General features: G+C 36.9%; 2 protein-coding genes and 1 long non-coding RNA gene across 7 annotated transcripts; 2 read left to right on the top strand and 1 right to left on the bottom strand.

Moving 5' to 3' along the window:
* The first annotated feature begins 78,748 nt into the window (after nucleotides 1–78,748).
* PKN2 (protein kinase N2) lies at nucleotides 78,749–208,050 on the top strand. Of its 2 annotated transcripts, XM_058716679.1 has the most exons (22): nucleotides 78,750–79,180; nucleotides 126,697–126,997; nucleotides 144,711–144,865; nucleotides 152,226–152,343; nucleotides 152,649–152,794; nucleotides 152,886–153,099; nucleotides 163,029–163,214; nucleotides 164,135–164,244; nucleotides 180,977–181,120; nucleotides 181,439–181,514; nucleotides 182,108–182,282; nucleotides 182,519–182,645; nucleotides 183,127–183,257; nucleotides 183,340–183,415; nucleotides 183,495–183,586; nucleotides 189,978–190,154; nucleotides 194,767–194,829; nucleotides 196,269–196,345; nucleotides 201,405–201,547; nucleotides 204,801–204,908; nucleotides 205,300–205,380; nucleotides 205,466–208,050. In XM_058716679.1, exons 1-22 carry the CDS (start codon nucleotides 79,133–79,135, stop codon nucleotides 205,667–205,669), a joined length of 2,952 nt encoding a protein of 983 aa, XP_058572662.1. In that variant the 5' UTR covers nucleotides 78,750–79,132; the 3' UTR covers nucleotides 205,670–208,050. The 2 variants fall into 2 exon arrangements, with proteins under 2 accessions (XP_058572663.1, XP_058572662.1); XM_058716680.1 differs by lacking the exon at nucleotides 180,977–181,120 and having other exon boundaries at nucleotides 78,749–79,180.
* Nucleotides 208,051–222,546: 14,496 nt separating this feature from the next.
* On the top strand, nucleotides 222,547–240,502 carry LOC131504422 (uncharacterized). 4 transcript variants are annotated; one of them, XR_009257985.1, is made up of 5 exons: nucleotides 222,547–224,458; nucleotides 225,027–225,148; nucleotides 233,791–234,481; nucleotides 235,800–235,893; nucleotides 239,347–240,502. It is a non-coding gene; the product is annotated as an uncharacterized LOC131504422 (long non-coding RNA). The 4 variants fall into 4 exon arrangements; XR_009257986.1 differs by lacking the exons at nucleotides 222,547–224,458; nucleotides 225,027–225,148 and adding an exon at nucleotides 232,328–232,426; XR_009257984.1 differs by lacking the exons at nucleotides 222,547–224,458; nucleotides 225,027–225,148 and adding an exon at nucleotides 232,334–232,812.
* Nucleotides 238,015–270,487, bottom strand: GTF2B (general transcription factor IIB). The gene is made up of 7 exons (XM_058716686.1): nucleotides 270,355–270,487; nucleotides 265,341–265,447; nucleotides 247,225–247,358; nucleotides 243,195–243,341; nucleotides 242,933–243,062; nucleotides 240,421–240,702; nucleotides 238,015–238,441 (listed from the first exon to the last, which is right to left on the bottom strand). Exons 1-7 carry the CDS (start codon nucleotides 270,369–270,371, stop codon nucleotides 238,308–238,310), a joined length of 951 nt encoding a protein of 316 aa, XP_058572669.1. The 5' UTR covers nucleotides 270,372–270,487; the 3' UTR covers nucleotides 238,015–238,307.
* Nucleotides 270,488–288,358: the final 17,871 nt, after the last annotated feature.

Genomic DNA, 288,358 nt, shown 5'->3' with positions numbered 1-288,358 from the left:
TTTTTAATGCTTATTTATTTTTGTGTGAGAGAGAAAGCGCAAGAACAAGCAGGGGAGGTGCAGAGAGAGAAGGGGACAGAGGATCTAAAGCAGCTTCGTGCTGACAGCAGAGAGCCTGATGTGGGGCTCCACCTTGCGAATCAGGAGATCATGACTTGAGCCAAAGTAGGACCTTAACCAAATGAGCCACCCAGGTGCCCCTAACCTCATTCCATCTTGAGGAGTACATGTGACAAACCCAAATTGAGGGACATTCTATGAAATAACTGATCAGTTCTCTAAAAGTATCATGGTTATGAAAAACAAAGAAAGATTGTGGAACAGTTACAGATTGGAGAAGACTAAGGAGAAATATCAGCTAAATGCAATGTGGGATCCTGGATTGCATGCTGGAACAGAAAAAGGAAATTAGTGGAAAAACTGATGAAACTCAAAGTCTGTAGTTTAGTTTATAGTGTTGTGCCAACGTTAACTTCCTGCTTTTGTAGATTGTACTATGGTTATATAAGATTAACATATTAGAGGAAACTAGTAAAGGGTATACAGGAACACTTTGTGCCATTTTTATAAATTTGTAAGTCCAAAATTAGCTCAAAATAAAAAGTTGAAAACAACCAACACACAAAAACATAGGTAAAACAATCTGATGGTGTACCAGTAAGAAGGCAGCCCCCAATAGAAAAAAAACAAGCTGAGTAGGAAAAGAAAAGGAAACAGCCAGCAGTAAACATCAGGAAAAGACGTCCTAACACAGAAATTAATCAAAGAAATGCAACTTAAAACAAGGAAATATTTTTGTCTTCATATCGGCACATTAGTTTTATGCATAAAATTCAGTGTTCTATGTGTAACTGGTCAGTATGTGAAGGTATGGCAAGAAAGGCATTCATAACACTACAGGTGAGAATGTAAACTGGTAAAAACTTTTTGAGAGAAAATTTTAAAATTTACATGTGTAGATCTTAAAGGCCAGCATTTCCATTTCTTAAGAATTTATTTTGAAGAAATAAATGTCAAGAATACAAAAGATGTTCATTGTAGTGTTATTTATAATCATGAGAATTTTTAAACAACCTAAATGTTCATCATTAGGAAAAGGTTAAATTATTATAATGTACCATATAATAGAATATTATGCAATAAATTGTAAGCACCTAGATTTATAGTCTAGAATTATTATGTGAAATATGGTTATAAAAGAACGTTTATTGCAATTACTAATTATAGTACAATTTACACTATAAAACATTTATAGTATATATGAATACACAGAAAATGTGAGCATACATACACACACACACACACACACACACACACACACACACTTGGTTTCTTTTTCTTTTTCTTTTGTAATTGTATATCTTATGTTTTCTATAATCAACATGTATTACTTTTGCAATAATTTTGTTTTTATTTCATGGCCCACCCAACCTTCATTTACTTTTTAAGGATCTCAGTTTGTGTGAGGAGGGCCATTATCTCCATTCGGGGAAGGGACCGAAAACTATATATGGGATGTGTCTGCACTTTCAGGAACTGTCACTAGGTGTTATAGTGTTTCTCTAGCAGATATTCAAGACTTTTTTTTTTTTTTAAGATTGTGTGTGTGTGTGTGTGTGTGTGTGTGTGTGTGTGTGTGTGTGTTTTAAAGCAATCTCTACACCCAACCTGGGGCTCGAACCTACAAGGTCAAGAGTTGCATGCTCAACCAACCAAGCCAGCTGAGCACCCCCAAGACATTTTAATTTAAGGTTGCTATACATACTTCGTGCTGTCACCCCAGAGACAATAACCCAGTATCATATTTTTTCTTTCATTTAAAATTCTTTTACCTTCTCCAAATTACAATTAATTTAATAGTCAATTAAATTGCCTTACAGTAGGCACTCAAGAATTTATTGTTGGGAAAATAAGACATAATTAAAAATAGAAAGGACAGATACATCAAAAATTGAACAGTGTCTTCACATCATTTTGTCATCTTCTAAACAAAGTTGAAGTGGTTTCATGGGGGCTTCAATATGATACTCTGCATTGTGAATCTAAGGAGAGGATCAGCACTTCCCAAATGTATTTCTATTCCTTTTTTTATAAAGCATCTTTGAAGGAATGACATTCAAGGAATACAATTTGGGAATTCCTGTCCTCAACACTTGTCTGTCTTGTTTAATGTAATCACCCTAGTGTCAACCCAGCTGAAGTTTCAATCTTCCTCACTCCTTTTTGTGGACTTCATCTTGGCTGCATTCATATCCCCCACAGCTATCAACTCCCATATTGGCATTGGCTGTTATGTCACCAGCCAGGTGCTGAAATCTGTCAAATACAAACTCTCTGTACTTAAAGCACTTCTCTCTGTCACTAGGGTCCTCGCAGGTACTGATTAAGTAGATCCTTTTCCTATTCATATCCGATTTCCAGTCTAAACTGTACTCAATTTAAAGGCAAAAGCATGCCTACACCTCAGCTTCCAGTTCATGTGAGATAATAAAATCTCATTTCTCTAGAATGCCTGTGAAATAGAGCTAAGTAAGTTGATTTACCACTGATCAAGATACACTTTGAAAATGTCCTCATTATCTAAAAAGAAGAAAAAGTCAACAGGAAAATAAGCATCCTGTATTATACCTAGTAGTGATAGTCTTATCACTACTAGTAATGGTTTGCAGAAGCAATAATTATTGCCTAACTACCTGTTTGCCTCTTCCACTAGACTGTGAGCTTGCTGGAAATAGGAAATATGGGTAACTCATCTCAGTTCTGCCAACAACCTGCATGGCATCTAGAACATGGTAGGCCTTATTAGATATTTGAAGAATGAATACATTAATAAATGAGTAAATGAGTGCATAAAGTGATATGTTTGTTAATAAATGTTAGAAGGAAGCTTAGTTTTAATAATACCAACATTAAAAATCGGTATAAATACATGCTAACACTAAAATGGCTTTCTCATTCATTTATTCACTCATTCATTCATTCATTCAAAAAATGCTTGTTAGGTTCATACTGTATTTCAGACACTGTGCTAAGGATACAAAGATGAATAATAAATAATTCTGCCCTCAAGAAGTACACAGTGTAGTGGACAGAAATAACGTACATTTATCAAATGCTTTTTCAAATACTTCATGTTTAATATTCATAATAATCCAATGAGATTATTATCTTCCCTATCTGCATTTTAAATCTTTTCAAAGTCATATGTAGGTACAAAAGAATCCTTATAAAAATGTGTAAGGTGGGGCGCCTGGGTGGCTCAATCGGTTAAGCGTCCGACTGCAGCTCAGGTCACAGTCTCGCGGTCCGCGAGTTCGAGCCCCAGGTCAGGCTCTGGGCTGATGGCTCGGAGCCTGGAGCCTGCTTCCCATTCTGTGTCTCCCTCTCTCTCTGCCCCTCCCCCGTTCATGCTCTGTCTCTCTCTGTCTCAAAAATAAATAAACGTTAAAAAAATTTTTAAAAAAATGTGTAAGGCAAAAGAAATAATGATATACAAAGCTTCTTTGTAGACACCACCCAATTTAAGAACAAGAATGTTTAGGTCTTCTATGTCCCCTTTCATTTCCACTAAGATGAAATGCAATCCTAAATTTTCTCTTCATCTTTGCCTTACTTTTATTTATACTTAACCATATTTATATTATTAATAAATATATTATGTGGTTTTGCATGTTTTTGTGCTTTACTCAAGTGGAAACACATTGGAAACTTACTATTTCTGCTCAACTTTATACATTTTGCCTTGTATGTATAAGTCTTAACCCATGTAGATTTGATTTTTTTATATGTGGTATGAGATAGGGTTCCAATTTCATCTTTTCACATTAGATAACCAATTGTTCCAGTGCCATATATTGAAAAGTATATATTTTTCTAATCAATTTTCAGTGTCATTTCAGTCATAAATAAAATTTCCATTTTTGTGTTGGTCTGTTTCTGGGCTCTTTTCGCTATTTCATTGGTCAACCTATGTAGCTTTGCACCTAATCCCAGACCATCTGAAGAAATAGAATTTTATAATAAATTTTTAATTTCTGATAAGGAAGTTCTTCCACCATGTACTTCTTTAGGAATGTCTTGTTTATTTAAATCATTTGCTTTTGCATATAAATTTAAAATTCAGTTTGTCCTATCTCCTTTTACATGTAATTCAACTGAACCTCAAAGTAGCTCACAGTGAATTGTGGTGAAGCCAAAGTTTGAACCAACTCCAGGGTGCCTTCCATGTAATATCCAACATTTCAGAGAACTCTTAAATATCCCTATCAAAAAATAAACTCATAAAGCTACTTCAGATTGTATCGTGCAACTAACTCGTCAGAAGACCCATCAAAATGCAGTATTCTTTAACATAACCATGGTTCCATGGGACCCTTCTGAGGTTTTTTTAATGGATAGTATGGCGAGACTGCTAGATATTTATCAAACGTCCATTAATTCTCCCATTGTTCCTTACTGACAGAATATTTATTTTATTGGACAACGAGGGCAAAGTGCCCAGCTAATAAAAACTAAATATCCCAGATTCCATTGCAGATATTGTATACGTGGACAGAGGTATCCATATGTCAAGGTTCTGGACAAGGAGATATAAGTAGGTGTTTGAAGGCAGAAAAGAAAAAAAAAAACATAAAAAAGGAAGGTACAGACTCAGCTGGAATGCCTTTTTTGCCGTTTGTGCTCTTTTTAATTTCTCCCTCATTCATCTTCAAGCACAGGCATGATGGCAGGTGCCACAGCAGCCACTTGCATTTGACCACAAAGGAAACACTATGAGGAACCGCAAGAATCTTAGAAACTTGATATCCTTGGGCTTCTGTACCATCCCTACCTTCCTCCAGATCTTTTGTTTTATGAAAGAAAAACTATTGTCTGACTTAAGCCACTATTGTTTGGGGTTTCTATTATACATAGCCAAATGTAATTCCTACTTGATGAAAGAGTAATCAAATTGTACATTTACTCAAAACTATATCTGCTTAAAGTTATCTCTTCCGTAGTATACAGTACAGAGCTTTCAGGCTGATCTGCCCATTAAGTCAAAGCTCTTTTCCAGAACACAAAGGAGGCACCACCTACAGGCTCTCCTGCTCAGTGTTCATGCTCAGATGGGTACCACCTACTGAAGCGAGAACATATGCCCCATGTAAACTTCCACTGTTATTCCCTTTCAATTTCTCGTATGCTGGGGTTTGACATGTATAACTTTTTTAGTAAGCACATATCAACACTTCAAGTACTTTTCCAAAAATTTGTAGACTCTTAGAGGTAGCCAGGATGGTAGAATGCATTTAGTGTAACCTCCCTTGCCATGCATGGAAGCAAGATATCTGTCACTCTACAGACACTGACCATCTGGCAAGGCATCATGCTAAAGGATGTAAGGGACTCAGATGTTAAGATACAGCTTCTGTTCTGAAAGACTTTGTAATAACTGTAATAAAGAAAACAGACTTACTTGGTGATTCAGCCCTCTGGGGTTAGAACTCAAATACTTGGGATAAGAGCTTGAGTGCCAGAGGGATCCAACATGGCGGAGAAGTAGGGGGATATGAAGGTCCCTCCTCTTGCAAACACAGCAGTGTTGAGGCCAAAGGAACTTTGAACTCCAAGAGTCCAGGCAGCAAAGTGACAGAGACGCCTCCAGGGACCCACTGGGACAAACTGGTGGGCCATAGGTTCATGACTGAGAACTGGAGAGAGAAAAGCGGCAGTGGAGGAATGGAGAGGCGGGATCCCCTTCTGCAGAGAGACAAAAGGAAGAGAAAGAGAGGCTGGAGGAGCGTAGGGCTGTATCTGGACAAGAGGAAAACTACCGACCGGGACAGAGAAAGATCCAATCTCTAACTGTGGGGCTTTCTCCCGGCTGGGGCCGGCTTCCCTGTTTGCGCACCTGGGGAGGAGGGGAGCCAGTCCCAGGCTCAGTAACTAGTTCAGAGGCACAGTTTGCAGTGGGAGAAAGTAATCCTCTCCCTGGAGTACTGGGGGATGAAGGTATATATCCGTTCAAAGGGCAAAGGCTGCCTGCGCCCGCCAGCCAGAGACCATATATCCGCAGTGTGGAGCGGCACTTCCCGGAACCGCGCGCACAGAGAGGGACCCTTTAAGACACAGGGGTTTAAGTTCCAGCTGAGCGCCAGGGAGGTGCGGGAGTCAGCTGAGTAAGACAAACCGCGCGTGCGCCGCACAGTGAGGCGGCGCAGAGCTGCTCTTCCCCGGAATCGCCCGGAATGGGACTTTTTAAGACATCTTGGTTTAAATCCTAGCCAAGTGCCAAGGAGGTGTGGGCGTAGGCGGAGCGGGACAAACCACCTCATTAGCACCTGCAGCACAGGGAGGACTGCCTGAACCGAGTGGTTTGGAACACCTGGAACATGGAGGAAAGACTGGGGTGTTGCCATTTTTCTCCCCATCACAAACAAGGTGGGCCTTCAGGGAAGGGGCAGTGGGGCCCACAGTGAAGGTGGGACCCGCGTACACCAAGCCACACCCCTCTGTGCCTGGTAACTGCCTGTCTACACGAGCGGGAGTGATGCTGACAAACCAGCCAGCCCCTCCTCCCGATCAGCGCTGTTGCATTGCCTCATTTAATTCTCGGGCAATTCTTATTATAAATGTATATATTCTTCCTTTTCTCCTTCTTATCTCTTCCCTCCTCTAGTCTGGTTATTCTGGTTGTTGGTTTGTTTAAGCAGACATATTTAATCTATTCTCTTTATACATGTTCTACACCTCGTTTATTTTCCTTTCTCTCTCTCTGGACTAAGCCATATAGTCTGGTTCTCTGGTCAATTTTCCTTTCTTTTCTTTTTCCCCACTCCTGTCATTTTTCTCTTGGTATGGGACAAGGACTATTCCATCAGCACCACCTCCACCCTGTTGTTTACTTGTAGCTGGTGTTCTGATTTTTTTGTTTTTGGATTTTTGTGTGTGTGCTTGTTTTTGTTTTTTGTTTGTTTTCCTTTCCAGAATTACTTCAACAAACAAATCAAAGCACACCTGGTGGAGGGTTCAAAACATCACTGTGAGTAGGGAGATAAAGTAACCAAAGTCACAACAACAGAGAGCAGGTAACACACTCCAAAAAAACACCTCCTGAAGGGCCAGGCCCGGGACAGTGTATGACCCCTCTTTAATATAGTAGTGCTCACAGGTGCAGGACACATAATAAGCTTTTAAAACACGTAAGGGGGGGCGCCTGGGTGGCTCAGTCGGTTAAGCGCCCGACTTCAGCTCAGGTCACGATCTCACGGTCCGTGAGTTCGAGCCCCGGGTCGGGCTCTGGGCTGATGGCTCAGAGCCTGGAGCCTGCTTCCAATTCTGTGTCTCCCTCTCTCTCTGCCCCTCCCCTGTCCATGCTCTGTCTCTCTCTGTCTCAAAAATAAATAAACGTTAAAAAAATTAAAAAAAAAACACGTAAGGGACAGAAAACTAGCCAAAATGATGAAATGGAAGAATTCTCCTCAAAAGAAAGTCCAGGAAGAAATGACAGCTAAAGAATTGCTCAAATCAGATATAAACAATATATCTGATCAAGAATTTAAAGTAATAGTCATAAGATTCATAAGATTAATTGCGGGGCTTGAAAAAAGCATAGAAGACAGCAGGAAGCTGTTGCTGCAGAGATTTGCTGCCGAGATCAAGGAACTAAAAAATAATCATGACAAATTAAGAAATGCTGTAAATGAGGTACAAAATAAACTAGATGTGGTGACAGTGAGGATTGAAGAGGCAGAGGGGAGAATAAGTGAAATAGAAGATAAAGTTGTGGAAAAAGATGAAGCTGAGCAAAAGAAAGATTTAAAAAAATTCTGGACCACAAGAGGAGAATTAAAAAACTAAGTGATTCAGTGAAACAGAATAATATCCATATCATAGGAGTTACAAAAGAAGAGGAGAGAGACAAAGAGGCTGAAGGAGTACTTGAACAAATCATAGCTGAGAACTTCCCCAATCTGGGGAAGGAAACAGACACTGAAATCCAGCAGGCACAGAGAACTCCCTTCAGACATAACTTGAATTGATCTTCTGCATGACATATCATAGTGAAACTGGCAAAATACAAAGATAAAGAGCATTCTGAAAGCAGCTAGGGGCAAATAGGCCTTAACCTATAAAAGTAAACACATAAGGGTAGTAGCAGAACCTATCTACTGAAACTTGGCAGGCCAGAAAGGAGTGGCAGGAAATTTTCAATGTGTTGAATAGGAAATATATACAGCCAAGAATCCTTTATCCAGCAAGCCTGTCATTCAGAATAAAAGGAGAGATAAAGGTTTTTCCGGACAAACAAAAACTGAAGGAATTCATCACCACTAAACCAGCCCCACGAGATATCCTAAGGGGAACTCTGTGAGTGCAATGTTGCAAAGACCACAAAGGGCCAGAGACATCACTACAAGCATGAAACCTACAGATAACACAATCTATATCTTTCAATCTATGTCTTTCAATAATTACACTGAATGTAAATGGACTAAATGCTCCAATTGAAAGACATGGGGTATCAGAATGGATAAAAAAACAAGACCCATCTATTTGCTTTCTACATGAGACCCATTTTAGACCCAAGGACATCTTCAGATTTAAAGTGAGGGATGGATTACCATCTATCATGCTACTGGAAGTCAAAAGAAAGCTGGAGTATCCATACTTAGACAAAGTATATTTTAAACTAAAGGCTGCAGCAAGAGATGAAGAAGGACATTATATCATAATTACAGGGTCTATCCATCAAGAAGAGCTAACAATTATAAATGTTTATGCACCGAATTCAGAAATACCCAAATATATAAAACAATCACAAACATAAGCAGACTTATTGGAAAGAAGGTGGTCATTGCAGGGGACTTCAATACTCCACTTACAACAATGGACAGATCATCTAGAAGGAAAATGAATAAATAAACAATGGCCCTGATGATACACTGGACCAGATGGACTTGACAGATATGTATACTCAGAACTTTTCATCCTAAAGCAGCAGAATACACATTCTCCTTGAGTGCACATGCAACATTCTCCAAGATAGATCACAAACTGAGTCACAAAACAGCCCTTAATAAATATAGAAGAATTGAAATCATACCATGCACACTTTCAGATCACAATGCTGTGAAACTTGAAATCAACCACAGGCAAAAGTTTGGAAAACCTCCAAATGCATGGAATGAATGTGTCAACCAGGCAATTAAAGAAGGAATTTTAAAGTATATGGAAACAAATGAAAATGATAACATGACAGTCCAAACCCTTTGGGATGCAGCAAAGGCAGTCCTAAGAGGGAAATATATTGCAATCCAAGCCTATCTCAAGAAACAAGAAAAATCCCAACTAAAAAATCTAACAGCACACTTAAAGGAACTAGAAGCAGAACAACAAAGAAACCCCAAGGCCAGCAAAAGAAGAGAAATAGTAAAGATCAAAGCAGAAATAAACAATATAGAATCCAGAAAAAACAAAAACAAAAAAAAAACAGAACAGATCAATGAAACTAAGAGCTGGCTTTTTGAAAAAATAAACAAAATAGATAAACCCCTAGCCCAGACTCTCAAAAAAAAAAAAAAGAGAGAGAGAGAGAGGACCCAAATAGATAAAATCACAAATGAAAATGGATTTATGACAACCAATCCCTCAGAAATATAAACAATTATCAGAGAATACTATGAAAAATGATATGCCAACAAACTGGACAACCTGGAAGAAATGGATAAATTCCTAGACACCCACAAACTACCAAAACTCAAATGGGAAGAAATAGAAAATTTGAACAGACCCATCACTAGTGAAGAAATTGAATCAGTTATGAAAAATCTCCCAGCAAATTAGAATCCTGGACCAGATAGCTTCCCAGGGGAATTCTACCAGACATTTAAAGCAGAGTTAATACCTATCCTTCTCAAGCTATTCCAAAAAAAAGAACTGGAAGGAAAACTTCTGGACTCATTCTATGAAGCCAGCATCACCTTGATTCCCAAACCAGACAAAAACCCCACTAAAAGGGAGAATTGCAAAAATTCTCAACAAGATACCAGCAAATCGAATTCAACAGCATATAAAAAGAATGATTCACCATGATCAAGTGGGATTCATTCCTGGGCTGCAGGGATGGTTCAGTATTCACAAATCAATATGATATATCACATTAATAAAAGGAAAGATAAGAACCATATGATCCTGTCAATAAGTGCAGAAAAAAGCATTTGGCAAAATACAGCATCCTTTCATAATAAAAACCCTCAAGAAAGTCGGGATGGAAGGAACAGACCTAAACATCATAAAAGCCATATATGAAAAGCCCACAGCTAATATCATCCTCAATGGGAAAGACTTAGGGCTTTCCCCCTGAGATCAGGAACACGACAGGGATGTCCACTCTCACCACTGTTGTTTAACATAGTGTTGGAAGTCCTAGCATCAGCAATCAGACAACAAAGCAAAATAAAAGGCATCAAAATTGGCAAAGAAGTCAAACTTTCACTTTTCGCAGATAACATGATACTCTACAAGGAAAACCCAAAAGACTCCACCAAAAGATGGCTAGAACTGATACATGAATTCAGCAAATTTGCATGGTAAAAAAATCAATGCACAGAAATCGGTTGCATTTCTATACACCAATAATGAAGCAATGGAAAGAGAAATCAAGAAACTGATCCCATTTACAATTGCACCAAGAACCATAAAATACCTAGGAAGAAACCTAACCAAAGAGGTAAAAGATCTGTATACTGAAAACTATAGAAAGCTTATGAAAGAAATTGAAGAAGACACAAAGAAATGGAAAAACATTCCATGCTCATGGATTGGAAGAATAAATATTATTAAAATGTCAATACTACCCAAAGCAATGTATACATTCAATGCAATCTCAATAAAAATTGCACGGGCATTCTTCTCAAAACTAGAACAAACACTCCTAAAATTTATATGGAACCACAAAACACCCCGAATAGCCAAAGTAATATTGAAGAAGAAAACCAAAGCAGGAGGCATCACAATCCCAGACTTTAGCCTCTACTACAAAGCTGTAATCATCAAGACAGTATGGTATTGGCACAAAAACAGACACATAGACCAATGGAATAGACTAAAGAACCCAGAATTGGACCCACAAATGTATGGCCAACTAATCTTTGACAAAGCAGGAAAGAGTATCCAATAGAAAAAAGACAGTCTCTTTAGCAAATGGTGCTGGGAGAACTGGACAGCAACATGCAGAAAAGTGAAACTAGACCACTTTCTTACACCATATACAAAAATAAATTCAAAATGGGTGAAAGGCCTAAATGTGAGACAGGAAACCATCAAAACTCTAGAGGAGAAAGCAGGCAACAACCTCTTTGACCTCAGCCACAGCAACTTCTTGCTCAACACGTCTCCAAAGGCAAGGGAATTAAAAGCAAAAACAAGCTACTGGGACCTCATCAAGATAAAACATTCCTGTACAGCAAAGGAAACAATCAGCAAAACTAAAAGTTAAACGATGGAATGGGAGAAGATATTTGCAAATAAATGGGGGGATGGGCATTAAGGAGGGCACTTGCTGGGATGAGCACTGGGTGTTGTATGTAAGCAATGAATCACAGGAATCTATCCCAAAAACCAAGAGCACACTTTACACACTGTATGTTACCCAGTTTGACAATACAGGAGTGCTGATGCATAGCGGCACTTGTACCCCAATGTTTATAGCAGCACTTTCAACAATAGCCAAATTATGGAAAGAACCTAAATGTCCATCAATTGATGAATGGATAAAGAAGTTGTGGTTTATATATACAATGGAATACTACTTGGCAATGAGAAAGAATGAAATATGGCCTTTTGTAGCAACGTGGATGGACCTGGAGAGTGTTACGCTAAGTGAAATAAGTCATACAGAGAAAGACAGATACCAGATGTTTTCACTGTTATGTGGATCCTGAGAAACGTAACAGAAGACCATAGGGGAGGGGAAGGGGGAAAAAAAAATTAGGGAGAGAGCCAAACCATAAGAGACTCTTAAAAACTGCGAATAAACTGAGGGTTGATGGGAGGTGGGAGGGCGGGGAGGGTGGGTGATGGGCATTGAGGAGGGCACCTGTTGGGATGAGCACTCGGTGTTGTATGGAAACCAATTTGACAATAAGTTTCATATTAAAAATAAATAAATAAATAATAAATTAATTAATTAAAAAAAAAAAAAAAACAGAGATTGAGTGCCAAGGTCAATGCAAACCTGTTTGCTTCTACCAGCTGCTCTGGGCCTAGAAAAAAAAAAAAAGAACTGTGGCAACATTTTGCTTATCTCAGATTAAGAGAATACTATTTCCTTAACTTCATATACAATATCTCTGTTCTCTTTTATCCCTATTTGCCTAATTTTGCATAAGTACTACCCCCATTTAGCCTGAAAGTCCTTTTGAAAAAAGAGTATAAACTAATTTGTGGGGTATAGTAGAAAGACCATTTGTTTTTGAATCACAAATACTGGTTTCAAGACTCATTCAAAAGATCAAAAGATCAAAAGATCTTTAGCAAGTCATTTAACCTCTCTGAGCTCCAGTTTTCCCCCACAGCCTAGGTTAAGGCTCTTACCATCAGTGTTCTAATGAGGGTCAAATGATAAAAATGTGATTTCAACAAAAAACAATTCATTTCAAGTCTATTATTAACAAGCACTATTCAAAATACAGTGAACAATGACAAAAAAAAAAAAAGACAGTCTCTACCCACATGTAATTAGGATATAGTGGGTGAAAAGGATGTATATAATAGTGTAAACCGTAAAAGTGTTCATTAAAAAAAAAGTACCATGTGTAATTACCATTTTTTCTTGCATTTTATTACTTACGTATTTAGTTTTATTTTATTTAAATCCAGGTTAGCTAACATACAGTATAATAATGGTTTCATGAGTAGAATTTAGTGATTTATCACTTACACATAACACCCAGTGCTCATCTGGATAAGTGCCCTCCTTAATGCCCATCACCCATTTACCAGCCCACCCCCCAACACCCATCCAGCCACCTTCATTTTGTTCTCTGTATTAAGACTCTGTATAAGAGTCTCTTATGGTTTACCTCCCTCTCTGTTTGTATCTTATTTTTCCTTCCTTTCCCCTATGTTCATCTGTTTTGTTTTTAAAATTCCACATATGAGTGAAATCATATGATTTTTATCTTTCTCTGACTGACTTATTTTGCTTAGCATAGTACAATCTAGTTCCATCCACGTTGTTGCAAATGGCAAGATTTCATTCCTTTTGATTGCTGGGTAATATTCCACTACATATATATACCATATCTTCTTTTTTTCTAATTTTTTAATGTTTATTTATTTTTGAGAGAGAGAAAGAGACACCCAGTACATGTGGGCAGAGAGAGGGAGACATGGAATCTGAAGCAGTCTACAGGCTCTGAGCTGTCAGCACAGAGCCTGATGTGGGACTCAAACCCACAAACTGCAAGATCATTACCTGAGCCGAAGTCAGTGCTTAACTGACTAAGCCACCTAGGCACCCCTATATACCACATCTTCTTTATCCATTTGTCAGTTGATATCCATTTTTGTCGGCCCAAATATCCATTTGGGCTCTTTCCATAATTTTACTATTGTTGATAGTGCTTCTATAAACATTGGGGCGCATGTGCCCCTTCAAATCATCACTCCTTTATCCTTTAGACAGATTCCTACTAGTGCTATTGCTGGTCGTAAGGTAATTCTATTTTTAAGTTTTTGAGGAACCTCCACACTGTTTTCCAGAGTGGCCGCACCAGTTTGCATTCCCACCGAGGGTGCAAGAGGGTTCCCCTTTCTCCACATCCTCTTCAACATCTGTAGTTTCCTGAGTTGTTAATTTCAGCTGCTCTGACCAGTTTGAGGTGGTATCTCATTGTGGTTCTGATTTGTATTTCCCTGATGATGAGTGATGTTGAGCATCTTTTCATATGTCTATTCGCCTTCTGGATGTCTTCTTTGGAAAAGTGTCGATTCATGTCTTTTGTCCTTTTCTTCACTGGACATTCACCATTTCTTCAGGTGTTGAGTTTGGTAAGTTCTTTATAGATTTTGGGTACTAACCCTTTATTTGATATGTCATTTGCAAATATCTTCTCTAATTCCATCAGTTCCCTTTTAGTTTTGCTGATTGTTTCCTTTGCTGTGCAGAAGCTTTTTATCTTGATGAGGTCCATTAGTGCATTTTTGCTTTTGTTTCCTTGCCTCAGGAATAAGTGTCTAGTAAGAAGTTGCTGTGGCCAAGGTCAAAGAGGTTGTTGTCTGCTTTCTCCTCTACGGTTTTGGTTTCCTGTCTCACGTTTAGGTCTTTAATCGATTTCAAGCTTAATTTTGTGTATGGTGTTAGAAAGTGGTCCAGGTTCATTCTTCTGTGTGTGCTGTATAGTTTTCCCAATACCTTGCTGAAAAGACTGTCTTTTTCCATTGGATACTCTTTCCTGCTTTTTCAATGATTAGTTGGCCATATATTTGTGGGTCCATTTCTGGGTTCTCTGTTCCATTGGTCTATGTGTCTGTTTTTGTGCCAGTACCAGATGCCTTGATGATTATATAGCTTTGTAATACAGCTTGAAGTCTGGAATTGTGATGCTTCCCCCCTTGGTTTCCTTTTTCAAGATTGCTTTGGCTATTGGGGGTCTTTTCTGGTTCCATACAAATTTTAGAATTGCTTGTTCTAGCTCTGTGAAGAATAATTATCATTATAATTGAAGATAGGGCATTAGAAGGTCAGACAGTACCTTTTTCAATAGGCTCAACAGAGAGGAGCATCATCTGAGCAAAGTCCTGAATGAACTGAGGGAGTGATACGCAGATATCTGCAGGAAAACAATTTCAAACAGAGACCAAAAAAAGCAAAGGCCGAGAGGCTGGAATGTGTTTGGTCCATCAAGTACCTAGTAGGTATCCAGAACATAAGGATTCCTTTGCATTAGTGAGATTTCCACCTACTCTTCATCCTTTATTCTTGATTCTGTGGAGTGTGTCACAAGCTCTCTCTCTTTCTCCTAGAGTCCCATAACACAGTCTCTTTCCTTCTCTTACTTTTAGCCCAAGCCTAGATTCTCCCCACAGATACTTAAAGTGTGCCCTTTAAAAAAAAAATTTAATGTTTAATTAGTTTTGAGACAGAGAAAGACACAGCATGAACGGGGGAGGGTCAGAGAGATAAGAAGACACAGAATCCGAAGCAGGCTCCAGGCTCTGAGCTGTCAGCACAGAGCCCCACACGGGGCTCAAACTCACGTACCGTGAGATCATGACATGAGCCAAAGTCAGATGCTTAACCAACTGAGCCACCCAGGCACCCCTAAAGTGTGCTCTTTTTAAGTTAACATATACTGAGAGCTAAATATGTGTCAAGCCCTTAGCTAAATAGTTTGTGTACCTAATTTGATTCTCACAGAAATCTTACCATATAGTTATTATTGTGCTTCAAATGTGGAAACAACTTTGAAAGGTTAATATGATCAAGTTCACATGGCTAATGAGAGGTTGAGATGGAACTGGAACTCAAGCCATCTTATATTATGACTAACACCATCCTGTGTCCCTTCCTTCTTTGTTAATTGAAGGACCTCCACAAGCCTATAGATGAATAGGTTCAATAGAGTCTCTTTCAGGGAAAATCAACTTTTCCTAAAGGAATGATTCCCAACCCTAGCCTTCCAGAACTTCTAGGTGTTCATATTCATTCATTCATTCAAAATTTGTTGAGCACCAATTATGTACAAGGACTCTGCTAGGTTCTAGGTATACAGAAAGTTGCTTAAAAAAAAAAAAAAAAAAGGCCTCTGTCCTAATAAGTTAAAGGGATGTCAAGACCCTGAAAATGAAATTTACTGGCTCCTCTTTAAGAGCACGTGATGTCATACAAATAGAATAACAGTTATAAATAAATCTTTACTACCAGGATATCTCAATTGCAAAGACAGGTTGAAAATCAACTCTGTGAAAAAAAAGGAAAGTCTAAAGTAGTCTGCCTCGGTCATAATCAGGTCCCATTTGCTATCTCCATGAGAGTTCTCTCTACAATAGATTACCAGGTATCCCATCCTAAGAAATAAGGGACATTAGGTCCAAATGTGTTATTTATTGAAGGTTTCCATCTATGTGCATTTTTACTACTTGGGGTTTGAGAGCCTGCAAACTAAATTTCTAAAACCATGAAGACTTAAAATGCTATTAACTTATGAGAATTTATGTTTTCATTTCCTGCCTCCTTAACCCTTATTGGAGTTTTACCTTTCCTCTTTCCTCTGTGCATACTGGGCTCTGTGTGCCTATGTGAGTGACTGGCTAGCAACCAAGACTATATATTGATACATTCTTATGCTCCACAGAAGATTAAGTCCTGTCTTTCATCTACAGAGTGCAGGCTAGCAAAGCCAAGGAGCATTCAGAATATCATACTCTATAAGGCAGCAATGAATTTTACGAAGTTTAAATGATCTCTAATGACTTTGGGGAAGAAAATCCCAGCTAACACAATCAGCATTGTAGAATATAATTTTCTGGGATTATAGAAACATTCTAGGGGCACCTGGGTGGCTCAGTCGGTTAAACATCCGACTTCAGCACAGGTCATAATCTTACAGTTCATGAGTTCAAGCCCCGCGTCGGGCTATGCTGACAGCTCAGAGCCTGAAGCCTCCTTCAGATTCTGTGTCTCCCTCTCTCTCTACCTCTCCCTCACTCATGCTATCTCTATCTGTCATAAATAAATAAACTTAAGAAAAAAAATTTTTTTAAATAAACATTCTATGTCTATACTGTTCAATACGGTAACCCCTAACAATGATGTGATAGAGCATTTGAAATGTGGCTAGTGTGACTGAAGAACTGAATTTTTAATTTCATTTAATTTTAAGTAATTTAAATTTTAAAGCCTACATTTGGCTGGTAGTTAACATATTGGTCAGCACAAACACATCAGAGAAAGATTTTTCATTATTTTTAAATATACTTAATGTCATTAAGACTGCTAAAATTTCTAAACTGATTTTTTTCATAAACCAGTAATTTCATAATCCCATCTTAGGGCTTCTACTGTTAATAAAAGGGTGGCAGTAATTTGATTTACTGTAAAATTACATTTTCTTCTTGACTGGCAATTGCAGATTTTATAGCTTGTTCATTGATACAACAGAGTTAAGTACTCTACTTTAAAGTGTTTACATTTACCAGTGCAACATTTGGGGGGCATGCATAATTTGGTATTCAAGATGAGACTCCTCCTAAAAAGCAGACAAAAAGCATTTCTGTCCATCAATGAATAAATGGATAAACAAAATACAGGCTATATATACAATAGAATACTATTCATCCTTAAAAAAGAAGGACATTCTGACACAGGCTACAATGTGGATGAACCTTGGAGACATTATACTGAGATTAATAAGCCAGTCACAAAAGGACTGTATGATTCCACATGTATGAGGTCCCTAGACTCATAAAGACAGGAAGTCAAATGGTGGTTGCCCAGGTCTAGACTGAAGGGGATAATGGGTTGTTATCATTACATGGGTACAGAGTTTCCACTAGAGAAGATGAAAAACTCTGGAGATGGATGGTGGTGATGATTGAGCAACCGTGTGAATGTATTTAATGTACACCTAAAATGGTTAAAGTGATAAATCTTATATGTATATTTTTAATAATTCTAAAAAAATAAAAAGCAGTTCAGATGATGAGATCTTACAAAGTAAATCACACATGATGAGGTAGTTCCCCTTCAGTCTGACCTAAGCTCTTGGAGAAAAAGAACAACTCAGATTCAACAAATACTAGACAATCCAAGATTCCTTAGAGCATGTTTGGAGGTTCTAGCAGGGGAGCACAGCTACTCATATACCCTTGACTGAAGAACGGTCCTCCTCCATCAGGGAAGGTCATCCTCTTTGACCTAGCGTGCAGCTTCACAGCTTCGGGAGAGACGCACGTGGGGCAGTGAGTGAAGAAGGGGACACCTGCCTAGCCAGCCAGATCAGCTTAATCAACCCTGGCAATCAATGGGGTGACAGATGTAGTAGTCAGATCACCCTCACACCTGACAATCCAAGACTCCTGATAACTGAAGCATTCTGCTTAACTCGAGAATATATGGCTGAATAATTTTACTGACCTACACAAATACTGAACTGGCTGAGTACACACCAGTGGCAGCAAATGGGTAGCAGAGAGATACTGTCTAACTTTAGAACTTCCAATGAAAGAATGTACAATGTATGCAATTCACAAATTGATACTGTGGAGGAGGAGGGAACTGTCACCATAGCACCTATTAAATCATGTAAATAAGGATCATGTCAGAGGTGCTCACAGTTTCAACTCTAAGACCCAGAACACACTTTTATGTAGTAGACATTCAATAAATGATTGAATAAATTGATTCAATTACTTGTTGAATAAATTATTGAATAAATGAGTGAAAATTATGAATGATTGAAATGTATGACTGAATCAATAAATAGCAAAGGATTACAGTTTGAATCTAAACTGGATCTCCACATGTTTGGGCTGGTCAGGAAAACTTATGGGATAGTATACATGAAATATATTTACATATGAAACTGAGAAATAATTCTGGAAAATAGTTCTGCTAGGTGTTAAGCAAATAAGAGATTCAATAACAATGTTTTAATCATCAAAATGGAATAATGATTTTAAGAACGTCAAGATTTGTGTTAACTCAGAGTTGTCTTCCGTTCCATCCCAACACTCGCAATCTTTCTGTGAGTCCTAAGGACAGAAGAAGCAATGTCGAAGGCTAGATTTACTAAAATGTCTATAACATATTGGAAGCCTTCATCAGTACATCATCAAGACCAAAGACTGGAGGTGGGGAGAGATTTATGATGTAGTGGGATGGCTGGTAGCCTTAGGTGACACCAATGGCTTTAGCAGTAATGGCAGGCATAAGGGTGCACCAACAGCTGCAGAGTGGAAGCTTTGAGAGTGATTAAAATTGCATTTGACACTGACTTCATTGCCCTCAAAATGGACATCAGTGAAAATATTATTTGTAGGACACCTGCATACCATTTCATGGATTTCAAATTTCCCATTGTCAAAGTCCAGAAGAATGTTCACAATTGTGAAATGTATCCTAAAGAGTTTCAGAAATATTTTGGAAAATTTTTGTGAATTTATAGAAATGTATAAAGGCAAAGGTTCAAAAATTATTTCCATTATCATATTTTGCCCCTCAATTGATGTTAACAGTGAATGACATACTTATATTTGAACACTGATAGAGAATACTGGTGGTCCCATTTTTGATGGCACATAGCCACCAAGGAAAAAAGAAAAGGGCCACATGTCCCAGTCTCTTGGAGAGACATAGCCTCCTCTTCTTTACCCTTGTCAAGTTGGATTAGGACATAGCAGTGATCCATGTTTGATCACAGAGATTGAAACAACACCCTGGAGATGACAGAGCAAGGCAGGACTCTGATCCTTCAAAGTTTCAGAATACAAAGCCCCATACCTTCTCAGACTTTAAGAGTGAAGTGGGACACCTGGGTGGCTCAGTCGGTTAAGCATCCAACTTCAGCTCAGGTCATGATCTCATGGTTCGTGGGTTCAAGCCCCATATTGGGCTCTGTGCTGATAGCTCATAGCCTGGAGCCTGCTTCGGATTCTATGTCTCCCTCTCTCTGCCCCTCCCCCACTCACACTCTGTCTCTCTGCCTCTCAAAAATAAATAAAAACATTAAAATTTTTTTAAATAAGAGTGAAGTAACATTCATTCTTTAATATACTGTTATTTTGAGTCCCCATTTCACACACCTAAAGCTATATTGTAACCAATACAGAGGCTAAACTTTACTGAGAGTCCCTCCAGGTGGAATTTCGAAAAAAAAGAAGAAAAAAAAATCAAGGGTAGCAAATATCTTTTCTTTGCTATTTAGCATCCATTCCCCCATTTATCTAGTAGCAGAATTCTCTTTGGGTAAATCCTCCCATCTACATTCTCTGCTGACCCGTTTGGGTGGAAATGATCCCATTGCTCACCTCCATGGAGGACCTTGACTAACTTAAGCAAAACCTCACAACCCTAGGTCCTGGGCCATGGTGATTGTCTCTGAGAAAGACAAGCTTTCACTCTTCCACCAAATTTTGTAGATGCAAATACACAGCTCAGAAATGCTACCACCATCTCCTCTTATTAAAGAAGCAACCCAGTGTTGTATGGAAACCAATTTGACAGTAAATTTCTTATATTAAAAAATAAAAAAATTAAAAAAAAATAACTAGAATTCTGGGGGCTCCTGAGTGGCTCAGTCAGTTAAGCATCTGACTTCAGCTCAGGTCATGGTCTCACGGTTCGCAGGTTCAAGCCCCACATCGGGCTCTGTGCTGACAGCTCAGAGCCTGGAGCCTGCTTTGGATTCTGTGTCTCCCTCTCTGTCTCTGCTCCTTCCTTTGCTCATGCTCTCTCTTTCTCTTTCTCAAAAATAAATAAAACATTTTAAAAAAGTAAAAAAAAATAAAAAAAATAAAAAAAAAATAAAGAAGCAACCCAGAGATGAAGCTCACACACAAAGGAAGAAAAGGTTGAGCAATGATGAGAAAACCATCATTTGATCCCCCAGATCAAACCACATCTATGACAAGTCCTACCTCTGGCCCTTTCAAATGTATAAACTAATAAATGTGTTTTTTACACCAATTTGAGTTAGGTATTCTGTTAACATGTAACTGAAATTTCCTAAAAGATACAGAAAGTTTTATGGTAGAAAATTTCTGATAAAGAGAAGTTTCAATTTTCGGGTGTTTTGATTTCACTCAAGGGTTAGGACATCATCTGCAAAATTTCCTGTGGCAGGAAAACAATTACAACAAAAGTTTTGCTGCTGCTTGATGTATATTTACTAGGGGAAGTGTGTGTGTGAAGAGATTTGAATCAGTAATGTTTCTTGGTGTGATATACATCCCTTAGACTTTTGAAATATTACTGCTACCTTCACACATGACATATCTGCTTCTATTCACCATACCTAACTACACAGGTGTTCAAATTTTTCTTTTCTCTGTCATTCTTATGATGGTTGGTCAAGACTGGAGATGTTTAGTAATTATTCTGATTATGTTTACTCAATTTCCCTAGGAATCATAAACTGTCAGCCCTAAGTAAAGAGAAGCTTGCATGGGGGGGTTCTTAAATTTCCACTTCATTTGCCTTTTTCTTATTCTGAAGCTCCAGGTTTCCAACCATTGTCTAGGACCCTATCTTGTGCTCAACTAGCTATCAACTTCAAAGGAATGCTTGGAGACAACTCATGTTTTCAAGACTCAACTACTCTAATAATAGGATGTTAGGAAGGACCATGGCAGGTATTATTGGAAAAGTTTTCAGACTAGAAGACTTTATCCACCAAAAGAGACAAAGAACGCGCTTTTGTCCATGATAAGAGTTTGAGTAGCCTTGTTATCCTGTATTGTTAAAGGTAGTAGGTAGCCTGTGTGGTTGTTCTCGTTCTTCACATACTCCAGTGGTCATGTTGCTCCTGAGTCTAATATGTGGAGATCACTGTTACGCCAAGTCTAGCCTTTATTTGATTTAACAGCTGCAATTTAATAGCTGTTTAATAGAAAAATATCTAGCCTCTCTGCAACCCAGTTTCCTCCTGTTTAAAATGAGAAGAGATGGGAATTGTTTTATTGAGTACTCTGACAATTGCAGTGTTTCAATTTAAAGTGCCATGTCTTAAAAACCAAAAGCTTTGGTCTTAGCAATCTACTTTTCAAAGGTTGGTTAAAAAAAAAAAAGACAAAGAGGGTAGCACAATTCAATCTAGAACTTAAGGACAAAGAACAGCTGCAAATGAGTAAACCACACACCTTTCACACATCAGATATTCTATGGAACTAGCTACTATACCATTCATAAATAACTCAAATGAACATTTCTCACCTGGCAGAGCAGCTACCTTGAGAATTTTGCTGAACTATACTCATTCTTGCCTCAGGGCCTTTGCACATTGTGTTCTTTCTATTTGGAACATTCTATCATCTCTCTTTGTCCTGATATTACCCATACTTCCCATGACACATAACACATTTCCCATATTTTCTATGAGCTTTCAGCTCTCACTGTACACATCATTTTTGTGGAAAACCTTCCCTAACCACAACCCTACTTGATCCAACCATCCCACAGTTTCCTTCTCAGTTATAGCCTTTCCAGTGTGAACTTAAGTAGTCTAGGTACCATTTACACAAGAGTGTAAGTTCCATGAGGGACAGGGATCATGTCCCTTATATGCAAATGTTAAGCACTCAATTAAACACTTGTTGAAAGAAGGAAGAGTAAGACAGATAGATGGATGGTTGAATAGTAGGAAGGATGAATAGATTGGTACAGTGAATCTCTTCATTCTTGCCCTTTGCAAGTTTATTTTTTTATTCTCAAGTTAGCTAGCATACAGTGTCTTGGCTTCAGGAGTAGATTCCCGTGATTCATCACTTACATACAACACCTAGTGCTCATCCCAACAAGTACCCTACTCATGCCCATCACCCACTTTCCCCGCCACCCCAAACCCCCTCATCCCCATCAACCCTCAATTTGTTCTCTGTATTTAAGAGCCTTTTATGGTTTGCCTCTCTCTCTGTTTTTATCTTATTTTTCCTTCCCTTCCCCTATGCTTATCTGTTAAATTTCTCACATTGCACATATGAGTGATATCATATGATATCTGTCTTTCTCTGACTGACTTATTTCCCTTAGCATAATACCCTCCAATTCCATCCACATTATTGAAAATGGCAAGATTTCATTCCCTTTCATTGCTGAGTAGTATTCAATTGTGTGTGTGTATATATACACCAGATATATTTTTTAATTTTTTTAAATATTTATTTATTTTTGAAAGAGACACAGAGTGAGAGTGGGAAAGGGGAAAAAAGAGAAGGAGACATAGAATGTGAACAAGGATTCAGTCTGAGCTGTCAGCACAGAGCCCTATGTGGGGCTCAAACTCACGAATTGTGAGGTCATGACCTGCGAGTCGGATGCTTAACCGACTGAGCCACCCAGGTGCCCCTATATACCACATCTTCTTTACCCATTTGTCAGTTGATGCACATCTGTTCTCTTTCCATAATTTGGCGATTGTTGACAGTACTTCTATAAAGATTGGGGTGCATGTGCCCCTTCAAATCGGCACTCCTTTGTCCTTTGGATAAATTCCTACTAGTGCTATTGCTGGTGGTAGGGGAATTCTATTTTTAATTTTTTGAAGGACCTCCAGGGTGTCAGCACTAGTTTGCATTCCCACCAAGGGTGCTAGAGGGTTCCCCTTTCTCTACTATCTGTTGTCTCGCCAACATCTGTTGTTTCCTTAGTTGTTAATTTTAGCCATTCTGATCAGTGTGAGGTGATATCTCATTGTGGTTTTGATTTGTATTTCCCTAATGACAAGCGATGTTGGGCATTTTTTCATGTGTCTGCCATCTGGATGTCTTCTTTGGAAAAGTGTCTATTCATGTCTTTTGCCCATTTCTCCACTGGACTATTTGTTTTTTGGATGTTGAGTTTGGTAAGTTCTTTATAGATTTTGGATACTGAGCCTTTATTTGATGTCATTTGCAAATATCTTCTCCCATTCCATCATTTAACTTTTAGTTTTGCTGATTGTTTCCTTTGCTTTACAGAAATGTTTTATCTTAATAAGGTCCCAATAGTTCATTTTTGCTTTTATTTCCCTTGCCTTCAGAGATATATCTAGTAAGAAGTTGCTGTGGTGAGGCCAAAGAGGTTGTTGCCTCTTTTCTCCTGTAGGTTTTTTGATGGTTTCCTGTCTCACATTTAGGTCTTTCATCCATTTTGAGTTTATTTTTGTGTATGGTACAAGAAAGCGGTCCAGGTTCATTCTTCTGCATGTTGCTGTCCAGTTCTCCCAGCACCATTTGCTAAAGAGACTCTTTGTTTCATTGGATACTCTTTCCTGCTTTGTCAGATTAGTTGGCCATATATTTGTGGGTCCAGTTCTGGGTTCTCTATTCGATTCCACTGGTCTATGTGTCTGTTTTGTGCTAATACCATACTGTCTTGATGATTACAGCTTTGTAGTACAGGCTGAAGACTGAGACGTGACACTTCCAGCTTTGGTTTTCTTTTTCAACATTACTTTGGCTATTTGGGGTCTTTTGTGGTTCCATACGAATTTTAGGATTGTTTGTTATAGCTCTGTGAAGAATGTTGGTGCTATTTTGATTGGGATTGCATTGAATGTGTAGATTGCTTTGGGTAGACATTTTAATATTTTTTCTTCCAATCCAAGAGCATGGAATATTTTTCCATTTCTTTGTGTCTTCTTCAATTTCCTTCATAAGCTTTCTATAGCTTTCAGCATACAGATCTTTTACCTCTTTGCTTAGGTTTATTCCTAGGTATTTTATGGTTCTTGGTGCAATTGTTAAGTGGGATCTATTCCTTGATATCTCTTTCTGTTGCTACATTATTGGTGTATAGAAATGCAACTGATTTCTGTACATTGATTTTATATCCTGCAACTTTGCAAAATTCATGTATCAGCTCTAGCAGTTTTTTGGTGGAGTCTTATGGGTTTTCCATGTAGAGTATCATGTCATCTGTGAAGAGTGAAATTATGACCTCTTCTTTGCCAATTTGGATGCCTTTTATTTTGTTTGTTGTCTGGTGCCTGAGGCTAGGACTTCCAACACTATGTTAAGCAACAGTGGTGAGAATGAACATCCCTGTTGTGTTCCTGATCTCAGGGGGAAAGCTCTCAGTTTTTCCCCATTGAGGATGATTTATCTGTGGGATTTTCATATGTGGCTTTTATGATGTTTAGGTCTGTTCCTTCTATCCCAATTTTCTTGAGGGTTTTTATTATGAAAGGATGCTGTATTTTGTCAAATGTTTTTTCTGCATCTATTGACAGGATCATATGGTTCTTATCCTTTCTTTTATTAATGTGATGTATCACATTGATTTGTGAATATTGAACCATCCCTGCAGCCCAGGAATGAATCCCACTTGATCATGGTGAATAATTATTTTTATATACTGTTGAATTCAATTTGCTAGTATCTTGTTGAGCACTTTTGGATCCATGTTCATCAGGGATATTGGCCTGTAATTCCCCTTTTTAGTGGGGTTTTTGCCTGGTTTGGGAATCAAGGTAATGCTGGCTTCATAGAATGAGTCTGGAAGCTTTCTTTCCATTTCCATTTTTTGGAACAGCTTGAGAGGAATAGGTATTAACTCTGCTTTAAATGTCTGGTAGAATTCCCCTGGGACGCCATCTGGCCAAGGACTTGTATTTGCTGGAGATTTTTGATAACCAATTCAATTTCTTCACTGGTTGTGGGTCTGTTCAATTTTCCTATTTCTTCCCATTTGAGTTTTGGTAGTGTGTGTCTAGGAATTTATCCATTTCTTCCAGGTTGTCCAGTTTGTTGGCATACAATTTTTCATAGTATTCTCTAATAATTATTTGTATTTCTGTGGTGCTGGTTGTGATTTATCCTCTTTCATTTGTGATTTTATCTATTTAGGTCCTCTCTCTTTTCTTTTTGAGAAGTCTGGCTAGGGGGTTATCTAATTTGTTTATTTTTTTTCAAAAAACCAGCTCTTAGATTCATTGATCTGTTCTACTATTTTGTTGTTGTTGTTTTGGATTCTATAGGTTTATTTCTGCTCTCCTCTTTATTATTTCTCTTCCTCTGTTGACTTTGGGATTTCTTTGCTGTTCTGCTTCTAGTTCCTTTAGGTGTGCAGTTAGGTTGTGTGTTTGCAACCCTTCTTGCTTCTTGAGATAGGCCTGGATTGCAATGTATTTTCCTCTTACAACTGCTTTGCTGCATCCCAAAGGGTTTGGATTGTCATGTTTTCATTTTCACTTACTTCCATATATTTTTTAATTTCTTCCTGAATTTCCTAGTTGATCCATTCATTCTTTAGTAGGATGTTCTTTAACCTCCATGTATTTAGGTACTTTCCAAATATTTTCTTGTGGTTGATTTCAAGTAACACAGTATTGTGATCTGAAAATATGCATGGTATGATCTCAGTCCCTTTATATTTGTTGAGGGCTGCTTTGTGACCCAATAAGTGACCTATTTTGGAGAACATTCCATATGCACTCAAGAAGAATGTGTATTCTGCTGCTTTTGGATGAAGAGTTCTGAATATATGTGTTAAGTCCATCTGGTTCAATGTGTTATTCAGAGCTGTTGTTTCCTTATTGGTTTTCTGCCTAGATGATCTGTCCATTGTTGTAAGTGGAGTATTAAAGTCCCCAGTAATCATGGTATTATTATTTATACATTTACTTATGTTTGTGATTTATTGACTTATGTATTTGGGTGCCATCACATTGGGGTCATAAACATTTACAATCGTTAGTTCTTCTTGATGGATAGACTGCTTAATTATGATACAATGCTCTTCTTCATTTCTTGTTATAGTCTTTGCTTTAAAATCTAGTTTGTCTGGTGTAAGTATGGCTACTCCAGCTTTCCTTTGACATCTAGTAGTATGATAGATGGTTCTCCATCCCCTCACTTTTAATCTGCAAGTGTCTTCATGTCTAAAATGAGTATCTTGTAGTCAGCATATAGATGGATCTTGTTTTTTTTTTTTTTTGTTTTGTTTTTTTATCCATTCTGATACTCTGTGTCTTTTGGCTGGGGAATTTAGTCCATTTGAATTCAGAGTTATTATTGACAAATATGGATGCAGTGTCATTGTGTTATCTGTAGGTTTCATGATTGTGGTAATGTCTTTAGTCCTTTGTAGTCTTTGCTGTTTTCCACTCACAGAGTCCCCCTTAGGATCTCTTGCACGGCTGGTTTAGTGGTATGAACTCCTTTAGTTTTTATTTGTCTTGAAAAGCTTTTATCTTTCCTTCTATTCTGAATGACAGGTTTGCTGGATAAAGGATTCTTGGCTGCATATTTTTCTTATTCAGCACATTGAATATTTCCTGCCACTCCCTTGTGGCCACCCAGGCGCCCCAATATGCCCCTTATCTTAGGGCAAGTAAAAAAAGGTTACAAAGATTTAAGGAGAAAAATGACACAATCGTGGTTATAGTTTAGAAAGATGACTCTAGCAGCAATTCAGAGAACAGGTTGGAGGAAGCAAAGAAGAAATGTCCAATAGACAGTTAGATCCTTTTAAGAATCTGGTACTTGAAAGACAAAGTTAGATCTAAATATAGTTTGGACGTTAGTGGCACATAGATGGCACTTGAAGCTACGTGAATAAGTCAGACTTCCTAGGGATGGTTTATACCAGAGAAAAGAAGAAAAGAGGAGAGGTGAGAAAGAGGGGGGAATAATGGAAAGGGAGAGGAAGAAAGGGGAGGGAACGGAGGATAGAACCATAGGAAACACCAATATTTACAAGATATGTAACAGTGACTAAGATGGAACAGCTATGATGGCAAGATAAAAGCTAAGAGTGCATTGCCTAGAATTCAGGGCGAGACAATGTTAGACAGACATGAAGTCAGTGTCAAGTGCTGCACACAGATCAAATAAGATAAAGGCTGAAAATTATCCTTTGGGTTTAACAACATGGTCAATATTGATCTTGGTGAAAGCAGTTTTAAGAGAAATGGGAGAGGGAAGCTATACTGAAGAATGAATGGCAGATAAGAAAACAGAGATTAAGAGTAGAAAAAAAAAGACAAAAAAACTCTTTCAAAAAGTTTCCAGGGCACCTGACTGGCTCAGTTGGTTGAGCGTCAGGCTTTGGCTCTGGTCATGATCTCACGGCTCAGGAGTTCAAGCCCTGCATCAGGCTCTGTGCTGACTGCTCAGAGCCTGAAGCCTACTTCGGATTCTGTGTCTCCCTCTCTCTCTGCCCCGCCTACTTGCACTCTATCTCTCTCTCTCAAAATAAATAAACATTAGAAAAAAAATTTTAATAAAAAAAATTTTTTTAAGTTTCCAAGGAAGAGAGATATAAAAGGAATAGATGAAAGGAGACATGACATTAAGGAAAATGTTTTTATAATGGGTACCTTAGCCCAGGTCTTCTAGGAAACACACCAGAAGTAAGGATTAAAACACCAGTCTTCATTTGTGAGATGCAAGCCCAGGGTAACAAGGGTAAGGAAAGGAGGAATAAAGCAAGGAAATGCAAACCAATGCGAAGAGCTGCTCTAAAGCACTGACTGCCACTTCATAATGATCCACCAAGAAGCACACTAGGCAGGGCGCTTCGGTGGCTCAGTCAGTTAGGGTCCGACTTCAGCTCAGGTTATGATCTTGCAGTTTGTGAGTTCAAACCCCACATCAGGCTCTGCACTGGTGGTGCGGAGCCTGCTTGGGACTCTCTCTCTCTCTCTCTCTCTGCCCCTTCCTCACTTGTGCGCACCTTCAAAATAAATAAACAAACTTAAAAAGAATAGAAAGATACACAATAGGTTGCTCAGCAGGTATATCTGCAGGCCTTTTTGAAGGGCTGTAAGAAGGAAGCACACCTGAGAGTAGTCTGCAAGGGGTGGTCAAGAGCCTTGGGAATTTACTTTTTACTTTGCTACTTTTGATTCTCATTGGTCAAGATTCATCCTATGACAGACTTACTCCTCCACACTTCCAGGCTATATCATCCAGCCCCCTGGCAGTCATCCAGAAGTCCAGTTCCAGGTCCTAAGTGTAGTTAGTAATCCAATCTGAATGAAACATTAAAGACACCGTGGAACAGAGGGCTCAGTGTGTGGGCCACCAGAGTCATGTAGGTTCAAGGCACCATCTGAGACTGCAGCAAGGATGCAGCGATGGCAGTGGAGACAAACAGCACAGTCCAGGGTCAAGCAGTGTCTTTATTTTAAAAAGTAATCAGAGGGGCTCCTAGGTGGCTCAGTCAGTTGAGCATCTAACTTCAGCTCAGGTCATGATATCACTATTTGTGGGTTCCAGCCCCATGTCAGGCTCTGTGCTGACAGCTCAGAACCTGGAGCCAGCTTTGGATTCTGTGTCTCCCTCTCTCTCTCTGCCCCTCCCCCACTTGTGCTCCCTGTCTCTCAAAAATAAATAGACAAACATTTAAAACAATAAATTTAAAAAATTTTTATTTTTTTTTATTTTTTTTTTTAAATTTTTTTTTCAACATTTTTAATTTATTTTTGGGACAGAGAGAGACAGAGCATGAACGGGGGAGGGGCAGAGAGAGAGGGAGACACAGAATCGGAAACAGGCTCCAGGCTCCGAGCCATCAGCCCAGAGCCCGACGCGGGGCTCGAACTCACGGACCGCGAGATCGTGACCTGGCTGAAGTCGGACGCTCAACCGACTGCGCCACCCAGGCGCCCCTAAAAAAATTTTAAAGTAATCAGGCGAGTCTAAGAAGATGCCCAAAATCAGTGTTCAAATTAGTGGGAAAGACTTAACACATTTAAGTGTCACTGGAATGGAATCAATAGAAAAGTTGAAGGTACAGGAGAAAAGGGATCTCTTTGACGGGAAGGTTTGAGTATTAAGAAAAAAATAGGTAGAGGTACAAGTAATTTCATAGGAGAGGTGAAAAGAAGTTGTAAATTCCTTGTATAAACTCTTTTAAATTCCCTCCCTCCTGGAACATATGTATTTCATGCTCACATCCCTGATACTACATGGGCTGGGCACCAAGAGAAAATCCACACTGCAGTCCACTAACCTTGATCTAGCCTTCCTCTGCCTTTAGAAGTCATATGCAAGTTAAAGCCCTGTGCTCTTTGGGGGCAAAGACCGAGCTATAAAGTGGAATAAGCTAAAATAATCAAATGTTATCAGTTGAATCACTACATTGTGCACCTGAAACTAATGTAACATTGTGTGTCAACTATACTCAAATTAAAAAAATTTTTTTAATAAAAATAAAAACCCTGGTCCAGAACAGATGGAACTCTTAAAGCTTTGGCAACAGCAAACTTGAAAGTGTTCATAGGAATCTTCCAGGACCAAGGACTCCCTTGAAAACCAACACAGGAAGAAGCAGTCCACATTGGGAAAAAAAACAAAAACAGAATTTTCACCCTTAAGAACTAGAAAAAAAGAAAACTCTGAAAAAAAGTGAAAATAAACATATTGAAATGTTCAAAATAATGAAAGAAGAACATAATAGGGAAATTTTAAAAACTATGTTTTTAAAAACATAATAATGCGGGGTGTCTGAGTGGCTCACTTGGTTGAGGATCCAACTTCGGCTCAGGTCATGATCTCACGGTTCATGAGTTTGAGCCCTGAGTCAGGCTCTATGCTGATGCAGAGCCTGGAGCCTGCTTCGGATTCTGTGTCTCCCTCTCTCTCTGCCCCCCTCCCACTCATGCTCTCTCTCTCTCAAAAATAAATAAAACATTTTTTAAAACAACAAAAACATAATAATACAGAATTTAAGGAAATGAAAAATACAATCATTAAAATTAAATGCATAATGGATGGGTTGAACTGTAGACACCACTGAAGAGAAAACTGATTAATTAAAAGATGGAAACTAGAAAATCAGTCAAAATACAGCTTAGAGAAAAAAGCAAATAGAACACATGAAAGCAGAGTTAAAAGAAATCATGGATAGAATAACAAATTCCAACAGACAGTTACTAGGGATTTCAAGACATCAAGAATCATAAAGATCTAATATTTGAAGATATAATGGCAGGGAATGTTCTAGAATTGAAGAAAGATCCATGTATGAAGCATGTCTCATATGCCATGTTAGCGTGTATTTCAGTCTTAGCTATCTGTCTTACCTGTCTCTTGTTTGAGCTAGTGCTGCAATGATCAACTGTTTGCAAGCACAACCTTATTATATCTTATCTCATGCCCGTGCTACACATGTCTCACTCATTGCCCTGAGGCTTCTATATTGATATCAGGGCACAGATGCTACAGTATCCATATAAGAAAACCCCATAAGTGAAAAGGGAGTTAACCCTCTATGGGGTGAATCTTTGACATCATTTTGCCTCCACCATCCACATACTTTCAGTGCCAGGTGTCAACCAATAGTCTCATAACGATAGACCTCCAGGCAGGGGTGTTCAGTCACATTATCAGATAAGCTGGTACAGTGGACAGGGGACTAAAGCTGGAAGCCATTTCCACATGAGGCTAGCTTACTGTTCCCAGAAGTGACTGTTAAGTATACACATATACTCAGCTAAATGATTCCCCAATTAAATGTCCTCCCGATCCCCAAAACACTTCCAATATCAGCCAACTCAAGGGCAAATATGAAAGAAGGATACTAGTCAGGGTTCTCCAGAGAAACAGAACCAAAAGGATATATATCCATTTAGAGATTTATTTTGAGGAATTGGCTCACAGCATTGTGGAGGTGATCTCAAGATCTGCAGTCAGCAAACTGGAGAATCAGCAGTGGTGGTGTAATTCCAGTCCGAAAGCCAGCAGGCTGAAGACCCAAGAGGAGCCAGTGTTTCAGTTCAAGTCTGAAGGCAGCAAAAGAGTGAAGTCTTAGCTCATCAGTCAAGCAGGAGATGTTCCCTCTTACTTGTGGGAGAGTGAGTGATCAGCCTTCAACCGATTGGATGAGGGCTACCTACATGGGGGTGGGGGGCAATCTGTTTACTGAGTCTACCAACTCAAATGTTAATCTCATCCCCAAACACTCTCACAGACACCCAGAATAACATTTGAACAAATATCTGATCACTTCATGGCTTAGTCAAGCTTACACATAAGTGATTTTAACAAATTGCAGTTAAAGTATTCTACTTTTTCAAACTTCACAAAAGCATATGACCAAATGAGCATTTTGAAAGGCCCATGCAAGTGAGGGGCCCTGAGGCTAAGCTTCATTAGTTTCAAGCATTGTTGAGTGACTTAGGTAGTGAACTCACATAAATATACCCCCAATTCACAGTGTCAAAAGAAAGTACCACTAACACCACTAGACAGCAGTTTTTCTTCTAAAATTTAGGTTTTGTCTAGAATTTTCAATACATAGGATACTCCATCCCGGGGTCCCCACCGCAGAGCCTAGGGCTGCCATACGCCAGCTGATCATGTGAATAAACATTGAACTATTCCAACTCTTTTTCATTTTGTTTCATTCATCACAATAATTGCTGCAAACCCTTCCATTCCACTTGAAACAAGTAGCACGTCTTGAGTTTGGGGACAATAGTAGATTCCTGATCTTTATCAGAAAAAAAGACACCCTCATTGTCATTTGAAATTGTAACTGGTTGAAGGATTTTATGCTACACTATAGGATGCAATGCAGTCCTTCCAGCTTTTTAGTGAACCCTGATTTTATTCTTAAAGGAAAAATCATTTATAATTTTATATTTTCTTTTTTAGGAAATGAGTTTATACTATTTCCACAGGGTCAACTATCAAGGTAGCTCTGATGCCCAGGATACAAAGTCTCATGTGAATCAGCACCAAGTAAAGCACTGAGCTAGGAAAGTCACTTTCTGAAGGTGTCCGGGGTCCTAACTTTGCAAGTCACTTCAAGGAGAAGGTAGGGGAAAGGATATATTTACTCTTTCTATACCTTAAGAACGACTTCTTTTCCTTCTCCTCCTCCTCCTCCTCCTCCTCCTCCTCCTCCCCTCAATTCTACCAGATGGAGATGTTGGTGATCTGTTAATCCCAGAAGCTATCAAGAAAAGCCAAAAACTCTGAATTGTACCCCATCATATTCCTAGTGGAAAGTGTAACCTGGGGAAAAAAAGAGTTACAAGTCAAAATCTAATGAGGAGATTCTAAACCAAGACATATAACCATCCTTCTTTTAATCCTCTACAATCTGAGTAACAAGAAGAGCTTCTCTCTTTCTCAAGGACGTCCTCATCCCAGAAGAGGGTCCTATCTAGGCCACTGAAATATTTCTGCCCAGTTCCTCCCCTTATGCTCTAGAATCTCAAAGAAATTGAAAAATAAAGTGAATATGAGGGAGACAGAAAGATATGAATGGAAGTTAGTATATCAAAGGTGGTATATTAAATTTATATAGGGACACCAAAAACTGAACTTTTATTTTCTGGTGAAAGACTCAAAACTAAATTCCAGGGTTCCCCCCCTTTCCCTAAACTCTCTTAATTGGCATACCAGATTAATCTGTGTTCTCTACCCCATCCTAAATTATAAGTCTTATGTCCACGTACACAAAACATCCCTGGTTAGTATCCTATCTTCTACCACACCTATACCTTCTCTTCCCATCAGCCAAGTTGCATGCTTATACAAAATCAGTTTGTGATGTGTTTTTATTATTCTAATTTCTTTATTGAGTTAAAACTTTTATAAGCTGAGGACTTTTATAAGCTCAGTCAGTTAAGTATCAGGCCCTTGATCTCAGCTCAGGTCTTGATCTCGGTTCAAGTCTTGATCTCAGGGTCCTGAGTTCAACCCTCACATTGGGCTCCACACTGGGCGTGAAGGCTACTTAAAAAAAGTGGTTTTTTTTTTCTATAAACTGATGAAATATGTGTGAGAAAAGAGGGAGATGTAGATTTTTATGAAACTTAAACTGAATGTTTTGGTAAAAATTAGATAAAGGCAGTTCCTAAAAAAAAAAACAAAACATCAAATTAAGTGTGAGTGAGATAAAAAGATTGGTGAAAAAACTTAAAATCTCAAAGAATGTTACACTAAGACTGCTTTGAAAATATCTCTAAACTTTTGTTCAGCTTTCAAGCAACTAAAACTGGAAAGTCATAAACAATGATTTACGACTATGATTATAACAAAAATAAAAACAACTTAGAACAATGAGTGGATTCACATTCAAAAAATAAAATAAGGCCTTAGCCCAATATCAAAATATTGGTGTATGTATGTATATCTTGGGGTTTAATATAAAATAAAATGTCAATGTGTGTCTCATCTTGAATGATTCCCCACTTTGAGTCATTAAACTGATTACCATTCTTAGGGGTGCCTGGGTGGCTCAGTTTGTTAAGCATTTGACTTCAACCCAAGCTGTGATCTTGCAGTCTGTGAGTTTGAGCCCCATGCAGGGCTCTATGCTGACAGCTCAGAGCCTGGAGCCTGCTTCACATTCTGTATCCCTCTCTCTCTCTCTGAGTCTTCCCCACTTGTGCTCTGTCTCTCTCTCTCTCTCTCTCTCAAAAAAAAAAAAAATATTAAAAAAAATTTTAGCTGATTACCATTCTCTACAGCCTTCCACTGTGCAACATGTCCATGCTTATCTTCCACATGCTGTGTTCATTTGTTTCCCAATGCCTGCCCAACAAACTAAACTCTGCGGTCTTAGCAAATTCTACATAATTTTACCTAACTTAATTTTCTAATTTTATTTTCTAGTCATATATTTTATTGGGAGCCCAACAGGACTTACAATTCTCTGAATACATGTTCTAATTTTAAGCTCATGCCAGTCTCTTTAATTGGAAGAAAGAGAGGAAGGGAGAGAGGGAGGGAAGAAGAAAGGAGGGCAGGAAAGGAGGGGAGGATGGGGAGGCTCCAGTGACAGGTGAGAGGCAGTGATGATTTCATCGCGTCACAGATGCTCTCAGGGCATTTGTCCTCCCAGTCGGCTCCAGCTACCCCACTTATTACATATGATCAAAATCTATGGATTCGCAGTGATGTGCTCAAGTGCTGTTAAATGTGGCAAGTATGGGGAATACATTAACACACGAAAGAGTATAAATGATATCAATCATGTGGAAGAAAGCAGAATTCAAAATTCCTATAAGCAGAATGTAGGTACCTAAACTTAAAAAGGACAATGTAAATTTTGAGTGATGGAGAAAGCTGATGCTCATTTGACTATTTTATTTTATAAATGTGCTTAAGTTCACAATAAAAAGAAATTTATAAACATATAGAAAACACATAGAAAATGTTCTACAAGCTGAAGAAATCAGTTATAACACGATTCGGGAGAAACTAAAGTACTCTGGGTTAGGATGGAGTAGACAGGACTATTAGTTAGAAACCAGTTGAGCCCAAACCTGGGTTTTTGAACAACCAATAGATGATGTGATTTCAAAACAATTTCTAAAATAGCACATATTGAATCTTTTTAGTCTCTTTATTTCTTCCTCATTCTTGAACCAAGGGGGAATTAATAATTTGATTATTTTTTTATTCCTTTGCATTACTTTTCTGCCTGTAATTTTATTTTTCATTGGTTCAATAGTTTTCCTTAAAAGTGACAGATTTATAAAAACTCTAAGCTAGAAAAGAGCTTGAGCAATTATCTTCCATTTCCCTACTTTTAGACAGCATCACAATAATGCTATCCCAGGCAGATGATGAGCTATGTTATTTTTTTAAACCTCGAGAGGAGAAGATTCTACAATCTCACAACGTTAACTACTCTCACTGTCAGGAAATTCTTCCATATATAATCTCAGTCTCTCATACTGCTGTTCAAATCAGTTTCCACTTGGCAGAGCTAAGTTGATATTGAGAACAGCTGGTCTTCGGCCTCCATGTAGCAATTCCTCATTTGCTACCTCTGTAATGTAATGAGAGTGAATTTTCTGCATAGCTTTGATTTAGTCCTTAACTTATATCCTTCTCCAAGCTGATTAACCCCAGTTCCCCAACCCACCCAGAGAGTTCATTCATACTCTTACCTATACTCCCACATCGCTTTGTACTATCTCTACCAGAACATTATCACAGTTTAGTGTGATTATATGTTTGCATGACTATCTCCCCACATCTCCTTATGTCTTATTTGTGTACCTTTCTCTGTGTTTGACATATAATAGGTCCTCAATAAATGACTAATGAATCCATGAATTGATAGAATGGCATCCAGATAAACCATTTTCTTCTAACCATTCAGCCATGGTTGTGGCTGTCTTCTGCTAAGATTCTTTTGATTACAAGTAACAGAAACCACTCTAATAGTTTGAGCAAAAACAGGGAATTGATTGTAAGAACAGTGGAATATCTTACCAGATCTAAGGAAGAATTAAACCAAGGTTCAGAAAGGGTAGGAACTAGTGCAATTCCATGTATTTCTTCTGCAGGAAGTGGTGGGCCTTCCTTCCAGAGCAACAACTTCCAAGAGCATGGTGGCTCTTCTGGCAACATTTCTAGTTCATGACAGCAGTAAACTGATGGGCTTACTTAGGTCAAATGACAGGCCTAGTCCAGTCAGCCATGGTCCAGAAGACTCTTTCCTACCTTTGAGATGCCTGTCAGAGTGGGGGCAAGGAGAGCACATATCTCTGCAGGCAGCAGCCCCTTAGTAAAGGGGAACCCTGTGATGTGAAGCCACCACAAGAAGTGCCTCCTACAAATACTCACTGATCCTTCAAGCCCATTGTCACTGTTGAGATCTTGTGAGGATGTCAGAGAGCTGAATAAACAAGGTAATTCAACCTCACTTTTTTTGGCTTATTTTTCTTTCAGCTTCTGGTACCATGATTTAAGAAGATAAAAACCTGTCCTGCTCAGTTGAAGCATAAATTTCCTTTGAGCCAGGGATCAGTGCTTGAGCTAATGACAAATATTATCACAAGATTTATGGCACACACACAAAATCTTTCTTTCTGAAATTCAGTGCACTTTGTATGTCACTGAATTGGTAGCAGACTCCTCCATGAGATACTGAATAAATAGGTAGTGGCCAAGACCCCTAACACCATTTCAGTTGGCTCAGCACAGTTTCAGCAGCCTGTGTTGAGCTTTCTTATGAGGATATCTGCCCCAAAACAGACTCCAGAGAAGGAGGGAAGGAACATCGGGTCAGCCACATAATAATAACACTTCACAATAATTTAGCAGTTTTCAATCCAAGTCAGAGTCTTCCGTATCTTTTATCTCATTTTGCAATTGAATTAAACACCTACAATAGATGAAAAATAGCCACAGGTTCTTTCTAGTTCCTCCCACAAAGTCAAGTCAATTGTCCCACCCCTTGAATATGGGCTGGCCTTGAGATTTGGTTCGAATGAATGAAGACAAAGTGACATTGTTTGTATTCAAAGCCTAGGCTTCAAGAGACCTTGTGAACACGCCACACAAGCTGACAAGAAACCACGTGGAAACTTTTAACTTTGGGGGTGTTTTCTGCATAGAAATATATAATGTATACATCACCAAAACACACAGGTAATTCAGGCTATAAGAAAAGAAGGGGGGGGGGGTGGGGGCGGAGAGAAAAGAACAGGGACCCAATAAAGCATTTACCATAAATATATATTTCAAAGTATCTCTTGCCTTTGATTTGGTGTGGCATAACACACACACACACACACACACACACACTCACATATATCTATATATGTATTCTTTTTAACCCATCAAATTTATAAGCAAGTTAATCTTGGTTTCCTAACATTTTGAAATAGTGTTCATACTTAGAATTTGGCTAATCCAGGATCGCTCTTCTCTAGGTTTTTTAAGACATTCAGGCAGTCTATAAAATCTTCTTCAAAATGTAAGACCATTTTCAAAATTCTTGCTACTCTTTTTGCATCATTTACTGAGAGAATTAAACTTATGTTTTATATGTTTCCAGTTCTGTTCTCCTGAGTGAGTTATCTGAAAGTTAACTGGGTAGTTGAAATCTATGGACCATCTCCCTGGTTGTGGAGATTTGCCTTTGTTCCACTTCATCTTCCCTGACTTCTTGATTTGGAGATCTGTCACAGGCCCCTGCTGTGAGATCTTCTTTATTCTGTTTTCCTTTTATCCTTACCCAGAGACTTTCAAGAATTCTGCTTTGTTCTTCCTATTTCCATAGTTACTTTGGTATTTGAATATCTTCCTATGTCTCATCCTGCTAGATAGAGAAGTTCATGGATGCTTAGTTTGAATATGGAATGAGAGCTGGGATACTTAATAATTAGCACAGAAGCCAGCCTAGAAATTCCCACAGCTGGCCATATCATATACCCTTCTGTACTCATTATTTTACTATGTTTTTGATAATATTCTGCTTCTCAAAGACTAAACAAGTCACAATTTCTTGCCTTAAAAAATCATATTCATTTTCTGTGGCTCCACCTTTTATTCATTTTTTAATATTTATTTTATTTTTGAGAGAGGACAAGTGGGGGAGGGGCAGAGAGAGGGGAACAGAGGATCCAAAGTGGGCTCTGCACTGACAGGCTGACATTTCTGAGCCTGATGTGGAGCTCGAATTCACAAACCACGAGATCAGGACCTGAGCCGAAGTCAGACACTCAACTGACTGAGCCACCCAGGTCCCCCCACCTTATATTCATTTTTAAACAAATACCTTTATTGTCTTACTTCAGTTGCCAGTTTCTGATTTTCTTTTCTCCCATGATGATAATTTGGGTTTCATTCCTCACTTGTTCTGCTCCCCTTCCTCTAAGTCTAGTATCTCCTTTTACCTCAGAAAAGAGATTGTAACCACCCTGATAAATAGTAGACAAAAATTAAATTATGTAGAGCAAGAATTAGAACATTATTTTAGGAGACTTCTTCAAATCCTACTATTCCTCCAGGCACCAGTATACCATAGAACCAGAGGCTTGTATTCACAGTCACAACTTGCCCTTCTAAAAAAAAATAACGCTCTTCTGGAAGGTGAGGTGGAAGGATGCACCATGAGAAGATTGAGACACTATTGATGAAAAGCATCAAAAAGAAATTCTTCCAATTCTTTTTATATGGTATTTAGATTAGAGGGGAGGGGAAAGAAAGACAAGCATTTGATCCCATTCTTCAAACAGCACTACTGAGCATCTTGGTAATACAGTTAACATCCACATGCCCAGTTTCCAACATGCTTTGCAGAAATTATCTCATATGTGAGGTGGGTAGGCAGATAATAAATAAACTATACATGAAAAACCAATTTTAATACATTATACTAATGTAAGAAAAAATTATTTCCATTTTACACAAAAGTAAAAAAGGGTCTTAAGGTTGAAGACCTGCCTAATGTGATACACCCAGTCTCCTGACTGGCAAGGCAAGGATATATGGAAATCTCTGACTTGAAAGAGTTTACAAATCAGTTATGAAAGAATGTAGTACACATAAAAGAGCAAATAACATCACCGCCATCGTCCTCATCATTATTTAGTGCTTTACATGCAATGATTCATTTAATCCTCTCTGCAGTCTTGTCAGACAGGCATTATTTTATCTTCAGTGTAAGGTAGAAGTTACTATAGCGCAGACAGGTTTAGTAACTTGACTCAGGTCACCAGAAAGGTAAGTGGTAGCACCAGGATTTGAAGTCAGTTGCCTAGCTCCAGAGTCTATGTTGGACTACTATATTCTACTGCCTTTCTACAAAACGGTATAGGAAATGCATTATACTGAGGGAAAGAAATAAAGAGAGGAAAGAAAGAAAGAAAGAAAGAAAGAAAGAAAGAAAGAAAGAAAGAAAGAAAGAAAGAAAGAAAGAAAGAAAGAAAAGGAAGGACTGAAAGAAAGGCGAACATTTGTCTCACCAACAACAAAAACAAAAAGCTAGTATAGAACAGGAATCTGGGATAAGATTTATTTAACTGGAAGAAGCTAAGAAAAGATCATAAGCAGAAAAGAAAAAGAAAGTCTGTGCTTGGCATTTTCAGGAACTGCCAGTGGAACCATTCTGACAAAAGCAGAGGATTTGCGTAAAGGTATAAGAATGGAGTGTTAGGTATGAATATATTCTGGCTGGTCTACAATGAAACGTTAAGTCTGGACTCAGTAATTAACAGTGGAAAACCATAAAGCCTTTTTAATAAGGAGCTAACAACTTCAAAAATTTGTTTTGCTCTGATAAACAGAAGGAGAGGAAGACACAAGACCTACAGAGAGGACTTAAGCAACTCTTGCAACAGTCTCAGTGGTTTGGGGTAACAAGGACTTGAACTAGAGTGATATGGGAGGAGGGGAGGATGGAGAGTCCATAACCAACATTATTCACAGCAAATTCACAGGTCCTGGTGACAGGATGGGGGAAACTCTGGATTTTCAAGACACGACCCATACCCTCACACAACAAATGCTGTTCTCTGAGTGCCTCCTATGGTATTTGAATTTGCAACCTCTCAAATGTGTGGCTCTGGGGGAGTTCGGCAAAACCATTTACCTGCAGGAGAGGGAAGACCAGAGAACTGAGGCCCCACTCTAAACCAACATAGTAGAAGGAATAAAACATGAAGATGTCCAGTAACCAATAGAGGATTTTCTCATGAGAAAGGGGCTTTAGCCACTAACACTGTCACTTTGGACAAGCAATTTATATTTTCTAAAACTCTGCTTCCCAATTTGTAAAATGAAACTAATAGGATTTACACCTCTAAAATTGTTGATGCCATTTAATGAGTCATGCTATCTAAAACCCTTAGTATAGTGCCTAGCATTGATAGCTACTAAGTAAAGGACAATAATTATAATTATAGGTATACTTTTCTAAGGCAATCACAAACCTGAGGTGCAAATGCAAGCTAGTGTTTCTATATATTTTATTCATGCATCTTTATTGGGCAACTATGAGCTCTGTGCAAAGCATCAGAAACATATAAAGAATAAACATAGTTTATGTCCTTGAGAAATTCCTTGGTAAGAAGTAAAAGGGTGAGAGTAAAATGTCTTCACAGGAGAAAAGAGTTTCTGAAGTGGACACTACCATCGAAGAAGAAAAATTCTAAAGAAAAGACTGGGAAAAGACAAAATTCAAGACCAGAGTCAGGAAGAGAATATATGGAAAATGTCACAAAGGGTGAAAGTGAAAGAATAACTCTTAGATTATGCTGAATTTGGAATCTCTAGAAATATACAACAGTTTATCCTCCACGGAATAAGGAATATCCACTAATAACAACTCTGCAACAACTAACCCTTACATATCACTTACCACATACCATGCATTATTCTAAGTGCTTTATACATATTAGTTCATTTAATTTGCAGAACAACTTTTGAAATAGCTTCTATGTTTTCCCCTGTACCCAATAATGAATAAACAAAGGCCCACAGAAGTCAATAATTTCTCCAAGGTTATTCTACCACTAAATGGTGGAGCTAAGAGTTAAAACTCCACACCTCCAGCTCCATAGCCCATGCTCTTAGAAGCATCTACAATTAGACCCTGGAAGAAGGGAGGTATTTCATGACAGACAACTTTCTAAGGGTAAAAGAAAATGTACTCTAATACTGTCAACGCAGTGTGCTATTTTCCTAGAATATGTATGCAATTAGCTTCATGGAATCTGTCCTTCCACTTTTTGTGATGAAAGTTTGCTCTCAGGAAAGACTAAAGCTAAACCATGACTTTGAAGTTCTGAGGAGAAAATGAACAAACTGTGGGCATGCCCAGGAGCAAGCATGCCATCTCTACTTTCCAGGTGAGTGCTGAAATTCTGGGAGGCAAAGCTGAATTTGGGGAGTGAGAGACTGACCATATAAATAATGTTGCAGAATGGGATATGGGTTGCTGTTACAGTTAAGATATTGCAGTGAAGACTCCCTCCCAGAGTGAGAACAACTCCACTGAGTCGGGGAAATCAGAGGTTCCAAATGGCTTACCAAATGGACACCTGATTACTTGACACAATTCAATTACACACGAAACCAACACCACGAAATCTGTGAATACACAACACAAAGTTAATAATAACATCAGGAAAATGGGGGTGCCTGGGTGGCTCAGTTGGTTGGGCGTCCGACTCCTGCTCAGGTCATGATCTCACAGTTTATGAGTTCAAGCCCCACACTGGGCTCTGTGCTGACAGCTTCGGATTCTGTGTCCCCGTCTCTTTCTGCCCCTCCCCCGCTCATGCTCTGTCTGTCTGTCTCTCTCAAAAATAAGTAAGCATTTAAAAACTAATAATAATAAGGGTGCCTGTGTGGCTCAGTTGGTTAAGTATCTGACTCTTGACTTCAGCCCAGGTCATGATCTCACAGTTCATGCCCCTCATCGGGCTCTGCGCTGACAGTGCAGAACCTGCTTGGCATCCTCTCTCTCTGTCTTGCTCTCTCTCTCTTTCTCTCTCATTCTCTCAAAAAAATAAACTTAAAATTTTTTTTAAAAAATAATATCATGAAAATGTTATTGAGCACTTATTCTGCATCAGATATAGTTCCAAGTGTTTTCCATGCTGTATCTAGTTTAACCTCACAATTCTATGTGAGGGGTAGCATTATTTTCATTTTATAGACAATGAAACTGAGGTACAAAGGCCACACAACTAATAAGTGCTAGTGTCAGAATTGGAACCCAAGTAGTCTGACCTAGAGCCCCTGTTAACGGGAACAATTCATTACATTCAGGTAGACATGCAATCTTTATGTTTTGTTTATTTTACAACTGGAAGTTTGTGCCTCTTAATCCCCTTCACCTATTGACTGGACTGATATTTTTTACACAATTCAGAGCACTTTTCGGGCCTTATTAAGGCCTGGGTCAACAACTCATGCTATTAACTGCAGAAGAGCTCCTCTCTCTATCAGCGTTTCTCTCCACCAGTCCAGATTAGGCCTGACTTGTCTTATATTTTCAGGATGATATACAGATTAAAAATACAGTAATAGGTACAGATAGCACTATTGATGCGAGGTCCTAGACTGATTGAGAAAGGAACCATGATTTGAAATTTGAGTTGGTTAGTAAATATGTCTTTAAGACTATTCAGATTCATTAAGCAGTGATCTTTTCTTTTTATGTGGAGCGATTTTCTGTTCATTTTAGTGGGTCAATAAGACTGGGAATCTATTAAACATTTTTTTTCTACCTACTAGTTGGAATAAAACGTCCACTGTGAAAAACTAAAAGCTCTTCACTAAAGTCATACAACGGTTCACCACTAGATGGAGCAACTAAATTTGGAATTTTTCACTCCTGGCAAAACGTTAAGCTTGTTTTGAATTGAGTCTCAATTTTAAGCCATTTCTTTCTTATCTGCTCCCTTTTCTTTTTTCCTCATCAGATGTTTGGACATTTATTATAATCTCTGGCCGAGAAAATTTAATAAAAACATCTTGCTATTAATGTATTTAAAGCTCTGTGTGAAAAGATGGGCCACAGGCAAATAAAAATTCAGAATTTCAAGCAAAATGAATTAGAAATTCAACTTCCACAGATTTTAACATGCTTAACAACTACATCAGCTACTCTCCTATCTGTAATCTGCTGGTGAGCAATGTGACCCATCCCGTTGAGCCAAGCAAAAAATACCTCTGACCCACCAGAACAAGTGTCACATAGTTTGTGTATAGATGTCCTCATGTATAGATGGCTTTGTGTACACATTAAACAACACAAGTATGGCTTGTGTATGCATTAAACAATACGGGCCTGGCCGGAAGAACCAGGATGATGTTTGATAGTGTGGCAAAGAAAATGACAACAGTTTAAGGTCAACATTTTCTGCACACTTGGGAGAGTTTTTCTAGATGATGTTCATTATTCTCTTTCAGTGAAAGCCAGAGCAATCATCCATTCATTTAATAAATATTTAGTAAGAGGCTCCAAAAGGGTACCTGGCTGGCTCAGTTGGTAGAGCTGAGGTGACTCTTGATGTGGGGGTTGTGAGTTCAAGCTCCACATTGGGTGTAGAGATTACTTCAAAATAAAATCTTTTGCGGGGGCGGGGGGGTAGTGAGAGAGAGACTACCGTCTGCTGAGCATCATGGTCTGTGCTCACTTTCATCTCCGGGACAAAGTCTTGTCTCAGAATCAGGCCGAAGCTGACTGTGCACTGGAAATGTCAACGTTACATGGGCCTGTCCTGGAAAAGGCAAAAAAGAAGGAAAGCTAGAATGAGTGAAACAACTTCTGAAACTCATGATAACCAGGGTGAGGAAAGAAGGGGATCGAAACTGAATGGCGACAGACGCTTTTCCTTTATCCACTGCTGACTACAGGTGCCAACAATCCCAGAGATAGAATACTAGAGATCCATGTCAGAACAACGTGGAACATTAAAGTTTGTTCTGAGAGTCATTATGTTTAATGTAGCAACTTGTAAGTTATATGCTTATGTTTCAGGCCGAACCATTTTCACGTAATTTTTTTTGTCATTCTAAAAGATTTGGAATAAAGAATACTTTTATCACTGTGGAAAACAAGTATGGAGGTTCCCGAAAAGTTAAAACTAGAACTACCCGATGATCCAGCAATTGCACTACTAGGTATTTACCCAAAGGATACAAAAATATGAATTCAAAGGAACACATGCACCCCAATGTTTATAGCAGCACTATCTGCAATATCCAAATTATGGAAACAGACCATGTGTCCATCGACTGATGAATGGATAAAGAAGATGTGGTGTGTACATACAATGGAATGTTACTCAAACACAAAAAGGGAATGATATCTTGCTATTTGCAATGACATGGATGGAAGTAGAGTATAATGCTAAGCGAAATAAGTCAGTCAGAGAAAGACAAATACCCTATGATTTCACTCATATGTGGAATTTAAGAAACAAATGAGCAAAGGAAAAGAAGACAGACAAACCAAGAAGCAGACTCTTAACTATAGAGAACAAACTGGTGGTTACCAGAGGAGAGATGAGTAAGGGGACGGGTTAAATAGGTGATGGGGATTAAGGAGTGCCCTTGTTGTCATGAGCACCGGATGATTTATGGAAGTGTTGAATCACTATATTGCACACCTGAAATTAATATAACACTGTATATTAACTAACTGGAATTAAAATAAAAACTTATTTAATTAAAAAAATTTTTAAGTGAAGAGTACTTTTGCATAACATTAAAATACTCTGTCTAAACCAATAACAGGAGTCACGATTCTGTTGATCAGAAGAAACAAGTCAGGTAAGCAGCCGTCTTGACAGCATGATACTTCATTAAAGCTTTTTCTGCCTGAATGGGACAGCTGCACTAATGTTCACTTTCCTCATGGGCTAGTTGGGTAGGCATTCATTCAAAGACTATTTAATTTTATCTTGTTTAGAGTTTTAATAACCCTGATTATCTGGTGTGTTAGTCCTTAGCAGATTTGAGATAACAAATGAGAAAGAGAATGACAATAACAAATATTTATTGAGCACCCATTATTTTCCAGGCATTATTCTGAGTAGTTTTATGTCACTTAAACCTCATGACAACCTCATGAGCTAGGTGCTGTTATTATCCACCATTTCACACATGAAAAACTGGAGAGCAGAAAGGCTAAGTAACATGCCCAGGGTTACATGTGACAGATCTGAGGTGTCCACCCAAGCAGCTGGGCTCCAGACTTACTTTTAAGACCACTAACTACTGTGAAGAAGTGCTGATAACTTGCCGGCCTATAGACAGCAGCAAGAAATAACCATAAGTAATCTGACAGCAAGAGAAGAAAGAATGTGTGAAGGGCAGCTGAGCAAATTTAAAATGCACGATAATCTGGGGTCATTTAAAACACTGGCAAACTTCTCTTTAATTACATATTTCTGGATTTTTCAGGACACTCCAGATTTTAAGCATTTATTTTCATAACCTCATAGAGATGCTCAATATTTTCACAATGTTTTCCCTAATTTTCAACCCAGAAAATAGTTACCCAGATACACCTAAAACTTACTCAGCATTGACTACAGTCTAGCAATGATTATGATGTAGCTCAGAGGTCATGAGAGTCAATGGCTGAGTGTGCCTGTGTCCTGGGAGGAAATGCCAAGTTCTGTGAGAGTCATGTGTGCTCTAGAGACTAGGGGCCATGATGTAGGGGCCAGGATTTCTTCTGGAGTCTGAAGAGCATATGCAGATGGCCTCTGCTAAGGGGAAAGCTAAGAGAGAAGCCACTATAAATCTCATTAGGATGGCAGGGCATGTGCCCCACCTCCAGGAGAGCTAGAGTCACTGGTTGTATGGGGTTGCTTACTAAGGAACCAGCTCTCACAGTAAGTCTTGTGGCTCAGCCCAGATCAAACATATATCGCAGATGAGGAAAGAGGAAAGCTGCAATAATATACACCCTCACCCCCGCTTGTAAGCCAAATGAACACAGGAGAACACGGGCGTACCGCTGTCAGGCTCCACCGGGATCAACATCCTGAGCCAACTTTTCAGGTTAAGTCTCCCTTTCTACCAAGAAAGGAAGAACTAGAAAGTTTTGGGGGAGCTCTGTCAACTTCCTACAGGAAGACAAAATTACTATTTAAAAAAGTTCAGTGTACAAATGATTCTGAGAGAATGGGATGGGTACCAGAGTAGGTCCAGGTTGTTTTTTTTTTTTTTAATTTTTATTTATTTCTGAGACAGAGACAGAGTATGAGTTGGGGAGGGGCAGAGAGAGAGGGAAACACAGAATTCCAAGCAGGCTCCAGGCTCTAAGCTGTCAGCACAGAACCCGACATGGGGCTTGAACTCACAAACCGTGAGATCATGACCTGAGCCAAAGTCGGTCGCTCAACTGACTGAGCCACCCAGGCACTCCAGGTCCAGGTTTTACGGTACCCAATGCTAACATGATTTGGGAGTGCCTTTTAAGAAAAAGAATCCAAGGGGCGCCTGGGTGGCTCAGTCGGTTAAGCGTCCGACTTCAGCCCAGGTCACGATCTCGCGGTCCGTGAGTTCGAGTCCCGCGTCAGGCTCTGGGCAGATGGCTCAGAGCCTGGAGCCTGCTTCCGATTCTGTGTCTCTCTCTCTCTCTGCCCCTCCCCCGTTCATGCTCTGTCTCTCTCTGTCTCAAAAATAAATAAAAACGTTAAAAAAAATTTTTTTTAAAAGCTGTTTAAAGAAAAAGAATCCAAAATTATGAATATAAAACACTTAAGTTCAAAAATGAGTATTCATGTAGAATAAGAAAAAGAACAATAAGAGATTACAAATTTTGCAAAGCTGACAAACACCACAAACACTGCCAAATCCAGAAAAATAACATATTTCACTAGTTACTTTTACGACATAATCTATCATCTTTTTTCCTATATTTTTTGGCTGCATATTCTCTGATAACATCTTTAAACCATAGTGATTTTATAATATTATCTATAGAGGTAATTGAAAGATTATTCATCTTTCCTCTAGAACAGCTGATCAAGGTTTTTCTCATTACTGATAGATTAGAAAACTTTCTTCCAAGTTCACTGCTCGCCATTCCCAATATCATTGTTAGGACTGTTGCCCAAACTTGGAAAATATCAAGTTTTTATCATAAACCAACTGTAAGATTGCGGGGCAATTCAAGTTTTCTTGGCAGGGACACACTAAGGTGCTCTTTGGATTCATGACACTCATCTACTGCTGGGGCCTTGGAAGCAGCCCAGATAGTAACTCCACTTCTGTGTGAGCAGATAATTTCCAATTCGGATTTGAGAAGCCGTAGAATGCTCAGTAGAAAGTATGTGTGTGGCGGCAACAGCAGCTAGCCACCCATAGATAGAACCCTCCCACAAGTAGCATGTGAAGACTTTGGGAATCACTTGCAGCCTCTGTAACTAAACCACACAGCATCAACAATAACTCGGAAGCTTCATCTGGGGGATAAATCTCTGCACACGAAGAGTGCATCCTAATATATGGTTTTCAAAAATCACTGCTTCACTTCATTTAGAGGAGACCCAAGAAATATGGTGTTGTAATAGAGGGTGTTTGGAAGTCCCGCCTGATAAAACAGTGGATGCACTTTGGAACCAAGGGGACTTAGAATCCGATCTCATCACCCAGTTTCATAATTTATTAACTCATGCTGGCCTTGTTTCGTGTATACCCCCAACCCACACTCAATCCCCTTCACCTCCAAGAAATTTTTAAAACGAATTCCAGAAATCATAACTGTTCATTGGTCAATTTTCTAGAAGGAACCTCTGAAAGAAAGAACTTGCCTTAATCAGCTTGGCTGTTGTAACAAAATACCATAAACTGAGTAGCTTACAAGCAACAGAGATTTATTTCTCACAGTTCTGGAGGCCAGAAGTCTGCAATTAGGGTGCTGGTGCAGTGAGGTTCTGGTGGGAGCCTTCCTCCAGGTTGTAGACTGCTGACTGCCACTTAAGTCCTCACATGGCAGAAAGCAGAGAAAGGCAGGGCACTCTCTCCTGCTGTTATGAGGGCATCAGCCCCATCCAGGAGGGCTCCACCCTCGTGTCCTCATCTGACCTTGATGATTATCTCCTAAAATCCCCATATCTTAATACCATCCCCTGGGTAGGGGAGGTTTCAACGTATGAATCTTGGGGGATACAAACATTCAGCGCATAACATGACTTGTCAAAAAAATTAATAACAACCATAATATCACTATAATACTTTTGAAATTAACAGTAATTCTGTAACATCAAGAAGCACGTAGGGGTGCCTGACTGGTTCAGTAGGTAGAGCACACAACTCTTGATCTCCAGGTTGTGAGTTTGAGCCCTACACTGGATGTAGAGATTACTTAAAAATATTTAAAAAAAAAGAAAGAAAGAAAGAAAGAAAGAAAGAAAGAAAGAAAGAAAGAAAGAAATATCTAGTCAGCCATTGCCTCTACAGATTCCAAAAAAAAAAAAAAAGGAAAAGGAAAGAAATCAAAAACAAAAAAGCAAAACAAAAACCCCAATGAATGAACAGTAAAAAAGATTATGTTTAAATCTTAGTTTTGCCCAGATGATGACCATGATAAATTCTGGCCTTTTATTTACCTCTCCTGAAATGAAGAAAATGTCTTGCCAACTAAATTCTCATTCTCTCATCTTTGTCACAAAGAGCAAGTTACTTAACTTTTCTGAGCTTTAACATCTCATGTATAAAATGGGAATAATAATAACCACATTGTAATATTGTTATGAATATCTGGGGCGCCTGGGTGGCTCAGTTGGTTGAGCATCTGACTCTTGCTTTTGGCTCAGGTCATGATCTCATGATTCGTGGGTCCAAGCCCCACATCAGGCTCTGCACTGACAGCATGGGGCCTGTTTGGGATTCTCTCTCTCCCTCCCTCTCTGCCCCTCCCCAACTTGTGCACTCTCTCTCTCTCTCTCAAAATAAATGAACTTAAAAAAAAATATTGTTATGAATATCGAAGAAGACAAAACAGATGAAGTACTTGACACATGACCATCACTCTAAAAAAATTATATTACTTCTCATTACTTCTCTTTCTCTTTTGAATCCCAAATTCAACTTAAAACAACACCGCTACATTTAATAGCATACAATGCAAACTTTGGTTTCCTCTCTCATGTATTCACAACAACCTGGAAAAGTAAATAGCTGAGGTTATGTCTGACCTAAGGCATGGAGAGATAGATGGACTTACCCAAGTGCACAGGTGTTACGTGGCAGAACCAGGATTTGATTAGAAAAAGGTCCTTCCTCCCCTTTGTTCTTTTTAACCTGTGACATCAAGTAAAAGTTAAGTTTTATTCTGAATTTTCTGCTCACAAACGTAGGACAACATACAATAGTCCAAGGAAAATGTCCATCTAAAAACGTTACCTATTTCAAGTTGTTAGAACTGTTAGGGAAAATTAAGCTATCTCAAAAACTCATTGCTTTAGGTGTTCCAGACACCAAAGGTTTCAATGAAAAAGAGTGACATGAACACTTTAAAAATTTAACTACATTAAGGCTCAAATGTCCAATTTATTACATATTTAAGGTAATTTTCTAAGCCTGTTTACTGCCCTTAAATAATTAATCACATTTAAAAATCTATCAATGAAAGTTCATAACGTTTCTTTTTAATTTCTAGAGAAAAATGCCTATATTTTCTCAGAAAGTAAAACAGAAATCATTGCCTACAAGAAATATTGCAACCTGACCAAATGCTCATTGTAATTAGTGTTCCTATCGTAATTTGGGTTGCAGGTGACACAGTACCCTCCAAGTGTCCTTGACTTTGTCTATTCATAAGTAAAAAGTCACAGTGTTAGGGCTTCACCACCCGTCCCCTAGGAATGCAAGCATTCAGTCACTTCACTAGCTCACCATAATGCCTTTGGGAGAATGCTAAGTCCTTCTCAGCTGCAACACACCTGTGCAAAAAATGATTTTATAGCTCAATAGTTTTGCATGTTTGTTTATATGAGTCTTCCGTGTTTCTTCTTAAATTGGCTTCTAGGTACTTCACGTAGTTAGTTGCTGTTTTGGGTGAAACGCCCCCCTTTAGATTTTCTCACTGATAGCTGCTGATATATTAAGTAAATTGTTGTGAGCCTAGGGTAGACTTGGATGAGAGGATAAAAGCTATGCTCTCAACTATCTCAGGCAATGGATAACCATTACCCACAAGGCTGCACCAGAATTCAAAATGACCTTGGATAATTGGAGAAGAGTTAGAAACAAGGAATGAAGTACTGAGTAAGGGCAGGTACAACACAAACAACAAGGACAAACTAAACTATCAAAAAGGAAAGTCAGAAAGGGACTGACTGTGGCTGTACAGATGCATGTTAGTGAAACATGTAGGGTCAAAGTGAATAACTAGCTGACCATGAAAGAGCAATGAAGCACTGCATTTTTTTCTGATCTGTACACTGGAATCTGGTATGCAAGGACCATCAGGTCGGCTTCTTTGTGTGTTCAGTGTTAGTGAATCCTCTATCATGACACCTGCTAATTCTGACAGCCATCACTTTTTTTCTCAGAGAGCTTTAAGTCCATTGTATTTCCAAATAAACAGTGATTGATGCCACAGCATAGTAATTTAGCAACCTTCCTAATATTTTAACTATGAAGGACAAGGCACATTGTATCCAAGTCCCACTTCCTACTCAGTACATTGAGGAGCTACACCTAAATCTCTAAGTTTGTTTACTATACTAGATACTCAGGGGAAATAACAAACAAACAAACAAACAAACAACAGCAACAACAAATATCCCGGGAAAGAACATTTGTGCCTTCTCTTTGCGCCTGGACCTTATTGGTGAATGACCTTCCTCTCTAACCATGACCTCCATTGTTGAAAAACCTCCCCGTCCACACTTAGTATCCTGTGTTAGCTGCTGCAGTTCCATTCCTGGCTCCAATTAACCGGTTAATTCCCTTGAAAGTATTCTCCTTACCATGAAAAACTTCTTATACAAATATTTTCTGAAGTTTATGAGGCATTTGTCTGCACACTGGCAGGCACCATATTTATTGGTTGACACATTAGCTATGTATCACTTTTTTTCACCCAAAGACATTATATATATATATATCTATATATGTATATATATAGATATATATACATATATAGATATACATATATAGATATACATATATATATACACATATATATATTGTAATTCCATATAATTAACAGAGTGTTATATTAATTTCGGTGTACAATATGGTGATTCAACAATTCTACACATTAATCGATACTCACCATGATAAGTGTACTCTTAATCCTCTTCACCTATTTCACACATCCCTCCACCCAACCTTCCCTCTGCAACCACCAGTTTGTTCTCTATAGTCAAGTCTTTGTGTGTGTGTGTGTGTGTGTGTGTGTGTGTGTGTGGTTTTTGGACAGCCACCACTTTAAGAACAAGATAAAGATCTTAGAACCTAAGGTGACATGAGAACTATAAAGAAACATATACAGTTAAAAAAAGATTAGAAAATGGAATTACAGACAAGATAAAGGAAAGGCTCTATAATAACAGGACAGTGGCCAAGAGTGGCCATGTACACTGATGACAAAACAAGATAAAACAGGCTTAACCTGTAACTTGAAGTCATGCCATAAATGGCAGCGTTTTAGACAGCAGATTTATTAATCATTAAAATGGATTAACACAGGAGGTTGTCAAATTTCCTGTTCTGAAAGTATAATTTATTAAATTTTTCTACTGTGCTGCTTGATTCTAAGAATACTGCTGACTTCAGTGATCTTGGACTGTTTTGAAGATACTAGTGGCTAAGCTTTCCACAGTTGAGAAGCAAATAATTCACCTTACTCCTGAATACAAACAAAAGAACATTATAGTCCAGATAGTGAGCGGCTGGAAACAGTGTTTATCTTACAGTGTTTAGTGAAAGAGGGACACAGGGTGTTTATTATACCAGTAACCATCCAGGTCTAGTCAGTGGTGTCTGCTGTGTTTCATAAGGGAAGACAAAGAGAAGCAACTTGGAAATAAGGTAGGATCTTGTTGGATCAAATTCAAACCTACCTCTTAACCAGCTCTGAAAACAGTTGCCGAAGAGATTCCCAGCATCTAAAATGCAAGTCTTTATGATTTTCAAACCGATGTCAATAGAGAGGGACAAACTCACTTGAGATTTGAGATTAAGTACATGAGTTTAAGGTTAGTATAACCTCTTAGAGAAAACATTAAGAAAGGGTGGGGAAAGACAATAGTAGTGCTAAAGATGACAGTAGAGCCTAAAGAGTTATTCCATGCTCCATTTAAAAATAAAAAAGAGTGGGGCGCCTGGGTGGCGCAGTCGGTTAAGCGTCCGACTTCAGCCAGGTCACGATCTCGCGGTCCGAGAGTTCGAGCCCCGCGTCGGGCTCTGGGCTGATGGCTCGGAGCCTGGAGCCTGTTTCCGATTCTGTGTCTCCCTCTCTCTCTGCCCCTCCCCCGTTCATGCTCTGTCTCTCTCTGTCCCAAAAATAAATAAAAAACGTTGAAAAAAAAAATTAAAAAAAAAAAGAGTATAGCTATTCTTTAATGGTGTATTCAGGATTAGTTGAGCTGTGGCCTCATGAACTGTCCTTGGTCAGTATGACATTTTTATTCTCCCCCTTCTAGACTCCATTGATGACAATTACCCCGTTTTTTTGTACTTACCAGTATATTTTTCCTTTCCTATAATCCTATTTGTTCTTTCATTTGTAATACACTTTTTCTTAAGACTTTTTTCAATTTATTACACTTATGTTAATGACTACTTCCTATTGTCTTAAAGTGAACTAATCTTATGAAAGTGTGCATACAGATTTGTAATGCAAACTAATTACATTAGTTTTCCTAATTGACTGTCTTATTCTTTTCCCACTTTACTTATATCATTTCTTGACCTGTAAGATCACTACACTAGCAGTACAGAGCACTGACACTAAGAAAGGCTGCATGCAAAATTGGAAATAGATATGAAAGGGTTAGTTGAATAATTACAGTAGAAATACCTGGAATGCCTACAATACAGGGGCTCAAGTTGGTATGGGTTTGAACAAAACTCGTGCTCCCCTTGAACACAGGGGAGTAATATTTTCTTCCTTCAATTTTCTTTTTTTAACTTTTCAGGAGCTGTGCTTAGAGTATCAGGTTCATCCTGACCTGACCCAGTAGAGAAAGTCTTCCAGTTTTCACATAATGATGAGAACGTATCTTTACATATAGATAAATTATAGGATAAAGCAACATATCTTATCTGCATAGAAACAGGGGCACAATTTTGCTCATGTTCACGGGGAGTCCTTGGTTTGGTTATGCATTAATAGTTTTCAAAATGTTTTATGAAAGCCCCAAATTTTACAGTTAATAAACACTAACAGGATATTATTTTTAGGGCCATCTTCAAATGATGAAAATAACGCAATATTTGATAGTTCAATGAAATCTAATACTATTATATTTGAATCAGAAGCTCTGGCAGGAAGAGCAAAGGACTATTACTCTGGAAAGTTAAACATGATCACAAAGGGCCTTATATGTCATACAAATGGATTGGACATTATCTGGGAGGTAATAGGGAGGGGATTTAGAAATGCCAAAATCTGATTTGCATTTTGGAAATGTATCTCCAATGGCAGTGTGAAAGATGGATTACGGGGAAAAATGAGAGTAGAGACCTTTTAGGAAGTCTTTTCTAAAGCCCAGAAGAGAAGACAAGCATCTAAGGGAGGACCCTAAAGCAATGGCAATGAGAATTATGAAAAGAAAACTGATCTGAGAGATGTTCGAAAGGTAAGTTCAACACAGACTAGGTGACGAGTTAGATGACAGTTAAAACACAGACGTGAGGACAAATCTGAGTGTTCTGGCTTCATCAGTTACGTGGGTTGTGGTGTCACTAACTGAAGTGGATAATATAAAAAGAAAAGCAGATTTGGGAAAAATGATAAAAATGAGCTTTAAGATATGTAGGATTTGAGGTAGAAATGCTTGGTTGGTTGTTAGAAATCTTGTGTTTATTGGGACAAAGATTTGAGCAGGACATATGCATAGGTAATAACCTGAAAAATGAGCATTGATGAGTTGCACCACATGTGGAACACTGGTTCCTGACCATTTCCAGCCCACACACCCGCACACTACATCGCAGCCCCAATGGTAACTGTGACAATATGGTGATTTTTTTAGGGATGTGCTCTCAGCACTCTCCCCTTTGAGTGTTGAGAAACAGACTCAGGGACAGAATCCCTGAGGATGGCAATATTTAAGTCACTACTGCTTAAACTTCAGTGTGTATAAGAACACCCAGCAAGGTTGCTAGAATGAAGATGCCTGGGACCCACCCCCAGCAGGTGGGTGGATCCAGTGTGTGGTGTGGGGATTCAGCAATCTGCATGTTGAAAAAGTAACCCCTGATGTTTCTTGTACACACTGAAGTTTGAGAAGTTCTTTTGGAAGATCCAATAAAAAGGAAGAAGAGAAAAGCAGTCAGAACTTTACATGTGTGAAGTTTGCCTTAAAAACAACCATGTGTTTCTACCAAAACTGAAACAGGAAGAAATAGAAAATTTGAACAGACCCATAACCAGTAAGGAAATAGAATTAGTAATCAAAAATCTCCCAAAACACAAGATTCTAGGGCCAGATGGCTTTCCAGGGAAATTCTACCAAATATTTATTTATTTATTTTTCCTACCAAATATTTAAAAAAAAGTTAACACCTATTCTCTTGAAACTGTTCCAAAAAATAGAAATGGAAGGAAAACTTCCAAACTCTTTCTATGAAGCCAGCACTACCTTGATTCCAAAACCAGACAGAGACCACACTAAAAAGGAGAACTATAGACCAACCCCCTGATGAACATGGATGCAAAAATCCTCAACAAGATATTAGCCAACCGGACCCAACAATACATTAAAAAAACTATTCACGACAACCAAGTGGGGTTTATACCTGGGATGCAGGGCTGGTTCAATATCACAAAACAATTAACATGACTCATCACATCAATAAAAGAAAGGACAAGAACCATATGATCCTCTCAATAGATGCAGAGAAAGCATTTGACAAAATACAGCATCCTTTCTTGATAAAAACCCTCAAGAAAGTAGGGATAGAAGGAGTATACCTCAAGATCATAAAAGCCATATATAAATGACCCAACACTAATATCATCCTCAATGGGGAAAAACTGAGAGCTTTCCCCCTAAGGTCAGGAACAAGACAGGGATGTCCACTCTCGCCACTATTATTCAACATAGTATTGGAAGTCTTAGCCTCTGCAATCAGACAACAAAAAGAAATAAAAGCCATCCAAATCAGCCAGAAGGAGGTCAAACTTTCACTCTTCGCAGATGACATGATAATCCATATGGAAAACCCTAAAGATTCCACCAAAAAACTGCTAGAATTGATTCATGAATTCAGCAAAGTTGCAGGATATAAAATCAACACACAGAAATCAGTTGCATTCCTATACACCAACAATGAAGCAACAGAAAGAGAAATCAAGGAATCAATTCCATTTACATTTGCACAAAAAAACCTAAAATACCTAGGAATAAATCTAACCAAAGAGGTGAAAAATCTATACACTGAAAACTATAGAAAGCTTTTGAAAGAAATTGAAGAAGACACACAAAAAAATGGAAAAAGATTCCATGGTCCTGGATAGGAAGAACAAATATTGTTAAAATGTCGATACTACCCAAGGCAATCTACATATTCAGTGCAATCCTTATCAAAGTAACACCAGCATTCCTCACAGAGCTAGAACAAATAATTCTAAAATTTGTATAGAACCAGAAAAGACCCCAAATAGCCAAAGCAATCTTGAAAAAGAAAGCCAAAGCAGGAGGCATCACAATCCTGGACTTCAAGATGTATTACAAAGCTGTAATCATCAAGACAGTATGGTACTGGCACAAGAACAGACACTCAGATCAATGGAACACAATAGAGAACCCAGAAATGGACCCACAAACGTATGGCCAACTAATCTTTGACAAAGCAGGAAAGAATATCCAATGGAATAAAGACAGTCTTTTCAGCAAGTGGTGCTGGGAAAACTGGACAGCAACATGCAGAAGAATGAACCTGGACCACTTTCTTACACCATACACAAAAATAAACTCAAAGTGGATGAAAGACCTCAATGTAAGACAGGAAGCCATCAAAATCCTCAAGGAGAAAGCAGGCAAAAACCTCTTTGATCTTGACCACAGCAACTTCTTACTCAACACGTCTCTGGAGACAAGGGAAACAAAAGCAAAAATGAACTACTGGGACCTTATCAAAATAAAAAGCTTCTACGCAGCGAAGGAAACAATCAGCAAAACTAAAAGGCAACCGACAGAATGGGAGAAGATATTTGCAAATGAAATATCAGATAAAGGATTAGTATCCAAAATCTATAAAGAACTTACCAAACTCAACACCCAAAAAACAAATAATCCAGTGAAGAAATGGGAAAAACACAGGAATAGACACTTCTCCAAGGAAGACATCCAGATGGCCAACCAACACATGAAAAAATGCTCAACATCACTCATTATCAGGGAAATACAAATCAAAACCACAATGAGATACCATCTTACACCTGTCAGAATGGCTAACATTAACAACTCAGGCAACAACAGATTTTGGCGAGGATGCAGAGAAAGAGGATCTCTTTTGCATTGTTGGTGGCAATGCAAGCTGGTGCAGCCACTCTGGAAAACAGTATGGAGGTTCCTCAAAAAACTAAAAATAGAGCTACCCTACAACCCAGAAATTGTACTACTAGGCATTTATCCAAGGGATACAGGTGTGCTGTTTCGAAGGGACACATGCACCCCATGTTTATAGCAGCAATATCAACAGTAGCCAAAGTATGGAAAGAGCCCAAATGTCCATCGATGGATGAATGGATAAAGAATATGTGATACACACACACACACACACACACACAATGGAGTATTACTCAGCAATCAAAAAGAATGAAGTCTTGCCATTTGCAACTATGTGGATGGAACTGGAGGGTATTATGCTAACTGAAATTAGTCAGTCAGAGAAAGACAAAAATCATATGACTTCACTCATATGAGGACTTTAAGAGACAAAACAGATGAATATAAGGGAAGGGAAACAAAAATAATATAAAAACAGGGAGGGGGACAAACCACAAGAGACTCATAAATATGAAGAACAAACAGAGAGTTGCTGGAGGGGCTATGGGAGGAGGGATGGGCTAAATGGGTAAGGGGCATTAAGGAATCTACTCCTGAAATCATTGTTCCACTATATGCTAACTAATTTGGATGTAAATTTTTTTAAAAAATTAAATTAAATTCAAATAAATAAATAACAAAAAAATTAAAAAAAAAACAACCATGTGTTTAATTTGAATCAAATTATTTCTTCTGGTTTTAAAGTTCATGGTTTTAGTCAAAGCCTAGAGATGAGTTTTCCTGGAAAAGTTTATAGCACATAAATTTGCCTGCTTTGAGTCACAACAGCATATTTCCCTAGGCTTAAGAGGGGAGAAATACAAAGTTAAAAACAAAACCAAAAAAAAGTGAGAAACAACTGGTTTACACAATTGGGAAATGACTAATTTAAAATTGTGAATCATTATGCTTAATGTAATGGGCCCTGGACTGAAATGCAGAATATTTGCATTACTTGGCATTACTACTAACCTTGAGAACAAGTCCTTTGAAATTTCTAGGCCCTCATGTTCCCATTTATCACAAGAAAAGAGTTGAGCTGGAAACATAAGATTCCGGATAAGATTGATGTGTGGTCTTTTAACTTGCAAATTAGGTTGAGCCAAACGACAATGATATTAAACCAAAGATGGCAATTTCATATGCTTTAACATATCTAGGGTGGAGCTGACCCATTAGGCATGACCAGTCCAGAGGCTTTATCCCACTCCATCTCACAGTCAGCTTGCTTCATTTTTTCCAACTACAACTAGCCTTTCTTTCTCCAGGGCCAAAGCAGACCCACCTTCACATTGTTCAGGCTCTGTGATTTCAAATGGCAATAATTCCTTTCACTTCTAAATTTAAAAAAAGCCTGGAGAAGAACTCAGGTTGACATAGCTTGGATAATACCCTCACTTCAGCCAAACAATTCCATCAGAGTACTATTACTGGCTGGAAATGGATCATTTTGCTACCCCACTGACCAGAGGGATATAATAATGTGAATGACAACCGTTAGTTCCCTAAAATGTGATACTGAACACACAAAAACTAGATACATACACATGTCTGTATATCTCTGCGTGTGTTGTGATTTAAAATATATTTCATTTATAGGGCGCCTGGGTGGCTCAGTCAGTTAAGTGTTTGACTTTGGCTCAGATCATCTGGCGGCTCATGAATTCAAGCCCCGCATCAGGCTCTCACTCTCAGTGCAGAGCCAGCTTCAGATCATTTGTCTCCCTCTCTTTCTGTTCCTCCCCTGCACGTGCACTCTCTCTCTCTCTCTCTCTCTCTCTCTCTCAAAAATAAATAAACATTAAAAAAATAAAATAATAAAATAAAATATATAATTCATTGATGAGGTGCCTGGGTGGCTCAGCTGGTTATGTGTCTGACTCTTGGTTTCAGCTCAGGTCATGATTTCATGATTCATGGTTTTGAGCCCTGCTCCCCGCGTTGACAGCATGGAGCCTGCTTGGGATTCTCTCTCTCCCTCTCTTTCTGCCTCTCTGTCTCAAAAATTTTATATATATATATGTATATATACATATATATATATAAAATTTTATATATATATATAAATATAAATATAAATATATAAATAAAAATATATAAATTTTTTTATATTTATATAAATAAATATATTTATATAAATAAAAAATATATAAATATAAATATATAAATAAAAATATAAATATAAATATAAAATATATATATATATATATATATATATATATATATATATATATTTCATTCATTGAAAGAAGACATCATGACTAAACTAAACCAGAAAAGGGGCGCCTGGGTGGCTTGGTCGGTTAATCTTCCGACTTTGGCTCAGGTCATGATCTCACAGTCTGTGAGTTCGAGCCCATGTCGGGCTCTGTGCTGACAGCTCAGAGCCTGGAGCCTGTTTCAGATTCTGTGTCTCCCTCTCTCTCTGCTCCTCCCCTGTTCATGCTCTGTCTCTGTCTGTCTCAAAAATAAATAAACGTTAAAAAAAAAAATTTAAATAAATAAATAAACTAAACCAGAAGAAAGATAGATTTGGATTCAAAACCTTTGTGACTCAGGAAGTTATTTTCTTAATTTGAATCTATTTTCTCACCCAAAAAAAATCTATTATAAATACCTCAAATGGTTATTATGGGATTTTATGAAATCATGCGTGTGAAACTTCTTTGAAAATGTACAGCAGTGCAGAAGTTAAGAAATCTTTCATTCAATAAAAATGTATTAAAGGTCTACTGTGGGTTGTGGACTTTATCAGATGCTAAGAATACTAAGACAAATACAATATGATACTGTTACCCTTAATAACATCACATAAGATCAGGATAACATCTGGTGTGTAAATAAGCTCAGTGCATCTTTACTTTTTAAATATGTAATGTAAACCTAACATCTGACAACTGAGTCAGAGTGTAGTAGTTTAACAAATGCAGGGATAGTTTATACACTATAGAAGAGAAATATTACTCAAAATTTGAGTGTAAAATAAATTTCTTTAAACTTTATTTTTTTAGTAATTGCTACCCCCCAATGTGGGGCTTGAACTCATGACTCTGAGATCAAGAGTCACATGCTTTTCTGACTGAGCCAGTCAGGCGCTCCTAAAGTGAATTCCTTTAAAGCATACCTGTCACTTGTTTTACTTCTACCCTTTCCACAGTACTATGTCAGGTTCTGCTCACCTTTCCTTTCCTTTCCTTTTTTTTTTTTATTTATTTATTTTGAGAGACACAGAGACTTTGCTAGTGGGGGAGGGACAGAGAGAGTAGGAAGGAGAGAGAATCCCAAGCAGGCTCCATTCTGCCAGCACAGACCCTGACACGGGGCTTGATCCCACGAACCTTAAGATCATGATCTGAGCTGAAACTAAGAGTCAGATGCTTAACCGACTGAGTCACCGACATGCCCCGGGTCCTGCTTACCTTTTCAACAAATGATTTATTCCCCAAGTTTAACATTGATTGCCTCAAAACTAGCCTTTTTCAAAACTGATCCTGTGGCTAGTACTCTAATGCATGTGTCTTGTCTCTATATACACTTAAACCTGAATACAGCAATTCTTACCCCACAGCCTCCCTCACACACTATCCTCAAACTCTTTCCAAACAAGTCAATTTTGAACTTGATTCATGTTAGTTTTTATTTTTATCTTTTCTTGGCACAATTCTCCTGTTAAATTATGCTGTCCCACCCAGGCTCGTGCTTGGAAAAGGGTTGATAAAACTGAGACTTGTCTGTGAAATGATCTCACAGTTCTCCAGCCATTCTGAATTTAAATTACCTGTTATCATTTGGGGCAGTCAAACTGATTTCTCATAGTGATTTACCTTCCCTTCATCCTGAAATACATTCTGAAGTATGGCTTTTTGGAAATTTTAACAAGATTAGTTGTTGTTACAAATTATGAGATACTTTTCAGGAACTTCCTGCTAAAAAATATTTGCTTGGTGTGTACACAAGTTTGTATGCTAATCACATGTTTATTCAACATGAACTGGCCACATTGCAGTAAGTTCCCGCCTCCACCACAACTGTATAAAATTCCCAAACCTAACCCTGGCTTAGTGTTGTAATGCCACTGCTCAATGCTGGTAGGTTATACCTATTAGGCTCAGAGTTTTGTTGTGAGTTCTCAAAATTCTTTGACTGGCTTTGGTTATTCATTTCTTTTGTCAGCAAATATTTACTGAAGCTTTACTATATGCCATGTGCTGTTTTTGGCTAGGTGGATACAAAATTAATAAGGTACAGTTGTTGCCTTCGAGGCCCTTACAAAGTAAAGGAGACAGAACTAAAAAGACAGTGACAATAGAGGAGATGCAATGGACGATGGGAACTACCATCTGTCCAGCCTCCTCCTAGTTCCTTCAGGCAATTCCTCCCCCACCTCCTTGTTCTGAAAGGACCAATCACAGTGGTTCAGGGATGGACGTGTAACTGTCCTAGACCAATCAAAGGCCTCCTCAGAACTTTTCTGCTGGAGTTAGGAGGGGAGGAATGTCCCAATGTTACTTCTGGATCATAAAATCCAAGCATGGAGACTGAAGCCTGCTAATGATTTTGCTTCCCATGTAAGTGCCAAATGAGAAGCTGCTGATGCCATTTTCCCCACCATGTGGAAAGAACCAATCTAGAAGATGCCAAAGCTGACACAGAGAAGGAGAGGAAAGCAAGACTTGAGAGATGAGGAAAGTCTTGCTGATCCCTGGGTCTGGTATTCCCAAGGCTGTCACTTCCCTGGACTTAGCAGCTAGGTGTGGCGGTAGGAAGTCCTGGATTGGTATGGTGGCTCCATGATCATCAGGGATCCAGGTTCCTTCCATCTTTTTTGTTCTGCAGTCCTTAACAATGACTTCCATCCTTGTGTAGCAACTACATTTTATTTTTATTTATTTATTTTTTTTTACATTTTATTTATTTTTGAGAAACAGAGTAAGACAAAGCATGAGCGGGGAAGGGGCAGAGAGAGAAGGAGACACAGAATCTGAAGCAGGCTCCAGGCTCTGAGCAAGCGGTCAGCACAGAGCCGGACGCGGGGCTCGAACCCACAAACTGTGAGATCATGACCTGAGCCGAAGTCGGACGCTCAACCGACTGAGCCACTCAGGCGCCCCAGCAACTACATTTTTTAGATGGGCAGAAGACTCTACCATTTTTTATAGTCCCCATCACTCCTTAATATCTCCCAGGCTGTGTTCTGTGTGCAGTGTCATTTATCCTCAAGCTCACAGTATTGTTTTCCTACTTCACTCATATACATAACCCCCCTATCCCCCATAGGTTTTGAGACTGTGGTCCCTGATCAAAAGATAAAGGGATCTCTTCACTTAAATACATCCCCACTGAGCTTAAGCACGAGGTCTAACCAATTCTTTCTTGTAAAGCTTGTGGAGAAAAAGAAAAATAGCTGACCCACTAATGGCAATGTTGTCTACATCAAGGTCATGGGACAATGGTGTATCTATCTATTGTAAAGGATATGTGGTATATCCCAAGTAATTTCTATTTTTTTAAATATATTTTACTGTTTATTTGTTTTTGAGAGAGAGAGAGAACATGAATGGTAAGGGGCAGAGAGAGACACATACACACACAGAATCTGAAGTAGGCTCCAGGCTCCATGCTGTCAAAATAGAGCTGGATGTGGGGCTCAAACTCATGAACTACAAGATCATGACGTGAGCCAAAGTCAGATGCTTAACCAGTTGAGTCACCAGGTGCCCCTCCCCAAGTAATTTCTTCCTAGATATAGATGTGCTTCTAAAGTGTGCTAATAGTGCTCTTTTTTTTAGAGAAGATTTAGGATCATTCCTATGATAACATTCTCTTGAATACTTGCATGCTTTATAAAATTAGAAGAAAAAGGGCCAGAATGACTGGTTAATTCACATAATTTGAAGCCTATTTCTTTTTTTTTTTTTAATGTTTTTTTTAATTTATTTTTGGGACAGAGAGAGACAGAGCATGAACGGGGGAGGGGCAGAGAGAGAGGGAGACACAGAATCGGAAACAGGCTCCAGGCTCCGAGCCATCAGCCCAGAGCCTGACGCGGGGCTCGAACTCACGGACCGCGCGAGATCGTGACCTGGCTGAAGTCGGACGCTTAACCGACTGCGCCACCCAGGCGCCCCGAAGCCTATTTCTGAATATATATTCTTACATTTATGAATGTGCCACATATTTGAACTTCATCTTTTATGTGTAGCAGCAGCAGAATGTTGATGGTGTAACCCCAAAGCAGATAGACATTATGGTAAATCTCTGAAGGGGATAGGGAATAGAAACCAATTGTCATCACTAAACAAGCAAGCGATCTCACTATTTATGTTAAGTGCCAACTGAGGTTAGTGTGTTGGCCAACTGGGCCCCTGTGAACTTTAGTATATGTCAGTAGTCTCTTGGGAAAGTAAGTCCCACTTTTTGATTAGGAAGAGAAGATTGAACTTGGGTTTGGAGACAAGGGGCTTACAGGTGAAGAGAGAGAGAGTAATCTACCTTTGACACCATGGCTCACTCCTCCAGTAATTTGAAAGGAGAAAACTGTAAACACAAGGGATCTAAGGCTAGATGAGAATCCCAAATGAGAGATGGTATTGCCAGAGATGTGGGCTCTGTTACACGATTTAATGAATAGAAAAACAGAAAGACTCTGGGCATTCAGGTATAGCAGCTAGCCCTAACAATGGAAAAAAAGAAAACCAACCAAGAAAAAAAGTGCTGGGAAAATCCCAGAGAATTTAATGCTCATGTTGTCAATAGTAAGCAGACCCCAGAAAAAGAAAATTGCAGCTGATTTTGTAGAAATAGCTGATCTAAATATCCTGTGATATAGGAGGATAGTTAATATGAGATATTATGAGTCTATGAGATATATCGGGGATCTTGACAAAGAAAGCAGCAATAGAAAAATAAGCGATGGATGTAAGAAACACTAATGAAGTAAGTAACAGACAAAACTTGGTAATGGACAATGAGTGAGGTGGGAAGGGAGTGGAGAGATAGGAGTCAATCGTCACTTAAGTATTTTAGGCTTGGATAACCAGAAGAATGAAGACAACCTTCATAGAAGAAAAGAAAACCTGAAAGGGAGACTAATTTAAGGGGAAAGGTGATGTTCTCAGCTCTAGATAATTTGAGTTTGAGGTGAACGTGAAATATTCAAGAGATATACTCAGAATATTCAGTAAGATATAGGAAGTTTGAGGCTGAAGTTAATGAGAGGGGTCAGTCTAGAATTCTATATTGGGAGTTATCTCTCCATGATGTTACTAGAAGCTGGAAAAGTAGATAAAATCACTGAGGTAGCTGCTAAGGGTCAAAGATACTGTGCTAACCATAAATAGGTAGAATGAAGATAAACTATTGCCTTGAACTGGTGATCATTTATTGCCTATAGTATGAGACACAAAATACCAGGGAGCTTTGGTTTGAATTTGAATTTCAAAATTAGATTAATTCAGTAAAGAAATTTAAATATACAGAGTAAGAATATTTGAATACTAGAAAGATGATCCTAACTAGTCTTATAAACTAAATCTAGTGTCAGCTACATTAAAATTCAAGATCTCCAGCCAATACTGAATGAATAGGTGGTCTTCACATAACATTTTTCCCTAAATCTATTTTCAATATATTTTTAAAGAAGACCTTTCAAGATTATTGCTGAATTTTCTTAATTTTATAGTTTTAAGTGAGACAAGTAAAATATGCCCTTTCAAGTATAAAGTTTAAAGAGTTTCCTGTAGTGTATAATCCAAAATACCTGTGCTAATGTTTAATTGTATAAGAAACATTATGCAAATGCTTAAGTGAATAAGGAAGTAAGATGTCATTATTAATAATGATTTGTGAATATAATTAGAAATGAGTAATTAGGAAAAATATCACATTAATAGAGAGTATATTTCAAAAGTAGTACATTGGGGATATGAAAATAAGCCCTTCATATGTCCTTCACGTGCTAGTAGAATGTACAGATGGTGTTCCTACCTCTGAAAGTGGTTTGAAATGAAAAGGTAGGGATAAAAGGATCACAATGATCCCCTAACTCCTTTGAGTAATTTTACTGTAAAATACTACATTCTATCTAGTACACAGATTTGAATAGACTAGGAATAGAATAAAATATATCTCCAGAGGAAGCTTTATCCCATGTAAAACAGGTTGTAATCTTATCCCCCAAAATCGTCTATAAAAAGGAGTTTTGCTGCATGTTATCAAAGAGGAAGATTTTATTACTATAAAGGAATATGTAGTCAATAAATATTAGGTGAGTCTTCAAAGTATGGCCTCGTTTGTCTGAAACCTAGCTCTGAGACCGGACCACTGGGTCCGAGGTCAAAAAGTAGGTTCTTGACTTACTCCTTATTTGTTGTCTTCTAGCTCTGAAAGGTGCCAGGCCTTCCTAGACGATGAATCAGCATAAATATTTTGAATGACTACTATGAGTGGGTGTAACAGAGAAAAAGAATAACCTGAGGAAGTATTCAATGTGGTGTCCACTTCAGTTGAGGACATGACAGAAAACCTAGAATTAATATAATGATGTCCCAAATCCTATTTTCCTAGGAATTGCCTCACTCTTTTTGTTTGGTTTCTGTACATGTCTTCTGCCTCAACCCAGATTTTTGTGTTCATAGCTGCATCAGTCCATGCTAGGGTTGAGAGAGCATAGACTCTGGAGCCAGGCAGCTGTGAATCCTCGTTCTGTCTCTTACAACATTGAAGCCTTGGGTATTTCATTTAACTCCTCTGAGTTTGTTTCCTCGCCTATAAAATGTAAGCACTAGTAATACTTTATAGGGTTATTGGGGGGATAAAATATAAAGCATTTAGAATAGTACTTGGCATAAATGTTTAGTGTTGTAACAATAATGTTATCATTACTATTGACATAAAAATGTATTTGACCCATGCAAATACACACACATACAAGTTATGTTTTTGTCAAATGATTGGGTCCAGTAAGTATTCTGGTCAAGGCAAACAGGTAGGCAGAAAGAGAATCTTCACTTCAGTCTTAGGCAGTAAAAGTTAGAGCTACTATAGGTTCCCTAGAGGGAGGTAAAACTGAGTATGTGTTCTATTTAACTCCTATGCTCTACTGTTGTTTCATCCTTTTTGCTTCTTTGGTCTTTACTATTTTACTATTTGTGGCTCAGTTAAACAGATGCCAATATGGTCAGACTGAGAAGTACAAAATAGTGCAACACAGTCAGGTAAATGCAACAACAGTAAAATTGTAGGGCAATGTGAACTAAAGCTAGAGCTCAAGTCTTCAACTCTGCCTGTTGGAAGTGGAAATGAACTTCTTTTTCTGTACCTTGGCTCATCATATTGATTAGATCCATAAGATAACTCAGATGAAGAGGCAAATGGGGTCCTAAAGCATTCCCTTGATATTTAAGAAAATTAAATTTGGATCACAATGTAAACATTGACAATTGCCAGACAGAGCTGAATAAATCATCCAATTAATCTAATTCTAATATATACATATATGAAAATTATTTCTCTTAATTTCAATTATTAAATGTAAAAATCAGATGGCTATTCTATTTTTGTTTATTTTTTAAAGTTTATTTATTTGTTTTGAGAGAGAGAGAAGGGGAGGATCAGAGAGAGAGGGAGAGAAAGGGAATTCCAAGCAGGCTCTGCACTGTCAGTGCAGAGCCCGATGTGAGCTGAGACTTATGAACTGTGAGATCATGACCTGAGCTGAAACCAAGAGCCGGATGCCCAACCAACTGAGCCGCCCAGGCGCCCATATTCTATTTTTAAAGTTGAGTTGGAAAACTGACAAATTTGACTGAAAAAAATGTATAGATTTGAGACAAGGAAGATTTTTAAGACCAATTTTAGAGGGAAAATATGGATATTTTTTCTTTTGAAAATTTTAAGGTGAGGACTGTTTTCTTGGGATGGGTTAGGTACAAATCACCTCAGTTATAGGCTTTTTTAAAAACAAATATATATATATATATATATATATATATATATATATATATATACACACTCGAGAAAATAAATCCAAACCCTCAAATGAATAGAAGCTGTAGCTGTGGGATATTACCCATATTCTACATGTCTTACTTAACCAATCCATTTCAAGTTATTTCTAACCATATGGGGTAAATAAAGAAGGAGGTGAGTAGGGGAGGGCAGGGGGCCTAAGTCAGGGGAAAAAATGATGGTATATTGAAAAACATGTTCTGCCACTTCAAGATTTAACTTCTATTTGTCTACACGCTATGTCCATCAAAGAGACCACATCAATATCACAGCAAGTGCAGAGGGAATGAATATGTAGACAATCCTGACTATCACATATCATATCTTTCCCAGGAATGTCCTACCTTTAATCCATTAATACTGCCTTAGGCAAAGGCTGTCCTGCATACAGATTACAAACCAAAACTTTAACACCCTGAATCAGCTTTGCTTTTCATATAAGTCGTTATAGCTTCTGGACTCATTTACCTTTCAAGGAAAAACAAGTTAGTTGAGTGTATTATTATAGCTAAGGAATTTAAATTCTCAGAACATTTAAGTGATAGAAGGTCCAAATTGAAATCACCTTTCACTTGGTATCTGGGGCAAGTAAACAGGTGCTAATGAAAAATGACTCATTCAGAGTTGCCATTAACTAGAATAGCTAGTCTATATTAGGAACTGTTGAGAGGAGAAAACTATGTTAGGGTAATGGTTTTAGAAAGACAGTTCAAAAGTAAAAATTTGAGATAATGTGAAAGCTGTTAAGTGATCAACAGACTGTAAGAAATTATTTGCTTTATTATTCTGTTAACTCTATTCACATAATGCAAAACCAAGAAGTTGAAAATGAGAAAATTTAGCTTATCTACTTGTTATTGTAAGCACATATAACTGAATTTTAACATTATATACTTATACCTGAATAACATCTACACAGTGAGCTTTGACATAATCACAGTATAAATGATCTTTAAAAATATTTTAAAATAACTGACCTAAAGGGGCACCTGGGAGGCTCAGTTAGTTAAGCATCCAACTTCGGCTCAGGTCATGACCTCCCAGTTTGTGAGTTTGAACCCTGCATCGGGCTCTGTGCCGACACCTTAAAGCCTGGAGCCTGCTTCAGATTCTGTGTATCCCTCTCTCTGCCCATCCCCCACTCATGCTCTGTCTCTCTTTCTCTCTCAAAAATAAATATTTTTAAAAAATTTTTAAAAACTGACCAAAAACATCTTAAGTGAGCATTTAATTTTCCCTTATTTGATGACTATCTGTGTCTGTACTGCTTTGTCTTTATTTACATATTGATGAATATATTATACACAGTGAATTTCAAATTTTAATATGGTTTGCTCAATATCAAAGTTTATAGTATAGTTCATTAATGTAACATATTTTATTAACTATCTCAGTCAGAGAATTATTTTTAATATTTAATTTAATATTTCAAATCAGGAAGGCATGCATTTCGTAGGTGAATAATTATTTACTCCAAATACAGACTTTATCAACATAAGAAAACAGTGAAAAACAAAAGGATGCTGATAATATAGGAAGCCACTGACCAAAATCCATGAAGAATTTATACTAAGATAAATATAACCCAGAACAAATTTAAAAGCACATCATATTCTTTTGAGCAAAAGCCCTTAAAATCTGTTGATACTTATAATAGGTGGAATAATATCATTATACCTACAATCTTATATGGCCTTTAATAAAAATTAATTTGTAAGGTCAATCATTTTCATTCTTTGTTTTATTATAGTTTTGAGCTTTCCATTCTTAGCATGTAAAAAATAGGAAGCATTTCTCCATGTAGAAAATGAACTCATGAGAAAACTCTTGAATATCTTCTCGCAGCCCCGATTTCAAGTCAATAGATTAAGTGTCCACATTGTTTGCAACTAAGTCACAGCTGTTTAAATTGCTTCAGAAATGTTTAGCAGATTGCTTTATAGCAGGATAACACAGTGTGAACCATAGTTTCTTGAATACATCTTGCTGAGAGTTTATCTCATTCAAATGATGAAGGCAGCTGAAGCATGGTATTTGAATCATCCACATTTTGCTCTAATAAAGAAGAACTTTTGGAAGCTCTCGTCGTGATAGGCAGCATACTAAAGCAATTGAAACGTGGATCTTATATTTTACACCATTCAAACTGCTTGCGTATATGTGTGTGGTGATAAGATACTTTAAAAATAAAATTTCATTTGGTGAGAGGCTTACAGTTAAACTGTAAAAGTAATACACAGATCATGTGAACTACCAGCATATAAAAATAAATATGCAAATGACGGTAATACTCTTTTCCAAAATAGCATCTTTAATAGGCAACCCTTCATAAGAATCATTATAAAGTGACATATTTTAAAGCCATCTTTATATTTTATAAGTACTTATAACTAGCAGTTCTTATTTTTAATTAGAAAATACACGTGTTTTCAGGCAAGCCTAAATAAACTGAATACCTGAATAAAATGTGAACACGAAGAATGGGAACATATATTTATACACTTACTATAAAGTAAAAAAAAATTATCAATCAAACAAATTCTCACCAAGTACTTTCTACCTATAATGAGTTTTACATTTACTAAATGCTGTGGAAATTATAGAAGTCTGACATATTATTTTTATCACTCAAGAAGCTTAAAATTGACTTGGGAAACATAAGAGTGATTATAACTGGGTCCTAAGGCTTATCGATATAACCCCAGTAAACTACAGGTACTCCATAAATATTGCCAAATGAGTGAATAAATTAGAAAAGCTAAACTTTCTTTTAATTGATTTGTTTGGAGAATTTCAATTAAATATTTCAAAAAAAATCTATTCGTGACAAGTTTTGGAAAGGGGCTTATCTAAATATCCAGCTTGGAATGTGTGTTCCAATTTATGTTGCCGTGTATATCTATTGTTCCCCCTGTCTCTAAAGCAAACAAACCATTTTATTATGCCCACAAATTTGGTTTGAGAATTTAGACAGGGCATAGCAGGAATTGTTTGTTTCCCTCCATGATGTCTGTGGCCTCAAGTAGGATGATTCCAACATCTGGTGACTTGAACAAATGGGGGCTAGAATGTCTGAGAAGGGAAGGTCTGTTACCAAGATAACTTCTTCACTCACCTGTCTGGTGCCTGGGCTGGGATGATTTGAAACCTAGGCTCAGCTGGGACTCTTGAGCAGAACACCGACATATACCCTCACTATGATGCTTTGGCTTCTCAGAGAGTGGCGGTTGTGTTCTAAGAAACTTTACAGGGAATAAATAGTCTAAGACAGCAATCAATTAAACATAGGAACGCTTGCTATGAGTGTTAAAAAAAAAAACAACCCATGGTCCTTTTTTTTTTTTTTTAACAGATAAAATGAATATTATTTACTCTAAGACCCAGAGAATCTGATATAGATTTGGAGCTTTCATATTCAAATTTGAGAAGTAGAACATTTTGCTGATTGCAAAACTCATTGGCTGAAAAGTCTATGTGATGGATACTGTGAATTGTCCATCAATGTCCACCTTGCTTCTTGTTCAGTAAATGAGTTGTTTTGGGGTCCATGACTAGTTAGAAAGCACATTTCTCAGCCTCGCTTAAAGCTATATGTGGTCAAATGAGGACATTTTCACAACAGAATGGGAGCAGAAATGATGTGTACTAATTTTGAGCCTGGGCTTGAAGACATAGGACATTAGATCCCCTGTGCTCTCTTTTCTTTCATAAAGGTAGACCATGGAGTTCTTTGACCCATCTTCAACCAGGCAGTTGAGAATAATGCCAAAGCAGATAGTACAATAGTAAGATAGAAGGAACCTGGATCCTTGGATGGCCTCATGGAGCAGAGCCAGTCTGATGACTTGGATTGCTTACCTTGTATAATCCTCATGTGTGATAGAATAATAAATCTCAGTGTTCTCCGTACCATGTGTTTGGAGGCTCTTCGCTACAAAAGTTGAGCTTTACCCTAATTCAGATATTAGATACACATTATTAACAGCTGGGTGCTTAAGAAATGACTGTAGGAAAAGATACCTCCCTGTCATCCACCAGGGACAAACCCTTTAAAATGTATGGTATGACTGATGTACAACTTCTTTGTACCTATTAATTTTTATCACTATTCACTGTTGTAAAAGAGTTTTCCTTTAAAGGAAGCACTACTAAAAAAAAAATAAAAAAAATAAAAAAAAATAAAGGAAGCACTACTAGTAAACAGTCAGGTTTTACATAAATTTTTTCACGCCTATGGTTTTTTTTTTCCATTTTCATAAGGACAACTGAAATGTCTCATGTGCCACACCAATGTTTCAAATGAAAGTCCAAAAGCTTGTGATTATTTTGGCATGATAGTAGATCTTAAACTCTGGAAGCACAGGCATCACATTCCTATATTCACATGTAGCGAAGCTTTACTAATCCAGAATCATCACAGGCAGCCTTCGAAATTAGAACAGCAGATCTCCAAGTGTGGTTCAGGGGATCTGCAAAGTCAAATTTATTTTCACCATACTAAGATGTTACTTGCCTTTTCACTCTTATTATCCCAAGGTACAAGGAAGAGTTTTTCAGAAGTTGTATGATGTGGGATGAGGTTCTCACAATGAAATATGAGCTTGTATATTCTGTGTTTTAAAAATTCTTCACTTTTGGGGTGCCTGGGTGGCTCAGTCAGTTAAGCTCTGACTTCAGCTCAGGTCACGATCTCACAGTTTGTGAGTTTGAGCCCTGTGCTGGGCTCTCTGCTAACAGCTTGGAGCTTGGAACCTGCTTCAGCTTGCGCTCTCTCTCTCTCTCTCTCTCTCTCTCTCTTTCTCTCTCCCTCCCCTTCTTGCACTCTCTCAAAAATACACATTAAAAAGAAATCCTTCACTCTTAACTTCTAGTACAGTAAACATCAGGAGACATAACCCATAAAAACAAAACCTCTTTGGAGTCTGATAATTTTTTTAGCATTATTTTTGAGAGAGAGCACGAGCAGGGTAGGGGCAGAGAGAGAAGGAGACACAGAATCTGAAGCAGGCTCCAGGCTCTGAGCTGTCAGCACAGAACCTGACATGGGACTCAAACCCACAAACTGTGAGATCATGACCTGAGCCGAAGTCAGACACTTAACTGATAGAGCCACCCAGGCGCCCCTGGAGTCTGATGATTTTTAAGACTATAAATGGATCCTGATGGTTAACATAAAGAGTTTAACTTCTCAATGACTGTTAAAAGCTTACTTTCTTTTTCTTTCTTCAAATACATAAAACTTAAAATGTTACCATTCATTTGGTGATTAGGTACCACGCTAAGAAAATGGTATTTTCTGATATCTCTTTGAGGAGAACATGCATATTTTGGGGGGAACTTCCCAATTTTTTTTCTAGCGTTGTATTTATTTACTTATTTATTGAGAGAGAAAGCACACACATGTGCACACATAAGCAGGGGAAGGGCAAAGAGAGAGGGAGACAGAGGATCCAAAGCAGGCTGTGTGCTGACAAAAGAGAGCCCGACACAGGGCTCGAAACCACCAACCTTGAGGTCTTGACCTGAGCAGACATCAGACACTTAACCAACTGAGCCATCCAGGTACCCCAAACAATCTTATTTGTAATAACAGTTAAGAATCAGAAGAACCTGAGTATAGCCAAACCATAACAGCCTAGAAAAGGAACAGAATTTTCTTGTTAACCTGTTGAGGGTGGAAAAAGAGAGGTAGGCTCAGATTCAAAGTGAAAGGCATCACATCCCATAATGTGACTGCTCTTAAATTTTTGGTGCAAGTTAATGAATTCACAGATGGTTGATGACAGTTGGTATTGGGTAACTGGTAATGGGTTGAGCATCAGGTCCATATCAATATAGGCATAACCAAGGGACATAAGCAGTGGGGGGAGTGTTGTGGGAGTATGTTATAGGGAGAGAGAAGCAGGCAAGCATGTGTAAATAACCAGTCACAGTTCCAAAAATTGAATTGGGGAAATGAGGCTCAACTTTAGAGGCTATAAAACAAGGTTACCTAATTTTCTGAGGGACAGGGGAGTCCCTAGCTGATGGTTATACTAAAATATTTCTGGAAAACATACAGAAACACACACACTATCCACTCACAAGAGATACTATTATAGGCCATATAAGAAATATGGATGTTTTCTAGTAGCTTTAAGTCTAGCAGGAGAACAAGGTTGTATACAAGACTTCACAACGAAATATAGGTGCCCAAATAGATGTATCAGGAAAGTGTTGTGGGAAGGTTCGTATCAGGTTTAATGTATACTTGATGTTTATAATTTATACATTTGCTGGTGTCAGGGTCTTTGGGGGAATGATAAGTACACTGGGTAGAGAAGGAATCGTTGGAAGAGGAGACAACACAAGTTAAACTGTTCCTACTTCCTTCTACAGTATAGCCAGGGTATATCACTTTACCACTTTTCACTGATGGTTCTCACCTTGGCTCAATGGCCTATTTAGGGCTGTTGGCTTGAACACATTCACACACACACACACACACACACACACACACACACACACACGTTTAAACAAAGATGGGAGACTCATTAGGAGAGTCCAGAAAACACGAGAACAAACAGAGATGAGTAGCTGGACTTCCCAGAAGACAGGAGCCAGAAAATGGTAAGACCTCAGAAACCAATTCAGCTACATTTCTTCCACCATCCTAGGATTACATAGTCTCTCACCGCTGCTTCTCTTTGCACATTATTAGATCCTCCTATCTTATACATTTATTGGGTTCTCCCCATTTTCAGTGCCATGATCCTATTATAAAGTACTATCCTTTTTTGCCTGGAAAACTGAAATGACCTCCCAATTTTTCTCTCCAAAACCACTCTCGCCCATTTCTAAAATGTTGTTCTCATTACAGCCAGAGAGATTTTTTTTTTTAATGGAAAATGTATTCAATGGTTTTCTATTGCCCCTAGGACAAACATCAAAATCTTCAGCATGGTATGGAATTGGATTACTCTTCGCCCACATTCGGTACCTCTGGTTATTATGTCCCTCACTGTCAGAGGATTATATAACGCTGCCCCTTTTTACTCTCAGGAATGGCAACAGTTTTGCTGATGAACAGGGAAAGTGAAATGTGAGCACACACTTTAAGAACTCGTGGGGGATTTATCACTTTTCTTTTCCTTCTGCCAAGGCCATGACAATGTTCCACATAGAGACCACTCTCAGCCTGAGTTCAGAGAGAAGATGACATGGAGCACAGCCATAGTGGCATATAGCACGAGAGATAAATAAACCATATTGCGGATTTTTGAGACTGAGATTTTCGGAATCATTCATTACTCAGCATAACCTACATGGTAGGTTAGCCTTTCAGTGCTTACACAAGTTGCTCTCTCCTGCCTTAGAACTTTATCTATGTTCTTCTGTCTCCTTGGAAAGTTCTTTATACCCTTTTTTGCCCAGTTAACATTTACTCACCAGTGAGATCTCAGCTTAAATGTGAAATACTCAGGAAAGGACTGCCTGATCTATGTTCAAAGTACCCTGAATTCACCTTCTTTCTCATTATGTTTCTTTAAATTATAAGTTTAACTTATATAATAATATAACATATATTACGTTTATATATCATGTATATTATATATATTAATAATATAACTTGTACAATAAGTTTAACTTATAATAAGTTAATTATAAGTTTAGCTAAATTTTCTATAACTAAATTGTAAGACAAAGACCAGATATGCCTTAGTAACCATTATATTTCCAGTGACAGGAAGAAAGAACTTCTTTTCTCTTTCCAAAGAGCAGATTTTTCTGCATCTTTGAACATATGACAGAAAATGGCCCTTCTAGGGTGCCTGGATGGCTTAGTCTGTTGAGGGCCTGACTCTTGATTTGGGCTCAGGTCATGATCCAAGGGTTGTGGGATCAAGCTCTGTGTCAGGCTTTGCACTGAGCATGGAGCCTGCTTAAGATTCTGTTCCTCTGCCCCTCTCCCCTGCTCATGCACTCTCTCCCTAAGAAAAGAAAAAAAAAAAAAAAAAGGTCACTCTAGTTCTTGAACCACCACACCTCCCACTCCAGGGCCACCAGTTGATCAGTATTCCAATATTTATTTCCAAATTCATGGAGTGAGAATCTTGATGGCTAAAGTTAGACACGTTCTATTGAGGTCCATCCATAGTTTACTGAAAGATCCAGGTCAAGCCCAATCAACATGGCTACAGAGACTTCTTCTCAGGGGATAGGGAAATTTCCAGGAAAGAAGCTAAACAGATACTCCAAAAGTATCTGCTACAGTCACTACAGCTGACTCTGTTGTGGCCTTGACTTTAACCATCTTGTTCTCAAAATTATCGTCATCCATACAAGGAACATCCCTATAGGGGGCTCCTTAAGAAAAGCTTGGTGACCAAGTAGTTCTGACTCTGTCTCCCTGACTTTTGTCTCTCCTTTGGGAGTCTGGTACTTTGATTACCACTGCTACTTCACTTTGATCCCTTGGAGGTAGGGGGTTACTCTCTTTTCTATCAACACTAACATTGAAAAACAATAACAAAACAAAAACAAAAACAAAAACCCTTTCCTTGATTCTCCATAATGTTCTCGGGATAAGCTAGAATTTTCAAAAACATTTTAATAAAAGTTAAGGAAGAGCCAAAGGGAAATGAAAAACACAAGACAATAAAAACACTGTGGCTCACAAAGTAAAGGTTTCTAACTCTTTCCCTGGATATACAGTTCTTATCTCATTTCATTTGGGATCTAAGGGAAAAGAGGAGCCTTATCATCTGAATATCTGAATGTCTGTTTTTCACCAAGAGAACAAAAATAACAACAAAATAAAGTTCAGCTCTACTAGGATGTTTTCTGTAACATTTTTTCTCACTTAAAAAGTAAAATATAAAATAACATTTTCTAATTATTATTAATTGAAACTTTCTATATGTTCAGTCATTTCCACTTTTTTTTTTTTAAATAAGATTTTTTAAGTAATTTCTACCCCCAACATGCGGCTTGGATCCACAACCCTGAGATCAAGAGGCATGTGGTCTACCAGCTGAGCCACCCAGGCACCTTGGACACTTTAACCTCTTAAAGACCTTTCGATATCTATGAAAAACTTTCAAAAGCACCCACATAGCCAGTGATACAATCCAGATATTTTTTGGTCTTTAACTTCTCACATGGACATTTGTTAAAAACAACAAAGCTTTCCTCTTTATTGTTAATATAAATTAGAACATAACTGGAGCTAACATATGTAGGATTCCTGAAAACCATTTGCAAATAGAGACTAAATACAACATATCTAAATCAACATGATATGAGTTTCCATTAAAACTTTTTCAAGTGTGCTTCATTCTGATAAGTATGTCCCATGCCCTATTACATTTTTTTCCCCCTAAACAGAGACCATGAGCTGGGTAGTAGTTTTTAGCTTAAACTAATTTATTGTTTAAACCATCATATTTTCCAGATTTTCAAGCAGTTTTGATATTGTATTGGCCTCCCTTTTGTATGCACTATTTTCCTCAGCATACCTAATCAGAATTCCTATAAGTTTAAAAACTTTTTGTATTTGTTACTTATATTTACATGTGATATATAAAATTATTATCAATACTCTACCCCTAGAAATATGTACAGTTTGAAGTCTTTTTCTGTGGCAAAAAAAATGAGGGACTATAATGCTTTGTGTTCAGTATAACTGAGGATTCTATTTTAAAGTACTTATAGTAGCATGGTGTAGGTTAAAAGAAGTCTAGGACTGGCAATTATATTTAGGTTCTGGTCTTCATCTCTGCCACTAAGTAAAATAATGTTGCCATGCTCCCTATTAGTTAAGTCAATTATGGCTTATTTTCATTCACATATATTAAGAGTCAGGCTAGACATTTTAATTTTTTTTATTTAAAATTTTTTTTAATGTTTATTTATTTTTGAGAGACAGAGAGACAGACTGCGAGCGGAAGAGGGGCAGAGAGAAAGGGAGACACAGAATCCAAAGCAGCCTCTAGGCTCTGAGCTGTCAGCACAGAGCCTGATGTGGGGCTTGAACTAACAAACTGTGAGACCATGACCTGAGCCGAAGTCGGGTGCTTAACCGAATGATCACCCAGGCGCCCCAAGAGTTAGGCTAGACATTTTAAGTCTCTTCTAATTCTAAAATTCCAGAGTGCTAAAATTGAACATTCTCTCTCATATTTAATTTTTAAAAGAATGTTCATTGACTGTGTTTCTAAGTTCTTACACAGGTTTATTTATTCATTCATTCATTCATTCATTCATTTAGTAGGTTTCACGCCCAGGGCAGAGCCCAATGCCGGACTTGAACTCACAACCCTGAGATCAACACTCTGCTGCTTAACCGAATGAGCAACCCAGGTGCCCAATAGGTAACTTTTTTTTTTAAGATTTTATTTTTAAGTAATCTCTACACCCAACCTGGGGTTCAAACTTACAATCCTGAGAGTTGCATGCTCTACCACTAAGCCAGCCAGGCACTCTCTTACATAGGTAATTTTTAATTCCACCATTAAGCACCAACTATGTGCATGTCGGCCATGTCAAATCCATTCAAGAGTAAGACAACGCAAAAATAAGCAAAATATATCTGCATGCATTTAATGCCACTGAGTCGTACATTTAACACTGTTCAAATGGTAAATTTTATGTTATGTATATTTTAACACGCTAACATTATATATGTGTATACATATCTAAATACAGTGCTCCCCTAACTGTTGTGCCTACCATTTAAAACTGCCTCATATTTATTTGGACACAAGTCTTTCTCCAAAGAATTTAATCACTCCAGGAACAAGGACTGTCTTAATCTTAGCTGTAACTCCAGGGCCTGTAACACTGGCTCTTAGTTACAAGGAAGGGCAATTATCTCTTGGCTTTTCCAAGTGTTGCTATTGCATATATTTTAATTATCATTTCAATCAAAGAAATGCATTAAACACATAAGATGTTGTAAAATTTTAAAATACACACTAGAAAAAAATTTCTTATCACATATTATGAGTTGGAGTTCAGAAACTCATAGTGGTCATTAAACTCTATCTTCAACAAATGTTTGTCAAATTAATGCAGGAGACTTGAGAAGACAAAAAGATAAACACAAGTCCTAGCATTAGCCCAGCAGAGCTCACATGGTGTGTAAGATAAATACATAATATTCTACTTCCTAAGAAGTATGCCTATTATGCGTTTCAAGTAGCTATCTCACTAAATAACCCCTAACATTCCCCAAGTAGCTTTTAACAAAGCCACTGTATTCCAGTCTCAATCTAAAGTTAGGCAGCTGCCTAGAATATCCAGGCTGAATATTTTGCTGAGACAAAACAAAAGCTACCTGTTGGAGACTTTATTGACATTCCCAAATACTACACTGTCATTTTCTTAAACGAAAACGTACACTACTTAGCTATGTTACTCATAGGTTAGCTTGGATGTTTACTGCATCCAAAGTTGGCCTTTTTTCCAATTCGCGGGGATGATCTGCCCCACTTTCTTCAGTTTATATTCAAGAATTAATCAGATTCTGCACTTAGTGGAGTTCCACAGCCCAAACCATAGTAGTTCAGCCCTTGGGAAAAGGGCACCTTAAAGGCTGTAGGTTAAGGACTGCCAGAGATACCGAGCGCTTACATTTCTTGAAAAGTACAAACCACACCCCAGTTTAGCTAGCTGTGCACCTAACTGGTCAGATTGGCGCACTGGGGGTGGGAGAGAGAAAAAGGCAAGATTAGCAGCTTGGGTCGATAAGGGGCAGGAGAATAATAAAATTTGAGCCCCGAAACTCTTTTAAGTATAGAGGTTAGAAAGGCGCTCATTTAACGTTAGGCCTAAACTTCAACAAGAAAAAAGAAGTGGCGCTGGGGGGGAAAGCTCCCGAGTTATACTGTTCACCGTGGGGCCGTTAAACGCAGCCGAAAAGCGGGCGTGTTTTTTCTTCCTCTTCCCGCCTCCCAAGAGACGAGAGCCCAGTCCTTTCCCCTCGTTTTCACCCCGGCGGGGTCCAATGGCTGCCGCCGCCGCGGAGCCGGGTCGGAAAGCGCCCCGCCCCCCGCGATGCTCCCGCCCCCCGGGGTCCTCTCCGCCCCACCTCCCCCTCGCCACTGGAGGTAGCGGCCGCGGCCGTCACGTGGTCTGGCAGCCGCCAAGTGAGGCCGCTTTTGCGACGCAGTGACAGCCAAATGGTGCGACAGGAGGAGCTGCAGCTGCGGCCGCAGCGCCCCGCAAGGAGAAGCTTGAGGCGGCTCCTGGCGTCACCCAGAGGGAGCGACTGAACGAACAGAATCCGGCGCGGGCGGGCGGCGGCGGCGGCGGCGGGCGGGCGGCGGCGGCGGCGGGCGGGCGGCGAGGGGGAGCCCGCTCCGAGTGCCTTCGCTCCCCGCCGCGCTCCATGAACCGGGCGAAATAAGCCGCGCCTCCAGAAGGGGCTGCGCCTCCATGAATCCCTAGCTTTTTTTTCTTTCGCTCCCCGCTCCTCACCCCCCACCCCGCGTCCCGTCCCGCCTTCTCCCTTCGCCAGCGGCGGCCGCGGCCAGGTGCGGAGTCCAGAGCGGAGCGCAATGGCGTCCAACCCCGAACGGGGGGAGATTCTGCTCACAGAGTTGCAGGTAAGGGCCGCGGCCCGGGCGGGAGGCGCTGGCGGAGAGAGGGAGAAAGTCTGGCGAGGGGTCGGGGGCCCAGGGACGCCGTGCGGCCGCCGCGCCCCTAGCCCGCTAAGTGCGGAAACTCGGGGATGTCACTCGGGAACCGCTTCCTTCGGGAGCCGGACTCTCTTCCCCCGCCAGAGCTCTGGCCTGCCACCCCTTTAATTTGACTCTGCCTGCCCGTGGGACCCTATCTGTGTCGGCTGTCTGCAGCCGGAGTCTGCTCCCACCCGGTCCCCGGAGCGGCCAGCTCACCGCCCCCTCCCTGGTGTCAGAGCCGCCCGCGGACGCCCCTGCAGCCCCCTCCCTCCGCCCGGCCAGGCCCCGCCCCGCCTTTGCCTCGTACACCGCTTCTTAAACTCCTTTGAATGACTCCCAAGCTGTTTTCTCGTCCCTCCCCTTCCCCTCAGACTCCGCACAAAGAGCGCCCCCATAACTTCCAGCCCCCGGACAAGTTTTAAAAAAACAAAACAAAACAAAAAACCGTGTCTCACTAAATGCTTGCCTAACTTCACTAGCCCTCTTCAGGTGACCGCCGAATTTCTTTAATATGAAGGCTGCCCTTTTTCCCTCCCTCTTTTCTTTCTTTCTTTTTTTATTAACCAGATGATAGCTGTATGGTCCTCTTGTCTACTGCTCCCTACTCAGATCTGGAAACTTAGTTGCTGATGCTTTTCAGACTTTCATTTTCCCTCCCGTTTGAACACCAGAGAAAGAGCTACAGAAGTTGTTTACAAATGAGCAAGCAGTGGGCTAAGGGAAAGTGTTGGGCACCACATGTCTGCAGGAGACGAGGACAAAATAGATCCCTTCGTTACTTAAGTCTATATCGAGTAGCAGTATCATTGTTTTCCATTTACGGCTAGATATTTAATGATGTAGGCACGATTTTTGTCCTTAAGTCTGTGATGTACAGGGGTATCTACACTACTGTGTTGAGTTTATTTTTTATTACTTTGGAGTTTTCGAGAGACGTTCACATTTGGCTTAAAATTTTGTGCTTGTTTTTGACCTAAGAATTATTTTGATTTGTTTTGCTATAGACCTCTTCTAGCTATTAGCTATTCGATTATTGGAGATAGGACTTAGAAGAAAAATATACTTACATTTCTTTTTGTGCATAGAGCATTTAATTCTTTTAAAAAGATTGAATCTAGATCCTGAAGGGTTGATTTTTGATGATGCCAAAATTGAGTATTGCAACTGCTTCTAAATTTTTTGCTGTTTAAATATATTTTTCAATAGATCCCTTTATAAGTTTGTTTGTTGTTAAGCTAAATGTAAGTTTGAAGGCATTGTTGTAATATTCGATATTTCCTGAACGAAAGTAGAGATTTCAACAAGGTGTACCAGTGCAGGGTTGCAAATTTGGAATCCTTTGAATCAGCTTTGAATTTCCTGTCTTTGGACATGTTGCTATGTAGTATTCCAGTTACTCTTAGCCTTTTATAAGGTGTTACAGCATACCATATTTGCTAAATGAATGGAATTTATTGTTTTATTACTTCACATAAGGTTTCTAAATGAAGTTTGTTTGAGGCATGTTGGGAATGCTTTCCACTGTCTAGTCTTGAAATATGAAAAGCATACTTTGGTCCTGACTGGGAAAAATCCATGAAAATGGACAGGAGCATTTTTATTTGAATGGAGTTTCTTCAGAATTATAAAGTATTTGGCATCCTTATTTGTATTTTATAGAAAGTGTCATAGAATACACTCATTTTGGCACTTGACCTGAAAATATATTTTCATGTGTATTAAAATATAGCAGGGATTTTTAATAAGATCAATTTTGACAAGAAGGAAGCAAGTAATACGACTATTTAAAAAATGGGATCAAAGTAGGGGAACAGCTAAAGTTAGACTTAAAAAAAAAAAGTCTCTTCCAGAAAAAGAATGGGTTTTATATTGTTACCTTATGAGTTGACAAGTATATCTAAAGCATTTTTATTGATGTATTTGACTCCCAGTTTTTTGTTTTTAATTTTTTAAAGTTTTTTTATTTTGAGAGAGAGAGTGCAAGCATGAGCACAAGCAGGGGAGGAACAGAGATAGGGAGAGAGAGAGTCCCAAGCAGGCCCTGCACAGTCAGTGCAGAGCCCCATGTGGGGCTCAAACCCATGAACTGTGAAATCATGACCTGAGCTGAAATCAAGACTCAGATACTTCAGCAACAGGTGCCCCTTGACTCCCAGTTTTAATAAAAGTTACTGCATATGAACTTTATTATGTGTGTTAAATTGAGAACGTTATTTATATCAGCATGTAAGATAAATGTTGGCAAAATTTGCTTCACCAAGTACTGTATATCCATCTGTTCAGATGTTTTACTATTTCATTGGGTCATGGAATTAGTAGATAGTAGCCAAATATTTATCAAGCGTGTTTGGAGAACTAGTTTTTAAAAAGCATCTAAGTTGTTTGAATTTATTTAAATTGAGAAATTAATATGGAGTTCTTAATGCTTCTCTGACATACTGATTTTAAGTGTTTAAATAATTATGTAGCAAATGTTAAACTGCTGTTTAGTAGTTAAAAACTGTTACTTTGCTGTATCTTGTCTAGGGGAATACTTGTCTCTGAAAGTTACATGTTACAGTCTACTTTTAATGAAATTGATACTTATCTTTAGAAACATTGTATATCCAACATTTTAAAGTTATTTTTCAAATTATATTGCAGAATTTGAAATACTTTACTACTTGAGTTGGAATTGGCTTATTAATAACCCTTAGTTGTGGAAAAACAAAACCTGAAACCATAGTGTTTTTCCTTATTAATTATTGTAATATTTCTATGGAGTAATGTTTCTAACTCTTGCTAGTAATTTAGGAGGCTTATTTAACAAGGAATCATTAATGAAGTACACATAAACTTTGATGGCTAGAGGCTTCACTGTATAAAGAAGAATATTTACTATCATAAAAATAAAAAGACTATTAAAAAATATAAACTTAATTGGCAGTTTCTAATTTTTATCTTGTATAACTAACTTGTTTTATCCTGTTCTCTTTATTTTTTATTTGAGGTAGTAAATTAGATATTTTTGGTGGGGCCAAAGAAATTAAAGTTTATTTTTAAGGAAACTGGATTAATGAAAACTATATAAAGAACTCAAAATGAAAATATTGGCTACAAGGAAAAATGATTTCTGTGTTCTATTGGTAGTCTGTAATTCAGCAGTGCTTTGTTGTTGGGAATAAGGTGTAATAGTCTACAAAAACTAACAGTACAAAATAACCTTTTTGCAGGTTTTCATCATTTAATGATTACTGTTTCTGGTGCAAGTTGTTGAATGTTTGCAGAAATCCTTCCCAAAGATTTTGCATTTCTCTGTAGTCTATCCATAAAATGAACTTTGCTTTAAAATTTTAAGCTCATGTGTAACCAAGCTATGTATTTGGCACTTAGTAGGCACACAATACATTAATGAGAAGACACCCTTCATTTGTCACCTACAATGAAATGTCTTTTGACTTTTCTAAGAGAAATTGACTATTGCCCTAAGAAATTACTTAATTTTTTTAAATGTTCATTTCTAATCCCTTATCCCAACAATATTGCCTTGAAAAGTTCAGAAGAGATTTTTGCACTAGTTATACCTTTGTACAAATTTTACCCATTTGGTGGGAAATTGGGTGACATCTAAGTTTGCAGTTATGTTGGAAAGTAGAAAGCCTCTCTGTTGGAAGAATAAAGATTTTAGGGTGGGTTGGAGGAATGCAGTATGAGAAAGTAAGCAGAATAGGTAAGATGAGTTTTATAATTCTTTTAAGTTATAAACATAATACATGTTCATTGTAGAAAATCTGGAAATACAGAAAAGCACAAAGAAAATAAAAGGTGCTCATGGTTCTGTTACTCAGAGATAACTGACAAATTGTTCCAGTTTATAAATCCCATGGCATTTTGATCAATTTCATGTTTCCACCCCTCCTTTTTAACTGAGGTAAATTTGATATACAATATTTTGTAACTTTAAGGCATACAGTGTATTGATTTAATATTTTTCCTCCCTTTATCCCACTTATTAGAATCTTATTTTTTTAAGTTTATTTATTTATTTTGAGAGAGTAAGTGAGCACATACATGCATGTGTGCACAAGCAGGGAAAGTGCAAAGAAGGAGAGAGAATCCCAAGCAGGCTCTGCACTGTCCATGCAGGTCATGATCTTGTGGTTCCTGAGTTTGAGCCCCACATTGGGCTCCATGCTGACAGCACAGAGCTTGCTTGGAATTCTCTCTCTCTTCGTCTCTCTTTGCCCTTCCCTGTACTCACTCTCTCTCTCTCTCTCTCAAAATAAATAAACATTAAATAAAGAGAAGAGGTTTGAAGGATTTTAAGATAGAAGTAGCCATATGTTAAAATTTCCTGCCACTAGTTCTAGATACGTGGATCTTACTAGCTTTATTGACTATTTTACATCAAAGTATTTTGATTTTGAGTCAGTACTGTGAGATACAGTTGAGGTAAAAAGTAAGTGAAGAAATACAGTATGGACATAGTAATAGGCAATAGTGATACATAGCATCAATTCTTTGAATAATAAATTGATACAATGTGGTTTTCCAGCTTAGATTTTATTATTGCCTCTTTGAATAAAATGCAGCATACCTTATTGAATAAGGCATGTCTTTAAATAACTTACCACATATTTACTACTTAGGTAAAGTCTGTGTGCTGAAAATAGTGTTACAAAATGATGGGTTCCAAATAGATTATGTTTTTCTGTCATCTCTAGTATAATGCAGATTATTTCTAGTCTTGTACAACTTATCTTCACATATGATCCCTGTTAAAATGGAGAGGTAGAGGGGCACCTTCTGGACGTTGTCTGTTTACCTCAGGGCTTTGCATCTTCTACCTTGGGCTCTTCTCTTTTTGCTTTTCACATTTGGCACCAGTAGATTTTTATGCCTTTTATCAGGTTATTCCTGTGTGCCCCCTTTTAAACAAAAAAAGAGTGGAGTAGTAGTTTGTAAAGATAAGTATCACTAAAACAATGTTACTTCCAGATGTATGCATGATGTTTAAATAGAATGGTTAATTCTGCATCATTTCCTTGTAAGATGTACTGTGTCAAACAATTATCAAATGTCTACTATATTTCAAAAACCTATTTTACTCTATAAAAAAAGTCATATAACACTTAATGATTAACTTTGATATACATCAGATATAATATGATTAACTTTGATATACATCAGAGTTCAAAGTTGGCAGCAAAGTTAGAAAGTAGTTAAAAGCGTTAAAAAGATATTTAAAATTTCTAATGGGAAAACATACTAATGAAAAAGTAGCTTCTAATATCTTAGAGAAGCAGAAATAGAAAACATTTATCTTGATATATGTTTAGTTTCTCTTAATTTTATCTAATAAAACCTTATTTGAAATTAGCTGTATGTCATATATGGTTTTTGCAATCTCACAAAGTAAACTGTGTAATATTACATATATATTATATGTTTAAAATGAAGAACAGAGGGGCACCTGGGTGGCTCAGTCGGTTAAGCCGCCTACTTCAGCTCAGGTCATGATCTCACAGTCTGTGGGTTCGAGCCCTGCATCGGGTTCTGTGCTGACAGCTCAGAGCCTGGAGCCTGCTTCAGATTCTGTGTCTCCCTCTCTTTCTGCTCCTCCCCCACTCATTCTCTCTCTCTCTCTCTCTCTCTCTCTCTCAAAAATGAATAAACATTTAAAAAAATTTAAATGAAGAATAGAAAAGCATGGGAGGAGTATATTTGATGATAAATACCTTAGATTTGAAGGTAAATGTTAGCGTCACATTATAAAGATGAACTGATACATAAGAATTACATAACATGGGGTGCCTAGGTGGCTCAGTTAATTGAGGGCCTGACTCAGTTTCTGCTCAGGTCATAGTCCCAGGGTTATGGGACCAAGCCCTGCATCAGGCTCCATGCTGAGCATGGAACTTCCTTGAGATTCTCTCTCCCCCTCTGCCCCTCTTCCCCACTTGTGCATTCTCTCTCTCTCTAAACTTAAAAAAAAAAAATTACATATGTTATTAGGATCTATTTTAGAAACTTGGAGGTGGTTTGCTTTTTCTAATTAAAGCTTTGCTTCCCTGACTCACAAACACCTTAACTTGTTGGAAAATTGTGATAGAATTTGGAATTTATTTTAGATTATGCAAGACATACTTACATGTCTAAATATCATACATACATTTGTTAAATATTATGTTTTACACACTAATCATATTATTTTCCCTTTCCTGTAGTTGCTCCCTTAGTGACTCTCTAAGGAGGTGCTTGTTTTGCCTGTTTAAGAATTTTCATTGAACAAATTTCATTAAATTTGGGTTTTTTGTCCCTTTTATTAAACCTTAGGTACACTGCATTGGATTAATTATCCGTTAATCATTATAATATGCACCTAGGGACCACCACTCACTCCCCACCTCCCCTAGAAGCTAGGAACTTAACCTACATGTGGTTTTTCTCCATTCCACCCCCTATCTTCACCTTCTTGTTAACTAAGGTAAAGATCATCTTGAGTCCTGTGTTCATTCTCTTCCTTTATATTTAGTTTTGCTAGATATATAATTTGAAAAGATGTCTTTAGTTTTAATTGTGTTTGTATAATTGTGTTGAATGTAATCTTTCTTAACTTGATTTTTCACCTGTGACTGCTGATTTATTCATATTGCATGTTGCTGTAGTCAGTCGTTTTAATTGCTGTGTAATATTTCACTGAGTAAAATACTCATCAACTTTTCCCTTGTTGAATATTTGAATACTTACTCTCCCTTGTTGAGCAGTTAGTTACTTTCCAGGTTTTGTAGCGGTGACCAGTGTTACTTTGGATATTCTGTGCATTTTTTCGTGCTCGCTTCGGCAGCACATATACTAAAATTGGATATTCTGTGCATTTTTCCTATTGTATACATATAAGAGTTTCTATTCATTATATACATGAAGGTAGAATTGCCATCTCACAGGGTAAGTGAATGCCCAACTTCCAGTATGATTGTACCAATTTATGTTCATATCAGCAATATATGAGATGAAAGGACCTTTGATTATCCATCTTCTCTGACATTTGATATTGTCTTTTAATTTTTACAAGTCAGAAGAGTGTAAAACGCTGTTTCATTGTCATCTTGATTGCATTTTCCAGATCATCACTAATGTAGAACATTTCTTTTTATGTTTACTGGCCCTTTATGTTTCCTTTTCAGTGAAATTCCTATTCATGTCTCTTGCCTATTTTTCTGTTTTTCTTACTGATTTATAGAAACTCTTTATTTTCTTCACATTAATCCTTTGTGTATATTGTGAATGTCTTCTCTCAGTTTGTAACTTGTCTTTTCACTCTCTTTCAGGGAGTTTGTGGGAGGGACAATTTTAAATGTTTTACCTTTTTGGCAAATATTTAGAATAATTTATATCATTGTGATCATCAAGGCTGTACTTAATATCTTATTCTGGATTTGGTATAGGAAGGGTAAAGTTATACAGTTTTGACCCGTGGTTCACAAACTGTCCAAATGAACAACCATAGAAAGTTGTATAAAATGTTGTATCACATACTAGGGACTCAAAAGTTAGTTGAGTCAATTAAAGAATAAATTCATGACCAAAAAAAGTAGGGAAAATTATATATGTAAATAGTTTATCAGCTACTGGTTTTTCCCATTCCGTACATATCTCTTCTGTACAAACTATTATTAATTATTAATATTTTTTCTTTAAAGAATAAGCTGGACAGTTATGTGCATAGCTTGTTAATAAACTGCTGGAGTTGATCTAATGCCAGAGTTGATTTAATGCTGGATATAAAAAAATTATTGCAGAATTTACTGGTATTTACAAACCTGGAATCTTTTTTTTTTTTTTTTTTTTTTGAGAGAGCGCGCGAGCGAGCATGCAGGAGCAAGTAGGGGAGGGGCAGAGGGAGAAGGAGAGAGAATCTCAAGCAGGCTCCACGCTCAGTGCAGAGCTAGACACTGGGCTTGATCTCATGACTGTGAGATCATGACCTGAACCAAAATCAAGAGTCAGACGCTCAATTGACTGAGCCACTCAGGGACCTCTACAAACCTGGGTTGTTTTTTTTTTTTTAAGTTTATTTATTTATTTTGAGGCAGGGAGGGCAGAGGGAGAGAGAGCAAGTCCCAAGCAGGTACTCCACACTGTCAGGGAGGAGCCCAGTATGGGGCTCAAACTCATGAACCATGAGATCCTGACCTGAGCCAGAGTCTGAACCTCAACTGACTGAGCCATCCAGGAGCCCCCAGGCCTAGAATCTTAAATGCACTTCTTGTCACTGCTGTGGTATCTTTTGATGGAAAAAAAAAAAAGGCTTAGTTTTAATTTTAGTCAAATTTGTCAATCTTTTATTATAATTGCTTTTTGTGTAAGAAACTATTCCTTACTTTGGATCTAACAGTCACCTATTTTTCTACTAAGAGTTGTGGAGTTTTGTTTTTTATATTTAAGTCCATACATCTGGAGTTGATTTTTGAATACAGAGTAAAATAAAGGTCTGAGTTATTTTTTAATTTTTAAAATATGAAATATATATCAATATTTCTTGTAATGTAAATTTACAATAGAACATTTTTCAGCTTTTACAGCAGAAACATTTCTGAATAGCCTTATTTAATTTTTGCAAGCTGTAAGTTAAGGGTACATCCATACTAGGTCATGTGATGAATTATACTTGAAGTTATCCTTATCTAAATCATTAGATAAGTACCAGCTTATGGTTTTTCTGTTTCTTGTTATATCCCCTGAAGCCTTTGGTCAGTAAGATCCTTGATTTACCTCTTAATTCTGCATCACATTCCCCAGTTGTGGCTTAAACCTTCTATATTTTCTTAAGTCTGATCTATTCCTGCTGCTTTGTTCTCAGCAAATGACTCACCTAGTCACTGCCTCTACTAAGTGATACATAGTATTTAATAATCTGAGTTTTCCCAACTTTTCTTCTCGTCTAAGATTTCTTACTCAGTTCTAAGGAAAAATTGACCTCTCTAAGGCTATAATTTCCTAGACTTCTGCTTCTTTTGGAATATCATTCCATTCTTTGCAGGATGGGGCTATCATTCTCCCCTCTTTTCCTAGAAATAAGTTCACATCTCTCCTTTGTTTAAGAAAATGCTTTTTTAAAATACTGTTGTCCCCTCAAGCTTCTTTTAATCTTCACATTCCTTAAAGGAAATTTCTTAGCTGTGTTTATTTTATGCCACTTATTTCTTAACTTTTAAAAATATTACATCTGTCCCAATTTTTCTGTTGAAATTCTTCTCTTAAAAGCATCAGTGACCTTCTACTTCCTCTAGTCTTTTGGGGCAATTGATACTGCTTTAGCATCCTGAAACTCTCTTGTTTAAACTAAACTTTGTGGACCCTGTACAATATTGGCTACTTTCTTTCATCATAATCTGCCTATATTTGTTACTATTGCTTTTCTTTTAATAACTCCCTCCCTAGTTTAAATGTTCTGCTTGTTTCTAGCCTGTTTTTCCTCTACTGTACTCTTTAGATTAACCACCAGAATTAATCACCTTGTTTTGTCAAGGTTGCAGGGAATAGAAAGCCATTTAAATTAGCTTAAACAATAATTGGATTCATTGGAAGGCTACAGGGACATCGCACTCTACCCAAAGGTGGGATATATAGCCATGTCCCATGAGTACTGAACATGAAACTAAAGGCTTCCTTTTCTGGGGCTACATGTTCTCATATCTCTTCTTAAGTATGTGCATTGCTTATTTCCTGTATACTGGTTTTCTTTCATGTGGCCCCCAAAAGGCACTCCCAACTTCTGAATTTCCATGAACTCTGTAAGTCTAATATCTACAGTTACTTGACTCATTTATTCTGTGCCACAATTCTAAATTCTTAATGAGGAAATTTGATTGACCCCATATAGAACATGTACACCTGATCTGGTCAACTATGGCAATGGAGGGATGGAGTTCTCAGCACTGATAAGTGCAATATGACTGCAGGGACTCTTCTGTGAGTTAGAAATAGGGGCTGTTCTCTAAGAAGGGACTGTAGGTTAGAAAGCACTTCTCTGTTTAAGCCCTTTTAGTCACTTCCCATTAATTATATAATAAAATATAACAGATCTTCCATCATCCAGCTATTCTCAGTCTTTTCAGAGTTTTCTCCCCATATGTTATTCTGTCGTATTTAACTATTTGCAGTTCTTGGAATGACACTGCTGTATACCTCTGACTCTTTGTATTTACTGTTTCTGACTTTAAGAATAGTAGTATTGAGGCACCTGGATGGCTCAGTCAGTTGAGCATCCAACTCTTGAGTTTGGTTCAGGTCATGATCCCTGGATAATGGTATCAAGCCCTGCATCGTGCTCTGCCCTGTGCATGGAGCCTGAGATTCTCTCTTTCCCACTGCCCTCTCCCCAGCTCTATCTCTAAAAAAAAAGGCAGTATTGATCATCTGCCTGAAAACTTTTGACAAATTGGACACTGTTTAAAATTCTACCAAGAAAATTCTACATTCACCGAATGTATGAATATATTCATATCATATAATTAAGAGAAATTTTCTTTAAGATACATTTTTGATAAGTAAATTTAGTGATTGGTCATGTAGCATTTTGATCCATTGGTAAATTTGCCTCCTTCCCATTTTGCAGCTCCTGTTACTGAGTATATCACCCAATATAGGAGTTAATTGTTAAATTCTATGTGTGCCCCTCACTTTTTTTAAATTTTATTTTGAGGGGGGGAAGGGGAGAGAGAGAGAGGGGAAGAGAGAAAAATCTGAAACAGGCTCCATACCATAAACACAGAGCCCGAGGTAGGGCTTGATCTCATGAACTGTGAGATCATGACCTGAGCCAAAATCAAGAGTCAGACACTTAACCTACTGAGCCACCCAGCACCCTTGTCTCTCCCTTTCAGTATAAGAATTAGGTCTTACTCATCTTTATGTACTTAGCACCTGGCCTATAGCTTATGCTTGAATAAATAAGTGACTGATTTCTGTGACTGATTCATAACTGATTTATTACATCTGACTTCTCTATATTTTTACATATTTTTTTTTCTTTTAAGTAGGTTCCATGCCCAGCACAGAGCCCAATGTGGGGCTTGAACTCATGACCCTGAAATCATGACCTGAGCTCAAGAGTCGGACCCTCAACCGACTGAGCCACCCAGGTGCCCCTCTATATTTTTTAAAGTTTACCATTCTTCTGGTTGCCTATGCTAGAAATCTGCTGGTCACTTTTATTTGACTCCTGTCTCAGCCTCTTCAGTTGATTTTTCTAATTATGCAACTTGAATTCATTTATTACTTTGCTACTGTCCAAGTTTGGGCCCACATTATCATTTGGACAATACAATATCTTCATATTCCACCTCTACCTCTTCAGTCTCATTCTGTTTTATTTAGATTATGTACCACTGCCAGATTCAATAGTTGTCTCCAGCACTCAGTGACTCCTTACTGCCTGAGAGATATAGCCCTGATTCCTTAGCTTAGCACTGAAGGCTGTCATTATTGTAGTTACAAATTACCTTTTAATCCTTGATTCTTTTCATTCAAGTAGCTTATTTTTCAGGCACTCCATGAGTAGTAATGTTTTTTTACCTATATATATTCTTGCTATATTCTATCTACTGGAATACTTTTTTTGAAAGACCCAATTCAGATTCTCCTTTTTTCCCCTTACCCCTTGTCACGTGTAACCTGTCCTCAAAACTTAAGCAGGAAATTTTCTATCTCATATTTATCATATATTGCATTGCACTATAGTTGTTTGTATCCAACCTGATTTCTCTCTCCTTAGCTGAGTGCTTAAAATTATTGAGGATATCGGGGCGCCTGGGTGGTGCAGTCGGTTAAGTGTCCGACTTCAGCCAGGTCACGATCTCGCGGTCCGTGAGTTCGAGCCCCGCGTCAGGCTCTGGGCTGATGGCTCGGAGCCTGGAGCCTGTTTCAGATTCTGTGTCTCCCTCTCTCTCTGCCCCTCCCCCGTTCATGCTCTGTCTCTCTCTGTCCCAAAAATAAATTAAAAACGTTGAAAAAAAAATTAAAAAAAAATTATTGAGGATATCTTATAAATTATTATTTATAAACTTATTATTATAAATTATTGAGGATATCTTATCTCTTTAGTCCTAAGCAGGGCAACTTGTTCATAGCAGCTACTTATTATTGTTGAATAAATAAGTCACATGTCTGAAAATCCTCAGGTTTTACATTTATTACTTTAAACTTTTCTCTGCTTTTGTTTTACTATTTATGAAGAAGCATAGCTGCATCGCATCATTTTCCTCTAGATAAAGCTACTTGACAGGTACATAAGTTTATTTTCTTCAGTCACAATAATTGAGTTCTCCATCTCAGACTGAGAATTTTCTATTGGCAGAGTGACAGTGTCTTGATATAACTGAAGCAAAAGTATTAAAACTAATAAGCTTCATTATTAAAAACAAATTACAACTTCATATTGGTGTTTTATCACTTAAGACAATTCTACTGAAGTAGAGCTGTTATCTCCACTTTATAGGTAAGAGAGCTAAAGTTTAGAGAAGTTAAATAACTTCTCCATAGTCACATAATTAGCCTAAACCAAGGTGAAATCCAGGTCTCACTGCCTTGAGAGCACAAATTCTTCTCAACCCACATACTGTAGTTCCTCTTTCTTTTGGCATTTTTCTGTGCTTCTTTTTATCCCAAATGCATCTCTACTCCAGTAATCACAGCATGTTAATAACCACTGGGTCAGGGACCAGTGCTGTTCATGATATTTTCACACTAAGGACAATGTATGAGTATGTATTCTGCTGTATATGTTGATATAAAATTGTGAATTTTTAACTAAAGGGGTGGACTGTCCTCCATTCTGAGATTTTACCATTCTACTTCTCTTTACTTCCTTTCTTGATGTCAAAAAGTACTATTTCTTAAGAGGTGATGAAGATGGGATGCCTGGGTGGCTCAGTTGGTTAAGCCTCCCAACTCTTGATTTTGGTTCAGGTCGTGATCTCACTGTTGGTGAGATCTAGCCCCATGCTGGGCTCTGGGCTCATAGTGCAAAGCCTACTTGCGATTCTCTCTCTCCCTCTCTTTCTGCCCTTCCCTTTCTCCTTCCCCTTCTCCTTCCCCACCCTCTCAAAATAAATAAATAAACTTTAAAATATGATGAAGATAATTGTAATGTCTTAACTGGCAATATAATAAATCAGTATATATATATCAGTATATATATATATATATATGTATCTGCCAAATTTCTTCTTGGAATTTACTAATCAGTAATTTCAAAGCCTAGTTAAAATCACTGGTCTAATAGGTAATTCAAGTTTTAGAATCCTATAAACCTAGGTTTAATTTTTCTTTTCTGATGTTTATTTTTGAGAGAGACAGAGTATGAGTGTTGGAGGGGCAGAGAGAGAGGGAGACATAGAATCTGAAGTAGGCACCAGGCTCTGAGCCGTCAGCCCAGAACCCAAGGCAAGGCTTGAAGCCACAAACCATGAGATCATGACCTGAGCTGAAGTCAGATGCTTAACCGACTGAGCCACCCAGGTGCCCCATAAACCTAGGTTTAAATCTCATATTTAACACATGTTAGCTGTCTGGCTTGGTAAGTGTTATTTAGCAACATGAGACAAGTTTTCTTATAAAAATGGGGATAATTTCTGGCTCAGAAGGTTATTGTATTTGTTTTTAATTTTTGTTAATGTTTATTTTTGAGAGAGAGAGAGCATACACGTGAGTGAGAGAGGGGCAGATAGGAAGGGAGACAGAATCTGAAGCAGGCTCCAGGCTCCAAGCTGTCAGCACAGAGCCCGATGCAGGGCTCGAACCCATGAACCATGAAATCATGACCTGAGCTGAAGTTGGGACACTTAACTGACTGAGCCACCCAGGCACCCCAGTATTTTTTTTTTTAATAATGATGTACATTATACATAAAGTGCCTGGGATATAGTAAATATTAACTCTTCTCTCTGTCAGATTTACAATTTTTTTTTTTTTTTTTTTTTTTTTTTTTAATAAGTTGTGTGGCTGATAGCCTAGTTGAAGTTGGGTGTTAGGGACCTAGAGAGCTGGTCATGCTTCATAGGCTAATTGTTTTCCCTTCTTTCTTCTTTTGCATCATAGAGGGTATAATGAGGATAGCTATCTGAAAGTGTGTGTATTTCCGTGGTTGTCTTCGTTTAAAATAACAGTATGCTGAGATTAGGTGGGTAAGAATAATTAAAGAAATCATAGGTTTATATATGATGAACTTCTATGATTGAGTTTTCATTTAAGAATCTGTGGTTTGGGGCTGCCTGGCTGGCTCAGTCAGTAGAGTATGTAAATCTTAATCTCAGGATCATAAGTTCAAGCCCCACATTGGGCATGGAGCCTACTTAAAAGTAAAAAGAAAATCTGTGGTGTGTTATTTGTCTTGCAAAAAATATGTGTTGCAAATATGGAGCTATAGACCAGTTATTTCATGAAACTGTTTAAGTTCAGATCCTTATTTTGTTCTTTCTCAGAAGCTTTTGGACTTTTTATAAATTTGAACTAAGGTTATGCATCTGCAAAGTCCAGAATGGTCCTGCACATTTCAGCACTAGAGAAACAGATTTATGGTAATATACTTCTGAATATTAATAAATAATACCAACTCTGTAGTTGAATATGCTTGAACTTTGTGTATATTATAGTAAATGTCCAATTGTTTATTGCTTATTGGTCAGCATAACTGACTTTCTATTTTGTTGCTATAGAAATCTTATCTTTGAACTCCGGTATCAGGAGGGTGTTCATTTTACTATAAATTGTTGTTCTGGTACATGTTTTCATTGTATTAAAACCTCCTGGGGCGCCTGGGTGGCTCAGTCGGTTAAGCGGCCGACTTCGGCTCAGGTCATGATCTCGCAGTCCGTGAGTTCAAGCCCCGCGTCGGGCTCTGTGCTGACAGCTCAGAGCCTGGAGCCTGTTTCAGATTCTGTGTCTGACCCTCCCCTGTTCATGCTCTGTCTCTCCCTGTCTCAAAAATAAATAAAACGTTAATTAATTAAAAAAAAAAAAAAAAAAAAAAGCAAGTAAAAAATAAATAAATAAATAAATAAATAAAACGTTAAAAAAAAAAAAAAAAACCTCGTAAAACTCTATACAAAATCCTACATTTAGTTTTGGTGTGTCTTTTTAAGGATGGTTGAGTAGCCAACAGGAACTTTAAATATCAGATCTAAAGCAAAATTCTTGCTTTATCAAATCCCTAAAAACACTGTACTGAGTCTATAAAAAGGGAGTGGGGGAAGAGGGAATGGGGTAACTTTCCTTTTGCTCTCTTTGAGCAACCTCTTTGAGGCTGACAAAATGGTGGATAATTCTTTTAGTATAATATAATGGTAATTATAGAGAAGGAACCAGTTATAAAGGTACCTCATATAAAATAGTGATATTAGTAATATCACTCTATATGAAACATTTTTGAATTATAAACCACCTTGACATGTATTATTTCTTTGATTCTTAAAATGACCCTTTGAGTTAGGAATGGGGAGGGATTGTTATACCCAGTTTTCAGGTGTTCATGTTACTCAGCCAATGTCTGCTTTAACTGGAGCCCTTCTGACTCCTATTCCTTATTTTAGTGCTCCATACAATTCTAGTTTTATTAACTTCATGGTGGTGGTTTTTTCTTTCTTTAGTATACCTAAAAAATAGTTAAACATTTTCAAAACTGTTAAAACTGAATGTGACAAATATCTTTTTTTCAAGGGAACTGAGAATGAGTATAAAAGGGAATATATAATTTGCCATCTAGTTGTAAGTATTCATGGTACAAATTTCTTTGTAGTATTTTTTTTTTTACTTATTTTTTTTTTTTTTAAGAGAGCGAGTGGGAGCAGGGAAGTGGGGGAGAGGGAGAGAAAGAGAGAGATTTTCAACACAGAGCCTGAGGCTTGAGCCCATGACCCTGGAATCATGACCTGAGCCAAAATCGAGAGTCACGTGCTCAACTGACTGAGCCAACCAGGCACCTCTGTAGTATTTTTATAATATAAAAATGCTGTATAGGTGTGGTGATTCCAGCAGAAGTAGTGTGTAACTTCTGGAGAGTTTATTGTGGTTTAAAGTGTACGTAAAATTTAAAAATTGCTTAAAGAAGCAATTACTTCTATAAATTAAAAGAGGTCAGTCATGTTACTCACAATATACACTTGCAAAGTGAGTATTTTATATGCATGAGATATTTCAGTGAACTGGAAAAATACTCATGTTTTATATCTTTTAAAGGAATAATATATTTCTCTCTGATGTTAAAGTTTAGTCTGCATTTATTTCTCATTTATGTCTGTTTATGGGGGTAAGGTGTTACAAATTAAAAAGGTGTTTAAAAAGCCTAAAAATAAACTTTGTTTTATAAGCCTTTTCCACTTGAGCATCTAGCAGCTTTCCTAAAATACTTTGCTGTAATATGTTAACACTCTTACTGATCATGGCATTTGAGCCTAAATACATTCAGATAAATTTTTGAGGAAAAGGATGATCACTTTTGTTTTTGTGTTCCACATTAATTTTATCCTTCTTTCTTGTGTGTGTTATTTTTTTATTTATGGTGGTATTCTTATCCCTACCCTAGTTTTTCCTTGCTACGTTCTTGACAACCTGAGAGTTGTACTTTTATTATGCCCTTTCACTAAAATAGTCTTCTAAAGAAGTTAAAAATAACTGGACACAGTTAACAAATAACTGAATATATTTCTAGGTTTTGTTTTTCTTCTTGCTCAGTGTGTGACTTGTTCGAGGCCAGCTCTGTTGACAGTGCCTAAAACCAAATCAAACCAGACAACAAAACACCAAACACTCTGCAATTCAGCTTTTTGACTTTACTTTGTCTAGCCTTGTGACTTTTTAAAAGAGCTCCAATATACTCTGTCCAGCTTGATCCTGTAGAAGTAAAATCCTCAGATCTTGGTTATGGTGTGGTAATGCAGTACAGCTTGATTCATGGCAGGGTTCCTGTAACTTTTTCTCAGCAAATATAATGTTTCCTTCTCTGAGAAGCACTTTATTTCCTTTATTGTTGACTTTCTATTTCCAGTTAGCTGTTCTATCAGAGGTATTTATTTGGTCACATTGTGATGCTTAAGAATTGTTTTTGAATTATGGTAAAATACCCACATTTACCGTCTTAACCATTTTTAAGTGTGCAGTTCTGTAGCATTATGTACATTCATCATGTTGTGCAACTATCATCACTGTCTCCAGAATTCTTTTTATCTCAGCTGAAAATCTGGTCCCACTAAACACTAATGTTCCATTACCCCACTCCCCAGGTCCTGGCACACAGTATTCTGCTTTTTGTTTCCATGAATTTGACATGTGAGTGGAATTAAAACAGTGCATGTCCTTTTGTGACTGGCCCATTTCACTTAGCATAATGTCTTCAAGATTGTTAGCTATGATTCCTTCCTTTTAAAGCCTGAATAATATTCCATATATGTATATACCACATTTTGTTTATCCACCAGTCCATCAGTGGATACTTGAGTTGCTTCCTTGTGGTGCTTTTCTTTTAATAAGTATAGCACTGTTGGAGGTTATTGTACCTAGTCATGAACATTTGATAGTCTGTGTTGTTCGGTTCTGTAGCCACTAGCCACATGTAGCTATTAAAATTTAAATTAATTAAATATAAATAGAATTTAAAATTTAATTGTTCAGTCACACTAACCACATTTTAAGTGCTCAGCCACATGTGGCTAGTGGCTGCCATATTGGGCAGCATTGATACATAGATCGTTTTGATCATCACGACAGTTTATTAAACAGCACTGGATAATGAATGCACAGGTCTATTTTAATACCTTGATTTTAGAGAAGATGGAAAGTCTCTTGTGGATTATAGAAATATATTTATATTTGAATAAGGAAATTTATTCTGTTTAGAAAATTATTAATGTCTGTTTAAATACATTTTTACGGTGACTTCACAGGATTTTGTTCACACTAACTGGAACATGTTAAAAATATTTTGCCCTGGATGAATTTTAAATAAGCCAGTTTTTCAAGTGAAGTTAAGTGACGTCTTAGAAGTTTAATATATTAAAAATATATAAACTGTCATACGTGTCTGTATATATCAAAGATTTACAGAAAAGTAGTTTAAGTTTTAAGTCCTATTTCGTGTCCATTATTCTCTTAGGGACATTTGTGCTATAGAACTTGAAGTTTAATTGATCTCAGGTGTAGAAGATAGCAAATGATTTGTAATAATTTGTCTGGTTTCTTCCTGTTGAGATCTTAAAACAACTTACCCTAGAAATTCTGTTTTATTTTTTTTTGATTTTTACTTTTTTGTTGTTGTTGTTGACATATAACTGACATATAAATTGTATTAGTTTTAGGTGTAAAACATAATGATTTGATATGTGCACGTATTGTGAAATGATTACCACAGATTACCACAGTAAGTTTAAACATCATCAACACATAGTTACAAATCTGTTTTTCCTGTGATGAGAACTTTTAAGATTCAGATATTTCAAATATATACAGTACTGGTAACTGGAAATTCTGTATTCTTACTCACTTTTACTATCACTGAGATTAGATGAAGCTTTTTTTTTTTTTTTTTTTATTCTGATAACCTCAAATGCCATCTCAAAAACTGGAGGGGCATGTTGTGTGTGTATGTGTGTAGCATTCCCTATATCGCTCTGGATTGTATGTTTTTATTAATACCAATTTGTTGATCTATTACAAGATATTTTTAAATGTTTGAAACAGTTTTTGAACATGCTATGTTTCGAATTATTTTAACCTGGTAAAAATTGCTTGAGTTTGAGAAGGCATTTAAATCTAGGGTTTTTTAGGAAACTTAAGACTATTAAATCCTTGAGTATGTTATTTGAAAGACTTGAAGCCAAAAGAATATAAGATCTTTTATTTCTAAGAATAATGGTTTATGCACTTCTTATCAAAAGTAAATAGGAAATTGATCTAATCTCATTTTTGAAAATCTAATGAATTTTTCTATGCTAAAACTTTTGACACTTGCATTAATTTAAAAACAATTTTCAGCTAGAACTGATATTAAAGAATAAAAAATTAGACTGTTGTTTGTTCTGATTTTATGGAAAAAGAAAGGAGTGATATTGTTAAGAACTCTGAAAGAGATATCTTTTGGGGCTTAATTACTGGAGTTAAGAAAGAATACCAGTTCGTATTCCAGCTCTTTGGAAAATAGAGACTTTTGTTTTTCTCTTAGTAACTTGGCTTACTACAATTACAATTAATGAGCTGGTATAATAGTAAGTGACTGAAACTGAGGAAAGTGAGTAAGTTTTTAAAAATAGTTTAGTAGATACCATAAAAAACCTTCAATAACCAAGAGAGTAATGCAGATTTAAATGAAAGGAAAATTGTCCTCTCACTGTAGATTTTCTTCTATACAAATATCAGAAACAAATAGCAAAGAGTTCAGGAAAAGTTACCAAACCAGAATTTCACATTTCACTATTTGAATACTAACATTTTGTTTTTACCTGATGATACTTGTAGCAAGTTTTTTAAATATCTAGGCAAGGATATAATTTATTAATTCAGTCAATTGGAATGCCTGTTGTGTTCCTGCTATTGTAATCAAATAAGAGTAAATGAATTGTGATAGTATTGTGAAGTTAAAACAAACACATTTTTTTTCATTTCAGTAGTTCCCAGAGAAACTTTTTTATTCTGTTTCGAAAGTTACACTATTAAGACTTGTCTTTGAGAAAGTCATTCTAAATGGTGATAAGTTCTTATAATCTGGGCAATCTTATGATTGCCCACTAGACACTACATGAAAATTTCTTATTTACAACCTTTCATTTGCATAAAAAGAGTAGTTAAGGGCTTGCATTGTTGAAAGGATTATATATCAAAATGGAGCCATATAATTTTAAGTAACACTACCTACAGCTTTAGAAAACTGATCAAAATTAATTTTTATGTTACTTAGAAAAAATAATTTTTAAATGTCCATAAACTATAGAGCAGCGGTCACAACTAACATGACTTCAGGGTCTAGACAAGTAACATAAATTAGTGGAACAGGTGAGTGTAAGGGACATACACATAGTGGGATTGGCAGTGACTCTGCATACAGGTAGGCAGGTATGTGTGTATAGTATATACACAGCAACATTGGACCTGGCCTCTACCCTTTAGAACACACTGTTCAATAATACTTCCTAGGATGATAGAAATTATATATGTGTGTGTGTGTATGTATATACATATGTCCTTCTAGACTTACGGTGGTGATCATTTCTTAATGTCTATAAATGTTGAAACACTGTGTTATACACCTACTAATATAATATTGTATATCAACCACACTTCAGTTTGTAAAAAAGAAAGGTTATATATCCTTTTGGTAACTGTTTAATTTGGTAGGTACTAGCCATATGTACATTGTGGCTAGTACAGCTGAGGAATTGACATTTGAATTTAATTTAATTTAAATTTAAATATACATAGCCACATGTGGTTAGTGATTATTGAACTGACAGTGGAGCTCTAGAAACTAAATTCAGTTGCTAAGATAATCCTTATTGTCCATTCTGAATTTTTTTGTATTAATAACCTGGGCCTGTTCTTTTAACCAAAATATTGAGGGAAAGCAACTCTAATATTTCACATTTCTTTATCCCAGAATGCTCAAGACAATGGCATAAGTAATCCATGTATAATTCATATTTGAAATAATAGGGTACATGGGTCTGTAATTTTTCCTGTATTTTACTTTTGATGCATTTTTACTTATTTTGTGTATTTGAAGGAAGGCCAGTTTATTAGACAGTATTAAGTAGTATCTAGGAACAAAATTGATTGCCATTTGGTTTCATGCAGTCCGTGACTAGCACTAATGCTGATTACCATCCTGGGGGGCGGGAGGACCCAAATTATTAAGTGTTTCTTTGATACATAATGCCTTAGTGACATCCCATCGATCTGCAATGGCAGCCTGCTTGTTATCCTCTAACTATGGTTTTTGTGGTTCAACCTGTCTAACCTGTAGTAGTTCTTTTGTTAATGTGAATAGAAATAAAGAAACTAGTTATGGGTATTAACTGATTTTTGTTACCTAACCTCACCCCTAATGGAATAAGTCATTTTATAAACTTTGTTCCACTTGGTAATAAAGAGTAAGATGGCTCAAATTCTTATGTGGCTATTTATCTTCCTTTGCTGCTTATACCAGTGGAAAAGTTGGTACTTCATTTTGGATTATGTGACTTGATGTATTGTGATACAGTAATAAGTCATACTTCAAAATTACCAATTCTGAATTGTGATTAACATGTAGTTTTATTAAATATTGAATCATATTATAATGCTTCATCAATGGGGGATGAAATATATTTTCCAAATTAATTAATCTTAATCCTTTAAATCTAGAACATTGATTTTTTTTTAACATTGTTTTTGGAAATTACATTTATGTGGTACATTGTCACATTTTGTTCCCTGATTTACATAGAAAATTGGACTTTTTTTTGAGGTATATAGTACTTATTCCTGTACCAAATGGCCTTAGTGGTTAGAATGTTTATTTTTCTTCTTTTTTGATCCAGTATTCTTGTTTAGTATGTCAACTTTGAGCAGCCATTTTTCCATTCATTCAACAAGTATTTACCATCTTATATATTCAAAGCATTATTCTGAGGCTTGGTAATATAATAATGATCAAAATATTTAATAGTGATCAAATGTACTTCCCTCTCTTATGGAACTTAAAATATGGAGAGGAAGATAGACATTAATTATACAAAGATATTGGGGCGCCTGGGTGGCTCAGTCAGTTAAACGTCCGACTTCTGCTCAGGTCATGATCTCGCAGTTTGTGAGTTCGTGCCCACATCGGGCTCTCTGCTGACAGCTCAGAGCCTGGAGCCTGCTTCGGATTCTGTGTCTCCTCTCTCTCTCTCTGCCCCTGCCCTGCTCATACTCTGTGTGTGTCTCTCAAAAATAAATAAACATTAAAAAAAAAAATTACACCAAGATATTGGGACACCTCAAGGTTCCTGGATACTGAGAACTGCTGAACCAGGATAATAAAGGAAAAAAAGGAAGCCTACAATCCCAAATCATGATTAAAGCAAAAGTTGTTTATAGGATTCAAAAATGAATATAATGTAAACTTTGAGTTAAAATTAGAACCAATTACTATTTTGGAAACGAAACAGTGGAAGCACAGCTTAAGAATTTGCTATGGGTCTTAGCAAAACAGTGACAGACCATGAATTTAAGATTTCCTATTCATAATCTTTTTTTTTTTTACAATTTTTTTAATGTTTGTTTATTTTTGAGAGAGAGAGAGAGAGAGAGCACGAGCAGGGTAGGGGCAGAGAAAGATCGAGACACAGAAACCGAAGTAGGCTCCAGACTCTGAGCTGTCAGAGGGGCTCGAACTCAGGAACCATGAGATCATAACCTGAGCCAAAGTCAGACGCTTAACCAACTGAGCCACCCAGGCACCCCATCCTATTCATAATCTTTATTTCTCTCTTTTCTCTGTTGGCTTTAACATCCCACCTTTGCTTGATCATTCTAGGTATTTTTGGTTATGAAACACGTTTCTGTGTTGGAGGCATGTGAGAGCCTGAGATTTGCACATGCTGTCTATTAAAATAGAGATGATTTTCAATTCTAGTTTTTTTTTTTTTAATGTTTATTTATTTTTAAAGAGAGCAAAGCAAGCACAGCAGGGGAGGGGCAGAGAGAGGGAGAGAGAGAATCCCAAGCAGGCTTCTCACTATCACCGTAGAACCTGACATGGGGCTTGATCTAACAAACCATGAGATCATGACTTGAGCTGAAATCAATAGTCGGATGCTTAACTGACTGAGCCACCAGGGTCCCCCTCAATTTTGATTGAGATATCATTTTTACCAATAGTAATACTAAATATGAGTTATGATTAGGGTGAAAAAATGATACCCATATTAATGAAGTAATTAAACCATAGGTATTTAAATTATTGCTCCGGATATACAATGCATTTTAGTAAAAAATATATGTATTTGGAATGCTTTTATATATATTTTTTAAAGTTTATTTTCAGAGAGAGAGAGGGAGGGAGAATGAATGAGCCGGGGAGGGGCAGAGAGAGAGAGAGGAACAAAGGATCCAAAAGCAGGCTCTGTACTGACAGCAGAGAGCCCGATGCGGGGCTCAAACTCATGAGCTGTGAGATGACGACCTGAGCTGAAGCTGGATGTTTAACTGACTGAGCCACCTAGGCACCCTTGGAATACTTTTCAAATACTTTCAGAACAGTTTATAACTGCAGATAGAAATGTGATAATTTATAATTGTTCAGTAAGTAGATGAAATTTCCACAAGTTTCAAATCTATAGGAGTAAAATAAGATTTGAGGTTTGAATTTTGTTAATCAAAATTAGAGGAGGAAGAACTGTGTTTTATGTAATTTTCTGTCATTGCCCTCTACACTTCTAATACAAACATGTTTGAGTTCATTGACTTATAAAATTATTGTACTTGGTATACTTATATATGTGTAGGCTTGGTAAGAGAAATGGAAATAATGTGGTGAAATCATTTTTAACCTATTTCGTAAGGCCTTCTTAGTTTTATTGAGACAAGTAACTTTTGGGGCACCTGGGTGGCTCAGTTGGTTAAATGTCTGACTCTTGATCCTCAGGGTCATGAGTTCAAGCCCTGTGTTGGGCTCCACGCTGGGCATGAAGCCTATTTAAAACAAAGAAACAAAAAAAGAGTAAATTTTTGTGACACATTACTGGTTTAAAAATTATTTCTGTTTTAGGGGCACCTGGGTGGCTCAGTCGGTTAAGCATCCAACTGCAGGTGTGATCTGGCATACAGAGCCTGTTTGGGGATCTTTTCTCTCTGTCTCTCCCTCATGTGCATGTGTGCTCTCTCTCAAAAATAAACTTTGGCGCGCCTGGGTGGCTCAAGTCGATTAAGCATCTGTCAGGTCATGATCTCATGGCTGGTGAGTTCAAGCTTTGGTGAGCTGACAGCTCATAGCCTGGAGCCTACTTTTGATTCTGTGTTTCCCTCTCTCTCTGCCCCTCCCCTGCTCACGTTCTGTCTTTCTCCCTCAAAAATAAACATTGAAATAAATTTTTAAAAATAATAAATTAATAAACTTAGAGGCGCATGGGTGGCTCAGTTGGTTAAGCATCTGACTTCAGTTCAGGTTGTGATCTCACGGTTCATGAGTTTGAGCTCAGAGAGAGTTCCACTTCTCTCTCTCTTTTTTTCTTTTTCTGGCCCTCATGGGATTCTCTCTTCTTCTTTCTCTGTACTTCACTCACTTGTGCCCCCCCCCCAATAAATGAATAAACTTAAAAAAATAAAAACTATTTCTGTTTTACACATATATTTTAGTGATATTTTGTGAGCTTAAAAATCACATTTTTCAAGGTAATAGGACTATAGTTTTTAAATAAGTTACTAAAGTAGATACACTGTGAACTTCGATCTCAGCCACCAATTTATCAGAAGTGTGGCTTAATCATCTTTGTATTATCAATGTCTAGAATAGGACTTCACACATAGTAATATTTAATAAATTGTTGCTGAATGAAATAATTTTTAAAAGCAAACCCGTATGCTAAGGTATAGGACAGAAGATAGATCAGAGTATCTATATGTCAAAAGCTGGATTATCATTGGTATCTGATCAGGCTACTGTAGGTTACTCCCACCCATTCCCATATATGGTTTTATAGTACCTCATAGAATATGACCTTTGTAGGAGGAATGTGCTTGCAATTATGATTATTATATTGGTGATATAATTATTTTATGGTGATATAATTATACTACTATAAAATTTGTGAAGAGAATTAAATACACCATATTCTGAATTGTTAAGAATGTAATGTGTAGGATTCCTTCAGGTGGGTAATAATCAGAGTTTGTTATAAATTTTTAAAAACACCATATTAATATAGCATGAAGTGTATTTTATTTTTTATATTAAAAAAAATTTTTTTTTATTTTGAGAGAGAGAGAGAGAGAGACAGAATGCACGCAGGGAAGGGGCAGAGAGAGAGGGAGACACAGAATCCGAAGCAGGCTCCAAGCTCTGAGCTGTCAGCACAAAGCCCAATGCGGGGCTCGAACCCATGAACCGTGAGACCATGACCTGAGCTGAAGTCAGAGACTTAACTGACTGAGCCACCCAGGTGCCCCCTAATGTAAAGTATTTTAAATTAAGGCTAAGTCAGGATCCGCTTAAGACACCAACATGGGCAGATTTCACTTGACCCTTAATATATTTGTGCCATCTTAATTGTTTTATTGTGATATATTAATATTTGTGGACACCAGCTTTACAATAAGAGGAAAAAATTAATGTGATATTACTAAGAATTTAATTAAATAATAGCTAGGAGACTTTATTTTTAGGGATTCTAGAAGAAGCTTGTATATAATTTTGGGCATAAATTTAAATATACTTAATACTTCTTACAAGTTGAAATATACCCAGTAACATGGCATTTCAACTTGAAAATTCTTTTTTTTTTTTTAATTATTATTGAAATATAACTGACATGCAGTGTTATGTTTCAGGTGTATGACATTGGTTCAATTCTGTACATTACTCAGTGTTCACCACATTTAAGTGTAGTTACCATCTGTCACAATTTCATTACAGTAGTACTATTTCCTATGCTGTAGTTTTCATCTCTATGATTTATTTATTTTGTAAGTGGAATTTTTTATCTCTTAACTCCCTTTATCTATTTCACCCATCCCCCCACCCACTTCCTCTCTGGCAACCAGAGAGCAACCATTTTGCTCTCTGTTTTTAAGGGTCTGTTTGTTTTTTATTTGTTCAGTTGCTTTTTAGATTTCACATATCAGTGAAATCATATGGCATTTGCCTTTCTCTGCGTGACATTTCATTTAGCATAATACTATCTAGGTCCATCTATGTTGTCACAGATGGCAAGATCTCATTCTTTTTTATGGATGAGTAGTATTCGTGTGTGTGTATATGTGTGTATAAAACACATCTTTATCCATTTATCTATTGATGAACACTTGGTTTGTTTCCATATCTTGGCTATTTGTAAATAACGCTGTAATAAACATAGGGATGTATGTATGTTTTTGATGAGTGTTTTGTTTTCTTGAGGTAAATGCCCAGTAGTGGAATTACTGGGTCTTATGGTATTTCTATTTTAATTTTTTGAGGAGCCTCCATATTATTTTCCACAGTGGTTGCACCAATTTACTGAACATTCTTAACATGTTTTCAAGAAAATGCGCTCTCAGAGTAGAACAGTTTTAAGAGGTTGAGAGGCCATTTATTTGTACCTGTAGAGTTGAAATTCCAGACAGAGGACTACCCTATGTTAGATGGCTTTCTGGGACTTCTACAGATTTCTGTAACTACTTCCGCAATAATGAATCCAGTATCTTTACTCTTAGATAGTTCGTCCGTTCGTTTTCTTTCTTTCTTTCTTTCTTTCTTTCTTTCTTTCTTTCTTTCTTTCTTTCTTTCTTTCTTTCTTTCTCTCTCTCTCTCTCTCTCTCTCTCTCTCTCTCTCTCTCTCTCTCTTTCTTTCTTTCTTTCTTTCTTTGTTATTCCTTTCCTGTTTTGTTAAAAAAAATAATATAAGCATAACAAAAGATGTATAGAGGTTAATAAAACACTGTTATATTCACTCAGCTAAAGAAATAAAGATTACCAATGCAGTTGAAAGAGGATACGTCTCTAGCATTTCTTCCCCTCCCCACCCCTCCGCCCCCAACTACTATATCTAGTATTTATCACTTCTACACCAGAAATTATTTCTTGATGAAATCTCTAGCTCTGAGATTCACTCTCATGGTAATTATAAATATTTTTCCTTGTGTCATCAGTGGACATGAAGGACAGTGGCAAGGTTGCACTCAGTTTCACATACCATATTTCTATCAAATTGCCCATGTAACACTTTATCACGCACTAAGTTTTAACTTGTTTCAACCAAGTCACTTGGCTCTTTTATTGTTTCTATTTGTAAATAGCTGTTAACTTTTCTTGCACTTAGCTGGTTTTACTTCCACAGGGATGTTCTGTTGTATGGCCTGTAGTTGATTGTTGCCTTCCCTACCTCCCAACTCTGAGTAACTGACAACTTGCTTCCTATTTCTTCAACCTAATCCGTAAATAAAACACTAAATGAGAGTCCCAAGTTTGATTTCCTCCTTCCTTCCTCTTCTCTCCTTCCTTTCTTTCTCCCTGTCTGTCAATCTATTCATTTGTCTGTTTGTAATCTTAGTTTGGTTGCCTTCTTTGTATATTTTCAAACAACAAAAGCATCTCTGGACTTTTCCTTTGTAATTGTTTCTCGTAGTATCTCTTTATTTAAACCCCCAATTCTTACTATGCTTGGAATAGATATGCTACTATGTTATCTATTTTGTTTATGTTTTATTATTTTAAAAATATTTAACACTCTAGTACATTGTAGGTTTGTGATATATCAGATGTTCTCAATTAAGCATGACACATAAAAAATTAACTTTGGTTCTGTCTTTTCTCCATTTTGATATTGTACTATCCCTTCCCATTTTTTTGGCTCTATTTAGTGATAATGGTAATAATGTTGGCCCTCCTGGTAATTGAATAGGTGATAAATGCCAGAAATGGTGAAGATTTTGATGTTTTACTGATTTAATCACTTAAGTCCTTTGAGACAAAAACCTTTGTTCTTAGTTGTTCTGATATTCTTATAGTTTTCTTTCTTTGCTTTCTGTCATTAGAGTCTTTGCTTTCTGTCACAGTTCTCTGCCTCTGCCTGAGTCACTTCCCCACCTGTGTGCCTCGGTCTTATTGTCATCTTCACAACCAGAATTTCCACATTTTTCAGAAATGCCCTGTGTGGTGATAAAGCCCCTATTGAGAAGTACTGGCTAGGGGAAATGACTTAGTTCATGTTTAGAGATGAAAGAAAACTCTAATGTATAAGTAACCCTTAATTTTTTTTTTTTACTCTGTTTTTAAGAGTGTCAGTTAAAGTATAATGGTCACTAATAGGTGTATGAGATTATTCTTCTTATTTCTTATATTGTTAGGACCATGAACACAAAATAGAACTTGTATGTATTATCTCCTGGGAAGTTTAGGAATGGAAGAGAATCAGAATGAAGAAGATCCCCTGCTTTATCTTCAGAGGTGTGCAAACAAACAGAATCTAGGCAGTGAGGAAGATCTGTTTCTCTGGTCTTCCAGAGCCCTGCCTGTTATAATTTCTGAAGTTACTTATATTTTTAACATGGTTAATTTTTATTCCAGGAAGTTAATCAGGGTCTTATTGTGTGCCTTTTTGTGAATATGGTATATTTCCTAAAAAGTCTATGTTAGGCTCTTAAGAAATAGCTAACAGCTATTGGTTGACAAAAGGCTTGACATTTGTGGGTTCTGAACCTTGGGATGAACTTGGATGAACTTAGGGATCAGTGAACCCCCTGAAACTTCCTCCCATTCTGTGTATGTGTATGTGTTGTGTTGCACATATGAAGTATTCTCTGAGAGTCTGTTGCTTTCATCAGGATCCCAGAGATTTGTAATCTGTGCCCCCTACCCCTTACCCCAACTCCACATACACAAAAAGTTTAAGAATCTCTACTAGGGGAAAATTGATAAAATTGAACACTAAAATGGTGATTATATGCTCCTAGAAATACCGGTAGCTCTAGTACCTGTCACTTGATACAAGCCCTCTGCTCTGGTTTAGAATGTAGACAAGATAAAGTTATTTCTATTTTAATCATATAAGGGTCTAAGAATTTGGAATGTGAAGATAAAATAACAGGAAAATCAAGTAGTCATTAAGAAGACAGTTAATAACAAAATTCATATTTTGCTCACTGTATAATTTTCTTTTGTGTTTGAATATGCTTGTGACTTAATAGAAAAGAACAATTGTGACTTAAAGCTCTTTCCATATTATAAAATGTGAGGATTACTTTGATTTCTGACTGGAACTGTTTGTATTCCCAGTACTTTTTTTTCTTTTTGCCTGAAACTTTTTATATAACTAGCATTTTTTTTTTTTTTTATTAGGAAAGGGGTAGAATTTTGGGTTTGGATATGGGGGATTGTTAATCTAGCTATGGAACTTGAAGCACATTTTTTTTTTAATCCTTAAAAATATTTATTGATTAGCTAGGATGTGGCAGACATGGTGCTAGGGACACAGCTGTGAACAGATACTTCATCTGCTTTTAGAGAGTTTAACTTATTGTGAAGCAGGGAAGACAAAGTAAGGTACGATAAGTAAGGATGTGATAGGAAACAGGTATGGGTACTGTGGATCACCTCACAGGAGCACTCAGGCAATGATTGTAAATGGTGTGTTTTTAACTTTGGTGTCTACCTGGTCATTGTGAATCTACAGAACTATGATTGATTTTTTTTGAAATATGACTGATTTTTTTTAAATATGAAGTTGATTGTCAAATTGGTTTCCATACAACACCCAGTGCTCATCCTAACAGGTGCCCTCCTCAATGTCCATCACCCACTTTCCCCTCCCTCCCACCCCTCCATCAACCCTCAGTTTATTCTCAGTTTTTAAGAGTCTCTTATGGTTTGGCTCCCTCCCTCTCTCTCTCTCTCTCTCTTTTTTTTTCTTTCCCCTCCCCCATGGTCTTCTGTTAAGTTTCTCAGGATCCACATAAGAGTGAAAACATATGGTGTCTGTCTTTCTCTGTATGACTTATTTCACTTAGCATAACACTCTCCAGTTCCATCCATGTTGCTACAAAAGGCCATGAAATATGACTGATTTTTGAGTGTTCTTGTAACCTGTAATATTGCTGAACTATTTTATTGTGGAAGTTTCTGGTAAATTTCATGGGATTTTTTTTTTTAATGTAGATGACCATTTTATCTGTTAATAGGAACATTTTGGTTCATCCTTTCCAATCTGCATGCCCTTTATTGTCTTATTGAAGTGGTTAGAATGCCCTATACTGTGTTAAATAACATTGCTGAAAGCATATGTCCTTATCCTGATCCTGATCTTAGGTGAAAGCATTTAGTCATTCACAGTTATATGTGCTAGTTGTAAGTATTTGTAGAATCTCTCTATGAAGTTCAGGAAGTTCTCTATTCCATATTTTTAATTATAAATGCCTGTTGAATTTTGTCAAATGCCTTTTCTGCATCAGCTGGTAGGATTATGTGATTTTTTCATCTTTATTCTTTTGACATGGGGATTATATTGATGGATTTTTGAATATTGAACCAGTCTTCCATACAAGAATAAACCCTATTGGGTTATAATGTATAATTTTCTTCATTGCTGGATTCAGTTTGGCTTTTTTTTTTTTTTTATGATTTTTTTACATCTAAATTTATGGGAGAATTTTCTGAAAAGATTGTCTAATAGTTACATTAGTTATATTACGGGAGTTTTGGTGGTTTATCCTTTTCAAGGAGTTGGTTGATTTCATCTAAATTGTTGATTCAGATTGTAGATTTGATTTTAGTGTTTTCTTACTGTTTTTTTAATGGCTTAATATTTATAGTCACACTTGCTATTTTATTCCAGATATCGTACATTGTGTCTTTTTGAACTTTGTTAGTCTTGCTGGAGGTTTATCAATTTTATCAATCTTTTCAATTAACTTTTGTTTCATTGATTTTTTTTTTCCCTCTGTCATTTTTAATATCATTGGTTTCTGCTCTTATTTTTTACCATTTCCTTCTTTAACCTGCTTTTGGTATATTTTGTTCTTTTTTATTCCTTGAGGTGCAAGTTTGGCTACATCCCACACATTTTGTTACATTATATTTTCATTTTTATTCAGCTTTGTGTATTTTAAAAATTTCTTTGAAGACTTCTCTTTTGAACTATAGATTACTTAGAAGTGTGTTTTTAGTTTCTGAGTGCTTAAAATTTTTCTTTCTGTTGACTAGCTTGATTCTTTTATGCGAATGTGCTTTTTATGTTTATATTCCTTTAAATTTAAGGGTTTTTTTTTTACTTTTTTTAAATGTTTATTTTGAGAGAGAGAGAGAGAGAGTGAACAGGGGAGGGGAAGAGAGAGAGAAAAGAGAGAATCCGAAGCAGACTCTGTGCTGTCAGTACAGAGCCCGATGGAACACTCAAACTCATGAACCATGAGATTATTACCTGAGCCAAAATCAAGAGCTGGATGCTCAACTGACTGAGCCACCCAGGTGCCCCTGTTTAGGTTTGTGTTATGATGCTGGTTCTGTTCTATTCTGGTGAATATTCTATGAGCACTTGAAAAGAATGTATTTTGTTCTTGTTAGATGGAGTAGTCTGTAAATGTTAATAATTAAATCTTCTTTTTGATGGTGGTGTTTGGTTCTTCTGTCTTCTTGCTGGTTTTTAATCTTGTAGTTCTGTTTTGCTGAGAGGGGAGAGTTGAAATCCTCAGTTATAATTGTATATTTTTTCTGTTTTTCCTCTGGATTCTATCAGCTTTTGTTTCTTTTATTTTAAAGCTCTGTTGTTTCCACATTTAACATTACTATGCCTTATTGGTGGATAGATCATTTTATTGTTTTGTGATGACTCTCTTCTAAAATTCCCTGATAATTTTCTTCACCTTCAAGTCTGCTTCTCCTGGTATTAATATAGCCACTGTTGCTCTTATTTTTGATAAGAGCATGGCATCCTTTTCATTCAGTCTATTTATGCCTTGATATTCAAAGTTAGGGTCTTCTAAATAGCCTCTAGCCAGGTCATACTTGTTAATCCATTATGCCAATCTCTGTTTTGAAATTTTGTATTTAGGCCCTTTACACTTAAAATTAATTACTGACATATGTAAGAGCATAAGTCTGCTAGATCACTATTAGTTTTCTGTTTGTTCCTTCTGTTTGTTCCTCCTCTGTTTCCCTTTTGTTGCCTATATGTGGGCTACCTGAACATTTTTTAGAATCCATTTTTATTTATAAGGTTTTTGAGCATATCACCAGTTATTCGTTAAAGTGGTCCCTTGGGTGTTATGATGTGCATGTGTAACTTTTTTTGGATACTGTTGGTATTGGCATTCTACCACTTTGAGTGAAATGTGGAAATCATACTTCTACTTAGGTCCCTTTCCCCATTTTAAAGTTAAAATTATCTTGTTTACTCTACATTGAGCACATCAGATGATCATAAAAATTCATAAGGAAAATGATATTCTATTACACTTAGCCCTATTTTTATTCATTTTGTCTTTCTTTTTAAAGTTATAAACCTCTTGCAGTTATCATTTTCTTCTAGTTTGAGAACTTCTTTAGCCATTCTTTATGATTAAGACTGCTGCTGACAATTTTTCTTAGTTGTCTTTGTCTGAGAATGTCTTTGTTTCCCTTTAATTCCTGATGGATATTTTCACTGGGTATAGAATTTGAGGTTGACAGTTCTTTCAGCATTTGAAATATTATACTGCTTTCTTCTGGCATCTATGGTTTGTGTTAAGAAATGCATCATTTCTCTCTGGCTGCTTTCAGAACTCAAGCTGGTTGGTTTTTTGTAGTTTTCATAAGTCTGATTTGATATATTTTGGCTTTTTTTTTTTTTATTATTTATTTTTGGGACAGAGAGAGACAGAGCATGAACGGGGGAGGGGCAGAGAGAGAGGGAGACACAGAATCGGAAACAGGCTCCAGGCTCTGAGCCATCAGCTCAGAGCCCGACGCGGGGCTCGAACTCACGGACCGCGAGATCGTGACCTGGCTGAAGTCGGACGCTTAACCGACTGCGCCACCCAGGCACCCCCTATTTTGGCTTTTTTAGATGACCATAGGGTTATCCTTTCTGGGACTTGCTCAGTTTCTTGAATCTGTGGATTTATGCCTTTTGGCAAATTTTGGAAGTTAGCCATTTTGCCCCCAATTTAAATTTAAAAACTTTTTAAATGTTTTATTCTTGAGAGAGAGAGAGAGACAGAGCATGAGCGAGGGGAGGGGCAGAGAGAGAGAGAGGGACACAGAATCCGAAGTAGACTCCAGGCTCTGAGCTGTCAACAGAGAGCCCGATGTGGGGCTCAAACTCAAGAGCCATGAGCTCATGACCTGAGCCAAAGTCAGACGCTCAACCGACTGAACCACCCAGGTGCCCCTCCTCCAATTTTTTTCGGACACATACTCTTTCTGTTCTCCTTTTGGGACTCCTGTAACACAAACGTTAGATTTTTGTGGTTTATTTATTTTTTCAATCTATTTCCTTTCTGTTGTTCTGTTGTTCATATTGGTTAAGTTCTACTCATCTGTCTTCAAGTTTAATGAGTCTTTACTCTGTTATCTTCAATCCAGAATTGAGCCCATCCAGTGAGCTTTTTATTTTATTTTATTTTGATTTTTTTTTAACATTCATTTTTGAGAGAGCAACAGAGTGTGAGTGGGGGAGAGGCAGAGAGAGAGAGAGAGAGAGGGAGAGAGAGACACCTAATCTGAAGCAGGCTCCAGGCCCTGGGCTGTCAGCACAGAGCCCAACACCAGGCTCAAACTCAGGAACTGTGATATCATGACCTGAGCTGAAGCTGGACGCTTAACTGACTGAGCCACCCAGATGCCCCAAGTGAGCTCTTTATTTTAATTGTTTTTTAATTTTATAATTTTCTTTATTTTTCCTATCTTCTATTATTTGCTGAGGTTTTCTATTCATTGTTTTCAATTTTTCAAAAAAAATTTTTGGTTAAAGCATTCTTAATGAGGATTTCTCTAAAATCCTATACTTTCATTTCAACATGTGAGTTATCTTAGTTTGGGGTGTATATTGACTATCTTTTGCCGTTCAGTTTATCATTTTCCTGGTTCTTGGGTGAGTGATTTTTTTTTTTTTTTTTAATTGTTATCCTGGACATTTTGACTATTCTATTGAGTCCCTGTATCTAAATCTTCTATTTTAGCAAGCACTTACTGTTTAGGTTTAGCACACAGATTCTGGCCTACTTTTGTGGGCTTTGGTTCCAATGATAATTTACTTTCCAAAGCCCTCACAGTATTATTCTTGTGTGCTTTGTGTACCACTTGAAAGCTATTCCAAAAAGTTGGGTTTTATGGTATACTTTGTTTCTCAAACCTTTTTGCATATGAATTCTGGTCAGCTTGATGTGTGAATTGGTTCTGCCAAGTTCTGGTTCTGTGCAGGACTTCTTAGGCAGGTTTAATGAGTTCTTTTTTCCAGCTCTCTCCTCCAAGGTCATCTGTCTTTTACTCCATTCTCTTCTTGGTTGGGGTAGTGAGGAGGACTGTCTGTTCCTGCTAGATATGAGTGGAATTGACGTGGTCCCCACTTGGTCTTCATTGACGGCACACTATTGGAGGAGACAATTGCTGTCTCAGACTACCTGCTACTGCTCAATGAGGGGCAAAGCCCAGAATCTCTTTCCTTGTATGATGACACCATACAAGTGGGAGATGGGAGTTTCACCTTGTTTTATCTTCTACCACTGGATGTGGGAGCAGGTCTCTGCTGAAGGAAGGGAGCATCATCCTGATTTGCCTACTCTTGTTGAGCTAAAGTATGTATTCTGTGCTTAGTCTCTACTTGGGCTGCCTTGTCAGGGAAGGAAAGCTACATACCAGGCTACCTCAGGCTCTGGGGAAGGAGACGACACTCCCTACTTGGTCTCTGTTGATGCCTCCCCCTTGATGGGTAAGAGGAGCCCCATTCTGGGCCCTGGTGCTGTCAAAGAGCAGAAGTTCAGTATACTCACTTCAGCTTTACTGGCTGAGAAGGAGAGCACTGCCTCAGAGTGCTTGGTGTCTGCCATTCTACTCTGGACTATCTGCTGCTACCAGTTAAGTCCAGGCTCCTCCAGACGGTGCTTGGTCGAACAGGGTGGGTGTTGTCAAAAAGGTTTCTGTCCTGGGGTGCCTGGGTGGCTCAGTCGGTTGAGGGTCAAACTTCATCTTAGGTCATGATCTCATGGTTTGTGAGTTCGACCCCACATCAGGCTCTGTGCTGAAAGCTCAGAGCCTGGAGTTTCCTTTGGATTCTGTGTGTCCCTCTCTCTCTCTGCCCCTCCCCCCAACTCGCACACTGTCTGTCTGTCTGTCTGTCTCTCAAAAATAAATGTTTTAAATTTTTTTTTTAAAAAAGGTTTCTGTCCTGCTGAGCTGTTCCCTTTCACCATTCTTCTAGAGAGAGAGCAGACTCTTCTTGAGAGTCTTCTTTTTTTTTTTTTTTAAATTAATTAATTTATTTTGAGAGAGACAGCATGAGCAGGGGAGGGGCAGAGAGAGAGAGGTAGAGAGAATCCCAAGCAGGCTTTGCACTGGTCAGCATAGTGCCCAGTGCGGGGCTTGATCCCATGAACCATGAGGTCATGACCTGAGCTGAAATCAAGAGTTGAATGGTTAACCAACTGAGCCATCCAGATGTCCCCACCCCCCCCACCTTTTTTTTTTTTTTTAACTTTGGCTTTGGAGGTTCTTGTCTGATACCCAGGTGGATAATTCTGTGATAAAAATAAAACCCAGAGAATTTACCACCTTGTGTTCCTCAAGACCTGAAGTTTCTAACTGGTTTGCCTTTTTTTCACCTCTCAGAGTCTTAGAATTGTCTGCTGTTTTATTTCCAGAGTGTTTAGTTGTAGTTAGTTATCAGGCAGGAGTAGAAAGAAGTGAGCCTGTTCGATCTTGTCCAGAACCAGAAATTTGACAAGTCTGATTTTTGTTTTAGTTTCTCAAGCAGGGGTGCTTCTTTCTTTCACCTTATTTGGGTAACTCTTAATCATCTCTTGGGTCTCAGAATAAAATTTACTTCCTCAGAGAGTCTTAGGCTTTCCTCAATGTTTTAATCAAATTATAGGTGGGTTTTTCATTGTTCTATCTTGTTTTTTCATTGCAGTTATCACAGTTTTTAATTGTGGTTTACTTGTTGAATGCGTGTCTTTTCTCTAGATGTAAGCTTTTTGATTGTAAGGATCCTGTCTTTTCTTTTAGAAAAAATGCTTATTGGGACACCTGGGTGGCTCAGTTGGTTAAGCATCTGACTTCAGGTCAGGTCATGATCTTGCAGTCCATAGGTTCTAGCCCTACATCAGGCTCTGTGCTGACAGCTCAGAGCCTGGAGCCTGCTTGCATTCTGTGTGTGTGTGTGTCTCTCTCTCCCCCTCCCCTGCTCACGTTCTGTCTCCCTCTCTCTCTCAAAATGTTAAATAACATTAAAATAAACAAAAAATGAAAAGAAAAAATACTTACCATTTTTTAGAACAGTTTTAAATTTATAGAAAAACTGAGAAGACAATAGGAAGTTCTACATACCCCAGACTCACTTCCCCGTTTTTAACATTGTGTGTAAATATGGTACATTTGTTACAGTTAATGAATCTTATTAGGAATTAAAATCCATACTTTACTCAGATTTCTTTAGTTCTCATTTTTTTTCTGTTCCAGCATCCCATCTGGATGCCACATTACATTTGGTTGCCACTTCTCCTTAGGCTCTCCTTGGCTGTTTTAGTTTCTTAGACTTTGCTTTTTTTCTTTTTCTTCCTTTTAAAATGATCTCAACAGTTTTGAGGAGTGCCAGTCAGGTATTTTATAGATGCTCCTCTATTAGAATTTGGTGTTTTTCATTATTAGACTAGAGTTGTGGGTTTTTGAAAGGTAAATTACAGTGTTAAAGTACCATTTTACATAATACCAGCATGACTTATCACTGTTGATGTTGACCTTGATCACCCAGCTGAGGTAGTGTTTGGTCAGGTTTCTCCTGACTCTAAAGTTATTTTTTTTCCCTCCTTCTTTTCATACTGTCCTCTTTGGAAGGAAGTCACTATGCACAGCTGACATAAGGAGTAAGGGGGTTAGGCTCCTCTTCTTTGATGGCAGTGTGTGTGTGTGTGTGTGTGTGTGTGTGTATGTGTGTGTGTGTGTAAAAATTATGTTGAATTCTTATATACAGGAGGTTTCTCTCCTATATACAGGAGGTTTCTCTCCTTTACCATTAATTTATTTGGTTATTTATTTATACCAGTATGGACTCATAGATATTTACTTTATACTTTGGATTATAATCCAGTACTACCTTATTTTGTTGCTAAAATTGTTCTAGTTTTGGCCAGTGGGGGTTCTTCAAGCTGGCTCTTGTGTCCCTTTGACATAGCTCCATCAATGGCTATGATTTTTGTTTTGAGTACTTCTTTACTTTCTTGCACTACAAGATGCTCCAGGTTCATTTTGAATCTCTCCTACTCCTAGAATCAGCCGTTTCTCCAAGAAGTCCTGTTTCTTTTCTTGGAAACTAGTATTAGGAACCAGGATCTGGGCACTAGGTGTATCATTAAGGAGTAAGGTCATGATTATAAAGTATCATTTAGGAGATCAGAGATCTGAGAAAGGAACGCAGGCTGTTACAAGAGAATCAAAGTATATTACACATACATATGAAACAACCTCACTGAAAGGAGTGGTGGGGAAAGGTGTTAACCTAGGTAGCCTTGAAAATGGAAAGAATCTGCAATACTAAAAGCCAAAGGAAGTACATGTAAGCACTGTACTGTAGTTGATAAAGTTGTTTCCATAGGGATATGGGTGGACAGTTCTGATCCTGCTGTAAATGTATGCTGGAATTGAATAATTAAAATGGATGGCCAGTAGTAGGAGCCAGATTTCTTAGTGGAAGAGAATTTACAGATGAACAAGGGAAGGAGACTAGAATGAGGCATATAGATTATGGAATAGAGTTGGAGGGGTCATTATGTAGTTCTAATACAATATAGATATCCTTTTTTTGTCCCACCACTGTGTATTCAGTATGCAGCACAGCATCTAGCATACATAATAGGTATTCAGTAAATATTTGTGAGATGAATGAATTAGTCATGTTTGGCCAGGATATGGAACACTATGGTTTAGCTCAGTCAGATGTCCATCCTTAGGTCATTCAGCCATGGCCAGGGATTATGGAATCACATTAAAAACATTGACACCTTCTCTAGAGTCACATGGTTTGAGTGAGATAAGAAACATTTCCCAAAAGCTCAAGGAAGAAGAGTATGCAAAATAAGACCAAAAATAAAAATGACTAACAACATCCTTTGGAACAGAGGCAGAAATCTGACCCATTACGTTCAGTTTCATGGTATAAAATGAGGTTATTTTAAAGTAGTAGTGTACACAAATACTTAATAAGGAATATTGATCTTGATATTGAAAACATATATAGACATGGATTTGCAGTTGTCATTACTAAATTAGATTAAACTTCATGTTTCAAGGCAGGAAGCCAGATGTATTATTTATGACTCTGATTTGTGATAAGAGAAATCGTAAGTCAAACCAAATTCAAGCAAAAGAGGAACTGGTTAGCACTATGACTAAAAAGTTTAAGGGTATGGGAGTATGTTTAAATGTGATTGGATTTAGATGCTCAGCCTGTGTCCTCCATGGTTTTTTTCTCTTTAATTTTCATCTTTACTTTTTTCTGGGTTAGCTTTGTTTTCTGCTGGCTATGATAAGAAAAACTTTTTTGGGAGATGGCTGATGAAATCACCAAGGCTCAGGCCGTCTGGCCTGGTAGCAAGATGCTCTTTGAGATCATTCACAAGGAAATCCCAGCCAAAATCCCAGCCAATATGACACTGGTCATATTTGAGGATGACCAGTGTCTTGCTTTCCGTGACATTTCCCATGAAGCATCAACGCATTTTCTGGTGATACCCAAGAAACTTATATCCCAGATTTCTGTAGCAGATGATGATGAAAGTCTTCTCAGACATTTAGTGATTGTTGGGAAGAAATGTGCTGCTGATCTGGGCCTGAAGAAAGATTACTGAATGGTGGCAAATGAAGGTTCAGATGGGGGACAGACAGCCTGTCTATCATGATGAATTGGCCTCCTGCTTAAGCATGTTTTAGGGATAATTTTCCCTTCTCTAGGCAATGATCAATGTTTGCAAGTTCCGATATGTTAAATGGTATACTTATTTTTGCCTGTGTGTGGAGAGATTGAGGAAATAATTTTTAAAACCCATGCATTATAATAAAAAACAATGTTGCATGATTTACAGTAAAAAAAAATGCACTTCTCTTTGTCAATAGCTTTAATAGCTTTTTTTATTGTCTTTGCAACTGGTGTTCTCTGGAGAAGGACTTTCTTATCAATCCCTGAAAAGGACCTCTGAATAGGACTACTTCAATCCATGACTAATCCTAAATCAATCACTGAATCTAAGGATTGGGTACTCTGACCTACATGCAGTTTATGGTTAGTTTAATCACAGGAATGGTGAGGAAGTAAGGTGGATTTTTTTAAGCAAATCTGTTTTGAAAGGTGATGATTTTGTTTTTTTGAAAGAAGAGGATTGTTGTCTCTATATACTTCCTTCTCAAAGTGTGGAGGTGGGGAGCAGGGGGCGTAAGGTGGGAAAGAAAAGGAAAAACAATTTTTAACATAATGACAATGTTATTGACATCCCCATCACCCCCATTAGATTGTTATACTTTTTATCTCTTGGAAGTCACAACGAGTAATTAATAATTATTGTTATTGAAGAGACTTCTTAAAGCGATCATTATTTCTTGCCTTCATTACTACAGTAGCTTCAATTACATATTTATTGTAGTGTCACAAACTTTCAAGATTCTCTGGGTATATACTAGGTGTTTTTTTCTGGTCTTGCCTGTGCTCAGTTATGCAGCTGTATTCAGCTGGTGGCTAACCTGGACTGGAATGCCTCAGTCACATGTCTGGTGTCTCAGCTGGAATGGTTGGAACAGCTGGAGTGCTTTGGTTCTCGTCCACATGGCGTCTGTCCACATGGTCACTTTCATCTTCCAGGGCCTCTCTCTCTCTCTCGCAGAGTAGTCTGGACTTCTGTAAATAGTATTTGGGGTTTCAAGAGTGAAAACACAAGTTATGAGACCTCTTGTGTCCCCTTCCTCATCATCAGAATGTCACTTCCATCACACTGTCAGAATAAGTCAAAAGACTAGTGTTGAATCACTTTGAAAGGGGGACTACAAGACAGTGTAAATGCAGGAAGGCAGGATTCATTTGAGACCATTTTGCAGTGGTCTACCAGAGCTTCATAGAGCATATAGCTTCCCTGCTTTTCCCTGCTTCTCCCAATCCTCAAATCTACTCTTAACGCAGGAGGTCATAGCATATCACTTATTTGCCTAAGCCAGAAGCCAATGTCTTTGTATTGCTTACAGGACCCTAATGATCCTTGGTCAGATAGGGATTTATATTATATCTAAAACAAGAAATCCAAAGTAGGCATGGTAGGACTTGTGTAGCAGTTTAGTAAAGCCGGCAGGGTCCCAGGACCTCTCTCTGCTTTGCCATCTTTAGTTTGTTGGGTTTTGTCCTATTTGTCCCGTATTGTCACATGAAGATGGCTCCTGCACCTTCAGGCTTTGGGTCTGCAGTCTAAGCAAAATGAGAGAGAGGTTCACCCAAATCCTGGGCTGGCTTCTCATTGACAAAAATTGTCATATAGCTACTTCTAGCAGCTAGAAAGTCTAATGAAGTGACAATTTTATCTGTGTACTTTGTTGCATTTAGCAGAGTGGGAATTTTCTCAGTAAGGATAAAGGGAGGATGGATATTATGTAGGCATCTAGTACTATCTGCTTCAGTGCTGTGTGCCAGGAACTGCACTGTTACTATGAAAGCATACTTCTTAGTCTTAGGCATATCTATTATGAGACTTAGAAATGATACAGTCAAGGTAGTTGCAACAATTGCATTTTCATGTGAGGAAATTGAAGCTTTAACATGGTTGCAGTATCAGAATTTGTACATCACCAGATTGACTCCAAATGCTTAGTTCTTGCCATCATACTATATTCCAGCTGAGCTTTCTGTTAAACACATGCACGCGCACACACACACACACACACACACACACACACACAACCCCTATGGCCTATTACATTTGTGTAAAGCTATGTTGCTTCTTCAGAGTATGTTTTTCATGTCTGTCTACCTTAATAAATTGAATATCTGTAAGAAAAGTAGACTGTGCTATTTTCCATTGCCTAGCATTCAGTGAACATTTTGAATAAATGTAGTTTTTTTAAAAACTGGAAGATAGGAAAGTCAAACATCATTTTGCAGATGAGCAAACAGGAACAGCAAGATGGGATAACCTGCTTGGGGTTGCGTATAGCTAGTGACAGAGAGCTGGTGTTAGAACTGGTTTATTGCTTCCAGTTGAGAGTATTCTCCCCTGAGACACAGATTGGATTAGGATGAAATTAGAGATGAGAAGTATGGCCTGCCACTATTCCTGATTTAAGGCACCCTAATATCCATTAATTAATGCAAATTAGATCAAGGTGTAGTTCAAATATAAGGAAATGGATACTCCTAAGATCTCTAAGAAGGCAGTATGGAGTAAAAGAGCACCAAATTAGGAATCACAAGACTGGCATTGTAAACCCAGCCAGGTCACTGACTTTTCTTTGTGACCTTAGGCAAATTGCTTAGCTGCTTTGAACCTGCTTTCCTCAAAACTAAAAGGAAATTAGGCTAGTTGATCTTTGAAGTTCCTTCTAGCTAAAACATTGTATGAGCCGTTGTACCCAGTGACTTTTTATGGGTGCTCTAGCATTTCTTGGCATCTATCAGGTCAGACTGTTTTATATTTCTATAGTGTAGGGAAAGTAACAGCTTTTTCACTTCTTCTCTGGGAACTTGGCCAGTGAGGAGTAAACATCCTTTCCTATCTCTCCCTAAATGAAGTATTTGATCATAAGTGACAGACTTTTCCATTTTGTTCTTTGAATCTGATCTGGTTCTATTTTAAGTTTTCTTAACCTTACTGGAAGTTTGTTAAAATGTAGTAAATTGAAAATATCAGGGTGCCCGGGCAGCTCAGTAGGTTGAGTGACTCTTGATTTTGGCTTAGGTCATGATCTCTGTTTTGAGTTCGAGCCCCACATTGGTCTCTGCACTGTCAGTGCAGAAATTGTCTCTTTGTACCTCTCCCGCATGCACATGCACACTCTCTTTCTCAAAAATAAACATTAGAAAAGAAAGGAAAATACCAATTTATGTTTTAGTCTACAGATCAAAATTTTATTTTATGAAGTAAAAATAGTTGTATTTATTAAATACATATTAACACATCTGTGTATTTGAAAGACTTGATTTACACATGGTATGGTCTAGAGTGGAATGTGTAGTCTTACCCTTTACAGTAGAATTTTACTGACTCAAAATAACCTAAATAGCAAATATACTGTAGACTATACAATACTGGTGGTATTTGTCTCTCTCTGTCTCTCAATAATAAATGTTAAAAAAAAAGATAAAAGCTCAAAATCTTATAGAAGTTTGATGGGTTGGGGGAGGCTTTTGTTGTCACTAAGGAAAAGACGTCTGTTGCTCTAATTGTCATTCATTTGTTGATGAAACGCCTTTTCTCAGTTTACTTTTCATTCATTTATCTTCATGCAGTACTTCCTCATTTTCCATATTCTTATTTTGGAGCTCTTACTAGATGGATCTTGGATCTTCTCATTTTTATCTTCCATGCTTTTTTAATTTCTCATATCTGTGTGTGATGAATCAGAAATTTCCTAAGTTTTCTGTCTGCCAGTATACTAACTCATTATCTTGGTTCAATCCGCTATTTATGTATCTACTGAGATTTTAATTTATTTTGATTCCTTTGAAATCCATGTAATTTTTACTTTTCATTTCCTACTCAATGAGGTCTCTATTATTTCTTTTATGTAGCCACTTGAAACCTGCTTACCTAAAAATAATTTCGATTGTTCTATAAATCCTGAGGGTATTAATTTCACTGATAGTTTCCTCGTGTTTGGATTTGATTCATCTGTTTGAATGACTGCATTAAGGATATGGATGATATAAAATATAAACTAGGTAGAATTAACCATGAAACACATGAAATATTTTTTTAACAAGTATTTTGTGATGGTGAATTTAGATTGATAGTAAGATAAATAGGGCATGAAAAAGAAAGACAAAGGCAAAATAATATAAACAGCAAAGTGTTAGATTAATTTGACTAGCATGGAGTGGCTATCTTATGATTTCAGTGATAAAAGATATGAGAATTATGAGGTTTCTTTCATGTATAGATTGGTGGAGCATCAAGAGTACTTTTACGAGTTTAATTTTATGCTTAAGATTAGTTCATTTTTTTTCTTTTAAAAATCTTTTATCTGCATACTTCCTGAGTATATTAATGAATTTTTAAGAGAGTTTGTGATTAGAGGTTGCATCTAACTGTGTTTTGAAAAGATGAAAAAAGATATCTACTATTTAATTTTGCGGTAAGCATGAAATTTTACAGAGTAGAAAACAGTTGTGAATGGAGGATGAAAGTGGTAAGCTTGTAAACGTAAATTAATATAATGTAGATAGTGGAGACAGTTATTGCTGCCTATAGAACAACCTACTGAGACAAAGATTATCACTGAAGATTTTCACTGGTTAAATATTTATTTTCTGAGGCTAATTTATTTTACTTGTGTCAGGAATATTATTTCATCACCTAGTACTGATTCTGACATTTATGATATAATTATTTTATTATTTTTTTTAGGATAGGGACATAATTTAATAGATAAAATATCCCACATGTTCCAAATGCAAGAAAGTTCTATTTTTCAGGAAATTTCACAGTGTATTGCAACTAAAATTTTTAGGAAAGTAGTAATAGAAAGTACTATAACCTTTCTTATCTACTGTCAGAGGACTTTTGGTTATCTTAAATTATTGATTATATTGTAGACATCTCTTACACTCCTTTTCAAAAAATATTTAAGCCATGTCACAACAAAAGATGGGAGTGAAATATGGTTACTAAAAATTTAGTCCTATGCAAAAAGGAAGAGGAAACAAACATGCTAACCACATATGGTCTATATCGAATTTTAGCTAATGTAGTTGCTGTGGTTGAATATCAATTTTGCCTTTGAGTTTCCTGGAATATAAGTAGTTCTCCTTATCAGAAGGAGGAAAGCCTGAGTTCCTCAGCAGTGACAGATTTTCCTGACTTCTATAAGAAAAATATTAAATAATGGACAAATCATTAAGAAAACAAAACAGAACTACTCTGCCAGGTGTAAGCCTGCCTTCAAATTGATCATAGTCTTTGGGGTGGTGAGGAGAGGCATTTAATCTAAATTCTAAGAGGGTATAGGCAGGAAATTCTTTTCCATGAAGAATTGTGATCTACTTTGATAGAAAGTAAAAGTTAGCAGAGAAAGGACTAGGAAGAAATGGTTGATTTCTGCAGGAAAGGTGATACATTCCAAAGGTACAGCATGCATTAGTAGCTGAGCCAAGATAGTTTGTGTCCAGCAGTAAATTCTGTAGTTTGATAGAATTGGAATTTAGGGAGAAAATTGAAAAGAAATGAGTTGAAGTAGGCAAAAGGCCTTCAAGGATTCACATCAAATATTAATGCCATTTTCGTGTAACAGTATTTTTTAACAGCCTTTATATTTTACTACCACAGTTCCCAAACTGTGCAACAAGGCTCTCTGGGGTGCCTCAGCAGACTCTCAGGATGTTGCAGTGTATTTTAAAATTTCCGGGGAAACACAGTGACACCATTTGTTGAGTATCATGTGAACTAACTGGACTCGGATTTCAATATTAGATTTATCTACATTCCCTTTGTGGAGGAACAGGAAATGAGGCTAGTAGTGTCCAATATGAATTCAAGGTTTGAGAAATTGTGAAGGTACCCAGTCATCAGACACAGTCCATCAGACACAGACACATAACCATTACGTAACTGTGGTTATTAAAGAATGAAAAAAAAAAGAGTAACGTTTTCTTTCAACTTGTGTTATTTCAGTCAGCTACTAAGTTATCATAATTTAACTATTAAGTAATTAGGATCTTAGTATTTAGTAAACAGAATTGTTACATATTTCTCTTGGCCTGTGGGGCATATGGTAAAAATTACTGATGCACTAAAGTCACCATGAGCCAAGAAGCTTAGGGAGTCTCTAGCTTAGTACATAATATTAAAGCACAAATTTGTGAAAGCAGTTCGTATTTTCTAAGTCTGTGAGGATAGAAATAAAAATATCTACAGAAATGAAGTTAGCTTAAACTTTTTCATCTGAGCATTGTTTGCCTCAATCCACTTTACCTGAATCTAGACAGCAGAAATTTGGCATTTTATTTTTTAACAGTAGTAATATGCTATTGTTTTTGATAACCAGCCAAAGGTAGATTCACAGCTTTGGAAACTGAATAAATGGATAATAGGACTTACATTCCATTATAAGTAGTGAAAAATGTAGACATTTTTTTTGACCCAGATACAAGATCATTCTGTATCCACATAGTTGAGGATCAGAAATTTAAGGCCAATCAGGTATAGATCACTTATCCTAGGAATTCTTTTTTTTTTTTTTAAGTTTATTTATTGATTTTGAGAGAAAGATAAAGAGCTAGCAGGGGAGGGGCAGAGAGAGAGGGAGACAGAATCCCAAGCAGGCTCCACGCCATCAACGCAGAGACGGATGCAGGGCTAAAACTCAACAACTGTGAGTAAGATCATGATCTGAGCCGAAACCAAGAAAGAGTCGGACACTTAACCAGCTGATCCACCCAGGAGCCCCTTATCCTAGGAATTCTTAATCTCAGATCAATGGAACCTGAAAATTATATATACAAACATGAAATTTTCTTTGTCCTACTGTTTTTTGTCAGAGTTCCAAAGCGGTTCTTGGACCTAAAAAGCTTAAGAACAGATTTATCAACTACATTCTTTGCATAGTATGCCCTTTGGCACAGGGTAATTTGGTCCAAAGCCAAGATCCCATATCTTCTCATATATTAACTCATTATTCTGCAAGATAACCTGGTTTTTTAGAGGTTAAGAATTAGATGTAAAAAGTATTTGTACCTAGGAACTTAAATAGAACTTATTTATATGGTTATGATGAATTCTCAAAGAAATTAAGGAAAATTTTTTAATTAATTGCATCTGTTCAAAAGCTACATAAGGGTACATAGTGAAATGTTTCTCATTTTTATAACCTTTTATAACCACAAACTCAATACCTCTTCCCCAAAGTAAACATTATCCCTAAGTTTTATGTTTCAGAAGTTGAAAATTTAAAAACCAGTTGTATTAGAGTAATGGAATTTAAAATAGCAAATGATATACAAATAGCTAGGGCATAACTTCGGTTTGTAGATTAGATGTACTTACCCAACCTGATTTTTACGTTAAGATGAATAACTGGTACTGTGTATTGTCTTAGCTTCTATCAGTAAGACATAATTGAGACATATTTTCTGGTAATGATGTTTTTGTAGTCAATCACATTATCAATTGGGATAAATAGCCATGAAATATATAGAGTTCTGTATATAGTCTATCTGAATCCTGATGCATTTAATTCATTATCCAAAAAGTGATCATAAGGGTATAACTTTATTTTTGCCAATATTTGTTTGGTGTGTGTGTGTGTGTGTGTGTGTGTGTTAGAGAGAGCACATGTGCGTGCACGTACCAGCAGGGGAGAGGCAGAGAGAAAAGGAGAGAGAATCTCAAGCAGACTCCCCCCTCTCACCCCCCACCACCAACCCCTCTGTGAGAGCCCTATGTGGGGCTTAATCTCACAACTGAAATCATCACGTGACCTGAAATCAAGAGTTGGAGGCTTAACCGGCTAAGCTACTCTGCTGCCCCCACTATTAGTTTTTTTAAGTTTGTTTTTTTTTTTTAAATAGAAGATCAAATAAAATTATATCTTACCTTTGGAATTTAATAATTTTTACTTATTGAGTGACTGTACAATGGGCCAAGAATTGTGCTTGAAGCTACACATAAAATATTTTGTATTATCACAATAACTCTGAAAGGTGGCAGTATTATGTAGATTTTACAGATGATTAAACTGAATATTTATTTGAAAGGTTAAATAACTTGCTCAAGGGGTGCCTGGGTGGCTCAGTCGATTAATGGTCCATCTCTTGATTTCTGCTCAGGTCATGATTTTGCAGTTCATGAGATCAGGCTTCGCCCTGACAGCGTGCAACCTGCTTGGGATTCTCTGTCTCCCTCTCTCTCTCTCTGCCTCTTCCCTGCTTGCTCAATCAGTCTCTCTCTCTCTCTCTCTCTCTCTCTCTCTCTCAAAATGAACATTAGAAAAAATAAAAAATAAATAAATAAAGGTTTAAAAAAAGTAGCTTGCTCAAGGTTCATAGCGTAGGTGTTAGGGTCTAATTTGGGTTCATAGGATATCAGAAATCCACTGTCTTTATACAACCCTAAGATGCCTTTGTGTGTAGATGTGTTTATTTTAATATAAATTTGTCAGGTAATGCTATTTAGTGAGTGGGCAGAGTTTTTTAACTTAGGCTCTTATATGGCAATAATAAAGGTAACTAGTCTCTTGCTTACTAAGAAAAGAATTAAATGTAATTAGGTATAATGTATTTAATAAAGAATCACTGAATACACAGTTTTGTTCTTATGCTGCACATTTTACTGAGCAGCTAACTTTCCTAAACTATCACATTTGTATGTTTTGTTTTGTTTTCCTGTAGGGAGATTCCCGGAGTCTTCCATTTTCTGAGAATGTGAGTGCTGTTCAAAAATTAGACTTTTCAGATACAATGGTGCAACAGAAATTGGATGACATCAAGGATCGAATCAAGAGAGAAATAAGGAAAGAACTGAAAATCAAAGAAGGAGCTGAAAATCTGAGGAAAGTCACAACAGATAAAAAAAGTTTGGCTTATGTGGACAACATTTTGAAAAAATCAAATAAAAAATTAGAAGAACTGCATCACAAGCTACAGGAACTAAATGCACATATTGTTGTATCAGATCCAGAAGATGTTACAGGTATATATGTATTTTATTTGATGTTTTTATACTACATTAATAAGTATATCATCTTTGAAATTAGTAAGCTTTGTGAAGCTATAGTTTTTAGTTTTTCTGGAAGTACAGGGACTGTATTTTCTCTGATAGTTAAAGTCTTGTTTATATTCTGTTCAGAAGTACAGTGGCTTGATGGATATGAAAATTGAAACGTTTACTTAGAGATGAGTAACTTTGCTGTCTACTCTCTTACCCTCTGTCAGTAAGACATCACTTAGAGTTATTTTTCCAAGATTAATGTTTTGTACTGAGTCAACCACATGCTCTTACCTGATTCATCCTTGTGATCAGCAACACGAGTTTGCCAGATGACTTTTAAAGTTAAAAATGTATTCTGTGACCGAGGGATATTTTTATTCTTTGCAAACGTAATTAATCAAACCTATGACCTTTGTTCTTTGTGCTCGAAGCAACTGAATTAACAACTAAGCCAACAGGCATATCATTTGAAAAGGAAGAGGAAAATTTTAAAAACCAAACATTACTTTTTTTTCCTTAAATATAGAAAATAAAAGGAAAATCTAACCCATAAGTTCAACCTAAGATTTTTAAACAGTGGAATTAACAAATGTTCATGTTGGAAATTTTTCAATGGTACAGAAAGTAAAAACAGAAAACTAGCTCTCTCTACCCTAAGCTCTTTCCCTAAAAGTAGCATTACTTTTTGTTGTATTTCCTTCCTGAAAAAAATTTCTATATTTGTATCAATATATACATTCTTCCTAAAGCTTTATACATAAGACACATTTGTCAATAGTTTGTCTTTGCAGAGATTGTATTTTGAGCAAGGTTTGTAATCTCTGTAACCTTCAATGTATTCATTGGCAGAGAAAAGGAGTGGTATATCTACAGTAATGTATCCAACTGCATAGAAATTTTAGAATTAATAATTCTCTGAGAATTTAGAATTTATAATCTAAATTCATAGAATTTAGAATTTAGAATCTCTGAGATTAGTTAATAAGAAATAACAGATATAAGCAAAATTGAATTTGACTAGTACATGAATTTGACTAAGAACCTCAAATTACCAATCTAAAAAGTTGCATAAAATACTTCAGATATTCGGTGTACTTGATAAAACTTATTTTAATGTATAAGTTTCAACATCTAGGACTTTAGGAATTTCATTGGAGACTCTCTATGTAGAGATTTCAACCTTGTAAGAATAGTTGAATCTTAAAAATAACAGAAATCATAGAGAAACCAGTCTTCTTATTTTAGAATTGAAGTCATACCAATGATGTGAATTAATTTCCCCAGAATAACAAAGTTAGCTAAGAACTCTTCAACTCCTCATCTAGTATTATTCTCTTACCCACACATTCAATAATTGTATATAAATGGAAATTTATATTATGAAAATACTTTTCTTAGCAATATCATATAAACTTAGAAATAGCTTGTTCTGTTGGAACTCTGCCGAGCTCTGTATTTTTTGCCCATTAGACTGCTTTAGGAGAGGTCTAAAATAAGAAACAGCCCTGGCGCTTTAAACTCCGTTTATTTAGAGAAAACGTTTTTTCCTCACAGAGTACTGATAACTACCTTGTAATTGGAATATTGAAGAGTTTTTGCCACATGAAGAATAGCCTATTTTGTTTTCCCAGTCCCTCTTAAAAAACTAACTCTACTGAAATATAAACTACATATGATAAAATGCATAGTTTAAGTATATGATTTGATGAGTTTTAACAGATGTATGTACCTAGATAACTGTCACTGCAACCAGTGGATCCTGAAGCTTTCCATCACTTCATTGGTTGTCTTGTATACATTAATTCTCAATCTCTAGTCTGCATCCCTGGCTTTAAGCAGCCACTATTCTATCGTCTGTAACTTTAGGTTTGTCTTTCTTAGAGTTTCATATAAAGAAATGAGCTTTAGGTCCTACTGTCAAATTCTTTTCCTTTCTCAGAAGCCAATTTGGTTATCGCTGTGAAACCTTCCCTGACTTTGAGTTTGTTAAAAAAATTGTTCTCTTTGCAAATGGCATATTCATACAATTTGGTAATAAGTTTTTTTTTTTTCTTTTTCCATCATCACTTATTTAATAGCAGTAAAAAACAATAAAAAGGACAGGATTAAAAGTAGTTCAAAATTAAATTTAGGTCAGATTGCCATAAAATTTTCTGTGTTTTAAATTGCATATTAAAGTAAACAAAATCATTTACTTTAATTAGGTCTGACAGGAAGATTCAAGAACGTAGTTCTTTGCTTTCAGTCCTGTAAAGTATGTGGATTAATAACAAGTGTTTATTAATATTAATAAGTCTCATCTTAGAGGTATGCAAGCCTAATGCTTAAAGAAAAGGGACATAATTTAAGTCTGCATTATATGAATAATTACTATGTACCTAGTTAGGCCTGCTCTCACTTTACTTCTGAAATAATTAACTCTTAATCTTTAGCTTTTTATTTGTAAAATAACAAGTTTTATCAGATGAACTTCAAGACTTAACTATAAAACTCTCTGAAATATTGCATATTATAGTATCAAGATCTGATCATTTGGGACTGTTATTGGTAAAATATATTGAGTGTTCATTTATTCTTAAGAGTAGCAAGAAATTAATTTTTTTGATGTTTTCTTCAAGCCCATAACTGTTTACCTTTTGTATACTTTAAGATAGTCTCATTGGAACTAGCCCACATAGAAGTTATAAAGATACTATTAGATGAGGTTGAATGTACCTTAAGAAAAAGATTATTGGATCTCTGTCAAGTGGAGTGGTAATTTAAGTCTTAGTTGGCACCTGAGACTCCAAAAGGAAATATTTGGGAAAGAACCAGTATCTTGAATATTTCACTTTTGTGTATTATCCCTAAAGAAGATGATAAGAATGTATTTCATATTTTGTGAAGTATAGCTGGTAATTTGTATAGTATAAGCCCGTTTTCATCTTATTTCCTTTTCTTATACCTCTTCCCATTTCCATCTTCTCATACTTCACCACACTTAGACTGATTTTTACCTATTAAAGTAATGGATATTTTCTTTAATATCTAGAAGATCCAGAAGGGAAATACTGATTTGGTATAGAACCAATAATGTTGGAGTTTTTTTAGAGTTAACTTCAGAAATTCCTCTAAATTCTGGAGATAATAACTATATTAAAGGAGTTTTCTTTCCAAGTGAAGTTTATGAAGTGTTTCTTGAATAGAAGTAAAAATTTTTTTTAATTCTTGACCTGTCTACCTAAGTATGGCATAGAAATTGTAATTGACTTTTATATGTATTAAATATAAGTGTGAAATATGTAGCCTGATTTGTTATGTGATTCTACATATTTTTTATTTCTCACTGAATTTCTCATTTTGAGATAAACATACTTTGTATTAAATTTTGGATTCTTAAGGAAAGGGTTGCCATTGAGTAGTTAGCAAGTCACTTATAACACCCCTGGATTTCTTTCCTCATCTTTAAAATCATGAGATTACATGACTCATAGATTCCTAACCTTTGAATTCTTTAATGACACACTTAAAAAAAAAAAAAAAACTAATACACAGTAACAATGATTCTTTTTTGGTATACCATTTCATAAATTTTAATATACACTAGGTTTATCTAACCACCATAATCAGAAAAAGGAACAGTGCTGTTTCTTTGGAGTCACACCCTCTCCTCATTCCATATTCCTTGGCAACCACTGGTCTGTTCTCTACCACTATAGTTTGCTTTTCTTTCTTTCTTTCTTTCTTTCTTTCTTTCTTTCTTTCTTTCTTTCTTTCTTTCTTTCTTTCATTTATTTATTTATTGAAATTTATTGTCAAATTGGTTTCCATACAACACCCAGTGCTCATCCCAAAAGGTGCCCTCCTCAATACCCATCACCCACCCTCCCCTCCCTCCCACCCCCCATCAGCCCTTAGTTTGTTCTCAGTTTTTAAGGGTCTCTTATGCTTTGGCTGTCTCCCACTCTGACCTCTTTTTTTTGTTTTTTTCCTTCCCCTCCTCCATGTAGTTTGCTTTTCAAGAATGTCCTACCAATGGAGTCGTAAAGTGTATAATCTTTTGCGACTGACTTCTTTCACTCAGCATATTGCATTTTGAGATTCATCCAGGTTCTTGCATTTATCAATAATTCATTCTTTTTTATTGCTGAGTAGTAAGTCCATTGTATAGATATACCACAATTTGTTTATCCATTAACCAAGAACATTAGGGTAGTTTTCCAGTTTTTGTTAATTATCAGTAAGGCTGCTGTATCTACCTGTTAATAGATTTTTGTGTGAACATGTTATTCACTTTAGTAAATACTGAAGAGTGTGATTGCTACATCATGTGTTAGAGTATGTTTAACATTATAAGAAACTGCCAAAATCTTTTCCAGAGTGGCTATACCATTTTTCATTCTCATCAGGAATATATGAGAGCTCTGGTTGTTCCACATCCTCTCTGGCTCTTGGTATTGTTAATATATTTTTTAACCAGTCCAACAGATGTATAGTGGTTGATGGCACACATTATTGTTGTCAGAGGTAGGAAAGAAGAAAAATAAGGTAGCATTATCTTAAGGAGAATTTATGAAAGAACTGTGCATGCCCTAGGTACAGAGTTATGTACAGAATGAAGAAGTCTTCTCTACCAGGCAATACAAGGACAGTTTTCAGACATTAAGATGTAATATAACAGGTACAAGCAGTTCTGAAATTTTTCATGCCTACGTTGTTTATTTCAGCTTAAACAAAAAAATGTTACAGCCCACAATCTTATCCATGCTATTTTTATAAAATATTAAGAAAGCTAAACCACAGTTTGTACTAGTTACAAAATTTCTCAGCAGGGTGCCTGAGTCAGTTGGTTAAAAGCATCTGACTCTTGATGTCGGCTTAGGTCGTGATCTTACATTTGTGAGTTCAAGCCCCATGTCAGGCTCTGGGCTGACAGCATGGAACCTGCTTAGGATTCTCACTCCTTCTCTCTCTGCCCCTCCACTCCCTCTCTCAAAATAAAATAAACTTAAAAAAAAAAAAGAAAGAAATAAAGAAAGGAAACTTAAAAAAAAAAAAAAAGTTCTCAGTGACATCAATTACTTTAATTGATGACATATGACAGAGGCCATCCTGAGTACACAAAAAAATAAGCATCCATTAATAATACATGAGTATTCCTATAGTCTGAGCATGTTGAGATGGCTATATAAGGTGAGCCATTTTGTTTAAATAAAAAAGCTGGCTTTGGGGGGGAATACAAACAGTTAATATAACTATAACACATGGCAAGGTTCTGGAGCAGTTTATTCTTAAAATATCTGTTTATAAATACCAGGTAAATACCAGAATGATGGTGAGTGAACAGTAGCAAAGACTTGAGATTGAAGTTTGTGAGGGAGATAGAGTGCTTCAGCATACTACTACTTTTATTAATTTAGATTTGGCTAGGTTTGTTTCAACAGTATTCCCTCATGCTATCTTTTTTAATGCAATAAGTAAATAGACTTATTCCATAATCAGCCATCCTGGCTGTATAAGTACCAGTTAATGAATATTGATCACTGGGCACCAGCTGTGTATAAAATAAAGATCAAAGGTTATATGATCTGAGATCTCATCCAAGTTGGACCATTATATAGTTGTATGGTTGTACACCACTTGCATCCCCTCTAAGCCTTGTTTTTCTCATTTGTAAAACCTGGAGGATAGACTATATATGCCCTTTCTAGGGTGTTTTGTGAATAAGGCATTTTAATAGCTTGACGAAAGGTCAGTTATGAGCACCTAAGCTCTTCTAATTCTGAACATGAAACCTCTTGTTGGATGTAGATAAAGTCTGAGGAAGCTTTCTTGGGGTTGGGAAAACTCAGGGTCATCTGTGTTACTGTATACCTCCAAATGAAGGAGCCAGTTTAAGGCTGGACCTTAAGTAATCAGGAGCCTTCTAAGGATATGGATTGTTCCTATGTTCTAGAACTCTAATTCATCTTGGAAGCCAACTGCTCAGTTGTGGTTTTGGAGAAAATACTAAAAGCTCCAAAAACAGCATATCTTTTGCTCTAAATGTTGTTGGTGAAATTACTAACGAATTGTTTTTACTCCTCATTCTGGCTCTGGAAAATCTCCTCCCTAGGGACATTTTCAACGCTTTTTTTTTTTTTTTTTTTTTTTTTATTTTTGGGACAGAGAGAGACAGAGTATGAATGGGGAGGGGCAGAGAGAGAGGGAGACACAGAATCGGAAACAGGCTCCAGGCTCCGAGCCATCAGCCCAGAGCCTGACGCGGGGCTCGAACTCACGGACCGCGAGATCGTGACCTGGCTGAAGTCGGACGCTTAACCGACTGCGCCACCCAGGCGCCCCAGGGACATTTTAACTACATCATATTTTCTGGTGACTTGCAAAGCAGTACACCTGACTAAACTCTTTAATTTTATCACTGTTTTGTCCCTCCTCCTTTGCATAATATCTAGATATTTATGATGTAACCAGTTCCCTGTATTAAATTCCCTTTGTTCAAAATATCTAGTGTGGTTTCTGTTTGTCAGCTGGACTGTGAATGGGATACCTTCTTTTCATACCACACAACAAACTTAGAATACTTTAAATCCAGTCTACTTAACTACACTTAACTTATATGCCATTGTTGTCCATATTCTAGTTCTATCATTTTATCTTCAGTTCCACAAATTAGATCTAATTATTGTTTCATATAGTCATTGTTGGTTTATAATTACCCATATGTTTATCATTTTCTTTGTCCACCATTTCCTCATGCTTTTTAGACCTTCCTTCTAGAATTATTTTGTTTCTTTTTCGTCCTGAAGGTATACACTCTAAAAAGATACTTCCCTAGCTTTTCTTAAGATAATATTTGTCTGCAGTGTTCTGCTTTTTTAATAAAATGGTGTAGATTTCCTTTTATTTGATTTGCTTAGGATTTATTAGGTTTCCTGAATCCGAGATTATATATTTCATCAATTATGGGAAATTCTTAGCCCTTGTTTTTTATTTGAATATTGCATCTCCTATATACTCTCAATTCTTTCATTTTAGAACTCCAATTAGATGCATTGACAGTTTCTTCAAATCCTCTCCATTTCTCCAATATTCTTTTTACCTGTGACCAGCTTGCTCTTTTTCACATATATTGTATTTCTAATTTCTGTTATATAATTTTTAATACTAGAAGTTCTGTTTTGTTAATATTTTACAGTCTCTTGTCCTGGTCATTCTTTTGATATCCTTTGTATTTAGTTTTACCTATTAGGTACACTTTTTCACATGTGGTAGAAAATAATGATAATAAGTGAAATTTTTGCCACATTACAGTGTAGTGTTCTCACTAGTGGTGAATTTTTTTCTACCTGAGCTTTGTGATTTCTAATTGTGTGCACATTTTCACTGGAACTTTATCTGTGGGAATTCTTTTAAGTCTGGATTTAAAATGCATTTTTTTAAAAGAAGATTTGCATATTTTTAGTAAGATGCCTAGAAGCATTATCAACCTGAGGCCAATTAAAATAAATTTAAACTAACTTTTTGGTGGCCACATAGATGATATGATTTCCTGCATCAGGACTATGTGAGAGCAGTAGGAATTTTTTTTTTTTTAATGTTTATTTATTCTTGAGAGAGAGCATGAGCAGGGAAAGGGCAGAGCGAGAGAGGGACACAGTCTAAAGCAGGCTCCAGGCTCCAAGCTGTCAGCACAGACATAAGGCTCGAACTCATGAGCTGTGAGATCATGACCTGAGCCGAAGTCAGATGCTTAACCGACTGAGCCACACAAGCGCCCCGAGAGCAGTAGGAATTTTTAAAGAATATCCATTCTCCTTCCCCACAGTCATCCCAAGCCAAAGACAAGTCAACAAATAATTCAGCCATTATGGATGGCACTTTTTGAGCTTTCTGTTTTTAGGTTTCTTCTGATCTGATTGCCCACTTTGTAGGATTACCTCACAGCCTTTTCTTGAGCTCTTATTAAAATCCAAGTTTTATTCCACCAGGATGATGAAAGCTTAGCAAGTCTCTTTTTATCAGAAAAGCAAAACCATTCTCAGAAAAATAAACCTACAGATGTCATACTTGTATCTGCAGTAGGATTGGGTCACATGCAACATGCACTGCCTTCTTCCTAACCCCCAACTGCAAGTGAGACTGAGAAATTTTGTTTTATTTTCTCCCTTGCCTCTTATTTTAAGCAAGAGAGAAGGAGATTGAAGATGGAGTATGAAGTTAGTCAATCTATAGCGTCAGGTACTTACAGATTGCAAATATTTTCTAACGTTTTAGTTTAAGGTGTCTCATAGCACTTTGAATTTTATAGGTAATTGTTATCCTTTTTTAACTTAATTTTGGTGACATTAGTTTCTTAAGATGTCCATTTAATTTTCAAATTTATTGACAAAATTTATAACATCTATTATTCATTTAAAGTCCACATTTATTTATAGTAACATTCCCTCATTCTTTGATAATATTTGTATGTTCTCCATTTTTCTTCTTTGATCACTTTTCTGAGATTTCCCATATTATCATTATGCCCCCTTCACTCCTCCCCCGCTCTCACGCACGCACACGCACACACACACACACTTTACTGATCCTTTCTTTTGTGTATTTTATTTTGTTAATCTCTGCTCTGACCTTAATACTTCCTTTCTCCTGTTCTCTTTGGAATTACATGGATTTTTTTTTTTTTTTTAACTAACTTGAGGGGTGCCTGGGTGGCTCAGTTGGTTAAGCCTCCAACTCTTGATTTTGGCTCAGGTCATGATCTCATGGTTCGTGATGAGTTCGAGCCCCACATCAGGCTCTGTGCTGACGCTACACAGGGATCTCTCTCCCCCTCTCTCTCTGCCCCTACCCTGTTTGCTCTCTCTCTCTCAAAATAAATAAACTGAAAAAAAAACAAAACAACTCGACACATGCTTAGCATCTTAAATTTATTCTCTTTTCTAATATATGTGTTCAGGGCTTATGAATAATCCTCTCAGTATTGCTTAGTTGCATCATAGAAGTTTCCATATGTAAATTTTTAAATTTATTTTCATTGATATATAATTTACATGTAACATTTTATAAGTTTAAGGGATACAGCATGTTGGTTTGATACATTATATATTGTAATATTATTATCACCCTAGCATTAGCTGACACCTTTATCAAGTCACATCATTATCATCTTTTATGTGGTGGGAACAATTAAAATCTAGTCTCTGCTGTGCATTAGATCTCCAGGACCTATTTACCAGTTCCACGTTTGTACCCTTAAAGACATGTCCTCAATTTTCATACCCTCCAGCATCTTGTAACCACCATTCTACTTTCTGTTTTCTCACATCTTGGCTTCTTTAGATTCCATATAGAAGGGATAACATACATATTATCTGTCTTACCCCATTCAGCATTATGTCCTCAAGGTCCATCCATGTTGTCATAACTAGCTGAATAATGCATATTCCATTGTGTGTGTGTATAAATACAAACACACACACCCTGTGTCTTCTTTATCCATACTACTATTGATGGATCCTTAGGTTTTGGTTTTTTTTTTTTCCCATATCTTGGCTATTGTGAGTATAATTTCCTTTAAATATATACCCAGGAGTGGGATTACTGAATCATATGGTAGTTCTATTTTTAATTTTTTATGGAACCTTCATACTTTTTCATAATGTCTGTACCAATTTACATTCCCACCACCAGTGTACAAGGGTTCCTGTATCTCCATAGCCTTGAGGACACTCATTACCTCTTGTCTTCTTGATGATTGAATGCTTTCTTCCGGGGGAAAAAAAAAATAGTTCCTCTACCCACTTTTTAATCAGATTTTTCTCCTTTTTACTATTGCATTGTGTGGGTTCTTTATGTATTTTGGATATTAACCCTTTATTAGATAATTTGCAAACATTTTCTCCCATTCTGTATGTTGCTTTTCATTTTGTTGTTTTTTGCTGTGCAGAAACTTTTTAGTTTGATGTGGATTGAAGTAATTTTTGCTTTTGTTGCTTGTGCTTTTGGTGTTATATCCAAAAAACTATTGTCATGGCTATTGTTGAGGGCTCTTTCCTACATTTTCTTCTAAGAGTTTTATGGTATCAGGTCTTATGTTTAAGTCTTTGATTCTCTTTGTGTTACCAAGATTTGTCTGCCTATTACTGGATGCTAATGTGGATAAGATGGCTCCCAGGTCCTTTGGCCTATGATGCTAGATACCACAAATTCCACATAGATGGATATGTAATTTATTGTTAAAAAAGAAAGACAAAAAGGAGGAACATCTGTGACACCATGATGCCGATATCACCTAAAGTTTTTAATGAGTTTGAAATATTTTTTCTTTTTCTTTCTTTTTTTTTCTTGAGAAAGAGACTGCACCTACAAGTAGGGGAGGGGCAGAGGCAGAGGGAAAGGGAGAGAGAGAATCTCAAGCAGGCTTCATGCTCAGCGTGGAGCCCCACATGGGACTTGATCCCACGACCATGAGGTAATGAACTGAGCCAAAATCAAGAGTTGGATACTTAACCAACTGCACCATCCAGACACCCCTGAAATATTTTCTCATTTTCATTATGTCTTTGTGGTCTCATGAACTGGTTAAAAGTGAATTTCTTGGGGTACCTGGCTGCACACACACTCTCTTAAAAAAAATGTGAGGGGTGCCTGGGTGGCTCAGGCGGTTAAGCATCCGACTCTTGACTTTAGCTCAGGTCATGATTTCCGGGTTTGGGAGATCTAGCACCACACCAGGCTCTACGTGGAGCCTCCTTGGGATTGTCTTTCCCCTTTTCTCTCTGCCCCTCTCCTGCTTGCATGTGGTCTCTTTCAAAAGTAAATAAATAATTTTTTAAAGTGTTGTTTCTTATTAAACATGAGGACTTCCCAGTTATCCTTTATTTATTGATTTTTTTTTTTAATTTTACTGTAGTGCCTTGTGTTGATACCTGTTTTATGTTCTGTGTGTGCCAAAAAAATAATGCACATTCTCCAGTTGTTGCGTGTTATCCTTAGTATGTTTATAGGTTAAGCATTTAGTTGTAGTGTTAAAATCTGCATCCTTAACTGGATTTGTGTCTGCTTATTCTATTAATTACTAAAAACACTGTTAATATTTAATGGAATGTGAAATTGCTGTTTTCTTTTGAATTCTGTCAGTTTTACTTTCTTTTGTGTCCATGTTATTGGGCACCCACTAATTAGGATTGATTGGTCTTTATGATGAATTGAACCTTTTATCATTGTGAAATGACTTTCTTATCTCCAATTATTTTTGTGCCTGAAAAGTATCTTTTGTCTGTTGTAAATATAGTTTGGGGGTTGGGATTATTGATTGAATATTTTTTTCTAGTCTTTTACTTTCAACTTTTCTGTATTACTATGTTTTAGATATGTCTCTTGTAAATAATACATATAGTTGAGTTTAATTTTACTCATTTTTACCTAGACAAATCTTTTAATCAGTCTAAAGTCTTTGTCTTTTACCTAGATCATTTGGTCCATTAGATTTAAATAATTACTGATATATTTGGGTTTATATTTTGTGCTTTCAGTGTTTCTTCTTTCTTGCCATTTTTATAGTATTTTGAAACATGAGTCAATTATTTTGGAAATTTTAGTTAATTTAAACAGTACAAAATGCATTCTTATCAGAGACTATAGTGTTAATCACTGTTCTTTCCCATCTCCATAGAATTCAAAGGCCTTAGAATGCCTAGTTTTTTATTCTAGCTTCTTGAAACCTTTACATGACTTTATTATTGATTGATATATAGTGGTCATTTAAGGTTTCTCGCAGTAAACCATTTTCTGTGCTCTTCATTCCTTATTTTTCTTTTGATATACCTATTTCTAATCACTTTTAGAGTTTTCTTTTTAAGAGTTTATAGTTGTGACATTCTTTCCATCTTGGTAGTCTTTAATTTTTTCTTTATTCTTAAAAGGTATTTTCACTGAGTTTGCAATATAAGCTTGATAATTGTATCTTGTAAGGAAACTGTCATTCTGTCTTCTTCTAGCTTTCATTACTATTTTTGAAAAGTCTGTTGTTAATCTACAGTATCTCCTTAAAAGTACCCTTTCCTTGGCTGCTCTTAAGATTTTCTCTTTGTCTTTGATTTTTTGAAGTTTTACCAGGATGTGTCCATGTGTGGACTCTTTTCCTCTGTATATTTCTATCTGAAGTTGATTGAATAGCTTGAATTTATGGATTGATATTTTTATAAGTTCTGAAAAATTTGTCATTATCTGTTCACATAATGTCTTTGAATCATTTTTCTTTTTTGCTTCTGAAACACAGATTTAGATTTTTTTTTTGCCCTCTGTGTCTTTTAATCTTTCATTTTGTATTCCCCCCACCTCATTTTTAAACTTCCTTATTTTTCATGAGTAATCTGCTATTTTTCTATATCTAATTTGGTGTTAAACTCATCCATTAAAATAGCTAAGTATAAGTCCCAGCACTGAAGATGCTTGTAGTCTTAGAGGGAAAACAGACATGAAAGTAGATTATTGTAACACTATATTATATATATATATATATATATATATATATATATATATATATACACACACACACACACACATATATATATATATATATATATATATATATATGGGAAGAAGGTATGCTTTGAAAACATATTAAAAAGGGGATCAGATTGGGGGATGGTTAGCAAAGAAAAAAGTAATGCCTAAGCTGAGTTAACAGTAGTATGGAGGAAGCCAAGTGCATTGCATTCTGGGATGATAGAGATTTTTTTTTTTTTTTAAGTGAACATAGAGTTTCATGAAAAACAGTAATGGAAAGTTAACTTAGACCTAGTCAGCATACAGCCTTTAATGCCTAGCTCTGAAGGTGGGACTTTATTTGGGACCTCTCTGATTCTACTATGTAAACATTATATTAAAGCCTTCTTAGTGAATATGTATAACATATAGTTGTTTGTTTTTTTTTTAATTTTTTAATGCTTTTATTTATTTTTGAGAGAGAGCCCAACAGAGCACAAGCAGGGGAGGGGCAGAGGGAGAGGGAGACACAGAATCCAAAGCAGGTTCCAGGCTCTGAGCTATCTACTTAAGAATAGATTCAAGGGCACCTGGGTGGCTCAGTTGGTGAAGCATCAGACTTCGGCTCAGGTCATCATGATCTCACAGCTTGTGAGTTTGAGCCCCGCATTGGGCTCTGTGCTGACAGCTCAGAGCCTGGAACCTGCTTCGGATTCTATGTATCTGTCTCTCTCTGCCCCTCCCCAGCCCCCTCTCTCAAAAATAAACATTTTATTTAAAAAAAAAAAAAATTTCAACATTTGCTGTTCTTAGAGTGGAAAAATAATTTCATCTTACAAAATTTTTAAAAATTGCCTTTTTTGAAAGAAGAGAACATTAATGGGGAATTCTAGTAAGCGCTGTTTTGAAATGTGTTTTTTTTTTAATTTTTTTTCTTACATTTATTTATTTTTGATAGGCAGAGACAGAGCACAAGTGGGGGAAGGGCAGAGAGAGAAGGAGACACAGAATCCGAAGCAGGCTCCAGGCTCTGAGCTGTCAGCACAGAGCCTTACGTGGGGCCTGAACTCACAACTTATAAACCACAAGATCGTGACCTGAGCCGAAGTCGGACGCTCAACCAACTGAACCACCCAGGCGCCCCTGTTTTGAAATGTGTTTTATGTGAAGAAAAGCGTTTAGCAAATATACCGGCAACCATATGTTTTATAATGCTGTAATTTACCATAACCTGTAACAAAGGAAACTGGAGAGAAGAAAAGTAGTTCATTAAAAGGAAAAATAGATTGGGGCGCCTGGGTGGTTCAGTTGGTTGAGCCTCCAGCTCTTGGATTCTTGGTTTCAGCGCAGGTCTTGATCTCGGGGTTTGTGCTGACAGTCTGGAGCCTACTTAGAATTCTCTCTGTCCCCTTCACTCTCCCCCACTCATGCTCACTCACTCTCCCTCAAAATAAATAAAAACTTTAAAAACAAACAAACAAACAAAAGGAAAAACCAGGCTCTGTGCTGACAGCTCAGAGCGTGGAGCCTGCTTTGGATTCTGTTTCCCTCTCTCTCCTCTCCTCCCCTCCCCTGCTCATGTTCTGTCTCTGTCTCTCAAAAATAAATAAATGTTTAAAAAAATTTTTTTTAAAAAGGGGCGCCCGGGTGGCTCATTCGGTTAAGCGTCCAACTTCGGCTCAGGTCATGAACTCGCAGTTTGTGAGTTCGAGCCCCACATCAGGCTCTGTGCTGACAGCTCAGAGCCTGGAGCCTGCTTCGGATTCTGTGTCTCCCTCTCTCTCTGCTCCTCCCCTGCTCATGGTCTATCTCTCTGTCTCTCAAAAATAAATAAGTGTTAAAAAAAATTTTTTTTAAGAAAAAAGGAAAAATAGGTGAAATCTGAGGAGGACAGAAAAGTGTTTCTCTAACTTCTAAAGGAGTAAAAAATGGGCTTTATAAAACAAGACCTATCTAAGGTTAAATTTCTGCCTTGGCATACACTTTTTGACTTTTGCAAATTACTTGAATTAAGTTATGCTAGTTTTTATTTGTAAAGTGAGGTTATATTACAAAACTTTGTGAATTCCTTCGAAGATTAAATAAGCAGAAATACCAGCTACTTAACTGTGCCCTGACATGTAATTTTATTGAGCCCTAAACATTGGCCTAAGCACTGCACAGGCTTTATCTTCACAATAACCCCCAATTTGTGGCTGAGGAAACTGCAACACAGAGATGTAAATGTATGACCCAGACCACACCAGTAAGCAGTAGCCACAGGATTTTAACCCAGGCATTCGGACCTCCAGAGCCCAGACTCCTAATCATTATATTATTTCTTATGTTCTTCTAATCCTTATTAAAACTGACAATACTTTTCTATAAAAATAGTGTTAGATATTATAATACTGTTACAAATTCATAGACTGTTAGAATCAATGGATCATTCACTGCCTTAGTACAACCTATTTTAATGTGCAATAATTTCTCATACAGCATCCTTTACAGATTATAATCTAGCTTCTGTATAAATGCCTCCAGAGACAAGGATTTTATTGCATTTTAATGGAACTATTTCATTGTTAAATAATTCAAAATGTAAAGAATTTCTTTATATTCTGTGATAAAATTTTTGCCCTCACTACCTTTACCCATTTGTTCTAATTCTCTTGCCCTAATTCTCTGTAAGTGGACAGTTTCTTTCATAGACAGATATTTAACAAGAATCCTTTCTCTTTCTCATCCTAAACTAAACACCATCAACTATTTTACAGATAACACATTTCCACACTTTTCTCAACTGAGAGCCTTCTGTGAATGCGTCCCAGTTCTTTTTTAAAATGTGCTTACTATAAATTAACTTTGTATGCCATATTTTATGTGGTTATGATTTCTTTCAAGAGTCATTTATCATTTATGTTAAGAAAAGTTTAAAAAAACAAAGAAAACCTAATTATTCATGATCTGAATACACCTAACTGTTCAGTCATTACTAATGTGAATTTCATTTGTGGCCTCAACAGGAGATATGCTTATACTTCATACAATGAGTATGACTAGCTAATGTTTATTGAATATCATGCACCATGCCCTTTTCTAAGCTCTGTACATGTAACTTATTCAATCATAATAATCCTGTGAGCTTGATGCTATTTTTACTTTTTTAACAGTAAGGATAGTGAGGCACAGAGCTGTTAAGTAACTTATCTTCTATGACCTGGTTTGTACTAAATCTCAGTTCCAAAACTAAGATTCAAACCTGGGTACTCTTAACTACTATTATATATATATATATGTGTGTGTGTATGTCTTAGTTTAGGCTGCTTCAACAAAATACCATAGATGGGGTGACTTAAATAACAGACATTTGTTTTTCACAGTTCTCGAGGCTGGGAACACTGAGATCAAAGTGCCAGCAGGGGCAAAGTTCTAGTAATGGCCCTCTGCCTGGTTTGTAGGCAACATCTTTTCTCTGCATCCTTACATGACAGAGAAAGAGCATCCTAATGATCTAATTACCTCCCAGAGGGCTCACCCCCAATACCATCACACTAGGGCTTCAACACATGCGTTTTTGGGGACACATAAATATTCTGTCCATAGCAATATGTTAAGTAGTTCTTTTGTGAGCCTAATCTGAAAAGTTGTCTATACTTAATATCAGTTTTTTATAAGAATATGTCCTCTACAAAATCACCTTTTGGAGCAGCTCATTTATAATGCAAGAAATTCAGTTACAGTAGAAACCTTTCTTGAATTTGAATCTCAGTTCAATAATTGTGCAACTTTGCCTATTTCCTGATGTGTAAAATGTGGATAATATCTGTCTCAAGTTATTTTAAATTTAAGATTAATATGCATACATTTATGTATTTGTGTGTGTGTAATTATACTGTCATATATGTAAGTATGCACACACGCAGAACCTAGCATAGTTGTTTACAATGTTTTTAAATGGCAAAAAAGCAGCTTAGCGCAGGAATTAAGGTAGACTTTGGTATGGAAGTAACTTACTAGATATATGACCTTGGGCCAGTTTCTTAACTACTCTGTACCCTAGTTTTTTTTGTTGTTTGTTTGTTTGTTTCTGAAATATGGGTGCAGTGCTCATTACAGGGCTATTTATGAGGATGGATGAGTTTATAGAGCACTTACATCAGGACGTACACTTTGTAACATAGTATATAAATGATAAAATGGTATTTTATGTCATTATTTAGCATAGCACCTGTATTTTTGCAAGTCAGTTAACAAATTATGTTGAAATGTTTTTAAACTAATGAATTTTTTGAAGGAATGTAAAGCCAAATATAAAACATACTCATTAAAATCAGTTGGTCACACCATCTTTTATTGCAGAGGAGAGAAGGGAACCCTGAAGCACAAAGGTTAAGTAACTTGCAGTTTAGACAGTTTTCCAGTGATTGCCAATACTTATAACTAAATCAGGTCTAGTACTCTCGTCTTCTAGCTTATTTTTTTTATGACAAGAGACCTAGGGCAGATAAAACACAAAATAATGAACTTCAACATGATGAATTTTAGTATTCATGATGTATTATTAGTATTTCAATGATAATGGATTATTCAAAATAATGAGAGGGTTCTAGCTGAAGTTTTTGTTTTTGTTTTAAAATAGAAGCACCACGTATGCTTTATGAGAAGCCATGGACTTGAATTTTTGGATATCCCCATACCAGCAGTGTGGTATCAGTCAGTATCTTTGAAACATTTTCCATTGTGACTGAACATCCTCCTAATAGAAAACAAAATGTGAAGTCCTTTATATATGTGCTTAGATTATTACTATAAAGAATGCTGGCATTGTATTTGAAGTATCCTTAGTTCTACTTAAAAAGAATTACTTTAGAGGAATTTGTATAATGTTTAAATGTGCTTTGCTCTCTAGTCAGGTAATGAGTAGAGATTTAGTTTAATTGTTGGATATTTTGAATAGATTAGTCAAATTAATTTAATTTAAACATAATAGTGTTGAGAAAACTTGGGGCGATGCTCTAATTCAGTTTCAAACTCAGTATATCCCTGGCAGATGACCCTGCAACTCTACTTGAACATTTTCTTGGCTTGTAGTCTTACATTATCTGTAAGTATAAAGAGATTCCATTTAGGTGACATTAAGCTCATCTCAAACCCTGTAATTCTTTATTCTTTGAGAATATTAACATTCATTTTTAAACAGCAATTTGTCCTAGTAATTTTGATATAACTATTTAATTTACAGATTGCCCAAGGACTCCAGATACCCCTAGCAGTGACCCTCGTTGTTCCACTAGCAATAATAGATTGATGGCTTTACAAAAACAATTGGATATAGAACTTAAAGTAAAACAAGGTGCAGAGAACATGATACAGATGTATTCAAATGGCTCTTCAAAGGTAAGTACTATAAATTATAAATGTAAACCTATACAAGTCAGTCCTCATGATTTGTAGATTCCATATGTGTGAATTCACCCACCTGATAAAATTTATTTGTGACCCCAGCATCAGTACTTGCGGCACCTTCACAGTCATTCGTGAACATGCACAGAGGGATGAAAAATGTGATCTTCTGATGTGCATGCTCACAGCTGAGGTCAAACAAGGTGCTCTGCCTTCTTCTGTAAGCTCTTACACTGTAAACAAGTATCCTTTTCACGGTCTGTGTAGTGCCACAGTTTTTGCATTTTTGTGCTTACTGTGCTTTTGCTGTTTAAACACTGTTTTTTGATTTCTAAGACCAATTTAGCCTCCAAATTTGAAAGTATTGACAATAAAATAAGTTGGAAACAAATAGTTTTTAAAATAATGTTTTTAAAATTGCTTACTCCTACCAAAATCAATCAAGAAAAAATTTAGTTATGTGAGTAAAGGACCATCCATATTTGCAACTTTTCTGTGAATCTGAAATTGTTCTAAGACAAAAAGTTTACTTTTAAAAATTTAGGCTCTAATGAGTTTTCTATCACTCTATCATGGGTTTTTAGGAAAGGACAAATGAAAAGACAGGACATTCTAGCAGTACTGATTGGACTAGACCTGTGAGTTCTTGGGGAATCTGGTATGGGCATGTGACTCCTCACTGAGAATCATTTTTATGGGGAACAGTTGTTACTAATGAGAATGTGTCCTTGTTCTGAGGTATAATGTAGAAGAGAAAATGTTGGGAACCACTGAACCAGATTATTGTAAAGGTTCTTTCCAATCTAAGGTTCTATAATTTTATAATTTCCAAAAAGTCTTAGAAAGGTAGACTTATTATAAAATCTACATTGGTATTCTTAACTAAATTATTTTAAAGATCTTGCCTCTGAAAATTAATGTTTCTTTAATATTTATAGGTATTTCTTAAGTAATTTCAGAATTAAAGTTATTTGTGTTTGGGGAGGTTTTTGTGTGTGTGTTTTCGTTTAAGAATTTAAAATTGGGGAGGAGCAGGGGTGGAATTTTTTACTTGGAGTTAAGCACCCTACCTACCCACCCAAAGAAATCTGGGAAGATGCTGAAAAGAAAGAAATGTGCATATGTTAATAAGTAAGATTTTTTAAGCCTAGTAATTAAAATTAGATTATATGCCATATTTCAAATAAATTTTTATCTTTAGAGAAATACAGTTTTTTCTATTTGATATATAATACATAATAGCATGTTGTTTTTTCTGTGTTTTTATTTTTAGTATTGACCTTTAGTTTTGAGCATTTTTCATTTTTATCAATTTGGACTTTTTTGTTTTAAGGCAGTAGTGTTTTTGGAGTTGTGAGTGCATGGATATATTTAAATTTATCCAGCTACCACCCTGTAGAATAAGATTTTTAAATATACAGTTGATGGATTAGATTGAGATGTTTATGAACCCTTTGAAGTTAAAGGAAAATGGAGTGTGTTTGAATGAATGGCTGAATGAGAAGGCCATAGGTTTCACTATTCTTGAAGTGGTCTGTAATTGCCCATTCCACCCCCAAATTGAACAGGTTTATGGACGTATTAAAAGTAAAACAAATAGATAACTTATGATAAATACAGGTCCAAAATGAACAGAACTATGAGCATCCTGCTAAAACAAAAGATTATTTTCCAATAGCCTTTTATTTTTAATTAGGAGATTTGTTAATTAGGGAAGGGGTCAGGTGGAGGTCCAGAGCATATAACAGCTTCTGTAGTCTCTGATGTAGACCTGCCAGTTATTTCTGTCTAGATTTGGTCTTAGCTGTTTTCCTTTCTCATCTTTAAACCTCTCAGAAGGTCAAAGTATATCTCTACGAGATTAGGGAAAATTGTAAATTGAAGTTATGTGGAATATTTAATTTATTAAGGTCTTAACAGCTGGGCTCTGGAGTATGAATGTAATAAAATTATGCCTTATAATAGGTACTTAACAGGTAATATTTCCACTTTCAAAAGCCCTACTGTCCAAAAAGGAGATATCACCTGTAAATAATTATATAATAGTGATTTGTCCAAGTTACTTTAGAAACAGTGGGTAAGGATCACTTAACTACCAGAAGAAATTATTAAAGTCTTAGCATGAGATTTTAAGGATGATTTGGAGTTTAAAAGGGAAGTATTTTCTAGGGAAGATGATGGGTAAACCCAGCAGATAGAGTAAGGAACTGTTGAATAGCATGGCTTATTCTAAGAAATAGAAGTGCTTTTGTATGGCTGTAGCAGAAACTCTTAACCTATTTCTTTCCCAACATATCTGAGGTAGGTAGAATATTAGCTCTAGCAGTCATTTTCAGTGGAAGGCCATGCCCTCTTGGAAAAACAAATCTCAATCTCCAGAAAAGCACATTTATTCTGGGGAAAAGTCTTTCAAGTGATTCCAACAAGACTTTTTTTCCTTTCACTGGTAGAGCTTTAAGTGAGTGAGGTGTAGTGAGAGGTATAGCATAATTGAAAGACAAACTAGATTATAAAGTACTTTGGACAAAATTAAGCAGTTGAGATTCTATCTTATAAGATATATGGAGCTGCTGAAAGACTTCTAGACAGTAAATACATGATCAGATTTAAAGTTAAGAAAGTTCACATTCATCTTTCTCAGACTTGAAGAATTAATTAGAGAAGGGTCCAGTATATAGACAGCAAGTTTAAGTAGGCTTCTGTAGGGGTCCAGGTTAAACATGCTTCATTCCTCTTGTAACAGCAGTAAAAGCAAAGAAGACAGAATGAAGCTGTTTGGGTAGAATAAATATGTGGTGTCTGGCTATAAGGAAGAAAGCAGAGTCAAAGATGATTTTTAGATTGGTTATGTGGGCACATTGGTGGATGGTGGTGCCCTTCATAAGTATAGGTAATTGACAATGGGGAGCAAATTTAGGGACAGGGATAATGAATTTATTTTGGTGGTAAAAATCATCTTGAAGACTCTGGTTATTGAATTCTGTATGACAAAATTGCCATCCTAGTACACATTGTAGCCAGAGTTGTCCTTTAAAAGCCAAGTCATGTATTTTCACACTCTTGGTTCAAAACCTTCCATTGGCTTTCTAGCATACTTAGAACAAAATCCAGAGTCCTTATTGTGGCTCTGCGAGTTCATACATGATTTACCCTAGATACCTTCTGATCTTCTCTAAAACACTTTCATTCTCTCTCATTACAAGCTATATTGGCTTCTTTGCTATCTCTTGAATGTACCAAGCACACTCTTACCTCAGAGGCCTTGCATTTACTGTGTCTCTACCTAGATTTCTCTTCTCCCAAATGCTTTCATCTCTCACTCCATTACAGTTTCTGGTAGATGCTAACACTTCAGTGAGCTCTTTACTACTATCCTATGTAAAATAGCAGTCCTTTTGGGGCACCTGGGTGGCTCAGTTGGTTAAGGTCAGACTTGATTTCGGCTCAGGTCATGATCTCACAGTTGTGAGATCAAGCCAAACATCAGACTCTGCACTGTGTGTGGAGCCTAAGATTCTCTCTCTTCCTTCTGCCTCTCTCTGTCTCTGTCTCTAAAAAAAAATATATATATATATATGCGTATATATATATATACACGCATATATATGTATATATGGCAGCCTCCATCTCTCCTATCTCTTTCACTGCTTTACTACTACCATAGTTTACATCTTTATAATCTTTATCAACATTAAAATGTAAATGTCATGACTCTAAGTAACTCCATTGGTTTTCAGAATAATATGAGGGCTTTGATAAGACATGTTGAAGAGATGTTTTCCACTGATGTTTTCAGACGGCAAATGAACTATTTATTAAAATATGGGGTTCTTTTTAACCTTTTAAAATGTATCCAGGTCTTTTCAGACCTTTTTCTCATTTAAAAATACCTGACCATATATCCAGGCCTCACTCCCCTAAGTGTCCAGTCTTGATATAGTCCAGACTCATCGGTATTAACAGCCCATAAAACCTTTCTGGATTCCCTCAGTGAAAATTGATCCCATCTTCCTTTGAATTTACTTTGACTACTTTAAACATTCTGATACATACAATAATTATCTGTATCTGTTCAATTAAACTATAGGTTTTATAGGGTACCATCCTGATTAATCTTTGTATTTTCACTGGATGTAACATTTAGTACATGCAAAATAAGCCATCAATATGTGATGGAAAAAGAAGGATAATTATTGGTTTACTTATTTCTGAAATCTGTGTGATGGAGTGTATTTGTTATAATGTCCCACTATGACATGCAAAACAATATTTGTTTTATAAAATAAATTATATAATTTGAAAATATTACAAATTTTTTAACTTATGATTAAAATATATTATACATTTAAAATATAACTATCAGACATTATAGAGTGCTAATTACTAATATAAACCATATAAAATTGTTCTTTTTAGTTCAGAATTAGTCAGATAAATTGGCATTTTCATATGATTCAACCTAACAAACATAAAAATTTTTCCAAAGCCTTAATTAACATAAAAGCCAGTATTTCTCTAATGCCTAAACCAATTCTTATACTTTGGACCTACCTTGTCTCTTGCCTTGAATATATATTAGGTGCTCAGTAAAAATCCATTGAATGCCTAGAAGCATAAAACTGACATTAAAAATTTATTGAATGCTGGAAAGCATAAGACTGACGTGTAGTAACTATAAATCGCCTGTGACAGGTAATATCCAGTGTCAGTTTTAAAAGCCTTCATCATACTTTGACATCTGTGCAGATCTTCCAAAAGTCTGGGAAAATTCAATTACTTTTAAAATGAACTAAAAATGCTCTTCTTTACATGTTGAATTGAAATAGTTAAAGTATTTCCAAAAGTAAATGACTTCTGTCTTCTCATATACTGATTAAATAATAAAAGGAGTAGCTCAATTGAAAAGCATAGCATTAAATACTTTGTTAATAGTTATTCATTTATATTAGGATTTCATTGAAATAAGATAATCATTTTTATTGCTCTAAAAGGGGACATTTTTAATGCCAATCATGTGGTAGGCAATATGATTTTAGTTTTATCTAGTGCTTACAAAAGCTTCATATTTTAAAGAATGGTATCCCAATTTGTGTAATTTATGCAAGAAACCTAAATCTTGCAGAAGATAGGTTAACAAGCCCAGGTTTAAAAGTACAGTAAGATTTGGGAACCAGTCTATCTGATTGTAAAACATATTTACCCCACTAAATTAGGAGCTTTGGAATACTAAGTTTTTTTCTTACTCCAATAAGTTCTCAAAGGAATAGAAAAGCTGTTTCAAATCTTCAGTTTTTCTGATGTACTTAATAGTGGAAAGGAGGAGGAATTAAAATAAAAGTATTTTCATTTTAAATTTGAAGGGTGAATAGGTATATTCATAAAAGCATATAATTAGTCATAGCCAAGCAGCAAACTCAAGCAAGTATTTTTAATGGTAAAGCATAATTAACAAATTCAGTGTGTGTGTGTGTGTGTGTGTGTGTACACTTCATGGTGTAAAATGATATTTAAGAGACTTAGTAGATTATTTGGCTCAACTCCTTGGTGTGAAATCTAAATATTTAATAAAGAATGAAATCTGACTAGAGATCTTTCTTAAATTGACTGGCCTTAGGAGCAGGAAAGAAATGGAAGAAGAATTCATAAATTTGCAAATTCTTTTTCTCCCACTGTATATTAACCTTGTTTGGTGTTTAACATAAAATATGTTCACTTTATTTTTTTTCCCTTATATAATAGCAATACTATCTTTCCCACCCCACATCTCCTTCCTCCTCTTTTATTCAGTGTCATAATAGACTCTGTGTGTGTGTTTCTATTGAAATGATGCTGCACATCTGATACTTGTCTCTTAGCTTCTAGTCTTGAACTCTTCTAGAGAATATAGAGAACTGACTGCCATAGTGATAAAACTAGAGATGCTTAAATAGTAAGCAACAATTGGCTTTTCTTTTGAATAAGTACTTTCTAACTTGATGCATAGTTTTATCATTTTTTTGTGGATTGAAGCCTACTAGACTTTGACAATTAATATAACAATCTAAGCAGCAGATGGTTTTAATTTCTGTTACTTGTTGCATATGAAACTTTTGGGGAAAAATGCTGTATTAGTTTTCTATGGTTGCTGCAACAAATTATCATAAATTTAGTAGCTTAATACAAATTTATTATTTTACAATTTTGTAATTGAAAAGTCTCAAACGGATGTCACTGAGCTAAAATCAAGGCATTGGCAGAGCTGCATTCCCTTCTGAAGGATGGAGAAGAGAATTTGTTTCTTTGTTCTTTCTAGCATCTAGAGGCTGCCCACATTCCTTGGCTTATGGCCTTCTTCTCTGTCTTTGAAGCCAAAAACAGTGGGTCCATTTCTTCTCATATTACTCTGCCCTCCTCTTCTGCCTTTCTCTTCCACATTTAAGGAGACTTATAATTACTTTGGGCCCAACTGGAAATAATCTCTACATTTTAAGGTTGAGTGATTAACAACCTTAATTCCATCTGCTATTTTAGTTTCCCTTTGCTATGTAACATTCGTAAGATTCTGGGATTAGGACATGGACATCTTTGGGTGGATCATTATTTAGCAGACCACAATTCCTAAAATGGTAAGTTTTTTGTTACTCTCTGTCAGTAACAGTCATTGTTGTTAGAATTAAACTGGTATGACAGTAACATTATTTCACTTAATTCTGGACCTTTCTTGAAGTTTTAAGAGATAACAGAAGTTTATTCACTATAATTTCCTCCTTTGCTTTATTGAGAATGTCTTGGGTTTTTTTGACATTCAAGAGTGTCAAGGGACCTTTCTTATTATCTCACCAGTGTTGACAAATGCTATTTCCTGTTTCCTTTATCAGATTTAAGGGAACACAAATACCATCTATGATTAGTTAGTTTAAAAATTTCCCTACATATATGAAGGTTCATAAGAATTTAACTGTAATGTTATGAGAGAGGAAGAGATTTTCTAAAATATTTAGGTTTAGTCACTGAGGCGTCTGTCACATACAGTGCTTTTGAGAATTATTGAACATAGTGTGAAAAAATCCTTTATATTTTGTGTAAAGCAGAGAAAATTACAAATGTGAATTTGGAATTCTTTAAAACAGTAATAAGATTTACTTGCTTTCTCACAAATTGTCTTAACTAAATGAAGTTGTTTTTCTCATTTATAGCTGTTTCGTTTGATGGCTTTTTAAAATAAATGTATCTACAAGTGTATCTATTATAGCACTTACAGTGTGCTTTGAACTCTGTCTTTCACTTGCTGATAATCGTTTTATCTTATTTAGAAGCTGTGAAAATGTTCTGTTTGTCTTTTCATATGCTTACCTTTTCAAACTTATTTTAATAGGATCGGAAACTCCATGGCACAGCTCAGCAGCTGCTCCAGGACAGCAAGACAAAAATAGAAGTGATACGAATGCAGATTCTTCAGGCAGTCCAGACCAATGAATTGGCTTTTGATAATGGTGATGGAATAGAGATAAATTGTCATGCTTGTTATTATGGGCTTATAGTGCTTAATAAATATCATGTAGTAAAGAAGCAGTGGTTCAGAATTAAGGAGGAGGAGGCCTTATGTCTTTGAGTTTTGATGGCTAAAATGGAAGGCTCTTTATTTCAACATTGTATCTATTATTACTTCAGTGTTTATTTACTTAACTAATTTTTCTCTTACATTGTAAGAATTCATTTCTTTTTCATGAGTTTTAATCACTGTATATGAAAATACCAAATAAATGGTTCAATTGCATTTTTTTTCTCCCCTCTCTAGCAAAACCTGTCATAAGTCCTCTTGAACTTCGGATGGAAGAATTAAGGCATCATTTTAGGATAGAATTTGCAGTAGCAGAAGGTGCAAAGAATGTAATGAAATTACTTGGCTCAGGAAAAGTAACAGACAGAAAAGCACTTTCAGAAGTAATTTTAAATAAATATTTTAACTTAATAAATACGTTTTTCAAAGAATGTAATTATTTAAATGACAACAATTGTCTTTTCCCTGTTCAAGGCCCAAGCAAGATTTAATGAATCAAGTCAGAAGTTGGACCTTTTAAAGTATTCCTTAGAGCAAAGATTAAATGAACTCCCCAAGAATCACCCCAAAAGCAGTATTATCATTGAGGAGCTTTCACTTGTTGCATCACCAACACTAAGTCCACGTCAAAGTATGATATCTACACAGAACCAATATAGTACACTGTCCAAACCGGCAGCACTAACAGGTAGGTTGCATACATCTCCTAATTGTTTTGGGTGCACTTTTTTTGTGTGTACGTCGGGTCCTGGTTTAATAAATGAATAAAAAGTATGAGTACTTTTAAGAAGTATGCACAGATGTTTAAAATACTGTGATAAGGGGCACCTGGGTGGCGCAGTCGGTTAAGCGTCCGACTTCAGCCAGGTCACGATCTCGTGGTTTGTGAGTTCGAGCCCCGCGTCGGGCTCTGGGCTGATGGCTCGGAGCCTGGAGCCTGTTTCCGATTCTGTGTCTCCCTCTCTCTTTGCCCCTCCCCCGTTCATGCTCTGTCTCTCTCTGTCCCAAAAATAAATAAAAAACGTTGAAAAAAAAAATTAAAAAAAAAAATACTGTGATAAGATACACATAACATAAAATATATTATTTTAGCCATTTAAAAATATACAATTCAGAAGTATTTACTATATTTATGGTGTTGCAAAACTATCACCATCATGTAGTTCCAGAACATTTTCATCATCCCAAAAGGAAACCCCGTACCCATTAAGTAGTTACTCCCCATTCCCACAGCTTCTGGCAGCCACTGTTGGTTTTCTGTCTCTGTAGATTTGTCTATTCTAGATATTTCCTATAAATGGAAGTATATAATTTTTGGCCTCTGTGTTTGACTTCTTTCACTTAGTGTACTGTTCTCAAGGTTTGTCCTTGTAGAATATATCAGTACTTCATTTCTTTTTATGGTAAATAGTTCTCAATTATATGTGGGTATATACTAAGTTTTGTTTATCCATTTATTAATTGATGGACATTTGGGTTGTTTCCACCTTATGACTATTGTGAATAGTGTTCTTATGAACATTTTTGTTCAGGTTTTTGTCTGAACATCTGTTTTCATTTATTTTGGGTGTATACCTAGGAATGTAGGTACCAGGTCATGTGGTAATTTTATGTTTATATTTTTGAGGCATGGTCACCTATTTGCCACAGTGGCTGCAGCATCATTTTATGTTCTTAAGAGCACACATCCTTACCCAACACTTGATATTTTCCTTTTCTTTTGTTTTTGTTTTTTTTTTATTATTGCCATTCTAGTAGGTCCATTACTGAAAGTCAGTTAGTGATGTCTCAGTTATTTTTTGTGCCTATTTCTCCTTTTAATTATGTAAATGTTTGCTTCATGTATTTTTGGGCTCTGCTGTGAAGTGCACTTATGTTTATAATTTTTATATCTTCTTGATGGATTGACTCTTCTATCAAAATATAATGTCCTGTTTTTTCTCCTGTAAGAATCTTGAATTGAAGGTCTGTTTTGTCTGATATTAGTGTAGCTCCCTCAACTGTCTTTTCCTTATTACTATTTGCACTGAATATCTTTTTCTGCCCTTTCACTTTTTTCCAGCTCTTTAAAAATGTGATTTCATCTTCTTGTTTCTATTTTCCTATTATAAAAAGCTGTATTTTTTTTTATCAGTATATCTCTTCATGCAATGTTCTTTATTACCATTAGCTTCAAATAACATGGAATTATATTCACTTTTCTTTTTTTTTTTTCCTCTCTGCTCCTATGACTGGGTGCTTTTAATTTACCTGTCTTTAAGTTTGCCAGTTCTTCTGCCTGCTCAAATCTATTGCAATTTTCTAGTAAATTTTAAAAATTTTAGTATTGTGCTTTCATTTGGTTCTTATTGATAAATTCTATGTCTTCATTAATATTCTCTATTTGTTAAAACACCATTCTCCTTTCTTTCGTTTAGTTTTGGTTTTGGTTTTGTTCTTGTTTTGTTTTGTAGGTCCTTGACAATATGTAAGACAGTTGATATGAAGTCCTTGTCTAATAGATCCAGTGTCTTGGTTTCATCAGTTTCCATTAATTTCTGCCTTTCTTGTCAATTAGCCATACTCTTTTTTTTTTTTTTTAATTTATTTTTGAGAGAGACAGAGACAGAATGCAAGCAGGGAGGGTAGAGAGAGTGAAGGGGAGACACAGAATCCAAAACAGGCTCCAGGCTCTGAGCTGTCAGCACAGAGCCCGACGTGGGGCTCGAACTCACGGACCGCGAGATCATGACCTGAGCCAAAGTCGGACGCTTAACCGACTGAGCTACCCAGGCACCCCAGCCATACTCCTTATTTTCCAGGTTGCATCTTAATTTTTGATTGAAAACTGGATATTGTGAATATTATAATGTGTAACTCTGGAAGACACTCCCTTTCTCTAGAATTTCTTGTTGTTTGTGCGGGATATAGTTTTTTAGGGGCTTTTATAAATGATTTTGTAAACACTGTAGTTGTTGTCATGTATGGTCACTGAAGTCTTTATTAAGACTAGTGGTCAGCTAGTAATTTAACAGACATTTCTTTTCATGCATGCAGGCAGAAAGAAAAAAAATTGCCTGTCTTTGTAGCTGGGCTTGTGTTTGTGTGTTGGGGGCATACCCCCAACAGTCACCCAGGCATCTTACAACTCTGCCTTTGCTGGCACAAAACTTGAAGATCAGCCAGATGTGAGAACTTAAGACTTTCTCAGGCCTTTTCTGACAATGCCTCCTTTTCTCTCTAGCCTTCTAGTTTCTCAGTGGAAATACTGCAAAGCCCTTATTCCCCAAAACATCCCACTCCTTATGTTCTCCTCCAAGAGTCTTTGGGATATCTTGTTTGTCCCAATTGATATCTTTTGCCTCAGGTTGCAATGACTGGTTTATTTGCCTTTAAATGCCTTCCACTTAGCTATTTCTCTGCCCTGAGAGATTTCCTAGTAAGGCAAAAAACAATTTTTTTTAAGGCACGCTTTTATGTTAGTTCATCAGAGAGCCCTCAGTTCATTCAAAGCAGGCAATCACACTTCCTTGAGAATGAGGTCTTCTTTTCCAACTGCTGTCTTGAAAATTATCAACAAACCTTGTGGGTAGAAGGAAGATGAGGCAAGGGTAAGTTAAAGTGCTACAGAGTCTCCTATTGAGTACTTACTGTGTTTTTGTTAAGTAAGCATTTGCTTGGTTGCAGTAAACCTTTGACTATCTTCCACATTTCTCATACACTTGATTCTAACAGTTTTTGCTAATTTTTGGTTGTTTTGTTTGTTTCCTGTGTTTCTGTGGAGAAATTGCTTTAGGACCTTGTTGCCCCACCGTTTTCTCTATCAGCTACAAAGGTTTTTATGGTCCATGTGATTATGACATTTTTGTTACATTGACTTCTCACCCCTGGAAATTCTTAAATTACCATATGAATGTGAATGTCAACAAGGGCTTTACTTTAATAATGTCATTGAGTATTTTGAAGATGTGAAAGTGTTCTTCAGAATTGCATAGCATGCTATCACATTCTGGTAGCTTTGGGTATCATTAATCAGTTTTATGTCAGACTTCTATATTAAAACTTGAAGGACAAATTTATAGTTAAACTGTGCTGTTGCCACTAATAGGATCAGTCTAAACCTGCAGTTACCAAATTGAGTTTCTAAATCTGAGGTATCCTGGGATGCCAGAATGAATAAACAGAGTACAACAGGATATTTTAACTTTTTTGAGGGAAGCCCTCAAAGTAAAGTGTTACTTCACGTCCTACAGTCACCATTTAAACTACTAGCTCAAAGTAGTTATAGTTTTAGCAGGAGATGGTGCTTCGAGTGAAGTCATAAATGTTGATGAAACAGGGTTTTCCTGCATTGCTGTGATATAAATACCATGTGAAAATCAACATGGAGTAGAAAAGAAGGTGGTGGTTTCCAGTGTAATTCCAGAGTTTGAGAAGTTGTACAGTGCTCAGTGTAAACATCCCATTAGGAAATAACTATGGTTATTTACGAGTGAAATAAGATTACCTTTTCTTTCAAGTTATGTGTATTGTTTTTATAGTTATTAATTGATTACAATATTCTATGAAACAGAACTGTTAGGTATCTTTCAGACTAGGAGCATAGTGAAAAAATTGGTACACTAGGGTACCATGAAACAAGAAAGCTTGGGAATCTTTGGTCAGAATGCTCCATTTTATTTTAAATGTTTTAAATATTTATTAAAGTGTTTATCATTCTAGTCACATCTTCTGTAACTCCTATTATGAATTTTCTATCACAGTTAAACTGGTTTGTGCACAGTCCCTGTTTAATATCTGCCTTGTTATCCATCTTCTTACTGTATTTTTTAAAATCAAAACTGGAATATAGACCTGTGAAGAACAAAGACTTTGTTGTCTGCCTACATGTAATTCTAGCCCCTAGCACAGGATATTTATAGTTTCAGGAGAAACTTGGTAAAGATTATTTGACAATAAGGAAGGCACTGCACTTAAGTTTTGCCATTGTATGACTCAGCGCTGAATGCATTAATAATATTTTAGAATTTTTGAATGATTCATTGATTAAAATATGGTTGTCAAATATTTGGAAATCAACAATATTTCTAGAAAAGTAATAAAGCCATGTTTTAGAAAACATCTGATACAGCTGGAATTATTTTTCCCTTTCTATTCTTGTTGACTTCTCTCCCCAACTCTAACCTCTTCCATTCTCTTTTCCTGTTCTTCATTGCCTTACTGAACTTTATTCAAAGTGATGTAAATTGTCAGCATAAAGGGAAGTATCTTATAGTTCTTAAGACATTTTGGGTTTTTTTTTAATTTTTTTTTATGTTTATTTTTGAGAGAGAGAGACAGAGTGCAAGCAGGCGAGGGGCAGAGAGAGAGGGAGACACAGAATCCGAAGCAGGCTCCCCAGGCTCAGAGATGTCAGCACAGAGCCTGACACGGGACTCGAACTCACGAACCGCGAGATCATGACCTGAGCCGAAGTCAGACACTTAACTGACTGAGCCACCCAGACACCCCAAGACATTTTGGTTTTTAAAAATATTATTTTAAATTCCTACTGAACCTTTTAACGAATTCATGTTGAACCTTAAGCTAAAGACAGAGCAACTAGAAAGAGAAATACTATTGGTCTTAATAAAGGATTAGACACAATGAAGAATTATATTGGATAAGTAGTAGGAACATTTACCCTCCTGAGTTTTTCACTACATGCTATTTGTCGTTTGTCTCCTTTATATTCTGATTTCTTTTGTGGTTGTATGAATAAAAACTGAAATTTGCAAATTTGGTGCTACTTTGAACTAAGGTATAATTGAATTTTTGGTCCACATTTTGAGACTTTTACTTGTTTTTATGAAAGAAGATACCTTCATTACTCAGTTGTACCAAGATGAAATACTGAATTAGTAAAATGGATATAAAATAGTTTTTTCAGAACATTAAAAAAAAACCACATTTACTTGTTCTAATGGAATTCATAGCTACTGCTTATGAATACAGACATTTACTTCTTGGATTGCTTGTTTTAAAAATTTCATATTGTGGGTTATAAAAGTAAAATATTTTAAAGTATTTCTAATATGGTTACACACAATTGCAACTGTGTCACCTCATAAAGGAAAGAAACTTCTAGATGCTTACTAAAGTTCTTAAATCCCTCCAGGTTTCTTTTTCCTAAATGAAAGCAGGTGCTGAGCATTGTCATCTCCTAATATATTGAAATTACTAAAATATTTAATAAGCTACCAGGGTTTGAAGTAGTGACCAGATGTTTTCAGTTTCCCCAGGATGACTTTTACAGCTAAACATTTACAATGGAAATGAGCTAAGTTTGCCAGTTTAACAACAAAAAAGGAAATAAAACACACAAACACAACAAGTTGTTTCTTTTGAATTAAAATTAAAATAATATCTATTTTTTTTTTTAATTTTTTTTTTCAACGTTTTTTATTTATTTTTGGGACAGAGAGAGACAGACAGAGCATGAACGGGGGAGGGGCAGAGAGAGGGAGACACAGAATCGGAAACAGGCTCCAGGCTCCGAGCCATCAGCCCAGAGCCCGACGCGGGGCTCGAACTCACTGACTGCGAGATCGTGACCTGGCTGAAGTCGGACGCTTAACCGACTGCGCCACCCAGGCGCCCCTAAATTAATATCTATTTAATCTGTTTTAGCACTTTATAGTTACAGAATATTTCCATAGCCTAACCAAACATAAAAATTGAAGCTTCCCCTCCAACTTTAGTAACTTTATTGAGACATAATTTATATACCATAGAATTCACACACTTGAAGAATACAGTTTTAGGGCACCTGGGTGGCTCAGTCGGTTAAGCATCCGACTTCAGCCCAGGTCATGATCTCATAGTTCGTGGGTTCAAGCCCCTCGTCAGGCTCTGTCCTGACAGCTCAGAGCCTGGAGCCTGCTTCTGATTCTGTGTCTCCTTCTCTCTCTGCTCCTCCCCCATTCATGCTCTCTGTCTCTCAAAAATAAATAAACGTTAAAAAAAAATTTTTTTTTGTTAAGAATATAGTTTTAGAACTTTAAAAGAATGTTTTAATGTTTATTTTTGAGAGGGGCATAGAAACAGAGTACGAGTGGGGGAGGGGCAGAGACAACTGAATGACCCAGGCGCCCCTAGTTTTAGGATTTTTAGGAAATGTATATAGTTGTGCCACCATCATCAACATCCAGTTTTATTTGAAGTGTATAACTTGAAGATTTTTGTCATAAATTTTGTTGTGAAACCATCACAACAATCAAGATAATTAATATATCCATCATCCCAAAAGTGTCCTTGTGTGCCTCTGTGTAATCCCTCTTTCCTGCTCTTCTCATGCTCTCCTTACCCACATCTGACTCCAGGCAATCACTGACCTATTTCTGTCACTTGCTATTAGTTTACATTTTGTAGAATTTTCTATAGGTGGAATCATTCAGTATATACTGTTTTCTTTGGGAAGAGAAGGATTTCTGACCTTTTTCACTCTGAATAACTATTTTAATATTCATCTATGTTGTGTCTATCAGTAGTTCCTTTCTGTTACTAATAGCATTCAGTTGTATGGATAGTCCATAATTTGTTTATCCATTCACCTGCAACTGATATTTGAGTTGTTTCCACTTTGTATTTTTTCCAAATATAGATACTAATAACATCCTTATGCAGTTTTTGTGTAAATGTAGATTTCATTTGGGTAAATACTTAGGAATGATATGGCTGGATCATGGTAGTCTGCTGAAAATGGATTCTTTACCCATCTTTAAATCTGAAAAGTCTTCATTTTTGAAAGATATTTTCAGTGGGTCTAGAATTCTAAGTTCACAGTTTATTTGCTTGTTCATTTTCTCAGTACATTAAAATTGTTGCTTATGCGTCTTGCTTTTCATTGTTTCTTATGAGAAATCCACTGTGATCCTAATCTTTGTATGTAACGTATCTTTTTTCCTCTGGCTGTTTTTAATATTTTCTCTGTATTACTTGTTTTGAGAAATTTTATTATCGTGTGCTTTCATGTGATTTACTTATTGCTCTTTAGCTTGGTGTTTTTGAAATTCTTGGATACTTACTGGGTTTATAGTTTTCATCAAATTTGGAAATTTTTCAGCCATTATTTTTTCAAATATATTTCTGTCCCAATTGTCTCTGCTCTTCATTAGGGACTTAGTTGTACACATATTGGGCCACTTGAAGTTAAACTTAGTTTATATATGCACTGGTTTTTTGTGTTGTTGTTGTTGTGTTTTTTACCCCTCAAGTCTTTCCTTTCTCTTATTTTTTTTTTACCATTTCTACTGCTTTAGCTTCAAGTTCTCTAGCTTTTCTTTTGCAATGTATAATCTGCCACTAATCTCATCCCAGTATATTTTTCCTAAAGTCTCTAACATGGTAGTTTTATGTCTGGGATTTTGTTTGGGGTCTTTTTGATTTCTTGCATGTCTCTATTCAAGTTTTTGAACAGATGGACTATAATTATGATCACTGTGTGAATGTGTGAATGTCAGTTTTCGATTGATTTTCATTTGGTTTCTTTTTTTCTTACTATGTTTCTTACTTTTCTGTTTATCTGTTTTCCTGGTATAATAGTCAGAATTTCAAGAATGACCCTTGGAACCCCTGTCCTGTGAATATGATGAGACATCATTCCTGTGATAATACTATGTTATATGGAAAAGGGGATTTTGCCTGTGTGACTAAGGTTATTAATCAGTTGGCATTGAGTTAATATAAAGGACAGTTATCTGGGCTGGTGTAATATGATCACATGAACCCCCTAAAAGCAGAGAATTTTCTCTGGCCAGTGGCAGAAGGGGAAGAATAATCTGAATCATGAAAAAGATTGTATGTGCCATTGCTGGCCTGAAGATAGAGGGGGCCAGCATGTAGTGAGGAATTCACGCGGCCTTTAGAACTTGAAAACAACCCTTGGCCATCAGCTAGCAAGGAAATAGGGACCCCAATCCTATGTCTGCTAGAAACTGGAGGCTGCCAACAACCTGAATGATCTTGGAAGCAGATTCTTCAAATCTTCCAGATAAGAGCCCAGCCTGGCAGATATGAGGATTTCAGCCTTGTGAGATTTCTAACAGAGAGTGCAGACAACTCACCCAGACTCTGACCTACAGAACTGTGAGATAATAAATGGGTGTTGTTCTAGGCCACTAAATTTGTGGTAATTGGTAATCCAGCAACAGAAAACAAATATGCCTGGTAGTCTCTGATTAGATTGCTAGACATTGTGAGTTTTAGCTTTTGGGTGCTGGATATTTTTGTATTCCTATAAATATTCTTGAGCTTTGTTCTAGGTCACAGTTAAGTTACCTGTATTGCTTTGAAGCAATACCTGTATTGATTTTAAACAATACCGGGTATTGCTTTTAAGATTTGTTATACAGACCAGAACATCATTTAACGTAGGAGTAATTATTCTCTACTACTGGGGCAAGACTGAATACTTGATTAGGGGAACCCTCTGCACATCTTAGTTCTGTCTCTGGACAGCTGTTGTCTATCTTTTACTCTGCCTGTGAATTCTAGCCACCTTGATCAGTTCTGTGTCATACTCTCCAGTCCGTTTCCTTCACACAGGTAGTCCACTTGGTTGCACCTGAGTTTCCCCTCCCTGCACTATGTCCTAGGTATATTCCAGGCAGTAAACTCAAGCAGTCTTAGGGTTCATCTCATTTGTTTGCCATCTCTTGGGGATCAGTGTTCATTTCCTGACCTCCAATGTCTTTAACGCTTTTCACGTATTTTGTTTGATTTTTTTTTTTTTTAGAGTTGGGTATAAATCCAGGCCTTTTTACTTTCGAATTCAGCTTTAATTATTTAAGTTCATTGGGACCAGGAAATATCCCTAAATGTTATATATAGGAGTACTTAAATAACTCCTAAAATGTTATTCTCTGTGCATTATCTAAAATTTTAATACTATAGCACCATTTCTAACTTCTGGTATACTAAATCTAGCCCAAATGATGACAAACCGTATCTTTAGATAGCCTTAGAGTTACTCATTTTCATTTGAACACCTTCAGTATTTATTTGCCTAAGGAAATCAGAATTATGCTTAGATAACTATAGTCAATTATTTGACTCATTACACTATTAGAAAGTTAATATTATTTTACATCTCAAATAGAACAGGAAACCCATTTATTTATACAAAAAAACCCTGTAAAGTCTTTTTCTGTATTAACTACGTAACTACTAAACATGGCTAGCTGCTTTTCATGTAGTCAGATTTCCTTGTTTCTAATTTCTGTATGTTTATGTTGATATTTGGCTTTGTTTTCCCTCCCACATGGTCTATCCACATAATTTTGTAATTCTTCCATGTAATTATATAAATGAGTATTCAGACATAGAAGAAGTTTATGTAACCTCTTTTAGAACAAGTTTTTGGACAGCTATTGGAAGGCGCTGTTCTTTCCATAAAATTTCTTATAGTTTTATTAAGAATTTTCAATAGGTTTCTCTAATTAAAACAGGAAGGATGATTAGTTACCTCACAGATCCTCTGGGAGAAGAGATTTTGTTATTTTAGCAGATCTCTCCCCATCCTTTCTGAATAGGTAACAAAGACATAGTTCTATATATTAAAAATTGATGTTCTTATTTGATATTTGTTCATGCTGATAGGTACTTTGGAAGTTCGTCTTATGGGCTGTCAAGATATTCTAGAGAATGTCCCTGGACGGTCAAAAGCAACATCGGTTGCACTACCTGGTTGGAGTCCAAGTGAAACCAGATCATCTTTCATGAGCAGAACAAGTAAAAGTAAAAGTGGAAGTAGTCGAAATCTCCTAAAAACCGACGACTTGTCCAGTTCAGTAACCAAATTTTTAAAAAAATCATATAACAAATTAAAGGGCCTATACAAAGAACTTAACAATGCAGCTAGCAATGGGAAAGAGCCAAAGTTGAACAAAAAGCTTTATGTTCTGACTTCTATAATTTAACTTTAAAATATCGAAAGCTATACTGACAGGAAACAAAGGCAACCAAATTTATTGAAATTATGTTAGAAAACTGAATGACACGTAACATTAATTCTTTTGGAAGAATGAAATGCTCAGGATCAATCTATGCCAAACTGAAAGTGTTCGGAGGCTCTGAGTCTTGTCACATCTTTAACTTTTAATGACATCGTGACACTTCTCAATCTTGATAACTAACCACAGGACCAAACGTGTTTACTAGTAGTGGCTCAGTTAGCAAACAAATGGGGGAATAGGTGGAAGTGGTAAGAGCAATATGCAATAGGTTATGAAGCACTTTGCAGATGTTCTAAAATGTAATTATAAACTATGATATAAAGGTAGCACTGGGGGCGGGGAAGGCCTGTGACGGTTAAACCTACTACAGAGTACAGAGGTGCATATGTCAGTGTCTTCCTTCATCTAGAAAGGGATTTTAGGGAAAGTGTGGAAACAAAAATTGTCTAAGGTGACAAACTCTACAAATAGAAGTGTAGAGGGAGCAAACTGAATGATTACTATTGATATACAAACATACAAAATAGACAGCATTTGATCTCTGTGTTTTTGTCAAACACAGAGGATAATTTGGGAGCATCTGGTAGAAGTATGTGTACATGTAAAAGTAGCCATTTAAGATTCAAAAGCTTCAGTATTAAGAAAAATCTTACTTTTAAAGGCTCATGAGACTTTTGTTCCTATTAAACAGTGATGCTTCTATTTTAAAGTTTTAAAATATTTAAGCAAGTTTATAAATTGTAATTACAGATGATGTCTGTGCGGTTTTGAAGCTAGATAATACTGTGGTTGGTCAGACGAGCTGGAAACCCATTTCCAATCAGTCATGGGACCAGAAGTTTACACTGGAACTGGACAGGGTAAGAGGAAAAACATTTTACTTAAATTTTCATTATATTTATAATTCATTTTGAATGTAAATTTTATGTCTTTGAAGACTTTGAAAAGTTTTATTTTTTTAATGCTTATTCATTTATTTTAGAGAGAGGGTGTGAGCGAGTGGGGAGGGGCAGAGAGACAGGGAGACAGAGAATCCCAGGCAAGCTCCGCAGCTGTCAGTGCAGAGCCCAGTGTGGGGGCTCAGACTTACGAACTGTGAGATCATGACCTGAGCCAACAATCAAGAGTTGGACGCTTAACTGACTAGCTACCCAGGGACCCCTGGAAAGTTTTATTTTTAACACAATAAAAGAAGAACCTAGGGTTGTTTTTTTTTGATGTTTCTCATCTGGTGAGTTGTATAAAAGCCTGCATTAAGACAGAGGTGAACATCAGAGTGCTGCAGTAGCTTTCGCTTCTGCAGTGATTTGAATGTACATTTTGTATTAACATAAAAGACAACCAAGTGAGAGCTAGTATTGAAATATATTTACTTTAGTGATGTACTCTAAAAATGAAGGTGATTCTTCTGATTCACCATTTGTAGGTTATACTACTAAAGCTGGATTTGAAATGAGCTAATGTGCTCAGTTACCCAGGCTTCCATGTGTCTCAGTGGCTTTCATGAATGACATGAATGGCTGGAATATGATACGTAGCTGTATAATCCAGAGGTAAAGCTGGTCCACACTGGATTCAGATCCATGGTGGTGACTTTATTACTCAGATTCTAATCCATCCACTGGGGTGTGGGAAGAAAATAATACAACTTAATCTTATCTAAAAAATAAGAAAGATAGCAAACTTTTTATCATTTAGTATTTAGACTGATGATACATATGTCATTTTAAAAATTACATTTATTAGTGAAAGCAGATTTACAGTGCTTGATGATGTGAGGTGGTGGTTTTACTACTCTAGCCTCTACTTAAAAATTTTTTTTTCCAATTTATTTTTTTTCTTTCCTCATGGCCAGCATCCTAATCACATCCTCATCACTGCTTTTCCTGCTTCAAAAAATGTTTTATGTGCTTAAACTTTATGTATACCAGATTTCTTAGCTTTAATACGACCTACCTCACTGAGATGTGTGAAGATTAAATCCATGTAAAAATCATTGAAAGTGGTAAGAACTTGATTAATGTTCTTACAAAACATTAAATAAAAAGAATAAAAAGTAATTTACTAAGCTCCATGTGTCTAAATACCAAACTGATTTTCAAAGAATACTACCTTCATCTTGGCATTCATTCTCTCATTTATGATCCTTCACTTATTTTAAAATTATTATGAAAGTATTTACTTAATCAACAAATATAATTCATTGATATCTACTGTATTCCTGGCACTTCGGGTAGATTAGCAATGAACGACATAAACAAGGTCTTGCAGGTTTCCTCAAGGAACTTCTACTTCATTGGCTTTCAGTACATACCTGACTTTTTAACATCACATCTGAAAGTGTGTAAGAGTCTACCACCTCATTTCCCAAATGTACCTTTATTTTGATGATTTCATTTAAAATGATATTAAGGTCTTAGAATGCTGGGCTTGAGGTGTTTATACTTGTTGGTGTCGGAGATGGGATGGGAGACACGTAATGGAAAAGTTGATCTTGGAATTTGTATGAAGAATGAATTTGAGGGAGGAGGAACTAAAGGCAAGCAATTTGGTAGGAGGCTACTCCAGTGCTACAACTGTAAGATCAGGAGAACTTGAAGTAAAACTTGGCAGTAGGAATAGAAAAAAATACATGCAGGAAAAAATAATATGAGTCAGTAACTAATTGGATTGGAGTACAAAGGAAGGGATTTGTCTATAGTTTGCAAAGCAAATGATGCCACAATCATTAGAAAAAATCTATATTGGAGGGGGATGGGTTCTATACCTAGTCTCTTAGCAATTAAATAAAGATGTGGAAGGTAGAGGTCAGGGCTGGATAGGTGGATTTGGAGATCATCTAATTAGACGTCATAGTGAATGTCATCCAAGTGGGTAAGATCAGTCTTTTCATTTCACAAATATTTATTTAACATTTCCTATGTACCAGGGTTTTTACTAGGTTCTAGATTTACGGAGATGTACGTATTGCTGTAACAGAACTCTTAAGCTTAATAATCACTGATTCTCTATTCTGTGCCAAGCACCATTCTAGATGCTGGTAATGATTGATCAAAAGTCCAAAGTCTGTATACTTAAGGACCTTATATTCTAATGAGGGAAGATAAATAGGAAACAACTTTTAAAAACTACAAGGATAGGGAAAGAAGGAAGTAGGGTGGTATAATGAGGGGGTAGCAGCCACTGTAGATAGAGTAGTTAGGGGATCTCTTTGAGGATGCTACATTTGACCTGAGAGACCTGATGTGTGAAAATTTTCCAGACTTTTAAAGATCCAGGTAGAGTGTTTCCAGCAGAGGAGACAAAAGTATACAACCCCTTGAGGTAGGAGAGAACCTGATATGTTGTAAGAATAAAAATTGTGGGGCGCCTGGGTGGCTTGGTCGGTTAAGCGTCCGACTTCGGCTCAGGTCATGATCTCACGGTCCGTGAGTTCGAGCCCCACATCAGGCTCTGTGCTGACAGCTCAGAGCCTGGAGCCTGCTTCCGATTCTGTGTCTCCCTCTCTCTCTGACCCTCCCCCGCTCATGCTCTGTCTCTCTCTGTCTCAAAAATAAATAAACGTTAAAAAAAAAAAAAAATTAAAAAAAAAATTGTGAGACAGAAGATCAGTGTAAAGTAGATGATGTAGGTAGATGCCAGATCTCTATGGTCTTCGTAGACTAAGAATTGCGAGACTGTTGAAGGGCTTTTAATACAGGAGTTGGCATCATTTGATTTACCTATGGTAAATGATCTGATAGAAGTAAGTACCATGCACCATAGAAGCTAATAGAAGAGTTATTAACACAAAGTGGGAAAAACTTTATAAACACAGAAAACAAAAATCTCATAATCAAATCTTAAGCCGTATCCCAAAGGTAGGAGGAGAAAGAAGGTTTGCCCAAAAAGAAATAAAAAACTTTGAGTTGGTGGGGGGGGGGACAAAAACAATAAAGTTTGAGTTGAGCCACATCATACCTTAGAGAAGCATTATTAAAACTTATCCAGTGAATAATTGCAGGAATGGTGAGATGATGAAAATCCTGTTACATGTGGAACAATTGAAGAAAAATGGGATTTTTAAAAGTCTATTAAAGAAGAATTTTAACAAAGATTTGATAACTGTCTTTGAAGTTAAAGGGAGGAACATGTGGGAAAAAAATTAGGGTAAGGATAGCAATGAGATTTCAGTTTGTATATGTTTATTCTAATCAATAGTGACTTTCCTAGAGCTCACTGTTAAGGTCTACTAGATGGGTCTTTCAACTCTGATATTTTCTCTTTCAGGGTAGAAGAACCAGCATTGTTACATGCTATAAATTAGCTGTTTAAATAGACCAATATAATTCAGTCAAGCCCACTAAGAGGGAATAAAAGTTGAGGTTGTTAGTATAAATAGATGCTGTTTCTATGTCTTATTATATTTGTATCTTTTTGTAAACCGTGTGAATACATATAAATCTTTATGGCCATAAAATGTTTCTTTCACTTTCATTTTTAATGTGAATAGATTTGCTATAATGAAGCCAGGCAAAATAGGTTCATTGTCCATCTGCTACTTACTAGCTTTTGATAGTAGACAAAGTACATAACCTTACTACTGGGCATTTGTTTCACCATCCCTAAAATGGGGATAAAATATACAGTTGACCTTTGAACAACACAGGTTTGAACTGTGCAGGTCCACTTAATACATAGATATTTTATAGTAAATTACTATGAATGTATTTTCTCCTCCTTGTATGTTCTTAATAACATTGTTTTCTCTAGCCTACTTTACTGTAAGAATACAGTATATTATACATATAACATATAAAATACATATTAGTTGACTGTTTATGTTATCAGTAAGGTTTTCAGTCAACAGTAGCAAAGTAGTAAAGTTTGGGGGAACCAAAAGTTGTACTAAAATTTTTCGCTGTGCAGGGGTTGGTGCCTTTACCGTTGTGTTGTTCAAGGGTCAGCTGTAATCTTTACAGGACAGTTAGGAAGAAAAACTGAGGTAGTGTATATAAAATCCCTTGTGTTGCTTGTCTCATTTTAGCCACTCGATGGCATTAGTTTTTTCCTTAGCCATAGGCTTTGATGTGTGGGTGGCTATGAATTTAAGTATAACAGAAGAGCATGGTAGGTAATGGGGAATTAATTGGTGCAGTGTCTCTTTCATTTCAGAGCCTATTTAAAGTAATTATAGGATTTTTTATGAGTGATATCAAAATGAAACTCAAAGAGAATTATTGTTAGAAAACAGCTGGTTAGAAGATTTCTCTTGTCACCATGTTTTTGCATTACAGAGTTTAATATTTAAAATAGAACTTAAAAGTAGTAAGTATATATATACTTACACAAATATAAAATAAAATAAAATAGAACTCAAAAGTTATCATCATGTTATAGTTAAAGAAACTGAGCACCAGAGTAGTTAAATATTAATAAATTTCAGAGCTGCTACTAGACCTTAGTGCCCTTCAAAATGGATGCTCTTTCCTCTATGGCAATTTGAATGAGATAGGTAACAGTCACACAGAGGAGGAAATGACAGAAGATGATGAAAACCTGAAAGAAAGAAAATAATTAAAAATTACCCAGACTACAAGCTTAGAAAACTACAAAGACTGATAACTTTTGATTGGTTGTTTTTTATGTGAAGTTGTGATCTTCACCTAAAGTTGTTTTTTGTTGTTGTTGTTGTTGTTGTTGGGGTTTTTTTTTCATTACTTCAAACATTCTTCCCACTTGGGAGCAGTACTCCCTTTGAAAGTTTGAAGACAGGGGCGCCTGGGTGGCGCAGTCGGTTAAGCGTCCGACTTCAGCCAGGTCACGATCTCGCGGTCCGTGAGTTCGAGCCCCGCGTCAGGCTCTGGGCTGATGGCTCGGAGCCTGGAGCCTGTTTCCGATTCTGTGTCTCCCTCTCTCTCTGCCCCTCCCCCGTTCATGCTCTGTCTCTCTCTGTCCCAAAAATAAATAAAAAACATTGAAAAAAAAAAAAATTTAAAAAAAAAAAAAAAAAAAAAAAAAAAAAAAAAAGAAAGTTTGAAGACAATGCATGACTAAGAAAAGCTATTCATCCCTGAGGCTAACTAGAGCTTCTAGGCTCCTGATAGGCATGTTACTTTTCCCTAATTTGATTATAAACTTCTCTTTGGCAGAGACTACATTTCGTTATCATGACCTACTTGTGTTTTACTTTTTCATGTGCTTTTTACCCTTTTACTTTATCCCTTATATTTATAGAATATTTATTTGTGGAAAATGTTTATTGAAATATTTATAGAAAATGTTATTTTAAACTGTCTGACGTGTCCATGCCTAGCATTTTGCCTCAAATGTCAAGTTTCTTTTCTATGGGATTCTGGAACTAAGTTATACTATTTCTGTACTTTTCAAGACACAAAGATTTGTAGATCTTTTTGGAGTTGTAAGATACTCTGAAATGAACTAGACCTACAATAATCTAAAAAAGCCCAAATTATGTTCCTGGGAGGTCAGGGCTCTGTAGAATTGTCTTAGGAGGCAACACGGAGACTTTTTTGTTTTGTTCTGGGTAAGATATCATTTGGAATTTGCCACTTAAGAAAAATAAGCTTTGAAAATTGCTGATATAATTCAGCCCCTTCAGCCCCCTCATTTTACAAATTACTAAGGAAATTACGGCCTAAGGATAAAATAACTAGCCTGAGGTATAATCCAGGATTCTTTTTTTTTTTTTTTTTTTTTAATTTTTACTGAAGTATGGTTGACACAGTGTTACATTATTTTCAGGTGTACAACATAGTGACTCAACAAATCTGCAAGTAATTGTTCTGCTTACCACAAGTCCAGCTACTTTGTCACCATACAACACTATTATAATACCACTGATTATATTCCCTATGCTTTTTTATCCTTTATCCCTGTGACTTACTCATTCCATAACTAGAAGCCTGTATCTCCCACTCCCCGTCCCTGTGGCAACCACCAGTTTTTTCTCTGTTTTTATAGGTCAGTTTTTGCTTTTCATAATAATCCAGGATTATTTTTTTTTTTTATTACATAATCCATTTCACAACACTGAGATCAAGATTCACATACTCCACCGACTGAGCCAACCAGGTGCCCCAATAATCTAGGATTTATAATGAAGTCTCCTGACTGATAGTTCTATGTTCTTTCCATTCTTATCAGATTACCCTTTTTATATTTTCTTATAAAATTTGATCCTTATTAATGTTTATTGTAAATGCAATAACCATGTAATTTCTCATTTTCTCTGAATTCCTTCGGTCCTCCTGGGGGAACAAGCCATACCATAGGAATACAAAGACATTTTAATTTCTTCTGTGTAAGAGCTGGCTGTTTTGAGCATATTGTTTAAGCTGAGATGCTGTTTTTTTAACTTAAAATGGACAAGGACCCTGACTGGCTCAGTTGACTTGATCTCAGTGTTGTGTGTTCAAAACCCATTTGGGGCATAGAACCTACTTAATTAAAAAAAAGTTGAAACTACAAAAATACTGACCCTTTTTACCTCTTCCAAATTCTATTAAATGACACATCATACTCTCCTCTGAGGCTTTGAATCCTCTGAGACAGTGAATTATGTATACAGTCTACATTTTTTTTTTTTCATCTCTGACGTCTCTTAATCACCAGACACGCTCCAGTATTCCTTAAGAGCTTTGGTTCTTCAGTTCAGCATCATTATGGGGCATTAAAAACAAAAACAAAAACAAAAAAACTACATACGTATACAACCCATTTAACAGTATTATTTCAAACTTCTTTGAATACCTCAGCCACAGTGTACCTTTACTGCTTGTCATTTTAGCAATGAATTGAGCAATGAAATCTTAAATTTGATATGTCACACTTTCACCAAATCTTTTATTTCCCTAAATGAGATAAAGAACCTAGATTAATGACTATGCAGATAATGACTATGCAGTAAATAATAGCTTAAATTATTATTGTTACTCCTCTGGTCTCTTCTGTATTACCACAGAACTAGATATTTGATCAAATCTTTTCATATCCTTAATTCTTCAGGAAGAGGCTGAAGAAGGGGCCATCAGCCCCTTACAAATTTCATGTTCTTTTCTCTGTACCCTAAAACCAATGTTACCCTGAACCATTCCCTAACTGATGCTCCCACATCAAGCAGCCTTTAATCTTATCTTTATATCAGACCTGTCTTGGAAACCCCCAACAGCAAATCAGTCCTACCATCTGTCTTTTCTGCTTTAATCTACTGAATGCTGCTGAAATATTAATCATACCTATTACTATAAATTTTAGTTTCTGACTTCAGCTGGGCTTGTAAATGTTGTCCTGCATTTCAGATCTTTATCCCCTTATCAGGAGCTTTTCTTTCACCTATCTCTTCCAGTCTTCTATCCCACCTCAGACCTCTTTGTTTCCATTTTATACATAAGATTAAGATCATTAGGGTGCAGCTTCCTCAGATTCCTCCTATCACCTGCAAATATTTCTGTATCTTCCTCATTGGTTTTAGAGAAAGAGGTCTCTTTCCACCCTGTAAGAGCCTATAAGCATCCAATTTGTCCTCCAATTTCCATTCTTTCTCATCTCCTAAACCTGTTCCATCAGTTACTCTGTCACCAGTATTTTTTTTACCTCCTTGCTTCTCACCTCTGATCCTTACTGCATATGTTCACATTTCCTTCCATTAAAAAAAAAAAAAAAAAAAAAATTGTTTTGCGTCTTCATAGCTCTATTGACAGGACTCACTCTCATAGACGAGATTCTTGAAGTAGTAGTTTGTGCTCACAATCTGTTCTTCCTCATCCTATCGTTCATTACACATTACACTAAAACTTCTGTACGAAAAAAAAAAAAAATAAAAAATAAAAAAAAATAAAACTTCTGTACGAGGTTCTGAACCACGCACATTACATGTAGTATCATTTAATCCTCACGGTAATCTTACATGTATAATTATTATCACTGTTTTGGGGATTACTGAGGTTCCAAAAGGTAAATAACTTTGCCACATGGCTGGAAAGCAGTGGTTCTGGGAATCATCACAAGAATCTTATATCAAAGCCAGGTCTTACCTGAAACCAATATGTTCTTTTAAATAGTGGACTAACTTGTCTCTTTGTTTCCAATATAGATTTTCTTAATTACATACCACAATATTAATAATAAAAGCTGACATTTACTGAACACTGACTATGTGCTGAGCTTGTATTAACTCTTTTAATTTTCACACAACCCTAGGAGGTTGATACTATTATTATACATATTTTGCAGATGAGCAAAATGAGGCTCAAAAAGGCTAAGTAAATAACTTGCCCAAGGTCACAAAACTGGTAAGTGGTATAGAGCTAAGATTCTAACCTATTTTTTTCTACAGAAATTTATTAAGAATGCAGCACTAGGCCATCTTGATTTTAGGGGCCTTGTTTTTAATTACTGTATTGCCTGACCTGACCTCTACTCCTCTATATTTTAAATCCTTTACTAGGAGCTTATAATTTACAAGTTAAAGACCAAATGCTTTTGCAAGTCATACAGAGCCCTTCATGACTTGTCTCTGCCCATCTTCTAATCTTTATTTCCCAAAGCGTTCCTGCTTCTGTTCTAGGTGTTAACTAGATGAAGCTATTTCCTATCCCTACAGTATACTTTGTGCATGCTTAACTTTGTACATTCTTTCCCCTTTGACTCCTATGTTCTCTCCCTTATTCTTATAATTTGTATCTAAGAACACAATTTGAGCAATTCTTATCTTTTCTGATCTTCCTACTACCTTCCCCTTAGGAAAAATTGGTCAGTTCTCCCTTTTGTGTCATTATACCAATTGTATATGCCTCTCTTTTGCCAGTATTTATTTACATTTCCATCTCCCCAACAAAACTATGAACCATATGAGAACAGGACCATACATTATGTCTCTTTATATTTCCATCACAGTATTTAGTATAGGTATTCATTAAATATACAACAGAATGACTGAAAATAACTTAATGCAAAAATATTTTTAAAACTAAAAGTTTTTTTATATAATTTCCTTTTTTTTTTTTTCCTACTTATGCAGGTAACACACTCTGCTTGGTACAGTGATTCCCAAATAGATTCCCAAAATGACACACATTAGAATCTGAGGGGAGGGGGATCATATATATAATTTTAAAATGTCTTCTTTCTTACCTGCTCCTACCCTTCCACACACAACTGAGTCTGACTTATTTCCTTATGGCTTACCTGTTACTGTTCTGTAGCACAGCATAGGCATTTTAGCTTTCTTCTACCTTTCCAACCTTTAATGTGCAAAGGCCTACATTTAGCGCAGTGAGAAATAACAAAACAGCGAGAAGCATTCTTTCCATAAAGGACTCTATAGTCTGGTAGGCTTAAAAAAAAACAGTTGGAGACAAAATAAAAAACTGTTGAATTGTGTTTCAGAAGCTTAGGGAAGAATTCTTCTAACATGAGCATGCATCAAGAATTTAAAAATACATGAAGATACAAACACCATGAGTAAGCAGCAATGGATAATGGGATTATTTGTTATAGAATATAAAATAAATATTTCAAATATTTAAATAATAGAGGAATTTGAAAACATGAGCAAAGAATGAGTGATACAAAGACTAAGCAGAGTTTTTTAAAAAAACAAATAGTAGACATCTGAGATTATCTTCAAAATAATTGGGGGACCATTAGTCCCCAATTGTTGAAGCTGTGTTGGAAGGAGAGTAAAATAAAACTTAACAAAAATCAGAAATAGAACATTTTTAGTTGAAAACTAAGTGGATGAGTTAAATAACAAAAGAGTTAGTGGGTGGAAGATAGAGCTAAAGAAGTTGCCCTAATGCAACACAAGGAGACAGATGAAAAATGTGAAAGAGAGGCTACGAGACAGGAAGAATGGGATGAAAATGACTAACACACTAAGAGAAATTCCAGAATGAGCGAATGGAGACAATGAGCAGTGGTCAGATCTGAAGCAATAATGACCTAGAATTTTCCAGAACTAATGACAAACATTGAATCCTCAGATTTGAGAACACAAGTCCCTAGAAGGATAAATATAAAAAGTTATACACATCTGAACTCAAGGGAAAGACCTCTGGGCTGGGTTTAGTCAAGAATGCCTTTGTGAGGAACACAGATGTTTAATTCAGTCTTGATGAAAAGAGAAAATTGAACCTGGTACAGGGGGAAAAACGTGAAATCTCATATGAAAATATACGTTTCAGCAGGGGAATAAGATATAAGATTAGACATAGGAATTGTGTATGTAAAGACAGAAAAGTTTATAATAGGTTTGGAATAATAGGGAGTCTTTGGAACGTTTTATACAATATGAATTGATAAAGGAAGCAGTTTTATTTATTTTTTTATTTTTTTAGGAAGCAGTTTTATATGTAACTATTAAAGCACTAGTTTGTATCATAATTGTTTACTTCTCTCTTACAAAAAGAACAGAATCACCCACATATAGAGGAGGCAGACTTTTCAAGCAAAGATCATAACATTATGTTTTCTATTGTCTCAGTCTCAGACTCTCCTCTCTGTATTTCCCATCCTCCCCAAAGATCCTAGGGTTTTCCTCTTTTTGTCATATTTGGTCCAGCTGGAAAATCACCCTTATTGGACTCCTCAACTGAAAAGAGATACTGCTGTTTCCTGATATGGTTGTTTTCGGTTTGCGCCTAGTAGATTCCAGTGGTCTCCCTTCCCTGGCCGGTGCTTTGACTCTGGAAGCTGATAGCTGTGGACTTGAACAACTAGGCTCTGACTTACAGTGGGAGACATTGTTAGGAGGTGTAAGGATAGGAGGAGAGAGAAGTCAAGATGTTTGTTTCCCTCTTCCCTTCCCTATTTTCACAGCATTCGTTCAACTATGGCTACAGCTCCTGTTGGACAGTCCATTTTTCCAAGGTCCAGTTCTCATTGGATTCTGACAACTATTACCTCATACACATTGAGGCAAGGGGTGGTAATGGATTTCTGCTGTTGCTAGATGTCAGTTGCTTCATCCTTGTTGGCTCTTTAACCTTAATCACACCTCCATAAATAGCCAGTTATTAAAATTCATACTCTTTGAGTATGCAGCTTCTTTGCTTCTATGACCTTAACTGATATTTCTCAAGGTTGTGTTGTCTTCAGAAGCCCATAGAAGGCCAGTTAAAGAAGAAATAGAAGACCAATTGATATGATATCTACCATGTTGTACCTTTACAAAGTCTTACCTTTTCTTGGCTCTTGAATATTCCATGCTCTGCTTCGTCTTGCCTCCTTTTTTTTTTTTTTTCTTTTCAGCAGTGAAGCCTAGCTTTCATGTTCTTCTATTAGAGGTTCCCAAACTTTCTTGGTTCACAGCATCCTCAGTATCCTCGTTTTTTGTTTTTGTTGTTGTTGTTGTTGTTGCTGTTGTTGTTTTACAGTGTGTGTCCAGGCCAAAGGAAATATCCAACAATTCCATTTATTAAGAACTACTTATTGAGGTACCTGGTGGCTCAGTCCATTAAGTGTCTGACTCTTGATTTCAGCTCAGGTGATGATCTCATGGTTGTTAGATTGAGCCTAGTGTCAGACTCCATACTGGGCGTGGAGCCTGCTTGAGATTCTCTCTCTCCCTCTTCCTCTCCTCCTCCCCTACTTGAGCATGTGTGTATACTCTTTCTGTCTCTCACTCTCTCTCTCTCTCAAAAAAAGAAAAAAAGTACTAACTAAAAATTTTCTGTGCAGCAAAGGAAACATCAGCAAAATGAAAAGGCATCCTACAGAATGGAAGAAAGTATTTGCAAATCATGTATCTGATAAAGGGTTAATATTCAAAATATATTAAAAAATCATATAACTCAGTAGCAAAAAAATCTGATTAAAAATGTATAGAAAATGAGTAGACATTTTTCTAAAGAAGACATTCTTTAGAAATAGTCAAAAGGTGCATGAAAAGGTACTCAACATCACTAATTATCAAGGAAATGCAAGTCAAAACCACAGTGAGTTATCACCTCACACCTGTTAGAGTGGCTGTTCCCAAGAAGATAAGAGATAACAAATGCAGACAAGGATGTGGAGGAAAGGGAGCCCTTGTGCACTGTTGTTGGGAATGGTGCAGCCACTATGAAAAATAGTATGGAGGTTTCTCAAAAAATTAAAAATGGAACCACCCTATGATTCATCAATCCCACTCCTAGTTATATATTCAAAAGAAATGAAAACAATATCGAAGAGGTATCTGCACTTCCATGTTCATTGCAGCATTATTCACAATGGCCAAGTTATGGAAATAACCTGTCAAGGGGTGAATGGATAAAGAAAATGTGAGATATATATGGAACATTAGTCAACCATGAGAAAGAGGAAGAAATCCTGCTGTTTGCAACAATATGGATGGACCTTGGCCGTGTGAAATAAGCCAGATAAAGACAGATACTACATGGTATCAATTATATGTGAAATCTTAAAAAAAAAAAACAAAAAACAAAAGCAAAAAAACAAAGTCAAACACCTAGAAATGAGAGTAGAAAAGTGATTGCCAAGGGGCGCCTGGGTGGCTCAGTCGGTTGAGCGTCCAACTTCAGCTCAGGTCATGATCTCATGGTTTGTGGGTTCGAGCCCCACATCAGGCTGTGTGCTGACCGCTTGCTCAGAGCCTGGAGCCTGCCTCAGATTCTGTCTCCTTCTCTCTCTGCCCCTCCCCCACTCAATGCTTTGTCTCACTGTTTCTCAAAAATAAATAAATGTAAAAAAGAAAAAGTGGTTGCCGAGAGATAGGGGGTGGGGAAAGCATGGAGAGTTTGGTAAAAAAAAAAAAAAAAAAAAAAGTAAAAACTTTAGATATAAAATGAATAAAGTCTGAGCATCCAGTGTATAACATGGTGACTGTAGTTAATAACACTATATAAATGCAATTTACTGAGGTGATGAATGTGTTAATTAAACGGGAGGAATCTGCATAGTATATACATATGTCAAAATATCATATATACTTTATGTCACAATTTTATTTGTCATACCTAACTTGTTTATTTAATATAATTTATTGTCAAATTCGTTCCCATAATTTATACCTAACTTAAAAAGTATTTAAAAAATATTTATTTAGTACTTATATTCTAACTAATTAGTACTTTTTGAGTGAAAAAAAATTGAAAGAAAATACAGTATTTTTACTTCATTTTTGCACAACCAGTTACTTACTAATGGAGTATGTCTGCTTGTTGTATACTACATAACTTCTCAAAGCGTGAACACAGCATGCTTACACATTGATTTTTCATGTGGAAAAAATCAGTTGTTGAAAACCCAATTTAGCAAAGATAGGAAGATGTCATCAAAAGGAATGTGGTACATTCGGTTGTTGAAACTGAGCTTACCATGAGCTAGTATTTAACAGTGTCCCACAGATGTCACTGTGTTTCCTTTGTAAAGTTAAAATAGCCTCCATTGTCCCAGAGTTCCTCACGAACAGTTTGGAAACTTCAGCCTTCCTTGTGCTTCAGGTCTTTTTATGCTAGATTTGTGCCAAGTTTTTTAAATTGAAGCACATTTTTTTTTAAGTTGTTCTGCTTCTTCTCCTACATGTAGGGCTGATTCAATGTCTTTTTTACCTTTTTCTGTTTACTTTCAAGGCCTTAAGGAGACTTGAGACAAATCTTACAGGTGCCTTAGATCTTCCGTGTTTTTTTCTCTGACCCTAGGTTCAAATTCGTAAGACCAAATAAAGAACAAATTGGGACAGTTTACTAGTGCTGCCCATCAATAGCTCAGATTATACTGCTCAGCTATTGTAGTGGTGGTTTTACACTATCTAGAATTTTGTTGCTCTTACAGTTTGACATCACTTAAAGCATGTTCTAGCTCTATAGAACTGGCCTGCTTCATCTGGAAAATTGCCAGCAGATGAGCAGTCACACTTACAGTTTAAATTCTATAAATACTAGAGACATGTCTTTATATAAAAAGTATTTTCCTTTTTAGGTGCTGTATCCCTACTTTACCTACCCAAATCACACCAGATGTTAGAGACTGAAGTAGGTTTGGGGTTCCATGAAACAGTGTTTGGAGTATTGACATAAAATAACATAATCTGCTCTAGATCACAGTCACCCTCCCCCTTAAATTGTACAGTTCTATTTCCCAAGGAACAATGCAAAGTAACAAAAAGTGAATAAATTTATACCTAAAATCTCAAAGTAGAACTCTAGGAAAGCTAGCTTAAGGCCTTGAGATGACCATCCATCTCAACTCTGAGATCTTTCTAACACACTTGAGTTTAAGGCATGGAATGAAGAGAAAGCAGAACGAAATGAGCCGGTATGCTTTACCAGAGTGGCTAGAATAAATATAAATAAGGTGATTGGACCTCTTCTCATCCAGAGAAAGATATAAACTTAACCATGTGTCAGATGTTAGCAACGTGAAAGTATAAGATCTTCTTGCAAGAACTTCTTACAACTTCTTATAAGTAAGAACTTCCTAGCATCTATGCCCCTTGCATCTGTCTGTCTGATCCATCACAGGTCTTCCCCCTTGATGTGGCAAAATAATATAGGAGGAAGTAGACCTCTTCTCCTCTAGTCTGAAACAGTGTAGTGTAAATTACCAATCCCTGGTTCAGTTATCCATTCAATGTATTTACCAAAATACTTAAACTTTTAGCTTAAATAAATGTCATTTGCTGATCTTAAAAAAGAATTCTAGGGGCGCCTGGGTGGCGCAGTCGGTTAAGCGTCCGACTTCAGCCAGGTCACGATCTCGCGGTCCGTGAGTTCGAGCCCCGCGTCGGGCTCCGGGCTGACGGCTCGGAGCCTGGAGCCTGTTTCCGATTCTGTGTCTCCCTCTCTCTGTGCCCCTCCCCCGTTCATGCTCTGTCTCTCTCTGTCCCAAAAATAAATTAAAAAAACGTTGAAAAAAAAAAAAAATTAAAAAAAAAAAAAAAGAATTCTACTCTACTCATACTTCCCCTTTAATGACGAGTATTCTCTCTCACAGTAACTATGTATCAGAAGAAATGAAGTAAGAGGCCCTTGGTTCACATACTGCCATAGATACCTTTTTCTGATGAGACCTGGCACGTTGTGTCTTGACTCATTTTTTTTTCATGTTCTGTTTTTTGTTAAGTGTTTTTTATATTCATTTGCATCAACTCATTATTTAAAGTCAAAGGATCTGTTAAGTACTAGGAGCTTATGTAATAGGCATAAGTTCCTGAGTTGAAAGTTAGTATATGAAAGAAGTAGTTTATTATTTTGTTGAGCCTAAGGGGGAAAAAATGTTTATCTCTTCTTGCAGATGGTTTGCAAAATCATAGAAAAGTCTGGTGCTTTCTAATTAGAATGTATGTCGATTATAACATATATGCAGAGTTTGGCTTGGCCCCCAATTTATAAGCTGTGTTCTACACTGTTGTAATTATGTTTTAATTGATTGTTAAAGCCTTAAATATGGGGGTGCCTGGGTGGCTCAGTTGGTTGAGTGTCTGACTCTTTATTTCGGCTTAGGTCATAATTCCAAGGTTGTGGGATAGAGCCCCACATCAGGCTCTGCACCGAGCATGGAGCTTGCTTAAGATTCTCTCCCTCTCTCTCTCCTCTCCCTCCCTCTCTCCCACTTGTGCACTCTAAAATAAAAAAAAGGGGTGCGCCTGGCTGTCTCAGTCGGTTGAACATCTGACTCCCAATTTCGACTGAGGTCATAATCCCCCAGCCATGGGATCGAACCCTGCATTAGCCTCCACACTGAACCTGGAACCTGCTTGAGATTTCTCTCCCTTTGCCTCTGCCCCCTCTCCTGCTCACATGCGCGCGCGCTCTCTCTCTCAAATTAAAAATAATAATAATAATCATTAAAGTCTTAAGTATGTTTTTCCACATAAGCATTATTTTTAATGATTATAGAGAATTCCCTCATATGGATATGGTATAATATACTTGTCCCTTTGTTTTTGGACATTCGGTTTGTTGCTAATTTGCTGCCTTTTGCAGGGAGAACCAGGGGGTGGGGGGAGCTGTTGTAATAAATGAATATCTTTTTGTATAAACTTATTCTGAATTTCCCTTTTGCCCCCTACCTGCACAGGCCCCTGCTGTCACTAGTCCTATTACCCGGTGGTATTCTTCTGAAGATTAAATGACATAATACTTTTAAAGTGCTTAGCACAGTGTGTGGGGCGCACTGTAAGTGCAGGATAAATGCTATTCGTAGACCTTTCCCTAATTCAACATGGGGACAAGGAAATAAGACAGTTTGAAATGGGTTCTTTGAGGAGAGCACTGAGGTCTTCCAGCAACAGCTCAGCAAGTGATACCAAGTGGAGAAGGAAAATCTGAAAGACTGAAGCTATTGCATAGCAAAGAGTCTCTGTGGTCATTCATCTGTATTGGTCCCAGATGTGTATTCTTTATAATAGGAATATCTTAGCTAGAGATTGTGGAAATATAAATTTGTTCCTTGGAGTTAAAATATATAAGTTTGTTAAAATAATATATAATAGAGAAACATTACAAAGCACTCTTTAAAATAGTGTACCTTTTGTGTGTGTTATCTTTGTTTATGTATTTGTATTTTATATTTTTTGTGATATTTTATTCAAGTGTGTGTCCAATCATGTCTTCTCTGTTATCTTTATTTTTTTTTTAATTATCCTAGTCACGTGAACTGGAAATTTCAGTTTATTGGCGTGATTGGCGATCTCTGTGTGCTGTAAAATTTCTGAGGTTAGAAGATTTTTTAGACAACCAACGGCATGGCATGTGTCTCTATTTGGAACCACAGGGTACTTTATTTGCAGAGGTAATAAATATATTTTATTAAACGTACATCACTATAATTGGAATTATATATGTAGGCAGCATGACATAGAAGTAGAAAGAGAATTAGGCTGAACATTAGACAACTTGAATCCTTGGCTCAACTCTACTACTGCACAAGTGTATTACCTTAAGACAAATCATCATCCTCTCTAGGTCTGGTTTTTCACCTAGAAAATGAGAAGTTGGGCTTAAATTATATCTAAGATTCTCAAGTTTTCAGTACTTAGGAGTTTAGTGAATGTCATGAAGCATAAATCCAAAGCTATATTCATGTCAACTTGAATTTTCTTCACTGCAGGTTACCTTTTTTAATCCAGTTATCGAAAGAAGACCCAAACTCCAAAGACAAAAGAAAATTTTTTCAAAACAACAAGGTAGTTACTAAGGAATCAAATACAGTTTATTTTGGTGTATTCTTAAATATAGAAAACCAACATTAAAAGTAATACCCAACTTTGTTTTTTGTTTTCCTTTTATTCATTTCTAACTTTTTATTAAGGAATATTTCAAACATATCCTAACAGACTAATACAATGTACCATCACTCATCTTCAACAGCATTCAACTCATGGCCAGTTTTGTTTCACTATAGCCCATCCACATACTACTTTCTCAGATTATAAGAAGCAAACCTAGACCTCCTATTGATTCATCCACAAATACAGTTAGTATCTCTAAAAGATAATTCTTTTATTTTTAGAGAATTGTTTTTTAAACCTTAGCCACATATCATTCCTAGACTTAAAAAAAAAAAACAAAAAGCAGTTCCTTCTTATTTATTTTTAAAACTATTTTCACTACTTTTCACCAGCCTTTAATAACAAATAGTTAAGAACTATTTTTAAGTGACAAATTTTGTTTGTTCTTCATAAATTATAAACCAATGAATATGAATTTTTAAATTATGGCTTTTGGTAATATATAAAAAAATTACTTATTCTATTTTCTTTATTCACAATATCCATAGGCAAAACATTTCTCAGAGCTCCTCAAATGAATATTAATATTGCCACTTGGGGAAGACTAGTGAGAAGAGCTATTCCAACAGTAAATCATTCTGGCACCTTTAGCCCTCAAGCCTCCGTGCCTGCTACAGTGCCAGTGGCTGATGTACGCATCCCTGAACTAGCACCTCCAGCTGGGTATGTGTCTTAAGATTTTTAAGCATCGCTTTTATAAAATAGTTACTGTAACATTCATGCATACTGCTTACAGTGGGTCTAGTAAAAATCTGATTTTTTCTAAAGAGTATTTTGAAATTAGTGTTCTGCTTACTTTCAAAAAGTAAAAAAAAGAAAAAGTTTGCTCTAATTTTAAAGCTACTTAAAATATATACTTTTGATTTCCGTTTTTGGTGAATTGCTTTATCTTCTATAAGTGATTCTACAGTAACCAAATTGGACTTTGATCTTGAACCTGAACCTCCTCCGGCCCCACCACGTGACTCTTCCCTTGGAGAAGTAGATGAATCTGCTGAACTAAGAGATTCAGATACACCGAGACAGGCAAGGCGTTTTAAACCTCGTATAATTCCTTTTTGCCAAATGAATTACCAATAAAAGCATCATAGTGAATGAGGTGTACATTTCAGTTAAAAGTTGCATGTGTGAACTATGTTTTTATGTTTCTTGTGAGTGAAACATAAAACCTCTGGATGCTCATGGGCCAGTAGGGATTGAATAGATTGCTGAAGCTAAAAGCATAGGAACATGGTTGGTATAAGATGGTATATTGCCTTACTCTTCATCTTCTAACTTGGTTAACATAATTTCAGAATATTCATTGAAGGTGACGATAATGTGTTCATTTTTCAAATTTTTTAGGCAAGTGTAATGTAGAATTAACAACTCTTAAGAATGAATGTCCATTATCTGGATTTTACTTTTCTCACTAATATTTTTATTGACTTTTGACATTTTTAAACTTTACCAAATAAGTTGTTTTCTTAATGTTTCTATGATTTAATGAGTATTTAATATTTTATAGGATTCAGAAGCTGTTTTTGCTATTGAGAATGACAGAAATAGTATACTTCCAAAATCTCAATCTGAATATGAGCCTGATATTCCTCAACCAGGCCTAGGATACAGTGGTGTTCGAGAACTTGAGGATAGAAGGTAAAGAATATGTATACAGCTTTGCTACTTCATGTTTGGTCCCATACTTTTTCCTTATTTTTAATTGACATACCGTTTTCAGATCTCAACAGATGTTTCAGTTTAATCTCCAAGACTTCAGATGTTGTGCTGTCTTGGGTAGAGGACATTTTGGAAAGGTAATCTTTTTAAGTTTTCTTGGAATGACTTTAAAAGTAATAACTCAAATAGAAAGTACCTATTTTAATCTCATTTCAGGTGCTTTTGGCTGAATATAAACACACAAACGAGATGTTTGCTATAAAAGCCTTAAAGAAAGGAGATATTGTGGCTCGAGATGAAGTAGACAGGTTAGTTTTTTTTTCACGAAATTGTTTATTTTTCTAAAGTTTTAACATAAGATCATGAAAATTGATGTATATTTTATAACAGCAAAACTTTCCATTTCTATAATACATGAAGAATCTAACTTAATGTATTTGTACTTGATGTAAGATAGGCATTAATTACATTTTTCTCTCTAGTCAACGTCCCCTTATGACAGTTTACAGGTTAGTGTGTACCAAAGAAAGATGATGAAATGTTTAAACCACTTCTGTTAAGTTTTTCATACTTGGAGATGGTAAAGTGTTTAGATGCAATAGGAATTGTTACTCATCTGTGGTCGGGTGAAACTATTTCCCATTTCATACTACCGAAGTAATACACTGTCGTTTACAAGTAACCTGAACTTCATTGAATGGTTAATGTATTCTGCTTTATAAAATGCACATATATCTACTTTTTCTTTCATTTTTCTTAAAACGGTATTTTTTGACCAGAGCATCTTACCTTTCTGGGTTTAATAAATGTAAGTTGATATTGATACATCTTTATGTACAATTTTTAAAATGCAAGGACTTTGGAGACAATATTGTAATTAGGTTAGAGAATATGCTTTAGAAAGACTTATGTTAACAAAGTGACTAAATACAAAATTGTATAACAAGTGGCATATTTACATGCTGTTTTTAAAAATTTTTTTAACTTTTTATTTTTTGAGAGAGCATGAGCAGGGGAGGGGCAGAGAGAGAGGGAGACACAGAATTCCAAGCAGGCTCCAGGCTCTGAGCTGTCAGCACAGAGCCCGACGTGGGGCTCAAACCCAAGAACACGAGATCATGACCTGAGCCGAAGTCAGATGCTCAACGAACTGAGCCACCCAGACACCCCACAAATGGCATATTTATTACAGAAATAGACTTCCATTTGATATTTACAAGCAGGATTTTTTTTTAAGCCACTTGGGAGCATCAGTTGATATTAATAGAAGACAGCCCTGGACATGAAAAGAGCCTGGTACTAAGAATGAGAAGACTGACTTATCTACTTCTGGTTGTTCCTTCTTAATTAAGGACTTGACCCCAGAGCAATTCACTGAACATCTTTAAACTTCAATTAACCTGCATATTTTTAAAACATATTTTTTTGGTAATGCTTGCCTTAATTATATTACATGCCATTGTGTGTGTGTGTGTGTGTGTGTGTGTGTGTACACACACACACACACACACACACACACACATAGTAAATTGCTATTTTTAGTATTTTTTCCATCATATGGGAAGTTCTTAGAATTAGGATAGATCTTGGAAATGAAGTTTTCCCTATGTAAAAAAGAAATTTTTCCCTTTGGATTTGCCTATTTATTTTTTACCTGTTTTTCATATCCCTCAATTACATCAAAATAAACTCTTGATATGTAAAACTATTCAGAGACAATTTTGCTGAATATTTATGCAATATTCTGTGTACCATGTGGTATGTTTAGAACTATATTTTTATTTTACAGAAATAATTGGTTAAAGCAAACCTTTAATCACACTGTCAGTCTGTTGATAACTATAATAATAGATGAGCCAAATATTTTTCTTTTATGGAAGAATGTTTCCTTTATTCCAGATCTATGAATGGTAAATTCATTGTTTTCCAAAAATAATAATATACTGGTACTACCTCTGTTAATCCTGATGATTTGTATAGCTTTCCGCTACATTGTTACTACTTTGAGCCAAGTCTTTACAGAAGAACACTTTCTAATTAAATCTAACAGAATAACATTAATATTACTATTAATGAAGAATGTCCAGATCTGAGGATGGAGCTTTAGCCAGAATCTAGGCTGTTACCCCTACTGAAAATTAATCCAGCCTTGTTGAAAAGTTGAGGAGTGATCCTTACCCAACTTCAGTTATAAATCCATATATTCTACAACATGGAAGTAAAATAACCTCCAGTAGGTATACAAACAGAGAAATGGAAAATCTCGATAGAAATTTGAGGAAGGCATCAAAAACTAGCAATTAGGGCACCTAGCTGGCTCAGTCAGTTAAGCATTTGACTCTTGGTTTCAGCTCACATCAGATCTCACCGAGCCCTGCTTTGGGGCTGGCGTGATACCTGCTTAAGATTTTCTCTCTCCCTCTCACTCTGTCCCGCTCCCCTGCTCCCACGCGCTCGCTCTCTCTCTCTCTCTCTCTCTCTCTCTCTCTCTCCAAAAAAAAAAAAAAAAAAAAAAAGATGAAGGCAAGAAGAAATACCTTAGAAAATTAAAAAATCAACATATTTTGAAAAGTAATACATATTTATAACTTGTAATTCTGAAAGTAAACAACTCAAATTAAACTAATAAACAGAATCCTTTATATTCACTTCCTAATTCATCCTTTTAATAGATCCATAGAATTCAATCTTATTATATCTTACTGACTTTTTTTTTAAATCGATGTTTCCAAAATATTTGATGCTACTTAATGACAGTTTTTCTTTTGATGTTTTCTTTCTCTAGTCTGGATTTCATTATTTTACTTCAAAAACTGCCTTCTTTTTTTTTTTCCCAACTTTTTTTTTTATTTATTTTTGGGACAGAGAGAGACAGACAGAGCATGAACGGGGGAGGGGCAGAGAGAGGGAGACACAGAATCGGAAACAGGCTCCAGGCTCCGAGCCATCAGCCCAGAGCCCGACGCGGGGCTCGAACTCACGGACCGCGAGATCGTGACCTGGCTGAAGTCGGACGCTTAACCGACTGCGCCACCCAGGCGCCCCAAAAACTGCCTTTTTAAAATTTTTTAAAAATATTTTTTTTAAAATAGATCATAGAAAATTGCAAATCAACCTCTTTTTAAAATGAAAATTATAGGCTAACTCCAAAGTAATGTAATTCATGTACAAAGATTACATTCTCCACCTACCATTCACAGAACATTCTCTGTGAGTCTCATTTATGCCCAGTCCTGAGTAAGAATGATAAATTTGTGTCCCTGTAGTGCCTCCTCACTCAGCTTCCTTTTCTTACCAGTTCATATTTCAAGACAACAGAATAGAGCTGGAAATACCATTTTGCAGTCATAGAACAAAAGCACAGCTAAACATATATATGTACCTTTATATTTAAAAATTTATATATAAATATGATTCAATCCTAAGATCTTAGCTTTATTAACAATGTTGTTTTCCAGTGACCAAAATAACTATTTATACAAGTTTTTAAGTTTCTAGAACATTTCATAAGGTAGTGTACTTTGTGTACATAAGGAAGTACACAAAAAATGTTAGGATGAAACTAATCACTTAGGGAAATAAGACATAAGTGGATTAGTTATGTAAATAAAAGAGGCTAGATATGCTTGGTTTAAAATAAACAGTACAGACAGGAACAGCTCAAAGGGGAGCATCATGGGGTGCTGATGGATTTAGGTCAGACCTTATAAAAGAGTTGGATTTGTGTTCTTCCTTGGCTGATGGAAGATACTGGGGAATATGGGGAAAAGTTAAATGACAATTTAGAGGGAAATGTTCTGGATAGAAGGAATAAAGTTTGAAGTTTTGAGTAAGGTTGAGTTGTTTCATGAACTTTTAAAGGAAGTATACAATTTAGATAAGGCAAGGAAAAGTTAACTCTTAACAGCATAACTTTTTGGTGTGCTGTAAAATGCTTTAAATTATTGTGACAATTTTGGTCTATAAAAAGCCTGCCTCCTTTAACTAAGAGTCTGAGACATGTATCCAGTCTTCATCAGTATTGCTGGTCCTCATCAAAGCATTCCTGTGAATGGCATTAAAGCCATTTAGGAGGCATTCTGATCAACAATTCTCAATCTTTTATATCATTTACATGTTCAGCACAGGTCTAACCTAATACCTAATACACATAAGAATTAGTGATTGACCCATAAATATAAACCATATAGACAATGAAGAGACAGTGTTTGCCATCTACTTGAGCCCAAACATCTTGTCATTTTGTTTTTATTTTGTCTGAATATTTTATCTACAGTGCCCAAAATTTAGGTTGATTTTGTGAATCTGTTATTTTAGAAGCCATCCTATCAGTCTTAGATCCCAGTTGGACATTATTTTCCGTTAAATTTTGGTGGTGATGAAAATCAAAGCTATTAACTTTTTAAAAGCCCTTTATGAATTTATTTCTAATAATGACTTAATTTGTAATAACATTTAGAAACCTTGCCAAATATATGTAGACATAAGCCTAAAGCTTTAAAACAATTGTAGTGGTGTTTCCTGTTTCTGAGTATGTATAAAATTATAAACAGATTGTGTGAAATCAGAAGGTAAGAGTTAGAATGTGACCTTATTAAATGGAGTTTAAACACTATTTCATAATAGCTGGATTTACTGCCAGTATTTAAAACTGAACAGATGTTTCAGTTCATAATCCAGAAGACAACTATATTAACATAGCATTAAAAATTCCATGCTCCTTCGGGGCACCCAGGTGGCTCAGTCAGTTGAGTGTCCCACTTCGGCTCAGGTCACGATCTCATAGCTTGTGAGTTCGAGCCCCATGTTGGGCTCTGTGCTGACAGCTCAGAGCATGGAGCCTGCTTCAGGTTCTCTGTCTCCCTCTCTCTCTACCCCTCCCCTGCTCATACTATGTCTCTCTCTCTGTCTCAAAAATAAACAAACACAGGGGCGCCTGGGTAGTCGGGATACACAAATAAATACTTATCTTTAAAATTACCTTTTTAAAATAACTCCTTCTTGGGGCGCCTGGGTGGCTCAGTCGCTTAAGCGTCCGACTTCGGCTCAGGGTGTGATCTCGCGGTCCGTGAGTTCGAGCCCCGCGTCAGGCTCTGTGCTGACAGCTCAGAGCCTGGAGCCTGTTTCAGATTCTGTGTCTCCCTCTCTCTGACCCTCCCCCGTTCATGCTTTGTCTCTCTGTCTCAAAAATAAACGTTAAAAAAAAATTTTTTAAATAACTCCTTCTTAAAAGACCCAAAAGAAAGAAGAATGGATCTACCTCCCTCTTAACATTAGCTAAAGTTTGGTGTTTTGAAATTAGCAATAATAACAAAAATCTAAGAAATGTTTTAATTTAAAAATAAAAGCATTATTAATACTTTTTTAAAACACTAAGGTCAGAAAAGTGTCTATTTTAATTAGAAACATAAATATAGGGTCTCCTGGCTGGCTCAGCCAGCTAAGCATCTGACTTCGACTCAGATCATGATCTCGCAGTTCCTGAGTTTGAGTCCCACGTTGGGCTCTCTGCTGTCAGCACGGAGCCTGCTTTGGATCCTCTACCGTTCTCTTTCTCTCTCTGCACCTCCCCTCTACATGCTGTCTCTCTCTCAAAAATAAACAAACATTAAAAAAAAAATACACATAATCTAATTGTTAATAAAATGTATATTAATAAGTTAATTCTAACTTGTATTTGAATAATATTTGACCTGGTTTTCTTCTACTTTGAGTTCTAAAGTCAGGTGGATTTACTAAATATTTTCAAGGAAAGGGAGAAAGGTATTTTTTGCTATGTAGGCAAAATTAATGTTCCAGGGTCTGTAAGTTTGATCATTGTTCTTTGTAGAAGCTTGTAAGAGTCACAAGCTGCTACAAAGGCAAAACCTGTGATTGCTATAGATTTTACAAATTCGATCATTCTCAAGGAGCTTCCTTCAAGCATGTTAATTAATAGAATTCTCAATGTACGTCTTTATTTTCTAGTCAGCCTTGTAAATTAAAATTTTATGCATCATATCTTTACCTTTTAACTTCATATATTATTTGAAAAAATATTTGAATACTATAGCTTATGAATTATAAATACTGTCCTTGAAATTACCTTCACCACAAATTTTACATTTTTTAAATTATTCTTTGGGTCAGTCTGTTCTCTCACCAATTCCCAATAAAATCACCCCTAAGTAAGCCTTTTTTTAATTAACTATAACCAATAGCCCTGTATGTACTACTCTGATGCTATCGTTGTCAACTTTAATTTTTATGTCATTCTAATCATATATTTTAGTTTCCATTAATATATTTCTTTTTTTCCTTTTTTTATTTTGAGAGAAAGAGCATGAGCAGGGGAGGGCAGAGGGAGAGAGAATCCCAAGAAGGCTCTGCACTGTCAGTGCAGAAGCCTATTTGGGGCTTGAACTCACAAACCATGAGATCATCACCTGAGCCGAAAATCAAGAGTCTGACGCTTAACCAACTGAGCCCCCAAGGCACCCTGAGTTTTCATTAATATATTTCAGTTGAAGTTTTATATATCAAGTAGACCAAATTTTTCAAAGCATTTATAGCAAAACTAAGGCATATTTTATGGTTTTAAAGTTCTAATAGGTAAGAACTTTGCTTATTTTAGAGTTCAGTAATTTTTTTAAAGAATGTTACCTCCAACCAGAACTTTTTTCGAAAAACCTATTGATTTTTAAATGTTTTCTCTTACAGCCTGATGTGTGAAAAAAGAATTTTTGAAACTGTGAATAGTGTAAGACATCCCTTTTTGGTGAACCTTTTTGCATGTTTCCAAACCAAAGAGCATGTTTGCTTTGTAATGGAATATGCTGCCGGTGGGGACCTAATGATGCACATTCATACTGATGTCTTTTCTGAACCAAGAGCTGTGTGAGTATGCTTTGGACATTTCTCTGAGTTTTTTCATGACAGATTTTTTGCTAGGAAGGAGAAGGTCTCTCAGTTTCTTTTTTCTTTCCAAATGGAAAATAGATTTCTGCAAAGAATATTAGAACTCTACTTATTTACCTCTTTGCTACATATAAATGTATCTATTGTACTTTGTTCATGTTGAAAATTTTATGGATTACCCTAAATCACACTTGATAATTTAGACGAACAGTTTAGGTTCATTTTAGTAAAATACCTTCTTTTTCTATATTTTCTTCCTGGGAAATGCCATCTAGAACCATGGCTTTATTTATTTATTTATTTATTTATTTATTCATTTTACTTTTTTTTAGAACTATGGCTTTAAATACTTAACTATACTCAAAGTACATTGTTAAGTGAAAAAACATAATATAAAAGAGTCTTTATCAAGTATTTGTATGAAATATTTGTTTTTGCATTTTAAAGGGTAATAATTAATGTGTATTAAGTCTTTGCACGTGCTTAAGATATCTCTGAAAGAATATAAAAGAAATTCATATGCATATAGCTTCCAATGAAAGGTATAGAAATATGCAGACTTTTCACTGTATTTTTGTAGTTTTTTAATTTGCTATTATATGAAGGTTGTGCTTCTTCAAATGCATAAAAATAAGTAATTGGAAATGTTTGAGATTAAATATAGATGTGTATATATTTTCCCCTTACTGTTATCCCAGTTTTATCGCTCTTAAATGGTGAAGCTAGGATTTGATCTTAGGAAAGTGCTCTGAATAGCCACACTCTGTATGCTGATGTTTACCAACTTTGTATCTCCAGCCCTGACCTCTTCCCTAAACTTCCAACTCTAATAACATTCAGCACCAACTTGACTTTTCCCTTCATATGGCTAACAAGTATTTCTCTTTGCAGACTGAATTTCTGATTTTTCCTATTTCCCCCAACCTTACCCACTTGTCCCAAACCTGCTACTCTTCTAATCTTCTCCTTAATAAAAGCCAGTAGCAGTTGTTCAAGCCAAAAGATAGGAAGTCATTTTTTTTTAAAGGTTTTATTTTATTGAATTCCAGTTAGTTAACATACAGTGTTATATTAGTTTCAGGTGCACAATATAGTGATTTCACCAATTTCATGCGTGGTACTCATCATAAGTGCACTCTTTAATCCCCATCACCTATTTAGTCCATCCTCCCATTCACCTCCCCCTCTGGTAACCATCAGTTCCCTATAGTTAAGAAATCTATTTCTTGGGGTGCCTGGGTGGCTCAGTTAAGCGTCCAACTTCGGCTCAGGTCATGATCTCCTGGCTTGTGGGTTCAAGCCCTGCATCAAGCTTCTTGCTGACAGCTCAGAGCCTGGAGCCTGCTTCAGATTCTGTGTCTCCCTTTCTCTCTGCCCCTCCCCTGCTTGCGCATGCTCGTTCTGTCTCTCAAAAATAAGTAATAAACATTAAAAAAAAGGAAGAAATAGATTATTTCTGATGGTTAATGAAACTTTCAAAATGGAGACAGAAGCCAGAAAGTAAAAGGCATTTCCTGAATATTTAAAAATTAAAACCAGAGCATCTGGACTATGCCTAGCCTGTCCCACCTGCACATGGGAATTTGTTTTTGTTTTGATATGTACCCCCACCCCCCTTTTAAAAGAAATTTAAAATACAGTTCTCCTTTAAGGAACTTTTGTTTTTGCTGAGAATACAAATCATGTACAGATGAAACAGTTAAGCCCAATGAAATACAAGAATAAAATTCCAGAGCACCTGGGTGTCTCGGTCGGTTGAGTGTTTGACTCTTGGTTTCAGCTCAGTTCATGATCTCGTGGTTTCTGAGATTGAGCCTTGTGTCTGGCTGCACACTGATAGTGCATGCTCGCTCGCTCTCTCTCCCTCTCTCTCTCTCTCTCTGCCTCTCTCTCTCTCTCTCTCTCCCCCTCTCAAAGTAAATAAACTTAAAAAAAAAAAAATAGAGGCACCTGCGTGGCTTGGTTGGGCATTCAACTTCAGCTAAGGTCATGATCTCGCAGTTTGTGAGTTCGAGCCCCACGTAGAGCTCTGTGCTAACAGCTTAGAGCCTGGAGTCTGCTTCAGATTCTCTGTCTCCCTCTCTCTCTGCTCCTCCCCACTCATTTTGTGTGTGTGTGTCTCTCTCTCAAATAAACATTAAAATATAAAGAATAGGGGCGCCTGGGTGGCTCAGTCGGTTAAGCATCTGACTTCAGCTCAGGTCACGATCTCGCGGTCCGTGAGTTCAAGCCCCGCGTCGGGCTCTGGGCTGATGGCTCAGAGCCTGGAGCCTGCTTCCGATTCTGTGTCTCCCTCTCTCTCTGCCCCTCCCCCGTTCATGCTCTGTCTCTCTCTGTCTCAAAAATAAATAAAACGTTAAAAAAAAATTTTTTAAATATGTATATAAAGAATAAAATGCTACATTGCTGTACTTCAAATTTGAAGTACCTCACTCTGATTAGATCCCATTGGATTAGATCAGATCTCACCTCAAATGTTATTTTTTTGAAATCCTTTCCTGAGTACCCTATCTAAAATACCACTACATCACTAATGTCCAAATCAGATCAGTCTTAACGCTGTTTTCTGTTATCTCCATAGCACTTTATTTCTACCTGAAATCATCTATTTATTTTTTATCTTTTTATTGTCTATCTCCCCTCATTAAAAGGGAGGAGGATGTCTGTTCTGTATATTAGTGGAACACCTGGAAGTGTGGTTGCACATATTAGGTGATCAGTGAATTTTTATTGACTGAGACTGTGGTATCAAAAATAGTTTGTTTCCTAGCTTTGTACCTTTACACAGAGTAGTTACTCTCTCTGAAAGCTTCATTACGTTTCTGTAAGAGATTTAAAGCTTTGATTTGAAGATTAAATAAGCTAATAAGTGAAAATATATAACATATACCTGACACATAGCATAGTAAGCATTTAGTGAAATATATATTTTAAACAATATACCCATTATTTGTTGGGTGTCATTAGGGTGATTTGTTTACAAAAAATGAAATAAAAGAGAAATCAAGGTATTTTTATAATTGTTATAATACTGTTTTGTTACCTAAATAAGTTAACCAAAATCTTATGTATAAAAATAAGCAATTTTAGAATCATATCTGTTTGAATGGGACTTGAGCTAAATTCTTTAAACTTTCAACAAATAATTATGTAAGATCTAATGTATAATTAAATATTTCTAAATACTTGCACTTTAAAATTTTTCCAAATTATGGTCCCATTTTTTGTTAAATAAGGGAACACATGACATAGCTAAATTATCTACGTGTGCATTCTAAGAGTTCGAAGAACATTCACCAAACCAATAAGAGTAGTTAGTTATCTCTATAGATGGTAGTGACACTGGGGTGAGATGGATAGATGGATGAATGAAGTATTGTGCTTTGGGGCCAGAGGTATTATGTGTACTTGACAGAGAAAATACCTATGTATTACTTGCATAATTAAAAACTGATTCTCCTAAGTGTTTCCTTATAGACTATTCTGCACTGAAAACACATCTGCATTTTTAAATTCATGTATTTATTACCTCCTTTCTCATTTAGTAAGCCTGCCATGTTTCAGGCATTATTCTAAACATTTAGGATAAATACTGCAAAAGACCCTCATGGTCCTATTCCTCAAGAGTTAATATTCTAGCTGGACTCAAGTTTGCCTAAGATCCAAACCCATTTACCCAATTTCTTCACCAGCCCCAAGACCATTCAAAGTCAACCTAAGTCAACCTCATTTTCCCCACAAAACTTTGGCTATTTCTCTGTCTCTTTACCTATTACTCTTTACACTAAGGAAATCTTAAGAGTCATCTTAAGTTTTTCTCTCTCCCTCATCCTCTGCTGCTAGGGAGACACCAGTCTTGTGCTAATTTTAAAGTTTCTTTTGAACCCATCTCTTTATTCTCTTTGTTGCCACTACCTTGGAGGTTCTCATGGTCTCCCATCTGTGCTACCACAATAGCCTCATCTGTTTGTTTTTCCTCTGGGTATCTACCTACTTCTACTCCAGCCTTCATACTACCCTCAGAAAAATCTAACATAAATGTGATCGTTCTGCTCTGACCTAAATGGTGTGATTCTCTACTGCTGAAAATAGAAATTTCAGTATCCGTAATATGGCACTTAGGGTCCTTCACAACTTGACTCCAGGCTGTCCTTTCAGCCTTGTCTCCCACTTCTTCCCCATTCTTTACTTGAGCCACAAAAAACTTGTTATTGGTTACCACAGGTGCCTTTTACACCTCTGTTGCTTTCCATCCTAGGGAATGCCCTGTATTTCCCCCCTGAGAGTTCTGCCTTTTACACTGTCCTTCTGCCCTTATGGTAAATTGTATTTTTCCAGATCAAATGTCTACTCTGAGGACTTTAGCGATAGGCAAAGTTAATGGCTCCCATTGTAGACATTGTATTTTTCTTAGTTTTTAATTTTATCCCTGATTGTTAGGACATGTCTTACTGTGTCTGGCATATACTAGGGACTAAATAAATACTTGTGAAGTTAGTTTACTACAGAATTCTGCTTTGGAGCATAAAATTATAAACTGGGATTCAACAGCAGTGGAATTTATTGAACATCTTTTTATTTCTTCAAACAGATTTTATGCTGCATGTGTAGTTCTTGGGTTGCAGTATTTACATGAACACAAAATTGTTTATAGGTGAGTAAAGTTTTGATGCTTTCTAATGGCTTATTTTGGTGTGAATTTGAATTAAAAATAATTAAGGATATTTTGTGTTTAACCAGCTTTTTAATTTTCTCTTTCAAATGATAAGTGACCTCTAAAAATTTTAAACTCCAATTTTGAAAGAAATAGTTACACAATAATTATGTGATGAACCTCTTTGTTCCTATTCTTCTTCCCATTACCTAATTAAAATAGTCAGATTATAAGTTGAGCTCTGATAACAAAATTCACTAACAATATTCATTCTGGTGAATATTTTACATCCAACTGAGCCACTGCAGAAAACTTTGATAGACCAATACTACTCAGAATTTGTCCATGATAAAATAAGTAGCGTGTACCAGAGTATAAAACATCACCCTGCTTCCTTAAGTCTTGCTGTCAACTAAACACTGTACTTGGTGACACAGTTGCCTTATGTACTAATATAAGCTCCTTATCAAGTTGCAGACTAGCAACAAATAATAGCCCAGCAGCCAAGCAATGGACCACACTTTGAATAGCATTGCTCTAGACTAGACAAATTCAGGAAGGCTAGTAAGGAGACCATAAACATCAGTGTATTCAAACTTCTAACAATATATCCAAGGTGAGTGTTTCCTCATGGCCCTGTTTTACTCTCAAAGGATAAAATATTTTTAACTTAATTTTTAATCAATTTTTAATTTAATCAGTTTTGGTCAGTGATAGCTTTCTCTTTATTTCGCATTATTCTCTTAGAATAAGGCTGGTTAAAACTGCCCTCTTGATACCTTGACAGTCTTTTCTTACAGATGGTGTGTAGAAGAACTTCAAACTTAGTCCAAGTCAGACTATCACAAATAACAAGTTAATAAAACCAAAGTTAAAAATACTTGAACTCCTTCCACGCTTTAAAATACATATTTAAGGGGCGCCTGGGTGGCGCAGTCGGTTAAGCGTCCGACTTCAGCCAGGTCACGATCTCGCGGTCCGTGAGTTCGAGCCCCGCGTCAGGCTCTGGGCCGATGGCTCGGAGCCTGGAGCCTGTTTCTGATTCTGTGTCTCCCTCTCTCTCTGCCCCTCCCCCGTTCATGCTCTGTCTCTCTCTGTCCCAAAAATAAATAAAAAACGTTGAAAAAAAAATTTTTTTTAAAAAAAATAATAAAATAAAATAAAATACATATTTAAATAGATAAAACATTCCTTTTAAAAAACATTCTTTTCTGTATAGTGGAGAAAATTATTCAGACATTATATTATGTAGAGTAATAAAAAGGAAGAAAAGTGAACATTTGTAATATATTTAAATCTCAGATCATAACATGAAAAACTCATTTTTAGTAAAAAAAAAAAAAAAATACAGCTCCTGTTGAAATTATTTTTATCCTACATTATCTACTGATTTTATTGATTTTTTTTCATTTTGCATTTTTTTTTTTTATCCTGAACAGAGATTTGAAATTGGATAACTTATTGCTAGATACAGAGGGCTTTGTGAAAATTGCTGATTTTGGTCTTTGCAAAGAAGGTAATTGGATATTTTAAAGTTCCTTTTCTAATGGATTACTATTCCTTTGTACTTTGGTATTTTTCAACTTTGTCTATGGAAAGCAAAATGTATTTTTAACTTTATTCTTTGTTAAGACATTATGCACTGTTCATGTAATCTGATTATCACATTATTAAGAATTCTGTGGTTATGAATAAGGTAGGTTTTCAGAAATCATAATGTAAAACCTAAGATCCTCTTTGTATGGGGGCGCCTGAGTGGCTCAGTCAGTTAAGTGTCCGACTCTTAATTTTGGCTCAAGTCATGATCTCCCATGCTCCACGCTATGCATGGTGCCTGCTTGAGATTCTCTCTCCCTCTCCCTCTTGACTCTCCCCCACACACGTGCGCATGCTCTCTCTCTCTCTCTCTCTCCCTCTCTCTCTTTCTAAAAAAATAAATTCTGTCACTACTCTGAGAAAACATTGGTTAGGCCACCAATTTTTTTTTACTTTGCTGGGACTGTACAAAGTAAATTACATAGGCCTGATGACTTCTGTCCAGCTTCTTAAAACTGCTAACATTTTTAAATAGGAAGAAAATATGCATATATCTCAGAATCTTGTCTATATATTCAAAAGTAAATAAGTAAACTGGGGAAATATGAATCAGAGGTGGCTTAAGTATAAAGACTGTAGGTTTAGGCTCCTTACAGTCCTAGGTTTGAACCCTGGCTTTGCCACTTACGTGCTGTGTCTTTGGATGAGTTACTTTGAATCTCATTGAGTCTGTTTCCTCAAATATAAAATCAATATAGTGCTTCTTGTTTAAGAGTATTTCAAGAATTGGATATATGTGACACAGTGTCTAACATATAGTAAATAGTTATTGTTATCTTGACATTTAATTCATTACATTGCATTGTAGTGAACATTGTGTTCCCCCTTTTGCACAAGCTTCTTGTTCCTCGGCTTTGTTTTCATAGCACAGTATAGTGCTTGGCACATCTGAAGTATTCAGTGAATATTCAATTAATAAGCAGCTGGATGAATAAATGAGTGAACTTTGTAAATATATCACCATCAGTTACCCACCAGCCTCTTAATTTGAATTCAGTAATACTTTTTTTCCCCTTATTGGACTTTCCTGTATTAAACACCGTTGATTTAAATGCCTTTGTTCCTCAGTTTGTCCTTAGCCTGTTGTTCATCATTGCTAGCTTTTAACTATAAATAATAGGTTAATGATTCCAAAATCTATTATTCCTTTCCTAACATAAATATTCGACTGTCTACTAGACAGCTTTGGTTGAATAATGCATAGGTACCTCCAACATTATACAACCAAAAATAGGTTCTTTTTTTCAGGTAGTCCAGTTCATAGTTGATGGTGCCACAATCTTCTCACAGTCTCCCTATTTGAAAATGTACTATCATCCTGGACTCTGTTCTCTTTCCACATCAAGTTAATGACCAAAATGTGCTGACATTTACCTCCGTAATATTTCTTAAATTTTTCGTTTCCCCTCTACTACTGCCAGCTGTCCTCTTGTTTTGAAAAACTAATAGCTTCTTCAACTTTCCTGTCTCTAGATTTTTTGTCCAGCAAATCAACCTGCCATGTAGGTGCTAATAACATTTTTTGAGCACTTAATAATTGCCAAGAAATTTACCAAATTCTTCATATGCATGATCTCCTTTAATTTCTAATAGTCTTGTGACGGTAGGTAGTAGCGTTAACCCCCAGCATATAGATGAGGAAACTAGCCTTTGAGGTTAGACAGCTTTTCTAAGCTTTCTAACTAGTGGCAAAGCAGGAATTTAAACCCAGATTTTTCTGACTCTTAAGAGCCTGTGGTTAACTCCTTCCTTGGAGTTTAACCAATTTGAAGTCCTAGCCAACTGGGCCTACTTTCACCTTTTTTTAAAAATACCAGGACAGGGGCGCCTGGGTGGCTCAGTTGGTTGGGCATCTGACTTTGGCTCGGGTCATTATCTCGCAGTCCGTGAGTTCAAGCCCCGCATTGGGCCCTGTGCTGACAGCTCAGAGCCTGGAGCCTGCTTCGGATTCTGTGTCTCCCTCTCTCTCTGCCCTTTCCCCGCTCACACTCTGTCTCTCTCACTCTCAAAAATGAATAAATGTTAAAAAAAATTAAAAAAAAAAAATACCAGGACAAGGGTGCTGCGTGACTCATTTGCTTTGAGCAACCAACTTGCTTTCAGCTCAAGTCATGATCTCACGGTCATGAGATTAAGGCCCACATAAGACTCTGTGCTTGTGGAGCCTGCTTAAGATTCTTTCTCCTCCTACTTCTCATGTGTTCTCTCTCTCTTTCTCTCTCTCTCAGAAAAAAAAAAAAAAAAGAATAAATAAATGACAATAAAAATATCAGGATAAGAAAATTTACCAGAATGAATGAAATATGATAACTACTGCAGTTGACATATATACTACACTAAAATGTGACAGATTTCATACTACTACTACTACAACTATAAACGAAACAAAAAATTAAGAGTAGTTTTATCCTGAAAATAGGGAGTTTGTAATCTCCTCTGGTTTTTATCAAAGCATAAAATAAAAATCAAGAAATATTAGTTCTATTTTGGTCTTAATTAACATTTTTTAAATTTTGGCCAAGTCACGTAAAAGGTTCGTGTAGAACCTATGTAGATACTGTATCAGCTCTTTTTAAAAATAATATTTTATTGAAGAAAAAATAAGTGTGACAATGTTATTAAAGAAATTTTGCAAAAACAAATTTTTCCACCCTTCTGTGCTAAGGTATTTAATTATGCTCTTCAAATCTTGGTCCATAGACTCCCAAGTTCATTTGAGATTTTCAGTCATTATAAATGCATACCTTTTAAAATTTAGAATTGAGAGCTTTTCTTTCAAATTCTTTCCTAAGATGATGATTATAAGGAGCTTTTAACACTTTAGAATATATTGAGACATATTCAATATGTAGAATGTGTATTTGATTAATATATTACTAAATTATGATAAATAAAATTAAAATTATGAACTAAACAAAATTTACTAAACTAAATTATAAGAAATATAAATTTGTGAACTAGTTAAAAGATTAATACTGTATGTGTATATGGCACCATTGGTTAACTCCTTTTTTATTTTAAGTTTTTAATTTTAATTCTGGCATAGTTAACATATAGTGTCATGTTAGTTTCAGGTGTACAATATAGTGACTCAACAATTCTTTACATTATCCAGTGCTCATTACGATAAGTGTACTCTTTAATCCCATTACCTATTTCACCCATCCCCTCCACCCTCTCCACACAACTCTGGTAACCATCAATTTGTTCTCTATAGTTAAGAGTCTCTTTCTTGGTTTATCTCTCTTTCTTTCCCCCTTTGTTCATTTGTTTCTTAAATTCTACTTGTGCATGAAATCATATGGTATTTGTCTTTGTCTTTCTCTAACTCATTTCACTTAGCATTATACTCTCTAGTTCCCTCCATGTTGTTGCAAATGGAAACATTTCTCATTCTTTTTAATGGCTGAGTAATATTGCATTGTGTGTGTGTGTGTGTGTGTGTGTGTGTGTGTGTGTGTGTGTGTATGCATATGCATGCCACATAGTCTTCATTCATCTACTGACGGGTGCTTGGGCTGCTTCCATATTATGGCTATTGTAAATAATGCTCCTGTAAACAGAGGGGTGCATATATGGTTTCAAAGTCGTGTTTTTGTATTCTTTGGGTAAATACTCAGTAGTGTGATTACTGGATCATAAGGTAGTTCTATTTTTCATTTTTTGAGGAACCTCCATACTGTTTTCCATAATGACTGCACCAGTTTGCATTCCCACCAATAGTGCACAAGAGGGTTCCTTTTTCTCCACATCCTCATTAATACTTGTTTCTTGTGGCTTTGATTTTAGCCATTCTGACAGGTGTGAGGTGATATGTTATTATAGTTTTGGTTTGCATTTCCCTGATGATGAATGATATTGAGTGTGTCTTTTGGCCATCTGGATGTCTTCTTTGGAGAAATGTCTGTTCATATCTTCTGCCTATTTTTTAACTGGATTATTTGTGGGGTTTTTGGTATCGAGTTGTATCAGTTCTTTATATATTTTGGATGCTAACCCTTTATCGGATATGTCATTTGCAAATATCTTCTCCCATTCAGTAGGCTTTTAGTTGGTTTTATTGTTTACTTTGCTCTGCACAAGTTTTTATTTCAACGTAGTCCCAATAGTTTACTTTTGCTTTATTTCCCTTGTCTCAGGAGAAATATCTAGAAAGATGTTGCCACTACCAATTCCAGAGAAATTGGTCTCTTCTAGGATCTTTATGATTTTAGGCCTCACATGTAGGTCCTTAATCCATTTTGAGTTTATTTTCGTGTATGGTATAAGAAAGTGGTCTAGTTGCATTCTTTTGCATGTAGCTGTCTGATTTTCTCAACACCATTTGTTGAAGAGACTTTTTCCCATTGCATATTCTTGCCTCTTTTGTCAAAGAATAATTGACCGTATAATTGTGGGTTTGTTTCTGGGCTTTCTATCCTGTTCATTGATATATGTGTCTGTTTTTGTGCCAGTACCATACTGCTTTGATTACTATAGCTTTGTAGTATAACTTAAAATCTGGGATTGTGATACCTCCAGTTTTGTTTTTTCTTCTTCAGGGTTGTTTTGGTGGTTAACTCTTGCTTATCCAAGGGTTTGCATTTTGGTATTCTCCAAACTAAATGTTATTTTTTATAATGAACCAGATAAAATATTTTAAAGATTGAATTGAAAAGATGATAAAAATTGAAGCTCAGAATCAATTTTTTTCTTGTAACTTCTTAGCATCATTTGTAATGACAGAGAAAATAAATAAAATAAAGTGTGAAAATTGCACTTCTTTATTTTTACCCATTAATTAAATAATAGAGTTACTGTTGCACAGTTTTCTCTGTACCAGTCCTTAACATTTTCTGTAGAAGTCTGGTATATCTTAAGTTTGGTCACCATGCACAAATGGAACTTTAATTTTGCTTCCTAAGGATATCGTCTAATTTTTTATCTGTTGGTCTAGACTTTTTTCTTTGCTAACAAATGCTTAAATTTTACCTTTTCAGGAATGGGATATGGAGATAGAACAAGCACATTTTGTGGCACTCCTGAATTTCTTGCCCCAGAAGTGTTAACAGAAACATCCTATACAAGGGCTGTAGACTGGTGGGGCCTTGGTGTTCTTATATATGAGATGCTCGTTGGTGAGGTAAGCAGTATAAAATAGATGAGAGAGAAATTAGGAAAGAACAAAATATGTCATTGAGAAATGACTTCATATGTTTCCTGCATAAGTGGAGCTTAAGTTACACATACTTAATGTGTATACACATTTATAATATACTAGTAATTGCCTGAAATTCTATATTACCTTCACTGTGTTTTTTAGGTTTTTATATTATCTATAGAACTTTGAAAATCATACCTTGTATTTCAGTATGCTGTAGTTATTTGTGTTTTATGAATTTAAGACATGATCATATATAATTGATCATTTCATAGGGAATAACAGAAAGACTAATGAAAAGAATGTACTCTATACCTCTAACAAAAAGTCAGTTATACATTGGTCAAAATAAATGCATTGGTCAAAATAAATTGGACTTGGGAAAGGGTAAATATTTAGACAAGTAACTGAAAACTGCTTACAGTTTGATCTTGGGATGATCTTGGGATGAAAAAAAAATGAGTTTGGTTCACTGTTTTGCAGTTTTCCCAGTACCGAAAACCTTCCTTGTACATTCTAGGCATGAATAAATTAGTAGCTGAATAAATGATTGACCAAATTATTGAATGTCAGAAATTTCTGAAGTTTTACCCAGTATTGTCATATAATGGCACTTATTTCATATAAATAAAGTATTTTAGTCCATCCAAATGACAGCCACTTTGGTATGTTATATTGGAGTGGATATTTAGGAAAGGAGGAAAAGAAGTAGCTAATTAAAATGTTTACCATGTGCCGGGCACTATCCTATTTGCTTTATAAATATTAGCTCATTTAATTTTTCAGCAGCCTTTAATGAGCTCAGTACTAGTCTTGGGCCCATTTTCAGGTGTATAAGTGGAAACACAAAGAAGTTAATAACTTGCTTAAAGTCACAGAGTTCTCATGTGGTGGAGCTGCGATTTTTAACTCTGGCTCTCTGGTTTCCTATCCCTAAACCATTATGCTTTGTTACCTCAGGGTATAGAATCCACCTAACCTTATTTCTATTCTTAAGACCAGTGATTTAGTAAAATTTCTACCTCTATCTAGAAAAGCTGCTATACAGTGTTTTAAGATGGAAAGATGTATTTTATCCCTAATCCACAGTGGTCTTTGCTTTCTAAGAATGCCAGAAGTACTCATAATAAAAAAAAAAAAAAAAAAGAAGAAGAAGTACTCATAATAGTTGTTTCTGTAAGCTCTGACCTACTTGAACTTCCCCCCACCCCATACCTTTTTTCAAAGTAATAGTTTTGTTGCTTTGGGTTTTTTTAATGTATTCATTTATGTATGAGATTTAATTAGGTTACCAAAAATTACATGCTTGCTTAAAATTGACTCTCCATATTAGCTCTGACAGGCAAAAAATGTGAATTTATTGCAGAATACTACAATTAAGATCCAGTTGATTCTGCTTCCTCTTCTACAGTGACGGGAAAACTTGGCAATGAGCAAATGAAGAAGCTCCTGTTGTGTATTTTTAAAAAGAGCTTCTAATTGATTAACCTGTTAATTACTAGGATATAAAAGACAGTAGATCCAGCTATTCCTTCACAAGAGCTTATTGCAGTTTCCTTTCTCTTTAGCACCTTTGTAAGAGGGTAGTTGGGAAAAGAACTAAACTTAAAACTCATCAGTACTTGATAGTTTTAAATTTACCAGTTTAACATTGGTAAAATTTTAGCAATAACTTTTAACTGTGATAAAAGTCAGGTTTGGCTGAAGTTTATGTCTAATTACTCTATTATTACAAAGATTTGAAAATTCACTGGATATATCATGCATTTTCAAACGTGTATTTGTGTTTGTATGGGTTTTGAGGACTGGAAGGACCAGATCCCCCTTCCTGGTGCCAAATGAGAATTGAAGCATCAGAGAAATTTTAAGTAAACTTAGATATTGGAGTTGCACTCTTGACATCTGAACAGACTATTGAATTCTTTTTATATCTGTTTAAAACATACTTGTTAGCATTCCATTGTTCATCCTGTTAATTTATAATCTATTTGCAGAAACAAAGAACTTTAACATCTTAATGAATATGTGGGTATATCTTCACTCTTCAGGGATTTATAAAGTGACATTTTTTAAATACAAAATTGATCAAATAGACAAAAGTGTTTTGTATTACCACTTGAAATTCTGATTGAGAATTCTTGTGAAAAGGAATTTTTCTCTAATTTGCTGCTATCTCAATCCCAGAAAGAAATGATATTATCTCACATAGGAGTTACTTCATTTATCTATTTGATTTATTCATTTTGAGTGCGTAAATGAGCTAAGGTTTCAGTAAATGAAAAGTGTGAAATTTCCTTACATATGAGCAATAAGATGGGCAGCTCAGCTTTAGGAGGTTGGGTTCTAAATTCATTTTCATAGATTCCTCAAGTCAAAGATTCTTCCCTTTCCATTGATACTGCTTTCTGCTTGGCTCTTATTCATTAATACTTTACAGGAAACAAGCAACCAAATCTAAGTCATTTCAAATTCTGAAATAGTAAGTCATATTTCATAATAACATTTCAATATATTTGAGAGTTATCATTTTGTGCATCAAATTGTTATACTGAATGTAATTTAAATATGTTTTTATGACTTCGGGTCATTCCTGTCAATATGAGCAACATTTTAATAATACTCTGCTAACTGAAATGCCCCTAAGACTTGAATTTTGTTGGCAGCTGCTACTTAGTGCCGTCATTATGCCTGCAGATCTCTGATTGTGTTTTGCTAATTAATTTGCGATTGACTGTGAAATTCAAAGTACATCCATATCAGATGTATTCTCACAAACTCTGAGCTTCTCTCTATGGTGACACTTATTACCATATTTACTTTACCCATTTTTTTCTGTCTTTCCACAAGATTGAGCTTCTTGAGAAATGTTGATTATCTAAATAATTTTTACTGTCTAGTATGCAGTCAAAATATTGACTGGCCAGATAAATGAAAAAGTGAATTAAATAAAATAGAATGGAATTAAATTAAGTGAAAAAATGATATTGTATAATATAACCAAGTTTGTTATTAAAGTCTGTGAAATAAAGATGAAGATTTCAATAAGAGTATATGGTATATCCTCTGTATAATAGATCTGTTGTGTATCTTTTGTGGCTTCTCACAGTCTTTTCTTGTTTGGTGTTTTGGTAAGTTCTTTGTTTTTCTCACTACTTGGTTCTTGTCTGTACTTTGGATAGGTGATAAGATTTTACAGTATTGAAATTCATTTTGACTTAGAGATTTTTTTTTCTAGTCTCCCTTTCCTGGTGATGATGAAGAGGAAGTTTTTGACAGTATTGTAAATGATGAAGTAAGGTATCCAAGGTTCTTATCTACAGAAGCCATATCAATAATGAGAAGGGTAAGAGCTAATGGTTTATAAACTGCTTAAATTTCTTTTATTGAAGGACATTTCCCAGTTGGAACTTTATCTTTTATTTATTTATTTATTTATTTATTTATTTATTTATTTATTTATTTTACAGCAGAAAAGGCCTTTATTGTTTGCAACGGGAAATTAAAGAGGAGGGGGACACGACATCTCTGGCTCCAGGGGTGGCTCCCCAGACTTAACTCTTCACCCTCCCGGGAGAACCCAATTAGAACTTTAGAAGTTGTTTTTTAGTTCATAGATGTTGCATGGTTTAGACAAACACATACCAAAAAAAAATCTAAATCTTTGCAAGTTATGAGAATCTTTATCAACGAAGTCACTGGTTTTATTTTAACTTTTATATTTTATATTGTGTTAGCTATTACGAAGAAATCCTGAGCGGCGACTTGGAGCTGGTGAGAAAGATGCAGAGGATGTAAAAAAGCACCCATTTTTCCGGGTAAGTGTGACAGTTTAAAATTTTTTGTGAAAATAGAAATTAAGTGTAGGAAACTAAACTGGTCATTTTATATTTTGTAATCCAGCTAATTGATTGGAGTGCTCTAATGGACAAAAAAGTAAAGCCGCCATTTGTACCTACCATTAGAGGACGAGAAGATGTTAGTAATTTTGATGATGAATTTACCTCAGAAGCACCTATTTTGACTCCGCCTCGAGAACCAAGGATACTTTCAGAAGAGGAGCAAGAAATGTTCAGAGATTTTGACTACATTGCTGATTGGTGTTAAGTTCCTAGACACTGTGAAACCAAGCAAACTAACTCACAAGAAGACCTCTTAACAATAGCAACCCTTCATTTGCTCTCTGTGCCACCAGTAGCTTCTGAGTTTTTTGTTTAAACACATGAAGATTTCTTTAAAAGTACTATTGTAAAATCTTCTTGAAAGTGGCTTCTTTTAATGTATTTTCAACGTAAATCTGAGCACTGGAAACAGTTTCATGGAGTTTAAGCGGAATGAACATCGGCCATGAAAACCTATCACAAATGAATACTTTTGGATCAATAGTCTATTTAAAAAAAAAGAAAAGAAAAAAACACCACTCTTCCACGGTCCCTCGCTATGCCTTATGCCTGCCTTAAGTGGAAGGAAGATTAATCATTTCACTTCAGTTAGCTATATTTTACAAAAAGAACAAAAAGGGTTTGGGATGCTATTACTGTTCACACATAGTAAATCTGTTCGAATAAGGCAAATGCTCTTATTTTTTTAATGAAATTACTATAATATCAAAAAAATGTAGTGGTAGTTTGTGCACATTTTTTGGCTTGTTTTTTTAAAAAAATGAATTGATGTCTTGTTTTATAAATTTTCTATATTTATTAGGAGAAAATTTTTATCGCCTTATCTTTACCAACCATGTAACAGAGCCTCATAGCTTTCCAACAGAGCTACTTGCCAAACAATTTTTTGTTTATTAAACCATGCTGAAGCAAACAGGAACAACTAAACATCAGCATTTACTTAAAATTTTAAGAATGAGGACTTCTGATTAGCCTGAACCAAGATACTGTATTACCTGTATGCATTCCCAAAGTCTAGACACTCGATATATTCAATCATACCTTCTTCCAAAATCAGTGGACTAATTACTCCTTTTTTGATATTCGTTGTACATTTTTCAGCCCAGTTTATCTTATTCTTGTATCTACTGTAGAAGGGAACTATATCTGTTAAAACATAGGGATTATCGTTGTATACATGCTGTGAACATGTATATGTGCAAGTTGTAATGTATTCTGTGTTGTAGGTTTATTATTTAATTTCACCACTTCATCACTTTTGTACAGTGGCCAAGCAGACACCTCAAACTCCAGCATTTACGTTAAGTGCATTTGTACATTTTAGGCCACTGGATCCAGATTTTATATTGGCAGTTACTGAGGGCAAAAGCAATATATTGTAACAGAATGTATAAATATTTTTGATAAAACAGTCTATATTTTATAAAATTATTATAACACTAAAGCTGTACCTCAAAAGTCTCAAAAACCATTTGATCAAATACTTTTTACAACTCTTCAGAGGATCCATTTGTGGCTTTTTTTAATGCTCTTAGAGGAAAGTCTTTTGGCAAGCCATGACTTTTCCACTTGCCTGGAGTTTTTTGGTTTTTTTGTTGTTGTTAGTTTTTGCATCCTTTTCCTCTCGTGTATGACTGCATTATTTTTCTTTAGTTCAATAATAACATCTTTAATTCTGTGCTTAGCATGTTAGGGTCATCATATCTCAGGAATAACAAGTTGTGAACTAACCATACTGAATTAGCCATTTAATCACAGTGATCTCATGTCTTAAAAATTGTTCAAATTTAAATTCTATGAGAAACATAAAAGCACATCGATTTATAGAAAGTTTATCAATACTTCAGCCTTGCTAGGGTGTGCTGGCATGTTTTTGTATACTCTGAGAACAGTTACAATTTTTCCAAGAGTTCTTATTTCCTTCCAATTCTATTATTACCCAAGATTCTTTGGGGGAAAATCTTATAGAAAGAGGGAGCAATAAGTTGTTTAAAGTTATTTTAAAATGCCAGTTAAGTTCCTTGTTAAAGGACAGGAAAGGATCTTAGCTTAATTGTCTGGCTTTAATTTTCAGAGTGTTAACACATTAAAAAAAAAACACTAAATACTTTTGAGGTACAGTCTGCTCACCTTTCCTGGTTCTCAAATATGCATAGAAAGCAATGTCTAAAATAGGCTTTTAGCATTAAAACCTGACATAGCATTATGTAACTACACAGTGTACAGAAGTTTTTTTTTGTTTTTTTTTAATTGAAGTCAATCACTAAGAAAAAATTAGAGGGCAGGGTATATTCACACAATTAAGCTGAAGAAAGCACTAATATTTTCTGTAGTTTTTAAAAAATATATATATTTTAGTCAGATTTAAAATTTTTAAACTCTATAGAGTGTAAATATATTTTGCTATTACTGTATGTGTAAGTGACTGCTCAAGCACTTTGTAAGGAAATTATTAGTATATTTTAGAATGGTACACTATGCATTGAAATGAAATGTGCCTTTATGTCATTCTAAGAAAAAAGTGTTTTGCAGTCATAAATTACCACAAATGCACAAATTAAAGTATAAATAGATTATAATTTGTAACTTTGGTTTTAAGTATTATTTCCTTTTGGAAGCTTTCTGTTCGTCAAAATGTGTATTAGCTCTACTATATTCAAGATCTCAAAGACTAACTTTGCTTATTAGCCTTCTTGCAAGTGTTTTTGGTCCTGGGGAAGGGCAAAATCTGAGCGCGAACTGTCCACTTCACTGGTAGTAATGGGGAAAGTTTGCATTCTACCTCTGTAAGATCAATAGCATCTTTTATTCAGTGGAGATATATATATAGATAGATAGATAGATAGATAGATAGATAGATAGATAGATAGATAGATATATGGGATGCCTTCTGTGTGCTAGACAATGTGGATAGAAAGTTGAAGAAAAATCAAAATCTTAATAAATGAGGAATAGTATACATTAAAATTCAAGCACCAGTAATTCAGGATACCAGTAGTATCCTTTTGTTTGAGGTAACTTACTTTATTTTTAGGACCTGACCTTTCAGAAAATAGGTAAATGAAAACAGAATGCTAGTCATTATATAGTCCTCTTATTCAACTATTACAAATGGAATATTTAAGGAATATTAGGAATTATTAGGAATATTTTAAGATAGGTCTGTGCTATCCCTGTAGCACAAACTGAGGTCACAGTGGAAATTGCCATTGTATGTTAACTAGGTGAAAGCTGCATTAGAGATTCAAATCTAACAAAAATTTTACAGGTGTTACTGATCTTTCCAAAGCAACTGAGGGTGAGTATGAGAGACTCAGAGGATCAAATGCCAAATCATGGATCTTAATGAAAATTCTTATTTACTTTCTAGCTATCTTTTGAGATCTGCTGTATCTCCAACTATTGGCCTTATATGTATATAAATATATGTATTTATAAACATATGTATATAAATATATACATATATAAATAGAGATAAGTTCTTAAATAACTTCAAAGTGTCAAAAATCTTGCATGATTTCCACTTCTAGTATCGTGACTAAATAGAAGCTCCCAAGACTGCCAGTAAGACACATAATTTGAGGCACTGCTGGTTTCATGAAAGGTAAGAGTGGTGTCTGGCAACCTCCCACCCCAAAACAAACAGACACACTTGAGCATGGATCTGGACAAGCTATAGCTTTAGTACATAAGAATTAAGGAGGAGTGCCCAAGCACAAGAGTGAGAGTACTCAGAGTTTGGGATTGGAACTTGAGTCCACAAAGTAGGCCAGAGAAGTAGGAAGGTGGAAAGCGTAAAAGCCAGAATGGCAAGGATCTAGCTTTGGAAATGCAAACACTCAGAAGAGGCGAGGTTGCCATGGATAGATTCCTATAGCAACGCCATTATGAAGATAACAAACCCTGCAATAGCAGTAAGACTTTTGTTCTATGTTTAAATCCTCTAGAGGAGCTCAAGTTCTGATTTGCAGGTCGTTGTTTTTCTACCAGTAGAATCAAGTACTTTGTGAATGAAAGTTTCTCCAGAATGGGAACATAGGACTTCTACAAATTAAGATCAAGTAATATACTGTTAAAGGTCACGCAACACATGAGAAATGGGAAACTACCTTGAATGAGAGCCAACAAAAATAGTAAATTTCGATATCCCCTCCAAAATATTGCAAATATTCAAATTCTCAGATACAAAATATAAAACAGTTATGTACAAAATATTTATATACCTAAAATTACCAGGATAAGCAAGTACAATGAAATTTTAAAGAAATTAACAAACATTTTTAAAATCCAAAAATGAAATACGTGACTGACCAAATTTGAAACTCAGTGAAGTGTTAACACATTAGACAGCTGAAGAGGCAACTGGAGAACTGAATGATATATCTGAAAAATCAATCTCAAATAGATAAAAAGATAAGGAGATGGAAAATATGAAAAGAAGGTTAAGAGATATGGAAGATGGAATAGAGACCCAAGAGTAAAGAATGGAAGGGAGGAAGTACTTGCAGAGATAATGGCTGCAAATTCCCCCAGAGATTAAAAATCATCCAGGAGGTAGGATATTCTTCATAAAGGATAAATATAAATAAAAGTATACATAGAACCATTGTAGTGAAACTATAGACCACCAAAGACAACATCTTGAAACTACCCAAAGAGAAAGGACTAATTGTCTATAAAAGAAAGACTAACAGCTGACTTTTCAATATTAACGGTGAAAATAGTGGAATATTCTCTTCAGAGCATTGAAAAACCAAATGTCAGCCTGGAATTGTGTAGAAAGTGAAATTAGTTTAAGAATGAAAGCAAGTGAAAGTGTTTTAGTTTTTCTTTTTTTTAACGTTTATTTATTTCTGAGGAATAGAGTGCAAGCGGGGGAGGGGAGGAGAGAGAGGGACACAGAATCTGAAGCAGACTCCAGGCTCCGAGCTGTCAGCACAGAGCCTGATGCGGGGCTCGAAACCATGAACTGCAAGATCATGACCTGAGCCGAAGTCAGACGCTTAGCCAACTGAGCCATCCAGGTACCCCCAAATGAAAGTATTTTTTAAAGGGTTTACTCTAAAGGAGTCCTACTCTAAAGGAAGTGCTTCAAGAAGAGATGAAAGTGATCCCAGAATGGTGATCTAAAACACAAAAACGCTTAGGAAAAAATAAAATGGTAAACACTTAGGTAAATCACAATAAATGCAACTCAGTAGAACAGATGATTTGTTTCTTTGTTTTAAGTCAACAGAAATTCTAGACAGTAGTAGTAAAACAGCTGAGTTAGGGAAGATCAGAGCTGAAATATTCTGTTGTATCATTGGGGTGTCAGGGTATTAATTAACTTTAGTTAAATATACATTATAAAATGCCAGGGATATTCATGAAAAGAATGTAGTGCATATAACATTCAAACCAAGAGAGAGGATTGTAAAAATAATTTCAAATATACCAATAATCACAATAAATGGAACAAACTTACTATTTAAAAACAAATTTCAGGGGCGCCTGGGTGGCTCAGTCGGTTAAGCGTCTGACTTCAGCTCAGGTCACGATCTCGCTGTCCGTGAGTCCGAGCCCCACGTCGGGCTCTGGGCTGATGGCTCAGAGCCTGGAGCCCATTTCAGATTCTGTGTCTCCCTCTCTCTCTGCCCCTCCCCTGTTCATGCTCTGTCTCTCTCTGTCTCAAAAATAAATAAAACCTTAAAAAAAAAATATTTTTAATTTCATTTTAAGTTTTATTTATTTTGAGTGTGTGTGTGTGTCTGTGCGCGCACGCACATGTGGGGGAGGGGCAGAGAGATAGGGGGAGAAAGAGGATCCCAAGCAGGCCCCTTGCTGTCAGCACACAGCCTGACACAGAACTCAAAAACTGGCCAACTGTGAGATCATGGCCTGAGCTAAAACCAAGAGTTAGACACTTAACCAACTAAGCTACCCAGGTCCCCCCCTAAGTAATCGATTCTTAAAGCCTGGCTTTATACTATTAGCAAAAAGATACGTCTAAAATATAAGGGAAGTTGAAAGTAAGAGTATGAGTAAAAATATTCAATGCAAAAACAAAAGTAAAGCTATGGTAGCTCTACTTAATATCAAAACAGATTTTAGACCCATCATGAAGAAATAAGTATCACCAAGAATAGAGTGTTTCTACATAATGATAAAAGATTCAATTCATCAAAAAGATATACTAATCATGTGTGTGTATTTAATAAAGTAATCTCTACATAAAGCAAAAATTGTTAGAGCTACTACAAAATACTTATACCCATCAGGTTGGAAGATTACAACTTTCATTATTGGAAAATAGACTTTTTACAATCAAGAGAGATAGAATGAATAAGCTTGATCCCCACTGAATGTATATAGAATTCTGCATCCAGCAATTAAGAGATTCCACATTCTTTTCCAGATTACATGGAACATTTATAAAAATTGAGCCATAAAAAAAAATTGTAGAAAATAACAAAATATAGTTACACCAATTATATTTTCTAATTGGTACAAAGTATAGTTACACCAATTATATTTTCTAATTGGTTGGAACACATAGATTTTTAATAGATAAATAGATTTGAAAACCAATATTAAATACCCTTTACTGGCTCACAGAAAGAATCGTAATTAAATGCAGCAAAAGTGATTCTTCCGGGGAAATTTGCAAACTAAGTGCCTATTTAAAAAAGGAAGGTTAGGGGCGCCTGGGTGGCTAAGTTGGTTAAGCATCTGACTTTGGCTCAGGTCATCATCATGTGGTTCTTGTGTTCGAGCCCCGCAATGGACTGTGCTGACAGCTCAGAGCCTGGATGGGGCCTGCTTAAAATTCTGTCGGCCTCTCTGCACCTCCCCCACTCACTCTCTCTTTCTCAAAAAATAAACATTAAAAAAAATTTTTTTTAAAGGAACGTTTTAAAAAACTGATCAAATTGCTCAGCTTCAGAAATCAGAAAAAAGACAACAGAATAACTGAAAGTAAACAATAGAAAAAACAGTAAAATAGAAATAAGCCAAAAGCTTATTCCTTGAAAATGCTAATAGATATAGCTATGAAAAATGAAAGTAGATATAAATGCTATTTATAAATGAAAAATACAAATACAAGCAAAGATTTTTTAAAAGATGCTATTAACATATGCAAATAAATATGAAAAAAATAGTGAAAATAATCTGAAAACTCTAAAAATATTAGCTTAAGCTAGTGTGAATAATGTCGCTCTAACATTAATCACTTAAAAGCAGAAATTAAAAGTCCACACACACAAAAAAAATAGGTCCAAAGTGTTTTACAAGTGAATTCTCCCAAACTTTCAAGGAGGAGATTATTTTGACCACATAGAAAGTTTTTTTAAATAATGTGAAAAAGTTATAGTTCCTAACTCATTCTGTGAGGTCAATATAATCTAGAAAACAAAATATACAAAGAGAGTATGTTACTGGCAAATTTCACTCATGAATACTGATAAAGGATACTAAACAAAATATTACCAAATGTATAAAAAGGGCACGATAAATTGGGCTTATGCTAATAATGAAAGGATGGCTTAATATTAGAAAATCTCTGATTATCATTTACCATATTAAAGGGGAAAAAGTAATATATTTAGAAAAAGCTGGTCACTTTTCTGATTTGAAGGGGTCAGGGGATCCTTAAATTGACAAAGATATCTATATTAAAACAACAACTGGGGCACCTGGGTGGCAGTTAAGCATCCAACTCTTGATTTTGGCTTAGGTCATGATCTCACAGTTCATGAGATCAAGCCCCACATCAGGCTCTGTACTGACAGTGCAGAGCCTGCTTGGGATTCTCTCTGTCTCCCTCTCTCTCTGCCCCTCTTGCACTCACTGACTCTCAAAATAAATAAAATAAACTTTAAAAAGACAACAAAAATAGACTCAATGCCATCATCTCATATGAGGAAACATTGAAAGTATCCCCTTAAGAATTGAGGACTAGGACTAAGATGCCTGTCATCGCTACTTTTCTACATGGATAGGGATTAAAGAAGGAAACAAAATGCTTACTTGCAGATGATGATTGTCTATCTGAAGAACTCAAAAGACTACAATTTAGTAGCAATCATAGTTTACCCAAGATGCTTGTTGTAAGATGAAAATACAGAAGTCAGTGACGTATGCACCATCATCAAACAACTGGAATACATAATATTTTTAAAGCACAACTTTTATGATAGCAACAAAACCAAGTTATCTAGAAATAAGCCTAACAAAAGATGTGCAAGACCTGTAAAAAAAATTTTTCAAAGAAAGACGGTGAATTTAAACCCAAGTAAATCTGTAATTATGTTAAATGTAGTGTACTTAAGATCTGTTTCATTTGCTGTATATAAAGTATACCTCAATAAAAAAAACATAGACTAAAAAAAAAAAAAAAAAACTCAGAGACATTAAAGAAGACCTAAGTAAATATAGACAGACATATCTTTTGAAGTGATGTCAGTTCTCAAAAATCCTCTGCAGATTCAATGCAACTCTGGTTAGAATCCCAACAATTTTTTTGTGGAACTTAATAAGCTCATTCTAAAATTTATGTAGAAGAGCAAAAAGTAAAGGATAGAGAAATTCCTGAAGAACAAAGAGGAGAGGGAATTTGCCCTACAAGATAACAAGAATTATAAAGGTGTAGCATTTACTGAGGTATTGGTACATATTACAAATGGAACAATAAAAGAGCCAAGAAATAGACCTAAATATATCTGAAATTTTAATTTACAGAAGGAACCACATAATTCAGTGGAGAAAGAAAACATGTTTTCTCAGTAGAAGTAGGAAAATTGTGTGCCCATGTGGAAATGAAAAAAGAAACTCAATTTCTTTCTCATAGTGGACACAAATATTTCAAATGAAGTAAAACATAAATGTCAAAAGTAAAACTTTAAAACACTGCAAATATGTGTATAGGAAAACACAAAAATGTAAGAAAAATTGACAAGTTTAACAATCAGAAAGTTAGGAACTTTTTATCAAAAGACATCAAAGTGAAAAGACCGGGCACAAAGTGGAAGCCTATTTACATCACATGGAACAGAGAAAGAATAATAGCCACCACATTAAAAATTCCTAGAGCTCAGGAAGGAAACAGTCAAAAGTTCAAAATATGTGAACAGACATTTCACATGGACAATGAACATGCCCACTCTAAACAGTAATCAGAAACTACAAATCAAGACTTTGAGATATAATTTGAACACATTCAATTGATAAAAATTTTAAATTCTGACCTTATTGAGTGGTGGAGATGGAGTGGGACAATGAGATTCCAATAAATTACTGTGAGGAGTATAGACAAATACAACCACTTGTGAAAAATAATTTGGTATTATCTTGTAAAGTTGGGCATCTGCATACGTTGGTACCTAGCAATTCCACCTAAGTAGTGTATCCTGAAGAAATTCTTTATTCATATGTACCAAGGGTCCATGAACAAGAATGTTCATAGCACTGTTTGTAATACCAAAAACTGGAAACAACCCAAATGTTCATCAATGGAAGAGAATGGTTTAATAAAATATTTTATATTTTATAATAAGCAATGTATACTTACACCACGAAATATTATACAGCCATGAAAATTAACTGCAGCTGTGGAGAACAGTACAAAAGAACAAAATATATGAAAGAAGCTAATCAAAGAAGACTATATGCAGCATGATCTCATTTTTAAAAGTTTAAGCCAAACCAAACACAAAGGTGATAATTTTTTTTTTCATTTTTAAGCAAGGGAATGTTAAACAAAAATTAAGATAGTGATTATCTGATGGGGAGGCAAAAGAATATGGTATTGGTGCAATATGTTGATAGGTAGAAATTGTTGGTATTTTAGGTCTTCAGCTTGGTCAGTCTTCAATATGTTAATAACAGGTAATATACCTCTTTCCCCTATAAGTCCTCCCTTTTCTTCTTTTCCAGCTTAAATTCCCATATCCATCATAATCACATATATCCTCAGCATCCTGTTTCTCTCTTGCTTCTTTGTACAAACCTGTTAAAACACCCACCGAACCTCTGTTCAATCCATCTCTGGAGTGCAAACAACCATGCTAACTCCTCTCGCTACCATGAAGTGAACCAGTACTGAATTTCCTTAGTCTGGTGGTTCTCAAACTTCACAATGTATCAGAATCACTTGAAGGACTTGTACATGGGTCTCACCGCCTATTTTCTGCTTCAGTAGGTATGGAGTAGGGGACGTGGTGCTGAGAATTTACATTTCAAGTAAGTTTCCAGGTACTACTGATGCTTCTGGTCTAGCTATAAAACAAGTGTCATGAATTTTAAAAGATAAAGAAATTTTTAAATCACTTTGATGTCAGTATCTACAATCCAAACAATTTCATAATTATAACATTTATGTTATCAATTACATATTGTTTCCTTGTAGCAGCTCTGTTGCAAAAGTAATAAAAATGACAAGAATGTGGATTTCAGATTGGGTAATGGATAATAGGAGGCAAAGCTATTTACATACTAAGGGAAAGTCCAGGAAATAAACAAAACTTTCCTTATTACCTATCCATTATATGTGATCTGCTTGGAAAATAGTCACATGTTATTCCTACTAAAGTCAGTAAGAGAGTTAAAATCTTAAAGGGAATATAATCAGACTAATGTACCCATGTTTTTATGTAATTATAAACTCTAGAGGTTTTTGGTTTGGTTTGTTTTTTTTTTTTTTAATGTTTACTTATTCTTGAGAGAAACAGAGTGTAAGCAGGAAGGGGCAGAGAGAGGGAGACACCAAATCTGAAGCAGACTCCAGGCCCTGAGCTTTCAGCACAGAGTCCGACGCGGGGCTCGAACCCTAGATCTGTGAGATCATGACTTGAGCCAAAGCTGGATGCCTAACCAACTGAGCCACCCAGGCACCCCTGTAATTGTAAACTCTAAAAACACACTACTACTTTTGTGAAGCAGTCAGTGTCAAAAGAAGCCAAAGGAAATATACAGTAACACTTCTTTAATTCAGCATTGGAAGTAGTTCACAAATAGTGTAATCTTATGCAATAAACACTTAAAAATTAAGTAAAGAATTACATGTAATCAATTTTCCTTGAAAATTATTTAACTTATAATAGTACAGCCAATTGTGACTGAATGTAGGAAGTTTGAAAAGTTCATTTTCTCACAATGTGTAACCAACTGTAGGCACACATTTGCCATTTGTGTCTTCTAACCACAAGTTTATTTTTTACCTTCATTAAAGTCTTATAACAAACAGCTCATCACATTATGAGATACTGGATTGTTTGTTAGCATGGCTTGACATTTTCCCTTTTTTTTTAATTTATTTTTATTGAGACATAATTGACATGTAACATTACGTAAATTTAAAGTGTACAATATGTTGATTTGATACATTTACATATTGTAATATAATTACCACTGTACCACTAGCATATACCTCTCACTTAACAAATACCTTTAAGGGCCATCCATGTTGTTCCAAATGTCAGGATTTCCTTCTTATGGCTGAATAATATGTCCACATATATGTGTATGTATGGGTACATGTGTATGTATGTGTATGTCTATATATATATGTGTATACATACACATACACATACACACATACCACATCTTTATTCATCCATTGATGAACACTTAAGATTGTTTTCATTTTGGGGTGTCTGGGTGGCTCAAGTCGGTTGAGCGCCCGACTTCGGCTCAGGTCACAATCTCACGGTTCATGAGTTCAAGCCCCATGTTGGGCTCAGAGCCTGGAGCCTGCTTCAGATTCTTTGTCTCCCTCTCTCTCTGCCCCTCCCCTGCTCATTCTCTCTCTCTCTCTCTCTCTCTCTCTCTCTCTCTCTCTCTCTCTCTCTCAAAAATAAATAAACATGTAAAAAATTTTTTTAATTGTCATATCTTGACCATTGTGAGTAATGCTGCAATAAACAAGGGAGTGCATATATATCTCTTTGATATCCTATTTTCATTTCCATTGGATATAAACTTAAGTGATGAAAATCCAGAGAAATTTTAAAGAGCTAACTGGCTTTATTCATGATTCAAGCAGCATTTTCTCTACAAAGTACAGGTGAGCAACGATGGGCTGCAGAAAAGGAGAGGCTTTTAAAGGCAGGATAAGAAAGTCATAAAGAGAAAAGATGGGTGTGGTCATCTCCCTTTGAGGATAGTTGGGTCTTGATTAGGTGGATTACCTCATCGTCCTTCGAGAGATGGAGAGGGCCCCAGTGACATATCAACTTATTGGTGCTAACCAGAAAATTCCCGACTGATTGATTAAGACTACATTTCTGAGAAAGGTTGAAACTGAAATTAGTATAGGTACTAAGCTCCAGTTTGGTGATACAGCATAGCATAAGAATCTCCATTTGGTGCCTGTGTTCTTCTTTTTAACAGTACCCAGGAATGGAATTGTTGGATTTTATGGTAGTTCTAGTTTTAATTTTTTGAGGAACTTCCACACTGTCCCATAATGGCTGAACGAATTTACATCTCCACCAACAGTGCATAAGGGCTCCCTTTTCTCCACATCCTTGCCAACACTTGTTATCTCTTGTCTTGGTAAGAGCCATTCATTATAATAAGTGTGAGGTGATATTTCATTGGTGTTTTTGTTTTTGTTTCATAATTTATTTATTTTTTTAATTCACATCCGAGTAAGTTAGCATACAGTGCAACAATGATTTCAGGAGTAGATTCCCCTTACCCATTTAGACCACACACAACCCCTCCAGCAACCCTGTTTGTTCTCTGTATTTGTCTCTTATGTTTTGTTCTCCTCCCTGTTTTTATATTATTTTTGCTTCCCTTCCCTTATGTTCATCTATTTTATCTCTCAAAGTCCTCATATGAGTGAAGTTATATGATGTTTGTCTTTCTCTGATTAATTTTGCTTAGCATAATACCCTCTAGTTCCATCCATATAGTTGCAAATGGCAAGATTTTGTTCTTTTTGATTGCCAATGAATACTCCACTGGAGATATATATATATATATATATATATATATATATATATATATATATATATATATGCCACATCTTCTTTATCCACTCATCCATCGATGGACATTTGGGCTCTTTCCATACTTTGGCTATTGTTGATAGCACTGCTATAAACATTGGGGTGCATGTGTCCCTTCATGCAGCACACCTGTATCCCTTGGGTAAATACCTAGTAGTGCAGTTGCTGGGTTGTAGGGTAGGTCTATTTTTAATTTTTTGAGGAAACTCCATGCTGTCTTCCAGAGTGGCTACACCAGTTTGCATTCCCACCAGTAGTGCAAAAGAGATCCTCTTTCTCTGCATCCTCGCCAGCATCTGTTGTTGCCTGAGTTGTCAATCAATGTTAGCCATTCTGACAGGTGTGAGGTGGTATCTCACTGTGGTTTTCATTTGTATTTCCCTGATGATGAGTGATGTTGAGCATTTTTTTTCATGTGTCGGTTGCCCATCTGGATGTCTTCTTTGAAGAAGTGTCTATTCATGCATTTCTTCACTGGATTATGTGTTTTTTGGGTGTTGAGTTTGATAAGTTCTTTATAGATTTTGGATACTAACCCTTTATCTGATATGTCATTTGCAAATTTCTTCTTCCATTCTGTCAGTTTCCTTGTAGTTTTGCTGATTGTTTCCTTTGCTGGGCAGAAGCTTTTTATTTTGATGAGGTCCCAGTAGTTCATTTTTGCTTTTGTTTCCCTTGCCTCCAGAGACGTGTTGAGTAAGAAGTTGCTGCAGCCAAGATCAAAGAGGTTTTTACCTGCTTTCTCCTCGAGGATTTTGATGGCTTCATGTCCTACATTTAGGTCTTTCATCCATTTTGAGTTTATTTTTGTGCATGGTGTAAGAAAGTGGTCCAGGTTCAATTTTCTGCATGTTGCTGTCCAGTTTTCCCAGCACCATTGGCTGAAGAGACTGTCTTTTTTCCATTGGATATTCTTTCCTGCTTTGTCAAAGAATAGTTGGCCATACGTTTGTGGGTCCATTTCTGGGTTCTCTATTCTGTTCCATTGATTTGAGTGTCTGGTTTTGTGCCAGTACCATACTGTCTTGATGATTACAGCTTTGTAATACATCTTGAAGTCCAGGATTGTGATGCCTCCAGCTTTGGTTTTCTTTTTCAAGATTGCTTGGCTCTTTGGGGTCTTTTGTGGTTCCATAGAAATTTTAGGATTGTTTGTTCTAGCTCTGTGAAGAATGCTGGTGTTATTTTGATAGGGATTGTGATATCTCATTGTTTTGATATACATGTCTATTTGGTTAATCTGCCAATTTTTTTAAGTTTATGTATTTTGAGAGAAAGAGCACAAGTAAGGGAAGGGCAGAAAAAGAGAATCCCCAGCAGGCTCCAAATTGGCTGTGCAGATCCTGATGCAGAGCTCAATCCCCAGTGCAGAGCCTGATGCAGAGCTCAATCTCACCAACCATGAGACCATGACCTGAGCTGAAAACAAGAGTTGGACGCTTAACCAACTGAGCCACCCAGACGCCCTACTCTGCCCATTTTTTAATCGAATATATGGTTTATATACAAATATAACTAATAATATGGTTTGCAAATATTTTCTACCATTCTGTAAGCTACCTATTTATTTTGCTGTGCTGGAATTTTTAGTTTGATTGTTGATTTTGGTTTTTATTGCTTGTGCTTTGGTGTCACATCTAAAAAAATAATTCCCCAGAGACCAATGTCAAGGAGCTTTTCCTTACGTTTTCTTCTAGAAGTTTTACAGTATCAGATCTTAAGTCTTTAATCCATTTCAGGTTAATGTTTGTGAGAGATACAGGATAAGGGTCTAGGTTCACTTTTCTGCATGTGATTGTCCAGTTTTCCTAGTGTCATTTATTGAAGAGCCTGTCCCTGTTGAGTGTTCTTGGCTTTTTTGTCAAATATTGGTTGACTGCAAGCGCAGAGGTTTACTTCTGGGCTCTCCATTCTGTTCCATTGGTCTTTGTGTTGTTTTTTTGCTTGTTTGTTTGTTTGTTTGTTTAATGGTAGTACCATACTATTTTAATCACTAAAGCTTTGAAGGTGTATACAGTTGACCCTTGAACAATGCCTATTTGAACTATGTGGGTCCACTTAATATGCGGAGTTTTTTTTAATAAACACAGAATAGTACTATACATGTATTTTCTCTTATTATTTTCTTAACATTTTGTTTAGCTTATTTTATTGTAAGAATTCAGTACATAACACACCATTCAAAATAGGTGTTAATCAACTGTTTATGCTATCAGTAAGGCTTCCAGTCAACAGGTTATTAGCAATTAATAACTTTTGGGTAAGCCAAAAGTTATGTGTGGAGCGCAGGGGTCAGCACCCTTAACCCTGCTTGAGTTCAAGGGTCAACTATAGTTTGAGATGAGGAAGTGTGACACCTCTGGTTTTGTTCTTTCTCAAGAAGACTTTGGCTTTTTGGAGTCTTGTGGTTCCATATAAATTTTAGGATTGGTATTTCTATTTCTGTGAAATATTCCATTGGAAATTGATAGGGATTGCATTGAATCTATAGATGGCTTTAGGTAATGTGGACATTTTAACAAGAGTAATTCTTTCAATCCATGAACATAGGATATCTTTCCTTTTGTATGTGTCTTCCTCAATTTCTTTCATGAAAATCTTGTAGTTTTCATTGCAAATATCTTTTACCTCCTTTGTTAAATTTATGCCTAAATATTTTATTGTTTTTTGATGCTGTTGTGAATGGGATGGTTTTTTATTTCAGATCTCTCATTGTTAGTGAATAGAAATACAGCTGATTTCTGTATGTTGATTTTATATCTTGCAACCTTACTGAGTTCATTGATTAGTTCTGACAGTTTTTTGGTTGACTCTTTAGCATTTTCTTTATATAAGATCACATTATCTGCAAATAACAGTTTTGCTTGTATCTTTCCAACTTGGATGCCTTTTTTATTTCTTGCCTGATGTTTTCTTGTTCTAATTTTGATGCTTGTTGATGTTGTTGTAGCCCTATTTCTTTATACACTAGAGACACATACTGTCTATGTCAAAGGAGTCAAGTGTCCTCCATCTTTGGAGCACATTGCTGTGTTTCATGTGTAGGTTTAAGTGATGGGGTTGCATTTAGGAACTTTCTTGTACACTGGCCCACCAAAAAAATGTGTGTGTGCATGTAATTATTGATATATAGATATAGATAGATATAGATATATCTCAAATCTTTAAGTACTAGAATCACGTAGCACAGTGAGATGTACTTATTATGAAAAGCATGCAAAATTGAGACCAGCCAAAGGACCGTAAAAATGGCTTCTTATGCTCTCTCTGAAAGATAGAATCATGAAGAGGTGAGATAAGGGAGGAAGAGAGGGAGGGAGGGAGGACATACTTAGAGGCAAAATTAGTTTTAAAATTTAAGTTATCTTTCTTGTGTGTGTATGCATGCCAAGTAGGTATAGTTACATTTGTATAAATTAAATACCTGCTTGGTATTTTATAGTAATATTAATAATGTAGAGTAATTTATAAAAATAGCCCTTCTCCCTTCAAATAGCATTGTGTATTTCCTGATCATGAACACGCATAAGCAGAAAACCAGAAGTCCAAAATATCAAGATCACCACCTTGGTTCCAGGCCTAATAGGGCAGTTTTTAAACTGTCAACAAAGGGATCACTATATTTTATTTGAAAATGTATGAAAATTTAAATGTCTCATGCCAATGAGAACAAGGTGGATAGATCAGTGATCTTAAAAAAAATCCAGTCTTCAGGTGATTGTCAACATAGTTGCTAATTTCTGTTTTCTTTTTAGTTGTTTATGCAAAATCATCACACATGCAAATTTACTTGTCCTAATGTACAGATTCACATTTTAGATTCTCAGTGGAATCCAGTTCAATGTTTTGACATTTACAGCATTATGTTGACTTGTAGTATTTGTCTCCTTGTACTTTTACATTTCGATGAGCACTTTTGAGTCTGGTTTATTTCTTGTGGAATGTGGACATAATGCAACACAGTAAAAATAATGAAAAAATGCAAATGAACCAAAACTAATATGCAAATGACATGAAAATACCTTATTGCTTTATCTAAGGCAATCTGTGCTAGTGTGCATATTTAAGAATTAACAAAAGAATTGGATTTCTATGGAAATAACCACTTTTACCTTTTATAAATTTGAAATTATATTTAAAAAAATAATCACATTAATTATTCTCTGACCACCAAACTGCTTGTAAACCACTTGTAGACTTCTAGAGATTTCTAGCAATCTAAATACTGTAAGAGAGAGTTGTGGCTTTATTGCTCATCTGGAATCCTGAACTCATCAAGTCCAGGGCTCTTTAGGTTAAAGTAAATAAATTGCAATCCAATTTCTAAGGGACCCTTGATGCCTCCTTGGTACCCGCTCTTTCTTTACCTAACTACTCCCTTGAGTTTGTCATAGTCTAATTAGGATAGGTAGCAAATTAAGCCATTCAGTATTGTGAGTATTGGCATATTATGAAGTTACCAGAGATTCATAGTGTGGTCCTCAGCTTTGCAGGTTCAGAGATATTTATCAGCTCACAGAATGATTGGACTCTGAGTTAGAATAGAGTTAGAATACTCTGTTGCTGCGTGTAACAGAGATGCAAAAGAGCAATGACTTGAATAAAGGAGAGGCTGGTGTGGCTGCATTTATCACAAGGTTATCCTTGTGACTCGGACTCCTTTTAGCTTATTGCTCTGCCATTTCTAGGTGCCCTAGTCTTCGTGGTCCAAGATGGTTCACAGCACATTTGCATTATAGTCATTAGAAGGAGGGGAAAAGGAAGGGGAGCACACCCTTTTCCTTACTGGGATGACTCAAGTTGTTTACATCACTTGCACTCTTGTTCCATTTACCTAAAATTAGCTGCAAGAATGACTGACACATACATTTTAGCTGGTGCACATATGTATGTGTTCTGTTTCTAAGGAGGGGAAGATATACTAGGTGCAGTATCTGTGTCTTCTCTGCATAACTACTGTACATTCTTCTGGTTTCTAGATGCTCATGTAACCCCCCAGGCTCTGTTCTAAGATCCTCCCCTTTTTTGTTGATACAATCCTCTACCCCAGGATTCGAAGTACAATTCATATGTCACTAACTCTGAAATCATATTTCCAGTCCCAACTCTTCCAGGAAACTTGAGGACATAGCCAATTGCCTGTGTGACCTTTCCACATTTACACATGGATGGCCTAGCGACAGATCAAATTTAAGATGGTTAACACAGTGTTGACTTCCCCTTCCCACCTTTGCTCTATTATCACTCCAGTTCAAGCTGTTAACATCCTGCCCATTGGCTTCTTTTTAACATCTTGTTTCCCAGCTTTCACCTTTGTCTACCTAAAGTCTGTTGCCCCTTATAGCAGACAGAGCTCTCTTTTAAACATGCAAACCCTCCAGATCCTCCAAATTGGTGTCTCAATTCTTTCATTATAAAATGTCCACCCTTTACCCTGGCTCACAAGGCACAATGTGGTCCAAACTAACTCTCAATCTTACCTCATTTAATTTTGGCCATATCACTCCCCTCATGCCAAAACGAATTCCTTTCTAGCCTGTAAACATACTAAGATCTTTTCTACGTTAAGGCCTTTTCACTAACTGTTCTCTGTTCCTGAAATGCTATTTCTCCTAATTCTTGCATAGCTATATTTTCACATTCAGGCTTCTGCTTAAATGTCACCTCTTCAGATTTGATAAGCACTCTAATTTATTACTCTGAAAATGCATAAATAAAAGAATCAAGCATCCATTCTGTCTTTTCTATACCATTCTATATTTCAGGGTAAACAAATAGTTGATAGGGGGAGAGTTCTTTTTTTTTTTTTTTTTTATAGAAGAGTCATAGCTAATAAATGAAACAAATTTGGAATTAGAATATTGGCTTTTTGCAGCTCCTATTGAAATAATGGATCTTAGCAACAATGTATGAACTTTGATCCTAATTTGGGAAGGAAAATGATAATTTTGAGACCAAATGAGGAGCCATGAGTATGGACTGCATATCATGATAATTGGGTATGATAATTTTGTGGTTATGTATGGGTTTTGGGGTGCATTTGTTTAAGTAAAGTCTACCCCAATGTGGGGCTTGAACTCATGACCCCAAGATCAAGAATTTCATGCTCCACCAACTGAGCCAGCCAGGCACCACAAGGTTATGTGCTTTTCTGAAATTCCCTATCAATAGATACTGAACTCTTTATGGATGGAATGATAAGGTATCTGTCATTTGCTTTAAAAACACTTTAGCAAAAAAAGAAAAAAAGAGGCAGAGTAGATAAAACAAGTATTGAGTAATGTTACTAATTGGCAAAGCTAGGTAATGGGTACATGGGAAGCAGAAGAAAGAATTTACAAATTCTGTTTTGAATATGTTTGAAAGTTTTCATAATAAAAGGTTTTTAAAAACATCTCAAAGGGTCCTTTTCCTATCAACTATTTAAAAGTAACCATATATTCGGTCACTATCATATTTTAGTTCTTTGCTTTGTCCTTAGAGTGATCCAATTTTTTATTTATTTATTTATTTATTTATTTATTTATTTATTTATTTATCTATCTATTTATTTATTTCTCCATCTAGAATGAGAGCACAGGCCTTGCCATGTTCAACACTATATGCCCAGCATGCAAAATACTTCCAGATACTACTGGTTGGTGTATACTGTTTGTGGAATGAATGAGTTAAATGTGGAACTGAAAAAGGTAATTTTAGATCAACTAAAATACAATCCTTTTACACAGCATTTAGTTGTCATATACTGCTTGCTATTAAATCATGATAATGAAAACAAAATAGGTTTGGTGCATCTGGCCATCAGTTAAGTGTCTGACTTCAGCTCAGGTAATGATCTCATGGGTCTTGGGTTCGAGCCCCGGATCTTGGGTTCGAGCCCCACATCGGGCTCTGTGCTGCAGTGCAGAGCCTGGAGCCTGCTTCAGATTCTGTGTCTCCCTCTCTCTCTGCCCCTCCCCCACTCCTGTTCTGTCTCTCTCAAAAATGAATAAACATTAAAAAAAATTAAAAAGAAAGGCTGTTGAATATCTGCAATATCATATTACAAAAAGAAAAGAAAAGAAAAGAAAAAAATAGATTTAAGTCAACTGGGAAAAATCCGGTAGATTGAGGGATAGTTGTCAAGCATTTCTTAGTTTGGTGAAGGTATTTGAGTTTGGTGCTATCATCAAGTGTGTATTTTGGAATTATTTAATGTTGCTTTGGTTATTTAAGGTGAAAAAATGCTATTATGTTATTATACCTAAAATAAGAATATTCAGTCATAGCCTTTTAAAAGTTGTCATTTGTTGGGGCACCTGGGTGGCTCAGTCAGTTGAGTGTCCAACTCTTGATTTTGGCTCAGGTCATGATCTCCTCTTTGTGGGATCAAGCCCTGTATCCAGCTCTGCACTGACTCTGCAGAACCTGCTTAAAATTCTCTCCTCGCCCCCTCTGCCTCTCTTCCACCCCTGCACTACTTCTTGCTCTCTCTGCTCTCTCAAATAAAAGTTGTCCTCTGAGGTTGACACTCCATCCTGAAGACCTTTGAAGTGAGGCTGGTAAAAGAAACAGCAGTCTGAATCAGAGTGGGCATGACTTTTAAACTGGAAATTATGTCTAGCTTAGTTACCTAATAATGCCTCGGATAAAAATACAACAATTCATATGTATTCTGTAATCAGTTTCATAATGACCTGTGCTGAGATGTCCAAGTCCAGAGTACAGAAAGAGAACAGGGTTGGAGATGTGAGGGTCACTGGATGGTAGCTGAAATCACAGGAGTAGATGGTATCATCCAAGGTTGAGTAGGACAAAAGGCATGAGTAGAATAGGAACACTCCACACAGACTTGAAAGTGGTTAGTTGCCAGAAGTAGGAAGACAATGAAAAGATTAAAGGGCTCTCGTGGAAGCCTAGGGAAAGAGTGTTTGAAAGAGGAGAAAGTGGACAATAATATCAAATAGTAATCAGTTAAGGTGAGGTCTAAGATGTTTCCACCTGCTTTAGCAAACAGATATTATTGGGACCATGATGAGAATTGTTCTACTGGTTTGCCCAGGGTTGAAATTAGCTTGCAGTGTTTTACGAGGAGGATGGGAGGGAATCTTTTAAGAAGTTTGACTATAGGGGCGCCTGGGTGGCGCAGTCGGTTAAGCGTCCGACTTCAGCCAGGTCACGATCTCGCGGTCCGTGAGTTCGAGCCCCGCGTCAGGCTCTGGGCTGACGGCTCGGAGCCTGGAGCCTGTTTCCGATTCTGTGTCTCCCTCTCTCTCTGCCCCTCCCCCGTTCATGCTCTGTCTCTCTCTGTCCCAAAAATAAATAAAAAATGTTAAAAAAAAAAAAAAAAAAAAAAAAAAGAAGTTTGACTATAAAGGGCAAGAAATGCCAGGGATTGAGGAGATCAGGACACAGAAGTGATTGGAATGTGTTTACATGTTGTTAGTAAGGAGCCAGTGATGAGGATTGCCAAAATGCTTATAATTCGCACAGGATCCGTGCAGTTTGGGGCCTCCAGCGTTCATGATGCTCATCTTCTCTCTCAGAGATGGGACTATACCTAATGACCTAAAATGCTAATCATCTTCCAGATTCTACTAAAGGAAAACATTAATCTTTTTCTAATCATCTCCCCCCAAATCGAACTAATCAGATCCTCATTTGTGCCCCCACCATAATCTGCAAAGATGCTTCATACTTTATTGCATTTATCTGGGTATATATCTCTTTTCTCCATATGCAACTTTTATTCAGAGTAGATGCCAAGTGCACAGCACTGTGGCTGACACAGTAGGTGTTCAATAAATACTAATATATCCTTCATTAAGTAATAACCTTCATTTTTATTTTTTAAATATTTTTTTATTATTTTTTAAAATTTATATCCAAGTAAGTTAGCATACAGTGCAACAATGATTTCAGGAGTAAATTCCAGTCATTCATCCCCTATGTACAATACTCAGTGCTCATCCCATCAATTGTCTTCCTTAATGCCCCTTACCCATTTAGCCCATCCTCCCACCTACAATGCCCCAGCAACCCTCAGCTTTTTCTCTATATTTAAATCTCTTATGTTTTGTCCCCGTCCCTGTTTTTTTATATTATTTTTGCTTCCCTTCCCTTATGTTCATCTGTTTTGTATCTTAAATTCCTCATATGAGTGAAGTCACATGATATTTGTCTTTCTCTGACTAATTTTGCTTAGCATAATACCTTCTAGTTCCAACCACATAGTTGCAAATGGCAAGATTTCATTCTTTTTGATTGCCAACTAATACTCCACTTTACACACACACACACACACACACACATACACACACACACATATACACATACACCACATCTTCTTTATCCACTCATCCATCGATGGACATTTGGGCTCTTTCCATATTTTGGCTATTGTTGATAGCACTGCTATAAACATTGGGGTGCATGTGTCCCTTCATGCAGCACACCTGTATCCCTTGGGTAAATACCTAGTAGTGCAGTTGCTGGGTTGTAGGGTAGGTCTATTTTTAATTTTTTGAGGAAACTCCATGCTGTCTTCCAGAGTGGCTACACCAGTTTGCATTCCCACCAGTAGTGCAAAAGAGATCCTCTTTCTCTGCATCCTCGCCAGCATCTGTTGTTGCCTGAGTTGTCAATCAATGTTAGCCATTCTGACAGGTGTGAGGTGGTATCTCACTGTGGTTTTCATTTGTATTTCCCTGATGATGAGTGATGTTGAGCATTTTTTTTCATGTGTCGGTTGCCCATCTGGATGTCTTCTTTGAAGAAGTGTCTATTCATGCATTTCTTCACTGGATTATGTGTTTTTTGGGTGTTGAGTTTGATAAGTTCTTTATAGATTTTGGATACTAACCCTTTATCTGATATGTCATTTACAGATTTCTTCTTCCATTCCGTCGGTTGCCTTTTAGTTTTGCTGATTGTTTCCTTTGGTCTTCAGGAGCTTTTTATTTTGATGAGGCCCCAGTAGTTCATATTTGCTTTTGTTTCCCTTGCCTTTGGAAACGTGCTGAGTAAGAAGTTGCCACGACTGAGGTCAAAGAGGTTTTTTGCCTGCTTTCTCCTTGAGGATTTTGATGGCTTCCTCTCTTACATTTAGGTCTTTCATCCGTTTTGAGTTTATTTTTGTGCATGGTGTAAGAAAGTGGTCCAGGTTCAATTTTCTGCATGTTGCTGTCCAGTTTTCCCAGCACCATTGGCTGAAGAGACTTTTTTCCATTGGATATTCTTTCCTGCTTTGTCAAAGATTAGTTGGCCATATGTTTGTGGGTCCATTTCTGGGTTCTCTATTCTGTTCCATTGATTTGAGTGTCTGGTTTTGTGCCAGTACCATACTGTCTTGATGACTGCAGCTTTGCAATACATCTTGAAGTCTGAATAACCTTCATTTTTAAAATGAAGCATCTGTGTGATCATACTGGATCTTCATAGCAACCCTGTGAAAAAGCACTATCAGTATTCTCATATTTAAAATAAGGAACCAGAGGCTTAAGAGAGTTAAATAACGTGTGCAAAGCACGCAGTAGGTTGGGAAAGCAAGGACTCAGACCTCATCTGCTAGCAAGATTCATGCTCTTATTCCCACCATACTCAATGAGTAAGTGAACAAATGCATGAATGGATGGGGAGAAAGAAATTCAAAAGGAAAAAAATCCCACAATGAACCTCTACACCCATTGCAAACATAACCCATACTTAGAGAAACTGATTGTTCAATAAATACTTTTTGGGGGAAAAAAGGGAACGATTATAAAGCTGAAAGTAAGCGTAAACTTCCAGTCTGTCAAACACTGGAGCTCACTTATTCTGCCTTTGTACAAAACAAAAAGGATTAACATTCATCTTCTCTTTGTTCATCTGTGAACACACTGGTCCAAGAACTTATTGGTACTTTAAAAAGACCAATTCTTCATGGAAAAAGAAAATGGCTTTTGCTTTAAAATGATTGTCTGCAGTGACCGCACAAACCCATTTGTCCACTCCTACTCTAGACATAAAGAGACACCTAGAGCCTGCTCTATGTGCTGGGCCTAACTGCCACACAACCTATGAAAAGAAAAGCTTAGTCCCCAAGACCACCATATGCTGGTATCACGTTGAAGCCATCTCATGTCTGACAAATCTGAAATTGTTTCTGGGAATTTTAGGACCTCAAATTTCCTCCAGTCACTGATTTATGATTTTATACCACTGTTCAATCCCAAGATCCAGAAAATTTAGAGTAAGAACTTTGGATTTGAAATAACTCATTGGAATCATCTAGTTGGGGAACCATATAGAGTAATGAATCACAGTGTATGTCCTGGGCAGGTTACTTTCTGTACCTCAGTGTTTCTCATCTGTAAAATGGAATTAGTGATAGTCCCTGTTCAGTAAGCTTCTCTGGAACTTCCATGACCATAACATTCTTGAACAGCCTTGCCCCCACTACTTCTACCACTCGCAGAAAACACAACTCCCTTCCAGAAAGGATTTAGCTCCAGCTATTCAATGGCTAAGAGAACCATTGGGAGGACCAAGGAAGTCGATGCCAGACTGAACTAGGACTAACAGCCACAGCCCCGGTGCAAGGCCAAGAACGAGTTGCTGCTCATGCCACAATCTAGCAGTTGTTGGAGAATCTGGCGGCTGCTTTTGCTACACAATATATACTAACAAAATGGATGCCGCATGTCTTCCCCCACTTGACTCCTTTTGGAATTCAAGTATCACGTGGGTGCATCTGGTCGGTCAGAACTTAATTTATACCTAAAATCTTAGCTTCAAATAAATCTGGGATTGGGGGATTTTTTAATTTTTTTACTTCTAGCCTTCCGTCCAAGAAAGCATTCTAGAAGGAGGTTGAATGTTGGACAAGCCCACCCACACTAGTTGCCATAAAGTACTAGTGATTACTACTATCTTGTTCAGCTCCATCTTACAAATGAGAAATTTGGCTCCAAGAGATTTAGTGAGGTTCTTCCCCTGGTTTGATGTCTATTCCTCTAACATGCTGCTTCTCCATTGACCTACAAACCCTTCATCTGGTCTATACATTTTCATTCTATTTCTCTTCAGGATGTTACCTGAAATATTTTCTCAGTGATTAAATTTACATGTTTTTTTAATGTTTATTTTATTTGTTTTTGAGAGAGAGAGAGAAGGAGATAGAATCCTAAGCAGACTCCACACCGTCAGCACAGAGCCCAACGCGGGGCTTGAACCCACAAACCATGAGATCATGACCTCAGCTGAAACCAAGAATCAGACACTCGACTGACTGAGTCAATCACGTGCCTCTAAATTTATATATTTTAATAATTATACTATATTCCACAGATTGATTTAGACTTGCTTAAATCATTCTAAAAGTTGCCTTTATTTCCCCCTGGTCCCCTGCCGCAAGTTTTGTTGTTTTGTTTTGTTTTCAGAATTCTAAACTGTTTCTTCAGTCTTAAGCTAAAGGCAATCAAAAGAAAAGAATCAAATCCACCTTTATTTCAGATCACTCAGAAAAAATACAAGGTGGGCTTTTACCGAACCAGCTCATTTTTCCTTCTGAAATATTTTCAGAACCATATTTATAGTAAGAGTTTGAACTTTCTCTCTCTTTTTGTTTGTTTGTTTGTTTGTTTATATAATCCCTACACCCAACATGGGGCTCTAACTCATGACACTCAGATCAAGAGTCACATGCTCTTCTGACTGAGTCAGCCAGGCTTCCCTGAAGTTTCTCTTTTTAACTAAAGTCTACTTCCTCTATTCGAGAAACTTACATTGAATGGGAAAAGAAATCTAAACAGTTTGGTGTTTTACCATTTGATCTAAAAATAAATAAAATTTTAGTCATGATTTATAATCCCCCCAAAACAAATCAGCTCTTTTTGTTACATTCAGCCAATTTTTTTCTTTTTTTTATTGAGGTATAATTGACATATAATATTATATTGGTTTCAGGTGTACAATATAATGATTCAACATTGTATATATTGTGAAATGATTGCCACAGTAAGTCTGATTAACATCTGTCACCATACTTAGTTACAAAAAGTTTTTTTCTTGTGATAAGAACTTTTAAGACATACCTGTCTTAGCAACTTTCAAATATGCAATTCAGGGGGTGCCTGGGTAGCTCAGTTGGTTGAGTGTCCAACTTCGGCTCAGGTCATGATCTCATGGTTCGTGAGTTCAAGCCCCGCATCTCACTCTGTGCTGACAGCTCAGAGCCTGTAGCCTGCTTAGATTCTTTGTCTCCCTCTCTGTCTGCCCCTCCCCTGCTGATGCTGTCTCCCTCTCTCTCAAAAAAAATGAATAAATATTTTAAAATTTTTTAAAAATATATGCAATTCAGTAGGATTGACTATAGTCACCATGCTGTACATTATATCCCCATGACTTACTTATTTTATAACTGCAAGTCTGTACCTTTTGACCACCTTCACCTATTTCACCCACACCACTGCAACCCCCAGCTGTCCTATCTATGAGCTTGGTGTTTTGGTTTTTTTCCCAAATTTCTCATAAAATTGAGAAAATTGAAAAGTCTTTCTCTGACTTATTTCACTTAGCATAATGCTCTCAAGGTCCATCCATGTTATCACAAATGGCAAGATTTCCTTCTTTTTATGGCTGAATAATATTCCTCTGTGTGTGTGTGTGTGTGTGTGTGTGTGTGTGTGTGTGTGATTGTATGTATTTTTTTCTCTATCCATTCATCCATCGATGGACACTTCAGTTGTTTCCATAGATTGGCTATAGTAAATAGTGCTGAAAGGAACATCGGGTGCAGGTATCTTTTCAAGTTAGTGTTTTTGTTTTATTTAGATAAATATTCAGAAATGGAATTGCTGGATTATACGGTAGTCCTATTTTTAATTTTTTGAAGAAACTCTCTTCTGTTTTCAATAGTGGCATGCACTCTGCATGAAGGTTCTCTTTTCTCCACATCCTCACCAATGCTGGTTATTTCTTGTCCTTTTCCACAGTCACCATTCTGACAGGTATGAGGTCGCTCATTGTGGTTTCAATTTGCATTTCCCTGCTGATGAGTGATACTGAGCATCTTTTCATGTGTCTGGTGGTCATCTGTTTATCTTCTTTAGAAAAATGTCTATTCAGTTCCTCTGTCTATTTATTTATTTATTTATTATCTTTTTAAAATGTTTTTATTTTTATTTTTGAGAGAGAGACAGCACGAACAGGGGAGGGGCAGAGAAAGAGGGAGACACAGAATCCGAAGCAGGCTCCAGGCTCTGCACTGTCAGCACAGAGCCTGATGCCGGGCTCGTACCCACAAACCGTGAGATCATGACCTGAGCCGAAGTCGGACGCTTAACCGACAGAGCCACGTAGGCACCCCTGTTCTTCTGTCTTAAGATTGCTTAAGGTATTCAGAGTCTTTTGTGGTTCCATACAAATTTTAGGAGTGTTTGTTCTATTTCCGTGAACAGCTGATTTCAAAGGGAGACTTGAGATTCAAAGAACTCTCCTCAAAGTCAAGTTTTATGCTATCAAAAGAATAAAAAAAGTAACCGCTACTTTGTCCAAAGGAACTTGGGCTCCAACATAACACAGGTGTCCCTCTGGCACCACACAAGCATCATCTCTTCTCTAAGTTTATTCTCTCCTAATCTAGAGAACTTCCACACTCATGCTGTCCTTTGAGACTAGGGAGTGTTTTCAAAATCAGCCCATGGTGGAGGCAAGAGGACCGGGATGAGCCATCATTTTGCCGTCTGCTAGTAGTGTGGCCTTGGACATGTTGTTTCACCTCGCTAGTGACATGTGAACATTTCACCCCAGTGTCCTCATCTGTTAAATGGAGGACTTATAGTTACTCATTCATTTGTATCCTTCCATTTCAAACATAGTCTTCAGTATGACTTTAATACATAAGATGACCAGAGCAGAAGCGGAGTGGGGGCCTAGTTCATGCACAACAGGGGCCTGGACCCTAGCCCAGACACCACAGTTTAGCTGTGACCTTAAGTTTGGCATTACTGTCTTCTATCTGCATATTAGACATGGTGGGTATTCAGTAACTTATTTTATTGTATTTTATTTTGTTTTTACTTTTATTATTTAGTAACTTTATTATTTGAGCGAGAGCGAACAGGGGAGGGGCAGAAAGATAGAGAATCTTAAATAGGCTCTGCGCTGTCAGTGCAGGGACATCAAACCATGCAGGCCTGGGGCTTCTCTGGAGGACCTCAGAAGCAGCTCCAGGGTGTAAAGATCACCCTCATGTTAACAAATTAGGACAGTGAGAGAAGCTGATGGCATAGCAGGTGAGATTTCTTTGCCACCACAGTGTGGGAGGGGTTGAAGTTCTGGGCCCATCATTTGGTTTTCTGGTGTCTCATAGCCATAGAGCTAGAAGGAACCAACAGAGGGAATAAGAACATGCCAGAGAAATCTCTGACAGAGCAACCGAATCTCTGCTTAAATACCTGCAGTGAAGTATTCAACATGACTGACATGCCTTCATCTGAGAGCTTCAGGTGAGTTCTCCCTCCTAGACCTGCCTTTTGGAACAATGTAGAACAAGCTAGGCTTTCCAATATCTCTAAAGGCACTGGGCCCAGTTCTTTTGTGGTTTCGTCACCTGTGTCAGTTTGAAACAAATTACCTCTTGGCAGAATCTTCAATTCAACAAAATGCCACTTCCCTCTGTTTTCTTCCTAAGTACCTTGCCTTCCAGTCATCTTCCTTCTTTCTCAAATGTCTGAAAACATTGATCATTTCCAATAGTGGCTGTGCCAGCCACAGGCTGTTGCAGATCACAGACAGTGCTTGAGAATTGTTCTGATAATGTGCAGAGGAAAAGAAAAGCTCTGTGGTCACTTTTTCCTTCTTCCTCTTTTTTAATGTTTATTTTTGAGAGAGAGAAACAGAGCACAAATGGGGGAAGGGCAGAGAGCGAGCAGGACACAGAATGCAAAGCAGGCTCCAGGCTCTGAGCTCTCAGCACCGAGCCCGACGTGGGGCTTGAACCCACAAACTGTGAGATCGTGACCTGAGCCGAAGTCGGATGCTCAACCTACTGAGTCACCCAGGTGAGCCCGCCTCCCTTCCTCTTTCCTTAAGCAAGAGTTGCAGTCTCCCGGGATGGTGATTAAAAGTCCCCTTGACTAGAGAAATGCCAGTGAAGGTTATGAATGGAGGTTTATGCTTGTGCCAGACGCTGGGCCTCTGTGGCCTAGAGATCAGCTGAATGGTACTTTTGTAGTGACACCTTGAAGTCTTGAGATCCTGATGAAATGAGTGTGTATGTGGAAATATCCAGGAGGGGGAGAGGGAGGGAGGTGTTTAGGGGACTGGGGAATCTGTCAGTAGTTCCACAATTGGCAGATGAGATTAAAACTCCAGCAACAGGAAAAGTCAGGGCCACTGACAATTGGAAATATTGGCATGGGGCATAGAGAGGCCTCCTGGCTGGATTAGGACCAGATGGGTAATAGGCTGACCCCCTCAGCTGTTCATCTTGATAATTAAAGTAAATCTTGCACCTGTGATATTAAATTAGCTCAGAAACCAAAGACAACCATGGGTAAAGTACGTTTGTTGGTTTGAACACAAAGGCTTACTATCAAGAGGCATCTAGTTTAAGAAGCATTTAGTTTGGAGAAAGAGCTAGAGTGATCTCTAGCTATTAACTCCTTGCCACCTGAGCTGATTCAAAAATAATTCAGAAACTCACTCTGAAGCGCTTTCCCCAAAAAGCCAGATACGAGTATTGCATTGAATAATTTTGTTAATTTCATAACTGAACCGAATTGTATTTGAAAGTTACAACTAAAGTCAGTCCTAAGGCATCTTCCTGTGAAATAAAACCTAATAGTATAGTTTAATAGAAACCAGCACTAGATTGAGTGATCAAGGGACCTGAGTCTGTCCTCTTTCCTAATAGTAAACTTGGACACATCTTTTGATTTCTCCAGTCTTCTCTAATCTACAAAATGAGATTGGACCAGAGTGCTCAAACTCAGATTCCATGAAACTTTTTTTTTTTTTTAATGTTCATTTGAGAGAGAAAAAGAGAGCATGGGGAGGGGCAGAGAGAGAGAGAGAATCCCAAGCAAGGCTCTGCACTGTCAGTGCAGAGCCAGAAACAAGGCCCGATCCCATGAAGTATGAAGTCATGACCTGAGCCAAAATCAACAGTCTGATGCTTAACCGACTGAGCCACCCAGGCGCCCCAGATTCCATGAAACTTATCAAACCCTCGAACTTGTAGTCATAGTAGAGACTGTCAAAGTGGACTGTAGTGAGTCCTTGTTTTAAATACTGGGAATGGAATGGACCACCTTAACCAAGGTTTCAACTGTTTAAAGATGACAGCATTAACAAGATGGACCCACTTTATCTTCACAGAAATTGCCTTGCATGGGGAATATCCGTAACTGGCCAAAATGAAGCCCACACAGAAGCTGGCTTCAACTTCTTGGTGTGATCAGCTCTCAACAAGGTGGGTTTTGTGCTGTGTATGGGGAGTTTTTCACACCTCATGAGGGAAGTCAAAACCATGCACAATCCCTGGTTTAGAATATGGGTCAGATTCCTTTTGCTGGTTAGAAAGACCTGGCCATGATTTTTTTGAATTTCTAAGTATTACTAATTTTGCCGTACTAAGCAATCAAGTAGTTACAACTAAACACCCCACATCACGAGTGGATTTTAAACCTCTATAACAGCCTTGAAGCAGATGGACAAATAAGGAGTAAGTCCCATTGAGCTAGAGAGAACGCTAGAGGGGCCAGAGGCCAAAATGTTGCATTGCTGTGGATTGCCCCCCTTCCCTAAGTGAAAATGTTCTAGTGGTCAGATGAAATGACTCCTCAACAGGGTCATTAACAATGCATCACTTCCAAACACAGCTGTCCCTATCAAGGACACACATGCTCTGAGGCCTGGGGTACGAGGAAAGAACAAGTGACCCTGCTACTTTAGCTCTTGATGAGGTACTTCTTTCAATATCTGCAATTGAGTTAAACTGATCAAACCATCTGGGTGGCGTAGAGTTTTTAAAACTAGAATTTTATTTTCAGAGGTTATCTACCAGAATATAAATTACATCCCCCAAATATACCTTCTGCCCCCAGATTAATCTTTAAAATCAGTTCTACTGATCTAAGCTCTTTCAATGTATAGAACACAAAAAATAGACCAAAATGTTGACACAGTGGACTGGTAGGGGCTAGGTTTTTTAATCCCCTTTATGCTTATCTCCATTTTTCTAGTTATCAAATACATTTTTGTAGCCAGTAAAATGAAAATACTAATCATATTAGTATACCTGAACTGCCAACTATGTTTTAAAAATAAAACACAGCACAACAGCAGGAAAGAAAAAAATACCAAAATACCGGTGCTCACTCCTAAGTGGCTTCTGGGTGCTATCGTTATGCATTTTCCAAATGTTCTATAATGTGCATGTACTTATGATAATAGCAAAAATGACTATTTTAAGATCTAGTTAACTGGTTGCAGCTTGCAGTGAAAAGTCTTCAGTGGATGGGAAGTTTTGTGGTCAGTCGCTATAAACTGGGGAGAACAGAGGGGAGGACCCCTGCTCTCAGTCTGTACTTGGAAAAATGCAGAGGTGCACTGCTGGGGACCAAAGATGGGGGTGCCGAGGGAGACACTGACTGACCTAAGATTTCTTGTCCTGAGTTTCATGCTGGGTGGGATGAGTTCTGCCTGGAGTCCTCATGAGCCTTGCGATCCCGTATTTGGTGATAGTGTGCTTGCGTTTACTTCTCTGGTGTTCTCCCCCGGCTTTGAGTAGTGCCATTTGCGTGTCGCAGATTTTGTACAAGGGAGAAACAGCATTTGTCTTCCTGGCCCAGCAGTCATCCCCATTCCGTGGCCAACAGAAACGAGAGAAGGTCTGATCCTCTAGAGGCGCAAGCCCCTTTTTGGACTAGAGTCTGAATCCCCCTACTAGGCTGCAACAGGAGACGTACTTCTAACCCGGTGCTAAGCTCGTTACGTGTCAGAACCGTACACCTGCTCTGAGGCAGTGCCGTCTACAGTGGTGTGTGTCTAGCATGGATTCGAGTCCCCTTGTAAGCAAGTTGGTAAAAGGGCAACATTTTATTGGTCTTTGCTTACAATGAACACCTTCACATCCCAATCACCTACAGGGGGCGTACTTACTAGAAAAATTACCAGACATTCCGAGGCCCAATAACCTCCATTTTAAATATTCTTTATATCAGTAAGTAAAAATAGTCACGAAATGGTAACATCCAAAAATTGATGTTGGTAGGCCAACAGATTTCATCTTCTCTGCTCCATAAGCTCACTGAGGAAAAACACAGGAATGTTTTTATATCTCTCAAGCCAGTGCCTTTCAAGGTCCAGTTCACTTCTTACTGTTCTATATGTACAGTTAAGAATTCACACAGGCCCCCCGATGTTGATGTCAAAAGTGGTTCCCCAAACCTCTGACTTTGTTATACAAAAAAACACCTAAATCTATAAATGGAAAAAAACAAAACAAGAACCTCTATCAGCTTTATTAGCTGCAATGATATGCATTATTTGTAATTATAAATTACATGTAACATGTAATTATAACAAAAACTTTAGTTTTGAAAAACGTTTTATTCAAGAATTACATAATTTCAAATATCTTCCAAAATACAGTTTCCTAGGTTGCTACAAAAGAAAGCAAATTCAATAAGAAATTTAAATCATTAAATATGTTTCACTAGTATATACATACAGAATGCCAAGCAATTAATATTTAGCCCTGGAATGCGTACCATGTCTTTTGTTTTTCCTTATTAAAGAAAGGCTCAATCCAGCACTTGGTATAGGCTATGTACAACAGGCCGAGTTCAGTGTTCACAGGAGTTTGACATCAGCTGCCTCGATTTACAGCTGTGGTAGTTTGTCCACAGGGGTGTCAAATTTGAAGTCTGTAGGAAACAGATCTGGAGCTCGAGGATAGATCAGCCTGTAGGACTGTCTGATTGTAACATCAGCGACACCAGCAATATCTCCAATTTCTAAAAGACGGAAATCAACATATTAAGGATAACTTCCATCCTATCTCCCTTCCACTACCTGCATTCCAGTTTGTGAGATACAGTAATATAAAAGCCACAGTGAGAAAACGAGAAATGTTGATTTTTAAAACCTGACGATGGAAGTCCATATGAAGAGCCAGAATGGAGGGCTACAGTTAGTAACAATAATGAGGTAGGAGCCCTTATTACGTCAAAGGGCTGTCACAGTAGTAGGAAAAGATTCACTAGATGTAAAACATTGGAACAATGCCCAGGGCACAGCACCATGAGTGGTAACAATTATATTAGCCATAGGATCTAGTATCTAGAAAGACAGGAAGTCTTTCTGAGGATCCCGGGAGTAACCCATGAATACATTCTTATGAAGAAACTCACATCATCATTGCTATTTTTAAAAGTTCCTCTTCTAATTAACTTCTAGTTAATTCTGTTAAGAGGTTCTCTGGTTAAAAGGTTCAAGCTAAAAGGGAATCGTACTAGAAATAGTTCCACAACCTCTTCTGTCTACTTCGTACCTCAGATAGTACACAGCTACTTGATACAGCTGTACGTTCTAGCACAATGGGAAGCTTCCACTCTTGCAAACACAGAACACTGAGCACAGGGAGCTCACGAGTATTTCTAGTGTACAGTAGATCCACGTTTACCCTTCAAAGTCATTGTCACCTTTCTTCCTTTTTATTAAAAAGTCCCAAAGGACTGCCACTTGACAAGTATTGGGTTATAAATACTTAAACAAAATGGAGTTTTAAAAGACAGGCTTTAAAACAAACTCATTTTACCATAACCTTTCCACAGTTCAAATCATAAGGTTTTACGAGTTTTCAGTGTGGATGCCTGCCATCACTGTGCAACGAGCTAATTGTAAGTTTCTTATCCTCTAGACACAGATACCAGTGAACGCCAACCGGCCGCTGGGAAGGGAAGAAAGGGGCCTTAAAAACAAAGAACTTCATGTAACAAAGTGCCAAGATCAATATTTCTGTGTTGATTAGAACAAACTTTACAAGTAGGAATAAAGGTAAGGACAATCTGCTTTGCTTCAACTTCTCAATTTTACCAGAAGACTCAAAATTTCCTTAAAAAATATGACTGGAGGCCAAAGGGAACGGATAACCAATGGCTGGCTTCCTTCTAATCATTCTTCTATGTGATGTATTACTTTTATTAACATAGAAACATACGGCCTAAGCTGAGGCGAAAGGCTGTTCTGAGTAGGGTAGTACAGTCATCGCAGCAAGGAATTTCGCTACCTTTTCACTTTTGAACTGACTGCTCCTTTTTCTTTATGCATCTTTTTAAGGATCAGAGAAGTAATTGATGAATACATGGTTGTAAAGAAATTCACTTAGGACTTCTGTTTGAAAGTTCCCCTATGACAGTAAACTCAAAACTGGCTCTAGAAGGCTGAACTACTGTGCTCACTTCGGCAGCACATATACTAGAAGGCTGAACTACTTCTATCAGGATCTTCATTAAGAAAGTGAGTAACATATGAAAGGAGAAAGAGAAGAGGCTTCGAGGAATGTTACAGCTGCCGATCAGCACAAATTTCCCATGTGCCGAGCTGTGCGGGCCACGCCGGACAGCAGGAAACAGGCATGGCCCCCACCTCTCAAGATATAAAAAATTTTGGTTAAGTTTTGAGGGGAAAAAAGAACTATTCAAAATAATGTTTAGGTGGGACAAAAACAACTTCTAGAAATGAAAAATGGACAAACTCAATTCTTAAAGTGAATGGGAACAAAGCATGTCATACACAGAGTTACAACTCCACAAATATTTTTGTTTATGAGCCACTTAAGAAAATGTAGTATTTTGCTTGTCAGTTTTGACTCTAAGAAACTACCACTTAAATGTGGGTTTGGGATATTTACCTGCTTTGTACCTAAAATGGAAATACAATGACACACTAAAACTTCAGTTTCATCACTGCCCTTCCTGAGAAAGAATCCTACCTTTTTGGGTCCTCTTCTCAGCGGAGGCCTGTGAGGCCATGTAAATGGCTGCCGCCGCCACAGATATCGGGCTCCTTCCAGGAACCAAGTCCAATTCCACAGCTTTACGGGCTATGTGTGTAGCTGCCATCTGTACTTGTTTAGGAAGACAAAGGTTGGAACAAAACCTGGACATGAAATCCCCGGTTGTAATCAAATCCACACTGGTTTCTAGAGCTTTCAAAATAAGTTTAAAGCATCGACCGATTTCTTTCTTAGAAATTCGTGACACGGCACATATTTCTGAAAAAAAAAAAAAAAATTTAAATCCACATAAGTCATATGGTTCACTAAAAAATCATTTCTGATTGTAAAATATATTCGATTTGCAAAAATGCAATTATGCTTTAAATGGCCTGATTAAAAAATGGGCAGGGGATCTGAATAGATACTTTTCCAAAGACAACATGCGGATGGCCAACAGGCATGTGAAAAGATGCTCGACATCACTAATCATAGGAAAATGCAAATCAAAACCACAACGAGATATCAGCACATGCTGGTCAGAATGGCTATTTTCAAAAAGACAAGAAATAGCGAGTCTTAGGGGAGAAGATGTGGGGGAAAGGAAACCCTCATGCACTGTTGGTGGGAATGTAAATTGGTGCCACTATGGAGCCCCTCAAAACACTAAGAACAGAAAAACCGTATGATCCAGCTATTCCACTTCTGGGTATTCATACAAAGAATACTAACACACTGATTCAAAAAGATATATGCACCCCTACGTTCAATGCAACATTATTTACAAAAGGCAAGAAATGGAAACTATCCAAATGTCCATCAGTGGAGAGATGGATGAAGGGGTGCTATATAAACACGATGGATACTACCCAGCCATAAAAAAAGAATGAAATCTTGTCATTTGCAACAACATGGATGGGCCTAGAGGGTATTATGCTAAGTGAAATGAGCCCGAGAAAGACAAATGATTTCCCTTGTAAGTGGAATCCAAAAAAACCAAAACAGACAAATGAAACAAAAACTCATGGATACAGACAGCACACTGGCGATTACCAGAGGAGAAAGGACTTGGGGAGTAGACAAAAGAAGTGAAGGGAGGCAACTGTCTGATGATGTAACTAGACTTTTAGTGATTACTTCATAGTGATTACAGACGTCAAATTACAGCTGACCCCTGAACAACTCGGGTTAGGGGGTGCCAACCCCCAGCACAGTCACAGCTCCACAGAGAACTCTTTATTCCCCCAAAACTTAACTACCAATAGTGTATTATCGACAGGAAGCCTTATCGATAACAGTCAACACTGATTTTGTATACGTATTATAGACTGTTTTTATAATAAAGTAAGCTAAAGAAAATATTAAGGATATTATAAGAGCAACTACAGTACTATATAAAAAAAAAATCAGTGTATAAGTGGATGCACACAGTTCAAATTCGTGTTGTTCAAGGGTCAAATGTATAATACTGTCCACCCAAAACTCATATATAGTATACATGGTGTATATATATATACATGCATGGTATACAACATACCATTTTTACTTTAGCTGTAAAGAAGTCTTTCAAACAAGTTAAATGTAGGTTCTTAATATCTCAAAATATTAACTTCTCTGAAATTTCAATTCAAACAAGTTAAGTTTCTTCTAATCCAAACTTTGTTGATATTTATGTATTAATCTGTTATAAGAAGTATGTCTATCACGGGAAAAAAAAAAAACAAAAAACCTCAAAGCTAAAGAGTACTTCTCAAGCTACCCAATGTCACATGTACATGCAACCCCTGGGATTATAGGCGTAATAACATGAGATCAAATATTCGACCCTGTTATTCTAAATACTAAACTACCAAACACTTTCAGACCAAAAGCCTTCGTTTTAGTTGTAATAATAAAAACGATGATGATGATAAAAGCCACTGCCGCATCGTAAAGTACTCACTGAGGAATGAAAGGTAATGAAAATCTTAAGCTAAAACGAACTCTGGAGGGCAAGTCAGTGTGAGCGTCACAGCCAATAGGCTGTCATGTATTCGTGACTGCAAACTGGACAAAAATACGAGTTCTCCCAAAGCCTTCAGCTTAAGTGTAAAAGTGCAAATTGTAAACCTCGAGAATGTTTTCTAAGGCCTGATTCCCTCACCTGTAGAGACCTGTGCTAGGAGTGGAAATGGTTTTCCATGCATCAAGGGTACACGCTTGGTAACAAAGGCTTACTCTGGCCTACGAAGCCAGGCCTCAAAGCCCACAAGATGAAGTCAGTCAGAAGATCTCACGAGCAAAGAACACGGAGCTTACGTGGACTAGAATGACTAAAACAGCTGGAAAAGAACATGGCTAAGATCTTCTGTCAAGGAACAAAATAAGGAGGCATCTGGAAATGATACAAAGATGGATTACTGGAGGTAACCAGGAAGACATGACTCAGCTACGTAGTGTCAAAGCTCCTTGACTTCAGTCTGTTACTTTAACATAGAAAACATTTTTATCTTCGCAACTAAAAACTTACCTTTAAATGTCCTAGGAACCCCTTCTTGTCTACAGGCAATATAGAGACAAGCGGAAGCTATGGCATCATTAGCTCTTCCCTTCAGGCTCTTCTGTTCATACACTTGCTTGAATAAATTATTTGTTCGATCCTTTAAAGCAAAGAAGCGAAGTTTAATTAACTCTAGGCCATTTAATTAGTTGCAATATCAAAATTTCATATGTTCATTAAATTATGCTAAGTCAATGCCAGAATGGCTTAAAGAAGACAGACAAGAACTTACAACTATATTTCGAGGGAGGTTGATTCTGTCTGCCATAGTAGTGATTTCTTTGAAAGCATTCATCATTGCCCGATCAGAACTACTCATTGTTCTCCGATTTTGGTACTTAGAATTGCCAAATTCATCAAAACTTGCAGCTCCTGTACCCTGTAAAACAAAGTTTTATAACTTTATGCAAAAAAAGTTTTCAAAGAATGAACCGACATTTCTAAGAAAACATAACTTACATGATCTGACTCCATATGCCCAAGAAATCTACCCTGTGGCTCCTCCCTATTCCTTAGAACAAATACCAGGTTAAGATGGTTTAAATGAGTATCTGTGAGAGAAGCCAATAACACAAACTGTCACATTAACAGACCTAAGGAGAAAAATTGAAGGATCTTCTCCAAAGGTGCTATAAAGGCAGGCAAACAAAATTCAAAAGCCATTTTTCGAGAAGAACTCGCAAAATACTACAAATGAGTGGGTGGTGCTTATTAGAAAATCACTCCTCCAGGCTTAGGCCAGAACAACGATTAATGGAGAAAAAAGGCATGCTCTGTTTTACTGTGCTTCACTTTACCGCATTTAGCAGAGACTGTATTTTGTTATTGGGGTGGTGGTGGTGGTGGTTGTTGTTAACAAACTGAAGGTTTGTAGCAACCCTACATTGATCAAGTCTCTTGGCACCATTTTTCCAACAGCATTTGCTGACTCCAGATCTCTATGTCACATTCTTGCAATATTTCAAACTTATTCATTATGGTGATCTGTGATCAGTGATCTTTGATGTTACTCTCGTAATTGTTTTGGGACTCCACAAACTGCACACTTCTAAGACGGGAAACTTAATAAATCTGCATGTTCTCACTGCGCCACTGAGCAGCTGGTCCCCCCACCTTTCTCCCTCTCCTCAGGCCTCCCTATTCCCTGAGACACAATACTGAAATCAGGCTAATTAATAACCCCATAATGGCCTCTCCATGTTCAAGTCAAAGGAATAGTCCTATGTTTCTCGTTTTAAATCAAAAGCTAGAAATGTTAAGCGTAGTGAGGAAGGCATGTCAAAAGCTGAGACAGGCCAAACGACAGGGCTCTTGTGCCAAACAGCCAAGTTGTGAATGCAAAGGGAAAGTTCTTGAAGAAAATTAAAAGTGCTACTCCAGTGAACACACCAATGATAAGAAAACGCAACAGCCGTATTGCTAATGTGGAAAAAGTTTTAGAAGTCTGCACAGAAAGTCAAACCAGCCACAACAATCCCTTAAGCCAAAGCCTAATCCCAGAGCAAGGCCCTAACTCTATTCCTTTCTATAAAGGTGGAGAGAGGTGAGGATGCTGCAGGAGAAATTTGGAAGCTAGCAGAGGTTGGTTCGTGAGGTTTAAGGAAAAGAAGCTGTCTATAGTACAGAAAGTGCAAGGTGAAGCAGCAGGAGATGTAGAAGCTGCAGCAAGTTATCCAGAAGATCCAGCTAAGAGAATTCATGAAGGCGGCTACACCAAACAGATTTACAGCCTTCTACTGGAAGAAGATGCCATCTAGAACTTCCATAAACTTAGTTGATAAAGCAGCTGCAGGGTTTGAGAGGACTGACTCCCAATTTTCAGAGAAGTTCTACTGTGGGTAAAAACACTATCAAACAGCATCACAAGCTACAGAGAAATCACTTGTGAAAAGGAATAGTCAATTGACAGAGCAAACTTCATTACTGTCTCATTTTAAGAAATTGCCAGGACATCTGGGTGGCTCCGTTAAATGTCTGACTCTTTTATTTCTGCTCAGGTCATGATCTCACTCACGGTCATGGGATCAAGCCTCACGTTAGGTTCTGCGCTGACAGCACAGGGCCTACTTGAGATTCTCACTCTCCCCCTCTCTACCCCTCCCCTGCTCACACATGCACATGCGTGTTCTCTCAAAATCAAAAAATAAACTTTAAAAAAAATTTGCCACAGTCACCTACCCTTCAGAAACCATCAACATCGAGGCAAGACCCTGTACCAGCAATAAGGTTGTAACTTGCTGAAAGCTCACATTATGGTTATTAGCAATACAGTATTTTTAAATTAAGGTATATGCATTTTTTTTTTTTTACATAATGCTACTGCATACTTAATAGACTACAGTACAGCATAAGTATGACTTTTATATGTACTGGGAAGCTACAAAAAGGCATTTGACTCTCTTTATTGGAATATTTGTGTTACTGTGGTGGTCTGGAACCAAACCCACAGCATCTCTAAGGTATCCCTGTACTAGGAAAACTAGCCAATATAATGTAATTATAATTACATAATGTAATTAGACAAAAATTATATTAACTATACTGGTGTAATTATTTTAAAATTAGGCAAGAGAAAAATTAGAAGTACTAATTTGAGAAGGAAGTGGTAAACGATTTGCAGGTAGTCTTTTTATATACTTAGAACACTCAAAATCACTGTAAAACTGCTAAAAATAATAGAATTCATTAGAGGCAAGGTCAAAATGAATAGAAATCAATAGCCTTCATACGTATAACCAAACAGAAGACAATGAAAAACAAAAGCGCCAATACAAAACAACAAAAAAGATACGTATCTAGGAATCAACTTAAACATTCAAGACCCTTATGAAGAAAACATCCTCTGAAGGACACACATGACTTAAGGAAGTAGAAAAGCATACTATGTTTCTGGACAGGAAGAAGTCTACTTTCCCTAAGTCAACTTGCAAATAAGTCTAACCAAAACCTCACTGAAAATACCAACTTTTTTTTTTTAACAGAGTGATCCTAACCTTTAAATGGAAAAGACTAGTGAAGAAAATGCTAAGAAAGAAGAGCAACGAGGAAAAACTAATACTACTAGATATTAACACAGTGTGGTGTGACATGTGACTGACTAGGCCAGGACAGAGAAAGGACAGAATGTCCAGAAATATTCCCAAATACATACAGAAATCCAGTGTATGACAAATGTAGCATCTTAAGAATTTCTGCAGGGTAGGCATAAGCAACGGTCAAAGGATACAGGAGAAAACAAATGATAGTGGTTATCCTGTTTTTGACAGGGAAAGAGGGTTGTGGTGGGAACTGAGTTTGGGGGTCAAGAGAAAATTTATTGTGTTCTTTTTACATTTGTGTATGAGTCATGTATTTCCTATTAAAAAACAAACACTAAAAGAAGTTACAGTGTCCATTAGCTGTGATCTTAGATTTTAAGATGTCCTCAGTATGCTTTTTACTCAGCCTGTAAGGCTAAAGCAAATGCAGAAATCACGTACTTAAGATACTATCAGCTTTTTTCAAAGCCTATACCACTTTTCAAATTTTATATGTACTTTATAGAGCATGAAAAAATAATTAATAACTTGCCTTTTCAGAACACTTTCTTAAAAATAGACTATGCAGTGGTATAGATGAAGTTCTGAAACAGCATCACTTGATTAGTTTTCTTGAATATTGCCCCCACTACTTCCAATTCAGATAAAAGAGTAAAAAAGAGCCAGTTGCCAGACAGATTACACTACTGCCTTATCTAATAGCAGCCACTACCATTTACTGAATACACACTACATGTTGTTATAAACACTTTACAATACGTTCCCATGTAACCCTCAATGTTTCTATGAAGTACTCTTATTCTCACTTCACTGATGAGGAGTGTGAAGCTTTATACGTCATTTAGGTAGGTCATAAATTCACCAATATTAGAAAACAGGCTATGCTGACCTACAATTATCTTAGGTAATGTGGGGGGGAAAGAAAAGACATTTATAATATTCAAGGAACATATCAATAAGACCTCATAAAGATCATTCTACATTCAATTTTTGGGCAAAATGTGCTTCATGAAAACAAGGGCCTAAGATATAAAGACTGTAGTTTTGATCTGTGTGGAAGATATGTGTAAGGGAATAATCATTCCACAACAGTATGACTGGTAAATCTCATTCTCAGGTCAAGATTCCTCACGGGGCAGTGACTGATACTTTTGCAAAGTTTCCAAAACCCCCAGGTCTTTGGTTAGTCCATACTTGCTACTTCCTGTTGAGCGGATTTATTACCTTGCCAATCATGGTTGACAAATCTCCGTCACTCAGTAGAGGATTCTGAGAGTCTCCAACTCGAGATGGATCTTTTGTTGCTTTATCATTGCTGAAAGTTCTCCATTCAGACCCCACGTCAATAACTCGGTCACCTAAAAATACAAGCACAAGTCTAAATAGGATCTACTGAACACTCTTTAATGCCCAACTCAGGCGCTTTTATTCCTAGGAAATCTCAACATGGACATCTAGGCTCCAGCTTAAGTATCAGGTCTCAGACATCTGTCCTAAAGCGTTCCTTTAACTATGATGCCAGGCCAATAACCCTTTTTAGACATTATGCTTTGATTAGTCATATTCTAACTTTTGGAAGAAAAAAGTATTAGTCAAAATAAACACACACAGCAAAATAAAGCTATTCATATGTTATACAAAGATAAATGTGATTCAAAACCAAAATTTGCAAGGGACATAGAAAAAACCAGAAAGCACTTTTCACAATGGTATTAATGCACACAGTTTCATATAAAAAAAAAAATTAAGCTTTCATGGGAAATGTTTTGCAAAGAACTAAGCTGAAACTTATGTTTTAGTAACTACTAAATGAAAAAAATATTTCTGGCTAAATAATTTATACAGAGTAAAATGTTAAGCCTAGAATTAGTGAGAAGAAAACCAGGTAGGTATTTTCTTTTTAAGCAAAGGGCCAGTGGTAAAATAGGTCACGCTAGGAAACTAAATACGAACAGATTTGGTTGATCACTGCTTTGGGGGGAATGCTCAGTAGCTCGTAACATCTCCACAGCGACAAGAGTTATTACCACTGAACAGCTGCCCACGCTAGTCACTGTGTAAATGTTCTCTGTTAATCCTCCCAGTCTGATAAAGGTAGGTACCACTTTTACTGCCACTTTAGAAATAAAATTTGTGTAAGATGACACAACTAGAATGGAAATGTGCAACTGATCCCAAAGACTGTTCTATACTGGATTTGTAAAACATGAGCTTTTCCACCAAAGTGTGACAAAACTGAGAGCAGGAACCAGACCATTTTCATTGTTGCCGAAAGAGAAAGGAGAAAGAAATGGCAGAAATTAGTTAACTCAGTAATTAAAAGAGCTTCTGGTGACAGTCAATTAATATAATGGTTACGAGCACGGACTGTACCATTTGCCACTTAGCCTTGGACAAATCATGGCATTTCTCAGCTTTAAATCTCCCTAATAACCTCACAGTCTAAAGATCATAAAGATTAAATAAGCCAAAACAGGTACAGCACCTGCATGTAAAGTGATTAAAAAGTTCAAGGTGAGTGCCTGATATTAGCTATCTACTACTAGGAAAATGAAAATAGTTTGACACATCTTCTGACATCTCCCTCCTTTTGAGACTTTAACAGTAGCAGAGTGCTCCGCCACAGGTATATGACCAGAAGGACAGCAAAGAGAAAAGAAGGAAGGAACTCAACGTAAACTCTGCTAAATCCTCTGAGATACTGTCTATGTAGTACATTAATTAAAATGCTTATGAACCAAGTATAGTAATCTTAATCTAATCTTACTGCTTTATTTAAGGACGGAGGTAAATGTGCAACAGAATCATTCCTGATGGTTCTGGAATAATTTATATTTCTTTGAACACTCAAAACACTTGGGAGTAACCAGATATCACTTGGACTATTTCCTGTTACAAGGGAACTGAGATGAGAGGCAGGGTCCCCATCTGCCCTACCCGTATGTAGTAAGAATGGCCAAGGAAAGCAGAAGCAGGCAGATCAGTTTATAAGGCAACTTCAGGAGATGAGAGATTGAGCAGGTGGCCCCAAATAAGAGCAAAAGAAGGTTAAATGGATGGGACTGTCATGATGGATTTTTCTGCTTCCCTCTCAAAAAAATAAACATCACTAAACTTGGGAAGCAATTCTAATTATATAAATTAAGATTTTAAAAACTTACCTGAAAGTAACAAAACCTGTAATTATGGACTGAAGTCTCACTGTAATACTAACTAAACAAGGCCTGTATCTCAGAGACCAATTTAAAAAGACTGATTTTTCTTCCTTTTCATAACAGAATTATAATAATGCCTGCTTACAAATGTGTGTGTGTGTGTGTGTGTGTGTGTGTGTCTGTGTGTGTGTGTATGCAAAACAAAACTACCTGTATTCTCAACACTAGGGAAAGCCACTGTAAATATTTTGGTATATATACTTTCTGCCTTTTTAATTCATGTGTATGTTTTTTCCTTAAATTAAAATTAGATCATATTGTGCCTGTTCCATGAAAAGCTCTGTTCACCAAATCCACATCATAAACACCAAAACAAGATTTTTTAAACAGGTCAGCCCCTTTAATAGCATCTGACAATTAAAGGGATACTATGATGTCTCCACACACTATATCTAACTTTCCTAGTCAAAAAACAAAAATACACAAACATGCACATAACAAAAAACTGTGGCCTTCATATCTGGAGTTACTTGCAAAAATCTAAGTTCAAATAAAAACTCAAATGTCATCATTAATTTGTTTAATGAATGAATTAAGAGAACACGGTCTATGAAAAGGCAGGTAGGTATGCTCACATCTTTTTAAGTCTCTCTAGAAATCTAAAGATGAAACATCTTGGCTAATACTTTATTTCATACCATTTTCCTTTTGGCCCCCCAAAAACCTACCAAGAGTCTCTTTTATTGGTTGCTTTGCACTGCCTTTAGAAAGACAAGATGGATTAGGGAAAAAAGGGGGGTGGCGGGAGTTGGCCTAGGACAGTATAAATAGAAAAGCCAGAACCGGGTAGTGATGTAATTTTTCCACATACGTGGGAACAATCTACATGACTCATTCAACAATCTGTGATTTGTGCTAAGAGACATTCCCTCTTTTTATATTTTACTGCTCAAAACATAGCATTTATAAGAAATAAAATTTCCAAAATAACTCAAATAGCACATCATGAAACTATAACTAGAGCACCAGATTAAGTGCACGAGTAACAAAATAGGGCAGACCATTCAGAAAAATCAGAGTGCATAAAGGATTTTCATTTGAAGAAACCTAAATGAGGCAGCATTTTAAAAGATGCTCTGGAAGGAAACTGCAATACAGTCTTTTCAAGGGTAAGTGTATAATCAACCTTCAGCAAAGAAGCCTGCCAATACACACACACACACACACACACACACACACACACACAACCTCCCATATCCTTTAATGTTCCACAAACAGGAAAAACATAGAAATGTTTACCAGTTATGTTCTCAACCAAACACTAATTTTTGTAAAATGAACATGAGACAGAAAGTCTCATACAAGAATCTTCACAGCAGCATTACTCATATTAGCTAAAAACTGGAAACAACCCAAATGTGTGTTAACAGGAAAATGTATACAATGGGATATCCCTCCACAAATAAACTACTGATACATGCAGTGATGTAAATGCATTCAAAAACTATATGCTGAGCCCGAAAAAAGTCAATTACTTAAAAAAATAATAAAAAATAAAAAATAAAAAAACTACTATATAATTCTAGTTATAGGAGGTTCAGGGGCGCCGGGGTGGCTAAGCTGGTTAAGCGTCTGACTCTTAGTTCTGCTCGAGTTATGATCTTGCAGTTTCATGAGTTTGAGCCCCATGTAGGGGGAGCCTGCTTGGGATTTTTTCTCTTTGCCTTTTTGCCCCTCCCCTGCTCACATGCTGTCTCTTTCAAAACAAATAAATAAATAAAAATTTTTATAGGAAGTCCAAAAACAGGCAAAATAATCTCTGAAAATAGAAATCAGTACAGTGGTTGCTACTGGGCTGGGGGTGGGGGGCAGAGGTAACAGATTAGAAAGAAACATATGGGAACTTCTGGGAATGGAAGGAAATGGTCTAAACACCTTGATTAGTGTGATTATACCAGTATATGCAGTGTCCAGATGTCAAAATGCAAACTGTATATCTGGGATCTGTGCATTTTACTGCATGCAATTAGACCTCAATAAATTAAAAATAAAAATTCGCTCCCACCATAATATTGTTGATTTTGAATTAAGTCACACCAAACCTATCCATGATTTTGTGAATAACAATCTTCTTGGACAAGGGAATATATATACTCTTTCTCAAACTCATCTTTTAGATTATATGTATGTCACATTTATGACTAGATCTAATTTTTTTCTGTTAAAAATCTCATTTTCTAACTAGTAATTGCTGTAATATTTTATATGCTTATATTCAGCCACTTTTAATAGACTATTAATTTTTAAAATTTGATCTGAATATTCTAGATATAGAATCTCATCAGTGGCAAAGAACTTGTTCCCCTTCCAATGTTTAACTCCCATTTCTATATTATATCTAAAGCGCTTGTCAGAACTTTCAAAACAATGCCTTTGATTTAAAACAGAAATGTCTCCAATATTTCAACATTATGCAGAAAAGTAACAGGTGAACTGAAATAGTCATCTATTAAAACATCATTCTACTCCAATGCAGAGTGTCTTACATTATTAAGAATGTGTTGAGTTCATTAAATGTCTGTCATCTTAGCAAACCATAGCATTTCTTACCTACTATCTTTTTACATTATAAAAGCGAGCCATAGTTGTTTGTGGGTTATTATTCTTCTAGTACTTATGTGTTACGATAAATTAAGTTACTCTGGAGTAATAAGTAATTTCAGAAGGTTAGCGGCTTAAAATGAAGATTTCTTTCTCATTCATACCACATGTCTATATAGGGGTAGGACAGCTTTCTATGCCATCCTTATTCAAGATGATAGAATTCCTGCCACTTGAGACATGCTAGGGGGAAGGGAATGTATTAAGTTATGCACTGACTTATATATACTTTCCAATAGTAACATTTCCACTCACATGTCCTTGACCAAAGCCAGTCAAGGAATGATGCTTAACTCTGGAGGGGATGGAAACATAAATGTGCCATGTAGCTCAGAAGAGAAGAACCAGAATTATTAGCAAATAATCATCAATGTTCTTCCACATGACAATTAGCAAACAGAATCAAGCACTGTATTTTGTGGGATTTATGTATAAATTCATTAAAAAAAAAAAAAAGATTGCTCTAGGACTTCCTTTTTCTGCCACACAACAAACCAAGGAATCAGAGTTAATTTTACTGGCTGATTATTTGCAAGTCTTGACTAATAACATTTTTTAAATGTTTAAAAGATACATTCCCCACTGGTGTGTGGATGGACTTGCAACCCTAAGGGTCTTCTGGTACAATGTAACGTTTTCTTCTATTGTACCTTTAATACTTTACAATATTCACCTGGATCTTCAAGTAGAACCATAATGGCTATCTTGTCTTTACCACTTTCTCATTCACTCTTTATAGTCTCAGGTTTCTTCTCTGCTTTACTGATCCAATTTCCTAGAATGTTGTCAGCTAATCACTATCTCAAACAGTTTTATTGTGTTTGTTTCCTTGTGCTATCTTATTTCTTTCTGACATTTTAAAAAACTTATTTATGAGAGCGAGCAAGCACGCACGTGCAAGGGAGGGGCAGAGAGAGAGGGAGAGAGAATCCCAAGCAGGCTCTGCCCTGTCAGCATGGAGCCCAACACGGGGGCTCAATCCCACAAACCATGAGATCATGACCTGAGCTGAAATTCAGAGTCAGGTGCTCAACCGACTGAGCCATCCAGGCACCCCTCTGACAACATTTAATAGAAATATTATGGAAACTATTTCACTGATCACAAAAATCATTTATTTTCCATAACTTCCTTCTAGCGAGCTACATCAGGAGAATTTTGTTCAGTCCGCTGGATCACTGCTCCTCTTCATTGTAATAATCTGTCTTTAGAAGTTCCATGTGGACTTTTGTGCCTATTCATCCTGTACTCCTGTACTAAAGAACTATCAATCCATGTCCAGTGGTGGTGGTCATGTTGGAAAACCTCCCAATCCACCACTACCAGTAATTCTGTCTCTCTGCGTACCCACAGTCCCTAGCAGTTAAGATATGACCCAAATAAAATAAATTCCCAGTATGACTCTACAAATTTATTAGGAAGGATACAGGCAGGTTTGTAATTAAAGCAAAAATAATAGTGACTTAAAACAGGCTATAACTTTCTCACATTAACAGTCCATAGTTAATAGTCATAGACTAGTGTGACCCAGGCTCCTCCTATCTTTTTAATAAGCCAGCTTCATCATGATGAGATTTTCCAGCCTAATATGGCTGTTGGTGGTTCCCTTTATCATGTCTGCATTCTAGCCAGTGGAAAGAAGAAAGAGGAGGCACTTCCTTATGGCAGGATCTAGAGTTGTACATACCCGTTTTATGTACAATCCACTGGTTAGATCACATGGTCATACCTGGCTACAAGGGAAGCTGGGAAATACAGTCCAGTTGGGCAGCAACATGCCCAGTTAAAACATAGGGATTCTATTACTAAAGAAAGAGTGGGACGATCAGTGGCCTCTACTACTACAAGGAATAATGGGTTAGCTATGAGAGAAAGGAGAGGAGAAAGAATGTCCAGTAGAACCAGTATACTTTGCCTTATACTCTAAAGGAAACAGTACACAAAGACAGATATGTAAGCTCCTAACCAAGCAAGTTATAAACTACAAATCCAACCAGAGGTATTTTGTAGTACAACATTAAAACCAGAATGGCTTGGGGCACACCTAGGTGGCTCAGTTGGTTGATTTCAGCTCAGGCCATGATCCCAGGGTTGTGAGATCGAGCCCCTAATCAGGCTCTGCACTGACCATGGAGTCTGCTTAGGGCTCCTTCTCCCTCTATCCCCCACTCACGCACTCTAAAATTTAAAACAAAACAAAACAAAAAGCAAAACAAGAGAAAAACCTAGAATGGCTCATAGTAGCAATCTAAACACTGCAGGGGAATACTGCAACATACTAAAAACAGCCAGGAAGCCAATATTGGAGAGTGATTTTCTAGGCCTGACCTAGATTCAAAACGTTTTTGTTTCTTATTGTAAACTTAAATTAATAAAGGTATTTTAAAAAAGAGTATTAGAATCACCCCAAATTTCAATTCTTTCTGCCATCTTTCTGGAAAATGATCTTACTTAAGCATTTTGGTATACAACCAGTAGAAAATTCAGAAGTAGGAGTCTTAGAACAACAGTCTGCAAGTTACTTGTGGACACAGGCTAGATTTATCTAAAACCATTTTGTCTGAACTACAAAATTTTTCAAAACATGCCAACTCTAAAAGTTCAATAATCAAAATGCAGTACTCAAGGTGGACAAACCCTAAGCATGGAGTTTTTTTTTAATTATTTTTTTTCATATTTATTTATTTTGGAGAGAGGGAGAGAGAGACAGAGAGAGAGACAGAGTGTGAGTAGGGGAGGGGCAGAGAGAGAGGGAAACACAGAATCTCTCCAGGCTGAAGCAGGCTCCAGGCTCTGAGCTGTCAGCACTGAGCCCGACACGGGGCTCAAACCCACAAACTGTGAGATCATGAGCTGAGCCAAAACCAGACACTTAACCAAGGGAGCCACCCACGCACCCCAAATTGGGAAAAAAAAATTTTTTCAACCCTCAGAAAGTTTTACATTTATTTATTTTTGAGATAGAGAGAGAGAGAGAGAGAGACAGAGAGAACACGAACAAGTTGGGGAGGGGCAGAGAGAGAAGGAGACAGAATCTGAAGCAGGCTCCAGGCTCTGAGCTGTCAGCACAGAGCCCGACGAGGGGCTTGAACTCACAAACTGTGAGATCATGACCTGAGCTGAAGGCGGATGCTTAACTGACTGAGCCACCCAGGCGCCCCCCAAATTGGGAGTTTTTAAATTAAAAAAATACTAAGGTACTGTGGAAAATTGTTTAAGTCAACACATTACATTTGTTAAATCTAATGCTGAAACTGAAATGCATCTTTAGCTTTCACACCCTCTTCAGTCATTTACCCCTTTCTAACCATTCCTTCTTATGATATTTCAGAGAATCCTGATTTTTGGTTTAGTGTTACTAAACATTCTTATCAGAAAGCCTGGATTAAAGATAATTTTCAAGAGAAGTCTGATCAACAGATACTTTAAAAAGAAATACCATTAATACTATAGCCAGTCTCTAAATCACAGTTTTATCTTCCCCAAATGTAAACTGAGTAAGAACTCAAAATGAATTATCCCTTAGAAACAACCCACATCATGGTTAATTTCCCAGACCAGCCCATAAAAGCGTACTTTACTCATGACGTTTAGGCCCTTAAAAAACAAACACAAAACTGTACAAGTCGAGAGTATAATTACCATTTGGAAAATCATTTGTAAAGGAAAATGCAAAATGCATTGTAAATTCCATCCCGGAGTATGTCAATACATCTTGCTTTTCCTCAAATACAGGCAGGTTTGCAGCAGCATCTAAGCTAGAGACCCGCAGCTCTCATGGAAGACGCATCCTAACCTTAGTCACAATAATTTGAGTCATTCACATACCAGTACTTTCAGGCCTCTATCCTAAGACACATGTTTCTTTTTCCCTCCACTTGGAATGACCTTCCCTCCATAAACCTTTACTCATGCTTAATGGTCATATTTCAATGTAAATTCAACAGCAATTTCCCCAGGAAATCACTGCTTCCTTCCTTTGTGTTCTTACCAAACTTGGAAGAACTGTAATAGAGCTTTTACCATGCTATGTTGTATTAAGGCACCCTCCTCCCTTTCACGCGCTAGCCAGAGTTGCTCCAGAGCTTGCTTACAGCATCTGATACTTCTTTCACTCTCCCTGCCCAGCACACTGCTTTAACAGAAACAGGCCTGCTAAGTCCTACAGACCTGGATTTGAACCACTCTGTCACTTACTAAATGTGGAATCTTCAGCTAATTACCTAAGTACTCAAAGCATCAGTGTCACTCAAAGGGTAGCTGTGTAAACTGAGTAAAGTTAGTAATTCTCTGATGCTTAAAGTAACATCTACATTAAAAATTCTAGGGATGCCTGGGTAGCTCAGTCAGTTGAGCGTCTTGCCTCTTGATTTTAGCTCAGGTCAGGATCCCAGGGTTGTGGGATCAAGCCCCATGGTGGGCTCCATGCTGAGCATGGAGCCTGCTTGAGATTCTCTCTCCCCCTCTGCCCTTCTCCCCTGCTCATACGGTCTCTAAAAAAAAAATAATAATAATTGAATTAATTAAAAATTCTAAATTAGGTAAGAAGGTGGTCTCTGATGGCTTATAAGAGATGCTAAAGCAAGAATTTGAAAGTGAATATTCCTTAATTTTAAAATATAGCTTAAACATATTAAATTAAACCTGAATATTTCCTTTAGGAAACACTAATGCAAATTTATTTTTTTTATTTTAAAAAAAATTCTTTTTAAAATTTATTTTTGAGAGAGAGAGAGAGAGAGAGAGCACGAGCATGAGCAGGGAAGAGGGAGACACAGAATATGAAGCAGGCTCCAGGCTCCAACTCATGAGCTGAGTCATGAGATCATGACCTGAGCCAAAGCCGGACACTCAACCGAGTGAGCCACTCAGGGGCCCCATCACTAATGCAAATTTAAAGATGGTAATCCAGTAATCTTTAAAATGATATGGCTGAAGAGCATTCACTATGCTAGACCCACTCAAATACATTTTGCAAATGACCTGTTATGAAGAATGGCATCTCAGAATCACCTACTTACTTGCACCCACAAAAAATGTATCACTGAAATCTCATACTGAAATCATACTATATATTTTATACATTATTTCATTTGATTCTTAACAATTCCTAACAATTCTAAGATGTATGGTACCTGCTCCCTGTTTTGGGGCAGGGAGATGACTTATTTTTACACGTGAAGAAAGTCAGGCTTAGAGAAATTATATAACTTGGTTAGTTACTTACATAGCTCATTAAACTAGTTGAGCCGAGCCTAGAATCGAGGGCCCCTAGTTACACTAGGAGCTATGGACATACATAAGATATCTGCTCTACAGGCTATGCAGTCTAGGTCTGGAGACATGAAATATGAAAACTCTAAAAGTACAGAAGATGTATAAAAAAATATGGTAAACCGTAAAGTTAATAGTACAGATTTGTGTTTCTTAATATGCTAGAATTTCTAGAAATGGGGTCTGGAATCTTTAGAGTTGATTCTTTTTTTTTTTTTTTTTTAAATATTTATTTGTTTTTGAGACAGAGAAGGAGAGAGAGCACGGGAGGGGCAGAGAGAGGGGGACAGAGGATCTGAAGCAGGCTCTGCGCTGACAGCAGAGAGCCTGATGTGGGGCTCAAACTCATGAACCGTGAGATCATGACCTGAGCCACCCAGGTGCCCCTGAACAGCTGATTCTTAATGCACATTCATACATTCATCCTTCAGAATCACTGTATAAACAATATCCAGAATAACTTTAGGAAAGACAGGTCAAATTGACTCATTTTTCTCATTCAAATCTACCTATACTATTTTCTGGTTGTTTCCTTACATTCCTTCTAAGAACAATGAAAGAATTCAGTTTTAAATGGTACATAAAAAGTGGCTTTTACTAGAAATGATACCAGTAGATCTAAACACTACCTATTTGAAATCCTAATTTATAAAAGTCATAACCAATTTCATGTTTTAGCAGCTATTACAGCAGCTTACTAACCTAATACTTTGCGGACTATAAACAATGTACAAGGTCAAATTTATGAACAAATTGATAACCTAAATATTATACTGCCACCTAGTGCTCAACTTTAAAGTGACACAATCACACTGTTAGGATTTGTGTGTGTGTGTGGGGGGGTGATCCCACAAAACAGTGCTGTTAAAGCCTATAGTTTCATGGTAGAATTGACAAAGCTTTGCTTTAAAAGTTGGCCTTATTTTAGAGATCAGTAACAATATCCTACAGATCACTGGTAAGATTAAACAGCCAATGACAAATCAAAACACTTCCTATGTTTAAAATAAAAATCCTATAATTCTGGGAATGCAAGCTGGTGCAGCCATTCTGGAACACAGTATGGAGGTTCCTCAAAAAACTAAAAATAAAACTACCCTATGACCCAGCAATTGCACTACCAGGCATTTATCCACGGGATACAGGTGTGCTGTTCCGAAGGGACACATGCACCCCCATGTTTATAGCAGCAATATCAACAGTAGCCAAAGTATGGAAAGAGCCCAAATGTCCATCAATGGATGAATGGATAAGAAGATGTGAGATATATATATATATATATATATATATACATACACACATACACACACATACATACACAATGGAGTATTACTCGGCAATCAAAAAGAATGAAATCTTGCCATTTGCAACTGATCTCACATAATCTCAGTGGATGGAACTGGTGGGTATTATGCTAAGTGAAATTAGTCAGTCAGAGAAAGACAAACATCATATGACTTCACTCATATGAGGACTCTAGGAGACAAAACAAATGAAGATAAGGGAAGGGAAACAAAAATAATATAAAAACAGGGAGGGGAACAAAACAAAAGACTCTTAAATATGGAGAACAAACAGAGGGTTACTGGGGGGGTTGTGAGAGGGGAGATGGGCTAAATGGGTAAGGGGCACTAAAGAATCTACTCCTGAAATCATTGTTGCACTATATGCTAACTAATTTGGATATAAATTTTAAAAATTGAAAATAAAATTAAAAAAAAAATCCTATAATTCAAGTGGCACCTGGGTGGCACAGTCGATAGAGTGTCTAACTTCAGCCCAAGTCATGACCTCATGGTTTGTGAGTTCAAGCCCCACACTGGGCTCATTGCTGTCAGCGCAGAACCTACTTCAGGTCCTCTGTCCCTCTCTCTCTCTGCCTCTCCCCCACTCGTGCTCTCTCTCTCTCTCTCAAAAAAAAAAAAAAAAAAAAAAAAATTAAAAAAATCCTATAATTCAAATAAAAAGAGGAAAGTCAATTAGACAATTATTACATGCTAAACAGTATTTAAAATAGCCACAAAAGATTGGGAGCCAGCTACAGGTGAAACTAAATACGACTTAAGTACTGAGGAAAAAAATTAAAGACAATGAATGTCTGACCAACTGTATTTTTCCAAAGATGGCAGCAATAATATGTGTCATCAACATGTTCTTCTGAAACATGACCCTGTCTATGACACTGATTGGTGGTTGGCGTCTCTCTATTCCTTCCAATCTAGGTGGGCCCTATGACTATTCTGACCAATACAGAAGTGATCCTATGCCAGGCATAGCCCTTAACTACCTGAGTCCAGCTTCCACACTCTTGAAACACATGCTCTTAGGATATTTCTCTTGGAAATCAACCACCATGTATGAGATATGACTACTCTGAGATAACTGTGGAGAAATCCTAGAGCATGGCCTGTGTGGGGAGGCCAAAGAACAGAGAGGAGCCAGAAATATAAGTGAAAAAGCCATCATGGAAGTGAATACTCCAGGTCCAATCAGTGCCATGTGGAAAGAAACAATGGCCCAGGTAAGTCCTTCCCAAACTACTGACCCATAAAACTATAAGCAAAAGAAAATGGTTACTATAAGCTACTAAGTTCTCCAATAGTTTGTTATGTAATCAAAACAGAAACTGGCTCCTGTAAGTACGATGTTTCTTTAAGAAAAATCAAAAACACTTTGGCATTGGTTTTGGGACTCAGTGGTGGGCCTCAAGGAGACTGAATGAAGGTATAAAGGACAGTAAAAAAAAAAAAAAAAGTGTTGTTAGACACTGGAGAAAAAGCAGTTTTTATCCTGTGAAATTAATATATTTTTTATTGCAAATTATTTCACTAAAAAAGGTGACAGTTGCAAGGGGTAATATATGCCTCCAAAGAGGACAGTTGAGCAGTATCTAGTCTTGAGTTGGAAATTAAGAGTAGCTGGGGGAACCTGGGTGGCTCAGTTGGTTGAGCATCTGACTCTTGGTTTTGGCTTAGGTCATGATCCCAGAGCCATGGAATCAAGCCCTGCATCGTGCTCCATGCTGAGCTTAGAGCCTGCCTGGGATATTCTCTTTCTCTTTCTCTTTCTCTCTCTCTCTCTCTCTCTCTCTCTCTCTCTCTCTCTGCCCCTCTAACCCACTTGCATGCTTTCAAATAAATAAATAGAGGGGAAATAAATAAATAAATAAATAAATAAATAAATAAAGGAGTTAGTGACAATGGGCTGCCCTAAGTTTTGAGCCAAATTAAATATTAGTTAAGTACAGAGTTGTCCAAAAACAATTCTAAGAGTTCCAGTTTCTAAAGTTGTCTGGTGATATTTAAACCTAACCCTACTGTAAACGTTTATTCAATAAATATGGTATAATCTAAAAAGTTTCAGACCAGGTAAAATGTTACAGTAAGCACACGCAAACCATGTAAACCAAGACAATTTATTAGGAGACACATGATGACAGCTGGATTTAAATCTCTATGAACACAAGTATGAAAAGAGCCACTAGTCTTATGCCCTTAGTGGATTGTGGAATATTTGCCTCACCTAATTTCTTCCCTATCTCCATAGCATAAGAGATAAAGGCAGAACTGAGCTGGCAACAAAGAGCATATGCCTTTAAGCCAGCAAGTTGGGGGTGCTTAGGTGGCTCAGTAGGTTGAGCATCCAACTCTTGATTTTGGCTCAGGTCATAATCCCAGGGTCCTGGGATCGAGCCTCACATCAGGTTCCATGCTGGGTGAGGGCCTGCTTGAGACTGTCTCTCTCTCCCTTTGCCCCTCTCCCCTGCTTATGCACTCTCTCTCAAAAAAAAAAAAAAAAAAAAAAAAAAAAAAAAAAAAAAAATCATAAAAATTTAAAATAAATGAACAAGCAAGCTGATGCAAGTCTAATTAAATATACATAGAATCTAAATTTATTATGGATCTATGATAGCAATATACGTGTTTGTGTGTATCTGTTCGCATGCACATGTTTTTTAAAATTTGACTCATGGTCTGTCATGTTCAATTAAGCTCTTTTCAACATAATTTGATCATCTCTTCAGCAAAACAGAACTTTGTTAGCAGAGTCTTGCCTGCCCACCTTCATGGAATAGTTTCTTCACTTGCAGGACACACTGCAGGTTATATTACACATGCTACAAATATGCGAATGAGGCTAGTACCGTATATTTTAAAACAGGTGTTTGTTACAGTTTAGGTCAGAAAAACCAATTGTTACAAGAAGATACTTCTGTGTATATAAAGGAAGTTTAATCAGATTGTATTTTTTTTTTTTTTTTTTTTTAATTTTCAGGCTTTACAATTTAGCCTAGTTGCTTTAGTTAGGATAAAATATCGTAGTTCCAATGCTGGTGTTCAAGACTGATAATTAAACAAAACTAAAAGAAAATTAACTTCCTTTGGTTTAGATATAAGCAGAAAAATGCAAGTAAAAGTTCGTGATTTCAAGCATAAAAAGGCATGTAAGCCTTGTGAATGAGATCTTCCTTCTCCAGTTGGTTAATCTCACCCAACTATATCTTGCTAGTCTGAAGCAGAAGTGAAGCAGACAGAAGGGCTGGAGATATAATGCAGTATTTCTGCACTACTTTTTAAATGGCTCCGTTTACGAGACCCAAGAAGCTGAAATTACCTTCAATCTTCTGTCTCACTCTTACATACTATCAGTTTGATCTTAACACTTTGGAATTAGAATGCTCTCATTTAACTTACAGGTTGGCAAACCTTTTCTGTAAAAGGCCATATAGTAAATATCTTAGGGTTTGTGGGTCAAGAGGCTAAACTGAGGATACTACATAGGTACTTCCATAAAGAGGAAAGACTCCACTGGTTTTTTACCGATGAAATTAAAAATATAAAAATTGAGGATAATTTATTGTAATACAAATCTACTACTGAGAAAGAACAGCATTCTCTTTTGGGGTGAGAATATTTCACTTAACTGGAATCCAGTTCGTGTTCTCTATCATCAAAATCAATTACAAATGTTATCTGTCAATGCTGTTAATAGGATTTTACGTATTTCACTTTTTTAAGTCTTTTTCACACACAGATAAGTACTGCCAAATACTGATATTAATCTGCAAGCATATGATTTTAATTGAGCATATTCACTGCCTGAAAGGCATTTATAGAATTTTATTACATTCTTCTGATATTTTGCCTTTTAACATGTCATTACATTGTAGATTAATCACTCCCAATTGAAAGTTAGGTGGAAGCTCCTTAATTGCAAAGTTAAGTGGATTTGGAAATATGAAAATTTCCTCTGCACTTACATTCAGGTCTGGAAAATACCGATTAAAATACAGTCTGAGTTTTAAATATATACCTGCTGCAGATTTGTGTGGGAATGAAGACCCTACTTCCCGTTTTAACTTTGGACAGCAATGAAAGTATATAAAATAAAGCAATTTGACGCCATTTGGGATTCAAATAATGTTAGCTGTTGTCAAACTGACCTTACCTCAGTGTGATTTTAACGTATCCGCACTGTTCTGCCTTCCGATTCTAGGTTGAATTCATTATGAAATATTAGTAAGTCTGCAGCAAAAGCTAATTTCTAAAGCCATTCAGTGTTAAACAGCAGTGGCTGAAGGCAGTACTGGTTCAGAAAGATTTCAACCTTGGCCCTGAGCTCAAAAACAATTACAAGAAAACTTTGCTGCAGCTAAGCTACCAAATTACTGTGTGGTGGGCAAGTCAAGATAGTCAGCTTCTATTTCTGACAAAGATTCAATGAAGTGATGACAGTTAAGTCCATGAGAGTGAATGAAGTTCACTACTGACCCTACTGATCAGTAACATGATAGATTCAAACCTTTTCTACCAAGTACCTGTTGATGAATACAATGAATAACTAGAAGCTTTAAAAACCTTACATTTTCACAATCTTTGTAAATCTGTCCACCTAAGACTTCTTCCACACGTTTTTTTACCATCTATCAGTTATAATATATCTTAGCAGTTTCCACTTCAGGTTGTACTGAATTAGCATTCTTGTAATTTCCTTAAAACTAGTTTCTCCTGCAGTTTTTCCATGCAGACAATTCAAACTCTAGAAACTCTGCACTGACTCCTTGAATAAACAACTCAGCAGTATCAGTAACATCTACCTAGTCATCAGGAGTCTAGGAGAAACCCTTGATATTTGCCTGGACTTTAATTGATTGACTATCGATGTTGTTCCCAACATCCTCAACTCTTCAAGCAACTGTTTTTCTGAGAAGCTGTTCATCTTAAGTAAGTTTTCTCTGGACACATTTCTTCAACTACCACAATCAAACAAACATGAACTAATTAACTCATCATTAACTAATCGTTGACTTTCCCTGCATAAGCTACAAATAAGCCACTCAGAAACTTATTTTAGATGCAGCCTTATTTTTATTCTTTTATTTTTGTGAAGAAATTCTGCTGTGATGAGATAATTGACATTACATTTTCTAAATTTTCTGATCGCTGTTTTACTGAATTGGCAGGATGAGTGCTTATGCCTAAGTTTCTTGTATCTATTAGCAGAGTTATCGTACCACTGAATAATAAACACAGAGATTTGCCATCTTGATCAATAACAAAATAACCTACACTCCACTGTACCTTAAGGGCATGGCTTTCAAAGTTCACTTTTTTTCTTTCTGTTTTTTGACACGATGGGTATGCAATAGTAACAAAATAAAATGCTGCAGCATGGAGATAAACTTTGTACTCAAGATGCTGAGGAGTTTTAAGTGCATTCCTGGGATTTATGGTGCACTGGGCGGCAGTATGAAGTGATGAGAGCACCACATATGGTTTCTTTTGTAACTACAGAGTCCTACTGTCATCATGTGAAAGCAGTCATAGATAATATGTAACAAGCAAGTGTGGCTGTGTTCCAATAAAACTTTATGTATGGATACTGAAATTTGAATTTGATACTGTTTTCGTATGTCCCCAAATGTTAGTATTCTTTTGACTGTTTTCAACCACTTAAAAATGTAAAAGCCATTCTCACCAGGCAGGTCATATATAAAACGGGCAGTGGGTCACAGTTTGCCAATCAGACTGAACTCATTTTATTACAAAAGCCAATACAGGATAGAAAATTGGCTCCGTGTGGACAGTAGAGCTACACTGCCACACTAAACTTGAGTTTCTCATCTCTACAATGAAGGTAATACTGGCGCTCACCTCAAAGGTTTCTCTGAGGATAAACTTAATGAGTATAGAAATCATTTTAAAAAGTGCCCAGCATATATAAGTTGTTAATATTGCTTATTGAGAAGAATTCAACTATAAGTGGATTTCAGTTCCTGTTAACAACTCTGTATGATTTAAGCCTCCCACTGGAGGTCTGAGGCAAGCAGGCTACGTGGATGAATGTTACTGATATCCTCCAACACTATTCCACAGTATATCACCACCAATGTTTCTGTTATACATCCCATAATCCTACTAGCACTTTCATTTTTAAGCATTTCGAACTGCTATGTATTACTCCTTTGTTTCAGTTGCTAAATACAACTCCACCATAAGAATATTCTAAAGTTCTGCTACATATCTGGGTAAGTAAGAAAGCAGGAACAAAATGAAAAACTGTAAGCAGTATTTTTTTTTAAATATATGAAATTTATTGCCAAATTGGTTTCCATACAACACCCAGTGCTCATCCCAAAAGATGCCCCCTCTTCAATACCCATCACCCACCCTTCCCCTCCCTCCCACCCCCCATCAGCCCTCAGTTTGTTCTCATTTTTTAAGAATTTCCTATGAGCAGTATTTTTGACAATAACAATTTTATACTAGAAATTCTTAAGTCATTCTATTTAATGGGATCTATTAACTAAAAGGCCTGGAATGAGACTCAGTACAGCTATACCTTTACTACCCTGAAACGAATCATGTTTAAATATCTAAAAGCCACAAAAGTTGGATTAAATTTATTATTTCATACACACAAGCGTCACTACTACCATCCCCAAACCCCATCAAATAGTTAAGACTAAGGACTCAGGAGACTATGGACTGAGGGCTTTTTCTTCTGGACGGGCTGTCTCAATTTTAAATGTTCCTTCATACCCCACATTATGAAATATATGCATTCGTATAAACAATAAAATATGGTGTCTCTGATTTTACTCTTTTCTAATTCTTTTTGTTTTATAATAAATATGAATTACCTGTAGAGAAAAAATCAAAATGTATTCATTAAAAGACACTTTGGGAAATACACAAAAGCAAAGTACCTAAAATAGTGATTTCAGTTAAAACCATAATAATTGCTCACCTACAACCAGGCCACATTCTGGACAGATCATATCACCAGCTCTGTAGTCCTCCACTAAAATCGCATCTGGATGGTTTGGACATGTGACTCTTGGAAGAGCATCCAAACTAAATAAAAAAAAAAAAAAATTGTTTTTATATCCTCCCAACCAACATGTAACAAAGTAGTGTTCTAGGGGAAAAAAATGAGGGTTCTGAATACTTTTCCAATACTATCCATGTATAATACACTCAAGCGAAATCTTCAAAATAAATATCCCAGTTAAGTAATTTTTAATTCCAGCTAGTCATTAACAGATAGATTCCACTGGAATTGTTTTTTCTAAGAACAGTAACTTATTTGCAGACATGGAAGCTTTAAAAACCTAAATGGAAAGGAAGTGTTTTTTTCTCTTCGTACAGGCTACTGAGATTTTAAAAAATCCTGATTAGCATAGAAATGACTAGCTACCATTTATAACCTGTGACATTTACATACAATCATCTGGATTGTGTGACTTATCACTTACTTCTCTGGTCAGAGAATACATTTCAAGTCTTGTTTTTTCCTACTTGCTGGATATTTTAGTAATAGATTTAGAATAGTACACACTGAACCTAATGGGTATGATAAAGGAGGGTGGTAGATATACCTCTGCTGAACTTAAGATCAATGATTTCATTTAGTCCAGAAACTGAGTTTGCTAGATCACTCAAGAAATGGTTTCAAAAACTACTTTTTATTCTATTTGTCATAGTACTAATGTGCTTGATCATTTTATTTTGAAAATAAAGCAGTTTGCAGAAGACACACTAATCTTAAAAGACAAAATAAAATCAGTTTTAGAAAGCAACAAAGGGGGCACCAGGCTGGCTCAGTCAGTAGAGCACGTGATTCTGGATCTCAGGGTTGTGAGTTCAAGCCCCACGTTGGGTGTAGAGCTCACTTTAAAAAGTAGTAATAAAATGGGGCACCTTGCTGGTTCAGCTGGTTAGGCACCTGACTTTTTTTTTTTTTTTAAATGTTTTATTTTATTTTTGAGAGAGAGAGAGAGAGACAGAGCACAAGTTGGGGAGAGGCAGAGAGAGGGAGGCACAGAATCCGAAACAGGCTCCAGGCTCCGAGCTGTCGGCACAGAGCCCAATGCAGGGCTTGAACCCATGAACTGCAAAATCATGACCTGACTTGAAGTCAGACGCGTAACCGACTGAGTCACCCAGGCACCCTGAGGCATCCGATTCTTGATTTTGGCTCAGGTTCATGGGATATGGCCCAGTGTAGGGCTCTGTGCTGACAGCATGGAGCCTACTTAGGAGTCTCTCTCTCCCTCTGCCCCTCCCCAGGTAGAGCGTGCTTTCTCTCAGAATAAATCAATAAACATTTTTTAACAAGATGTAAAATAATATAAAAAGCAACAAAAATATTTAACATGGATTTATTAATTATACACAATTATGAACGTTTGGTATCGGGGCACCTGGGTGGCTCCGTTGGTTGAATGGCTGTCTTGATTTCGGCTCAGGTCATGATCTCAGAGTCATGGGATCAAACCCCGGGTTGAGCTCTGTGCTGAGTTTGGAGCCTGCTTAAGATTCTCCCTCTCCCCCTCAGCTCCTCTATCCGGCTCATGTGTGCACGCTCGCGCACTCTCTCTCAAAAAGAAAAAAAAAAAAAGAACATGAACTCTGTAGGGGCACCTGTTTGGCTCAGTTGGAAGAATGTGCAACTCTTGATATCAGGTTTGTGAGTTCAAGCCCCATGTTGGGTATAGAGATTACTTAAATAAATAAATATTTGGTATTATGCAAAATAAGCCCTCTTTAAACGTTCACTTGAAATACTACAATACAAGGTTATGTTATAGCCATCACAAATATACACTCAGAAGACATCATCGACCATTCTTACAGCAGTAAGTAGGTATTTGTGGTTTTGGATAAATTTCTAATGTCAGCAAACACAAATCGGAAAGTTAACTCTCAACACAGGTGATTCTCACTGAAAAAGTGATAAAATAATCCACGTTCCCAAAATGTATATATTTAAGTTAACCAGAACATGTCTTGGATCTTTTCAGTGGGAAAATGGGGAAATAGAGAACTGGAGATTTGCTTTATAGTCACACTCATTCCATAAATTCCTATTAGGAAAATATTCTAATACATTATAACAAATAAATTAAGAACTTAGTATAAATTATGAAAAACTATGTTGAAATAAAGGAAAATGTTAGAATAACAGTAATTGCAAATGGGCAGCCATATGGCACATATCATACAACTATAAGGACTAATATAGTTTTTGCTATTAAAAAGTAGAATTATCTTCTTGTCTGTAAGTATATAAATGATATGTAAACACCTCAAAAATATGCCAAAAAACCCCCAAAAAACCAGATATGCTAAGTGAAAAGAGTAAGGTAGGGATTTTATACAAAACTGGACAAAGTATGAATTACAGTTTTTGCAATCACAAAGATGACTCTCAAAATGTTGTTCAAAAGAAACTAGACAGAGAAGAAAATATAAGCCATTTATATAAACCTTAAAGTGGGCAAAACAAATCTATGGAGTTAGAAGTTGGGATGTGGTTATCTTTGGGAAAGGGTAATGACTGAGGGCACAAGGAGGCTTCCAGGGTGCGAGTCGTATTTAATTTCTTGACCTGGGTGGTAGCTATGTGTGTGTGCTCATTTTCCAACTAAACCGTGCACTTAAAATGTGTGTACTAACTTCATGAAAAAAGGTAAAAAGCAAGGTAGTGAACAGTATTTACAACATCCTTTGGGGGAAGAAGAGAGGTTAGCACTACATGCATATGTTTGTTAAACCTCAGAATCATTAGGAAAACACCAAGAAACTGGTCACAGTGGCTGCTCTGAGGGAGAATGAGATGGCTGAGAGGGAAGAAAAGAAACTGCTTTTCACTTTTCGTCTTGTTTTTGTACTATTTGTGTTACCGATCCAAAATAAAATGAATCATGACAAACTGGTCAACTTTCGATCAGAATACCCACAAGAGTGATGTAAAAGAGGAACCACAAGAGTGGGGTGGTGGGGGGAAGTAAGAGAGAGAAACGAAAGGAAAGGAATGGTGTAAACAACCAAACACTAATGACATTAAAATCATTTAAAGGACCTAAGAAACCACATAAATCCAAATCTCACTTTATAGCTATCACTTATTGGGAGTCCACTGTGTGTCTAATGCCATAAATATATCAGTACTCTTCACAGCAACCCTGCAAAGTAAGCATATTTCCCTTCCAAAGATTACGATCAGAGAACGATTAGCCTGAAATCACAGACTAAGTAGTGCAGTTTAGACCTGAACTCACATTCGTGCTCTTCTCTGTGAAAACATCAGGCCGTTTCATAACCTAGTAACTGTACATCTTCCTCGGGGGGGGAACAAAGCTAAAGGCAGAAATACTAACACTTAACCTTTGTTCTCACTGGTAGAAAAACTTCAGAGACAGACAACTGCAATGACACACATATTTAAAACCTAGACATCTCCAGAAAAAAATTCATTTCAAAGATTATTTTTTAACAAAGGAAGAAGAAAAAACTCACACAAAGCAAAATTATTTTGGTAAAGAATCTATCACGTGAATTTACTATATTTAATGTTGCAACGTTTCTTACAATTTCCTGTCCTATCGTATGGAAAAGCTGTGCCCAAGTATCACATTTACCTTTCAGATCTATCGCCACGAGAGAATATAAGTCGTATTTAGATGTCTTTGGGAAACTGAAGTTTTCCACTTACCTACAAGGAAGCGTTTCCCAACAGAGCCACACCCAGACAGAATGATTGAGCATTCAATCATAAAATTACAATCAGTAAACAAGAGTGTCAGTGGCTTTAAGAGTTGTTTCCAGGTTGTTTTAGCTAACACTGCCTCCCCAACACCTTTTCTAAAACTACAGTAACATGAAGTAGTAAGTCTTAGCAGTTACACAAAACGGCATGGACTTCAGCTTACTATTTTGTGATAATGGCTTTCATCAGGAACTCAATTCCACAGAAGATAACAAGTTCAGAAAATTATGCCACAGTTGCCTCTCAGAAGCTACAGAATTTGATACTGTACTTAATTCGAATTTGTACTTAATTTGATACTTTTAATACATTATGAGTTAACTAGGGACCAACTGTGTGATAACAGAAAACAGATAAGAGATTCTACACTTTGTTCGAACACTAACCTTGGAAAAGTCAACCTTGGCATGACTCAGTTTACATTTATGCAAAAATACTAATATCTACCTCATAGTGATCATGAGAGATATAATTAGGGTCTACAAGCATTTTTCTGATCACAGGATTAAAGGCTGTCTCTAAGGGCAGTGCAAGCATTTCCTGTAGATAGGAATACATCACATTTTAAAAATATATTAGACAGTGACTTCCCAACATATGCAAATAATTTTCTGCAAGCAAGATTTTCTTCAGGAGTAAGCAGAAGACATTTGTAGAAAAATAAACCTCTTAGAAGGAAACCTATCAACTCTTGGTAAATGCCCTAGCTTCCATTTCAGAAGGCCTCTGGGATGGTAACCAGTTTCCACCAGGCTTACCAATGCTGACGTCCCTAACTTTCTAGCTGTCAGATCGACAGGGGCCTGGGACTAACCCCTTCTCGCCCTTTGGAAAGGATCGCGGGCTGGTTGAGCCACAGCTGGAAAAGCAAGCGTAGGAAAAATTAACAAGAAAAAAGACGGGTTAAAATACCCCCCCAAAAGATGCGAAGCCAGGGCTGGGAACACAGGGGCCCCCACAGGGTTGGTGTCTGGGTGAGAAAACAAGTCAGGACTGTGGAGTGGCAACGCAGACGGCTCGGTACTCCCTGCGACACCCCTGACAGCACTGCCGTCTGGAAGTGCCTTTGTCCGGGTCGGCCAGCCAGTCCGCCGCCTCTCCCCACACCTCCGGGGCTCTCTGCCCAACGCGGCAGCCCCGGCAGCAGCCTAGCAACCCTGGCACTTCCCGCCCGCCCCTCACCTCGCCCGACTCGGCCGGACATACTAACCGGCTGGTAGACGCCATCTTCACGGCTACTGAGGTCCCAGCTAGAAGCCACAACAAACGCACCAAGAACAGGAAGAGATTGTGGCGACAAGACGCTCGGAGACGGCCTTTTATAGGCGAGTCACCCACGCAGTCGTAACAGGGCGCGGCTACGGGTCGGGAGAAAGGCCAAGAAAAGTGAGATCCTGTACGCCACGTGCTTTGCGTTTTTTCAGTTTCGTATTCCGTTTCTGTGATATGCTATGGTGCTGAGCCAATCGACGAAACTACCCAGGAAAATTCTCAAGGGAACTCAGCAAACGGGGTGCACCAGAGATACCCTCAGCCTGGTGATATAAAACACAAAGACAACCCGGCCTGCGTGGTGGGGGCAAAGCCCGCATTACCGAGGGCTAACCATCCCCCTCCCAGTGGGGAATCAGTTACTCCAGTTTGAGCGCATTTCTTACTGGCCCAGACGGGTGATTCCACTAAGGAATTTGAAATAAAGAGAGAAATTCACTTAGGTCAGCCAGAACAGGTGTCAATTCAGGCAAGCTGTGACTTCTTAGGCACGTTCCTTCTCCTTTCGGTACAAGAGGTAATAGTATCTGCTTTACATACCCCTTTAGAATTGGCAGGAGATGAAACAAAACCTTGTAAGAACACTCCGCACCCCTGAGACAGGGAGATGTGAGCCCTATCCTAATTTATTTTCACGGTCTTTGCAAATTTGGCTGTTAGCTGAAGTACAGAGAACTTAGTAGAACGTTTGATACCTCAAAAGTTCCTTAGATTTATTAATTAGCCAAACTAACCTCAGAATAGTAATAATAATAACAACACTACCACCAATCTGCTGAAAATAAACCACCCTTGTCCCTGTAGGAATCAGAAGAAAAGGGTGCTCCAGGTTTCTATGGGGATGAGGACTTGGAATATAGTGGCTGCTTTGTTCATTTGGACATGGGACTTAAATGCCACTGAGCCCTCATTGTTTCTTGAAAGATGGGCAAGACTCTCTTTCTTGGAAAGAACAAGGGGTGTAAGAAGCAGAAGTTTAGGAAATGAAATCTGGCTGGAGACAGGATAGTTTTGTTTTGTCTCATTTCCTTCAGTCTTCCTATGTGTAATTCTGTTTTTAAAAACATGACTGTACTTTGGCTGGTGGCGGGGCGGGGGGGGGGGGGGTGGAGGTGGGGGTTCCCCCTTAATATCTGGAAAAGTTTCAAAAATGTCCGTTCATTTCAGCTGTGCCAAGTGCAACCAGAAAAGGGCTTGGGGGTGCTCCACCCCAAAGGGGCAGGAAGTTTTCATAGGTAGAGAACCTTGACTTGGGAGAGGAAGAGGGAGAGGAGGAAGAAGAGGACAACTAGGCACCTCTGGAAGATCGAGAATAAGGACCTACGCAGGCACCTGGGTGGCTCAGTGGTTGAGCGTCCGACTTCGGCTCAGGTCACGATCTCACCGTTCATGAGTTTGAACCCTGCATCGGACTCTGTGCTGACAGATCAGAGCCCAGAGCCTGCTTCGGATTCTGTGTCTCCCTCTGTCTCTGCCCCTCCCTGGCTCACACTCTGTCTCTCTCTGTCTCTCAAAAATAAATAAATGTTAATAAAAAAATTTTAGAAAAAAAAAGGAAGAAGGACCTACCACCTAATGGTTTATGGTAGGAATTCAGTAATGTTTCCAAAAGGAAGAAATCCGAGGGGTTGAAACCCTGGAGCAAGAAAGCTGGGCAACCTGTTAAATTACTCCTGCCTCACCTGGAGAGTCTCTCATCTGTCATAACCTAGTTAGGATTTCTTTTATATTTTTTTAAATTTTTTTTTTCAACGTTTTTTTTAATTTTATTTTTATTTTATTTTTGGGACAGAGAGAGACAGAGCATGAACGGGGGAGGGGCAGAGAGAGAGGGAGACACAGAATCGGAAACAGGCTCCAGGCTCCGAGCCATCAGCCCAGAGCCTGATGCGGGGCTTGAACTCACGGACCGCGAGATCGTGACCTGGCTGAAGTCGGACGCTTAACCGACTGCGCCACCCAGGCGCCCCAGGATTTCTTTTATATTAAAATAGAAACCATTTAGGTAAGCCGTTCCTTTTTTGTTGTTAGTACAGCATTGGCAATTTATACAGCATTTGCATCAACAGTTATCCCATTTTATCTTTACATCTGATCCTGAGATTAAAAAACACAACACTCACACACACACACACACACACACACACACACACACACACACACACACACACTCACAGTTAGGGTTTTATCACATAGGAATTAACGACCCAGACTAGAATTTAACAAAACTTCTGGTTTGTTAATATCGTCATTTTTATTTAACTTAAATATGTGACTGAATTAAGTAAGATAATTCACTCAAATCAATTATTTAAATCAACTCATCTTTTTTTTAATTTAAACTTTTTTTTAACTTTATTTATTTATTATTGAGAGAGAGAGAGAGAGCACAAGCTGGGGAGAGGCAGAGAAAGAGGGAGACACAGAATCCGAAGCAGGCCCCAGGCTCTGAGCTGTCAGCATAGAGCCTGACATGGGGCTCAAACCCATAGACCGTGAGATCATGACCTGAGCTGAAGTTAGACACTTAACTGACTGAGCCATCCAGATGCCCCAAACTCATCTTTTTTAACTTAAGCATTTATTTTAAACGTTCACATCACTTGATGTGCTATGGTTCTTCTGAAGTGTAAAATGCTTTTATGTGCCTAATAAATGATTTTTTAAAAGTGCGTGACCCACCTAGAAATATTTTTAAAAACTTTATTGATGTATAATCACATACTACAGAATTCACCTCTTTAGAAATTAGTGATTTTTAGTAATTTAAAATTTTTATTTTAAGATTTTATTTCTAAGTAATCTTTACACCCAATGTGGGGCTCAAACCCACAGCCCTGAGATCAAGAGTCACATGCTCTACTGACTGAGCCAGCTAAGCACCCCTTTAGTAACTTTACCAAGTTGTGCATACATCCCTACAATCCAGTTTTAGCACATTCCCATCATCCAAATAAAAGCACTCATGACCATGTACAGTTAATGCAAATTCCACTTCCAGCCCCAGGAATCACTAATCTACTCTCTGTCTTATAGATTTGCCTTTTCTGGACTTTTCATGTCAATGGAATCATATAATATGTTGTCTGGCTTCTTTTACTTGGCATAATGTTGTAGAGGTTCATTGAATTTATCTTGTGACCTCACTTTTGGAAACATTGATATTTAAGTGTCTGTTATGGTGACATTAGAGAAAATAACATTTTCCTAATGTAAGCAAGGCTTGAAAAATATTCACTTGGAAATTAAATGACATATTCTGCTGGACTAGGAAGAACAGAGGATTCAGTGAAATATATGACCAGACCTGACTTGGACTCTTAGAAATGGGATGAAGCCTCATGCGCCTGATAACTAATGTAATATTATTACTTCCAGAAATGTGCGGGGGTTTTTTAATTGTTCAAATTTTTATCATGTATGAAGACATTCAAACACACGAAAAATTAGAGCATAACATAATGAATCCTCAGGTGTCTCTCTTCTTGATTAAACGAGTATCAAGATTTTGCTGCATTTGTTTCATGTATCTGTTTCTTCCTTTCTGTCTCCCCTTGCTAAAGCATTTTAGGAACAAATCCCACACATCACCTTGACTCACACATATTTTAGCGTACGTGTCTTAAAAATAGCACTATAACACTTACTATATAACCAATTACCTTACACACGAAGTTTTCAGTTGGTGATTGTCCCGGGCCTGCTTTGTGGTGGTTTGATTTCACCAGGCAGAAAAGTAAAATCCTGCTGAAGGTGGCAGGGAGCCAGAGAGGGAAAAGGAGGGCCCCACATGGGAAGTGCCAGAACTAAGGTCCTTATGCATCAGGCCATCTGTCAGGTACCTCACATTCGTTAGGTTATCTATCTGGGTTGTCATATCAGGCAAGATGTTATTCTCCTTCTAAAGGCTTAGAGAGTTTGAGTGGGTAAAGTGCCCAGGGTCACACAAGAAGTTAGTGGTGGAGGTAGAATTCAAACCAGGAAAACCTGACTCTAAAATTTGTCCCCTTCTATGCATGTCCACTATGTAACTGATACTGCAGGACTATATTTTGGGGCCCAAATTACTGTCCCCTGGGAAATACAGATGCTATTTGTAGAAGCATTCACTATCCTTTCGATTTTTTTTTTAAGTTTATTTATTTATTTTGAGAGAGAGAGAGCAAGCACATGCTCCAGTTGGGGAGGGGCAGAGAGGGAGAAAGAATCCTGAGCAGGCTCCGTACTGTTAGCACCGAGCCCAATGCGGGGCTCAAACCTGCAGACCGAACCGTGAGATCATGACCTGAGCTAAAACCAAGAGTCGGTTGCTCAACCAACTGAGCCACCCAGTCATCCCTATCCTTCTGATTCTTTAATAAAGACATAAAATTTTTCTTTAAATTCAGGTAGAAGTGGTAATAAAAGTTAATAATCATGATATTAATGATAGTCACATACAGGAGCACCTGGGTAGCTCAGTCTAATGAGCGTCTGACTCTTGATTTCGGTTCAGGTCTCACAGTTTGTGGGATGGAGCCCCGTGTCAGGCTCCGTGATGATAGCGTGGAGGCTGCTTGGGATTCTCTCTCCCTCTCTCTCTTTCTCTCTCAAAAATAAATAAATAAACATTAAAAAAAATAATAAAGTTAAGGGTGCCTGAGTGGCTCAGCTGATTGAGCGTCCGACTTTGGCTCAGGTCATGATCTCACAGTTTGTGAATTCGAGCCCCGTGTCAGACTCTATGCTGACAGCTCAGAGACTAGAACCTGTTTCAGATTCTGTCTCCCTCTCTCTCTGCCCCTCCTCCACTCACGCTCTGTCTCTTTCTCTCAAAAAAAGAATAAACATTTAAAAAAATGTATTAAAAAGGATAAAGGTAGGGGAGCCTGGGTGGCTCAGTCGGTTAAGCCTCTGACTTCAGCTCAGGTCATATCGCAGTTCATGAGTTCCAGCCCCGCATCAAGCTCTGTGCTGACAGCTGGGAACCTGGAGCCTGCTTCGGATTCTGTGTCTCCCTCCCTCTCCCTGCCCCTTCCCTGCTCATGCTCTGTCTCTCAAAAATGAATAAACGTTAAAAAAAATTTCTTTTGAAAAAAAATAAAGGTAGAAACAAGGCTTACTTGGTTTATTATTTAAAAAAAGTAACCTACACTCAAAGAGTGCTTATTATGTGCCAGGTACTATTTTAAGGATTTGTGTGTATTAATTCACTTAATCTTTCCAACAAAGCTATAAGTTGGATAGTGTTCTTGTCCCCATTTTATAGATAGGGAAATTTGAGGCACAGGATGGTTAAGAATGGCCTGAAAACACAAGGCTAGTAAATGGCAGAGCTGGGATTGGAACCCTGGCAATTTGCATCAGAGTCCACACAGTATGCCTCCTAATAGAAACCCAATGTACAGAAATTCAATTTACAGACTTGGAGATCAGGGAATAGATTCAACAAGCAGTGTACCTGCAGCAACCGTGTGGGCTTGATTGTATGGGGCAGCTGTGCTCTAAAATATTCTGATCAGCTGTCTGCATAAGATTACTTGTGTTTGTCAGACCATGTGCTGCCTGCACTGAAATGTGCCTGGCTCATGTCCCACTGCTAAATGTACTTGTGTACGTGATCCTGAATTTAACTTTTCCATTTGTTTGTTGATTTATGTGACATCTTTTAGGCCCTAGTATTGGCAGCTTGTCCTCCATTTGAGAATAAATCTAGCTTTTCACTGAGAAAAGCCAGCAGCTACTCCACATGCTAGAAAGTAGAATTTAGGCTTAAAACATTAATAATCTGTAAGCGGATGATATTAACTGTCAGTTATCTCCTTACACAATCAGGAACAAAGATTGTTAGAAATTAGTTCACTTTTTAATTCAATATTCAGTGGGTACTTTTCTCTTAAACTTCTAAAATACTCTGATAAAAGGAAAACAAAACAAAATAACTCTAAAAGGTTCAATTAGGGGTGCCTGGGTGGCTCAGTCGGTTGAGCGTCCAACTTCAACTCAGGTCATGATCTCACGGTCTGTGAATTCAAGCCCCACGTCGGGCTCTGTGCTGACAGCTTGGAGCCCAGAGCCTGCTTCGGATTGTGTCTCCCTCTCTCTCTGCCCCTCCCCCGCTCATGCTCTGTCTCTCTCTCTCTGTCAAAAATAAATAAACATTTAAAAAAAATAGAAAGTTCGATTAATACCTTGTCACTATTAAAATTAATATTTTTCCAAAAAGATATAATTTGGCATTAAGTATGTGACATCAAAAGTTATGCTGCACTGTTTAATGCTGTTTTATTCTATGTCTTAAAACTAATATTTTCCCCAAAATACCAACTTCCTCATTTTCTAATAAAAAATATGAGGACATTAAACGATCTACGTGATTATAATTTCCTAAAAATGTTTTTAAGCATATTTATTTTAGTGTACATAAGATTTACCTTTAGGGACACCTGGATGGCTCAGTTGGTTAAGCGTCTGACTTCGGCTCAAGTCATGATCCCATGGTTCACGAGTTCAAGCCCCGCAACAGGCTCTGTGCTAACAGCTCAGAGCCTGGAGCCCGCCTCAGATTCTGTGTCTCCCTCTCTCTGCCCCTCCTCCACTCGTGCTCTCTCTCTCTCTCTCTCTCTCTTAAAAATAAATAAACGTTAAAAAAATTTTTTTAAATCATTTAGCTTTAAAATTCTGTTAATGGTTTTCAAGTGCCTTGATGAACTATTGGGGGAAAATAAGAACATGGACATGTTCATATTCATGTGACCTGTTACTTGACACTTTCTTAAAAACTAAGTTTTTTTTTTTAATTTTTTTTTATGTTTATTTTGGAGAGAGAGAGACAGAATGCAAGTGGGTTAGGGGCAGAGAGAGGGAGACACAGAACCCAAAGTGGGCTCCAGGCTCCGAGCTGTCAGCACAGAGCCTGACGCAGGGCTCGAACTTACGAGCTGTGAGATCATGACCTGAGCCGAAGTCGGACGTTCAACAGACTGAGCCACCCAGGCACCCCAAGACTAAGTTTTAATATTAGATATTGTTTCCATGAAAATCATGTGCTAAAAACCTTACTGTATAAAATAAGTACCTATTTCCAAATAATCTCATATGATTTGAATATTAAATGAAAACTCTGAAAGTGTTAATTATAAAGGATGACCATGTAATGAGAATATAAAATTGCTTGTCTCATTATTAGCATGTGTTGCTCACTAGTATAAATCAATACAACCTTTTAGAAAGCAATTTGGCAATACTCCAAGAATATTAAAACCTCTTGTGCCAGCAATCCCTCTTCTGAGAACCAAAGTAAGGAAATAATCTAAAATATGGGATACTATGTTTGTAAAGATGTCCATTGCAGCATTATTTATAATAATATAACACTGGAAGCAAGATAAATGCTAAAAATAGGAAAATTGGAGCTTTGGTAATAATGCTCTAAAATAGGAAGCAACCTCTGCCTTTGAAATGGGGGAATGATGTACAGAAGGTCCTTAAGTCTTAGTGCAATGTAAGTGGTAAAACCAATGCATGTACCAGGGATCTGTTTTAAGCAATGCTTTACCACTGCTGATTCTGCTATTTCAGGTGCTTGAAAGGAAAGTGCAGTGAGCTCACTGAGGGCTGAAGCATAATTTTCCTTGGACCTTTGTGACTAATCCTTTGCACACAGAAGACACCCAATAAATGTTGGTTTGTATGGGTTGTTGGTTGAATAAAAGAAATAATATATTTAAAATATCATTATTCTGACTGTTCTTCACAATAATTAGATGAAATTAGTCAGGCTCACCAAAAGAGCTTTCTGAATTATAGCTTTCCCTGTTTCTGCATCCTTCATGCTTTCTCTCTTCTACAAAATTGTCCATTATACCTGTTCACTCTTGCTATTTTCTGACCTCTCGTACCTAGTATTCTTACTCTTTCACATTAATGAGATGAACGGACCCTGCCCCACACTTGTGAAGTAAGGTATTTGCCACACACTGTTCTACCACTGATCTTAGTCAAAATGGGTAGTCTGCTCACGGACTCATGTTCTGACATCAAGAGTCTCTGCTCTCATTACTGGTATTACTATTATCTGAGTATTAGCAGTGCACCCACTGCTAAACCAAGTCATGTAATGAGTGTGACAGTAAGATAAGTAATTCTCTGCTTTTTTTTTTTTTCTAAACATTTATTTATTTTTGAGACAGAGAGAGAGAGCAGGAACAGGGGAGGGTCAGAGAAAGAGGGAAGCACGAACAGGGGAGGGTCAGAGAAAGAGGGAGACACAGAATCTGAAACAAGCCTCAGGCTCTGAGCTGTCAGCACAGAGCCCAACGCGGGGCTTGAACCCACTGACCGCGAGATCATGACCTGAGCCGAAGTCGGACGCTTAACCGACTGAGCCACCCAGGCGCCCCAAGATAAGTAATTCTCAAATAGAGCTTAATAGAGCTGGTATTCGGTACACCATCACTTATATAGAATACTTTTACTGCAAGTGGATTTTTTCAAGTTAAAGAAAAACCAAAGTAAATTTGGACGCAGCTTTTTAATTAAAAGGACAAAGCCCTAATTGGTTAGCCATCTTCCACTGTTCTAACGACCTTATTCTATGGCTTTTGCATCAAGATGCAGTATAAAACCTGCCATCACAAACCCGTGCCACTTTTTGCATTCCTCTATTCTGACCACTCAGGCTAACTTTGTAGCCTCTCATCAAATGCTCGTTTCTAGCAGGTCTGTGGATTATCATCTTTACCCTTTCGGTTAAGTTACACTCTTGCTGTAGTCTTCCATTATTGTTTATTTTGCAAATGAGGTATTGGTTATACCTTTCTGCTTTCTTTTCTGTTATGTATGAAAGCTAGTGTTTAAAAAAAAAAAAAAAGATTCCTCAGAAACCCAAGGTCATTAGTTTGATTTTACAATAGAAATCCTGAGGGGCGCCTGGGTGGCTCAGTCGGTTGGGTAGCCGACTTCGGCTCAGGTCATGATCTCGCAGTCCGTGGGTTCGGCCCCGTGTCGGGCTCTGTGCTGACCCGCTCAGAGCCTGGAGCCTGTTTCGGATTCTGTGTCTCCCTCTCTTTCTGACCCTTCCCCGTTCATGCTCTGTCTCTGTCTGTCTCAAAAATAAATAAACGTTAAAAAAAAAAAAAAAGAAAGAAATTCTGAGAATTTCCCACCAAACTAAATGGTCACAAATCTCTACATATAAAATAACTAGATTTGTTTGATTCTTTCAGATTCTCATAAAATTGTTCCAGAGTAACATATTAGCTACACTTTAATGAGAATTAAAGTTAAGTTAGTAAGAATTTAGTTATGACTTGCCTTCAAACTACTAAACTACACTATGATGGCTCATACCTTCAAGGACTTTTATTTGGAACTCAAAAGTATTTGGATCTATTAATGGAAATTTACTTTTCCACACAATTGTAAATGCTGATGGTGAGATTAAAAAAAGAAAGATTATGTGACTTCTTAAGATCAGTTGTCAGCACTGCAGACAGCTACTTCCATTTCCTGAATAAAAGTCTCTGCCTGAAAACAGCACCAGGGGGCGCCATACCACACTGACGGTCGTTCAGTCCTTCAGACCGCCCAAACTCCCTCCTGCCTTAGCACTTTGGCCAAAAGATGACAATGTTTACAGCTCAGGTGACACTACTATGTTGCAACTGTGTAAGCACTGGGCCTGCCAGGTTTGAAATCATGTAATATTTTAAATTAATTTCTAATTTGGGAAGTTAAAATTATTTAAAATTCTGAGCACAAGAAAAACTGTTAAAAATTTTATATGTTCCAATATCTAATTTGCACAAGTCAAACTCATGCAAATGAACCCATACTGTACCCTGGCATATTAATTCATTGATGTACCTTTGTTTTATTTGCACAAACATATAATATTCACTAGTCTATTCATTTTTTTTCAAGTAACAGAAATGAACTTCATTTTTTGACTATATACATAATTTATTTAACTACACCATCAGTAATGGAGGAATTGGTTATTTCCAGTTTTTTGGTATTATAAAGAATGCTGTCATGAACACTCTTGTTCATATGTATAGACAAATGTTTACATGTTAAAAGAGCATAGGTACCAGGGCACCTGGGTCGCTCAGTGGGTTAAGCATCTGACTTCAGCTCAGGTCATGATCTCCCGGTTCATGGGTTTGAGCCCCACACTGAGCTTTGTGCTGACAGCTCAGAGCCTGGAGCCTGCTTCGGATTCTGTCTCCCTCTCTCTCTGTCCCTCCCTGGCTCACACTCTGTCTTTCTCAAAAAATAAATATTTAAAAAAATTTTTTAAAAAGAACATAAATACCTAGCGATAGAATCAGGGCATCAAGGGTCATGCTCAAAACATTTTGATAGATATTGTGAAATTGCCTTCCAGAAATGTTGCACTGATTTAAGTGCTTATTTCTCCATGTTTGGAGAGCAGAGTCTGAGGTATCCTTTCAATATGATTTTAGAAAAGCAGAGCCTGATTAGAAATATTTATTGCCAGACAAAAGGGAGATGGATGTAATTTTAAGCTTTTATGTATGCATTTGTGCATGTGTGTGCGTTTGCATGTGTATATATGCCCTACTGGCTTAAAAATGCTTGCAGACCACTAATTGAATATAATTATCTTGGAGCTAGGAGCCAAGCACAACTTTTGAGTCCTATATCTTGGGATTGGGCTTCCAGAGACCAGACAGAATCCCATTAGTGATTAGCTGGATCCCTCAGCACAGATGACTCGGGAGTCAGGAAGAAGACTCTGAGACATGCTAATCATATCAGCAGTTTTAGAAACAATCTTTGGCACTTCAAAAATCATTCATAAGAGAAGAACAAGGGCTAAAGAGAGCCAGTGGTTAAAGACAAAACAACAACAAAGAACCAATGTTGTTCTGAGTGCCAAATTCCATCTGCAGAAATTCAAATTTTTGTTGAGTGCCTACAACATGCCAGACTCTGCTTTAGGTGCTGGAGATACAGCAGTGAACAGACCATTAAAATCCCTGGTCTCATGGAATAGGTATTAGGAGAGGACATGGATGGTACATTAAATAAGAGAGACATGTTGTAACTTCCATGGTGCTAAGTGCCAAGGAGAAAAATAAGTCAGGAAAAGGGGATGGAGGGAGGCAGGGTTTACAATTTTGAAGGTGGGTCAGATAAATTCCCCTGAAGTGACATTTAAATAAAGATCTGAGGTAGCCAGGTGAACACTGGGGGTAAGTATTCCAGGAAGAGGGAACCTCAGGTGCAAAGGACCTGATCTGGGGGCACCTGGCTGGCCCAGAGCATGCGACTCTTGATCTCAAGATTATGAGTTCGAGCCCATGTTGGGTGGAGAGATTACTTAAATACCAAATTAAAAAAAAAAAAAAAGATCTAATCTGGAGCTACACCTGTGATCAGGGATTCTCAAGGAGTGCCTCGAGGGAAGGGGAGACTTGTAGGAGATGAGATTACAGAAGAGCAGGATCAGGTCATGCAGGAGCTGGAAGGTCAGAATAATGATTTTGGTTTTTACTCTGAGGTGAGATGAAATGGCCTTGAGGGGTTTTCACCAGAGAAATTTCATGAGCTGACTTTCTTTTAAAATGGTCTGCTACTTCCTGGGCACCTGGGTGGCTCAGTTAAACATCTGACTCTCGATTTTGGCTCAGGTAATGATCTCACGGTTCATGGGTTTGAGCCCCGCGTCGGGCTTGGCTCTGACTGCATGGAGCCTGCTTGGGATTTTCTCTCTTGCTCTCTCTCGGTCTCTCTCAAAATAAATAAACAAAATTAAAAAATTAAAAAAATTTTAAATGGTTACTTCCCAGGCTAGGGTCTTACCAGGAGAAGGGCATTCCAGAGAGAAGACATTTTAGAAAACTGGTGAACTATTTTCATGAGTTTTGTACTTTCATGCATGTATTGGCCAGCAGGATGCTTCAAGAATAATTACAAAAGTGATGTCATAATAAGTCACCTCAGAAATTTACACAGTTGTAGAGTAATGGAGTTGTGTTAGAAGATACAGTTGTAAGGTTTCAGCTAAAACAGGATGTTTATACTTTTATAGGCTAACTAATGAGAGGGATAAGAGTTTGTGAAAATAATGCTTCAGACAGGGCAACCACACTCAGTGACAAAAGGACAAAATTATTCATCTTTTTTAACCATGAGATTTTGCTACAAATGAAAAGTTTTACATATTGTAAGAAAAAAATGCTGTACCTAAATGTAAAAGAAAGTAGCAGCTGTGTAATATGATGAAGTTAATATTGATTAGGAAATCCAATTATTTCTAGAATTTATTCTGCTATATCCCAAGATAGCTGTTTGTCAGCAGGTGAACTTCCTATTTAATTGGCATGATTGAGTAATTAGATGTATTCTCAGAGCAGCAATAAAATGAAATTCTCATGGCTCAAGAACATGGTTGAGGTTTTTGTTTTGTTTTGTTTCACCCGTGGGTTTATCCAACTGAGACTGAGGAGACTCCTTGCTTTATTTGGGAATAATTTTTGGTTTAAATATTTGGTAATTATGTAGTTATATAATTGTTTTCATCATAAGAATGAGGGGAAAAATTCACAAATTTGACAAAGATTTGTGATTATTTGCCTTTCTCTCATACTTAATCCTTCAGGCCTTCATCATCTTTTCCTGCAGGAGCAGGAGCCTTCTGATCACATAGACCTTCACTTTCATGCCAGTTGCTGCATGAATGCAATATGGCGGTGTTGCCTCCAGACCTTACTTCTACATTCAAGGCAGGAAGAAGGTGGAAGGGTGAAGAGCACAGAAAAGACAAAAAGTCTAAGGATGACTTTGCCTTTATCTTTTTCCACAAAGGGAAGCTCTTCTCGGGTAGTTTTGATTAGTTGTAAGAGAAGCTGAGAAATGGGAAATTTTGGCTTTTTAGTCTCTATATAGAAGTGGTCAAAGGATAAGAATATAATTGGCTTTTGGTTAGCCAAACCATAATGTTTTCCATATTCCCTCCCTCTCTTCCATAAAAATCTGCTGAAATTCATCATTGCTCACTGTGCAAAGTCCACATCTCTTACTATCCTATGGTATGATATCACTGAATGACTTCTCACCTAACTTTGGGAATTCATAGACAACTTTTCTTATTTTTGCTAATCCACCTGGGTTAGTCAGAATTCTCCAGAGAAACAGAACCAACGGACATGTGTATATACACAGAGATTTATTATTATTTTTTAATTGGCACACATGATTATGGATGCTGGCAAATCCAAAATCTGCAGGGTGGGTCTGCAGGCTGGAGACCCACACAGATGATGTTGCAGTTCAGGTCTGAAATCTGTCTGCTGGCAGAATTCCCTCTTGCTCAGGGGAGGTCAGTCTTTTGTTCTCAGGCCTACAACTGATTGGATAAAGTCCACCCATATCATGGAGGGCAATTTGCTTTACTCAAGGTCCACTGATTTAAATGTTAATCTCATTTAAAACCACCCTTATAGAAACATCCAGAATAATGTTTGATCACCTATCTGGGAACCATGGCCCAGCCAAGTTGGCACATAAAATTAAGCATTATACCACCTAAATTAAGTATGAACATCAGGAAATGACGTATGCTTAAAAAACTCATTAAAAAAAAAAAAAAAAAAAACCTCTCATGATCAGAGAGAAAAAAAAATCATTTAGAAATCAAAATGAGGGGCGCCTGGGTGGCTCAGTTGATTGAACATCTGACTCTTGATTTCAGCTCAGGTCATGATCCCTGGACCATGGGATCAAGCCCTGCTTCAGGCTCTGCACTGAGTCTGGAGCCTGCTTAAGTTTCTCCCTCTCCCCCTCTGCTCCTCTCCCCCACTCACTCGCTCTCTAAGGTAAAAGAAGCAGAAGCAGAAGCAGCAGCAGAAGCAGCAGCAGGAGGAGGAGGTGGAGGAGAAGAAAAAGGAGGAGGAAGACATGGAGGATAAGGAGAAAAGAGAAGAAGGAGAAATTGAAAAGAGTTCAGCATTACCAGACCTGTGAGTTGGAAAAAATGACCAGGAAAGATGAGGCTAGGGAGGTGAGAGAGACCATTATCATGCAGGGCATTGCAGGGCCCTGATGAGGACAGTAGCCCTTATGTTAAGAGTGATGAAGGGTGGGGGCACCTGGGTGGCTCATTCGGTTAAGTGTCCGACTTTGGCTCAGGTCATGATCTCGTGGTCTGTGAGTTTGAGCCCTGCCATCAGGCTCTGTGCTGACAGCTCAGAGCCTGGAGCCTGCTTCGGATTCTGTGTCTCCCTCTCCCTTTCTCTCTTTCAAAAAATAAACATTTAAAAATTTTTTTAAAAAGTGCAGAGTGATTAAAGAGTTCTTAGTCACTTAAGATGGTTGCTCATTCATTTCCCCTCTTCTTCATTCTGTCCCTTGTGTCAACCAATGTAGTTTGTGTTGAATTGACCTTGGATTGGCCTGAGTATTTAGGACGTCCAATCCTCTTGGCACAGCATGTAGCTCAGGGGTGGACAAATATGACACAGTATGACCAATGCTGGAGTTTCAGAAAAAGTACCCCCCCCCTTTTTTTTTTTTTGCTGGATTGGCTAATGTGACCATATGATACTTAGAAACTGCTACAGTCAACTTGCTATCACAGGACGTGGCAACCTGAATATAAAGCTGACTCAGAGAGGACAGAATTGCAAGATAGAGCTTGGTAACAGATTATAATCTGTGTCCTGGATCAAGCTGTAACTGAAACTAGACTACTCCTAAGATGTTCAGCTAAGACAGAAAATTCCTTTTTATTTGATTTAAACCCATATGGGCTAGAATTTCTGTAACTTGTAACATGCATATGCTTACCTAATATATGTGACATGATCACATTTGCATTTTAGAGAGCTCATTTGGTCTACAAGGATAATGGATTGCCAAGGGCAAGTCAGGGAGAACTGTTAGGAAATTGACTGGTAATCTACTTGAGATAACATTGGCCTGTACTAGAGGGGTGGCAGTTGGGGGCAGAGAGGTGATGGATTTAAGAGATATTTAGGATAATACACAGAGGAAGTGGGATGTGAAGAGAAAAGTTAAGAATGATTTCTTTTTTTGCTGACTTGAGCAACTGGATTGGTGAGGAGACCAGACTGGGTATACGGTTTGCCTGTGAAAAATCCATACAAGATGACAAATGGGGTGTTGGGTATATGGGTCTGAAATTCAACAGAAAGGACTAGGTTGGAGATACCAATTTGGGCATCACCAGCACATAAAGAGTAAATGAAGTTAGTGAGAAAGTCAAATATCAGTATTTAAGGAACAGGTAAAGAAGACTGAGAAGGAGCAGCTAGGGAGGTGGGAGGCTATTCATGGATGTGCAATGTTGCAGGAGCAAGAAAGGATAGGAGTTAAGAAGGCCAGAGTGGTCTGCAGTGGTAAATACTAAGAGCTAAAGCCAGATGGGACTAAGATGTTTCCTTCAAATCTAGAACATGAATGGAGATCTTTAGAGAACTTACCAGAGTATTGGGTATGGAATCCAGACTGCAGAGGGCTGAAGGTAGGTGGTGTGGGTGTGTCACAGTGGAGTCATCAAATGAAAAAAACTTTCAGAAGTTATTCCACTCTGCAGTAAAATTTTGTAAAACTCGTGAGCTAAGTTATCAGTCTTCTTCTTGTTGCTAATACTGACATACTTGGTGATCCTCTCCACTCTCAAGTCTAAATGCCATCAATATGCCACAGCCTCTCAGATGTGTGTATGTCCAGCCTCTTCCCTAAACTCCAAGCAGACTCTCCAGCTGCTTACCCAACATCTCTATCTGAAAGTGGAATAAGCATCTCAAAGTCAATGTGTTCACAACTGACCTCCTGACCTTCCCCCAAATCTGTTCCTCCGGAACCTTCTTGACCTCAATCCTTCCAGTTGCTCAGGGAAGAAAGAGGACTCTTTTTTTTTTTTTTTTTTTTTTTTAACATTCCAAGTAAATATGTAAGCAATTCTTACTTAGAAGTTAAACATATAGGAGTTACTTCCCAAAATCACAGCTGGATTGAAAGAGTATCTGGAAAATGTGGCCATGTCTTTTTATAGAAGTCTACCACATTATAAGTCTACTGGAAATCCAAAGGGATCTGCCTTTGTGGAATTTGAAACAAAAGAACAAGCAGCAAAATATTGAGGTAGATCCAGAACTTATAAAGAAAAGCAAGGAAAATTTGAAGTGTTTTATATAGTAACCAACTTTTTTTTTTTTTTTACTGATGTTATTTCAGTTTCTGAACAACCTACCAGAGGAAGCACCAAGAAAACCTGGTTTATTTCCTGAGACGATAAAAAAATAAGCTCATTCATGCCCTTATAGTGGTTGGCACATTATTTAACATTAAAATGCATGTAGATGTCGTTGAAGTGAAATAAAAACTAATCATAGCATTGTTACAGAAGAACAGAAGTTACAGAAAAAAGAAAAAGCAGAAAGGCAGAATGAAGAAGGAAGACAATATCCAGATCAAAAAGAGCCAATGGGCACAAGCAAGGGGAGCATCTGTAAAATGAGAAGATCCAGGACCACATCTGAGGGCTCTGAAGTACAGATTACTAAACCCTAAAAGCCACTCTCAAAGGAAAAGAAAAAAAATGGGAAAAAGCTGAAATATCCAGTTTACCTTCAGTCAGAAAAGGGAAGAGGAAGGGAAGTAGCTCTGAAGATGCAGAACACCTAAATCCCAGATGGAAAGTAAAGTAAAAGTGGCTCAGAAAGACAACATTGAAAAAGATGCTTCAGAAGTTTCCAAAGAAAACATAGGTATTTACACAGGTTAGGATTAGACAAATAAGGTTTTCTAATTTCACTTATGTCTCACAGTGCTGCAGTACACATTATTTTATCATGTTAAAAATTAAGTATAGATAGAACCCTGATTCTCTGGATTAAACCATTATCCTTACACTATGTTACTTCGCTGACCTCACACTTGCTACTTTGTCCCTCGCTTATTACATCCAGCCATACCAGACTCTTGGTACTCATCAAACATGCTGAGTACACCTTCCTGTCAAAGTGCCTTTGTACTGGCTATTCCTTCTGGCTAGAGTATTCTTTCCCAAGATCTCCACAAGGTTCCCTCCCTCCCCTCCTCTAAGTCTGTCTCCATGTTCCCTCCATGAGACCTACCTGGCTAAGTGTTTAACACCTCAATTTGCTTCATAACACTCTCATTCTCCTCTATATTGCTCTGCTTCTCTTTTCTTCAAACAATTTCCATATATAAGTTTAACATTCGGTAAGATCACAAGATACAAAATCAATGTACAGAAATCCACTGCATTTCTATACTAATAATAAAACAACAGAAAGAGAAATTAAGAAAGCAACCCCATTTGCAATTGCACCAAAAAGGATAAAAAAATCTAGCAATAAACTTAAACAAGGAGGAAAAAGATCTCTACTCTGAAAACTACAAAACACTGATGAAAAAAACTGAAGATGACACAAACAAACGGAAAGGTATACCATGCTCATGGATTGAAAGAACAAATATCATTAAAATGTCCATACTACCTAAGGCAATCTACAGATTTAATGCAATCCCTATCAAAATACCAACAGCATTTTTCACAGTACTGGAACAAATAATCCTAAAATTTGTATGGAACCACAAGAGACCCTCAAAAGCCAAAACAATCTTGAAATAGGAAAACAAAGCTGGAGGTATTGCAATTTCAGATTTCAAGTTATACTACAGAACTATAGTAATCAAAACAGTATGGTACTGGCACAAAAATAGACACACGCATCAATGGAACAGGATAGAAAGCCAAGAAACAAACCTATGATTATATGGCCAATTAATCTTCAACAAAAAAGGCAAGAATATGCTATGGGAAAAAGACAGTTTCTTCAACAAATGGTGCTGGGAAAACTGGACAGCTATATGCAAAAGAATGAAACTGGACCACTTACTTATACCATACACAAAAATAAACTCACGATGGATTAAATAAC

The sequence above is a fragment of the Neofelis nebulosa genome, chromosome 2 (genome assembly GCF_028018385.1).
Source record: "Neofelis nebulosa isolate mNeoNeb1 chromosome 2, mNeoNeb1.pri, whole genome shotgun sequence".
NCBI lineage: Eukaryota > Metazoa > Chordata > Mammalia > Carnivora > Felidae > Neofelis > Neofelis nebulosa.
Note: the sequence above shows the minus strand (reverse complement) of the source record. Positions and strands in the feature narration are given on the sequence as shown.

Bases quoted from the DNA above. Each gene is read 5' to 3' on its own strand.
- PKN2 (XM_058716679.1), top strand. From the start codon at position 79,133: ATGGCGTCCAACCCCGAACGGGGGGAGATTCTGCTCACAGAGTTGCAG. The intron at 144,866-152,225 runs GTAAGTACTATA...TTATTTTAATAG, and splicing joins ATTCAAATGGCTCTTCAAAG to GATCGGAAACTCCATGGCAC. The intron at 182,283-182,518 runs GTATGTGTCTTA...ATCTTCTATAAG, and splicing joins GAACTAGCACCTCCAGCTGG to TGATTCTACAGTAACCAAAT.
- GTF2B (XM_058716686.1), bottom strand. The intron at 247,359-265,340 runs GTGAGCAATTAT...TTGTATTTTTAG, and splicing joins AGAATGTGGCCTGGTTGTAG to GTGACCGAGTTATTGACGTG. The intron at 243,063-243,194 runs GTAAGTTCTTGT...TTTGCTTTAAAG, and splicing joins ACCTCCCTCGAAATATAGTT to GATCGAACAAATAATTTATT.